The 288,358-nt window shown below is 41.1% G+C and overlaps 8 protein-coding genes, 1 long non-coding RNA gene and 3 other non-coding genes across 25 annotated transcripts; 5 read left to right on the top strand and 7 right to left on the bottom strand.

Annotated features, from left to right (window-relative positions):
- Positions 1-21,868: 21,868 nt before the first annotated feature.
- On the bottom strand, positions 21,869-35,011 carry LOC117535403 (SEC14-like protein 1). Its single transcript, XM_034199858.1, has 16 exons — positions 34,823-35,011; positions 34,352-34,439; positions 31,465-31,614; positions 31,139-31,270; positions 30,532-30,660; positions 30,230-30,443; positions 29,738-29,847; positions 29,287-29,476; positions 28,838-28,926; positions 28,303-28,373; positions 28,031-28,202; positions 26,580-26,714; positions 24,947-25,081; positions 24,524-24,775; positions 23,422-23,600; positions 21,869-22,552 (listed from the first exon to the last, which is right to left on the bottom strand). Exons 2-16 carry the CDS (start codon positions 34,412-34,414, stop codon positions 22,447-22,449), a joined length of 2,127 nt encoding a protein of 708 aa, XP_034055749.1. The 5' UTR covers positions 34,415-34,439; positions 34,823-35,011; the 3' UTR covers positions 21,869-22,446.
- Positions 35,012-63,190: 28,179 nt separating this feature from the next.
- Positions 63,191-177,701, bottom strand: LOC117535395 (alpha-1,6-mannosylglycoprotein 6-beta-N-acetylglucosaminyltransferase B-like). Of its 3 annotated transcripts, none has more exons than XM_034199843.1 (18): positions 177,392-177,701; positions 158,054-158,166; positions 142,800-142,944; positions 136,994-137,103; positions 134,581-134,654; positions 132,929-133,096; positions 129,469-129,633; positions 122,985-123,154; positions 91,838-91,969; positions 88,606-88,739; positions 87,616-87,746; positions 84,635-84,640; positions 82,605-82,763; positions 82,273-82,419; positions 82,026-82,142; positions 73,313-73,387; positions 65,363-65,619; positions 63,191-63,894 (listed from the first exon to the last, which is right to left on the bottom strand). In XM_034199843.1, the coding sequence occupies exons 2-18, from the start codon at positions 158,121-158,123 to the stop codon at positions 63,696-63,698; spliced, it is 2,259 nt and encodes a 752-aa protein (XP_034055734.1). In that variant the 5' UTR covers positions 158,124-158,166; positions 177,392-177,701; the 3' UTR covers positions 63,191-63,695. The 3 variants fall into 3 exon arrangements, with proteins under 3 accessions (XP_034055734.1, XP_034055732.1, XP_034055733.1); XM_034199841.1 differs by lacking the exon at positions 177,392-177,701 and adding an exon at positions 159,425-160,012; XM_034199842.1 differs by lacking the exon at positions 177,392-177,701 and adding an exon at positions 159,425-160,011 and having other exon boundaries at positions 82,605-82,760.
- Positions 172,956-175,761, top strand: LOC117535396. Its single transcript, XM_034199844.1, has 4 exons — positions 172,956-173,095; positions 173,188-173,278; positions 174,134-174,445; positions 174,532-175,761. The coding sequence occupies exons 1-4, from the start codon at positions 173,060-173,062 to the stop codon at positions 174,897-174,899; spliced, it is 807 nt and encodes a 268-aa protein (XP_034055735.1). The 5' UTR covers positions 172,956-173,059; the 3' UTR covers positions 174,900-175,761.
- Positions 176,860-211,766, top strand: LOC117535398 (ras-related protein Rap-1b-like). Of its 4 annotated transcripts, none has more exons than XM_034199846.1 (3): positions 176,860-176,899; positions 189,577-189,694; positions 210,500-211,766. In XM_034199846.1, exon 3 carries the CDS (start codon positions 210,608-210,610, stop codon positions 211,238-211,240), a length of 633 nt encoding a protein of 210 aa, XP_034055737.1. In that variant the 5' UTR covers positions 176,860-176,899; positions 189,577-189,694; positions 210,500-210,607; the 3' UTR covers positions 211,241-211,766. The 4 variants fall into 4 exon arrangements, 3 of the variants coding, with proteins under 3 accessions (XP_034055737.1, XP_034055736.1, XP_034055738.1); XR_004567404.1 differs by lacking the exons at positions 176,860-176,899; positions 210,500-211,766 and adding exons at positions 189,088-189,489; positions 189,900-189,928; XM_034199845.1 differs by lacking the exon at positions 176,860-176,899 and adding an exon at positions 189,300-189,489.
- A 2,388-nt stretch (positions 211,767-214,154) lies between these two features.
- Positions 214,155-225,652, bottom strand: prpsap1 (phosphoribosyl pyrophosphate synthetase-associated protein 1). 2 transcript variants are annotated; one of them, XM_034199832.1, is made up of 11 exons: positions 225,240-225,652; positions 224,848-224,900; positions 224,087-224,153; positions 223,823-223,995; positions 223,546-223,661; positions 223,383-223,438; positions 221,483-221,628; positions 220,585-220,626; positions 218,304-218,374; positions 216,966-217,112; positions 214,155-216,134 (listed from the first exon to the last, which is right to left on the bottom strand). In XM_034199832.1, exons 1-11 carry the CDS (start codon positions 225,320-225,322, stop codon positions 215,976-215,978), a joined length of 1,113 nt encoding a protein of 370 aa, XP_034055723.1. In that variant the 5' UTR covers positions 225,323-225,652; the 3' UTR covers positions 214,155-215,975. The 2 variants fall into 2 exon arrangements, with proteins under 2 accessions (XP_034055723.1, XP_034055724.1); XM_034199833.1 differs by lacking the exon at positions 220,585-220,626.
- A 2,214-nt stretch (positions 225,653-227,866) lies between these two features.
- On the top strand, positions 227,867-236,535 carry LOC117535390 (cytoglobin-1-like). Its single transcript, XM_034199834.1, has 4 exons — positions 227,867-228,023; positions 228,114-228,256; positions 234,699-234,930; positions 235,807-236,535. The coding sequence occupies exons 2-4, from the start codon at positions 228,114-228,116 to the stop codon at positions 235,969-235,971; spliced, it is 540 nt and encodes a 179-aa protein (XP_034055725.1). The 5' UTR covers positions 227,867-228,023; the 3' UTR covers positions 235,972-236,535.
- A 4,954-nt stretch (positions 236,536-241,489) lies between these two features.
- Positions 241,490-253,753, top strand: LOC117535399 (fas-binding factor 1 homolog). Of its 7 annotated transcripts, none has more exons than XM_034199851.1 (32): positions 241,490-241,954; positions 242,128-242,158; positions 242,506-242,553; positions 242,634-242,679; positions 242,759-242,828; positions 242,926-242,976; positions 243,076-243,193; positions 243,344-243,424; positions 243,532-243,573; positions 244,240-244,383; positions 244,476-244,611; positions 244,846-244,994; positions 245,078-245,171; positions 245,558-246,013; positions 246,093-246,158; positions 246,244-246,314; positions 246,687-246,887; positions 247,001-247,053; positions 247,814-247,861; positions 247,942-248,046; positions 248,141-248,241; positions 248,392-248,598; positions 249,928-250,035; positions 250,309-250,448; positions 250,577-250,695; positions 251,582-251,704; positions 251,789-251,965; positions 252,467-252,643; positions 252,727-252,864; positions 252,964-253,048; positions 253,135-253,259; positions 253,565-253,753. In XM_034199851.1, the coding sequence occupies exons 1-32, from the start codon at positions 241,952-241,954 to the stop codon at positions 253,646-253,648; spliced, it is 3,597 nt and encodes a 1,198-aa protein (XP_034055742.1). In that variant the 5' UTR covers positions 241,490-241,951; the 3' UTR covers positions 253,649-253,753. The 7 variants fall into 7 exon arrangements, with proteins under 7 accessions (XP_034055742.1, XP_034055741.1, XP_034055739.1 ...); XM_034199850.1 differs by having other exon boundaries at positions 243,076-243,217; positions 246,247-246,314; XM_034199848.1 differs by having other exon boundaries at positions 243,076-243,217.
- Positions 253,466-256,436, bottom strand: LOC117535400. Of its 2 annotated transcripts, XR_004567406.1 has the most exons (11): positions 256,314-256,436; positions 255,968-256,037; positions 255,740-255,790; positions 255,509-255,558; positions 255,210-255,318; positions 254,976-255,029; positions 254,683-254,782; positions 254,457-254,507; positions 254,227-254,279; positions 253,983-254,040; positions 253,466-253,833 (listed from the first exon to the last, which is right to left on the bottom strand). It is a non-coding gene; the product is annotated as an uncharacterized LOC117535400 (long non-coding RNA). The 2 variants fall into 2 exon arrangements; XR_004567405.1 differs by having other exon boundaries at positions 253,466-254,040.
- Positions 254,116-254,185, bottom strand: LOC117535408. Its single transcript, XR_004567414.1, has one exon. It is a non-coding gene; the product is annotated as a small nucleolar RNA SNORD49 (small nucleolar RNA).
- LOC117535406 lies at positions 254,865-254,934 on the bottom strand. Its single transcript, XR_004567412.1, has one exon. It is a non-coding gene; the product is annotated as a small nucleolar RNA SNORD49 (small nucleolar RNA).
- On the bottom strand, positions 255,398-255,467 carry LOC117535407. Its single transcript, XR_004567413.1, has one exon. It is a non-coding gene; the product is annotated as a small nucleolar RNA SNORD49 (small nucleolar RNA).
- Positions 256,437-257,269: 833 nt separating the features above from the next.
- LOC117535404 (sphingosine kinase 1-like) lies at positions 257,270-287,268 on the top strand. Its single transcript, XM_034199859.1, has 5 exons — positions 257,270-257,771; positions 277,109-277,258; positions 280,305-280,399; positions 281,269-281,384; positions 282,473-287,268. Exons 1-5 carry the CDS (start codon positions 257,351-257,353, stop codon positions 283,380-283,382), a joined length of 1,692 nt encoding a protein of 563 aa, XP_034055750.1. The 5' UTR covers positions 257,270-257,350; the 3' UTR covers positions 283,383-287,268.
- The last annotated feature ends 1,090 nt before the right edge of the window (positions 287,269-288,358 follow it).

The raw sequence follows: 288,358 nt of genomic DNA, 5'->3' as shown, positions 1-288,358 counted from the left end.
GGAGGGTTCAATGACACTGGGGAAAAACCATGTCCATGAAAATCCCTTTTATGGAGACATCTTTTTCAAACATGCTCTTTAACTACACTGAACAAAAATATAAACGCAACACTTTTGTTTTTGCTCCCATTTTTCATGAGATGAACTCAAAGATCTAAAACATTTTCCATATACACAAAATAACCATTTCTCTCAAATATTGTTCACAAATCTGAAAAAATCTGTGATAGTGAGCACTTCTCCTTTGCCGAGATAATCCCTCCCACCTCACAGGTGTGGTATATCAAGATGCTGATTAGACAGCATTATTATTGCACAGGTGTGCCTTAGGCTGGCCACAATAAAAGGCCACTCTGAAACGTGCAGTTTTGCTTTATTTGGGGGGTCTGGGGAGGTCCGAAAACCAGTCAGTATCTGGTGTGAGGGGTAGGATTAGGGTTAGGGGTAGGGTTAGGGTTAGGGTTAGGGTTAGGGTTAGGGTTAGGGTTAGGGTTAGGGTTAGGGTTAGGGTTAGGGTTAGGGTAATGTTGTGAATTGAGTGGCCTGTGTTCGTCATCCATAACATACGCCTGCCCATACCATAACCCCACCACCACCATGGGCCACTCAATTCACAACATTACCCTAACCCTAATCCTACCCCTCACACCAGATACTGACTGGATTTCGGACCCCCCCAGACCACCCATTGAGCATGTTTGGGATGCTCTGGATCGGCGTATACGACAGCGTGTTCCAGTTCCTGCCAATATCCAGCAACTTCGCACAGCCGTTGAAGAGAGGTGGACCAACATTCCACAGGCCACAATCAAAACCTGATCAACTATGCGAAGGAGATGTGTTGCACTGCGTGAGGCAAATGGTGGTCACACCAGATACTGACTGGTTTTCGGACCCCCCCAGACCCCCCCAATAAAGCAAAACTGCACGTTTCAAAGTGGCCTTTTATTGTGGCCAGCCTAAGGCACACCTGTGCAATAATCATGCTGTCTAATCAGCATCTTGATATGCCACACCTGTGAGGTGGGATGGATTATCTCAGCAAAGGAGAAGTGCTCACTATCACAGATTTTTTCAGATTTGTGAACAATATTTGAGAGAAATGGTTATTTTGTGTATATAGAAAATGTTTTAGATCTTTGAGTTCATCTCATGAAAAATGGGAGCAAAAACAAAAGTGTTGCGTTTATATTTTTGTTCACTGTATTTAAGTGATAGACCTGATGACAAAGCTGCTTTAAACTTGCAAAGAGTGCGTCAGTGACTGGAACAGTGAGTGGCAATTCATCCAAATGATGAAGATATTAAAAGCCACGGCATGGGTTAGTGAGTAAGTGAGTGAGTAAGAGCATGCAAGTGCGTAGAAGTATTTGTGCTAACAGGAGAATTCTGAAGAGAAACAATATGCTTGAATCAGTGGGAACGTAGACATTTAAACAAAGGTGAACTGGTCTCTTATTACAAGACAAGCTAACTTAAAACGTGCATGTTGACCGTCACATACTGTATGGGAGAAAATCCAAGCCTAGTGTTAGAGTCTAAACAGGGAGGTTTTAACGAGTTACCCTGTTTTGTTGAATTCACATTATTGTATTATGTATTGTAGAGTGCAGTTATATTGATTGTCTCATTTATTATATTGGGTCCACTGATTTCTTTAAAAAGACAAAAGGAAATTGTTCATCTAATCATTGCCCAATTGGCACAAGAAGGCACTGCAAAACATACAAATAGAGTAACACTATGGCTGCAACTAAGGAAAATGTTGTTATAGGCAAACATATTGAAATTGTAAACCAACAAACATCCCAAATACCAAAACGTTTGAGTTTGAGATCATATATAACCAAGAAAAGCATTAGTTTCTTACATTTGGGAACTTGGAACCAATTACATGTAGTATCTTTGTGTGAAGAATCATTGATATTCAATCAATAAAATGCCTGCTGATTAACTGTGAATCAACTGATCGCTCTAAATGACACAAAAGTATCCTGTGCCTCTGACCTTGAATGCTCTGGGGCCTCATTTATAAACGGTGCGTACGCTCAAAAGATGGCGTACGCCAGTTTCTACGCAATGTTTGCGATTTATAAAAAAAAAAACTTGACGGGAAAATGTGCGGTCCTCCACGGAAACTCTGACCCATGCGAATAACAACAACAACGGGAGAGACGAGAAACTGCGACACCGTTGGCAGAAGGAAGAATGGAGAGAAATGTGTGGAAATAATACCATAAATAAAACGTTACCTCTCATTTATCATATATGAAGAATTCATTTTCAAACATTGATTAAAGCCAATCTTAAAATGATTTAACAAACGCCTGTTTGAGACTCCTCAGTGCACACAAACACATAACTTGGAGAAATGAATAAATACGGAAATGTTATTGATCACCCCTCGAATATGTTCTCTTGTTAAGAAATGTATTCTCATAAATGATGCGGTAAGCCGAAGGACGGAATTATTTTTAAACTGTTTTGCATTTCTATCGGTTGTATAGATACGAGCATGGTTTTATATACTATGGTAGTGATCACTGTTTATCATAATTCACTCATGGAACTACAGGTTGGGGGTATTGTTCCGCACGGACACACAAGTTGACTGTACCTCCTGTGTTCTACTGTGTGCCCTCCTTTCTCTTCTCCTCTTCTCTTCCTGGACTGCAACCGGACAACATGTGTTTTTCTGCTGCTCAATAAAGCCAACTTTGCACCTTCGATGCACCGCCTCCGTCTCCCTTCTCTCGGCACTACACTGGTGACCCTGACATAAGTCTCGCAGAAGTTTCCGAGACTGGACCGAACATGGCTAGAAACGCTGTTTTTCTCAAACTGCCGGGGATTTTTGGAGACGTCCGTGGCTGCCTCGTGCACACGGACTGAGGCTCGGTGCGCCCTCCGCGGAATGGCCGAGGACGTCGCTCGCCATTCCCAGATCGTTTCGGCACTGGGAGACAGCAAGCCTTCCGACCACATGGAGATGATAGGCTTTATAAATGAGGCCCCTGGTCATTACTTACTTACTTATTACAACTACAAAATTCTGGTCCTCACCTACAAAGCACTTCACCATCTGGCCCCCCCTTATCTCACAAACCTTCTCACTCCTTATCAACCCCCACGGTCCCTCAGATCCACCGCAGCCGGACTCTCTCAATCAACTTCCTCTTGACTGCCTTTTTATTTATTTGTTATATTACTATACTTGTTTGCCTGTCCTTATTTGTCTACCCTCCCTCATACTGTAAAGCGTCTTTGAGTTGTGAAAAGCGCTATATAAATAAAATGCATTAGTATTGTTATTATTATTATTACAGAAAGAGTCACAGAAGCAGATTTACCTTGTTGGAAACTTGGTTCAAAAATCACTTGAATGAATAACCATGCTTCACCTACACACCTACTGATCATCCACCATTATGTTAAATGAACACAAGATGAGTCATCATCTTACATAAACTTTTTTCTTGATTATCATCCAGGTAGAGTTGAAATGTACTTCATTTTCGGTCTATTCACACTCTGAAGCTTTTTTTTCCTTTTGTCACAAAAGGTTTCTGATGCAATATTCTTCTCAAGGCTCCCTGAATGGAGAGGATGGCACTGACAGCTTTCATCTGCGAATCACTCTGAGGCTCAGTTCTTACGCATACAAGAGCTAAAGACAACAGTGCTTCACTCTCTGGTTTCAGATGAGAAACATCAAATATGCACAAATGGGAGAAACAAAAATAAAAATTACAGACAACATCCCCATCTCAGTCTCGCTTTGATCAGGAGCGAGCAGCGGCTTCTCTGCAGGCTCTTGCAAATGCTGCACCGTAGCTCAATATGTGGGAAACCACACACAGGCATTAACGTGCGTACAATCAATCAGGGCATTAAGTAAACCAACTCGACTGCCTCTATTCACTGTCTCTTAATCAAATCATGAACATAAAGTGGCTATCTTTTCTTCTCCACTGGCAACTGTGCATGTCAAGTGTTTATTATACTTCATCAATGCCCTCTGGATTTTAATAATCAGTCTTGTTACAGAATATTGGAGACCAATACGCTATTTCACTATTTTTCTTTTTATATTTATATGCACTATTTTTTCTGTTTTTATTGTGTTGCACTGTTGGTGGAGCCTGTGACCTAAGATTTTCATCGTCATAACTACACTGTAGCTATGTACGTATGACTAATAAATGCCTTGAACCATTCATGAGTTCCTTTGGTATTAGGCAATCCAAAAATCAGTTTTTTTTTAAGAACCAAAAGGTCAACACCACTTCAACATTTTGGGTCCTGAGCAATAAACCTGCCATGACTTAGTTACATCCCTTATATGCTTGAGCAAACACGTCATTTTGTCCGAAGTCTCTCATGAACATCGATGGAGAGCAAGCCACACCCAGCAATACACCTACAGGTGTGGAGTAAGTTGGATGAATGGTTGACGGGAAAATCAAAGGGAAGACAGACATTTTCATATTTCTATTCGGGTTAGATCCGATAATGGCTTTTTAAACATAAATAAAACGGTATAACTTGGTCACCCATTGGACCCATAACCCACATGACAGGGGTGTTTTTTTATCTGTAATTTATTCCAGTTTGAAAAAGCATAAATGACTATCTGTGATTATTGAACCATACTGGTGCTGTTGGTCTCTTAATATTTTGGGAGGCCATCATCCTTTCGGCTCAGCCAGAATGAATACATGCTGAAGGGGTCAAGGATTGTGTCTATTTGCAGTCCTAGCAGCAATAACAACATGACCTTTATGCAGGTTCTGGGGAAAAGAACAAATGATCCTATCTAAAGACCTGACTTGGTTTACTGCATGACATTTTTTGTGGAAAGCCCAGCATGGAGAAAACAAAAACACGAGTAGTTTAGGTTCTATGAATTAGACACTTTTATCTTACTTTACTCCCTAAAACACATCCGTCCCTGTCCATAAATCTACACACTCATTGGAACCACTAATTACATTGGCAATCAGCAAATCCACCCACAATATGGGCTTCTTTTCCTGCTTTTGAATAAAGATAGGCATAGAGCTCCACACCTTAACACCATCAAAGATCAAGCAGATAAAGCAGAAGCCAACAGGGAGCAGAATCAGAGACTCAGTCTGAATCTGTGACTCAACAGAAACTCTCTTCTTTTCTTTGTCGGTTTTAAATCTTTATCCATTCCTCAAAACCTGTCATCCTCTACCGCATTCCCACGCGGAGCTTCTTGTAATAACCAGGTCTTTATCTTCTTCTCATGTGTGTCCCTACTGACTCCATGCTGCACACGACTCACCCCTAATGATACCTGCAATGTATAGAAATATATCACGGTATTGTATCGGACCAATTATCTGTAGGTAGGTAGATGAGAATGGGCTAGCTAGAGCTACTCTCTCTAGCAATACTATTGATCAGTGGAGTAGCACACCGAGCAGGGTGAGAGAACATGAAAGGGCCAGCAAATAAACAATAACACATCAGGTTCATAATGTTTAGAGCACTATATAAACGTTTCTTCGGTAGACTGTTTGACATTAATTGAGCTACAGCCCACACGGTGGTTAACACGTTATAGGAAATCTGGCAGAGTAATGAAAATGGGGGGCTAAAGCTAGGCTGAGCAATTAAGCAAACAAATAATAAGAAAAACAAGACAGAGCTTAGGCACATGGGAACCAGATAATGACATGGAAATGAAAAATATCATCAAGAAGAAGCGAATAAGACAGGTCTGACTGACAGTTGTGTAATGGCAAATCAAATTCAGAGTATGCTTAACAGGTGAAGTCGGATTGTCAATCAATGTTAAACTAACGGCGTCAACCTTTTCTCGCTCTATGGCAGCTCTCATGTTGAGCTCCAATGCAGTGCCAGCCATTCAAAGAGCTGTCCATGCCTTGCCCTGCTGACCCTCATTATAACAGCGCCCACACCCACCACTGTGCGTAATTGAACCCTGGTCATTTCTGCTGCAGGTGTGAAAACCCATGAATCACCTCTGCTCTGCTCTTTATGTCGGAAAGTTCAACTCACTGGCTCAGAGGCAAACCTCAAGACTTCAGACCGCAGAGGAAGTTTGAGAGAGATGGAAAGTACAGAGCTGTTTAAAATACAGACTGAGATTGAATGTGTCCTTTTGTTTTATGAATTAGCACCAATCAAATACACACCACTTACTACTGGTACTGAAATGTAGAAAGTGGAAGAAAACAAGACTATAGGGATCATTGGAATTTATTCTTATAAATACTGCGCTTAAAAAAAACTCAAGTGTGTATCAACTTCTCATTTCCTGCCGTGTTCCCTGTAGTCCTGTTTTCTTCCACTGTATCAATATTTAAGTACCGATAAGAACCAGAGTCAACTTTATTGGTACATATTTTCTATAACAAATTGACACTCAATTATAAAAGTTTTACCAAAAAGAGAAGTCGGTAAATCCATGGATTAATACATATAAATATATTAGAGTAACATTTATGGCTATATTGTCAAGACCTAATTACAACACAATACATTTTATTTATTTCCTGTTTTATTATATTTAAAATGGAAGAAAATGTCATATGTCAAAATTACATGTTTTGATATTTAGCCCTCAGTTTAAACAATAAATGGACAAAGCTGTAGACCTAATTCTAATTTAAATGGCGACCTGATCATTTGATTTTGACAATCTGCCGATACCGATTTTTCCCGATCCGATCTTTATGCAATGCATTAAGAGAAAAAAAAGGTAACAGATAAAGGCTGGTCATCCAACGCGATGAATTCAGCTATCTTGGCTGTTCTTTTTTTGGCCTTTTCACTGTTCTGGGGCAGTTTCTCTTTCCTTTTAAACGTCTCTGAAAGTGTCGGTTGTTTCAAGTGCCGTTACCTGAGTGGCCGCTGTGTACTCGTCGTGTTGTTGGTGTTTGTTTCTCAGGTGGCGTATTAGATTGGTCGTGTTGAACGTAGCTCTGTTCTTTCCACCACGCGGAACCTCCGCCTTGCAAACATTGCATCTGGCTGTTACACTGCCTTCGCTTTCAATTTTATAATACTTCCAAACTCCTGACATTTTCTCTGTCCCGACTCTCGAGTCACCAGCTGAACGTAGCCTCTCGTTAGCTTACTGCTACTATAAGACACTGCGCCCACTCTGTTGCCAGATTTGAGAGGAATAAGCAACCAGGTCTGAAAACAAGCCCAAAAGAAGCAACACATACATGATGTTGTGTAATTTTAAACCAAAACTAAGGCCTCAGGACGACTTTAAGACGTGAACATGGTCATTTTTGTTTTGTAACATTAAATAAAAATAATAAAAATATATATTTTTTTTTTATTCCCGATCCCCGATTTTTTTCTCCCTATTCCGATCTTTTGAAATCACGTGATCGGCTCCGATCCCCGATCACGTGATCGGATCGGGACATCTCTAACCTGCTGGTATAATTGCTTAAATAAACAATGCCTTAAAAGGAAATGACTGTATTCCTGTTTCCCTGCAAGGTGCCAAGATATGTGTTGGACTCAGACAGCCTGAGAGTGTCTGATGTCTTCTTCACAACAAAATATAACAGTAGCAGCATGTTCTGTAATTGAGTACGGAGACACAGGTACCGCAGAAAGCCTGTTCCTGTTAACAGCAAACAGTGATCTGAACTGGTTCAGTGTCATTGCAATATGTGGCTCCTGGTTATCAAACACGGCAGGTAAACAAAACCCTGCTGCGGTACAAAACAACCAAGAAACATGGCCTGACCCAGGTGTCAGAGTAGAGTGGTATCTTTCAGCCTCAGGAAGGAGGACCTCACACTGCTTTGGAAAACTATTCAAACAGAAATCTCGTTTTCGGATGCAGACCTTGTGAGCGTGAGAATGAATTTCTGCACATATCCAGCACTCACCTGAGGCAAAAGACCGTAATGACTTTTTATTGCTGCCAAGGCGATGAACACTGAATTGAGAGAAGAAGCGAGCAGTTCAAAAACCTAATGGATAATTTCCAATTGTGCAATAGAAGTATGAAAGGTTGATAGAGGGGGGAGTCCAGCTTAAATGATCCCAGGATGGTATAGGATCATCAAAGCTATAAAATCACAGGTGCAATCGAGCCGCCCTATCAAGTGATGTAACGTTGCTAACAATTACATTATGAGTAGACGTCTAATCTATGGCGTGGCGGACATTTAAAGAGAGTCTTCCTCTGCGACTCTAATTAGTGTGAGATGGAAAATCCCTTCCTTGGCTTAGGTTCAAGGACTCAGATACTTTAGTTATACCTCTCCGTGCTGAATAATCCCGTCTCAGCCTGAACCTTTGATCCACAGGCAGAAAGAGAATCTAAATCCAGAAGTCAGACGGCGCTACATCCGGAGAGTGTGACTTCTTGATTGCACCCGACACAATGATCTATCTGGTCAAATAGAAGCAAGAGGTGGAAAATAAGGACTATCAATTCATGACACTTCCTGGGAACAGTCGCAGTACAATATCTCGTGTGAATGATGTGCTACCGTGGAGTGTTACAAGGACAAGCTTGATCTAAAATATAATTATCATTTTAATGGCATGTCGTCAGAGTTTAGAGGGGTCCTAAACTACTCAATCAGCTCTACAAAGTGAACGGACACGCTAAAGGTCATCCTGTCATCCTCTCTGTCTGTCTTGCATGTACTTTAAACAAGCAGAAAATGATCAGTTCAAAGACCGCTCTAAAGCAAATATATTTGTAATGAAATTCCGGATAACTTCTGGCTTGTTAAATAACTCAAACCAGTCTAACAACCCAACATTGCCGTGCAATTAGTGTAGCATTTGTATATCCCATCTGTATTTTGTAATCGGGTAAACAATGTAAAAATGGCACAGCAGCATGGGGGGGAATGTTGTATATGTACTGCAATTGCACCAGTCTTTGTTGACAATGCTAGTCAGGGTAATTAGATCAATTCAGATTAGAAGCATTTATTGTCATTATACAAGAACAAGTCCTTTTAAGGTGCCATCAAAACATTCAGAATAGACAACATACAACAAAGACAAGCAGCATTCATACTGTACATACAATAATAATAATAATATATAATAAGGATGAACTTGTTTCTGTCTCATATATCTGGATACCAACAATCAGGTGAGAAACCTAACAAGCCTATCACCCCCTCTTTGAAGTTATGCAAATGTAGAAATGTATATAAAGTAATATAGGCAATGCAGATGAACACTAGGAAGGATAGATTAAGAAGGGTTAGGGTTAGTCAAAACTGTGAAGTAAAACAGATAGCAGGCGTAAATGAACTTTTGAGCCGTCTTCACAAACGTCTGTATTATTTACACATTTGCAAGGAAAAATTCAACACTTCTTGTCTTTCTACATAATAAATGAGGAGCATCCGAAGAAATTCGCCAACAGCCATTTCCACTTGATATAATCTTTCCACTGTTCTGACGGCACGCACTGAATAAGACATAAACAACAACAGATGCAAAACTCTGCAGGATGCCTTGTTTAATCCTATGACCCGGGTCCAACAATACAAACAGAAGCGCCTCCTCCACATATGCTCACACACACACACACACACACACACACACACACACACACACACACACACACACACACACACACACACACACACACACACATATACCATGTATACATCACTTCAGGGGACATTACATTGACTTACATGCATTTCCTGGAGAATTATCCTAACCTTAACCATAACCAACACATGCCTAATCCTAACCCTTACCCCAAACCTAACCAAGTCTTCACCCTAAAATTAATGATTCCCCTCATGGGGACCTCCAATTTGTCCCCATAAGGGAGGCGAGTCCCCACACGTGACTGTGTAAACAGATTTAGGTCCCCACTAAGTATAGTAATGCTAGACCACACACACACACACACACAGCTTTTGGTTAAGCAATCTGTCAATTCATTTTCCCACAAGTATAGTAATGCTAGGCCACACACACACACACACACACACACACACACACACACACACACACACACACACACACACATACATACCATGTATACATCACTTCAGGGGACATTACATTGACTTACATGCATTTCCTGGAGACTTATCCTGACCTTAACCATAACCAACACATGCCTAACCCTAACCCTTACCCTTAACCTTACCCTAAACCTAATCAAGTATTCACCCTAAAATTAATGATGCCCCTCATGGGGACCTCCAATGTGTCCCCACACGTTACTGTGTAAACAGATTTAGGTCCCCACACGTATAGTAATGCTAGGCCACACACACACACACACACACACACACACACACACACACACACACACACACACACACACACACACACACACACACACACACACAGCTTTTGGTTAAGCAATCTGTCAATTCATTTTCTTAGCAATTGTTCATGTCTGTGTTGTTATGGCAACAGCAAAGCAGATTTGACCAAAGGGTATTCTTTTAAGACCTGAAATGAATGGTAAAATGTAAAGATGTAATAGAATTACAGACGTCTTTAGTTATGCATAAAGCAAAAAACGGAATACTGCCAGAAAATATACAAAACAAATGTGTTTTAATTTCAGAGGATGAGCATCATAGGAGGAAATTACATTTTAAGCATCAGTTTGCACGTACTACTTGAAAGCAGATGTGTGTCTCTGTAGTTGGCGTAAAGAAGTGGAATGCTTTACCGAATGATTTAAAGCGCTGAAAGAACATTTTTATGTTTAAGAAAATGTATAAAGAAAGCATATTTAGACAGTATGAAGTTGACTTTTGATAGTGTTCTGGTTTTATGTTTCAGTATTTGTAAGCTTCTGTGACTGAAAGAATATCGCTTTTATTTTACTTTTAAATGGTTATTTCATTTTTATTTCATTTTTTGTAAGAAGGGGCTCCTTTCCATCATGCACTATGAAAAAAACAACCAGTATAACGTGTACATGTTTTGTAAAGTGTACATGTTTTGTAAAGTGTACATGTTTTGTAAAGTGTACATGTTTTTTAAAGTGTACATGTTTTGTAAAGTCTACATGTTTTGTAAAGTGTACATGTTTTGTAAAGTGTACATGTTTTGTAAAGTCTACATGTTTTGTAAAGTCTACATGTTTTGTAAAGTCTACATGTTTTGTAAAGTGTACATGTTTTGTAAAGTCTACATGTTTTGTAAAGTGTACATGTTTTGTAAAGTCTACATGTTTTGTAAAGTCTACATGTTTTGTAAAGTGTACATGTTTTGTAAAGTCTACATGTTTTGTAAAGTGTACATGTTTTGTAAAGTGTACATGTTTTGTAAAGTCTACATGTTTTGTAAAGTCTACATGTTTTGTAAAGTCTACAAGTTTTGTTTTAAAATAACTGCCATGTGTGGAATAAACAAATAAATAAAATAAAAAGACCAATGTTTGACAAAGAGCATATCCTCCTGTTCTCCAATACAAGGATGGGACATTTGGGTCACATATATGTATTATAGATCAGAAACAAAGGACCAGATATAGGAAAACACATGTTGAGAACAACAAACTAATGTCTTAACCGTACTTGTGTTTTATTTACGAGGTCACCGCTCACGGCTCTTTGTAACACAAGCCAGGCTTATTGCACTTTAATGCACTTGTATCCCTGCCGGCTGTACCTAACAGTACCTCATTGGAAGAAGAAGTTACATCGACATTCCTGCAGCCTCTTCACCGGTCTCTGGATGTGGCCTCTCCATTTAACTGTAAATTGCTTTACAAGAGGGCATAAAAGGTGTAGGTGTACAAGGTACTAAAGGTATAAGATATCTCACTATTCTAATAACAGGATATTTTGAGTAGTGTCAGGGTCTTTTCAATCTTAGGTAGGAAATTGTTGAATCCTTATATCAGCCAACGAGCACACCAGTCATCAGAAAAGCTGTCTAGGAAAGGAACAAAAGGTGTTAGCCAGCAGGCTACTGTTCAAAGCTGCCCGAACCACTTTATTTTCTTCACCACATTTGATCACAATAGATCAGTCATCAGACCTGTGCTCTTTGTTCCCATAATATCCACTCACTGATTAATCTACATCTGTTGGCTTCAGAGTTGACACTGAACATACCTCCAACACATTTAATTAAAATGTCTCATTAACAATACTGCAGTTAACTCGTTTCCTATTTCATATGAAGGGTTTAATGTTCACATGAGATCAAAATGAATACTGGCACAAAAAGGTTGAGATTCTGACGGCCACATTTCCATTCAACTGGTTTTAGTTGTTTGCCTTTTCCAGTAAGACTATTGCCACAAGCTGTTGGTTCTGAAAATCAAAGTCCTTCGGAATTCATTGAATTGTCTATTGTGTATTGAAAACTAATGATCCACAGAACAAAAGAGAATACACTACAGCACAGACTGGATGTGGTGATGCCAAAGCAAGTGCCACAAATTGGTTCTCACACTCAGGCTTTCATCCACATAGGATTGTGTGTCTTCACGCAACAAGTATGTAATAGGCTTAACAGATCACAGCGCAAATATCCTGCGTCCTGAGCCTAAGCCAGTCTTGAAGGCAATTACATCCACAATGCCTTCGCACCGCACAGGAGGAGGACGGACAGAGAGAAGATGAGGCGGAGGGGGGGGCTGATGGTTAAAGCCTTCATCGCTGTCACACATTCCCTCTCTGCGGCTGTCAGTCTCATGTGACTCCAGAGAGGAAAGATTGTTCATTTCAATATCCAAACAAGGAACTGAGAGGCGCCAAACATGGCCAACACATCAGCCTAAAGTCATTTAGGCCCAGACAGGTGACGAGTTTCCCTGAGGCACATACAATAGGCCGACCTGTCAAGGTCCATATTTCAACTCTGCAGCCTGTCAGAGCCATTTTCCTACGGGCAGAGCACTCTTAAACCTTTTCTACATCTGCAAACCTGTCCCTATAGTCTATTAATGTAAAACTGACACTTAAACCTGCAGCAGCCAGTAGCCTATGGAGACAGGAAGTAAACGTTGGAACTTTAACTGGTTTTATACGCCATCTAAAGAAATAGTTTGAGAAAAACGCTTCTTTGATTTCCTGCAGATATATTTCAGACCCCGCTGTCATGTATGTAACGTATCTATCTGGAGTCAGCAGTTGTTTAGCTTAGCTTAGCATGCAGACTATACCTTCACTTTGAGCAGTAACCAGGAGATTTCAGGAAGTTACTGTGCACAGCTGGATTGTTCCTCTACATAAGTCCCAGTACCCTTTTTGTTTTATGCAATGGATTAAACAAACTCAATTCACCATGTTTGTACTTTAAAATGTGCTAGTAGGTGGATTTTGTTATCTTTGAATAGAGTTAGGCTAGCTGTTTGGCTTTGTGTTAAGCTAAGAGCTCATATTTAAAAGGGACTGATCTGACGATGGTATCTTCCTCTCTAACGCTCAGCAAGAAAGCCAATAAGCTTATTCCCCAAATGTCCAACTGCTGCCTTAAATTAGGATGCTAATTTTAACAACCGCACCTTAGTCGGCACAGAACTCGATAAAAGGGGGAAACTAAAAACATATTGAGGCAGCTGATATTGTTTATCTACATAAACAACCGCAGAGCATCCTCGCTACAGAAGCTCTCTGATTTCTTTATAGCGTGAGCCACAGGGAGTTACAGCCACAGTGTGTGCCAGTTTGGACCAATCAGCCGCTCTGTCTCCTCCACCAACATTTAATGTTCTGCAATCGGACTCAAAATGATAATGAACTTACGGTCACCAGAGAATAGGGCTTGCTGAGAATAGTTTATTTTAATTAACATAGCGCAATGAAGCAGGTAGTTCAAACAAGGCAGGAAGACAGCAGCTACAAGCAGACTGAGAGGTGTAGTGCCAGCGAGCATCAAGGGATCGCTTATAGGCCTGGCTTATAATAACTACCTCATAATGTTAGAGAGACAGACAGGGAGAGCAGCAGATACCGGCGCCAGAAAAAAAATTCCACACACAGTTTGGCTGTGTTTCATCTGCTCTTGTTCTCTGCTTCAGTGCATCTGTAAAACAACAAGAGGCACAGAGCAGAGTCTTGTGTATCATTCTCTCTTGGTCTATTTTAAATGATAGCTTACACCTGACTGACTTTAATGCAGTAAACCTTTGCCTTTGAATTTCAGATATTAAAAGGTTTAAGCTTAAAAACACCCTGATGCCCTCAGTAGAAAATACAGTTAAATAAAGGTCTAGATCTAGAACATTTCAGAAATAATGTAATGCAATATTTCAGTACAAAAGATGTTGTCTAGCACTGAAATAATGAGTGGATTAATCTACTAAAAGATCAACAGAAACATAATCATAAACTATTCTGATAATCCCACTGGCTGAGAAAAAATACAAAAAGTGATTTGAATTACACACATCTCTTGCTTTTCTAAATAGTAAGCTGAACATCTTAAAGTTTGAAGTGCTGCCTGGGGAAAACAAGCATGTTTCATCTTGATTCTTTTTGTTTTCATTATTTACCCAACAAGGATCGGGCAGAAAAAACATTAGTCTCAAAGAGAGAAAATATGATTTATGGCAGATTTAGCTCTTAGCTAATTACCATCTGCAGTCTCTGGACAGGAACACACAAAACCATCGACAGATGCTAAAATCATTACAACGTCTATCACACTAGCAAATATAATTCATTTCATTTAAAAAAAAACTTGAATCGTGGTGAAATCAATGTTGACAATACTGGTTGCTCAATATCCTTTTTTGCAAAATGGGAAAACGAGTGAAAGTCTGTTAATAACATGCTTGATAAATGAAACGATAGATTGTGCAAATGCAGTTCACATCAGGCATCTTTAGATACTGCTCATATTCTGAAAAAAAATCCCCTAACAAACAATAGCCCTCTTGATTTGGGGTTGGCATTTTTTCCTATTTCAAGACATTTTATGAATAAAACGATTTATTGACTTTGTAAATCGTAACTGAAATATTCGTTACAGCCGTAGAGTGGCCTTCACATGTTTTGTTTAACATATGTTATTTGTAATATTGAGATCACAGGCCACTGTAATCCATTTCCTTGTGTTTTTCCAAACAACACTTTTAACCTAAATATATCAAATTAGTTGTCATATATGACAAAGAAAACAGCAAATACTAAGTAGGGACCAGAGATTGCTTTGCATGAATCTTTAATGACTTGTGGTCTCTGCTCTCCTTGAGTGTGTGTATACATGAGGGGTGGTAGTATGGAGACACCCAAACAGATGAAGATGTTTCCAGAGGCATGGAGGAAGACCTTTATCAAACTGAAACATGAAAATAATCCGTTTCCCTCTTTGTTTTCTTATTACGATTTTCTTAAAGTTGGCACTTTATGGCCCGTCTCCCAGGAAACATGTTAACTGAGACTTTTTCCGCCACTTGAACCAAATTGTGAAAACCGGAAGTGAGGTTTCTTCTTGTTTATATTACGCAACACTTACCGCCAACAAATCTTTATTAACCTTATCCCAAAGGTAATGGTTAATGTTGGCTATGCCTATTTACAAACAGTCATCATTAGGTAATCATTAAATACCTAACACTGCACTGTAATTTTTTACATTTTTTAAACTTATATTTTATACCTATATTATTCTATTTTAGCTTGTTTTATTTCTATTTTATTCTCTTCGTTTCTGAATGACTGTTTTTAAATGTCCTTTTATAATGTGATTCCATTGCACCATATCTCAAATATATTTCATTTTAGTTTTTCGTGTTGAAAGGTTCTCTATAAATATATTTGCTTTACCTTAGAATCACATTAATTAATTCATCTTTCAAAAATATTACTTTTTGTTTCTGCTGGTTTTCATAACAGTATTGACTTTCATGCACTAGATATTTTAAAACCAATTTACAAGCAATCCATATTGCAAGATTTCCAAAGATACACATCAAGTTTGGTATTCTGTCCAAACAAGCCATGGATAAATGTGTGTCCTCACTGAAACATTTAAGGAGGGCAGGCCCATAATGACCTTCACACTGCAGCGCCCATTTAGAGTGAGAGGAATGGAAATGTCAACTATAGAAGTCAGTGAGCCAAGAAAACATCACAGAACTAAAACTGGTCTGATGTCTGGAAACCGATAAAAACAACATGTGACGTTAGCAGAGTCTTGACAGTTCTTTGCAAATGAGGGCAGTGCTCAGAAATTGGCCTAAATTGAAGCTAGATTGATGGTCTCTCTTGTTACGGAGAAAATCGATGTGATACAATATGAGAGTTATGAAGCATCAGAGATAAATAGACGTGACTGTATCTATTTGTTTGTGGACATATTAATCAGGCCCAGTAGTACATCAAGTCAGAAAATGAATTTTAGCCCAGCCGATATGAGATTAGTTAAATAGACAGGCCCACAACTCAGAAGGAGGAGGCATTACACATTTAATGTTTTCCAGGTTACACAAATCACATTAAAACAGGGCCTCGATTCAAGCTGCATATTTGTGCATGCAAAACATCCCGGACAAAGTTTCTTTTCAAGTGTGTCAAGCCTCCTAAAAATAATTTAGTGCACACTAATCCAGATCTCTCTCCTTTTTAATTAGTGGGAAGGTCAGGATTGTCAGATGAAGCTAATGAAATACAGGCTTAAGTTTTAATGAAGATACCCACTGCAGTAAGGGTGAAGTTGGAATATATTGTTTGGTTTTGAACACTTTATGTTTTATTATTTAACCTTGGAATCAGAAAAAGGGTATAGACATGGGGAAGAATAAGTCCTTATTTTGCAAAGTACAACCTGTTTGTGAGATGTAAAAAGAAAAGCCCCATGCTGATTTTCCCTACGCCTGTCTCTGGAGTTTCTGAGTGCAACATATTCATTATCATGTTCATATTCCCAGTGAGGCTGGATGTTTATATCTGTAACAAGAAGACTGAGACTATTTCAGCAGCACATTATCAATGCAGATCTCCTCCTCTGTCTGCGGTGCTCACCAAAGAATTAAGAGATCTGCTGTTCCTGTTTGCAGTATCATACAAAATCTTAAATTAACTGATTTTCCAGTCTCGCATATCAGCGGTCAGACAGCTTATGAGGCAGATTAGACGAAGAGACAAGTTTCTCAGGGATTTAGCTGGGAGTGAATCTTAAGGCTAGTTTCTTCTGAGACAAATTCCAGATAATCATCTATGTATCATATCTGTGGTGATGAGCGCAACCAAAAGGATAACAGTGAGGAGATGGGAAAATGTAGCTCTCCTCAGGAACGATATCTTTATGAATAACTGTTTTGACAGAAGCGGAAAGGTTATATTGCATTTGGGGGGGCTGATAACAAAACGTTTTAGCTTATTAGAAGTATTATCCACAGGATTAGTAACAATATGGAATCTCTTTTAAATCCATTAAGATGATCTGCACACCAAATACCAGGTTTAAAGCAGTTTTGTATATGATATGGTAAAATACATTCAATACAAAGACATCCAGGGACTCAACAGCATATGCATTTGTCACAAAATCTACAAAAATGACCTCTTTATCCATGATTGTTGAAGCTATTGGTATTGGTTACTTCGAATCTAATGAGATTAACAACACCAGTACATATCCACTTATTTGTGCAAACATTTATCCATCTGGTTTGAACAAAATAGTGAAAAAGGAGTTAATCTGAATTGATATCTGATGGATTGCCATGACATTTTCTAAAGGCATTCATGTTCCTCACAGTATCCTAATGACTTTGGTGATTCCATGACTTTCCCTCTTGCGCCACCGTGAGTTTATCATTTCTTTCTTTTCAAAGTTAAATGTCAAAGATGGATTGCCGTTCAATTTGGTCGAGGGAGATTTTTGTTAATGTAGCCATTGAAGTCCATTGACATTATTGGATTCCTTACAACAACCTTCCCTTTAAACTGTGGGTTTTCTCCGGAAGTTTTTCCTTGTACGATGTGAGGGTCTAAGGACAGAGGGTGTCGTATTGTCATACTGATATTTTGTACAAACTGTGAAGTCCACTGAGACAAATGCAACATTTGTGATATTGGGCTATATAAATAAACATTGATTGATTGATTGAACATAAAATCACACATTCATTAATGTTACACTTTCAATTTGAAGCCCCGGCTTTACAGTTGTAGTTTTTAACATTTTCCACCAGAGTGAGCCTTTGTCCCTGATGCCTTATGGGGCAAGGTTTTCTGCACCATATTATAAAATGCATCATAATCAATATTGTGCTCATCATTGAGAGATATATCAGACTGTGTAAAATCACCTAAAGCTATCAAACTAATCCAATTTGAGTGTCTCTCAAAACCAGTGTTGGGAGTAACGCCGTTATTTTTGGTAGTAACTAGTACTCTAACGCATTACTTTCTAAATTCAGTAACTCAGTTACCGTTACTACATGGTGCGTTACTCCGTTAGTTTTTTTTATATAGTCAACAGCCAGGCGAACAGAGATGAGAACTGTACTTAAGTACAGTACTTGAGTAAATGTACTTAGATACTTCCTGTGTCACATGCGGAGACGGGCTGTGGGCGTGTTTGTGTTGTTTACTAACAAGACTATCATGGCGGCGGCGGAGCTCAAGTCTAGTTTCTCCACCTGGAGATATTCTCACTATTTCACTTTTGTCGAGCACAAAGAAAAGAACGTTTTAGTTAAATGTAAGTTGTGTCTTGGCGGGTCAAAGATCCTATCTACTGCCCAAACCAGGAATTCAAATATCTTAAAACATCTGCAAAAACAACATGCTGGGACGAAGCTAGTGGCTAAGACCACAGAGACTCAGCCGACGCCACTCCACCTCCACCTAAGCAACAGCGGCTGGATTTTAACCGAGGGACTGCTAGCCAGGGAAAAGTCGATAAAGCCATTGCACGGTATGTTGTAGAACACATGCAGGCTATTGCTACAGTGGAGTCACCCGCTTTCAGGGAGCTAGTTAGCATGATAGCATGTCCGGGCGGCACACGGCATATGGGACGGAAAACTTTTTCCAACTACCTGGAGAAAGAATATACAAAAATGGAAAGCCAGCTAATATCGATGCAATCCAGATTGCATATAATGCATGTCAAGTTGATCAACAGATTGTATTATTCTCCAATGCAATAACAGTACTGAAATGAAGGCTGAAATGAAGGCTATCCTTATAACCTTCATTTCAGTACTGTTATTGCATTGGAGAATAATAAATGGGAGCCCTTTTCGTAAAAAAAAAACCGTTACTTTTCAAAGTAACGCATTACTTTTTGTATAAGTGATTAGCAAAGTAACTGCGTTACTTTTGCAATGAAGTAACTAGTAATGGTAACTAGTTACTGGTTTTCAGTAACTAGCACAACACTGCTCAAAACTCAGCATTAGGTAAACAAACTTGCATTTCAAGGTTTAACATAACAAATAAAAACATTTTGCAGGCATGATCAGGGCTAAGGTTTGTTAAAAGATATAACTCAATGAAAGAGAAAATACATATTGACAAATCACTTCATGTCAGTTTTTTGACGGACATGTTTGTCCTCTAAGAATATCAGAGCAAAAGGGTTAAGAACAACAGTTTTTGTTGATCAATAATAAATAATGCGGCCATAAATCATCTCCACGTGGCTGTAGGTCAGCGACCATCCTGAGATGGATCTGGCTGCAAACCGCAGCAAGGAGGCGGATCGTATAGGGGCGGATCGTATAGGGGCGTTTCCTAACTTTTTTTATCCAATAGAATGACACTCAGCAGAAATACATACTGTAGGTGACAGTAATGCAATTTAAGGGATTCCAGCTGCTTTTATAAATCCTCGCAGAATAAGTCATTCGTTCTTTCACGATGGCCGAACAACAAGTTGAAACAGCGGTAATAGTATTTTCCAGAGATGCATGTTTATATTTATTGTAATGTCATTTTTCTTAACACACAATTGTCTCGTTATCAAAGTACAACATCGACTGTCCAACCTCGTTAAGCGTTAATAAAGTAAATAATAGTTGTATGTGGTAAAAATGTTTGTGGTATTAAATGTTTGTGGTATTAAATGCTAACTAAAAACGTTGGCCTATAGTCCCGTTTGCAACCAGGCCTACTCTACTGTTGTAATAACGTTAAGCTTAGATAGGTCAATAGCTTATCAGGCTCGGTAACAATACTGATTTGTGTTACCAAAGCTGATCATCTAATTGACCTAAGGTTAGCGTATATGCTGTGATGCTAACCAGCACTTAGCATGATGCTATTGTACTCTTGTATTATCTTGGAAATATAAGTAGGCCTGCCCTACATACTGTAACTTAATCAAATAATATGGTATGGATTCGGATAGACAACATGGCTAGCTTGGTTGGTTGAATTGAGTAATAAGATGTGCGGTACTGATTAAGGTTTTAACTGTAACAGTTTGTAACTACTAGTTGTAATGAACCAGACGAGAGACGGACGCATCCTTTCAGTAAATGTCGGCTGCTAATCAATATGTAAAAATAACACTTCGGATGTGTCTTCTATAATTATGTAACATTAGTTATGGCATCATCAGAAAAGATGAGCTGGCAGGATTCTGCAGCATTGACTGTTTCTATGATGCTGGAGGCACCTTCCAAGAATAAAATGTTTGTTTAATAAAGACTTTCCTCTTTGTATGTACTGTATATATTTTTTATTTTTTTATTAATCTTACCACCAGACACAACATGAACAAATGAATGATACACATCAGGACAGTAACTTAAACTTCAGTATTTTAGGTGTACAGAAACCTCTACTCATGTTGTTAAATGATATACAGCAATATCTTCCATAAAACGTAGTTGATTTGAATAATAATTACTACCACTGCACAAACAGTGAAAAATGATATGCCTACAATTTATGAATTTGTCTTCTCTGTGGGTTGTATACTCTTCATTCTTTATGCAAATTAATTATAATTATTATTTTTCAAAGTTCGTTTATGATTAATTCAAAGCATTAAAATAAATGAGAAACAGAGAGTCATATACCTTTAAGAAATACGTGGGGGCGGGGTTCATAACCCTTTAGGAAACGCCCCTATACGATCCGCCTCCTTGCTGCGGTCTGCAGCCAGACTCTATTGACCATCCTTCCTCCACAAGGTTGTGTCAGGTAAACCATGCAGGTGGATACATTATAAGGTGATGCATTATTTAAGAGCACTCGATTGACTTACCAAACTTTGTTGTTACCTCAAAAGACCTTGTTTTTCAACCCTGTGAATGCCAGGGAATTAATTCAGCCTTAAATGACCAAACTGCTTTGGAAGAGCGGGTTTTATTAGCAATTTAGATGTATAAGAGAAAAAAGCGCTACTATTTACATGGACAATGTGTGTCTTGGGAGGTCATCAGACTGATTCATTCTGTAAATAAGCTTCTGGCAATGTCACTGCACTTCTTCTCTCAGACAACCGGGACATGCCAGGAAGAACTTTTCAGAAAACTCAATCTACCTAACTTTGTGTTATTGTGTTGTGATATGCAGCAGCATGACACACATTTGCAAACCAAGGGAAACAACCAACACAAGGAAATTCAATTAAGCTTTTGCTGGAAGCATCTGATACATTTATGGAAATTAAAGTTTTATGCAAATCTGTTGTCTGCCTGGACCTGTGCCGGATTACAAGACACTGCACAATATTGCATTGGAATTAGCATCCCCAGAAAATTCAACAGCTCTGCCTAACAAGCCCAAACATCAACATGACATGCACAGAATATTTTAAGAGATTTCATATTATCTGCATGCTCTTAACATCTCACCTATTGCTGTACAAATGATTAATAACCCATCGTTCCAGCAAAATTACTTCCCCCACTGCATCTCCCGCACAGCAGTTATTGTTTTCTCAAAATGTAATATAAAGACACACATCAATATTAATGCTTGTGATAAATTATTTATTTAAACAACACTTACAATTTCTTAGAAGGACAGACAAAGTGTGAGGGGAAATGCATGTGAAGAGTACACTGCAGATTTCAGAGCAGAGGAGGACTCTGACATCTTGTGGGCAATAAATGCAACTTCAGGGACAGGCGCTGTGTGCATTGAACAGAAACCTAATTTAATTGTATGTAAAAATCTAATTTTGCTTAAATTAATCCAGCAGATGTTTTGGACACATGAAACTACAACTCAAGATATTGGCACTGTGCATTGTTTCTGTTATAATGTACACTATTATTCAAACAACTTAGTCATCATATGGGCTGGAAACTTATAAATACATGATCCCCTACCAATAATACTGTATTGACCCATCTTAAAAAACCAGAAAAACCGTTTATTTATTCATAAACATTTGACATAATACTCTCCTCACCCTCAGTTGTTAGATCAAGTTGTCATTACGAGTGTGAGTGTAAGGCTGCCTCTCTGGAGGCATAAGGCACAGTTTGAGTAAGATGTCACTATGATAAGTGCCCTGCTGTCGGTGGCAGCTGGCGGGCAGATGCTACCTGGAGACGGTGGAGCTGGCGTGTGATTGGCTAGAGGAGGTGGTGGCAGCGCTGAGCTGAGAGAAACCACTATGACTGGACTGCAGACTGGTCATGGATCCCCTGAAATAACAGAAGAAGACAGAAGAGAAATGTTAATTCTACCTAATGAAAAAACGTATAAAAAGTGTTCTAGTACAGTACATTTACTCAAGTACTGAAAATAAATACAATTTTGAAATGTCTTTCCTGGATCATTTCTTCTGACACTATTTTATATTTTTACTGACGTGAATATTGTTATTTTTATTACATTTATTTGACAGCTTTTGTTTTGGGTTATTTTACTGATAAGGATTTAAAGCTAAAACTAAATATACATTAATATATGATTATAGGTTAAAATATCCAGCAGTAGTGTACAAAGAAATACAAAAAGTCCCACCCAGAATACATTAATGCATTTACAGTCAACCCCATTAACCCATTAATATATGATTCTAAAACGGGCCATACAAATTCAAAACAAGTACTTTTAATTTTGGAACGAGTATTTTTTTTATTACAGTACTGTTTTTAATTTAAATCAAGTTAGATTTTGAAAGCATGAATTTTAATTGCAGACAGATTATTTTAACAATTCAGCATTGCTTATTTACTTTAGTAATAAGTCTGAGGACGTCTTCCACCACATGAAACAGGTGTAAACACTTCACCTGAACTTGCTCCTGTGGGTATTGTCCACAGTATCTGACCATTGCATGTATCATATATGTGTAATGTGTGTATATGTAAAGCGCTTTGAGTCATTGATAAAGCGCTATAATAAATGTAAGGAATTATTATTATTATTATTAATTATTATTAATTATTATTAAACATATCTGCAAGGACAATTTACTTCCAGAAATATCACATTGATTTTTGATCAGCCCACACAGCCTCAGTGTAACACAAAGAAAGACAGGACACGAGCAGGGGCACAAACTGACCTGAAGTCATGGGATGCCAGCACCTCGGTGTAGTACATGATCTTACACTTGTGGGAGGAGACCTGCAGCGAGGCCAGCACGTCGTCCACTCGCGGCAGGCTGGAAGCGGAGCAGGCCGGGGAGCTGTGGAAGCGCCACTGCAGGATGTAGCAGCCGGGCCAGCGCGTCACGTGGGAGCCCTGTTGATCAGAGGAGAGCCGAGTATTAATATGAGACTGAGGTGGTGGAGAATTTAAATTGCTTTCAAAAAACAGATAGGGTATGAGCCACTTTAGCACATATTGATATATATTATACTTGAGAAAATACGTTTATGTTGTAAGTTAAAGATGCCCTTTTATGCTCATTTTCAGGTTCATATTTGTATGTTGTGCCTCTACTGCAACATGTTTACATGCTTTAATGTTCAAAAAGGTCTTTATTTTTCTCATACTGCCGGTGATGGAGAATTGAATTTGCTATAAAACAACAGACATTGTAAAAGCCACTTTAGCACATACAGTATTTATACTTGAGAAAGGATGTTTATGATGGCATGATAGATAATATATTCTTTAAATAATGTAAGTTAATACAACTGTTTTTGTATAGTTTCGTATATATATAAATATTATTGGACAATGCTAAAGTTAAAGGTGACCTTTTGTGTTCATTTTCAGGTTCATATGTATATGTTGTGCCTCTACTGGGACATGTCTCCATGCTTTAATGTTCAAAAAGCTCTTTATTTTTCTCATACTGCCTGTGCTGCAGCACCTCTTTTCACCCTCTGTCTGAAACCAGAGCCCAGTCTGCTCTGATTGGTTAGAGATGCCCCACCCCTTAGCCAATTACCTACAATGTGTTGGAGCGCTATTCAATAGAAGCGTCAGTGTTACAGTGATGTCTCTATGATAGGGAAGAAAACAAAGGAGTCCAATCGAAGTGTCTTCAGGCCGGGGGGGTTGTGAGGGAGGTTTGGGATTTTAGACTTTACAGACCATTTACATGCACATAAACCTATACAACACACTACAGGGAAGGGATGCCAAAAATGTATAAAAGGGCCCCTTTAAGTTCAGGTATAAAGACAGGTGATAGTGCCGTTAGAAAGCTCTCTGACCTGTACGCTCTCTCCCTCCTTGCAGATGAGGGCTTTCTCCACCATGCTGTAGTCCTGGCCCAGCACCCAGTTCCTGTCAATCATCTGGGCGTTAACGGCCCCTGGGGAGGTGATGCCATGGGCCCCGAGAGTGTCTTTCTTAGGGGGCTGTGGGACCCTTTTAGAATGGTATATGTTGAAATGTACATCTCCTTTACACACGTCAAAGTCCCAGGTGATGACGGAGGAGGCCTCGGTGATCTCGATCAGCATCTGCAGGAGGATGTCAGGAGATTAGAAACACAGATCGGCTCACAGCAGGCCATTTAACAGTTGTATATTAATCTAAAACTGCAGCGTGGATTCCTTCCAGCAGGTGGCCCCCTCATCCACATAATATCATCTGTGGATTTCAAAAAACTATTTCAAAAGCAGGAGTCATACCTCATATGGGGCTCCCTTGAAAATACAGGCACACTTATAGATGGAGTCAGTCAGCAGGCGGTTCTCCTCACTCTCCAGCTCTTCTGCCGTCCTGTACAGAGATTTGGGGACCATACCTCCCTCGGGGATGTCACACTGAGGACAGAAAATAAAAAAACAAGCTGAACAAAGTGACAATTCGCATAAATGTAGGTTTTCATGTGGACATTTCTCTGTTTGTTTGTTAACCCTTAGATGCACGAGTGACTGGACCCCACACTCTTCCATAAGTGGGTCAAAAACGACCCGTTTTTATGCCATTTTTCATTTTGGTTAAGAAAAATCACTTGTATAATATTTAGTATTATATTTTGATTCACACTAGAAATATTTTATAATTTAATTTTTCACTATTTATAATTTTAGAAAACAAATGTACATTTTGAAAAAAAATGTTTTGAACATATTGATGCAAAGATCTCCGCTATTCTGAGACCCTCACAGCATTCCAGTCCCTTTTCAAAACTCATCTCTTCTCCTCTTGTCTACTCATAGCCCACCCCCCATCAATCCATGCCGGTTGATCAAGTTTGATAGTCCTATACCCCCCCACCCTAACCTTCCCTTATATTGTAAAGCGATTTTGAGTCCTTGAAAAGCCCTATACAAATATAATGTATTATTATTATACTGACAGGTATCAGATCTTGCTGTGTAAAATAACCTTCCTGAGAGGTGTCACTTGTGATGTAGTCTGTGTGGTCCACAGTGAATGTATTCCTGACAACAACAGGTGATAAGAATCAAAGGTTCCCAGAGGATTCCATAGGAAATGCATGCGGGTCATTTTTGACCCACTTATGGAAGCTTGGGGTAGAAATACAAAAACTACAATTTCTTAAAATGTAAATTTAGAATGTGAATGGCATGATATCCAAAACCTGTTTTTTGAGGAATAGCTGGAATATAAAATGATACAAAAATGTAATTACAAAGATACTTCAAGAAAACCAGCTCACCGGGTCCAAAAAGACCCACTTAAGGGTTAAACGAGAAGCTAAATGGCCATTGTCCATTAAAGAAGGTGCAGCCATAACGACTGATAAAAAGTCTGGTACATATTTTGTATCAGTATAAATCAACATGTTCAGGGCTGTGTATAACTCATGTTTTGTAGAGATTTCTGCTGGAATAAAATCTGAGCATCTCTTTCGAAACACTTCAAAACTAAAATTCTAATAAAGTCGGTCGCAGAATTCCATGCACATACTTTTAGTCTTGTCCATGTGCTAAGCCTTTTTTTAAATGCAGTGTGTTAGTCCTTGGGGGCTGAAAGCACATTTGTCTTTTACATTTTTATACTTTGAATATATTGTTAAAGCTTTCAGTAAAATCGACAAATACCGTTGAACATTTTTATGGCCGCAATTTAAAAAACTATTACAATATGCTGCCTCCAGAAGAAACCTCCAGCCGTTGCCATTTGTATCCACATAATCATCTCTATTCATGCGATGTAGGAAATCACTAGCTTTCAGACTTCAAAGCAGGACACATACTAGGAAAAATGCAATCATTACAATCATATAGTCTTTTTAAACGTTTTTGTCTGAACACTATTATATGCATTATGAACGGTACACTGTGGACTCACCATGCAGTCTCCTCGCAGGAAGTCAGGGATGATTTCATTGTCAATATAATCCACCAATCCTCCTGGATCCTTGTAGTCGTTTCCAGCGTAAACAAGAAACTTCTTCCGGGTATTCTCATCAATCAGAGGGCTCACCTGGGAACAACACGCCAAATATCAGAAAACGCAACAGCATGTTATAAAATAAACTAAAGTCAATCCATGAAACTCTGGAATATTCATCTTTAAGACGTACAGAGATCGGCTGGTTGATGGTGGTGCTAAACATCTGAATTTGTACTTTATACTTATTTTATCATCATATAAGCTCATACTATATAAGAAGTTTTCCATTTGTTGCATATACTTAAAATCTGCTTGTATAATGCCTCCACTGTATATTGCTTTTATTACTTTTTTGATTTATTTCTTTGCTGAATGCCATTACTACAAACCATACCATCATGCTGTACTGTAGCAATGATCTGATTTCCCCCACGAGGATCAGCATATTGCATGGTTGCAATTACATTCCCCTTCATTTCTTTATTTTAATATTCTCATATTCACAACGTTGCACCCAGTAAGATTCATCCTCTGTGTCTGTACCAGAGGTCGCGTTAACCGAATATTTTCCGTCTATGACCGATTTTTTTTAAACAATGACGGAATAATCTGAAAGCAGTCCGTCATTTTGACAGATTAGGACAAACTCAGAACAGCGCCAAAGCTTCCCCGCAGCGAGGCTCCGGTGTTATGCATGCCCGCCAAAAAGGAGATGATATCGTTTCCAAACCTAACTTTCCCGTACAAATCATTGAAATGTCTGCGAGTGCTTTACGCTGTGGTGCACTCCTGCGAGGTGCAGTGGGCATGCATAACACCGGCGCTAACAGTTCACGAGTGTCAGCCCCCACGTTGACAGTTCACGAGCGTGCTCTCCCGCCCCCCCCCCCCGCGTCAGAGTGTGTACAGACCCACGGGTTATAATGGATTGTGACGGAAATGTTACGATCCTGTCCGTCAAAATGAAAAACTAGCGCAACCTCTGGTCCGTACTGTAAATCTACATACAATCTTCCACACTCAGATGATGAATTAAAAAGTACATATCATGCTCATTTGCAGATTCATATTGTATTTTGTGCTTCTACAGTGACATTTTGTGGCATGTAAAACATACTTTAATGTTCAAAAAGGTCTTTATTTTTGGCTTAGTTGGTCAGCTCTGTTGTGATTGGTCAACTGCTTAGAGACGTTCCACCCCTTAGCCTATCACGTACACTGTGTTCAAGCACTAGCCAATTCAACCGCAAGTTTTAGATAGTGATGTTACGGAAGTAAACAACGTGAACTGTGGGATTTTAGCCTTTGCACAACAACCTATAGAACACACTACAGGAAAGGGCAAACCCCAAAAAGCATAACAGGGCCTCTTTAAAACCACGTTAATGGCAGACATGTATTCTCACCAGGGTCCAGAGCACTGGGAAGACTCTGGGGGCCCGCAGTATGAGCAGGCGGCCCAGGGTCTCGGGGTAGTTGGCCTCCACCACCTCGATGATCCTCAGCAGAGCCTTCACTCCCGGTCTCCACAGGTGACGCATGTTGAGACCCTCCAGATCCACCAGGCAGGTCCAGCAGCTGACCGACACATTGACAGAGACATTAGATGGACGTGGATTTTAAGTGTGTGTGATTTGCGGGTAATCACAGAAGGTAGACTTAATATTTAAACCTTTACCTGATTGGTCGACCAAAGACTCTTGTGTTTTCCTCACAACGCCTCAGACCCTCCTCGTTGATGGACAGGACCTGGGTTATAATTAAGTCGCAGCATTAATGTAACTGATCAAATTCAAAGGTATACAGTACTTCGCCCAAAAAATGATCATAGATACCATTAATTTGTGACAATAATCTTTTCTAGCACAATTCTACTGTGAACGACTAATGAAATACGTACTGTAAAAGGCATGACTAATTGGAAAAATGTGTAAGCAAACGCTTCCAAAACTAGAGCATTATAAACTTATTTATCCAGTTGTAGGCTCACTACTCCCAAAACGCATATTTTTACTATTTATTTAAAACAGACAAAAAAGTATTCAAAGACTTTTTCAAAATGTTTGTATTATTCCTCAGTCACAAGGCCTGAATACAAAACAAAGCAGGTTAGCAATTGATGTACCTATGACACATTTTGGGGTTGAAGGATTCTTATTCAATTAAAATTGTCGTTACAATCTTTTGCAAAAACGTGCATTAATTGATGTTACCTGTCTCAGCAGTCCCTCCTCTCCCAAGGCCCGCACCAAGCCCTTTGTGTCCATTTGCCCCAGTCGCAAGATATACAGAGGACGTCCCTCTAAACCACACACACACGCACACACAAACACGCACACCACAAGTCAATAGGCAGATCAAGTTAGATCACTTCATGTGTTCACGTCCTCACTCAGCCTGGCGGACCAGCTGTTCCATTAAAAGCAATGACTCATATTTAAACATGGGAGCTACAACAGATGGTGCTCAGACTTTACGGTCAATAATTAACCGGCCATTTAAATCCATGAGCACTTTTTAAATACAGACAACACCCTCTCCCGCCTCTTTATCTTCACTGCGGAGTGTCCACTTCCCCCCCCAGTACAACAACAGTAGGCAGGGAAATGACATGAAACTGAGTAGAGATAATATTGGCAGGCAGCCAGTATGAGACAAGGACCTCTGTCATGGTGGTGCCATCCTCCGGTGTAATAGTCCTGAAGCAGCTGTGGGCGCTCCCATGTGTCCAACAGGAAGTCCACCTGGTGCTGCTTCCTCCAGGTGAGCGATTGGCACAAGAACTCCCTGGCTTTGTCCATGTTGAAATCTCTGGCCCTCAGGAAGCGGAGCACATGCTGATCCTTAGGAATCTGAAAGTTAAAATGAATAATACATTCAAAGACCTTTCCCAACCTTTAATCCAATGAACGCTTTCTATTAATCACCAAGTGGGCAGATGTCCAGGCATAATGTACGTTTTACATAATTCATAATTGCACAAACTTCTGTGCAGTCAAACAATCTCTCTCTGTGTGTGTGTGTGTGTGTGTGTGTGTGTGTGTGTGTGTGTGTGTGTGTGTGTGTGTGTGTGTGTGTGTGTGTGTGTGTGTGTGTGTGTGTGTGTATTTGACCTTGCCCTTGTGGGTTTCCTGGAGCCACTGGCGCAGTCGGATAAGACAGCTCTCCTGCAGAGGCGTTAAATCACCAAGGTAACGCCTGATGTAGTCGGCATCCAACTTGTCTGCAGGCCAAAGAACATGCTCAATGTAAAGTTAGCACATATCGCATGCATACATCTGAGAAAACAGGAGCAGTACAATTGATTTTTTACTAGTGTGAGATTCAATGCTTTTAAAATCCTATATACAGTATATACATATTATTATAATTGATAGACTTAAAGTTAAGTCCTATGTAAATATCTACATCCTGGGTAAATCTACCGTAAAAAAGTCAATATAAAAAGGAACAGGGCTTACAAGAAATGATTATATTAATAGTAAAACTGGTAAACTATTGATTATATCACTTCAACAACACAATTCTTCTAACCTAATCACTTTACTGTTTTGGGTGTTAGCTGCTACTCTATAACTGATTGTGACTAGAGATGAAACACTGACCGTCAGGAGAGCCAGGCACGATCTCAGCGTCAGCGTCTGCGTCTGTACTGTCGGGTTCCGTCAGAGCACTGCTCTCTGGGATGGGTCTGGCTATGGAGCGGGGGGGCAGCTGGAGCCTGATAGTGCCGGAGACAACAGGCGGGGTCCAATGAGGTATGTAGGTTACTCCTTCGTCCTCCAGCTCTCTGAGGTAGTACTCTATCATTTCTTTTCCCTACAACACAACAAGAAGACAGTACTTTTTAAGTTACTGGGAAACGGTGGAAGGGGGTGTCGATTAAAGTTAATTTAAAGATGCACACCTTTTTAATACTGCTTGCATACTGTTTCATAGCTATCTTCTCTGCCGAGTTCTCAAATCCAAAAAAGGACTTAATATCCAGACTAGCTGTCTGTTCGAAGCACGTCCAGTCTTCATTCTCCGGATGAACCTGTGGAAGAGGATCAAAATGTATGATGTACATTACATCTTTAATACAGTATGTTACAACACTTGTCATGAGAAAGGACAAAATCAGCAGTGCGTTGCAAGATAATGATTGAAAAAAATGCATGACTCGATGTACTAAAGTAATCACAAGCAGCAGAAACGATATTGCTAGTGGGGGTTATGTTGGGGAACGTCATGAAATGTTACAGCACGGTAGGTATTATTGGAGCAAGTAACACTACATTGACTTTAAAGACCCAACCTGTAGATACAAGTGCATTTGGCACACCATGAGAGGATCATTTAGAACAATTATGCACTTGGTAGTAAAGCAAGGTTCGTATGCAGATGCAGCGGTGGGGATCTCGTCTATAAATGGGACCCTTTTTTGCAGAAAGCATTGTATAAGTGACGAATAAAAACAATAAAGTGAGTACAACATAAAATAAATCAAAATGTTGTTCCATCCTGAGGCTCACCGTGTAGTTGCAGGACTCGTAGACAATGACCCTGTTGGAAAACGTCTCGTTGCGCACCTCGATGTGGAGCGTCCTGTCTCTGTGATTCAGAGTGTTCTTCTGGAGAAAGTACAGGTAGTCTACACCAGCAATCTGCATGGAGATAAAAAAAACATGGTTGACACTCAAATACTGTGGATCAAACCAACCTTTCAAACGGACAGATAATGCCACATCTGACACAGTCTTGGCAAACATTCCTATTTGTGTTCTAATGTCTAATTACAGCAAATGTTATGAACGTCACGTGGCCTTTCATGCTCTGGTAAAGGTCGGAGAGGATGTACCCGTTTCAGAAGCCGTGGCGCCTCGATGTCAATCATACAGCGCCTCTCCGTGACCACCGTGGATCCATCCTTGCTTTGGGTCTCATTGACAATCTCACTGTCCACGAACACTGGGATCAGGGGCGACTTTGGGAACCTCCTCACATAGGCCTGAGAGTGGGAAAGAAAATGATTTATAAAATACATGTGTAGATTCTTTAGGGTTGATGTACGTTTTTGTTTTTTTATAGACTTGGTGTGCCTGGCTCTGTACATTCTGTTCCCTCTGAAGGATTTTGCTTGTATCCTGCCCACTATGAGGAGCTCTCTGATTGGGCAGGAAAGCGGCTTTGAATGTTCCGATTACAAGAAGGTCAGCTGATATTTCCAGAAGTCTAGACTAGACTGTTCCTGGCTCATGACTACAGCATGTGATTTACATGATGTCTTTGTCTGTTTAGGATGCATTCAATCGTTAGAGGCTTTAACAGTTCATATAAAAGCAAACAGCCTCAGTGATAGCTTTTATGGAGTTGTACTGTCAACAGCACACTGTGTGACACTCTGTCTAAACACATTTCACAAAAGCTCACCTGGCAATATTGATTGAGTGGTTGTTTCAGGATATGCAAAATAGTCCAGAGTCTATATAACTAGTAGCAGCGTGGTTTCGCTGGGGAAATATTGACAAGTCACCTTACGCAGGGAACAAAGTTAACCATCATGCTATAGCCTTAGCAGATAGGACTGGGGAGTTCCCTATCCTCTTTTAATTCCCTCTAAAAAACTAATTTGTATTGGTGTGTTTTGACAAGGTTTGTTGCCTGAATTCACCTTTAAGTCATTTCTTAAAACCAATTTATATACGGCATTATCCTGATTCTGATATGTAGCTCCTTTGTTAATTGTTGTCTAGCTTTTTTTAAATCGCTTTTTTTATTGGTCTACCATTTTGATCTCGTGGAGCAATTTAGTTGAAATTTCAAAAGTGCTATATAAATATAGTGTATTATTAATTCATTGTTAAAAAATAGCTGCCAGTTAAATATATAGAGTAACCATAAAGCAGTTCTGCATGGTTTAGAAACATATTTGTATCACTCCTGATATACAAGATTAGTGGGAACCTAATAGCAACAAAATATGTTATCTTATGTAAGAAAAGAATACTATCCAACATATTAAACAGCATATTCCACATTAGCGTCAAACCGGCTAACAGTTTAATGGCTGCGGAGCAAGAAAAAGGCTTTGTTTTCTCAGCAAATCTTGATTATATGCAATTTTACCAGAGTCAAACACACAGTTAGCTTAGTCTATCTGTTCATTAAAAACCCAGGAAAGTCATAAAGACGTGTCATGACAGGGACAACAATGATGTCAGTAGTTGAACATCGAGTGCTATCCAGGACACAGATTGTTGTTGAGACTAATGAGAAGGCTCAGATAGAAATGGGGGCTGACTATTCACTGGACCTTCTCCCTCAGGCTTTCTAGGCCTGGATCTTTTCACAGGGGAAGTTATTTAGTTGTCACAAAAGACCTATTATAGGATATTTTTCCACTATGCGAAAGGATGCAAGATACATTTCATATCTGACATTTTCTGTAATAGAAGTTTCCTTGGAAATGAAGCTTGTGTAGGTGCAAACTAAGACTGCTTGGTGAAGGAGTTATAGTCTGCAGAGCAAAGTGTTACTGCAGCATCACTGCTCTGAGGATATTGCACAAGGCTTCGGCTTAATGTATAACTGCAGAAAACAAGTAAGAGCAGGCTGTGAAAGTGGGTGAAAACACATACACGGAAATGCAATTGGAATTACCTGTGTCCTACTTTTGCTCTCATTCTTACATGGATGTAAAGCATTGAGTTGAAGAGAACGATACATCAGTATCAAAAACAAGAATTTCACATAAATGAACATGGTGGATAAATGTTTGGAAAGTGAGATTTAGCTTGTAATTTCAGTACATGTATCTAAATGACTGTAGAATGCTGCTGCACTGAAATATAAATCATATATTGCTGGAAAAATGTCACGGTATATTCTACTAAAACTTTTTCTTTAAACAGCAGCAATTATATAAAAATAACTTTAGGACTCCTGCCCTCTAAAATAATAACAACAGGACAACACACTACAGCTGCTTATTTGTCATTTTGGTCTTAAATTATTTAGCAATAAGTATTGTTTCGTGCTTGTTTCAAGCTGGATGACTTATCTCCATGAATCGTACGAGCGCATCTCTGGTAAACACGAAGATAAAAGATAAAACAGCTCTGATGATTAAATTGAATGATAATGTACTGAGAATTTCTTTCATCAAGGCAAAACACAAGAGCTTCATGGAGCAACAGTTACTTCTGTATTCTGTGCATACTCTTTACCATTACTTTTTGCATACATATCCAACACCTAGGCAAGTTAAATAGGCATAACACATTTAAATGGTGAGCCTGGCATTGGATAAAGAAATGTGAAGTTCATTAAGCAGCTCAGCACCACAGCATTCATTAAACAAAAGAGTGTTAAACTTTACAGTATACTCTGCCTATTCACTCAACACAGCATTCATTGCATGTTATGTACTATCCAGAGGGAAGCAGATTACCCTGGTAGGCAGACAAGGCTACAGATCAGCTGTCGAGGTTTATGAGAAAGTCTGGTTTCCTGAAAACTGCAATAAAGTGGAATCCACTAAGAAAGCAGTTTAATTAACATTTTCAGAATTTACATTTAACTTTTATTACGGCAAAAGTGGTGGCTAAAGATTGCAGGGGTCAAAGCTACACTGGCAACAATAATAACAAATGCACCTTGGTCTCCAGCTGAGTTGTTTGAGATAATGCACAGTAATGACCATAGCTTGCCTGTATAATGGCCCTGGATGTAAACACACTACTCACCGCCATTATCAACTCAAATGGATGCTTGTAGACCCGGACAGGGGACTGGTATTCCTGCACCATGTTGACGCCGTTTCACAGGAAGCTTCTGTTAGATAACCACACAGACCCTATCATGACTCAGCGAAAATACACACATTAAAACAGCATGACAGCAATTTCCACGAGTTACATTCTATCTATGGTACAGTGTGACTGTTGTAAACACATTACATTACATCAGCTGAGTAAAGTCTCAATGCATGGACACAAATACTTTCACATGACATTTTTTACGATACTGCAGATTCGTGTTAAAACGTAGAAGAAGAAAACAATAGGAGCCACCAGTTGGCATCTTTAGGCTACATAGTATCAATAATTAATGAGAATAGATTGCTACCGAGTTTACAAACTATACTCGGACATGGAGTACTCTTTTGGTTAGTGAATACGGCCTGAGAAGCGAAACAAAAAAGAAACTTGACTTACAGCACTCTTGAATCCTGGCTTCTTAATGTATGGTGCGTCACTGTTTCTCTCCAACTCTCTGTGTATTATCCATACTGTCAGCTGGCAAGGGAAAGAAGTAAGCTAGTTTTCTAATTTTGTAAACACGAGAAATGAAAACTACAGATGGTCCATCCGTTAGTCTGAAGCACAGACTCCGCCTTCTTTTAGACAAACAGGAAGTCCGTAACACTCATTTTGTTCCAAACCATCCGACGCTTTATTGTGAAAGGACCTATGGAAAGGACACACTGACGCATTTATAACATGCAGCGGTAAGTGTTGTGATGTTACTAAGTAGATTTAATCAAGTAATGAACTTAAACACAAGTTTGAAGTAATTGTACTTTACTTGAGCATGTTATGCTACTTTGTACGTCTTCTACTCCGCTACAATGAAGAGGTAAATTGTGTACTTTTACTCCACTGCATTGTTTTCATTAATTAATTAATTGCATTCATTTTAACATTAAACTTGTTTTGATTTAGACATTACATTTGGCAGTTATTTCTACATATAACTTTGACATATTAACAGTCACTACACTGATTTTGCCCAAATAAAACCAATCAATTAATTAAAATGTTTGACTTTCAAAATATTACTGATCATCCGTTCTTGAGGTCATGATGGAAATTAAGATTCCAATAATGAAACACGCAACCGAGGACATAATGTTTGACTAAAGACAGCCAAATATTTATATTTGTATTAGATGTATAGCTTCAACTGCAATTGTTCTTCACATTGTAGCCTATAGGTGTTAATATAAAGTTTCATTTATACATTAACATTAAATTATTGGCCTCATTGTGCCTTTCTAGTCCTCTGAAGTGTGTCGTATTAATAACATCTCTCTAGTTTTTCAGGATACAAAATGTGCTGTATCACATTGATGTTCAGTCCTCTATGCATAAGCAGTGAAAAAAGACTGACAGCGTTGCAACAACATCTAACGTTTTATCCAGGGACACTTTCTTGTCAAGGTATCTCCGTCTCTTTACTGCCTCACAGCAGCTATTCCTGTGAGATGCAGCTGGTCCCACATTGAATCTCAAGAAGCAGCATCCGTAGGAGGGGGATTCAAAGCTTCTGGATCTGAAAGTCTTCAAAAGATACTGAAGTCCAGCAGGGGGTATCCTGAGAGGGGGAAGTAGAGTTCAGATAATCTCCTGCTCCTCCTCAGCCTCAGGCATAAAGAATAATATTACCACAAAATACACTGCTCTCAGCTACTGTCTCCACACAATGTGGGATAAAGAACTGTCATTCTGGTCCTACACAGGAAATACAACACAATACGTGAGATCTGGGTTTAATCCTCAATCACATACCTCATTCACACCAACGGTGTTTCAGGGCCGGTTCGGAGCTGGAGCTTGAAAAGCACCGGGTTTGCCTGTTCACACCGCAGCGGAGCAGCCTCTTAGCTCCGGAATCCGGTTTGTTTCAAGCACCAAAAGATTGTCCGGCTAGAGCAAAAGCACCGCATACGTCACGCTTACGTCGAGGCGGGGGCAGAAGCGGGATCAACTCCTGAACAACAACAAAAAGCCCGCGTTTTATCCAGTTTGTACACAACGATGGAGAAACTTAACACGCAGCAGTGGTCCACTCACTGCAAGGGCGCCGGAAGTGGGGGGGCCATTGCCCCCCCCCCCCACTTTTCAGCCCTGCCCCACATGTTCGCAGCGGCGGATGCCGTGTACAAATCCTGTTTCAATAATTCCCCTCTACTCTAAAGTCACATCTAAAACGCGATCGGATCTAGCTGTGTATATTTTGTTATTTTGTATTGTTATATTCAATCTCATTAGCTACAGGCATTTTTTAAGCTTGTAAAGGGAAGATGACAGCTCGCCTCTCACGTGCCACTCTGCTCTTCCACAGCGCCGCTCCCCCTCCCTCCCGCTGAAATTATGAATGTAAGGCGTATAGTAATCAGATACAGGTCCGTTACAGTTTTTTTTATCTGATTTCAATTAAACAAAGTCTTGGCTTTCAGAATATTAAACTTGTTTCGGCAAATTCAGATGATAAATACAACTTTGAAGCTTGTAATGGCATAATTACAAGCGGAGAACAGAGTAACTTTACGTCACTGCAGGCATAACAACAGCCGGTGTTTCTCGTGAGTGTTTTCCCCGGGAAACAAACACAATACACACACAAACGCAAAAATATACAAACACACACGTACACGGCGCGGAACACTGTACAAATCCCGTTTCAATAATTCCCCTCTACTCTAAAGTCGCATCTAAAAAGAACGCCATCTGATCTAGCTGTGTAGGCTATATTTTGTTATTTTGTATTGTTATATTCAATCTCATTAGCTACAGGCATTTTTGAAGCTTGTAAAGGGAAGATGACAGCTCTCACTCGCCACTCTGCTGTTCCTCAGCGCCGCTCCCCCTCCCTCCCACTGAAATGATGAATGTAAGGCATAATGGGTCATTCTACAGAAAAGGTGGAAGTGCTGTCACTTACTTTTGCAGACACCAAAATACATGACGTTGACCTAATACTCACATTCATTATATATGTTGAATACATAGAGATTGTCTTTGCAATGGTACTAAATAAAAAATGGTTTTATAAGTAAATTGCAATTTATTTAAAATGTCAAGTTCAAGGAACTGCCTTGTCACTTTGATCATACATGGAAGTGGAGCCTATAGTTTTAATTTAAAAGATTTTTTTTTCAATAAATAAATCTAATTTATATTACATAACATTACAAGCATTAAATATAACACTGAAATGGTAAAAAAAACGCTAATTATTATTAATAATATTAAATAAATGTCAGTCACCCAAAATTACGTCATTGGTGTTACTGCTACACAAAACGCTTTTATTTTGAAATAATGTACTGTCTCTGAAGTGCCTCCTGTAACAAGAGATCATTTGAGGCAGTGCAGTGGACAAAGACATAAGGAAAGTCAGATACTTCTTACTTTGTTTGTTAAAGGTGTCATTTTATCTTCAAATTTTACATGCGTCTTTCAAGTCTGTCATTAGTGTTACTCATTGCATAGCCCTAGGGGTGAACATTTGAATGGGAAAATGTATTGTATTGAAGAGTTAAACGATTTTGATATTGACTGAAGCCATATTTGTTCTGACACATTGCAGCCATTTTGTTAAAATGGTAGTGTTTTCTCCAAATTGTCACTGGTGTTATTCTTCTTCCTGGTAACACGTAACACCAGTGACATTCCTATACAAATAAGCTTTGTATAAAGTATAAAAATAATAAAAATATTTTAAGCTCTACTTGTTGTGGATTCATCAAGTTAAGAGTTAGTTATTGCTATTTAACTGGTTTTAGATGGTTTTAGAAGGAATATATTTCAGCAGATTTGTATCACCCAGATTCCACCTTTTTCTGTAGAATGAAGTAATCATAGATAACACGGCAGGGTCCGTTACAGTTTGTTTTTATCTGATTTCAAATAAACAAAGTCTTGGCTTTGGCTCAGAATATTATACTTGTTTCGGCAAATTGATAAATACAACTTTGAAGCTTGTAACGGCATAATTATAAGCGGAGAACGGAGTAACTTAACGTCACAGCAGGCATAACAACAGCCGGTACACAAAATACACAAACACACACACATAGCCTAACACACTCGCGAGCTTCCCCCAGACCAGTAATCCAAACGAAAATATCTTCCCTCCGTAGTATTTTGATCATTTACTCCGCTAATAATCAATCAGATCGATCCAGAGAAGAGGACACTTTGAAGGCCTTTTTCTCAAAATGATGACTCTAGTCATTATATAGACTAATGTGACATATTTTGCTTAATATTTGGAGTATAAAAACAATCCTGATATCATTAGAAAGCTCGGAATCTCCTCTTTCCAACAGTGTATATAACTCAAAATGTGTCTTCGGGTCAATGTGACTGATTTAGATTATTTCACACACACATACGGGTATTGGGCCGAGGGCGACACCGTACTTCCGGTATCCGCCATATTACACGAGGTGCACGCAGGCCGAGGGTTTAGCCGTACACCGTCTAGGTGTTGCTAAGCTTCCTGTACTGAATATCATAGTCTATTGCCTTAATCAATATCTAGTCAACTCTAAAATACCACATATATGCAATGGCATGATAATATTATTGTGACAAGTGGGGTATTCACCTGGTGTTTCCAGAAATTAGACGTAGATGCAGCCAAAATCGACGAAGGCCACTTTCGAGGGTCGTTTTTCCATACATCTGCAGGCAGTCTGTAAGGGCAATCTGACAACCCACACAGCTCTAGTTTACGCTGGTAACGACCTAGAGCACACCCCTCAAGTCCAGAGATGTAATCCGAAGACATGCAGCGATTTCTTCGGTCGTTAGTTCAGAAAAAAAACCTAGTGCGCTCTGCCTGGGTACGTTAGCTAGCTGTTTATATTTGCACCTCCAGGATATTTGCACCTCCAGGAAAATGGCGTATTTATATATATATATATATATATATGGCGCGCGTTGCATTGTGGGTAGCTCGTGACGTCACTGTGTGTGAAAGAATAGAGCAGGTCACTTTGCATAAGGTAAAATAAAGCAGGAGGAATATGTACATTTTAACCCAATCAAATAGGACATTGTCACACCATTCAAATGTGTAAATTACAACCAATAAAAAAGCTTAGATTTGTTTATTTGTTACGTTGTTTACTTTATTTGTTAAGGGGTGGCACTGGCCACAATCGCGGACATGCTGGCGGCACAGGGACGAGGCACGCAATCCCTCTTCAGTGAAGTGGACAAGCTTCTATGACTGTATTTGACTGTGCCGATATCCAATGCAACAGCTGAGCGGAGCTTCTCCAGCCTCCGTCGGTTGAAGACGTTCCTTCGTTCAACTAGCGCCGCTTAAATCACCTTCTCTTCCTCCACATCCACGAAGATTTGACCGACGGCCTGGACCTCAAAAAAGTGCTCCGGAGTTTCTGCTTTGCCAGTGAGCGAAGGGAGGTTTACTTTGGCAAAATGTAGAAAGATTAAGTAGGCTAGATTTAGCCACGTGGGGATTTTTGTTTTGCTTTACCCTATGTATTGTGGGACATTTGTTTGAAGGTTGCTCCACCCTCATCTGTTATTGGACATTTTAGTCATGTGATTTTAATTACACGACATCACAGCTTGTGTTACTGTTAACAAGCTTGTTATAGGCCTACGTTCTTTTCACAAAAATTGTTGTTTGGTTCGGTTAAATAAATAATGTATGTCCATTTCTTGAATTTCTTGAAATAAGTGTCATGAATTGCATTACCTCTAGCCAGAGGTAGGCTACCTGAACGGTCTCAACGCTGTGTGTGTCCGTCAGGAAACACGCTGTTTACAAGTAGTTCCAGGCTTCCAGCAAACATCCACTGATAAATTGCGATGTTAACAACCTCATGATAACCTCATATTTTTTTAACTTAGGATCACCTGTGTTTAGTCTAGAAAAAGGTAAATGTGTGCATTTTATTATAAAGTTGTGTATATTTACAGACTGTTGCAAAAACTAAGAAGCTTATAAACATCAGGTTTAAAACTAAAAGAGCTTTACAAAAAAGTAGGCTAACACAATTAAAGATGTTTGGAGTTTTATTTGAGTTATTAATTTACATTTTTTTGTCAAAGAGATGCTGATTTGAAACCGTTGTTACATTCAGTTACGGCATTTCCTGTTTCTGCCAGAGAGAGGGGAGGCCGTCCCAAAGCTTGCTGCTGTATTTACTCCCTCCATCTGACAGGAGGGAGCCTCATGTGTCACGCCACGGAGTTCACTCCGTCACGGAGGGGGAGTGTGTAGGGGTAGGGTGTAGGGCGTGGTTTGGGATTGGGCCATACACACGCACTTTTTTGCCCCCCCCCCACTTCTAAAATGAATCCGGGCGCCTGGCTCACTGAAGAGACCAGCTACCTACTGGGAATCTGGGTTGCGTTCGGATAGTTTAAAAATCAGCTCCTAAGTTCTAACCCTATCTCCTATTCCTTGACCTCTGAGTGAAACGTCACAGGGTTAAGGGATAGTGGATAGGAGAATTCAAAAGGATTTAGGAGAAGAGACTGCGGTGCTTTGGTGGTGAACTCAATAGGGACTTGGCTTGGCAACTGGAAGGTCACCAGTTCAAGTCCCGGCAAGACCAAGTGCTACCGAGGTGTCCCTGAGCAAGGCACCGTTCCCCACACTGCTCCCCGGGCGGCGTTCAAAATGGCAGCACACTGCTCCTAACACTAGGATGGGTCAAATGCAGAGAAACAATTTCCCCACGAGGGATTAATAAAAGTCCATCTTATCTTATCTTATCTTTAGAGAATCCGACTGCACTTTCACTATTCGACGTGTTTATGATGCGCCAGCGGACGTCATTTTGTGCATCTGCTGCTGTGGGGAAACTATGGAAACTACAGTTTTCTATACAGCGGACTACAACATGGATGTTTAATAAGAACGAGGGATTACTGTAAACTCATCTAGAGACTCTGCACCGTGCTCTGATGCTGTTGTGTTATGCTTTATGAACGCAACTTACCACATACGTTTTAAAAAGCTTAATAAGCACCGTAACTTTCATGATATCATTTCTCCGTCATAATCGATTGTTTCCGTGAACGGCCGACTGTTGTGTGACGTCAAATGCTGCGGCTGCAAGGCATTGTGGGGCAGCATTTTCTCCTCTCCTTTCGGTTAGGGAGGTCCAGTGGTTCCTAAGCTAAAGGAGGTTATAAAGGAAGTTTGAAACCTCCTTTCCTATCATTCTAGAGAATTCGAACGGCACTTATCATCATTATTATTATTATTACTTATCATGGCTGCCACTGAGGGACTTCCGGGTCATTTCACTCCGTTAGGAAGGTTCCTAAGCTAAATGGACTATTCGACTGCAGCCCTGGTCTTCCGAAGAGGTACAGAGGAAGCTGGAGCACAATCGGCCATTGTTGTTGTTGTCGGTGTCAGCTGTGAGGGGTTTCCGCGAGGTTTGGCTTTATGAAGCAGGCACGCAAACGGTTACGTCATGACGCAAACGATGACGCAATGACGCAGCACCAGTCGGACTCTGGGCGGTGTGAAAAGAGCCGGAGCTAAACCGAAGAACCGGTTCTGAACCTGAAAAGCTCTAGCACGGAGCTTGAACCAGAGTTGCGTAGGTGTGAATGAGGTAACAGTGACTTATTGACCTATTTAAAGTTTTGGTTCCCTAAGTTGACCTGTCATTTTATACTGATAGTCAAAAACCATGTAAGTCACATTCAATGTAGATACTAAAACAAGGACAGATCCTATCCTGCAGGCCTTCCTCATAATTGCTGAGAAAGTTGAGGTGTCATTCCCATTTGATACCCTAATTATGATCAAGAGGCAAAAAAACCTCCTTGACTCCATTATGACAACAGTGGTTACTTTGAAATCCATATCCTGCCACATCCCACCGCCTAATTCGAAGCACATCACAAACACAATGACTCATCTGTTCCTTCTGCTTTAAATAATCACCTACACTTTGAGTTGTTTGTGGTAATTATAGTCCAACAAAGTGAAAAGCGAACACTGAGGTTTAACGGTTTCTCCTCTCAGCTTGGCTCTCTCAAAGATCATCATCCCTTTTTTTAGAATCCTCTTAGTCTTCCTTTCTAATTAACTCCAACAATGACTAAAGCATATTGGATTTATTTCTCTCAAGATTTAAAGATGGCTTTGCATACATCAGCCGGCGATGAACTGAAACCTAGGGGCAATAACTCTCATGAAGATTGTGCAACTATACAGCTTTGTATTCATGCATTTGTAATCCAGAGAATAAGTAAACCACTTTACATCCACTCTTCAGCTACAGTTATAAAATAATAATGTTCAGAAAGTACATCTGTTTAGTAAAAGTGCACATAAGCAATGGCTTGTGAATAATTGGGCTATATTTCCTTAGGTTAGTGTTTATTATAAAGTAGATATCCACAAATATGAACCAAAATCAACATTGTTTTTTCTCATCTTTGAAGTTAGTTTCATTCGGCTTCGAATACTTTGCTGTTTTCTTCCTCGTAGCTCCAAGGAATTGACCTTATAGGGAGAAAGTATCTAAAATATCTACAAGACGTTTTGACGAAATTTGAATGATTTTCAGACGAGCACAGAGTGTATCCAGCACCTGCAGGGTTTAGTACTGAATAAGATCATTTACAATTCAATGAAAGTACCCTCTGAAGTGTGTGTGTTTTTGTGTGAGTGCGTGTGTGTGTGTGTGTGTGTGTGTGTGTGTGTGTGTGTGTGTGTGTGTGTGTGTGTGTGTGTGTGTGTGTGTGTGTTGTGTGTGTGTGTGTGTGTTTGTGTGTGTGTGTTGTGTGTGTGTGTGGTGTGTGTGTAGTGTGTGTGTGGGTGTGTGTGTGGTGTGTGTAGTGTGTGTGTGTGTGTGTGGTCTAGCATTACTATACTTGTGGGGACCTAAATCTGTTTACATAGTCACGTGTCCCCATGAGGGGAATCATTAATTTTAGGGTGAAGACTTGGTTAGGTTTAGGGTTAGGGTTAGGCATGTGTTGGTTATGGTTAAGGTTAGGATAAGTCTCCAGGAAATGCATGTAAGTCAATGTAATGTCCCCTGAAGTGATGTATACATGGTATGTGTGTGTGTGTGTGAGTGTGTGTGTGTGTGTGTGTGTGTGTGTGTTTGTCCATTTATTTTAAGAAGAATACTGTTGTTTATAGGCTACTCCTGGGAAGTTCAATAAAGTAATTCAAGTAATACAACTAAAACTACATTTTAGAAGAAATGGAAATATAAAGAAATGATTAACAATAACTCAACTCACAGTTATCTCCTGCAATAAATACATAAAATGTAATTTGATTATAGAAAATAGATCAGGTGATTGATGCAAGTTTATATATATAATATTATTATATATATATATATATATAATACTTTAATTTACTTGTATTCATTCATAAAATGATGTATTGTTTTATTATTAGATTGCAATATTTGTTCATAAAAAAAGGCTTGCATGCAATTATCTACTAAGTGAGCAACATATATTTCCCCAAACTCTTTAATCTGCTGTAATGAGGAGCTGATCTGAAGATATGCCAGCTGGTTAGATGAGACACCGACACACTTAGTTCAGCATAAAGGTCAAACTGAGGAGCAAGCGTGGGAAGATTATTAGTGATTAAACTCCTGCCAGATCATGAGAGGCACTGTTTTCTTTTTTTTTAGTGGGTGGTTGGAGGTAAGAAAGAATGACAGTATTATCATGCTTGGTGAATACACCTCACATGGTACGCACAGTGAGGACAGTTCTTTCACGTTACTCTCACAAAGGCAGGTGTTGTTCATTAACCATCCACTTGAGGTCCTCAGTTTGTTACCGATCATTGAAAAGTAAAACAAATCTACAAAGCATGAATGTTATATGCTATATTTGAAAAGACATTACCTTAAATGATTGACAGAATTTATAAAAATACTTGAGCAGCAGGATCTTTATACCGTATGTCTTTCAGTGCCTCCCTGCAGGTGGGAATCAGAGAATCACGAGATTAAAACGTCATTTCCCGGGCTTCCTCCATAAGTGCAGCCTGCAGCTCCTACACATTGTCCAATGTCAGATTAATATTAACATTTATAGCACCTGCAGGAACTCTCTCATGTGCCGTGTGGTGTATACTAAGTTTTAATACACCACATTAATATATTCTTATTCTTGATCCTAGCAGGTGAGTGCCTACTGTAGACAGAAGGTCAAAACAAACCACTTGGAAAATAATGGTTTGCATACAGTATGTTTTAATGAGGAGAAGGGGCATTAGCTGTCTAAACCTCAGGGACATCTTTTTGTAATTGAGTATATTGCATTAGGAAGAATTCATGTTACTTTAATGCAATATAAATGCAATGGCTGCAAGATTTTTAACAGCAAAGTGATTTCCTTGCCTGGTCTCTTCCACCAACGCGCACTAAAGGCCCTGACACACCACATGAGCACGTGCATTTTGCTCAGTAGTATATGAACCAATCTCATCCAAGAAGGTGACGAAGTAACAGTTTTGATGTCATGTCCGAAACATATATACATTGTTGTGCAAAGATATCGACTGAAGTAATAATGCTAAGCAGCTAACCCCGGCAAGTCCTTACTTGTAATTCCACTTTTAGCACTAGAGGCAACAGCTGTAAATCTTCAGGTGTGCCTCTCCTCAATCAGACAAGAAGTAGAGCTGCCTAAAGCAAATCAGTACACATATAGAGGAATCAAAGTGAGAAACAGCAAGCAAAACTATTTAAGTCAGGAGGGCACACACAAAAGGCTCTTAATTTGTATCTTCATCTCATATGATTATTGCAATGTAAAGTTATTTTAAAACTGCCATCTGCTTCTGTAGAGTTATTTCCACCCACACAGGGGCATATTTGGTCGTCTTTGCTTTGTGTGAATGTGAAATGTTGTTGTGAGGTAACACCAGTCGTCTGTCGTAGCCGCTAGTTTATTTATGTTCTTGTGTCCATTAAACAAACTATAAAAGCTTACACTGATAATACAGTACAAGGTTAGTGGTAAAGTTAACTCAAAGATAACTAAGGAAATCTATACACCACTCGTGAGATAATATACCAGTGTACATGAGAAAGACTCAAATTCTAGTTTTCTTTGCCCTAATTGGCTTTTTAAAATATATATACTGTAACTAATTAATGACAATAAGCGAGGTGAAATGGCGCTTCTTTTTCAGTGGATCAGGTAGCCAGATATTTCAGATTGCACCCTTAAAGCATGCTGGTGAGGAAACACAAAGCAGAATAAGGTTAATTTTAAGGCATGGCTGATAATAATAGATTTTTTCTTGCCCTAATTGAAACTTTGAATTGCTGTAGATTTATGTCCGACTTAAAAAATGTACTGATATCTTAGTCATGAAGATGTAACCTACCACTGTCCTTTGAGACACTAACAGCATACACCATTTCATATAGTATTCATAAAGAAAACACATTTGTCTATTTGTACGAAGGTGTTGTGATGATGTTTTCTTTCTGGGTTTACATATCTGTCATGCAGAAATTGGTACACCAACGCACATGTAAAGGCAAGTGAAATACATCCCATCCATTCCCTGTAAACCCCCACATTAAACCGTGCCAGATTGTAGTACAACCCCAAGGATAACATCTGAAACAAGACCAGAGAAAGGAGGTGTGATTTATGAAATCCCATGCCTCTCATCTACGAGAAAATAAGACAGATTCTTAAAGTGCATACTCGTTCAAAGAGACATCAAGCAGAGCAGAACAGCTCAAAATTAGCCTTCTAAAATCACTATAAGACAGAAAACCACATTATTGCCTTGGAGTGGGCTAAAATAATTACGTCTGAGAAATATATATTCCAACATGGGGGAAAAAGAGCTGGCAGACAGTAAAACTAGATGAGGAAACCAACCAGCTATCACACATCCAACACTGTCCTGAAATAACAAAAGCCACATTCATGCTTCTTCCAGCTGAACGCGCATTTTAGCCCGGGAGGCATATTTCACCTCAAAAGTTGTGACATTTTTTTGATGAAAGGCTGCAGAATTTAGAGCATGCTAAAACTGTCAAGGTGTGTCCTCCTCACACATGAAGGGCATATGCTACAATTGGCAGATAGAAGACCAGTGCTAATGGGGTGCAGGTGATTGTGCTCAAACAGCTACGGTTGCCAAAAACATTCAGTATCCGTGGAGATGGCAGCTGGAGAAAGTTGTTATCCTGGTGTAATGATGATCTCAGAGTCGGTAATTGGTATACATGTTGGTCCTCTGATATAAAGATGGATTGCAATGCATTGGACTCTGAGGCACAACATAACAAATGACTCTTCCTTCAATCTACTCAGAATCAATCATCTTGATGTATGCTTCCAGTACCCTTTCATAGTCAAATGAGGAGCGTACGGGCAGCTCTGGATAGAAGAACTCATTCAGGAGATTTAAAGGAAACATCCTCATATCATATCAGTCATCTTGTCTCTGCTCTGTTGCTACATCCTAGATTAAGGGCCTCCATTAGTCAGTGTCAGTCAGGTTTTGGTATGGAAATGTTTTTACTTGTTAAACTTGATAATACCTACATGTTGAAGTTATAAGGTGTGGTCACCACTTGCTGGTTAATATCACAGATGCAAGCAAGGTATATAACATTGAAGCCAAGTTGAAAGTTAGTCAGACTTTAGTTAGACTTTTTGAAAATGGATTCATGACTATCTTAAGCGTCTTTGAGTTGTAGAAAAGCGCTATATAAATATAATGTATCATTATTATTATCTTTCAAAAGCTGATATGAGAAAATCAATACCATACTCATGTCTGTAAGCTAGATACAGTATGCATCAAAAATCAAGAGCCATTAAGCTCTGTCCAGAGGTCTCAATCTCAGACTATTGACACTTCTAAAAGCTCACTAATGTCACAATCTGTCTGTGTTGTGTGTTGTCTTGTTTAGATCTGTCTTTGGTTTCCTGTCTGTGTGTGTTCCCTCCTACCTGTTTACTTGATTGTTTTCACCTGTTGCCCCTGTGTTTTCTCCTCCCTCCTCACCTGTCTCTTGTTTCGTTGATTAGTCTTGTGTGTATTTAAGTTCTGTTTTTGCTGTCTGTCATTGTTGGTTTGTCGTTTGTCTGTGACTGTGTTCACCGGGGAGTGTTCTGATTTTTGACGTTAGACTTGAAATAAAGGATTTTTCAGTGTTATCTGCGTTTGGGTCCTGCTTGCTTCACTCACCGTAACGGAGCCTACACACGGTGGCGTGCGTTGCCGCTTCAATGCTTCTGCCCATTCACTTTGAATGGGGTGACGTCACGATTCGCCGAACTGCATTGTGGGAGCAAAGCGTAGCTTCTCTTGCGGTGCTCGCTGCAAAAGTAGAGCAATGTTCTACTTTTGCCGCCTCGACGGAGGCGTCAGCCAATCAAATCCCGCGTATGCAAATCTGACATTACAAGCGCTAGCCAATCAAACCGCGTGTATGTTGGGAGAGCCAGACCGCAGTTATTTCCCATATGTCAAAAAATGGAGGAGAAAATTATCGTGGCGGTACTATATGACCACCAGTCCCTCTTTACATACAGGGATACAAACCGGAGGAGCCAGGCATGGGGGGAGGTGGCAGAGACAGTGGGTGAAACTGGTAGGTTTTCGCCTGTTTGGGGAGTTTATATCCAGTGTACTTCGTTTGAATGGACAGCTAGCAAGCATAGACAGTATATTTAGCCAGCATGGATGTAGCATGAATGCTTTGCTTTGTATGTCCGGGGCGGGACATTTATGTGATTGGTTGTTGGTCGCGTTGTTCGTAAAAAATCCCCAAGCTTCAGACACGCCCACCGCCAAGCGGTAACGCACGCCGCCGTGTGTAGGGGCCGTGACAGAACCAACCAACCAAGAATGGACCCAGCAGACAGTTTGTACGAGGTGAAGTACATTTTAACATGCTTGAGGAATGACTTTAGATATGCCTCCAGTACTGAAGAGAGGCAGTCAGTTATTTCTGCGGCACGCCAGGAGGTAACCTCAAGGCCCTGGTTGAGGGAGTTGCTACCCGAGTGGGTGGAGGACTTTTTGGGCAGCTTTGAGGTCAAACCTCTTTCCCGGCCTGCTAGCTCCAGGCATGCTAGCCCCCTGCCTCCCAATTCCCAACCTGACACCATACGTCTCGGCGTGTTCCGTCTGCTTCTTCCCCAGTTCCTGCTCCTGTCCAGGAGCCCTTCTCTGGAACTCGTCTGGCTTTTGGAGGTCCACGGAGCCTCCAAAAGGCTCCTAAGAGAGGGAGTCGCAAGTCCAGACTAGCAGCCCGAGCCCCAAGAGTCATGGTTCCGGCCCCAGTTCTGGCCCCAGCAGCCACGTTTCCGGCCCCAGTTCTGGCCCCAGCAGCCACGTTTCCGGCCCCAGTTCTGGCCCCAGCAGCCACGGTTTCGGCCCCAGCAGCCATGGTTCCAGCCTCAGTCCCTTCTCTAGTCCCTTCTCTAGTCCCTTCCCGAGTCCCTTCCCGAGTCCCCTCTCGAGCCCTCTCTCGAGTCCCCTCTCGAGTCCCTACTCAAGTCCCTACTGAAGTGCCGTTGGAGGTTCCGCTGGGGGTCCTGCCAACTCCATGTCCCGTGCCGTTGGAGGCCCCGTCGCCGATTCTTCTGCCGGGAGTCCTGCCAACCCTATGTCCCATGCCGTTGGAGGCCCCGCAGACGATTCTTCTGCCGGGGGTCCTGCCAAGCTTGTGTCCTGTGCCGTTGGAGGTTCCGCTGGGGGTCCTGCCAGGTCCATGTCCTGTCCCGTTGGGGGTCCCGCCGACTACTCTTCCACTGGGGGTCCTGCCAACTCCATGTCCTGTCCCGTTGGAGGTCCCGCCGACAACTCTTCCGCTGGGGGTCCTGCCAACTCCATGTCCTGTCCCGTTGGGGGTCCCGCCGACTACTCTTCTGCCGGGGGTCCTGCCAACCCTATGTCCTGTTCCGTTGGAGGTCTCGCTGAGAGTCCTGCCAATCCCATGTCTTGATCCGTTGGAGGTCCCGCCGCCACCTGTCTCGCCGGGGGTCCTGCCAACTCCTGGTCCTCTTCCGTGGGGGATCCTGCCGAAGCCTGTCCCACCGGTTCCTGCCCCTGCCCGGCCTCCGGAGCTGTGCCGTCAGCGCCTTCCTGCCCGTCCTCCGGAGTTGTTCCGTCGCCGCCTGCTTCGCCCTCGAGCCCGGCCCCCTGAGAGCCGCGGCCTTCGCCCTCATGCTCGGCCCCCTGAGTGCCGCGGCCTTCGCCCTCATGCTCGGCCCCCTGAGTTCGCCCGCTGTGGTCTTCGCCCCTCCATGGACTCTGCCTTGCCCCCGGGCCGTCCTCCCGAGACCCCCACCATGGACTCTGCCTTGCCCCCGGGCCGTCCACCCGAGACCCCCTCCATGGTCTCTGCCTTGCCCCCGGGCCGTCCTCCCGAGACCCCCTCCATGGTCTCTGCCTTGCCCCCGGGCCGTCCTCCCGAGACCCCCACCATGGACTCTGCCTTGCCCCCGGGCCGTCCGCCCGAGATCTCTTCCGGGCCCTCCGCTGTGCTCTTAAGTTCTGTTTTTGCTGTCTGTCATTGTTGGTTCGTCGTTTGTCTGTGACTGTGTTCACCGGGGAGTGTTCTGATTTTTGATGTTAGCCTTGAGATAAAGGATTTTTCAGTGTTATCTGCGTTTGGGTCCTGCTTGCTTCACTCACCGTAACAACTAATCCCCTGTTATTGTTTGGCGAAGGATTTCTTGGCTGCTTGTAGTAACTTCCTAGTCCTGTTGTGACTTTGTGACTGCCAGGCACCAGTGGAGACTCTAGAAAGTCACTGCGCCCGGTCATGAAACAGATAAGCTACGTAAGCCCTCTGTAAAACCTCAACCTGTTATCTTTGCTTGCTTCATATCTACAGTGCAGATCTAAGATAGATCTCCCATCTGACTCTCTGCAAGAAAGTAAATAGCAGAGTTCCCAAATGTCAAACTTTTCAGTTTTTGACCAAATAACTCTGCGTTCAGCTTTAGAGGGTTTAGACTAAGCTATTTCAAATATGGGTTTCTTTTAAGTTCTATTTAATTTATAGTTATCCCAACACACCTCTTGATAGAAGTGTTTTATTGGCCTTGAAGGAATTGCCTCCCCTAGCTTAACATCCACATTGACTGTTCAAACAAATGTTCAGGGAAGATATTACCCTGCAGAATATTGCAAAAGACATCCAGATATATTATGTATCAATATGTATTCTTCCATATAAACAGACAGCACAGTGTGTGGGAGAAAATTCAATGTGGCGCTCTGCTTTCAGTTGATAAATATGTCAGCATACCTTCAGCTTCACAGATGATGTTAAGAAGAGCAAACAGAAATCCTCAGGTGTGCAGATATTCATAGATATTTGTTTTGTTGTGAGGCCACAGTCGGTGTCACACGAATGTGGTGACATGTTATTAGTTAGCTCTGACAAGCTGGGTAGCAGCTGTGTCCATCAGTCGAGTGGGAAGCCTTAACCAGCTCAAATTAGATCAATTAAAATGGAGATTATAGCAGGGAGATTTGACAGTGACATGCCACTTTGATTTATCTTATCCCAATGCCATCCAAGCAACAAGCTCTGGTGGCACTGCCTGTTATCACTCACTAACACAAACACCTTTGCTTCATTTTAGTGTTCTTATATAGATGTGGCAGCTCAGGAAACAATTTGTAATTACTTCAGCCTGTATGAAATGACTTCCTTGTGCATGTGGCTATAAATGATTGGAAAAAGCCTCCTGCGGCTCCTTGATTTGATTTCTCAAAATAGCTGATATACCATACAGTTTGAAGCATGCAGACACAAGTATTATACATCTCTTTTATAATTAGTAGTGACAAAAAACTAATTAGAAGTCTGGAGAAGCTACAGGAAAGAACCAAAGTTGACAGCGAGCATTTTCTGCTGAATTCGGGAAAAATAAATACAAAACTAGAGGTTAGCTCAAATCTCCCACAATGGCACACACCAACAAACACAACACTTTCCATTATACAACCCTTTACTGAGTCATGGTTCAATGCAAAGGAACAAACAGGAAGTCAGGGGAAATAGTTAGCCAAGCGTTGAATCATTTATCAAACAACGCCTTTAGCAGGCTAACAGTGAGCCGAGGTACTCATCTGAAGCGTTGCAGGGCGGAGGAACATCTTTAATCATGGGTAAACATCTTAATCATTTACCACACAGGATGTGCATTTTGGCACCAGGCCATTTGCCACTTAAGGGAGTTGTTCTGTGGCAGGGCTGGCCACGCTTAGCTCGTGGAAACACGTATCCGTATCAAACACTCGTGATGAACGCAGATGGCCATGCAGGAAAAGCTTGGGGTAGAAATCATTTTGATGTATAGATTTACATTCATTATTATTGATGAATGAGATAAAACATTTTACTCTAATGAGGACACATATATTACTCTTGCAGTTTTATTAGTGGATTGAAAAAGTTATGAGGTATGCTTTAGTATTCTGCACATGGAAATAACTTTCTTTGAATTTTACATCAGAGACAGAGCTCTTCATTATAGTTGGTGATGACTAACAGATAAAAGACAAAGAGAGATTGCACTCATTATTGAGATTTTCCCATAATATGCACATGTAATTAAGCTAAGCTAAGCACTGAGGCTAAAGCTAACAAGAGGCTATAACTAACAAGTCCTGGGAAAGAAGAGCAAGAAGTCTGTATCCAATAGATGAAATTGGCAAACGTATCACAATTTAACAAAAGTTTCACTGAAGTTGCTGGAGTGTGAAAGTTGTTGGCTAGTTAGCCAGGCATGCTAGTTGTGGCAAACGTTAAAGTATTAAGAAATAATAAATGTTGCTCTTTCGTTGGCTGAATAAAAACCATACAACCCTCCAAACTCTTTCGATAACCTACTGATTATTACTATTATTGGAGCCTTGCACACAGCTTCAATATGCTGAGAAATAAGAATGATGCTTATATGCCTGATAATACTTGCTAAGCTGTGATTGGTAAGTGTCTGTTTGTGGCAGGGTTTGGGCGAAAAGTCAAGTGAGAGAGCCAGGAAGTAAAGTAACAAGGTAACATTTGGAGGAATCCAATTTCCTCTGCTATTCTAGGGCTGTGATCAAATATTAAAATAATGATCTGACATGTTGCTTCAGTTTGTAATGAGATTGTAAGATATCACTGCATCCTCAGAAGCAAGTTCTAACAGCTACACTTAAAAGCTTTCTTTTCTTTCCTGGACATGAAAGAATTCTGCCATGCGTGATTTTATTTCTGTTGGACGTGAGCATTTTCTAACCAATGTGACACTTTAAGTACAATCATTCACACACTATTTCCTCACTTCTCCAGCTTCAGGGACAAACTACAAGTTTGAATGCTGGTTCAGCAGTTTCCCAACTCTTTCTCTGATCCGACTTTGAGCCTCTCACCTCCTGCATTAATCCATAGTTCACTGAATAACTCATAAGAACATGCTGGCAGTAAAAACTCCATGATACCTTTGATCCCTCCAAAAACTTTTACATCAAGGTCCTGACAGCAATTGATTCAAGATCAACATGTTTTTCCTATGATTCCCATTTGAGACCTCTTCCTTTTTACTGTATATTATTGGCATGGCGTTTGTAGTAGATCACTTTGAACTTGCTCTCTCTCAAGTCCTAATAAAAACAGACCCACACTTTTGCTTATTTTTGCTTTTCCGACATCTCACTCCTGCTTCACTTTAAAAACTAGCCCCTAGCCTCTTATCAATCTGCCTTGATTCCTTTCCCTACTTTTCAATCATTTGTCTTCTCTTTTTGTTTTTTCTCTGCTGGAGGACTTTTTCCTCTCTCCCATACGCCCACGCCATCTCAATCACTGCTCCTACAGCTTGACAGTCCACTCAGACAACAGGGTCTCACAGGTCAGATTGACTGTCTATATGTGGGACGGGTGGCGCAGTGGTCTGTGCATCTGATCATCAGATCAAGGGGGGTGCTGGGGAACTCCAGTTCGAAACCCGCCACTGCGTCAGGCTGTTGTGTCCTTGGGCAAGACACTTCACCCGGATTTGCTCCTGTGGGTATTGTCCACAGTACATGTATGATACTAATGTGTATTTGTAAAAGCGCCTTGATGACCTCGAGGCGTGAAGATGGACGGTGTGGCGCTGTGCAATGATCATCAGATCAAGGGGTGAAACCCGCCGCTGCTGCGTCTGTAAAGCCGTTGTGTCCTTGGGCAAGACACTTCACCTGAACTTGCTCCTGTGGGTATTGTCCACAGTATCTGACCATTGCATGTATGATACGTGTAATGTGTATTTGTAAAGCGCTTTGAGCATCTGGAAAAGCGCTATAATAAATGTAAGGAATTATTATAAGGGGAGGATTTCTCTCCTTCATCCCTCCTTCCTACTTCCTACTACTTTTAAATCCAGGCTGAAGACTTTTCTTTTTGTCGCTGCTTTTAATTGAACTATTCATATCTTAAACTGCACTGTAACTTTTATCCATGTATTTTTTCTTTTAATGTTTATTTTATTAGCTTTTCTTTTTAATGACTGATTTTAAATGCCATTTTCTTAATCTCTTGCATTTTTTGTAAAGCACTTTGAATTGCCTTGTGTTGAAAAGTGCTATATAAATAAACTTGCCTTGCCTTGCCTTGCCTTGCCTTGCCTTGCCTTGCCTTGCCTTGCCTTGCCTTGCCTTGCCTTGCCTTGCCTTGCCTTGCCTTGCCTTGCCTTGCCTTGCCTTGCCTTGCCTTGCCTTGCCTTGCCTTGCCTTGCCTTGCCTTGCCTTGCCTTGCCTTGCCTTGCCTTGCCTTGCCTTGCCTTGCCTTGCCTTGCCTTGCCTTGCCTTGCCTTGCCTTGCCTTGCCTTGCCTTGCCTTGCCTTGCCTTGCCTTGCCTTGCCTTGCCTTCCTTCACCCTCCAAACCTTCCTTATTTGTTAGGACTGAAGGTTTCTAGTCACCAAGCTTCTTTTAAAGCTCAGCCAAAGCCATCCAGACCCTAAAAATCTCCCACATGAGACTGTGGAGGATTGGTTCTTATATCTATTATGCCATTCACACTCAGCTCTATGGATTCAGTAATGGAGAGGCCTTTGCAATCGTGCCGAGTCTGACAGTGAGACAGCTGAGACAGATGCAGTCTGGGTGTCTGTTGCTAGAGCAGCCAGCTGGCAGCGGGAGCCATGACTCAGTAACAGAGAATGACTGGAGTAGCCTCTTGACTTCTCATTGAGCTCTACACTGCCACTTGTGCATTACAGAGGAGATAGGTCTAATGTGAAATGGGTCCTTTTACTGTAAGAGGGTATGAAATCCTACAGAATGAGGCCGTGCCTGCCTGGGGGCTGAGACTGTCTGCAGGAGGCTTGAAATGTTGCAAATATGAACCTGAATCCATGAAAAAAGGATTAACCAGGAATCATAACTCCTCTGACCAAAGGACAAAAGTGAATTTGAGGGGAGCCACCATGAAATATATTCACACAAAAAGGAAGCCTGGCATGCTTTCCAGACAAACTTAGCTGCTGCAATTCAAAGGAATAATTCAACATGTTGGGGAATACATAGCTTATTTCAGGTAGCACAAATCTGGGAAAAACAGGGAACAGAATACAACTTCAATACAACCTCTTCAGCTGAGGTATATACAGCTGCTATAAGTGTAACTTTTTTGGACAAAACCTCCATTGTTGTGAAATAAGTCTACGTCTCTTGACAGAGTTTGCATTAATGATGCGATTTCCAGCTAACCCCATGAAATATATTTAACATCATCGACGGGAGTAGCTGCAGATCATATTTCGTATACAGTGCCACTAGTATAGTGTGTGTTGATACAATATGGGTTCTTCTCCGAGTGTGCAAAGCTGAAAAATCAACACCGTTGGGATTTGTTATATATTGGCTCTGTTTGCGCTGCCCCCTCACTCCTACCTGAGATGCGAGTTGAAATAAAGCCTCACTGTGCTACACAAGAGAAGTTATCAAACAGCAGCAATACTTTTACCTCAGGTGCTGAAACACATGCAATACAGATAAAAAGAAAGCACAAGAGCAAGCCTCCATTTCACCTTTTCGTGAAAAATGAAATACAGCCAAATGAGGGGAATAGAGAAAAGAGAAACAAATTACAATTATTCACACCAGCCAATTAATCTGCATAATGAGCAAGAATGCAATTACAATCAAGTGCTTTCAAGGAATTAAGTGGTGTGAAAACAGGGGTTATCAGTTATGACTAACAGATGGCATTTCTCATTATCAGCTATATTATGTGATGAGAAAGCTGAGATAAAGGAGTGACACAATTAAACAAAGGTGATGAATCTTCCTAAAATCTCTCAGCACAAAAACCTTTTTAACTTTTTAACTCCATTATTATGGCTAATATAACTACAACATATATTTGTGATATTTTATTTATCTACACATCACTAATGCGGAGCAACAAAGTTGTTAAGAATTCACACTAAACTCATAACAGGCGCACTCCATTAGGTGTTTCTGTTTCAGACACCTATTATTATGCACAAAGGCATACAGTACAGTGTGACTCAAAGAGAGCTGTGCAGGGTCATCATTTGTGATGCATTTATCTTTATACAAGAGACACAATCCATTAATGTGTGTGAAAAGGGTCGGTGCTGGGAAATTGTACGAATCGTTTTCATCTGAAAAGTGAAGAGAAAATAAAAGTGTTAGGCTAAGGTAAAGGACATAAACTCATTAAACATTAAGGGAATTTAAATGGGTAACCATATTTCATGTTCATTGTTAAAAGCAAACGTTCCTTTGAAGCCTTTTGTCACAGTAGAGGCACAACAAAAGCAAATATCAACATGGTAGCATAATAGGGCCCCTTTAAAACTTTGTTTTAATGTATTTTTATGTATTTATTTATTTATGTGGATTTTGTTTTACATGTATTATTATTATTATTCTTTTTAATTGTTATTATTATTATTATTATTTTATATTGTGCCATATGTTCTAATCAGAACAGTTTTCTTTATGCAGACTTGAATCTTTAAAGCCAAAAACAAAGGTTTATAACATAGTTATTTAGTTGTTTGTCTTCACTTACACCCTCAGCTTGTTTTGTTCCATCATTTCTATCGATCTATTCTATCTGGAAACTTGAGAGAACTCTTTTTTTTTCTCTTTTTAACCAAAAATAAAAAGAATAAAAAAACGATCTTATTGAATTTACATGGAGGTAAATGAGCTGTGCCGAAAATGAGAGCAAACAGCCACAAGTGAAGTATCTGCAGCTTGTAAAGCATTATTATATGGTTTCTGCAGAATTGGTTTCGTATTAAAGCAGCTCTTTCTTGGCAGGAAATTAAAAGAATGTTGAAGTGGTGAAAAGCAGAAATAGAGGTGAGTTTTTGAAGCTGAAAAGAAAAACCCTCTATGGCAGGGGTGTCAAACTCAATTTCATCGCGGGCCACATCAGCATTATGGTTGCACTCAAAGGGCCGGTTGTAACTTTAAGACTATATAAAAAGACATATATAAATATTGAATATATATGAAATAACTTGTTATATTACATTATTGCCTCTGCATTGGATTATTATCGGATAGGGTAATAACTTCATAATTAACTACGTCTGAAAGCAGAAGTCTAGGGCAAATCATTGCAAGTCTCTTCAGTGAGAATGTCACAATATGATTTTAAAAGAAAAGCCACACTCTGAAAAAAAGAAGAAGTGGCATTTTGAAAAAAAAAATCTATGAGAAAAAGGCTAATTCTAAGAAAAAAGGCATATTTTGACAAAAAAAAGTCAAATTCTGAGAAAAAGTTACATTTGAGATGCATTGTGGGACATGTCGTTTATGGGCAACGTGCTTCTGTAAAGTAGCATGTAACCGTATAATAAACATATTATATTCTTTGCAAGCTCTTGTGGGGCCACATAAAATGAAGTCGCGGGCCGGATTTGGCCCCCGGGCCTTGAGTTTGACACCCCTGCTCTATGGCATACTGTTGCCCTCAGGCAACAAACCACTTTTTTCGACCTCACACTGACCCTCTAAATATTTTTATTTTTTTAAATATACACAATGTCACCTGACATGCTGGTGTCCAATACAATGAGGGAATTATATGGGTGTGGCATTTTGTCTGGGGGTGGAGCAGTCCTTTCTGCAAGCAAAGCTGCAGGGGACTCAGGGCCACCACTTGGTAAGATACATTTCACTTTTTAACATATTAGAAATGTACACAACTTAAAATAAAAAATACATGCATGTGCAAGAATACGTAAAGAAGTATATTTGATTGTTTAAAGACTTATTATGTATTTATTAATTAGCTAAAACTATGTTTTTTTGTTCGTTGCCTCAGGGCAACACTGTGCACTTAGACCACTTTTTTCCAGGCAATATCATGCAAGTGTGCTCAGCTGTAAAATGATAAAGTCAATGTTTTTACCTCTGCTGATATTTACAGGAAATGGACCCAAAACATGTTAAAGGAAGGGACACGGTCAGGCTGTTAGGGCTATTCCGTCTGACAGTGAGGACAGTGAAGGTCAAGATAGGGTTAGGCACACAGACACACACACATAGACACACACACACATACACATACACACAGACAAACACATACACACAGACAAAGACATACACACAGACACACAGACACACAGACACACACACACACACACACACACACACACACATACACACACAGAGAGACACACACATACACACACACACATACACACACATACATACACACACACACACAGACACACACAAACACAAACACACACACACACACACACACACACACACACAGAGACACATACACACAGACACACACAGACACGCACATACACACAGATATACACACACACATACAAACACATACACACAGACACACACACACACACACACGCACATACACACACACACACTCTCACACACACACACACACACACACACACACACACACACACACACACACACACAAAGAAAACCTTTTGAATTCATATAGAGTTGTTTTTTTCTATTTCTTCTGAATTGTAGAAATCCTTGGTGTTTCAATACCCTCGTAGCACAGTGTTGCCCTGAGGCAACAAACCAACCCCTGGTTGAGGGGGGGTCACATTTTATAATTGATATAATATCAGGGACCCCTAAGCTCCTAAAACACATGGTGAAACATTTTTTTCCTTCCAAAATAAAAAGTCATGCCATAGAGGGTTAAGAGTATGTGCAGCATTGTCTAACTCTGAAAGGTATCATTTATCATTCTGCTCAAGTGGTTTATTTTTCTTTCAAACTTTGGTTAAAAACATGAATTCATCCAAATGAAAAGCCTTCCTGACCGCTGTCACTCTTAGTCTTTTCTCTTTGGGTTTTTGAGAGAAAGTTAAATGTTAGTTCAGAGATTATGAATTGAAGAGGCGAACATGAGCATAATGTGAAATAGTCCTTTCTATCAGTCAAAGAGAGACTAGCACAATCATTACATGAAAACCCCAACTGTGTCTTTTGAAGAAGTCTCATTAAAATCCTCTTATCTTAAGCAGAGTTTCAGCTTCAGTGGAGCAGCAGCTCACACGATAACGACTTGCATGCATCGTTTCTGTGCGAAAAAATTATAATGTCAGTCTGTAAAGGTGATTTAAAACAGTGCTGTGTATACATCTTTACTTAATGGTTTCATGAGACATTAAGTGAATATGAAATATGGATTTTTCTTTGTGAAGCCCACACAAGTAAACACAAAGAGGGGAGAGAAAATAGATTGAATTGGAAATGAACCTGGAAAGTGTCAGTGATGAAATAAATCTGCATATTTTACAGTCAGAAGAAAGAGAACATTTCTAAAGATATAATGAGATAATTGTTGTTATCCGTTCATATTCAACTTTCGTACATATGATGTTTTTTGTTTGAGACATTATTTGCTGTCCTGCTAATGTTGACCACATTTCCTACTGTGTAGAAAAACAGGAATGCATGTGGAGAGGATAACATTCTGGAAATAATGACTGTGCCTGATGGGGGGTGGGGGGGGGGGGGGGAACTAATTTAACTGCAATCTTTTGGTGAAATTGTTTCAAACATTGTCCTACCAGTGACGTGCGGTGAGGTTCATGGCTGGTGAGGCACTGACTTTTTCAGTCAGATTTAGAAATATTATATTTTGACCTTAATCGAAATCAAATGTTCGGTTATTTTCAAAAGCTTTTTTAGTCTGATGCTTCGATTCATTTTAAACAGACTGTTCAACAAAAGGATACCCAAAATCTAAATATTGGATTGTTCTTTCTTAGTAAGATCCCATTTTCATTACAATTGTGGTCTTACCTTGACTTGAAGATGAAGTCCATGCTATCCTTCTGGACAACAATCTCTATTACTTTTTTGTAAAAGTCCTCCTTATCTTCCTGTAGTTTCAAAAGTCTAGTTTGTTGTTCGTGTCTACCGTCCCTGCGTAGAATAACAGTAGCAACAAGAACCTGTGGGCTCACGTGCGCCCCCTTCAGTGCGACAGAGGTTATGGCTGCCTCTCCTGGTGCTTTTTTCATTGCCGTTGTATGATGAGACCAGCGAGCCTAAATATCATACGTGAAATAAGTTATTTAGAGACTATGGATGGTGAGGATAAATGTAATAAAGGGATCTACAAACATTTGACATACAGTGAGATGGTGCAGGCAGGCGCTTAGGCCCGCTTTCCAGCCAGTTTCTGTGGGGTGACGCATTCTGAGGTGAGGCAGAGCTCATCTGAGGAGCCTACACACGGCGGCGTGCGTTGCCGCTTGGCGGTGGGCGTGTCTTGAGCTTGGGGAGTAGCGAGCAACGCGACCAACAACCAATCACATGAATGTCCCGCCCCGGACATACAAAGCAAAGCATTCATGCTACATCCATGCTGGCTAAATATACTGTCTATGCTTGCTAGCTGTCCATTCAAACGAAGTACACTGGATATAAACTCCCCAAACAGGCAAAAACCTACCAGTTTCACCCACTGTCTCTGCCACCTCCCCCCATGCCTGGCTCTTCCGGTTTGTATCCCTGTATGTAAAGAGGGACTGGTCATATAGTACCGGGTGATTCCCTACCGCCCGTCATTTTCTCCTCCATTTTTTGACATATGGGAAATAACTGCGGTCTGGCTCTCCCAACATACACACGGTTTGATTGGCTAGCGCTTGTACTGTCAGATTTGCATACGCGGGATTTGATTGGCTGACGCCTCCGTCGAGGCGGCAAAAGTAGAACATTGCTCTACTTTTGCAGCGAGCACGGCGACGGAGCCTACACACGGCGGCGTGCGTTACCGCTTGGCGGTGGGCGTGTCTGAAGCTTGGGGATTTTTTACGAACAACGCGACCAACAACCAATCACATGAATGTCCCGCCCCGGACATACAAAGCAAAGCATTAATGCTACATCCATGCTGGCTAAATATACTGTCTATGCTTGCTAGCTGTCCATTCAAACGAAGTACACTGGATATAAACTCCCCAAACAGTCGAAAACCTACCAGTTTCACCCACTGTCTCTGCCACCTCCCCCCATGCCTGGCTCCTCCGGTTTGTATCCCTGTATGTAAAGAGGGACTGGTGGTCATATAGTACCGCCACGATAATTTTCTCTTCCATTTTTTGACATATGGGAAATAACTGCGGTCTGGCTCTCCCAACATACACGCGGTTTGATTGGCTAGCGCTTGTAATGTCAGATTTGCATACGCGGGATTTGATTGGCTGACGCCTCCGTCGAGGCGGCAAAAGTAGAATATTGCTCTACTTTTGCAGCGAGCACCGCGAGAGAAGCTACGCTTTGCTCCCACAATGCAGTTCGGCGAATCGTGACGTCACCCCATTCAAAGTGAATGGGCAGAACTTAACTTAGCACCATGCTGAGGGGTTTGAAATTAGTCCTATTTGTAGTAATAAATCCAACGAGTCTTGAGCCATACAAATCTGCTGCAGTTTCCTGTAGGCCTCTGGTGATATTCATCTTACTTTACACGCCTTGGTTCCCATTTCCCAAGTCTAACTTAAAGGTCCCATGTCATGGCCATTTCTACTGATCATAATTCCATTGTTGGGTTATACTAAAAATACATCGATGATAATTGCCGTTCGAATTCTCTAAAGTACCGCAGTCTCTTCTCCTAAGTCCTTTTGAATTCTCCTATCCACTATCCCTTAACCCCGTGACGTTTCACTCAGAGGTCAAGGAATAGACGATAGGGTTAGACGTTAGGAGCTGATTTTTGGATTATCCGATCGCAACCCCAGCCTGGGCACACACACACACACACACCTGGAGCCTGGCTGGGAGTTTGTGTGCCCAGGCTGAGTTCCGCGGTTTCTCGCTGTCTCGCCAACTCCACACCAGTGAGCCAGTCCCACAGTCGCGACGTCCCACCGAGTGTGTGTGTGTGTGTGTGTGTGTGTGTGTGTGTGTGTGTGTGTGTGTGTGTGTGTGTGTGTGTGTGTGTGTGTGTGTGTGTGTGTGTGTGTGTGTGTGTGTGTGTGTGTGTGTGTGTGTGTGTGTGTGTGTGTGTGAGGATTGAGGAAGTCCGCGGATTGGTCGTAACGGCTCCGCGGACGTAACGTTACTTCACTATACCCGAAATACGTCACTATACCCAAGAAGTAAACGATGGAAAAAGATAAATCTCCAACGAGGCGTTCTGGGGCAGCATAGACAGGTGTGTTAGAGTTTTACTTTGAGGGTTTGTGACTCTGCAGACCGTTTACATGCAGAAAAAGCTATAACGCACAAGGGGACGGGTAATAAACAGAAAAGCATATGATGGGACCTTTAATACAATACTTCCCTTTTGAGCATTAACACTGTTATCATACATCCACCTCCCTACCTCTAGATTTCTTCTAATACAATCCAAGAGAAGGGGAACAAAAAAAGAAGGTTGGCTAAGGCAACGTGAGGCTGAGTATCTTGTGAAGGTATTCAAGGGCAGGGTTTACTTTGTGTTGTCTTTCTGCAGCAACTCTGCAAGAAAACTGTCTGTGGAAACAATTACATGGAGGAATGATTTTACTGAAAAGACTTAGTAAATTAGAAGATGTGTTTCTCATTTGGTTAACCTAGACTTCTGAAGCCTCGTACCAAACAGAATATTGCATTCCTTACAACGGTATGGTATTGCGTTACAAATACAAATAGTTACAGAACGGGCAAAAAGAACAATAACAGCATCCAAAAACAACTGACATATAGGCATGTAAGCTTTCCAATAAGAAATGCTCGACAACCTAAAGTCAAGATTCAAGGCTTGTATTGTCATTTGTACATAGCTACAGTGTAGATATGTCAATGGAAATCTTAGGTCACAGGCTAAACCCTTTGCCAACATACTAAAGCAGCTTCGTCAAGAGCGATAAGCCTAAAATAATATGTATATTTATCTGCTGCTCTCATATATAAACCACTTTCCAGTATTGCTCAAGCTCATCTCTGTAAAGGTCAATTACAAAAATGTGTCTTGCTAATACAGTATATGTTTATATAAGTGAAGAATAATTTATTATCTGCTTCAGTTAAAGCAAAAACAAAAGAAACATCACTTTAAAAACCATTGATTTAGGAAACTGTGGAAACACTATCGTCACCTTGTTTCTAAAGAACGCTTTATAAACAAATCATTTGAAGCCAGCACTGAACATAAATCACAATGTGAGAGAAGTGATTAAGATATTCTCCACACTTTGTGAAATTGACCATACAAGATTGATGATATCTTTCCAATTAGGATGAATCTGAAAGAAGACTAATTAAAATAATTCCCACTTCCCCCTATATTCAATTAGAAACAAACAGTTTTCTTGTTGTGGCAATTTATTAAACAACACTTATATACAAATATATTCATTACAGTACATGTAAAATATTACATCTCAACATAGTGTAAATGGCTTTGGGTGCATTTACAAATATCCAAACTCCACTATGACACTGTAGGTATTCACACGACACCGAGCAAACACACTTGTGAATTTCAAGCATTTGCAATATTTAGTTTAATTCAAAGCTTCCCTCTTGACTAAACTGATCCACCAAAAGATCCAATTCAGTTGTAAAGACTGTGGTTTCTAATGCAGCCGCCATGTAAACCTTTTAAACTGAGACTTCAAACCCACCAGATTCAAAGTACAATCATGCAGGTCCCTGAGAGGTAATGCCATCTTATAATTCCGCATCCAGTCCTCTGTCAGAGGTAAAGGAGCTGAGTTTTTGTGTTTCAGCATTTCACCACGGACTTTCCTTTTCAAAGAGATTTCGCCGTGAGCTATAAAAGAGTCTCAGACCACAGATCCTCCTCTGGTCATAGGCAGTCTCTGCACAGAGCCACCTGGCCGACCCGATAGTCCCTGCAGGGGCAGAGGCGCTGGTATTTGGCACTGGAGCCGGCGCAGCTAAACAGCAGCGGATCCTGCTGCAGGCCACATTCAGCATGCTCCGCTGAGAAGGCAGGGAGGAGGTGGTTCACCTGGGACTCCACTCCATCACACTGGAGCTCCAGCCTGCGAACAAACACGGAGCAGTTAGAGTTATTAGAGTTTATTTTCTCCGTTTTTTTTATTCCACTTTGTCATTACAGTACTAAGACAATGAAATGCAGTTAGCATTACCAGTACGTGCAACAGAAGCAATACAGTTCAGTGTTATAGATAGAGATAGATAGATAGATAGATAGATAGATAGATAGATAGATAGATAGATAGATAGATAGATAGATAGATAGATAGATAGATAGATAGATAGATAGATAGATAGATAGATAGATAGATAGATAGATAGATAGATGATAGATAGATAGATAGATAGATAGATAGATAGATAGATAGGTACTTTATTGATCCAAATTTGGGAAATGTTTGCGTTGCAGCAGCATAAAAAATACAAGGCAATGTATAAGAGAAATTAAGACACAAGAAATAAACGAAGAGAATAAAAGTAGCTGCTGCAACAGGCTGCCACCTAGCATAGCACCAAAGCTAAATATTATTTCATTTAATATAAATTATTTATAGTATTATGCAAGTATATAAATATAAAAGATTAAAAAAGCCAACGTTAATACAGTATGACAGTATTTATGGGTATACACACTATAGGTTAAGGTTTAATTATGAGACACATTCCAGACACAAAGGCAATTCAAAGTGCTTTACATAAGCATTAACACATCATATTAAAATAACTAAATAAAAAAGGTGAACTACTATAAGCAGTGGAATACAAATTGAATACACCCTAGCTGATAGAAATAAGACACTATAGACATAATTAATATGAATACAATATAGACCAAATAAATATTATGATTAGTCTGAGTACGCTATGGAAGATATAGCTGTACGGACAGTTTTATTAATACTGTAGAATGAGTAATGCACCTTTAGGGACTTTTACACAGTAATATATTTATTTTATTGTTACAGTGCTGCCCCAAAAACCTAAAGGAATTAGGGGAGATACGAGAGGAAACAGTAAAACTAGTGTCTTCTTCTGGATTGCATAACTTTAAACAAAAAATGCAAATCAGGCTTAATGTTGTGGAGAGGAAAAGTTAGTTAGTTAGTCCAATTGGTTGCTTTGCAGAATGAGCATTCAAAAAGGTAATCAATAGTGTGGATGGGGCTTTCAGCAAGAAGAGTTGAACTTCCATTTTCTATTTAAAGAAGGTACATGCACTACAGTGTATATCACATTGATGGGTGTAAAGTTGACATGCAAATGTATATCCATAAGATTCCAGATTGGTGACAAATCTTTGTATTAAAAACAGCATGTGTGTGTTGGCATCACTTCCCTTCATTTCAGCATTTTAAAGGGTCAACTATTATGTCTAAAAAGGATTATTTTCCTCTGATACTTAAATCTTGGTGTTATCTTTCCACTGCCATGCATCGATAGCAGCAAATGAAACGATAAAAACAGTTCTGGGCCAAATGGTGAGTCAATTATCCCAATGAAGAAACAACTTACGCGCTGAAGGCCTCCTTAATGTTGATGAAGCGATACAAGGCAGGTTCACAGATGAGCTCTGCACCCTGGCACGCCTCCACACAGGACTCTCCTTCCAGAGAAGCCAGCAGGCGCAGCGCACTGAGGGGCGGCCAGGATGTGTAGGAGCTGGCGTTGGAGGCCCAGGTTAGGATGCTGGAGTTAGGCAGCAGGACGAAAGGACTGCTCAGCCAAGACGAGTTTACAGGAGGAAAGGGAGCTTCGGGGGAACAAAAGTCCTGCAGGAGCAAAGATAGAGTGACCCAGATCAGTCATTTGCTCAGTGTTGTATAAGTGTAGCAGGGATGTGTCCTAAAACACTTGGCACTTCCGGTTAGCTCCAGTCTTAAAGTCAATGTTTGTTCTGAAAGGTTTTGGTTGGATCCCTGAAGGTCCATGGTTAACACAAGCTTATGATATTTCACATTTTGTTCTACAACATAAAATATGTCAGTCAATAATAGTGCAAATGCTAACAATTGAGAATACTAAACGTCATCCAACCGTGTCCGCATTTAGCTTAGCGGTTTATAACCTAATATTAGCTTTTGACTTCTGCAGATTGCATTTACGCTTCAACTATTATAAAGAGGTGTTAATATGTGGCGACTCTGCTGCTGAACAAAGTATCATTCACTTGTGTGTTCCACAGAGAGAAAATCCCATTGGCTTTTTGTCAAGAGAGACAATGCTAACTTCAGGGTCGGCCTACAGAAATACATCATCCCTGCTCCACTCTATTGCTAACACTTTGCCCTGTCAGATAAAATAAACTCAGATCAGTGACAAATCATACATTCAGCTCTGCAATAGCTAAGCGGGGGAAATAATAACAAACATTCTGATACAAAGGTGCTTATCAGAGCTGACACGCCCTCGTCAATCTTCCAGGAAATTATATGAATGCAGCCATGCCAACCAATAACAAGTGGGGGTTGGAGAGAGAATTAGACTGCACTGAGAGTCCTGATTATATTTCCCCTCCAGCTGGGACTATTCATAAAACCCAGGTAATAATATTTCTCTGACATGTCCCACTGGCCTCCGGTCTCTGTATTAAACAGGCTCCCAGTGCCCGCAGGCAATAACTTGGCTTCCTATCTCTCCATCTCTGCTGCTCTCCTTATCCCACAACATCTGTGACACACACTCACACAGCTCATCAGGAATGTAACGAGCATGGAAACAAACAAGGTTTAGAGATGGAAGGCAGTGCAGATGCTACTATTTTGAATTATTTCATTAGTTTTTGTATCAAACCAATTTATTTGATTGAGTTCATGTATTTGATTTTGTGTGAAGGGCTTGTTAGAAAATGTACAACATTTGTTATTTTCTCTGGTAATTATGAACAAGATAGGTGCGTATGTGATTATAGCAAGTTAAGAATGAGTGCTGTGTGTCAGTTTACATACTTCTCTAGTTAAATGTGCTATTTGGAGAGCACAAATGCATCATTGTGGTCCAAATTTTGAGTGCGGAACAAAATAGGCTACAATCGACGCCATTGGCTACATACCAGAAGTTGTGGGACCAGCTGTTATTGCCTAGGTGAAGACAGCACAATACAAAAAAAAGGTAAACATGTTTTTTTTTCACTTTTTAATAAAATAACCACTATACTGTGAAGCCACCATTAATTGTATTAGGTTAATTTAGCAGTCTTTAATGATTTGCTACTGCTAGCTAATGTTGCTAGTTAGCTAGCAACATAAGCAACCCAGTCTCACTGCATTTCGTGTTATACTCACAACATTTAATCTATTGATTCGTGTTCACCAACACGATTTTCCCCTTTTTTTTTTGTGTCACACAGAACGACTTTAAAAGCAATGTATTTCTATTGGTAGTATATTTCGTGCCTGCACCACATCTTTTTGTCCGGTCGGGTCTTGGAAGACCGGAAGCTGTGTGGTTCATAAAAACATTTTCTTACTCAATATCAAGCCACGATGATTGATTTTATTTTAAATCCTATAATGTCAGACTTTTTGTGCCGTCCATGAGCAAAATAAATGGGGCTCAGAAGCTCAGAATACTGAAATATGTATTTTTTAAATCTTTTTTTTCTTCTAATTTGTTATTCTTTTCTAAATAACACACCATTATTTACTCAACAATAACACACAATTATCCTTGTTTTTATTTATTGGTTTAATTCTATATTATCTGGCTTTTTTCCCGTCCGTCAGGAACTGAATTTCAAAAGAAAGTCAACGGAAACAGACGTAGGCGATACACACCCACTGAACTGATTACCCAAGATCCTCAGCTATGGTTAAAGCTCGGTGATTGGATGTTTTAGCCGCAATGCAAGTTGGGATATGGTGTTTATGCGATATGAAATAACTATCAACAGAATTGCGTTGCCAGGCAACAGCTTGGGGTGAAAACAGTATTTCCGGTCTCGAAGTTTGCATAGTAATCTGCAGTACTCATCAACTAAAAACATCAGTTTATCCTTGTTAATTACACAACATTGATTGGTTTAAATTGTGTACAATGGTTTTGTGTTTTCCCCCTTCGATTCGGAGAAACAAATAGTTTTTTCGGAGTTTAGGATGGCCGAAGACACTACACTACCCATAATCCTCAGCTATTGTTTGGGACTACAGTCCCTTTGCTTGACAAACCCTGTGATTAATCTTCAAGCTCTGTGATTGGATGTTGGAGTGGCAGTGTGCCAAGGTTACGCCGAGCGTCAAGCAGCTCTTTGAAATGGAATGAAACCACAGCAGACTATCCAAAACTGGACTCCAACGGGTATAAAGTATATTCATTACTCGTTATTCTCTACTAATAGTTAATTAAAGACTGTATATAATGGCTATTTTGCACATCCCTTTCAAGATTTCAAGATTTTCTAAGGTTTATTGACATATCATATACACAACTACGGTGTAGTTATGCAATGATGAAAAACTTGGGTCGCAGATTCCTCAACAGCGCATTACAAGACATCTATCAATATGTGTGTATACCTCCACCATTAAACTGTCATATTCTGCACATTTCTTATACTATCTACATACATCTCAGTATAATTAATAATATCAGTTAAAACAAGTGCTTCAACATAGTTAACATTGCAGGACAGCAATATATTAGACGTTAAGTAATTTGTCAGGCTTAATATTTATCTGTAGATAGATACCCCCAAAGTTTTTTTCTTATTCAAAAGAAGACCTTAACCTTAACTATTCTTTAATGTTTGAATAAAGGTGAATTCGTTTTTCTGTTTTGCACATCCTCCTATTAATATCTTTGTACATCCGGCACTAAACTGTTTTATTGTAGAGATCACTTACAGTATCTTCTTGATATTTTATATTCTATATTTATATAATTGACCTTCTACTTTCCCCCTACTTTGTATGTACTCTTAATATTTTTTTCATCAAATATAACATATTCAACAAAGAAATGCAATAACGTGCTTTAACCACTAGGTGGTGTGGGTTAAAAAACGGTCAAGTTTAAAGTGTTAACACAACAAAGTATACTTTTTATTATTAGTGTAGGACACTTATGCATGTATAACATCTGAAGATGTATAGTTTTATTCATGTTTTCATATAATTGTACAGGGTATTGCTATATTATTTTTTATTTAGTTGTACTTCTAAACATTAATATCTGATTTGTAAAACATCACAGACAGAAAGGTATATCCGTAATTTAATGGTAAACTATTGAAATTCTGATTCCATAGATGTGTCTCCCATCACTCAAAACCCCTGACTATTCTCTCAACTCAGTATTTACATTCTTTAATTCAAAGAAAATCAGTAATATCTTTAAAAACTACAAGTCCCTGTCTATCAGCTGTGCACCGTTACCTATCTACCAATTGGATCAAATATAAAAGTCAGCCGAATTACTATTGATACTGCAAGGAGACGTATTGTGTGAAGAGAAATTGAAGATGTTGTTTAATTGCTTATATATCTATGATCCACGTCACATATTCAGTTTCGGCGGCATTTCTTCCAGTTTGTCCAGAAGTCTTCTAATCAGGGCTCTATAAATAAAGAACTACGCCAGATGTGTAATATTTAATGCAGCCAAACCGTGTATTACAATGCCGTTATGTGATGACTTTCAAAAAGAAAAGCATGTACACTCGGATTAAAGTATTATTATTATTTTTTTTTTTAATGTTTTCCGATTTCATATCGCATAAACGCCATATCCCAACGTGCATTGCGGCTAAAACATCCAATCACCGAGCTTCAACCATAGCTGAGGATCTTGGGTAACCAGTTCAGTGGGTGTGTATCTGTTTCCGGTTCTTTTATTTTTAAATTGAGTTCCTGACGGACGGCAAAAAAGCCCGATATCATAGAATTAAACAAATAAATAAAAACAAGGATAATTGTGTGTTATTGTTGAGTAAATAACAGTGTGTTATTTAGAAAATAATAACAAATTAGAAGGAAAAAAATATACAGATTTCAGTATTCTGAGGCTCTGAGCCCCATTTATTTTCCTCACTGACGGCAGAAAATGTCCGACATTATACGATTTTAAATCAAATCAATAATCGTGGCTTGATATTGAGTAAGAACATTTTTTTATGAACCACACAGCTTCTGGTCTTCCAAGACCCGACCGGACAAAAAGACGTGGTGCAGGCACTAAATATACTACCAATAGAAATACATTGCTTTTAAAGTCGTTCTGTGTGACACGAAAAAAAGGGGAAAATCGTGTTGGTGAACACGAATCAATAGATTAAATGTTGTGACTATAACACGAAATGCAGTGAGACTGGGTTGAGCTAACAGCAGGGTTGGTCACTTCCTGAAAGGGCACAGCCGCCTTGTAGGATTTAAATCAACGCTACCCAATTGAAAGTCACACACTGCCCAAGTGTTCACAGTGTAGGACATGGCAGTGTACTAAGGGAAGGATCTCAAATGAGACACAGCAGAGGCTTTTTTAATGCTACCACTGAGTCATCATATTCAGCAAATAGGCTATCCAATCCCACACATAAAGAACAAAGACAAGATCTGAAACGTGGGTCTTTTTGTTTTAAGGTGTCTCCAGCCTCACTGATGAGGTCTAGACAAGTCATTAACTGAAGTGTCTGTTTTAATCATCCATGAGACCCTTTTATTTCCTCACTTCCTGCAGTAGTTCTGCACACTTCTACAATGCTATGGATGACTAATGGACATTTTTTAAATGTTTTATCAGCAACAGCAGCAGGCTTTTTATACAGCAGATATAAACTAGGACAAGTGCACTTGTTACAAAATGATAGTTCTGTTATTCAAGAGTCTCAGTTAGACAGTAAGTCAGTGTGTTAGCTTCAAATTGAACTTGTAATCTTGTGGTTAAGACATGGAAAGTCGTGCACAGGGTATGCTTCGGTTCAAGTGTTTCAGTACTTCAGTACACTGCTGTTAAGCAACAGGAAAATGATTGTCTATGTACCGAGGCTAAAACATGTATTAAGCAGGATTGTGCCATCACCAACTTCTTTACATTTGTTTTTTATTAATACAACAACTGCACTGCTCTGTATGGCTACCATTCACAGAGCAAATAAACACTTAGTTCTCCTTACTCTGTCTATTTGTTTGAACACCAGGATGTCTGAAATGAGAAATGTCCATAAATGGTCTTTTCCAATTGTTAAATGAACCAAAACATGCTTATGAAACTAGAACGAGTGGGAAATATATACCATCATATAGAAAGTGTTTCCAGAGAAAGAGACTGAGCTGTCTTTAGAGTACATTGTATAAGGGTCAAAGTAGGACTGAAGCCCTGCTTATGGCCGGTGGTGAGATGGAGTAATTGAGATAACGAGGGCCAGAGGTTCAGTCGGGTAGTAGATAAAACGAAGAAAAAGATTTGTAAGGGAGCTTAGAAAGTAGAAAATAATATTGGAAAAGTCAGAAATGGCGAAGAAGGTTAAGAAAAGTGGAAGAAAAGAGTGGGAGGAGAGTGTATTGTGGAGTTTGACAATGTACGATTCAGAAACAGTCTCAGTCACGGCAGGATGATTGTGTGTGTGTGTGTGTGTGTGTGTGTGTGTGTGTGTGTGTGTGTGTGTGTGTGTGTGTGTGTGTGTGTGTGTGTGTGTGTGTGTGTGTGTGTGTGTGTGTGTGTGTGTGTGTACAGAGTATGAGTGTGTGTATGACAGCCTGGGAAGAGATTGTGTGAGAGCAGAGGCTAACGCATACTTTAACCTGCCAATGCCAGACACTATACCAACCATCATAACATAATGAATGTACCAGAGGACAACAACTCCTGTAAACAGAGAGCAATGTGTGTGTCGATATACATGTGTGTTTTTTTGTGGTTGTAATTCTTCTGAGTACTTTCTCTGGATTCAGTTAAACGCACAATAACATCATATCTTGATTATTTATGAATGTGTAAAATAATTTAGAGTCCATTTTTTATGTATGAGCATTATCATCTCTTTCATCACCCTCCTCGAGGAACATCATTGAGAGAAATTAGTCACCTTTCTAGTCTATTAAGCTTGCAGCTGCTGCCTGCAGAGATGTTTAATAGCTGATCCAGGAAATGGAGCAGAGGCATAAATATTACAGCTTCGCAAATGAGTAATCCCGTAAAGGGAAACTTCATAAATATGTTTATTAGTAGAATGAAATGGACATTTGAGTGCTTTAATGAAGTGAGACATTTTGCAGTTGTACATTTCCAATTGCTGTTTCTGTTCCTAACTATTATCAGTCATTTATTGATTCAGCATTTCTTGGAAAACCTTCACTTTTGATAAAAAATGCAACCATCATAGTAAGCAAAGGGACAGAAGGGGAGGTGTGCATCTGTTGCAAATGCTTCACAAACACTTGAGAAAATACAATTGATTGGCTTAGCAACAAGGATCCAAAATGCAACAGCCAATTAACTTCCCTCTCCTGTCAACAAAGAAGCTGAAACACCTCAAAACAAAGACTAACCTAATGAGCAGAGGAGTCTGTGTTTGCTAACACCAAGGAATGTTTTTGAAATTGGAAGACTGTACAGAGTAATTGGAGAAAGAAAGCCAGGAGAGTCAGGAGTGTGTGTCACACCATTTGCACTTGAATCATGTGGTCAACACTAGAAGCTAGTCTGGCCAAGAAAAGCTCAATTCTGGCAGAAACTTGAACAAATAATCTGTGCTAGAAAAGTAGATCGATCAATACATAATTGTAATACTATTACAGAAAAGCACTCAAAACAAAGAATCAAATGTTCCTCCTATATGAGATCAGTTTCCACATTTGTCAGTATTTGCTAAAACAGACAGACATGACTCATACAAAGTTTGTCTTTCTACTGTGCATTTGTATGTTGGTCTAAGACTGCCTATTGGCATTGCATCTATACTTTTGTGGTAGTGGTGACGATACGGCTCGGAAAATAATCTGACAATATTTCAGGGTATATTTATAATAATGATAATCTTTATAAAAGTTCCCACTCTCACCCATGCTGGATCACTCACTGCTAACCATGAGTCCCCTGCACACAAACCAGCATTTATTTTGCCTGTTATGGAACAACGTTTTTTTGTAGTTACTAAAAAAGGCCAGGGCAAAGCTGTTTTGTAAAATTGTTTTTAATTGTATTTTATGGCACAAAACTAATTTGCAGCAATAATGATCAGCTAGTAACATTATTCTATTTCTAAGCTTTATTCGTTTTTGTAATAATTTACTACACACCACTAGTCTATTCTTAGAGCAGCTGACTTGATGGTGTTCACTTGCAAGAGCAACAGTAGTGGAGCCAGACTAAGTAGCAGAACAATTAACCTCGTTTCTATTTCTCACAACACAAAACTGCTAACAACCTAATCTCATGGGAGGCGACATAGCACCTACAAATAACTTCTATTAAGGTTCATTTGTATGACCTCACCCAGTGTGCCTGCTGGTTTGGAGCTTAGAGACCCACCTGGTTCTGAATGTAGGCGTGAACTCTTTCCAGCATCCCCTCACAGGTGTACTCATACGGCAGGAATGGCTCCACCTGCAAACACAGATGTGCACACTTACAGTATGAAGAGCCGGTAGGGCAGAGTGTGTGTGTGTGTCCACAGAAGCAAGCTGTGCAATTACAGGATCAGAGCATCTGATAGTTAATCAAAGCTGACATATTCATTAGCGTAATTGTGAGACGGCTTATATCATGCCACAAGCCGCACATTAAAATCAATGACTTAATACATCACAGGTGACGGCTTTGAACATTGATTTCATTTTTTTTAGTGACGACGGCATCGATATGTCAAACAATGGATTAAACTGACAGCCGAGCACAGGTCATCCAGCACCGAGGGAGGCAGATGGGTTTATTTTGGGTTGCATTCTCGCTCCTTTGGGAGCCGTTATCACTGTCGCTGTTAAGGTCTGTCACTCACTGTCTGACTCTTGATGGCAGGAAATGGATTAAAACTCAATGAATCAACACTGACAAATAGCTTTTCCTCTCTCTCTCTCTCTCTCTCTCTCTCTCTCTCTCCTCTCTCTCTCTCTCTCTCTTCTCTCTCTCTCTCTCTCTCTCTCTCTCTCTCTCTCTCTCTCTCACACACATGCACTGATGGTGTAGAAAGATGACTGCTGTGCTTGATGTGTTTGGATAAGGAGGATTATATTATTGTAACTACTGTCTATTGTATTTTGATGATATCAATAATTATGAAAGATGTCAGCATTTTCAGTGCAGAATGTGCAATGAATGTCTCCGATAGTAACTAAAATGAGATCTCATTGTTTTCTATCAGGCCACAAAAGCACTCAGGCTTTCAAATTGATAAATGGTTGTTGTGTTCCTTTTAGCACTCTTGTATTACTTTATTTCATCTGAATTTAATGAAATGTATCTGGCACTTGATCAGATATTCTGCTGTGCAGTTTGCCTTTTGGGCATCTTTATATAATAGAATCTGAGCGAGAGGGAAGAAAAATGCTACATCGAGGGTGATTTGAATTCAGCAGCGATAAACACTTTTAAAATGACTTTGCGTTTTATATACCTCAACTGATTGCATTGCTCAGCCACAAATATGTGTGAGCAACAGTTATTATTTCATGCCATCATTGATGACGATAAAATGAACCTTCTGCCCCGAGGTGCAGCCGCGTCCAGAAAAAGGCAAACAAGCCCATCTGGTGGGTAAAGCCGAGCAGGTGTCTCACAGATTTAAGAGAGTCTTTATCAGCTGTCTGTTTCCTCACTTCCATCATGCACTGTTGCCATTATTATCTCAGCAAACAAGCAGGCAGCTCTTGAGCTTTCTGACAGAAGAACAACTAAAACACGAGCCGCAGAACTACTAACAAACCGTATCCAAATAATGTGTTGAGTAAACAACATTATGTGCTGAGCTTTGAATATATATACTGGGAGTAATCTCATAAAGAAATTAATTAAACTTAAAGCTGGGTTGCAACCTTTGAATTCAAGCACTTTCCAATTAACTTCACGCAACTCTCACTTGGCACACAGGGAACGCTCTTTGTTTTTCCCAGTTGTGTTGTCTTGTATCTGTGGCGACTTTATACACTGGCACACTTATGCCTGTAGGTGAGCTTTCCCCCCCAGGAGTGCTCTCTTTTTTAACTTAAATCCTTCCTCTGGGCTCATAGTTTCTTTTTAATCTGGAGTATCTACTCCAGATAGCTGCAGCTTCGTCGTTTTTGTTTCACCCATATGGAAATTACTCTGGATTACTGGTAATCACTGCCACAGGGGGGAGATAAAAGATAGGCACTGCAGCTTTAAAATTCCATAAATCATACTGAAATACTTAAGAAGTGAACCACTCCCAAATATGAAGCAAGCAGTATATTTTCTTGGCTTGGCACAAATAATGTAAACCGAGAGAAACAGCTAGACTGTCTAATGGCGCATTTCCACTGCAGCGGGTAGTCCCGTTTAAGCGTCCTTAATCGTCCTCAAGCGGCCAGGCCAGTTTTTGGTGGCCTTTCCATATAGCGTAGCACCGGCTAGCGGGTACTTTTTCCCTTTTTTCCGGCCTCATAAAATCGTGGTTCTATCAGCCCAGGGCTGAACTAGTGACGTCAACACTCTCGACTGCTGATTGGTCAGAGAGAATCGTCACAAGATCGCGCGCAAAATCATCCCTAGTGTCGCATATATATCTAGAAGCAAGCTTGCAGCATTTTTATACACAGCATTTTTGTAAACGGATGAGCTACAAAAATGGCAACGTCAAAGAAAAGCACACCGTGGTCGACCGAGGAGGTGACGACGTTCCTACATCTCATTGGGGATGATAAAATCCAGCGGGAGCTCGACGGAACAACTTGAAATGTGAAGCCGATCGCCCCGCCTACACTGCGTTGCTACCCTAGGTCCTAAACTGTAATGGAAATGCGCCACGGCCTCGGACGGCCAGCGAGGCAGCCCGAGGCCTGAGCGAGGACGCTTAGGGACGCTTAAACGGGGCTACCCCGCTGCAGTGGAAATGTGCCATAAAGGTCACAAAACTAACCTGCCAGTAACTGTAATGCTCACTCGGCAAAACACTATATCTAAAATAATACAAAAAGTGACCAGGCAAACAGAGGAAGCAAAATGTAACATGTTTATTAGCAAGACTAAGAAGTGCTAGCTGGAATTAGCCAGCAGAAGTACGAGTTGCACTAATCATACCGGTTGCCTTGTCACAGACAATCTGCTCGACAAAATATGTTTGTCTTTTTTGTTTTCCTTCGATGATGGTTCTTCAGGACTGCTTCTTAAGCTCAAAACACACTCTCGCAGACTTTTCCGGTGTTTCTAAATTAGATGACAATGTATGTGTGTCGTTTAAGAGGAAAAGATGCCTGGTTTTTTTGTTGTTATTACTGTCAGGAAATGTACAACCTAACCCTGGTCCGCCCAGTAGTAGTAGTCAGATCGCTACTCCTGCTGATTTTAAAGCTAGGTCTGGGTTGGGTTTCATCCACTTGAATGTGCGCAGTCTGTTAGGTAAACTAGATTTTGTCCGTATCTGGGCGAGCTCGACTGACGCTGACGTCATTGTTTTATCAGAAACATGGCTAAACAAATCTATTTTGGCCTCTGACATTGCCTTAAATGGTTTTAATGTGTATCGTACCGACCGGCCTAATAAAGGTGGTGGCGTTGCCATTTATGTTAAGAACAAGTTCAGTGTAACCACATTAGTTTCCAAATCGATCAGTAAGCAATTTGAATTTTTAGCCATAAATATAGAAGTGGCAAAGGGTCAACAGGTCATGGTAGTGAGTTGTTACAGACCCCCCTCAGCTGTCAAAGACTCCTTGTCTTCACTAGCAAATATTTTATCACAACTAGACTACAAGGAATTAGTGCTACTTGGAGATTTTAACTGGGACTGGTTAACTGCAGTGTCAGAGGATTTAAAAAACCTTTGTATCTCTTTAAATGTTACTCAGATTGTGGACAGTCCTACTCGCCCTAACATTAAAGAGCCTGTGACAGCATCCCAACAACTGTTGTGCAATGAAATATTGGGCTACTAGTAATCTTGAACCGTCAGTTTAAAAAAGAAAAAGCGATACCGTTCCGTTAAATATCAATAATTTCGAACTTCGCGGGGAAATTCCTCCGACTCATTTTGAAGTTTTGGGGGAACCCGGAAGTGACGTCAATGCGGGAACGCTTCACTGTGCGGCGAGAGAGCCAAACACGGACAAAGTGTGTTGTCATGCGTAGAAATGGTGAATTACTGAGTTTAGGCACGTTATTAACGTTTTAATGAAGTTGACTACAGTATATTCATATTTGTCAGTGCTTTCATGTCAATTCGGCGAACATAAACATAAATGATCGTGGTGAAGATGATGATTACATTAGGATTACAAATCGGTAGTGAGAGCTGCTGAATTTCCTCTCGTAGGATGTGATATAAAAACAAATTGATTATTTTTGTAGTTGTAAACTCAAGTGGATGAAACTACATTTATTAGTGCTTTCATGTCAATTCGGCGAACATATGATACATTAAATGATCGTGAGGATGATGATTAAAAATCGTTTGTTTGAGCCGGTCTGCATTTCCTGATGAGAAAACAAACCGATGCTTTTTGTAGTTGTAGTACACCAACATGGATTAAACGTGTGGTTTTTTCACCACAATGTTGGGGAAATTAATGGATAAAATGCACGGATTATTATTATTATTATTCCCACTCCGATCGGGACACTAGGTCCACCGTTTCCTCGCAGCGAGGCTCCCCCCGTTGACAGTTTACGTGGGCTGGGTGCAGTGGCGGACTGGCCATCGGGACGAATCCCGATGGGCCGGTACCGAAGTGGGCCGGTCGGATAAATCACTAGCACATCCCCCATAGGCGGCGCGTGAGGCTCAGGTTTGGGAAGGCTAAATAACTTTTTTTACGCCTCCGGCGTCTATAGAAAAGAGATCAACTCAGTGTGCGGAGTTTAAATCTCTCAAGTCATATTACAGGATAAAGGAAATACAGTTTAAACTGCCGTATGCAGAGAAGACGCCGACGTGTCGCATTTATCATTCATATTACATCATCAATCAGATCATCGATCATATAATATCATAATATATCATATATTTCCTTATCTGAGTCAGCTTCTCCAGCCGTATCTGGCCGTGCAACACTTACAGTGTCACATACTGTATGCAGAAGTATTATTTTAAGCAACACATTATGTTGACGAAACACTCGAGTCAAATGTAATTAAAGTCAGATCCACTCATGTCTTAGACGTGAACGCGCTCTCAGCTGGTGAGAGAAACCCTGGCTTGATTTACCGAGTTGATAACCAGCATCGTAGGACCGCTTAACGAGATCTCGTTTGTTAGTTTGTTGTTGTTAGTTTGTTTGTTACTCAAACATATCCAGGGTCTGTTGAACTGGCTTCGTAGTACAGGGCACAGGTGGCTAGCAGCGCTAATGTCAAAGACACAGACATTGCATTATATTTGTATTTTACCAGGATGCAGTGACACAAATATTTACATATTTACATTTACTATCTACAGCACCCGCCGCCCCTGACATCCCCCACTCCCCCCCGTTGACAATTTACTAGCGGTACCGAAGTGGGCCGGTCGAGAGTCCCGGGATGATTTTTAGTCCCAGTCCACCACTGGCTACATGACCGTATGATCGCCCATATTGACGCACCTAATTCCTAAACTTCTAACAGATACAACATAAAGCGATCCTTCAGCTTCATATGAGCTCTCAGACACGTTCAACATTAAACTGTCATCGCTGTCTGAGCTTGCTGCTGTGTGCGCCATCGTGCGTTTACATGCAGATGCTGGGATCCTGAACGGTGCAGCTGGAGCGCCGTGCCCGCAATGACGTTACACATAATTTGGCGGGACTTGAAGAATCCCCGAGAAGATCCAGAAAATGGTCAACATTGAAGGGCAGATTAATGGTTATCAAAGTACAAATATCCAAAATCAGTTCAGTAACGGTTTTCAAGGGGACAATATTTACTCAAATTGATGGGTTTGGATGATGGGGGAAACTCGTGTCACAGGCTCTTTAAGTCCCCTAATAAATCCTCCCTAATTGATCTCATTTTAACTAATGCTCCCCATAAATATTCATCTGTGGGAGTATTTGCAAATTATCTGAGTGATCACTGTGTTGTAGCCACAATTAGGGACACTAAGGTCCAAAAGGTTAAACCTCGCATTATCATTAAGAGAGACAAAAAACATTTTGTGGAGCAGGGTTTTGTGCATGATCTGTTTGATTTTGATTGGGGTAAAATCGATCTGTGTGCTGATGTAGAAACCGCATGGTCTTATTTGTATCTTGGTTTTATGGAGATCATTGATAGACATGCACCCCTGCGTACATTTAGAGTAAAGGGACGAGACAATCCTTGGTTTTCTGCTGAGCTGTCCAGTCTCCTTCATGAGAGAAAAAAGGCCTGGGCAAAGGCTAGGAAATCAGGCTCAGAGGTAGAATGGCTGCGTTTTAGGCAGCTAAGGAATAGCTTCACATCGCAAATCAAAAGTGCTAAATCAAAGTACTATCTGTCAGTAACCACAAAAAAATCTGAATAATCCTGGAAAATGTTGGAAAGCCATTAAATCGTTATCCACCGGCGATATCCGTAATGAGCTACCTCCGTGCATTACCACAGCATCTGGCACTATATCGGACAGAGCTACTATGCTAAATTGCTTTAATGAGCATTTTGTGTCCTGTGGTTCTCTATTTGATTCTGTCACTAACTCTGCTTCTGTGAACACTACAGGATGTGACTCTGAAAAACCTGTGTTGGAAAACCTTTTTAGTTTTACCCCTTTTACTGTTGATGTTGTTCGTGAAGCTTTAACCAAGTTAGATCCTAAGAAACCGGCCGGCCCGGACAACGTAGAACCTTTCTTTTTAAAGATAGCTGCAGATTTTATTGCTCCACCTCTCACTACTCTTTTTAACCTCTCCCTCAGCACTAACACAATTCCAAAATTGTGGAAGTCAGCGTATGTCCTGCCTTTGCTAAAAGGAGGGGAGGCCACCTTATTAAATAACTATAGGCCAATCTCTAAGTTGTCAGTTCTGGCTAAGGTTCTTGAACGCTTAGTGAGTGAACAGGTAAAGGAGTTTTTATGTACAAATGACATCCTGTCTAAACATCAGTCAGGCTTCAGAAAGCAACATAGCACCATCACTGCCACAATGAAAGTGGTGAATGATGTGGCGAGTATTTTCGATAATAAGCAGAGTTGTGCAGCTCTATTTATTGACCTTTCCAAAGCGTTTGACACCGTTGATCATCACATTTTAAAGCAGAGGCTAGCCAGTATAGGCATATCTAGCCATGCAGTGGGGTGGTTTGTAAACTACCTCTCTGAAAGGTCCCAATGTGTTCATTTTGATGGGCTGTCTTCTGAGTGGTTTAACATTGCTAATGGTGTTCCTCAAGGTTCTGTTTTAGGTCCACTTTTATTCTCCATCTACATCAACAGTTTAGGTGAAAATGTGGATGAAGCTACTTTACATTTGTATGCTGATGATACCGTGATGTACTGTGCAGGTCCCTCCATTAAGGAGTCTGGTGTTAAATTACAGGCTGTTTTTAACATTATTCAGACTCAGCTCTCTGAACTAAAGCTTATTTTAAATGTTGATAAAACCAAGGTAATGCTCTCTTTTCTAAAGCTAAAAAGACACCAGAGCCTGTTTTAGATATTGTAACTACGCAAGGAATAAAACTTGAAGTGGTTACCTGTTACAAATACCTTGGTATCTGGCTTGATGATTGTCTCACTTTTAAACTTCATGTCAATAACCTGCTTAAAAAGCTGAGGGTTAGACTAGGTTTCTTCTACAGGAACAAGTCCTGTTTCTCGCTTGAGGCCAGGAAAAGGCTAGTCACTGTGACCTTTTTACCTGTGCTGGACTATGGTGATCTGATGTATATGAATGCACCTGCCTATTGCCTGGTCAAGTTAGATGCTGCCTATCACAGTGCCCTGAGATTTGTTACTAACTGTAAAGCATTAACCCATCACTGTACCCTGTATGCAAGGGCTGGTTTACTTTCACTAACTGTACGGAGGCTCAGTCACTGGTACATTTTTATATACAAAGCCATGTTAGGGATCTCACGGAAAATTGTAAGTGGCTACTGCCTGAGATCGAATGCTGTGGTTTTATTAAATGTGCCAACTGCTAGGACTGTCTTAGGGAAGACAGCTTTTAGATGCGCAGCTCCTCTGTCTTGGAATAGTCTGCAAATTAAATGGAAACTGAACAATCTGGTGCCACTAAATGTTTTTAAAGCTCGGTTGGATGCTACTCGATCGGAAGCTATTGGTACCTGTTTATGTGGATAATTATGTAAATGATGCTGTATGATGTCCTTTTGTTGTTCTATTTATGTTGTTATGTTTTGTGTGGAACTACTTGAGCAGGTCTCCCTTGAAAAAGAGATCAATGATCTCAATGGGATTTATCTGTATAAATAAAGGTTTGAAATGAAATGAATCTCTTCTAACTCTCTGTAAGCACATTTTCCAAAATGTCATGTTCTTCAATACTATACTTTCGATCAAATACATTAAGATCCTGTAAAATAAAGATGCTTTAAATGCACGGTTAAACTTGCCCAGTCAACCTGAAAGATATTGTTTTTCCCCTTCCCCCAGGATCCACTTTTTGATCCTTGCTCCTTCATTCTTCCTCTATCAGCAGGAAACACAAGGCCTATTCAACACACCTGACGGCAGAGGCACACATGCGTCTTGGCACTGCGAGAGGCTTGGCTGTGGCTTGATGTTGTCCTGGTGACAGATTGAGCGCAGCGTGATTGATTAATATGTGCTGCGGACAATGCTTTCTGCCTGTGTGGCTGGCCTTTGGAAGTCTGCCATGTAAACCCAGGTGTGGGCAGTTTACCTACCGAGCCGCTCAATATCTCAAGCAATTAGCAGCGCGGAGAGCGGAGAGGGAGCCAGCTAAGCATTTTGTTGAAATGCAGGCGCCATGATTAAGAGCTCTATTAAAGGCTGAGGGCTCCAAAAGTGGGTCACACCAGACCATAAAGCATGGAGGAGTATACCATTATCATTATGCAGTGTAGAGTGTTCTCTGGAAGCTGATCATATAAGAAGACTAGGATAGTACAAACCAATACATTAACATACATTGATCCTCATGATCTCACGGATGGTGGCCTCAAACTCCTCAGAGTTATTGAAGTCGACAGTGATGACATGCGGCCTGCCAATATACTGCTCTGCATACGGATGCTGAGAGGACACCTGAGAAGGAATAAATCACAATCACAATAGAACAACGATTGAAGTCCAGATCTGTATGCTCAATGCATATTTAACTAACATTACAAGTGCTGATCATCCTCATAAGCAAGATAAAGAAAAGTGCATCCACCTTCCTGGAGGTGGGCTTCCCTCTGAAGAAGTCGTGATTGAGAGAGCTGTGAGGGGGGTTAAACTTGGGTTGTAGGAAGATGCAGCCATTGGCTATGGCCTCCAAAGGGGCGGGACCTTCGTAGGGGAATCCTAACCCAATGAACAGCTTGATGGGAACATAAAGAGAGGAAGAGATCATCAGTCTATACACTGAGCTGCTCATATCCAAGTCAACTCTTGCATAGGAAGTATTTCAACTCTACAAAGGTATATTAACTCTAACAAAGCATTTCATTTTGATCCAGAATATCTATATGCAAATATTTTCATGAAAGCCTCAGTAATGTTTACCTTGGCCTTCCTGAGCAGCTGCTGCAGCTCCTGCTGGGGCAGCAGGCCGTGGTTCTTGACGAAGGCGGGCACCTCTGGGGGACGCTGCGTCTCATAGTACACCGTCCCATGGATCTCCATGTAGCGGTGCAGAATGGTCAGGAACTTTTCCTTTCCCTTCAACACATACAAGCACAATATAAATAAATATAAACACTTAAAAAGCGGCACTGTGCTTTGCAGTAGCTGCTGTATACATACCCTGCTACAAAGGTGGGAAGTGCACCACCAGATCCCCAGTAATTCAGTAATTTGGTAATTCAGTTTTAACTTAAAGGTATGTTTGGAGGTTTTATAGTAGGGTTGTATTTGCTACTCGCGAAGTGGAGTTAACGCAAACAAGCAAAACAATATATTGCTGTGTGAAGTCAAGATATGTTAGCCCTTGCTAAAGCCACCGCACAAAGCCAAGAGAGTCAATGGTCTACGACTGCCTATATTGGAAAGTTTGTTTATGTTATTGTGTGATTTTGGTATTGGATAAACCAAAGTCAAGCAATAACACAAACTAAACGATGGAGGCAGGGGAATGAATGTAACATCTTCTGTTTCCAGACTGACTGCAAGGCTGAAATACATTTAGCTGGTGCCCCCATCCAAAGCAATATTAATATTATGAGGCTTTTAAACTGAAGGCATGCCGACTGCCAAATTCATTGACGTTGGATATTCACCTCATACAACCCCACTCCAAAATATCAGAACTATCCATGTTCTCGTTTTTCATGTCCTATATTGACTTTACACACTCTGGAGTTTCCCCTGCTGCCCCCAACAACACTTTGTTAAATGAATTGAAAATACACATTAGTATTCAGACAACTACACAGTTGAGAAAAGCCCAAAGGAGTTGGGAAGAAAATTAGGCAAGCAGATTAAATGAGCCCAGTCTACTTTTGTTACCACCACACTCATCATTTTGCCAACTTTCCATTACCTGAGAAGTTACGCAATACTTAAATCAATGTATATCTTCTGTGTTGCCCTCTGGAGACCATTTTAAAATCATTTCACTCACATAAAACTGAATTAGTTTATTTCAAAAGGTGATTCTAGGACAATGCTATGAATTATGCACAAATGCTTTGTCTTCAAGGCATCAATTATTTAGAAATGTCATCTGAGTATTATTCCTCATTCTTCATCTTAGACTCTTTTAATATCTTCCAGCCTTGGATACATTTGAGATACAATTACACTTTCTTCTACTTAATTATCCCAAATCCTCTTGAGTATCAAACATTCTTGGATTAAACTGTTACGATGAATTCCAATTGTGAACAGTTTTTATAGTAAAAAACAAAGTAAGACTACTTGGATTATTTCTTTATCTCAATATGTTTAAAACGTTCTTTATTCTTTATGGTAACTAACGGTCAAAGTTCATATGTTGGTGATAAATGTAGGGAGAAATGTCACATATTTTAAGCTGTAAACAATACTGATATTTGCATTGTCTTTTTTCTGAATTACCTTTAAAAATGTGGCTCTTAAAGGTGGGGTATGTCATTTTGGAGAAACCAGCTTGAGTGCGCTAGAATTTGAAAATACACAACCGGAAAAAATCTGCTACTTCCTTCAGACTTCCTTACAGAGCCCCTCCTCCAACACACACGAACGCGCACATGACCAATGAGGGCACGGGATACGTTTGTGCACAGATGGAAGGCTGACAGGCAGGTAGGCCATCCAGTTATTTTAGCCGGGCCGGCTCAAATGATTGGTCGTGCTTTTACAGCGCTACGGCTTCCACAGACGAGATTTTTTATGTATTTATTGTCAAAGCATTTAATATATTCATTGCTATCGGGATGTTAAGAGCATTCCATGGAATACAACAAAAAGTGTTTCTGAAATAAATGACATACCCCATCTTTAAGTGTAACTGCATGCCAACACAACTGAAGTGAAAAATACATTTTTCAGTAAAAGTGTTTATTTTTGAAATTTGGAGAATCGATATGTCCAGTAAAAAAAACAGGGATACTTACTTGAAGCTGCGTGGGTCCATCAATGATGCATCATGGGAGGATAAATACAGAATAGTACATGGTGAAAACAGAAGTATGCAGAGGAGGGATGTAGAGTACAGGAAAGGCAGGTGTAAAGAAAAACAGTAACTTGTCTTCCCCCAAGAACTAAACAGGCCCAACTCTCAAGTGAACCTGAACACCTGCAGAGGAGGAGAATAACGCTGCTCTCAACATTGTTGGATTCATTGCATCGAGAGACCTCAACACACTTTTACATTGCAATCTGTCAGATGCAAAAATGTTATACTGCCCCACAAGTTGTTTTGAGAAACAGGGAATGTCGAAACAAAGCTGCAGTAAGTGAAGTGAAGCAGACCTTGTGGGAGGCTGCAACACTTCAAAGTTACAGTAAGAACAAGAAAACCTTGCCAGCAGCTCAGAGGGAAAATGTACTCCAAACAAAAACGATTGTTCCTCTTCCATCATACTTCAGGCCCGATTCCTGAAGGAGCGACTGGTTTTGAAACGAAACAAAAAGTGGATTTTTCTCAGTGCAGGTTGTAAAGATTTGCTTAAGGGAAATGATATTTAAAAGTTCTCCAAACTTTACTTGTATCCCTAGAATATGATAAATGCAACACAAATGCATTCAATCATTGGTTTGTCTCCAATGGTTTAGAAGCCTTGAGTTTGATGTTTTGTTTTTTGGACATTGCCATCTTGTTTTATTCATCAAGAAGTGTCACAAGAGTTTAGAGCTAAAAACAACACTAAAGAAGACATTTTTAACAACCAAAATGTTAATAATAACTTGAATGAACTGAACAACTAAGATCAAATCAAAGACATTAAAAACACATGAAGGCTTAAAACTAGTGAATGAGACCATACTATAATCTTTGCCTTTGGAATTACACATGATCCTACATATACATGGCAACTTGCAAGAGGAATGGGAAGCGCTTTATCTCTTGAAAAGCTTTTAGCACTCATTACAGAGGCTTAGTCTATTCTACTAAAAGGTGGTAAGAGGAGTCATAAGGGATATCAAAGTATTAGGAAAAAGAGTTGTGAAGTGTCCCAGTGCTCTTCTTTAACAGGTCGATAGTCATAGTTGCATAAGATGGCATTACACTTAAAGGGGCCCTATCATGCTAATTTCCAGCTTCATATTTATATATGGTGCCACTACCGTGACATGTTTACATGCTTTAATGTTCAAAAAGGTCTTTATTTTGCAGCACCTCTTTTCACCCTCTGTCTGAAACCAGAGCCCAGTCTGCTCTGATTGGTCAGCTGGTTGGCTCTGTTGTAATAGAGAACCGCAGTGGTAAAAATGCTAACTTACTTCTGGGTTTTAGGACGCGTGTCCTAAAACCCAGAAGTAAGTTAGCATTTTTACCACGTCCGGTTCCTTCGATAAAAAGCAATGCAATTTCTCCATAGGGTTTTGGAAAATAGCTAGAAATAAGGTCTGTGGTTGAGACACATTGAAGAGACGGATCACGTTTTGTTCTACGACATTAAATACACCAGCAGTGACCCCACTGGTGATTTTTGAAGAGTTTACGTGTCTGAAAAACGATGGTTGTTACCAAGTGGCTGAATAGGACTACAGAAGTTGTCCAGGCCGTTTTACGTCATTACACCGAACACGTAAACACTCCCGCTAAATTAGTTTGCCCTGTTCTGCTTGAAAGCAAGTCCCTGCCTCCTGCAAACTGTTCAAACAAACGCTTCAACTTGTACCATTTACAATCTGTATGTTTGAATATGGATCTTAAGTTGGCGTGACGTTGAAGCAGCGACCCTGCTGTAGTTCCTTTACAGCATAACGTTAGCATTTTGCTTCTTGCGACTAGATTTATGCTTCGAAAATTATAAAAGTAGGATAGACATGTGGATATTATCCGGCTGAACAAAACGTGATCCGTCTCTTAAATGTGTTTCAACCGCAGACCTTATTTCGAGCTATTTTCCAAAATTCTATGGAGAAATTGCATTGCGTTTTTGACGAAGGAACCGGAAGGAGTTTACATCCGGGTTTTAGGATGCGTCACTGAGGTTCTCTATTAGTCAACCACTAAGAGATGTCCCGCCCCTTAGCCTTTCACATTCATTGTGTTTGAGCGCTAGCAAATAGTAGCAGGAGTGTTACACACTGATGTCACTATTTGGAAGTAAACAAAGGAGTCCAATCAAGGTGTTTTAGGGAGGGGGGGGGGGGGGGGGGGGGGATGTGGGAGGGAAACTCCATCTGGAGGGAGATTTGAGATGTTAGCATTTGCAGACCGTTTACATGCACAGAAATCTATAAAACACACTACAGGAAAGGGAAAGCCCAAAAAAGCACAATAGGGTCTCTTTAAAATAATCATGTTGGGTGCTTTGTTTTCTGTGTGCCCTTTAAATCTATTTGTAATTATTCATTCCAACGCCACAAAAAGTACGATTTATTTTTAATTTACCAAATTACAAATAATAAATAAGATTACATGTCATTTGTTAGACGTTTTTATCCAAAGCAACGTACACACTCAATACTGTAGTGTAGGCAATAAAAAGTGTATTTCTTAAAGAAAACAAATATATATACCCCTTTTCGGATGTGTAATCAAGTAGACCATTTGTTTATACATAACTTAGAATCAGTAATATTGTTGTATATCAATTTGACACTGCTTCATTTTGTATTGTATAATAATTCTCATGTAAAAGGTTTGTATTATTGTTTTACACATTCCAAATCAAATCAAATCACTCTCCACATGAGCAATTTGGGATGAAGTTGACATGCTGCAGTACATGCTGACTGCAGTGGGGGATCGAAGCAGTGATCCCTTGATCCAAGGTTCAGCACACTAATCCACTGAGCCACAGCCTCCCCCAATCAGAGGTTCTTCAGTCTGTGTCTTGGAAACTCTCAGAATTAACAAACATCTACAAACACGTACTGGGTGTTTTGTCGGTTCTTGCAGGCGTTACTGTGTGATACTAACCTTCCACATGCTGGCTTCCTTGCCGTACACAACAGCCATATTGTTAACCTTGTTCCGCTGAATGTTCTGCTTCTCCGTCTCATTCAGCTCCTCCGCCACAAAACCCATGAAAGAGTTATCAGGAGTGTGGGCTGCCAAGGACAAACAAAGCAATTGGCAACACAAAGTGACAAGCCAAATGTACGCCCTAAAACAAGTGTGATTAAACCGAAAGATTCTGCTGTAAATGTTGCCACACAAACACAACTCTAGTTTTTAAAAATAGAAAATACAGTTTTTTTCGATTTCTCATCATTTATGACTGAGCTTCATTGCATACCAACATGAAGCATGGAAATACATTGTACATTTGGGGGACGAAACAAGGAATTCGGATTTCTGAAAAGCAATTTTTCTTTGTAATCTTTGAAAAAGTTGTAACCTTCAAGAGATTGGGATTGCAGCTTTACTTTGACACATTTTACAACTTCTCTAAAAAAAGCTGTGAACTGGAGAAAACACCAAGAGAATTTACTACGGCAGAGAGATGTCAAAACAAAACAGTGTTTCCAGTCAATTTGCAAACCCGAGATGAAAGCTGACGTCTTTCACAGAGCCGAGCTTTGTGATAACCGCAAGTCATTTGGAAACAGTGCAGCTGTCGATTAACGCTGAATTAATCAGAAACGAACACCTGAAGGTTTCTTCTGTCACACATTTAACCACACGTGCCATGAAGGCATGTGTGTCTGTACATGTCTGTGTGTGTACATTCTGGTGTGGTGGTGGTTAGTCAGAGCCTGGCTCTAGGCATCTGTTCAGGCTCGGCAGCTCTGAACGACTTCTTTGAACCGTTTTGGCCCAAAGCCTCGCCTGTTCCGGTCTGACGACGTTATAAACTCACAATCTGCTCGCCCTCTCGGTCACATAAACACAGACGAACACCTGCACAGATCAAAACACTTCATGTCTTTCATATCATCAGAGTCAGAGAAATGAAAGCCCACATACGGAACATGGTCATGTACTGCTGGCCGTGGAGGTTCCAGTAGCCCCAGTTTGTCCGGTAGCCGTGCAGGATGGCGTACTCCTCGTGGTTATAAGCAGGCTCCGTGCCGAAGGTGTCAATCACACGGATGTGGCACCTGGGACAAAATAAGAAATGGGCTTAGCTCAAATTAGATCACAGATCTCTCTTGCTTTCAAATAATACAGTCTCTAAAGATTGAGTGAGAAAAACAGCAACAAAGTGAAAAATGATTCCACCCAGCTTGGGATATTTCACCTAATGTAGTTTGCCTGCTTGGGAACCAGAGGAATCTGCAAGCTCATGTTTTATTTGCAGATGCATCCTGTCCCCTCGGTTTGGACAGAGATCTAGCAGCCTGAGTTTTTCCTGGCAAATCATCTATGGGGCTTGTCTGTGAGGATGACTGTAAAGAAGAACGCTGTAGAGGCATTATTTAAACAACCAGGGAGGTTGCAGATGCAGTCCAACTTTTTGAAGTTGCTATCGTGTCACTGTGGAACAATCTGGACAGTATTCTTTTTCTAAAAGATGCACAAAAAACAGCAAACTTTGCAGTTATATACGATACAAAGAACTAATATATATTGTTAAACATTGAAAGTAACTTAATCTTAACTATAAATACGAATGACTCAAATGCTCGTCCCCGCGATGTATTATGTTTTATTGGTTCTCTAGAGATCAATGAAATGCAAGACACAGTTATTGCAACTGGGACATTTCTGGTTTAACATTTTCATCCATAAAGCATTTTATTTCTAAAAGAAGAAAAATGAAATTGCACCTAAAGCTTCACTTGTGTACAAAGATGTTTGCCGTCCTTTTGATGGGATTTTGAGTTGAACAAACAAACTCATAAGACACCAACATGTTTGTTTACATTCCTCATACATTATATTTTTGTAATGTATTGCGTGCCGCACCCTAATGGGTTGTTATGTGCTGGTACTACTGTACTGTGATTGGCCCTTAACACCAAGTAGACCTAGTAATTGGTCACTAAGCGCTACATCACTGAGACTTAGATCAATTGACCCTTATGATTTGGTCTGAAGATCAATAACAGGACCGCCATGTCAAATATCGGTCTTGTGTTGATCTTTGTGAGTTAATCTCAGCCCTCGGTCTTGTTGTCAGAGATTTATTTTGTGAAGCTGTCAGTGGTGATGGATATCCATGTCCCCTGCCGGTCGCCCCTCATTCAGTACAGGTTACACAAGCCTGAGACTTTAAACACAGCTTTGTTTCACAGCCATCACAGCGCCCTCGAAAAAGATCCTGACACAAGCTGGAAAAGTCTGAGACAAAGTTGAGGGAAAACGATTTTTGAGAATTTAAAGAAGATGCGTGACTTTTTTGCCCTGCGTGAATCTCTTCACAATAAATGCTTAACATTTAGTTTACAACGACAGAAGAAAAAAAATTACATCAGCACTTTGTCAGCAGTGAATATATTCACACTGGGAAGCAAGAAAATCAATGAATGTAATCCAAACGGAGATTTCTCAATGCATTGCCTCTCTAATCAGTGTCAGGGCAGGAGGGGAAATGAGAGTATTGGTCTTTCACTCGGTGACAGCTGAGGAGCGCTGGTCGATCAGCTGACCTTGGACTGGCGCTGATTGGAATCAGAAGAGGTTTTCAATGCTGTCCAACCTCGTCTTTGAGGATCCAAACGAAGGATGAATTATTTGTGTTATTAATTTAAGACGGCAACCGACTCCTTTGATTCATGAGTGAAATGTTGAAGAAACACAAACAGCAACACAATAAACTGTATTACACCTCCATGATTACCTTTTGCCAAATAGGTTATGTTTTTAGTTTGTTTAGTTTTGTCTCTATTTCAGCAGGATTACAGAAAAACCACCAGCCCAATTTTCATGAAACTTGGCGTAAGTGTGAAGCATTGGCCAAGGACAGCACCATTTCAATTTGGAGCGGATCCAAATCACAGGGTGTGTACACCATATATACAGTCTATGGTGTACACACATTACTTCTCACTTATAAAACAGCCAGGCGGAGGTCTACGCTCTCCCATTATATTTCACTTGTTAGAGGCTTTTATCCAAAGCGACTTACATACTCAATACTGTGGGCAATCCCCACAGGAGCAATGTGGGGTGAAGTGTCTTGCCCAGGGACACAACGACATGCTGACTGCAGTGGGGTTTGAACCTGTGACCCCCTGGTCGAACAACAACACACAACCCACTGCGCCACAAGCCTCCCATTGCCCTTCTAGTTATCATTAATATCACATTTCTTTCACTGTGTTCTCCCACTCAATTTTTATTTTTAGAAATATATTTTCTTCCGAGTTGCATTAAAAAAGTGTTTGCATATTGTAGTGGAAATGTTATTATATCCTGATATGTTTAAACCAAATGCTTCTCATTTGGTTAGATGTGCTGTTTGCCTCTATCTACTCTACTTCAAGGCCACAGCTGCTATTATGAATGGACTCGCACATACATGTAGTCACACGAGAACTTGCCTTTCCTGAGATCTACAGCTCAAGGACATGTGTCTAATAACAATGTGACCGTGTGAAGAGAGATTTCTTACCTTCTCACCCTTTCTGCTATATAAGCCTTGCTACCATATTGAACTGCGCACACTCGCGCAGATTATTCTATACTCTGTGGGACCTGTGTCTATATTTATTGTATTGTATTTATATATATTTGAAGCTTCAAATAAATACCAGAAAGACAACTCTGTCTGATTCACCATTTATTTGATTTGATCACTCTGACTTGTACTCTACAGTATTGGGGTTTTTAGATTTCCATAACAATATGTTCTCTTTGTTTGAATAAAGAAAAACAAAGGATTTGCTTTCACACTGTGACTGCTCCAGTGCTGCCAAGCTGGAACAAAACAATTGAATTTACAGAAAGAAAGGAGCTTGTTATCACTCAGAACCATGCAATGTAGCACGTAAATCATTCATTCACACTTCCCTGTGTGATGAAGAGCAGAGGTTGTGGTTAAGCCTGCACCTTGTTGATTGATTACTGTGTAAATGCCCAACATGGAGATTTTTTGCTGATGCACAGTGAGGTTACAATCCAAGTGTGTACCAGCATGTCACATCAGCCAGTCAATAAGGATACATTGAAGAACAAAGCAATACATGTTAATTAAAATAGAGGTACAAAGTGTAAAGACACCCATATAAAGACAGAAAGAGAGCATTGGACTGACTTGTGCTTCCTCAGCGACAGACCCATGTGCTGCTTCATCTGCTGCAAGCCATGGTAGTCGGTGTAGATGAGGTCAAAGGGCAGAGGTCCTGTGAGAGGGCAGCTTCCTCTTCCAGGAGGGACGCCCAAAAACCTGCAGACAGGTCAGATGCCGTATTAGCCTCAAACTGAGCAAAACGGTGTGCACAGTGGAATACAACAAACAATCACCGTTATCCCACAGAAGAGATGAAGCACACAACACTTTAGGGGGTAAAAAGGATAGAGAAAAAAGGCTCCCTGAGAGATTTTCAAAAGCCATTGTACAGCAATGACAGATCAATCACAATCATAAATGGATGGTAATGTACAAAAAAGCACAAAACAATCCAGTGAGACACAAACAACCTGACTTTCTGTAGCTGCAATTTCACTAAGGCTAGGCGGGTGTGGGTGCTTTTATATGTTTTATCAGGAGAAGGACAGATAGAGTTGAAGACAGATAAAATAAATGAGCCCAGTTGCGTTGTGAAGCATGTCAGTGCTATCAGTGCACCTGGTGAGCCATTTAACCAAACAATACTGAATCCATCAGTGATGTCTCGCCGCGGGGAGTCGCCCCAGTTTCACAGGGAAGACTTGTTTTGGCTAAGCAAAAAACACACATATGATCTGAGGCACGCAGCTTATTGTATGTAACCACACGTCATGATGGATGCAGAGGGATTGTGGTGTTTAAGTATTATTTGTGCCAAATCTGTGTTTTTCATAAGACCATGCCAAGCACGTACTGCATGAATGCTTAATCAGGAGTGCCACATATATATGGTTAACAATGTCTGTGATGTTACTTTAATTGGGACTTAAATATCTCAGCATGTGATGGCCATGACATTACGTGGAGATATTCATGGTCGCCAGAGGATGAATCTTGCTGACTCTAGTGAACCTGACATTTCCTTCCACTGTGAGGTTGACCATATTGAATAGATTGCTGTTGAATGAAGTTCACACAATCATGTTTCCCAGAAAATGAATATACTACATTTTATCCCCATGAAATTATTTGTATGTTCGATACTTTGTGTTATGAACAAACCCCGGAAAAACGAATGACATTCCCATAAACCTCAATTCTACTTTGTGATTAGGGTTTATTCAGCTAAGTTTAGTGTGCCAACTAAAATAACAGTGAGCATAAATTACACCTCCATATTATTTCTTCCTTGATTACACAGTGCACACTACATTAAAGCATTTAAATCAATTTAATATAAATACATATATATATATACATTTGTATTCATTGGGATAAACCCCTTGAGATGCACCATCTCGTTTTAAAGGGGGTCCCGACAATAGCAACAACTTACAGACATACATAAATAAAAAGACAACATGCAAAACATGACACACAAGACAAAGTAAAATTCAAGCAATGCATACAATCATTATAATTTGAGAGACAGTCGAGCAAATCAGTTTCATCAATATCAGTTTAATTTATAACAAGTACAGACCAGTTGAAAGTGAGATAACAATGCATGTTTAAATATACCCAATGATGCAAGAGATCTAATAGCAGCAGGTAAGTATTCCAGTCTGTTGGGGCTTTAAACATGAACGCTCTTCTGCCAATCCATTTTTTTGCAGAGGGGACAGAGAAATAAATCTGAACAGAATGTCTAACTTGATAATTTGACGAGTAGGGTACGAAATACTGCTTTAAATAAGGGGGATAGTTAAGATAAATGCATTTCAATATCAGCTGAAGCCAACGCGTGTGGCTTCTTACATTTAAAGAAGGCCATTTAAGTTGGTTATACATTGTGCAGTGATGTGTACGAAAAGGACAACCAAGAACAAATCTGCATAGTCTATTGTAGGCTATGTTGAGTGGAGCAAGATCTGATTTAAGATCACAATAGTCCATAATCGGAAGAATGAGTTGAGAAGCAATTCTCTTTCGGACACTGAGCGTAAAACAATTGCGAGAGCGGTGTAAAACACTGATTCCGTAATTGACTTTTTGTATTACTTGCTTTATATGTAGTTTAAATGAAAGTTCAGAGTCTAGCCATACACAAAGATATTTAAAGCTATCAACTTTATGCAGAGAAGTGCCATCCTTACATGTTATTACTACATTAGGTTTGGATTTGAGCTTCTGCCTGGTACCAAAGACCATGGTATAATATTTTGTTTTGTTAAGCAGTAGTTTATTGTGTGATAGCCAGTCCTGTAAGATATTAAAATCCGATTGAAGAGAGATCTGAATTTTTTGAAAAATCAGATTTGGATGTATATATGACAGTGTCATCAGCATAAAGGTGAGTACAACAATTAATGAGACAAGAAGATAAATCATTTATGTAAATAGAGAACAGAAGTGGGCCCAGAGTTGATCCTTGGGGTACACCCTTTTGTTGGATCAACAGGTCAGACTATTTTCCATTAACAACCACACATTGCTTTCTACTGTGAAGGTACGAGTTAAACCATAACACTGTATTATTAGAAAGGCCAATGCCGTGAAGTTTATCCAAGAACGAAATCAAAGGCTTTTGTCAATAAAAAAATAAAAATGGCACTTGTGAGTTCACCATCATCTGCAGCAGAGTACAAGTCATTCGTAAATTTAAGTAGGGCCGTTGTTGTGGAGTGATTTGGCCTGAAACCAGATTGAACCGGAGATAAAATATTATAAGTATTGAGATAATGTGACAGTTGATTATAAATTATTTTCTCCAAAACTTTGGAAATAGAACAGATTATAGAGATTGGTCTATAAATATTTGTATCAAGTAAATCACCACCTTTATGCAGTGGAATGATGCGTGCACATTTCCAAATAGTCGGCAACTCACAGGTAGACAAACACAGGTTGAACAAATCAGCAAGTGGGTACATGAGAATATGGGACGCCAGTTTTATGAACCTGTTTTCTATACCATCGAGTCCTGCACTGCCATTCACTTTTAATTCTGTGATAGCATTATGAACTTCGTGTGGTAGAATCTTCTTAAAAGAAAGAACTGTTGCAGTATGAGTTACTATTAGAAATACCAGTCGTCAAATAGGAGTCAGATAGTAGTGTGGAACATACATTAGCGAAATGCTGATTAAATATTTGGGCAATGGATAATGGGTCATGAATTATTGTATCAGCAGTTCTTATTTTATTAATAGAATGTTTACCTGATTTATTTAAAATAGATTTAATTTGAGTCCAAAATTGCTTGGGATTCTTAAAGTCCAATGTGAGAGATTCTTTATAGTAGTTCGATTTAGCGTGAAAAGATCTGAAATGCATTAAATACAAACAATCATTTATAAATATCACATGCTCTCTGTAATCATGGTGTCCTTGTGTCGTTTGAATTTCTTTCTTCACTTAACGTTACCATCCAGTGTTTGTTTCTTTAATGCAGCCTCTACCTGAGTAACCTGAATGAAATGTAGTCAGTTGAGTGTCTATTTTCATGGTTATGCAAAGGATTGTATTAATACAGGGTGAATGCCGTTAACATTGGCTGTCCCTCACTGTCTGTATTAGAGGAGAGAAAGACAGCGAAGTGTCGGAGAGGTGGTGGAGGCTACACTCGTTTAAATAGAGCTTCCTAGAAAAATTAAGAAAAACTATAGACACTACTTTTTTTTAATACTATATTTATGTATTTTTATACTGTATAGTGAATCATTTCCACACTTGAATAATCAAATACAAATCTCAGAGTTAATGTAAAGTACCATGTAGTTAGTAGCAGTCATTTTTGCCATTGATAACATCAGGGCCATGTGTGTGTTAATCTAGCTTAGTATTCTTCATGTGTGAATGTAATACTCGTGAAATAGATGTTGAAATAAAGTTCCCATGTTACTTTTCTGTCCGCAGCAAGTGAACCAAACGGGCTTGATCAGCCATCAAGCATCTGCTGCCTGAAGAAATAAGGCATAAATAAGAAACCAGACGACAGACGTTACAAAAGAGCCTTCTGGTACCAAAACCAGGGAAGACAGGAGATATAAATTTGTTGTCTGCTATGACAAAGTACAGCGAAGCTTCAGAGCGCTCGGCTTTCAATTGAGATCAAGGTAGCGCTTTGTTACAGAAAAACCCAATCAAGTGTGTCTGTTTTCATTACAAGAGAAAATGTTGCTTTGTCAAACCTCGGCAGTTCTTAAGAGCCCCAGCACAGAACAAAAACAGCAGAGCAGAAGGAGAGGAAGTGAATGTGCAGATCTGTACTAAATGCAGTTTAGTGGATGCCAGGATAATTTGACATAAGGGAGTTTGTAAAACGTGTTAACAGTACAATAATACAGTCCTGTGGGACTATTACATGAACAAAAGCACACACTTGTACTGCTATACCTTTAAGGACATTACTGTATATGCAGCATAGATGAGTTGTTGATACAATGTCTTAATGGAAGGGATTTATCCAAAGGAAGGGGTATTTACACACTAATGCCATCTAACTCCTATTTAACCAAGGTGACTCCAATGGTTGCAAAAATAAGTTGAATTGTATAGAAGTCAATGATACAATTACCCTACTTCTCCCTTGGTTTTATAGAGCAGTTAACATTTTCCTAATTATAATGTACTCTCAATCGTTAGTTTTAGGTCTCTTTCAATAGAGAATAATGAAATGATGACTCCATTTAGAGTGAAATAGGTGATAACACAGCGTGAGCTTTACAAGTCGCTAATACTTTATTGTCTGGTTTGGGGGTTGTCAGTCATCATTGAACCCAATACTGTAGTAATAAGATGTTGTGTTTCCCATGCCGTTGACAAGAGAAACAATAAATATGGAAGACATGTAGTTGAGTTTATAGCTACATTAACATTAGCAAGGCTATCAAACCTATAGGTTACTTACGTAACCCCAGTTCTCAGAGTAACATGAAGTGAGATGTCTCACTATGGGATGCGCCTCAACGCGTATGCAAACAGAAGCATCAATCTCATTACGCCAATCCTGATTGGGTCAGGGAATCCACCCACCCTTTAAGTAGCTTGCGCTACGTCGCAGCGTCATTCAAAATAAGCACCTCTTCTCGCTTCGCCTTAGCAAGAAGGGCCGTCTGGTGAGACATCTCACTTCATGTTACTCTGAGAACTGGGGTTACGTAAGTAACCTATAGTTCTCATTCATAACACTCCGTTCGATGTCTCACTATGGGATATTGAAACTCCCGTATTGCTAGACATGCTTATCTCGAAAATCACCAAAACAACCAGAACTTAACAGGTAGAACCCTGTGTCAACACGGGGCCCAGCACTGCGGGGGCCACACTTGGAGCAGAGACATCTAGCCTGCCTGTAAAAGCGGACAAAAGTGAGCGGTGAGGACCAGCTCGCTGCTGCACAAATGTCTTGGATGGAAACACCCTTGAACAAAGCCCAGGATGTAGCCAGTCCACGAGTAGAATGAGCATGCAGGCCCGTTGGTGCCTGCAAACCCTGACTCGTATAAGCCAGAGCAATCGCTTCCACAATCCAGTGGGAGAGCCGTTGCCTGGTAACGGGCTTGCCCTTATGAGGGTTAGCCCAGGATACAAAGAGTTGGTCATTGCATCGAAACTCTTTTGACCTGTCCATATAGGTGCGTAAAGCACGGACTGGGCACGGACTGGGCACGGACTGGGCACAGCAAATTCAGCCGCTGTTCCTCAGTGGCGGAGGAAATGCCTCAATGTCAATGGGGGTACATGTGCAAGCCCCTTTCATAAAACGGAAGACCAAGGGATGTTGGCTAGCCGTCTTTCCTCAAGCCCACATGGCATGCAGCAATAGCAGCCAGGTACACTTTGATCGTAGAGAAAGCTCTGTGTTTATCAATCAGGTCCTGTAGAAATGATAGAATCACCCCGACAGGACATTGAAAAGAGATGTGTCCTTTTTGAAGGCACCACTCCTCAAACACCCTCCACTTACAGTCATAGAGGGACCTGGTGGAGGAAGCTCTTGCACTCTGAATAGTGTTTATCACCTTCTGAGGGAGTCCCACTGTATTCAGGTTATACCACTCACGGGCCAGGCCCATAGTGCCAAGCGCTCTGGGTGTGGGTGAAAAATCGTCCCCCCCGCCTGAGACAGTATGTCCCTGCGTAGCGGGAGCTGCCACGGCTGCCCGCCCAGCAGCTGATATATCTCCGCCAGCCAGTACATTGCAGGCCAGTGTGGAGCTATTAGGATCAGTGTGTGGCGTTGTTCTCTCACTCTGGCCAGAGTTGGGGGTATCAGAGCCAGGGGTGGGAACGCGTACAGAAGGACCGGAGGCCAAACGTGCGCGAGCGCGTCCACGCCTAACGGTACGTTTAAATCGCGCATTGAAAAGAACAGCTGACATTGAGCGTTTTCTTTTGATGTGAACAGATCCACCGCACCCACAGCTGACTCACAATTATTGGATGTAGAGTCCAGTCTGCATATAGTGGTGCACCTCTGGACAGCAGATCTGCCCGAGGTTCATCACTCCTGGTACGTGCATCGCTCTCAGAGAGAGGAGACGTCCGCAGCTCCATAAGATCAGTTTGTGTGCCAGCATGTGTAACTGGAGAGAACGCAAACCCCCTTGGCGGTTTACAGTATATACGATATTGTGGTCATGTTGTCTGTCCTCACGAGGACGTGATGTCCTCTGAGAAAAGGCAGAAAGCGTTTCAGGGTGAGGAACACCGCTAAAAGCTCCAGATAATGTATGTGTGACCGTTGGAGGTCTCTGCTCCAGAGACCCCTCACAGGTCGACCTTCGTATATACCCCCCCAGCCCGTCAGACATGCGTCTGTGGTGACCACCTTCCGCGATAGGACAGCACCCATAGGCACGCCCCGTACTAGAAAAGTTGGGTGCAGCCAGTGGCGCAGTGCCATTACGCATTTCATAGTGACCATCACTCTCCGTGCGCCATGACGCACAGGGTCCAATCTGAGGGCAGCTACCCAGCGCTGAAACTCCCTCATGTGTAAGCATCCCAGTCGTACCACCAGGACGGCTGTCGCCATGAGCCCCAGTAACCGCAGACATGATCTGAAGAGAACATATTTGCGTGGCTGAAAATGAGCGAGGCAAGCCCTGAAGGCTTTCACTCTCTCTGCTGACAGGCGGGCTGTAAAGGGCACCGAATTCAGGCGTAGGCCCAGGAAGAGTACAGTCTGGGCTGGGGACAACATGCTCTTTTCTGTGTTTATTACGAAACCAAGGTCGAGCAGGTATTTTACGAGGACATTCGTCTGCGTAATAGCCTCTTGCTCCGACTGTGCGAGAAGGAGCCAATCGTCCAGATAAGTTGCCAGGCAAATACCCTGTTGTCTTAACGGGGCTATCGCGGCTTCCGTACACCGTACAAACACTCGTGGGCTGAGAGACAGACCGAAGGGAAGTACTCTGTACTCGTAACAGACACCCTGAAAGGCGAACCTTAGATATTTCCTGTGTGGATAATATACTGGGATGTGGAAATACGCGTCTTTCAGGTCGACTGATGTGAACCAATCGTTTTGGCGCACGAGACGCAACAGAGATGTGTGAGTGAGCATTCTGAATTTGTATCTTTTGAGAAATTTGTTCAGAGCCCTCAAATCTAGTATAGGCCGAATCCCGTTCCCTCCGCGTTTGGGAACGAGGAAATACTTGGAATAAATCCGCTCTGACTCTGTTCGGAGGGTATTATAGATATAGCCTTCTTGTCTAGTAGCGAGAGGATCTCTTGCTCTAGAATATGGGCCGACTCTCCCCGGGCTTGCGAATGCAGAATGCCCGAAAAGTGAGGGGGGGTGACAGCGAATTGGAGTCTGTAACCCCGTGTTATTGTCTTGAAAACCCAAGCAGAATCTGTGAGCATCCTCCATTTTTCGCTTCTCAAAGCGAGCGGAGATGTCACATCCCTGCAGTCTGCCCTCTGTGTCTTTATTTGTTGTGTTATGGGGCCCTCTAGTGTCTGAACACGGTGGTACCCCAGGTTGACAACCCCGGTCGACACTGCGCATGCGCGTGGCGGTGATGCCTTCACAGCCCCGTCCATCGTCCGCCTTCTGAGAGAGGTAGCAGCCACTCTTAGAAGGGGGGTAGACGTCAGACTGTTTATTGTTTTTATTGTCTTTCTTTTCATTTGTATTGACTTGGCTTTAAGCCTGGAAACGACAGTGGAAAATGATTTATTAAAAGACAATATTGATGACATGTGTTTGTGTGACTTAAACGAGCAGCGGAGCTTGCTGTCGTTGATGTTAAGTCCATTTCCCTCATGGCGCGAACTTGAGGATGACGTTCTGACATCACTCGAGGCGGCGGGAAGATGGGGGCATGGTTGCACCCCGGAAACACATGAGCATCTAACACTGGAACGTGTTCTGGAGCTGGAGAACAGGGAACTTCCAGTTCTTTTATCGAGGAGAGGAGAGGAGGCTGTCAGGCCGCCCTCTTCTTCTTCTTCGTCTGGTGGCTGAAAGTCTGGGCCGGCTGTGTCTGAGCGGCTGCTGCCGGAACCGGAGACTTTCTTGGCCAGCCCGTCCTCGCCTCGTGTCTGGGCTGGGGACCCGGGGCGGGCTGTGGCCTCTGCTGTTTCGGGATCTTGAAACGGGCAGGACGTGAGGCAGCCTGAGCGAAAGACTGCCGCGGGGCCGTTGAAGGCGGCGGCTGGACCCTTCGGGGAAGACAAAGCTGGAGAGCCTCATCCTCCTTCTTTTTGTATTCACACCGCTGCTGCATCGAAGCTAGAGCGGAGCCAAATATGCCCTCGGGAACAATAGGCATGTCCAAGACGTCCTCTTTTTCCCGGTCTGGAAGGTTCGTCAGGGTAAGCCACCTGGCTCTCTCCTGTACCACCATTATCCCCAGTGCTTTGCCCGTGGCTTGGACTGCACAGCGCTGCACACGGAGGAAAATGTCCGTGATCGCTGCGATTTCGTCCCACACGGCAGGCTCAGGTTTGACCGTCATGTCCTCGCAGAGCTCCGCCTGGTAAGCGGTCAGCAGCGAGGAGACGTTGAGCGCCCTGGTGGACAAAGCTGCGGCTTTATAGGCTTGTTCGGTCATTGCTGACTGGAAGCGGTCTGCCTTTGCCGGTAGCGTGGGGTTCCTGCTTGGTGCCGAAGCCAGCCGCGGTTGGAGGTGGGCTGCCACCAGCGGCTCCATGGGCGGCATGCGGAGCAGGCCGAGCTTCTCCATGCCGTCACAGTCCAAAGAGGAGGCACCCTGGATTGGGGCCTTGTTGCGGAAAGGGCGGTCTCTCCACGAGACCGACACCTCGTCCAGCATCTCTGGAAAGACTGGGAGAAGCTGCTTCCTCATCCTCGCTGCTTGGGGCAAGTTCTTCCCCTCATAGCGAGATCTGGAGGTCTCCTTGGCCACTTCAGGCCAGGGGATGTCCAGCCTGGACGCAGCGCGTTGGCACACGGCCTGCAAGTCCATACTGAGGCAGGGCGAAGCTGGTGTGCTTTCGCCCGGGGGAGCGGACATCGCCTCCGGCTTGGCAGCCTGGGCAGATGAAACGAAGATGTCATCTTCATGCTCATCCGAGTCGGATAAGAGGAACTCAGAGGCATCCTCTTCATCCTCCTCCATATAATCCAGCTGTAGGACATCCTCCGCGGGTGGAACCACGGTGAGGTCCAGTTGGGAGCCCCAGCTTGACAAAGCGCGGGGCTCCGCTCTCGCGGCTCTTGCCGCCACCGGGCCCCAGCCTGACACGGCGCGGGGCTCCGATTCCGCGGCTACCGCCGTTGTTGAGCCCCAGCCTGACACAGCGCGGGGCTCAATCTCCGCGGCGGTCGCCACCATGTCCCGATTGCCGGCCGGCGAATCAACGGACATGAAGGGGTCCTCTCCCGACAGGCTAGCTTGGCGCGCTAGCCGTCGGCGGAGGCTCTTGATGGTGAAGCGGGCACAATGCCCGCACGAACCGGGGGTATCGATAGCTTCCTGGGCGTGTTCCAGCCCAAGGCAGGACGAGCAGACCTGGTGTGAGTCCGTGCTCGAGATCTTAAACCCGCAGCCTCCGAGCCGAGCCTCCGAGCCGAGCCTCCGACTCCTCTGGTGTGAGGGAGAGAAGGGTCCATCCTCGTTTGCCGGGGTCTCGGCGCGGAGGGACAAGCTAGTAACAGATATGAAAGAAATCCAACCTTATCGTTATTCCTAAAGGAAAAAACAACGGGGTAGATTTTTCTCCAAAAAAAAAAAAGATATATATATATATATTTATTTATTTTTTCATACATAACATCAATAGAACATACATGGAGATGCTTACATAACTGCAGCTATTGTACACTTGGACACCAAAAGGACATACAGTTTCTTAGTGTTTCTCCAAAAAATATTAACTGGTGTGTTAATATCTTTCTTATCTCCGTCTCCTCTGGTGTGAGGGAGAGAAGAGTCCGTCCTCGCTCGCCGTGGTGTCGGCGCGGAGGGATAAACTAGCAACAGGTATGTTACTGTTTGAAGAAAAAATCAAACCTTACCGTTATTTCGAAAGAAAAAACGGCCGGGCAGATTACAATATTAACTGGTGTGTTAATATTTGTTCAATTCTTCTGCAAAGCAAAAAAGTAACCGGCAAGCGCCCGTCGACCGAATGTTAGCTTGGGTTCAGTCTGTGGACCGTTAAGCTAGCCCGGCTACTGATATTCGAGATGTGCTCTGAAGCGAGAAGAGGTGTTTGAATGACGCTGCGACATAGCGCAAGCTACTTAAAGGGTGGGTGGATTCCCTGACGTAGACGTCAAGATCACCAGCCAATCAGGATTGGCGTAATGAGATTGATGCTTCTGTTTGCATACGCGTTGAGGCGCATCCCATAGTGAGACATCGAACGGAGTGTTATGAATGAGAACACCAATTTCTCTCAATATAATATGGATGGGATATTAAAAAAAGAGCTTGTATAAAAAAAGAGCACTGTCAAGGCTTCTGTTTGAATATGAATCACAGCTTCATATAAAGAAAGCAAACCAGTAGCAATGAAAGCCTATTTATACAGAGATGCTTAAATTTCTACAGAAGTAGAGAAAAGACTGTCCTCTATTTGGAAAATATGAAACCTTTATTGTTGTCAAACTGCACCCAGCACTTCATGAAAGTGTTTTTGCAGCAGTAATCCTAGACCTATGACCTTCAACATGCTGTAACTCTCGCTACCTGGCTCAGAAACCAAATATCACACACACACACACACACACACACACACACACACACACAAAATAAGAGCGTATCGATCTGTTTTTGGACTGTGAACATGTTCAGTCAGCACAGCAGCCTCGTGGAAACAGGTGTAGCGGCCAGCTCCCGTACAGCAGAGGGGATAATGAGCAGGAGCGTGTCAGCAGACGGTGCTTAGCGCTGCGGCTTCGTCAGTCAGAGGTGTACTGTACACCCATGCAATTCAGCGCTTACACAAACACAAGTGTTCTTCACTTGAACTGTATTTCTGTTCTCTATAGATTTTGTGCAGCCAGGTGGATAAAGTACAGTCCAGCTGCCAGGGACTTTCCAAAGTAAGGTCATTATACAGGCAAATGCAGAAACTTGTTATACTGTACGTACTAAGTGCTTTACATAAGGGAGACTCATACATTTTTAAATGTCAGACGAAAAGTCAGAAGAAGCTCTATTAAAAAACATTGAATTGGTGATATAGCAGATATACGATCAGGATTTTTTATTTTACATTATGGATATTCCATATTTTAAACTTACTTTTTACATTATCACACAATGACAAGGCTAACATGCTGATGTTAAGTAGGTATAATTTGTACACTATTCACCATCCCTGTTAAGCTCATTAGCATGATAATAATTGTTAGCATTAAGCACAAAAGTACAGCATGAGGCTGATAGAAATGTCACTAATTTAGCAGATATTTGGTCATAAAGTAGAGACATTTAGAGCAAGTTTTTATGTTATGACCAAAAGTTGAGGTATCAATAAGGTTTTTACAATTCCCTTCACAAGGGGAACCTTCAATATCTGCAACAAATGATCTGCCAATCCATCAATTTTTTTAAATGTCTATATGGGCCAATGTGGTGCATCCGACTGACATCACTATCAAAAGAATCACAATGTGCTGGTATGACAAAAAAACACTGAAATAAACATACAAATGTGAAGTTATGTGATATTCCAATCACATGTGGGGTGTACAATGAATTACGTGCATCTCACTAGTATGTGTGAGCTTTTAAGTTTGAATAATAGCCGTTATGGCCTCTCATGCTGACGTGCATTACTGTGAGAGCAGATGTATTACAGTGGCTGAGTGCAGAAGGAGTGACTCCGCTCTTCACAGATCCACAGAAGCTGCTGCTGTTCACATGTTTAATTGGATATATGCAAATCCGAGCAAACTTTAAGGGAAGACTAAAGGGATTAAAGTGCATTAAGGCGCCAGCAGTGTGGAAATGGGAGTACACACATACTGTAGTGCACAAGCACACACACACACACACACACACACACACACACACACACACACACACACACACACACACACACACACAGTATGCATTAACAAGCAGGCACAAACAGCTCTACCTCTCCTTCTCTTTTTATCTCCTCCACAGATGCACACACACAGAAAAGATTAAAGGATTAGGCTGGCATTATTTTATTGTTTTATCATTATCAAAAAATCCTGTGAAAAGACCACGACTAACAATGAATTAAGCCCACTAACAAGTCTGTGTATACAACGTCTAATACTGCCTCTGCCTCTATGGTTTACTGCTCAATTATCCTGCAAAAACTATTAAAAACACATAAAAGAGCGATACCGTTGCATAATGGGGATATTTTGCTTAACAGTGATGAACATAACAAATATAGTTGATGCCTCTCAGCAGCTTAATCTAACCCGTGAGCATGCTTAGTGGTGTCAACGACCCAGAGCTGATCGTCAAATATTAAAAAACACAATTACGGCGTTGTTTTAGAATATATCACGCTGGCAATGTCCACCATAATGAGGGATAATGTCACTCAATAGAGCTCTTAATGTTTCTAAATGTGTTTTTAACAAACGACCCTCGAGTTGGCACAATAAGCTATATCAGGATTCTTTTTTTCTTTTTTTTTACCAGCTCAGACTTAAAAGAGGATAAATTAAAGGTCCCCTATTATACTGTTTTTCATTACTTTATTATAGGTCTCAGATGTATACAAAACATGTCTCTGAAGTGTTTGGCTCCAAACACCAAACAGATCATTGCAACATCCCATAATCCCCTCTGTTTCAGCCCTGTTTCAAAAGTGCTGATTCTCTGTCTGTTATTTTAGATGAAAATAAGGAGCCCCTCCCCACGCCCCTCTGAGAGAGATTTGGTTAAAAATAACACATTGGTGCTCTAGGAGGAGATTCAGGTTATAAGGTGGGCGGGGGTTACCTTGGTTGTGATTGGCTAATGGTTACACAAGCCAAAAAATCGTTATGACATCATAAAGTGGCCAAAATCTGATCAGCTCATTTTCAGACAGGTTTTTATATAAATGGATTAGGACAAAAAGAGAGAGAATCTTTTTTCCTGAAACTTTCAGAATCTCTTTCCACAGAGGGGACACATGTTGATGTAGAAAAGACATGAAAAAGTGGATTTTGCACAATAGGTGACCTTTAGGAAGGATTGCCAAGGAGAAAGACTGCAATAAGATGAACAAAGGAGACTAATGGTGCGTTTCCACTGCAGCGGGTAGCTCGCTTTAAGCGTGCCGAGCCGTGCGGAGCCCGTTTTTGGTTGCGTTTACACTTGGCCTAGTTTTGGCCCGGGGCTACTTTTTCACCTTTTTTCTGGCCCGACTAAATCGTGGTTCTAGGGCCAGGAACAACCAGGCTGAGTCGGGCTGAGTATGCTAAACTAGAGAGAATCGCTGGCAAGGGGGCTACAACTACAACAAGATGAACATATTTGACCGTGATTTAATTGTAATACACGTTTCAAAATGATGCCGAAGTAACAACATACTGATACCGGTTAGTAAAAACCATGAATTAATGCGTTGACAAGTCTGCAGACAGACGGCAGGCGAAAAACCCTTTTAAAATGCGTGTTTTCTAAATGTAGCTTGGCTAAGTTAACGTTATATATGCTTCGACCGTCCACACTCACAACAACGGCCTATACAGACATAAATAAACCAGCGACTGTATTCTCCATGACACAGGCAGTCTGTGGTTTGTAGTTGTTTAACTTTTGTCAAGTTTCTGAACAGATATGAGGAGCTGTGAGCTCTGAGTGCTAAGAGCTAACGGCTGTGTTGTTTTTCTGGGGCTCTCATTGAAGATGACGTCACGGCTCCGCCTACACTGCGTTACTATAGTAACTGCCCCAGTTCCTAAACTGTAATGGAAACGCAGCATTAAAGTGAGCCGGGCCTAATAAGGCCTAACCAAACCGAGCGAGGCCGAGCGAGGCCTGCAGTGGAAACGCACCATTAGTGAGGGACACTGCATTGCTTCTTAAAGGAAGTGGGTAAATATGTCCAACAGTGAAAGGAATTGGATGTCACAGATTTTCCGGACACATATGAGGGGTTGATGCTGGGGGCAAGGGGTTTACTGCAGGCTGCTGGAGGGAGGGCTTCACAGTGTGCGGGGAATAAAATGGGCACAGAAGAGAGATGATATGTCACTGTGTGGAGCTGGCCTGCCAGAGGGAACTGAGCCTAGTATGCTAATCGACCACTTGAAACTGCAGGAGGAGAGAAAACTCATGTTGACTCTGTTGGGATCAGATACAGCTTATGGGCCACTTTAATGTGCAGTGATGGTGAAAATAGGTGCTATAACAGTGCACAAGCAACACTCTTACTTATTTTGAGTTGAAAGAGGGTGAATATGCATAAAGAGTAACTAGGGCTCATTATTTTAGTGTTCATTAAATAAGGCTAACTGGAAATATAACTGTATTTATGAGGAAAAGAACGTCCGGGGTACATTTTGGGCAGTTGTTGTGTTGTTGTTTTGAACTTAATTGCTAAACCAGCAGCTCGTTTGTGTTTCCTCCTCATTTTTCTCTTCAGTTTCTATTCTGGAAGCTGTCAACATCACAAGAGGACCTAATTTTTTCTTTAACAGCAGTAAACAAAGTCCTTATGCTGCAGAAAAATAACAATTTTAGGGCGCGCAGGGAATATGAGGGGAAATTGGTTTAGACTTTTGTGGTTGAAATAGCAATCTTTTTGTGAAAATCTGTAAAAAACAGTGATGCTTGTATGTACAGTTGCAAGAAAAAGTATGTGAACCCTTTGGATTCTCCACACATAGCGTTGTGTGTTCCTTCCAAACAACTCAACTTTGGTTTCATCTGTCCAAAGAATATTTTGCCAGTAGTGCTGTGGAACATCCAGGTGCTCTTTTGTAAACTTCAAACGTGCAGCAATGTTTTTTCTGGACAGCAGTGGCTTCCTCCGTGGTGTCCTCCCATGAACTCCATTCTTGTTCAGTGTTTTACGTATCGTAGATTCGTCAACAGAGATGTTAGCATGTGCCAGAGATTTCTTTAAGTCTCTAGCTGACACTCTAGGATTCTTCTTCACCTCATTGAGCATTCTGCGCTGTGCTCTTGCAGTCATCTTTACAGGACGGCCACTCCTAGGGAGAGTAGCAACAGTGCTGAACTTTCTCCATTTATAGACAATTTGTCTTAAACTGATGAACATCAAGGCTTTTAGAGATACTTTTGTAACCCTTTACAGCTTTATGCAAGTCAACAATTCTTAATCGTAGGTCTTCTGAGAGCTCTTTTGTGCGAGGCATGGTTCACATCTGGCAATGCTTCTTAAGAATAGCAAATTCAAAACTGGTGTGTATTTGTTATAGGGCAGGGCAGCTTTAACCAACACCTCCAATCTCGTCTCATTGATTGGACTCCAGGTTGGCTGACTCCTGACTCCAATTAGCTCTTGAAGAAGTCTTTAGCCTAGGGCAGAGGTGCCCAGTATACGTTGATATATCTACCAGCATTGCTGGTAGATCGCGAGTCATTGATACAAAAAAAAATCCAGCTCCATTAAAATAGACAAAACAGGTTTTGATCCCTCCTCCCTTGGCCTCCCTGCCACTTAATTCAGGAGTTTACTTGATTGACAGAAAAAGCGACCTATCGCTTTCCAGTCTGTTAACCCAGAATGCAAAGCGATACAAGATCAGTCAAGTGCCGGGAAAACTCAAATTAAGTTAAAGAGACAAACAAGAGACAAACAACAAAATGAGTGCGGGACCGAGAAAAAAGCTAAAGACATACCACTTCCACCCAGAATGGGAGGAAGAATATTTTGTTATGATGTCACATTCAAAGCCTTATTTGTAAAGCAAGCGTCGCTCTGCTAAAGAAAGGTAACGTGGAGAGGCATTATCGGAGTGTTCACAAGGCATATGACAGCGACTTCCCTCCGAGTAGCGAGTTGAGAAAGAGAAAGGTCATGTATTATTGCTACAAAAACATTATCTTGCAGTCTTAGTGTCGCCAACTCGTTTCTAACATGCACAAAGACAAACAAATGCGTCTATGGTCGGTGTATTTTCGACCTTTCCAATCCATACGAGATCTCTCTCTCCCGTCTGTGTGCGAGGGGGCGGGGCAGTTTACACACACTCAGCTGCTACATGCAGCAACACACGGAGGAGATGGCGGAGAGAAGCGCTCCAAGGTGTGGTTAAATGTTACCCGTCTTGAGGTGGACAATGCTCCTTGCCAAGAGAGTTCAGCATGTGAGGGCGGTAACACGAGCAATTTGTCTAAACATTTAGCAAAAGTGCACCACATTCAGACGGAGGAATGCACCCGGTTCGATTGTCTCTCTAGCGGCTCTGTAGCTCCATCCACGAGTAATGTCTCCACGTCAGGTGTTATGTATGCTAGCAGCAACACACGGAGTTAACTCCATTATACAAACATGGGTTTATGATTAGAGGTAACTGAGTTACTCTTTATTTTGTTAAAGTTTCAGCTATTCTGTTACAGTTCTGTCATCAGATTATTTAATACGATTTGTTAAAACATTGTTGTTTCTTTTGATGTGAAATATTATTTATTTTATTTAAATAAAAAGCAATGTTAATTTTGTTCACAATTTGTTAAGTTAATTTAATAATATATGTATTTTTGAATCAAGTATTCATCTTTATTGTCTTCATTGTTAGTTTCCACATGCCTAAAACAACCTCAAGCTAAATCTAAAAGTTGATGGCTAAATAAGAGCGTTTGAGAAATTGTGCAAGGCATACAGTAATAGTCCGAATAGTCGATTAATCGTTTCATTAATCGATTATCAAATTAGTCGTTTGTTGCAGCCCTATTATCCCATGTATAAATAAAACGTGTTATTCAGCAACCCTTGCAATTTGGGATTTTATTTTTGGTTGGTAGACCTCGGTGAGCTGGTCATTTCAAAAGTAGCTCACCAGCCAAAAAAGTGTGGGCACCCCTGGCCTAGGGGTTCACATACTTTTTCCACCCTGCACTGTGAATGTTTACATGGTGTGTTCAATAAAAACATGAAAACATATAATTGTTTGTGTGGTATTAGTTTAAGCAGACTGTGTTTGTCTATTGTTGTGACTTAGATGAAGATCAGAACACATTTTATGACCAATTTATGCAGAAATCCAGGTAATTCCAAAGGGTTCACTTTTTCTTGCAACTGTATGTGGCTATTTCTGGCACCTACACTCTCCATAAGCTTTCAAAATGAAGGGCTGTCATAATCCCTAGTTTTGTGACAGTCTCGATACAACTGCAAAAACACAGAACAAAACGTCCTTTATAACTGTTTGAATATTGTTTTTGGTTCAGAAATGTGACAGATCATAATTCCCTCTCCATCATCTATTCTATATTTCTGTAAAAACATCTCCTTCCAACAACTCTAAACTAAAAAAACTCTCTTCAGAAGATAGATTTTCGACAAACACATGGCAACAATTTGATTTATCTCAGCCCATTAAACATTATAGCAGAACAGAGTTTGAGTGCATGTTATTGAAAAGTCAAAAACACATCACAACAGCTGCTAACCGCTAGCCGCTAACCGTTAGCCGCTAAATGCTAACCGCTAACAGCTAGCCTGAGCTCTCCTGCTGATTTATTTTTTAAATGTAGTATTTCATTAAAAAAACACATTTGTCAACATTCAATAAGTCGGTGATTAAAAATGTACAGAAAGTCAAGTGTGTGCTCATACAACCTGATCTCACCAGAATGCGTGACTCCACCACGACTCCTTAACACCGCATTGCGTGGTGGAGTCACGCATTCTGCTACATTTACGTGTCGGCACCACGCAAAAAAACCCAATGTAAAGTGAATGAGGCTCTTTTGTCGTGGTGCACACACGCATTTCTACAAAGTCCCGCAGTGAGCTTTTATTCTATAAAACGTTATACAAATCTACTTTATATCTTGTAGTAACTCACAGGAGGCTTCTTTTATTTTATTTGTATTCATAATCATCTTTATTTTTCGTCAGAATGTAAAAAATTACATTAGTTACGAATTGTTGTTCTCAAAAAACAGTGCATTGTGTGTAATACGACTGTGATTTTTATTAAATTAGTTAGTTTTTAAGGAAGGCCAGAGCTTCAGCTGTGTCAAATAGATTGTTCCCTTTAGTTAACGTTATTTAAAAGATAATGATCATGTCCCCTTTATTGTATTACGAGCGTCCATTCCCATTGGATAACGGAGAATTTTACACCCGGAAGTAAGTATTCTCCTTACTGTCGAGTGATTTTACAGTGATATCTGCACTACTCATCGACTAAAAAACACCAAGTTCTGTTTTAATTTCACAATAAAGTTAGTAGTAATAATCTGTTTTGATATTATTGTTTTTTATTAACTACTAGACCGCTGGGTCATGTTAAGACCATATTTTCTGTGTTGCTGTGGGGTTTTTCCATCGCTTTTGTGTTACAAATATCAAAACAATAACAAAATATATCCGTCGTAAACTAAACCAGAAACAGCAGTATATTTTATTTTGTTAACACTTTAAACTTGACAGTTTTTTAACCCGCACCTCCTACTGGTTAAAGCACGTTATTACACGTTTGGAGTAATTGCAATGCAGGTAGATTATGTTGCTTTTTAATGACTGTTTAAAATGCCTTTTTCTTAATGTCTTTCATTTTTGTAAAGCACTTTTGAATGTGTTATATTTGATGAAAACATTTAAATATTAAGAGTACATACAAAATAGTGGGAAAGTAGAAGGTCAATGATATAAATATAGAATAGAAAATATCAAGAAGATACTGTAAATAATATCTACAATAAAAACAGTTTAGTGCCTGATAGGAGGATGTGCAAAACAGACAAACTAATAAGGCTTTATTTAAACATTAAAGAATACTTTAGGCTAAGGTCTTCTTTTAAATAAGAAAAAAGCTTTGGGGGTATCTATCTACAGATACTTATTAAGCCTGACAAAGTACTTAACGTCTAATATATATTGCATGGTTTGTTTTGGAAATTGACAATCAACTTTCCTGCAATGTTAACTATGTTGAAGCACTTATTTTAACCGATATTATACATATTTATTATACTCTTATAAGATGTTAGATAGAATAATAAATGGGCAGAATATGACAGTTTAATGGTGGAGGTATACACATATTGATAGATGTCTTGTAATGCACTGTTGAGGAACCTGTGACCCAAGTTTTGCATTCATTGCATAACTACACCGTAGTTGTGTATATGATATGTCAATAAACCTTTGAAAATCTTGAAAGGGATGTGCAAAATATCAATTATATACAGTCTTTAATGAACGATTAGAGAATAACGAGTAATGAATATGCTTTATACGGATCTGCAGATAAATGTTTAGTCTTCTCAAGCACCAACTATCAAATATCTCTCCTGATTGTTGGCACTTGACAATCACCTTCACTGAATTTTACTCAGGTGTAACTAAAGTCTGATTTAAGGGTTGTTTATATTTCACATCATTAATCCAAATCTGTAAAGTAACTAAAATAAATGTAGTGGAGTAAAAACACCACGTTAACCTTAAAGAAAGCCCTCAGGATGATAAAAGACCCCCATCACCCCAGCCACAAACTGTTCTGTCTGCTGCCGTCTGGCAGGCGGTACCGCAGCATCCGGACTAAAACCACCAGACTCAGGGACAGCTTCATCCCACAGGCCAGAAGACTATTAAACACCTGAACTTAGAAACAACATCCATAACATTCATCTGGCTGCTACTTAGAAATTATTTATCTAATATATCATATTCACAATGTAGTGACTGCTTTTTTGTCTTTTGTTTTCTTAGTTATGTTCTCTTTTATATGTGTGTTATGTGTTATGTGTAACGTTGCTGCCTTCTTGGCCAGGTCAGCATTGAAAATGAGATTGTATCTCAATGCTTTTATCTGGTTAAATAAAAAAATAAAAAGATACCAATCACTTGTATATAGACTCTTATTGCACTATTTCACTATTTTTTCTGTGTATCTGTTTTATTGTGTTGCACTGTTGGAGGAGCCTGCGACCTAAGGGGGGGGGGATAGGACACGTTCGATTCCTGTTTTGAATAGTGTGCCGTCGATGGGTTTCATTCCATTTCAAGGTGCTTTTTGACGCTCCGTGTAAACTTCGCGCACTGCCACTCCAACATCCAATCACAGAGCTTGGGGACTGATCACGGGGTTTGTCAAGCTAAGCACATGGTGTAGTCCCAAACGATAGCTGAGGATTCTGGGTAGTGTAGTGTCTTCTGCCATCCAAAAACTCCGAACAAATATTCGTTTCTCCGAATCGAAGGGGAAAAATACAAAAGCATTGTACACAATTTAAACCAATCAATGTTGTGTAATTAACAAGGATAATTTGGTGTTTTTTAGTCGATGAGTAGTGCAGATATCACTGTAAAATCAATCGACAGTAAGGAGAATACTTACTTCCGGGTGTAAAATTCTCCATTATCCAATGGGAATGGACGCTCGTAATACAATAAAGGGGACATGATCATTATCTTTTAAATAACGTTAACTAAAGGGAACAATCTATTGACACAGCTGAAGCTCTGGCCTTCCTTAAAAAAGTAACTAATTTAATCAAAAAAAATCACAGTTGTATTACACACAATGCACTGTTTTTTGAGAACAAAAATTCGTAACTAATGTAATTTTTACATTCTGACGAAAAATAAAAATTATTATGAATACAAATAAAATAAAAGAAGCCTCCCGTGAGTTACTACAAGCTATATAGTAGATTTTAAAAACGTTTTATAGAATAAAAGCTCACTGCGGGACGTAGAAATGCGTGTGTGCACCACGACAAAAGAGCCTCATTCACTTTACATTTTTTTTTTTTTGCGTGGTGCCGACACGTAAATGTAACATAATGCGTGACTCCACCACGCAATGTGGTGTTAAGGAGTCGTGGTGGAGTCACGCATTCTGGTGAGATCAGGTTGGCTCATAGCCTAAAGCCAGTGTTAGCAAAAGAGAGTGAGAAGTGGATGCACTGACACACAACAGCTGTTTTGAAAACAGGAAGCAGGGGAAAACCCCTTCAGTCCAGACATGTTTGCTTTGAAAACCAATAAGCATAATATAATTTATATAATTGATTTTGATTCTGATTTTAATGCATCTAAAGGAAACAACTTTACAATGTTTAGCCCCATGGTCACGTATTTTAAGTTTGGTTCATGAGTTATCCCTAGCTAGCACTTTACTGTTAACCTCAATTACATCACCACTGTGCTGAAGACAAATCCCTATGATGTTATCTCGCTAGTGGTCTACACTGGCTATTTTTTTTAACTTCAATTCTGCTGTCTTTTTATTTTCATCTCAAAGCATAGAAACAAAGGCACATCAATCAGAAGGCTGCAGGGTGAGAGAGCATCAGCACTTATGGAAAGGCACGACCTGAGATTGGCAGCATAATAAGGCTCTTTGTTGAAGCCTTCGAGGATAAAGACAGCTTTGATTTCAAGAGTTTTACACTTGAGAAGTGCCCTGCATATACCTGTTATTACTTCCACTGTTGAGGCTGATGGGTTAAAGAGACAATTGACCCCAGATTTGACATCTATTAAATCATTTCTTAGGGTTACTGATCACACAATTCAGGCACGTCTGTTTGTTCCGGGGGAAACAAGGTGAAATTACCTGCCGAGTGTGTTAATGGGCTTTGTCAAGTAAAGCCCACTAGACATAATAGATATAGAGCTGCCATTGGCAAAATGTCTACGCACAGCAGGGCTCAATCCTGCGTCTTAAATCAGAACTATGTTAAAAAACAGCAGAATGACGTGAGTAAGAAGGAGAAGGCTGAGAGTGTGAGACTGTTAGGAAAATATCACTCGTCACCGGCTTGAGCTTCATTATCAGGATACATGTATTTATTATCCTTGCAAGAATGGAAGTAGTCATCACATACAGAGCATATGGGACAAATAGTTCACCGAATAGTGTCCTTCACATGCTTTATATACAAGAGAGGGTATTATTCAGTCACACGATGGAGGAATGGGCTAGTTGCACAAGATGGCGTCTATCAACTTCCGGTTAATTGAGTGTGCGGTTGTAAACTTCCGGTCTACAGTAGAGCGGTAGAGGGAAGAGCGATAGATAGCGTATAGATAGCAATAGATAGCGAGAGAGATAGCGTATATATATTATATAGACACTATTTTGCACTCGATGTCTCCAAGACCTACCGAAGGTTACGAGCAAAAGAGGAAAGGGGTTCAAGATGTAGCTACATACCCAGCTACGTCGACAATTATGAAGGTAAGTGACCAGTGGCGACTGGTCATTAGGGGCAGGCACAGCCCCACCTAGTGTCAGCAGAAAGTATTAAAAATAATGATTACAACAAAATGCAAAAAATAAATTAAAAAATATATAAAATATATTTTAAGATCATGTTTAATCATCTGATGTGTCTGTACATTGCTGTTTTAGTCTGTGTTCTTCTAATTAGTGTCTACAGTGTGTGCCTATTGAGCTGTTTAGAGCCATGTGGGACAAAACCCAATCCTGCCCCTCCCTCTCTCTGTCTAAGTGAACGGTGACTGTAAAAACTACACTGCGCATGCTCAGAATCTTTTCCTATTTAATGTGTGTGGCAAAAAAATAATGACCATAGGGGCATAGAGCTGCCATCCCCACCATACGTCATCTCACATCATTCAGAGCTGATTGGCTGTAAGTACGTGTGCCGCGAAAAGTGTGGTGTGTGAAGAGGAGACGAGAGAGCTGCAGTGAGGAGTCCTAAAACCCGGAAGTAAGCTGCGCATGGCTTCCCTCGACAAAAAAGCAATGAGATTTCTCCATAGGATTTTAGAAAATAGCTCCAAATAAGGTCTGTGGGAAACATAGCTATTAGATAAATGCACGTTTTGTTCAGCCGGATAATATCCACATGTCTACCCTACTTTTATAATTTTTGAATAATAAATCTATTGATTAGATTAGATTTATGATAGACTTTTGAAACTACAAGAACATAAGGAGGACTTTTACAAAAAAGTAATAGAGATTTTTGTCCAGAAGGATAGGCAAATGGACTTCATCTTCAAGTCAAGGTAAGACTGCAATTTTATTGAAAATGGGATCTTACTAAGAGAGAACAATTCAATATTTAAATGATAAAATTACATTTTTTGGGTATCCTTTTGTTGAACTGTCTGTTTAAAATTAATTGAAGCATCAGACAAAAAAAGCTTTTGAAAATAATATTATATTTTGATTTAGGTCAAAATATAATATTTGTAAACCTGAAGAGTCAGAGCCTCACCAGCCATGAACCTCACTGCAGAAGCTATAGACATCTACGTTTTTTGTGCCCCACCACTTTTGTACATATAAAAACGCCACTGTAAGTGACAAACAAAGCTGTAGTTACTGGCTAACTTTGACAAATGTACAGTCTTGATACAGTGTAAAGCGTTTTAATGATGTACTATTATGTTTTTTTGGATAACATGAATGATATCCAATTCCCCACAGTTTCAAATAAAGATCTATCTTCAGGGAGAGTGAGCATCAGGGCTAGCTGTTACAGGTCCATGAGAAAGCATGAAAAGCCTCACGATCTCAGAGTAGGGAGGAAAATAAAAAGTGTTAATCGGTTCAAAGCCTCAATCAGGTTCATGTTCTGGGGTTTTGATGTGGCAAGAGTAGGTAACCTGTGATTTAGGATTCAAATAAGCCCAGCTAGCTGACGTGTTGCAACAGATTACATAGTGACAATACATTTGCTCACATCAACTGGTAGCTAGCTATGTGTGTGTAGCATGAAGGGGCTACAGATTTATTTTCGTTTTGTAACCCTCTCGTGTAAAATGATAAATACATTAGCTAAACCCAAACTTAGCTTTCATCAAAGATTCTTAATGAGAGGTTGAAAACCGTCTCTGCTTTCATGGAAACCCCAGAAACTGGTTGTGACGGCTGGTTTTAATCTGTAAAATGTTATCATATTGTGGATTTATTAAATTATGTATTTTCCTTTGTTATTTAAGTGTGCGTTTGTTTTGAGGATATAATTCATTAGTACCTAAACATAGTATGGTATAACTGCTTTTTGTAATGAAATACACAATTGGTTTGGGAGCAAGAAATCTTTTAATCGTTGTTGCCCAGGCTTGCCGAAATGAATGGAAACTTATCTCCCGATTATAACATTGTGTAACTTGCTGCTGTTAAATACCGTCAAACTATGTGCAATATGTGCTTTATGTGCAATATATACTTTATATACATATGCCATCTTTAATAACTGTAATATATACCGGGCTGCTAAATCCTAAGAACTGCTACAGGATTTGATTTGTAGATTTGATTTGTTTTTTATCTGTATTTTTGAAAATTATGTAACTTTTTATCTTTTTTTTAGCATATTGTTTATTATATTATAACTTAGTACTTTTTTAGCATATTGTTTATTATATTATAACTTAGTACTTTTTAACGCATGTAAGATATTCAACACTAAGCTGTCTGTGGCTCTTTCCTGCTGTAATGCTGCACATGTCCCCTCTGTGGGACTAAAGGTATTCTGATTCTGATAACGGGACGAATGTGTCCAAAGGGGCACACAGCAATGTAGTGCCGACTTTCTTACACGCTGGAAGGCCAATCGCTTTTCTTTACCCCGAAATCCGCTCATTCTTGCTCTCGGTGTGACTGTTACGTACTCCCCCCCTTTTGTTGTCCTCTTTATTCTCTCTGCTGTGCAGGTACACCTGGCTCCGCCTTCCCCAGGTGTTCCCAGTTGTCACTCAGCCGAGCTTGGCGCAGGTGTTCCCAGTTGTCACTCAGCCGAGCTTGGCGCAGGTGTTCCCAGTTGTCACTCAGCCGAGCTTGGCGCAGGTGTTCCCAGTTGCCAATCAGTCGAGCATAAAAGAGGAGACTGAAGGAGGGGGTCGATCACTACTCCGGATGTCTCTGCTGTGTCAGAGCTCTTTTGCCTTTTTGTTGTGTTTCCTGGAGGACGTGTTAGTATTAGGTTTTCGCGGCTTTATTTCTCTCGTTAGGTTCTGTTGGATTTTGGGTAGCGGAGGAAGGCTCTGGATCCTACGGCCCGTGGTGTGGTTGGCCCAAGTCCCCTCCGTCTGTTTGTTTGTTTTACCTGTCCTCCAGTGGAATGATTTAGTATTGTGGCAATAAATGTATGATCACAGTTTAGTGCCTACGTGTTGTGTACTTTTGTTTTATGTTGCGGACTGCCTCACGAGCCACTACTATTGAGTAGGGAGGCGGGTCGTAACAGTGACATAACAAACTGTCAAGCTGTCAAAACTCTGTACTCAAACCGGAAGTACTCAGCCGCACACCCAGCCGCCGGAAGCTGATAGACGCCATCTTGTGCAAAGAGCCTATACCGGTTCAAAGCAGTATACAATGTTTAGTTTAGATTAGCTAAGACCCACGTCAGAAATGATCATGCTTGTCATATGTCTATCTCCCTAGAGGCTGAATCATCATATTAATCGTTGTCTCATAGCTATCATATGCCTAAAACACTGTGTCCTGACGCTCTTCTATGTAATCATACATCCTGTTACATACACAGCTACGTAGGGCCTTTGTTATCATGTGCTACTCTGATATTGGAAGAGTACATTCAGTATTTTGCCAACAGAGACCCATCTCTGGATCACAAAGACACTTCACTTTGCAGACAGAGCTTTCTAAACCTGACAGACTGCAGCTATACCTCCACCCTCCTGATTCTCCTTTCTCCCTCCGTCCTCCCCCCATCCACCGATCCTCAGGTGTCAAGATGCCCTGCTCTGTCGCTGGCTAATTACCCGTGTCGCTCTGGGTGGGGATGAGATCCCCAAGCAGAAGTGACAGCTGTCTCTGCCGCTCTGCAGAATTCCCCAGGGTCCTCCCATCACTCTGCGACAGGTGCCGGTGTTACTGACAGAAGTGATTTCACAAACACTTCTGTCTCCACCTCAATTACATTAAATCCAGGACAGCAGGACCCACTTCCTGTCAAAGAGAAATCTTTAGCCATAAAAGATTATAAAATGATTCGTGTTTTGAATTTCACAGTTTAATCACTACTGTGTTTTTGGCACACTGCATTTGACATACTACACTGAACAAACATATAAACGCAACACTTTTGTTTTTGCTCCCATTTTTCATGAGATGAACTCAAAGATCTAAAACATTTTCTATATACACAAAATAATCATTTCTCTCAAATATTGTTCACAAATCTGAAAAAATCTGTGATAGTGAGCACTTCTCCTTTGCCGAGATAATCCATCCCACCTCACAGGTGTGGCATATCAAGATGCTGATTAGACAGCATGATTATTGCACAGGTGTGCCTTAGGCTGGCCACAATAAAAGGCCACTCTGAAACGTGCAGTTTTGCTTTATTGGGGGGGTCTGGGGGGGTCCGAAAACCAGTCAGTATCTGGTGTGAGGGGTAGGGTTAGGGTTAGGGTAATGTTGTGAATCGAGTGGCCCATGGTGGTGGTGGGGTTATGGTATGGGCAGGCGTATGTTATGGACGACGAACACAGGCCACTCGATTCACAACATTACCCTACCCCTACCCCTCACACCAGATACTGACTGGTTTTCGGACCCCCCCAGACCCCCCCAATAAAGCAAAAATGCACGTTTCAGAGTGGCCTTTTATTGTGGCCAGCCTAAGGCACACCTGTGCAATAATCATGCTGTCTAATCAGCATCTTGATATGCCACACCTGTGAGGTGGGATGGATTATCTCGGCAAAGGAGAAGTGCTCACTATCACAGATTTTTTCAGATTTGTGAACAATATTTGAGAGAAATTGTTATTTTGTGTATATAGAAAATGTTTTAGATCTTTGAGTTCATCTCATGAAAAATGGGAGCAAAAACAAAAGTGTTGCGTTTATATTTTTGTTCAGTGTATGTATTGGAACAAGATATTATTCTATGGTATTATAATGCAGGGAAAGCGTCTACAGCCATGCTAGAAGCTCTGTGAGACTGTAATTAGGCTAAATGCAGCTATCAGCATGCTAACATGCTCACACTGCGTGCTGAAATGGGGGGAGTTAAGCAGGGGTGATGTTTAACACGTTCACCAGCTTATTTAAGCATGTAGGCATGTTAATTAGCCCTTGAGTGTCTTTTGTTTTGCAGGTCACCAACCGAATGTGTGAAACAAATTAAATGTTTTGACCTGTTAGGTACAAAAGTCAGGGGGCTCATCCAAGTTATTAAACGTTTTCTTTATGTGGTAAGACGTTTCATGGGTATACATCCAATAATTGTTGGGAATACACACCATAATCCTCATTGGTTGGTACATATCAGGGGATGTACGTCCTTTGATCAGCTTTCTTTCCAAGACCTTTCTCTAAATGTTGTTAACATAATTTGCCATTGCCACCAGCAGCATATCATGTTCGATGTAGGACTAATGCCACAGCGAAAAGTGGTAAATCAACATAATATTGTGGTATCAGACCAAATATTGTCTTCTCTGAATATGATAATATGGAATAATGGTTTTAAAGGCTGCATTACAGCAAATGTATGTAATTTAAACTTACAAGCTGCTCTATTATTTGTCTTCACCCACTTGGTCATTATACTCCACATTTCTGAGTATTATTAATCAAAATCACATTTGCGGGTATTGAGCTATTTCGTCAAACATGATATTTGATTTTCTCTCAGCCCTACAACCGGCTGATGCACAATAATTACATTAACTGAACAATCACAACCACACTACTTCAAAAAGAGTTGGATCAGTGAATCCCTCGAAGACATTCTGCAGTGTGTGGAAAGCGAGAAGACTTGTTCAGAGGCAGCACCTCAGTGGAGCATCTGCAGGATCTGGTAGTAAAGATGTCGGAGCATAACTGATTTCTCAAAGCAGGACAGCAAAGGAAAGACGACAGCCAAAGTGACTACTCAGTGAAGCCACCAGAGAGCATGATTGTTGCTAATCAGAGGCAATTACATTCTGCAAACCAACAGCTTGACACCCACCGTAAGTAAGCTCATTTTGAGGCTAATCTGTCTGTCTGAGAAGACGCTAAACATATCAACAATCCTGTCCAAGTAAGAACCGCAGCAGGCCATTCGGAAATATTAAGCTCCTTTGTTCAATGCCTGTGTGTGAAAGTGAAGAGTAGGACATGTAAATAGATACGAGCCTGAGGGAATCTGTGGGAGCACAACCCACATAACGATATGTCCATTTGTTGTTGCGTGTGGGAGAGTCGGGATGGCGAGAAATGTTCCCTTTTTCGATTCATTAACAGCCAGAGAAAGGGGATTTATGGATATTCGGCATCTGCCATTAACTGGTCAATTTGAGATGGCCATAAAAAAAGAGTGGGATATGTACACTGGGTTGTGTTTAGTGGGGAGGGGGAATATGGTCTGCGCCTGATAAATCCACTTGGATTCAATTTCAGCCTTTCATTACATTTTCTCTAAGGCTGAGCATTTCATTTCCTGATGAAAAGGGTCTAATATCAGCCTGAGTGGAACGCCACTGCACTCTTATATAAATGTACTGATGAAATATCTCAATAAAGACACACACACACACACACCATGTATACATCACTTCAGGGGACATTACATTGACTTACATGCATTTCCTGGAGACTTAACCTGACCAAGTCTTCACCCTAAAATGAATGATTCCCCTTATGGGAACCTCCATTTTGTCCCCATAAGGGAGGTGAGTCCCTACACGTGACTGTGTAAACTGATTTAGTATAGTAATGTAATGCTGGGCCACACACACACACACACACACACACGCACACGCACACGCACACGCACACGCACACACACACACACACATACCATGTATACATCACTTCAGGGGACATTACATTGACGGCCCGTCTACACTACAGGCATCGAAAAAGCTTGAAGCTGGGCGTGTCTGAAGCTTGGCGATTTTTTGCGAGCAACGCGACCAACAACCAATCACATGAATCTCCCGCCCCCGACATACAAAGCAATAGCAATGTTAAAACGAAGTAAACTGGATATAAAATCCCCAAACAGGCGAAAACCTACCAGTTTCACCCACTGTCTCTGCCACCTCCCTCCATGCCTGGTTCCTCCGGTTTGTATCCCGGTAAATAGTTCTTGTCGGAAAGAACCGGGTGATTTGCTACCGTAATTTCTCGTTTGGAATATGAGGAAATGAACTGCGGTCTGGCTCTCCCAGCTTGCACGCGGTTTGATTGGCTAGCGCTTGTACTGGCGGGAATTGCAAAAAACGGGATTTGATTGGCTGACGCCAGCTTCGAGCAAGCATCGAGGCCGATAGACGCTCGCGATGCTTGCAACGCCTTGCCATGCTACCCACAATGCAGTTCGTCGAAGTTTGAAAATATCCTACGTCACCCCATTCAAATGAATGGGGGAAGCGTTGAAAGCATTTTTTGACGCCTGTAGTGTAGACGGGCCGTGACTTACATGCATTTCCTGGAGACTTATCCTAACCTTAACCATAACCAACACATGCCTAACCCTAACCCTTACCCTTACCCTTACCCTAACCAAGTCTTCACCCTAAAATTAATGATTCCCCTCATGGGGACCTCCAATTTGTCCCCATAAGGGCGGCGAGTCCCCACACGTGACTGTGTAAACAGATTTAGGTCCCCACAAGTATAGTAATGCTAGGCCACACACACACACACACAGTATTTATATGTTGGATATTGTAAGGCCAGTCCAACATTTCTGATGGTATTCCTAAGGGAGACAGACCTCAGTGATTCAATAAACCATGACACCAATTAGTGGGGTAAATAATAGCGCACGCAGCAGATGCATTCCCGCTGCGGCATCTTCCTCACCGCACCAGAGTCCTTTATCAAAGCAGCTTTTCATCACAGGTGGAAATGTAAGATCAAAGGGCAGCTCAAACTCATCAACACCCTCAACTCTGCCCTGTAGCTATGATACAGGGCTCGATAACAAGCCCCCATTATCATCAGCCATGTCTGCTCCGGCTTCACACCACCCACTGGCAGAAAATAATCGACAGCTCTCTTGTACACACAGTCATTTTCCTGACCAGCCAGCGTGAAGCCCGAGCGTTTCTGAAAGATCACGGCGTCGAGAAAACTGTCAGGCAGAAAGGATTGGACCCATATGGGGCCATCTTTTTGCACCTTGCAGTGTCACAATCAATACTCTTTTATTTTTAGATGAAACCGTCTTTTCGGTGTGACTGTAAGGCACGTTGGGTAAATATGTGTGTCTCTCCACTGGCATATGCACTTATGTTTTTGATGACTAGCGACAAGCCCGTTATCGCTCTGGTGAGCTGTGGCAGGAAGGAGGTGCACAAACTGTAGAGATGCTGTCAAGCCCTCGGGCTGAAACAACACTCTGCAAGAAGGAGAGATAGCTTATCTGTGTGGCCGAAGGTGATCTGCAATAGAGTACGCCGCGGCAGCCGATCACTTGCAGAGCTTACAGGACGAACAGCAAAGCAATTTCACTCAACAAATAAGCCAAAAATAATGAAACAACGGATGGTCCCTGCACTGATGCCATGAATATCTCACATTACATTTGGATAGGAGAGACAGTGTTGCACATTGACTGCAGTAGTTCTGCCTAAAGCAAGTGAGAACATATGATGATCAGAGAGGAATCATTTAAGTGCAAACTCACCCGTGAAGCTCCTTGAGGGAAAATGAGATCTTGAGGTTGTGCCCAAGCACATGGAGGGCTGTGAGGATGTCGGCCCATTGCACCATCTCACCCAGAGGACCCCCCTTCAGCACTTTGGGGCTGAAGACATCCCCAGACTCCTCTGTCAGGAAACCCACATGAACGAGAATCTAAATGCAAAATGAAAAGGAGATAAGTCAAGAAAAATGGAAAGTGTTCAGAGCACCACAGCGCTTGGTTTTGTTAATGCACTGTGAGCATTTTTGTTTTAAAGAGGACTTATTATTCAAATGTTATGGTTCATAATTGTATTTTGTGCCTCTACTGTGACATGTTTGCATGCTTTAATATATTCGACAAGTGCTTTTTTTTCTCATGCTTGTGCTGCAGCACCTCTTTTCACCCTCTGTCTGAAACCAGAGCCCAGTCTGCTCTGATTGGTTAGCTGGCTGGCTTTGTTGTGATTGGACAACCGTTTAGAGATGTCCCGCCCCATAGCCTATAATGTACAATGTGTTGGAGCGCTAGCCAATAAAAGCACGAGTGTTACATAGTGATGTCGCGGTGTTACAGAAGTAAACAAAGGAGTCCAATGGAGGCGTTTCAGGCAGGGGGGGAACTTTGGGATTTAGGGGAAAACCCCCCAAAAAGCATAAAATTCCCTTCTAACCTTTCTTGAACTTGTTTGGTTCTTTCTCAATTTTTTTCAACAGTTATCTTTTGCCAAGTGTTCAAACATCAAAAAGCAATATACCATCTGCCAGCACATAGTTTGTCCATCGCTCTGTATGGTTGATCGATGCTAAAAGGGTGGGGGGGGAGGGGCCCTTGAAAAGGTTGAGAACCACTTTTGTAGAGCCTTATTTCCTTCATGTTTTAATCTTTATATTCACAGTTCCGTGTGTTGAATAATTGAGATTTAGTGAGAGCAATTTTCACTGACGCTCCAGAAGGTTTCACATATGAATACATTCAGATATTTGGTATGGATCGGTGATCAGATTTTAAATAGAATTGTGTGTCTAATGAAAGCGAGGAGGAAGAGTGACAGCAAAGTCACACCAACTCAACTCCTGAGAAATACAATCAGCTGTGCATCGACTTGAAATTAAACTGACCTGCTGAGGGCTAATTGATATGCAGAACGATTCACAAGCCTTTTAATTGCTGATGGGAAAGGGTGGAACTTCTAGGCAGTCAAATATGTAATGAAATTATATTCCTTAACAGATGGCAGCAATTAAAAAAACCAAACTATTAATTTGAGTTTGAATAAACGTACAAATACTTTTTTAATCAGCTCAACCACACACTTATCTACATATTTGTCACAAGGTGAGTTTTCTCCAGGTGTTATTGTAGATGTCATCACCTTTTTAAAGATAAGTAACATCTGTCTTCACTCTTTCTTAAGTCTTCCAATTGGCAACTAGACAGAAATGTTTTCAAATTTCAACTAAACTATCCCCCAAAATCCATTCCAGCCTTTTTATTTTTTATTTCATTTTATTTAGCAAAAATGAATTAAAAAAGATCCTCATGAGATTTTACAGATGTGTATTTATGTTAGTATCTAATTTAGGCTAAATTGGGTGAGTGTTTTCAGGGCTAAAAATATAACTAGATGTGGCCTTAATACCATTTTTTTATCCAGTTACATTGCTGATACCAATCCAATAAAAAATACACTGCTGACGCAATGGATTTCCCCCGTGTGTGAGCAACGGAGGTGTTCAGCCTGCAGGTCTGTGTACATCAATGAGCCCCAACGTCAGAGCCAGCCAATATGGGGTGGCAGAAATCTCCATTTTCTGGAGTTGGGGTGATGTGAAATATAATTTTTGTATAAATGGTCCTTCTATAAATAAAAAATAAATAAATAAATACACAGGGCTAAAATGTTGTTGTTGGACAATTTGATACTTTTACTTTAAGGAACATGTTTACATGCTTTACATTACATTACATTACATTGCATTTAGCTGACGCTTTTATCCAAAGCGACTTACAATAAGTACATTCGACCAGGAAGATACAACCTTGAAGAAAACAGAATCATATAAGTACATCAGGTTTCATAGAGCCAAACATTTCAAGTGCTACTCAACTGGCTTTAGATAAGCCAGTCCTTTATATAAGTGCTCTGTTAGCAGTTCTTTGTTAGTAATTCTATCGTTCTAAGTGGAGTCGAAAGAGATGAGTTTTCAGTCTGGCTTTAATGTTCAGAGAAAGTTGTATTTGCTGTAAAGTGTCTCTACTGTAGGCTATTTTTATTATATGTACAGCACTTTGGCTCGACCAAAAATCGTTTATAAATGTGCTATATAAATAAAACTTGATTGATTGATTGATTCAAACAACACATTATATTCTCAAACTGTCTGTGTAAACGTATCTGTATTCACCCTCCTATTGTAAAATGATGGCTCCCTTTGGAAATGTAGATCTCAAGGCATGGGCGGAGGAACTCACATATCGTGGTCTGTATATTTGAATAAGCCTTCATGTGATATAGGAAGGGTAGCCGCATCCTAATGGCCTGCAGAGTCCTTTGTTTTCTGATGAGGTAGTCAAAGCCTAAACTGGGTTGTCTTATTTAACAGTTTTAAGGTTTTTAGGCACTCCAGATACACAAACACATATGGACAAGCAATTATTACATATTATGTTATTCATCAATGGTGCCCTTAAAAGTGCTATTCAAGTCATATTTAATCGCCCTTGTTTGCAGGTGTTGAAATAACAGAGGCTGAAAACAAGGCATGAGTGTCTCCCTTGTGTATAGTGTCTTACTCCTGTTCAAGATGTTCCTATACCGACCCAGAGAACAATGTTCACAATAATCCACTTCAGCTGACACGCCATGGGCAATAAGCATGTTGCTGAAGAGAAAGGCAGCACCAGCAGCTAAAGTGACATTTGCAGGTATGATTTTAACCTTTGTGAAGCTTTGTGTGGTCATTCATCATCATGTCGCATTGTTATTCAGGTTTCATAAACAACCTTATAAAACACAACACTAACGATTTCTTACTCACATGGTTACCAAGTAGACCTTGAATATGGATTATTATCATTAATAGGGAGACAGAACAGGAAGCGGAAAACAGAGAGGTTGACCAGAGACTCTCCAACGCTCGTCTGTGAAAACAATTTGTGTTTTCTCAACAGCACTCAGTGTTTCTGCGACGGAAGCCAAGCCTGCAGGGTCTGGTTAATGGACAGTAACTATTACTGTCTAACAAATCATTACAGCAAACAAAAGCCCGCTCCCCAGTTGCGAGGAAGCATGAATTGTTATTAACAGAACGTGCTTTGATTCGTCCAACTGAAAAACAAACACACAGGATACTGTCAGCTAATTTACAAAAAGCTAAACGGTACAAATGCATGTCTTTCATTTCAGCTTTTGGAGTATCAAGCTGCTTTTCGGCTACAGAGGGATTTGAGCAGAGCTGTCCACATCTTATTAGTTTGTTTAAACGGAGATCTACACAACTGTCCTCAGCCGCTATGAAGCCATGACTAAATATAATGACTGTGCTTTATTGAGTTGATAATCCCTGCAGAGACATCCATGCAAACATGTCCCAGATGTAAGGAATGAATGGGGATCAGGTGAAAGATACACAAAATACCCTTGGCAGAGGTTGCGCTACACTTTTTCCGGACAGGATCGTAACATTTCCGTCAAAATCCATTATTACCCGTCGATCTGTACACAACTGACGGGGGGAGAGCACGCTCGTGAACTTTCAACGGGGGGGGGGGGGGGGACTGTTAGCGCCGGTGTTATGCATGCCCACTGCACCTCGAGGGAGCGCGCCGCAACGTAAAGCATAAACTCCCAGACATTTCAATGATTTGTACGGTAAAGTTAGGTCTGGAAACGATATCATTTCCTTTTTGGCGGCCATCCATAACAAGACATAACACCGGAGCCCTGCTGCGGGGAAACTTTTGCGCTGTTCTGAGTTTGTTCTAATCCGTCAAAATGACAGACTGCTTTCAGATTTTTCCGTCATTGTTAAAAAAAATCCGTCATAGAAGGAATATATTCGGTTAACGCGACCTCTGACCCTTGGAGAAGTTGTGTTTTTTTTATAATGAGTAATTTCATACGTATAGAAATGTTTAGGTTATTGTACATTTCCTCCCTGCAGTGCTGTTGGCATGTGTTGAGTTCAACGTGTGTTCCTTCCTTTTCACCCTCTGTGTGAAACCAGAGCCCGGTCTGCTCTGATTGGTTAGGTCGGCTCTGTTGGTCGGCTCTGTTGTGATTGGTCAATCGCTTAGAGATGTCTCGCCCCATAGCCTATAATGTACAATGTGTTGGAGCACTAGCCAATACAAGCATGAGTGTTACATAGTGATGTCACGGTGTTACGGAAGTAAACTAAGGAGTCCAATGGAGGCGTTTCAGGCAGGGGGGAACTTCGGGATTTAGGGGAAAACCCCCAAAAAGCATAACAGTGCCTTCTAACCTTTCTTGCACTTTTTTGGTTCTTTCTCAGTTGTTTTCAACAGTCATCTTTTGCCAAGTGTTCAAACATCAAAAAGCAATATACCATCTGCCAGCTCATAGTGTGTCCATCGCTCTGCGCGCAGAAAATGTATGGTTGATCAATGCATTTTTTTTAAAGGGCGGGAGGGGGGGTGCTGGCTTTGACATGTGATTAAACACCACGAAGAGCTAGGTAACCACAATAATACATGATGTAAAGAGGGGGGAAATTACCTCCATGGATGAATACAGCTTGGTGACAGTTTTACAAATGACGATATCCAGAAATTAAATGTCATACCTCCATCATGTTATCACCCAGAAATAAAAGTTTAAAAAAAGAATAACGACAAACATCCTGACCTGTTAGATCCCAAAACACTAGATCCTACGCTTCCCATAATGCAACAGGATCTTCTTCCATTACATTTCCCCTGCCTGTTTCCCAATTCTTTCCAACCCCACAACTCCGGTTAGTAAAGCAGCTGTTTTTTCATTTAAAAATCAATTATTAAGCCCCGCTTTAAAGCCAATTTGGAATGATCCTTTGTTTCAAACCATCCCTTCTCTTTTTGAGAATATTATTTTGTGATGCATGGTCCTTGTTTAACAAAGAGTAATAATAGTAACAACGTTTTCCTGCCAATTCGGCTATTAATCTCTGATATTGGCAGTCAAATCAGGCTTCTTGGATTGAATCGTCGAAAAGTTGTCTTTTTCTGCATCACTCCTTGTTTAAATCCTCAATATAACTATTGTAGATTCTTTGATCTGTACTCTTGTACATACAGTACTGTTCACACGTGTTTCCCGGGTGTGAAGTTCTCAATCTTTCAAATGACTATACAGTATTCTCACCTATGTCGAGCTATAAATAAGGTGTCATCACAAGGTTGTTGTGTGCCAAGATGTTAAGGTGTTAGTCATGAAATTATCCCACATAGAAGAGAGTGCTAAGGAACCTTATGCAGTGTATAAATGTACGTTGTTGAGTGTTTAAGACAGAGAACCACGGTAAAAGCTTCTCACATTATGATTGTTTTTCAATTTCATACTCTTATAATCTCTGTGGGTCTGACACCAACCGACCTCATTGATTGGTTGAGAGTCTAGCAACAGGTTATATATAACACTTAATTCTGGAGCACACAAACTGAGCAGCTCCAGGCAATAGCTAATACCCCTGTGGCAGAATATTTCAGCAATAAACTAAGAATGATGTGTAATCCATACATCAAACATCAACAAAAGAACTCCTGCACAATATAGTATCATGTTTAGTGAACACATACATTTAAGTGTTTCCACTATTAACACTTTTCTGGGTTAATTCCTTGCGATGTCTTACTACAGTAGTTATGTATTTAAGGCTCTAACATTTATGCCACGAGGGATCTAATGTCACTTATGTCTGATAGCAGCGCTGTTTCAGGCTTTGTGGAAATGTCCCTGAAAATGTCAGTGTAGAGAGGGCACTAAAGCCAATCAATGCCAGCTAGTTTCATCCTTACAGGCTTTTGTCTGTATCTCATCATCCAAGTAGCTGCAGATAAAAGAAAATGTTGGTCCAACAAACTCACAGCTGTTCTGGATGCTTAGCAGCCTTGCTGGTGGGCATTAAAGGACTCTGACTGTCTGATGTTTGATCCAAAACATCCTGTACTGAAAGTGTTTTTCCCCTCTTTTATGCCTACATTTAGAATAGAGTAATATGTGTCCAGTTACAGAAATACAAGAAAGTTGAAACTGAGAAAAAGTACTTTTTACTGGTTTGTCATCTGAAGTCTGTTTGAAACCACAACACAGGACTTGTTTTCTTTTCCCAAGCTTTCATCCTCTGATGTGTGCAGAAGATACTCGTGTGTGTGTGTGTGTGTGTGTGTGTGTGTGTGTGTGTGTGTGTGTGTGTGTGTGTGTGTGTGTGTGTGTGTGTGTGTGTGTGTGTGTGTGTGTGTGTGTGTGTGTGTGGTACATATTCACCCTGTTCTGCTCCCTCCAGTGGCTGCGCAGCCTGTCATCCAGCCGTCGAGCAGCGGAGGCCCACTGCGCCGCCATCCTGCGCATGCGCCTCTTCATGAAGCTCAGGGACTCCTTCCCCGTGCCCACCTGCTCCAGCAGAGCCCCGACGTCAGACTGGAAAACAGCCTGGAAGACAGGAGTCAAAGTCAACTTTATTGTCAATCATTCAGTTTGTGTGTACAGTACAGACAGAGAAATCGAAATGCCGTGTCCCACAATCCCGAATACAAAAATACAAATATGTATATCCTATATATACACAATCAACAGACACATTTATACATATGCACACATTAAGACATAAATAAAAGCACAACAATCAATCAAAATATACGAAATAACAGTCACTTCAATAGCTTTGAGAAATGTGCATTAGTGCAAGATTGCCCATAGCAGCGTACAAAGTGTCTGGTGCTGGATTTGAGTGTGTGTGTGTGTGTGTGTGTGTGTGTGTGTGTGTGGGGTGTGGATATGACTGGAAAGGAAATGTACAGAATACAGTGGCTTATTTTTTTACACCAGTGTCTCATTTCTTCTTCTTTCTTATAAAGATAATTTTGGGCCAGAGAGCACCTTTGTTGGAATAGGGAGATACAGCAGATTTCATCACCGGAAATGTTCTGATGGCTCAGGAGTCAAACCTGCGTACTTGGCAGCAAACACCGCCTATGGGCCGTCAGGGTTAGCCAATAAGCTGTCCGATGGCCCCAAAGTCTTATTTCTTTATGATGAGATACTTTATTGCCATTATGCTGCTGTTCAAGCCAACAATACAACCAAATTGGGATGCCGCCCCCTGATGTTAAAAACAATATAAAAGAAAGTCAAATTAAAAAGATGCCACTATAAAAAGTCAACAATGGAAAGTTAGGACCTAGGGATAAGGTAAGATAAGATGGACCTTTATTAATCCCTGTGGGGAAATGCAGGAGTTTAAGTAGCAACCGAGTGAGATCTTAAATAGTTGCTGTGGCTGCCAATATGAGAGAAACATGCGATACTGTTAAATATGGTGAATTAATCTGAATATTTCTTGCAATGAAAAGAAAAATATCAAAGAGTATTCTGCCTTTCTGCTGGTTTCAGGATAATTCAATAAGAGACAATTATTTAAGAGCCAAAAAGCTCATTAAGCCGTTGTTTGTTGTTTTATTATTAACATAATTATAAACAACAACCAGATTTGTAATTGGCCACTTCTGTTACTTGTCACATGGGTGTAGTCTATGGTATTAATGGCACCTGTTGTGGGGTTCGTTGATGACAAAGAGGGTGGGCTCAGCTCTGATATTCTCTGTTGACCGTTTGGTCCTACCTGGGTTAACGTTTTTTTGTCTTTATTAAACATCGTAAACGTTACCTTTACTACGGACTTTTCTATGGAAGGTGTCACAGCATGAGCCAAGTTTAGCCTCTAGGCAACTTAATTTATTGGGAATGTTGTCGCTTCAAACGTTGTTTTTTCAAAAAGGAAACAAAAACAGTTTATTATTTTCAAGTGCAGTTTTTTACTGATACTCTCTTTTAACCTACTCAAAAAACCCTTGTATTATGTGTCTATTTCTCAAGTTCAAATCATAATTCTTATAGAACATTAATATGTGGTACAGCCCAAATAATAGCAGTACTCCAAAGGCTTTCCGGTAGGCAAAAAACAATAAATGATAGCAGCATACAAGATGCACACCAGTAGCATTAGTCCAGATGTTTTACACCAAAAAACACAAAACAACAGGCTGTCATTCAGATGTATAACATAGCCTGAAGCAGGGATGGTGGGACACTAAAAAACGTCATTATTAGGCTGTTTTTTGAAGTTGTTCCTATTTATTAGAGGAGACTGTCATATCCTGTTATCTACTGATGCCCTGCGGCTAGGCCTCTCAGACACGTTGCCTGAGGGATTCCTGGATCAGCCTCATAAATAGTCTGTTCTCATTTTACATCTGCTCCTCTGCCCACCATAATCACTGCATCACCAGCGCACCGGTATTAATCAATGGAGTTACTGCATGGAGCACAGCGTACTTACAAATATACAGAAGAAGAGAACCTGGTGCACCCAAACGACTGCCGATACCTCTGTGAAATACACAAGATCCTCTCAGAGACAAAATCAATGTGCAGAGCTGAACTGTACTCTCACACTGCGGGGGAATGATGGCTCTCAGGAGCACCCGGTGTGCGCCACAGCAAAATGCAGAGTACCTAGGGGAGGCCTTGGGATTAGTCTCAGTGAATACAGGCTGGTAATTAGAGCAGAGGGTAGACCTGCAGAATGAATTCACAACAAGGCTCGTTGTGCCGGCTGTACGTTACTCTGGGGAGAAAGACTGAAGGGGTGGGGGGGCTAATGGTGAGATAAACCTTGAGGAGTGAATGTAAGGACAATGCATCATGTGTTGATGCAGAAAACAAGAAGGGAATGATGCGGAAAAGCAAAGAAAACTAGGAGTGACAGGCAGCACCTCTAGAGGACGATCCGCAGTGGGTATTTAGAATCTTCCAGGAGCTATTTATCAGGATATGAAGTGATACATGCTCTGCTGGTACTTGGAGAATACGTTTAAAGCACTCTGCAGCATCGGTGTCAAGCTACAAAATCGACATAGGCAGTAAACATTGGTGTTTTAGCATTCTGTTCTTTCTGTTTTTCTTCGTCATTTGAATGCTCAAATGATTAAGAACATTTTTGGCAGTTTAGTTTCAGATGTATACCTCATTCCTTGCCTAAACCTTTGTTGGCATGTGAACAATGTAAAATACGATGTGTCTCCTAAGTTGTTTCAGGGCCTTGGCCTTTTCGAACTCTCAGGTGAACATTTAAAAAGACCTTTATCTTTTCCCCAGGATTTTCTCTTCACACCGGACAGGACATGACACAACAGTCTCTAGTGCAGAGACAGGTATTTGCTCATTGTTGGACAACAGGGCCATGTCCCTGGGTGCTTGTGCTTTTGGGGAACTTAGACTGCAGTTATTATTTGACCTATACGTCAAAATGTTGCTCTGTTACTATATTTTCCTTTCAGCGTACTGTGCGTACGAAATGCTGTGTTACGTGCATAGACTGTATAAAAAAATATCACATAGTCACTTCAATGGTACCTATTGGTAATGTGACTAGGGTTTTTAAAATATTGTTTTGTCATTTAACATGAGTGTAGTAACATGAGACATTTTCAGGTGGCTAAAACATTAGCATATGTTGCTTTATTGTTTCATTCTAAGTTGGACCATAATTTACATCAAACTATTCATATAAAAGGTTAACAGGTAATAAAGTGAGAAGTAGTAGTTTTTCATAGACTTCCACACAAATAGATTTGTTTTGCAAGTAGCGGAGTTGCCCCCTGCTGGCCATTACAAATAATTCAGGTTTAGGGCAATCCGACCCCACGGTTTGCCTTATCATGGTTACCTGTTTTTTGGGCAGAGGCTTCAAGGTGGGTGCAGCAGTCTGGTTCCTCCAGATTAGTGGAGGGCAGAACCACTCCACCTCGCTCAGGTAGACGAGGAAGGAGCAATCGGAGCCGTCTACACCATAAAAGGCATAGCAAGGGTCCGACGTCCAACGAGCGCGCATCCACTGGAAGACAAACAAACACAATTCTGTCTCTAAGGAGTATACTTTACGGACATATTTATATTTGACTAGAGATTGCCTTAAAAGCATCCTGTGTGTCCTCTCATAATTTTGAAACTGAATGGGCAATTTCATGTTATTATTTTTCACTCTCACATTTATCTTTAATGTGATGCCTCTGGTCCTTTACTGTAAGGTACATGCAGCCATCAGCTACATTTATATCTGGGTTAAGCTGGCTGAATAAACCTCTGTGCTCACTCTGTGCTCAAGTACTCCAGATAATTGAGTGTTTTCATGTCTTGCAACGTAAGTCAGCAAAACAATCTGACAAGGTCATCCAGCAGGGTAACGTGATTAAGGAGAGAGGGCAGATTTTATTTAAGATGACTCGTTTTCTGACATGCACTGTAGGCTGCAAAGAGTGGATATGCAAGAGGAGGAAGCAGAGAGAACATGTTATTAGTGGAAACGTCTGGTTTTGTTAACATTAGGCTGGATGGCTGTCATAAGAAGGTAGGGAGCCAAAGGATCCTCCATATTCCCCCCCAGGAGAAAGGGACTGTTTTCTGTTAAAGAGAAAAACTAAACGGCAGAAACTGTTAGTTATACTAAAGCAGGAAGTACAGAGCACAGAAAAAGCAAGAAAGTTAAAAGACACAATATAAGACAGAAATCTTCTTCTGCTTGCGAACTATTGTGATATTAAAAGGTAAACGATGCACCATATGCACCTTTTCTATACATTAGCTACTCTTAACTATGTTTTGAACAGAAGGAAGATTCTTTTCACACATTTTGTCCTCAAATATTGAGTTTTTTTCACCAATTTCCAAATGTTGATAGAAGGAACACTTTGGATATACTGTTTTGTTTATGCCTGTATTCTCCCTGAATCCTGCAGGTCCGCTGCAACTCTTAATACTTTGAAATCCAGACTAAAAACGTATATTTTTGCCGCTGCATTTGAGTGAGTTGTTTATATCCACACTGCAGTATGGCTTTTATTCATGAATTCTATATCTGTTGTGTTTATTTTATTATCTTTGCTTTTTAATGCCTGTTTTTAAATGCCATTTTATAATGTGTTTTGCTGTATTTATTCTATTTGTAAAGCACTTTGAATTGCTGTGTGCTGAAAGGTGCTATATAAATAAACTTGCCTTGTCTTGCCTTGTATTGTACAAAGTGCTCATTTCTGCTGTTGCTAATGCTAAAAGGCTTTTATTCACACAATGTAAGGTATAAATACAATATGTAGTGTGTTTATAAAACTATATATGTCGTTTATATCTTTTCCATTTTGTGTTTTTCTTTGCCGTGACTCGGAACAATTTGTCACTGAGATAACCCTGTTCTCCCCAAAAAAGCCTCTTAACTTTTTGTACACAATGTATGTCGCACCAAGGTGAGGCGCCAGGCAAGGACACGGGCTATTCGCTGCTTTTGTGAAACGATTTGGACTTAAGTGAGATATGAAAACTTACATCCATCTTGCTGAGACAGTCTGGATAACGGGGGTCTTTAGGAGTCCCACATTGTGCTAATGTTCCATCCCTGACTGGAGAGAAGAAAAAGTGCAAGTTGTTTATCAAAGAAAAAGACAGCACACTATCAGACGGCAGGACAAATCAGAGAAAAATATCATCGTTGTGTTTTTTTTTAAGTGCACACACAAATGTAAATAAAAAAGAAATACTTGCAAGGTACATCGAATATATATATATATGGTGTTTTTAAATCTATCAGGAATTTTAAAAAAGTATCTGCTTTGTATTCCCTTATCTTCTTTATTAATTTTTGTTTAGTAAAAGTTTAATAAATCTATAAAAATATAAATATTATATAAAAAGATTTCCTTTGAAGTAAAAAAAAAAATAAAAAACAAAAGTTAATAATAATAATAAATCACAATTATATTGTATAACTCATTTCTTTTAATTTCTTAATTGAATTCTAATTTGTATTTGTTATATTATTTTTCCATTAACTATGGTATTTTATCTTATTTTATTTATCCTTCCTTCTCTTTGTCAAGCACTATGAAAGGTGCAATACAAATAATATATAATAAGTTATTATGTAGAAATTCTGTCAATATATCAGATTTAACGTATGGTTGAATGTTGCATTACAACAACCAGCTCCATACTGTATATTGTTAAATACATAGAATTAATGACAGCCTTGGACCTCCATGGCTTGTATTGATCAAACAGGCCTTTACGGTGCCTCCCTTTGGCATTTGGTCTGTTTTCGTTTCACATTACAGCTCGATGCAGGCTTTGGGATGAACAGAGTCAAATTAGAGAGTAGAGCTAGCTAACAAGCTCCTGTAAAAGCTTGTCATCCCCGGCTGAACGGCCAAGTCTTTGTTCCCACCCACTCACTGGATTTACTATAGATAGATTGCATTAGTATGATTCATAAAAAGGACAATCTCCCCCTCTTATTTGCTCCCTAATCCTCTATCCTTCTTCCGTCTCATTGCGATGTTCTCTCTCTATCTTTCCTTTTAGTCTCTGCGTCTCCTCTCCTTCCGTTTCCCTCGTTTCTACTCCTTGAAGCCCGGCACTAGTGAGGCTAATTAAAGGGGAAGTTGAAGCTGCTCTGCCAGCCTCCTGCCAAGCATCGAAGAGCACAAACAGGGACAAATAATTGCCAGCCATTCTGTCTGATTACCACGATAACAACAGATGTCTCACGATGAAAAACGCTATTGCATGCCGCTGTCAAAACATAGCCAGGTTCAGATCCGCCTAACTTAAATGATAGCAGACATCATGACAACAGACACATTATCTGATACATTTTAATGAGACAGTGAGGGCAATAGTCATAAAGTTCAATGTAGCGGGAAACAGGAGGGGAATTGAATTGTGAATTAAACTCGCTGTCGGATTCCTATTCTGTGCCCAATAAAGAAATTGGGAGTGAAGGCTAATAAAGAAAGCTGACAGGCCCAGATCCCATTAACTAGGCCGTAATTCGTCATCATGATTTAAGCGTCCTGTAGTCGTGTGGTTATGATAGGGCAGCAGCGATGGAGCACTGGAGCTCCTACAGCCTGACACACACAGTAGCTTGCTATTCGAAGGGCTAATGTGCTGTGAATAATATCTGTCATGTTCTATAATCAACCAGCAAGAACACATAGATGGTGCATTCAAGTGCAGACTGGATCCAGGCTTGACAGTCAGGCTTATGTGGGCAGCAGGGAAAAGTGCAGATTGAATGGATTTGAAATAGACAGTGGGGGATTCATCTTTTTTTCCTTTATTTAAAATTAGTATTCTACTATTTCAACAATTAGACAGTTTAAACATCCTAAAAACAAACAGAATTAGTAGAAGCGGGAGGGCAGAAAGCATCGTTCATACAGAGGTAGCCCTCCTGTTAGTCATCCAGCTGCAGGGTAAAGAAGAAAAAGATAATTCCGTAATTAAATACTCACACAGACAACCACAATTATATATATATATATATGTATGTATATATAGAATTGTCATACATATATATATATATATATATATATATATATATATATATATATATATATATATCACATATATACCCATTTCCAGGGTGAAAATAAAAATAATAAAGTAAAACAAATAAAAAATAAAAATTCCTACAGGTCCATGTTCAGATAACAAGACAGCTTCATTTATCATCGTATTTTTAGATAAACTATGATAATTAAGATAGTTATGATAATAGTCATTATAATTATTATCATTATATCCTTTTTTAATCTATTTTGAAGTTAATCCAAAGACACAATGACCAAAACAGACCAAACAGCAGTAGGTATACGCATGTTTTGGTTAGTTAGAGTAGTCTGCTAAACATTTTTTTTTACAAGATTCCTCTTGTTGAGGTGTGTTTTTTTAATCGTACCTTTGTTTCCGGCCATGCTGCGCTGTAGGATCTGCTCCACTCTCCCTGCCATGTCGGACATGTTCTGGGCTATAGCCTGGATCCGCTCCACGAGCCCGACAGGCTGAATCCTGAACAAACAAACACAGAGAATATCCAGCGTCAACCATCTTGTAATAGGGCTGCTCAATTAATCGTATTTTAATCGCAATTACGATTATGGCTTGCAACGATTACGAAAACAACGTAATCGAAATAAAACGATTTTTTTTTTTGGATAATCGTTTTTAATAATCGTGATATCAATTATTGATCCAAATAATCGAGATTATGATTTTTGCCATAATCGAGCAGCCCTATCTTGTAATGTCCTAAATTCTCTTCAAACTGCAATCAGGCGGCTTCGAAAGAAAGAGGACACTATAATTATTTGTCTTTCAATCCAGCTGTATTTGTTGTTTTTGCACACTTCAGAGTGAGCATGAAGAAGTGGAAGAAATGCTAATTCCCCTGAAGTTGAGGCGTGAAATCGAAAAGACGCTTTTAAAAACACTGACAGATCATTTATTTGTTAAGATAAGGAAAGTTACTCTGCATATTAAAGCAGGTCTCCTGAGGGAAATGAAAACAAAAGACAATTAGGTGGTTTGCAAAATGCGTTTCACTGCACTTGACCTTTGCGGCCTGAAAGCTGCTGGATAAACAATCAGGAATATTTACAACGGAGAAGGAGATACGGGGGGAAAATAGATTATAAAGAGACGACGTCTAATGAAAACAGAGCACCAGCATATTATCTCAAAATGTGTTCAGCCCAGGAACTCAGTGTTGGTTAAAGTGTTATTTTACCCCAGCTAAAGGTTATCAAAATATATTTCAACACCTTATACTTCAAGATCTGCTCTACAAGGTCCAAACATCAGAGAAGAAGAGAGGAGGAGATGGGACGTGTCAGCAAATGTTATCTCTCTGTGAAACAAAGCTTATCTTTGATGCTAGGAATGCACAGCAACTACCTACATTAATGGTTCATGGATTCAGTCAATTAATGATGTAACCTTCTTAAGAAACATCTCAGAGAAATAAAATACAACTCCTATACAGTACGTGTCCAACAAAAGGTGTTTAAAAGTCAGATCCCCTTGTCAGATATCTACTGCACGTACAGAGAACTCTTAATGAAGCTAGTGCCAAAAGCCAAACGCCCCATTTTCATTACCAATTCATCTACAGATTATTTTGTCACTTATGAGTTGTTTGGTCTATAAAGTGTCAGCAAATAGTGAAATATATTCCATTATTAACTTTACTGTATCAGTAGAGTTTAAGAAAAAGGTTCACATTTGAATAAACAGTAGTTTTTTGCTTTTAATATCAGTTTATATTTAACTTTTCTGCTCATCTTAAAATACATGTATGTACTAATCTTTGGAGCTCTAGCCACTAACAATACACACTAACAATCGTTTTAATTATCATTCAAAAAAAATCATCCTGCCCCATGTTGCTTAGGAGTGCTAGAAGTTTTCAATTAACATTGCTTGATAAATTATTTAGTAAATGGTTCAATACTGCAGAGAGTATTCTGGACAAGAAAAATACTTTATGTCTGGGTTACTGGTGGATCTCATTAAACTTGTTCTTACACGACTTAACACACATTCAGACCTTCTGCTTAACATCTGACTTTCTGCAGCTGAAGAAAAAAGAGAATTTTAACGTCAACCTTTTGCACATGGCTTTAACGATGACGATAATACACCAAAAGGCATTCTGTAGATGGAAGTACTGCATCATTGCCCTGTTCTACATGAAGAAGAAAAAACCACATAAATGAATTATTTGAATGAGCTTTCTTGTTATCTCGTAGTATTTCTGGGATTTACATTGCTCATTAAAGGTCTCTGAACATGGAAACTCGTGAAACTAACACAAACTAATGGAACCAACGCCGCTCTACAAATTGCACCCTTGGGAACAAATAAAGTCTTCTACTGTCTAAGGTGGAAAGCTTTCTACTGTGAAAGTCCAAAGGAACAGTGGTTTGGAGCCAGATCGAGCACTAAAACACTGCTTACTTCGGGGCTGCGTGTGTGTGTGTGTGTGTGTGTGTGTGTGTGTGTGTGTGTGTGTGTGTGTGTGTATGTGTATGTGTGTGTGTCACACACACACAAAAAGCAATCTCACTGTGCTTATATGCATAGCTTATTTAAAATCCCCAAATTTCATTTTTCCATATGGTTCCCAGGAGGCAAGTGGTAGCCAAACCTTCTCTTTTATACTTTACACAAGCAGGTCAGCTCAAATTAATTGCCAATTATACAGACACACTGACATACATTACACTAAAGTGTACACACACACACACACACACACACACACACACACACACACACACACACACACACACACACACACACACACACACACACACACACACACACACACACACACACACACACACACACACACACACACACACACACACACACACACACACACACACACACACACACACACACACACACACACACACACACACACACACACACACACACACACACACACACACACACACACACACACACACACACACACACACACACACACACACACACACACACACACACACACACACACACACACACACCACACACACACACACACACACACACACACACACACACACACACACACACACACACACACACACACACACACACACACACACACACACACACACACAGAAGCTTTCACTTGTGTAGACAGACATTTATGGTCTCACTCTGAACCCCCCATATTTTCACTGCAGGGACTCTGACCCTATCAGCTGTTGAGGAGCAGGAGGACAACCCAATTACTTTTTTAACGATACACCAGTTGTGCAGAGTTTTTCCTGGCTTAAGATCTCACACTAACCTCCAGGGTCAACCTCTGACCTTGAGTCATGCAGAGTTTGTTAATCATCTGAGTGAGATAAAATATAAAGCCAAGATGTATCAGAATGGTTTTAAATGATAAGCAAGTTTTAAAACCATTTGGCCTTTGTGACTGTAACATTTTCTAGTTTAGTCCCTGAGAGGCCAATTAAATGATTGTTAAAACTATATGACAGAGGGTTTATCCACAGAGCTCATTGTTGAGAAAAATACAAATGTTCTGTGCTATATAAAAGTGCATTTAAAAAGAAAATGTATGCAGTATTTTGGCTAGTGGACCATACATAACTCCCACAAGGCTTTTAAAACTGCAGGTCAGGTGAGGCGTCACACATTTTCTGTCATTGTCCATCATTTGCTGTCAGACGCAGTGGCACAGTAGCAAGACATATTGTACATTTATAATATTACTACAATACCCTTTTTTTTATTAGGGCTTTCAAATTACCGATATAGAAAATTCCTCTAATGCCACAGATTTTTCTGACAGGCGAACCTGGCACCCTATGATTACGACCCACGCCATCGTTTTGGAAATCAGAAAGCAATGAAGAAGTAACATTGTAAATTTTATATGCATTTACTGTCGATGTGAATGGAGTTAGCTCCGGATCCAAAGGCACACCAGGCTGGATAGTTTGCAACAGAGATGCAAAGACAACTCCACACTCAACAAACTCTCAACAGCAATAGCTACATTGGTGGCTACAGCTTGCAGGCCAATTCACTTGAATTTGTCTTTTATGGATTTTTAGTAAGCATATTCGTCCACTCCCATGTTGATGAGAGTATCAAAAATCCTTTCAAGTACTTTAAGAAAATATACAAAAATTGGTCCAATTAATTTGGGATTATTCACAAGTTAACTTTGGACAGGCATGCAATAATCGCAATTCAATATTTTTCATCTATTGACAGCCTTAGTTTTGACATATATTACCAGAGGTACTAATTGCACATTACTCAGTGAAAGCTCTATTGACTGGCTTTCAAAAACAGATATTTCCCTCACTGTGGGGGGGAGGTGATGTCCAGAGGGAATGAACAGCTGTTACATCCCAACTAGGGGAAGAGGAAAGCAACATACACCAGTTGGAATTGGTAATAATTATAAATGGTTTTAATGTATAACAGGTAGAACAAAATGGAAGGCACGCAGCCTGGAACAAACAAAAGGCCACAAAGGCACCGGTTTAAATAACAAACAAAAGTGGCCACAAGGGTGCAAGTTTAAAGTGGCCACAACCAAACAAAGGGAGGACTCTAATAAGTGAGCCTACTTAAATACAAAGGAATATACATAACTAAACAAAATAACCCTCACTATCGCAGTGGTACAAACTAATGAAAAGGAGGCTGTAAGAAAACACAGCTAAGCTAACTAACTACGATCAACGTAAAGGCTAAGATACTCTGGTCACATCTAATCATATCAACACTACCAAACACAGACCACACAAGTTAGCCACTGCTAATAGATTTATACATGAACGAAGAGCAACTAGCGAGAGGCGTCTGTTCACACAACAGAGCCTCCAGAGTGATCACAGTCCACTGGCTTTGTAGTCGTCTCCAGAAGGTGCACGCTGAATGTGCGCATGGATTGGAGTGCGTCGGGCCGGGGTGCTCCAATCACAATCTTCGGGGCGGACCAGGAGATGGCAGCCAATGACGTGAGGGCAACCGCACAGCTCATTTACATATAACACACACAGCTGAAAACACTCACAGACAGATTAACGAGCAGATAGAAGGCAGAGACCGTAACAACGGCAAAGGCAGAAAACAGGAGCTTCCTCTCCTCAAACCCTGAGCAGGTGCAGGCATATGGAAAGGTCTGTTTCTATGGCGACGGCAGAGCACACACACACATACACACAACTCAAAGTAGGCAGCTTCAACTTGTCCAGCAAGAACCCTGCTCTACCTTATTTATTTCTTATATATATACGCTTCACACGTCTCTTTCATTTTCTCCAGCTACCCTGGGAGCAGGGATGGGGCTCTAACACATATCATCCTCTTCAACACACAGTTTCCGCAGTGTGAGGTGTTTTCTTAACATGGACCTGATCCACTGAGATGCCCCAGGGCTCAATACTTTCCTCACACTGTCTCTCCCGAGTCCTCCTCAGCCGTCATGTTTTTATCTTACCTTTACCCTGCTTATGAAATTCTGCTCTGGCAAACAGCTGGAAAACTGAACAGGATGTTCTGCAGACCACCTCAAGTTTAACCTTGACCGACTTAAAAGCATATTTCCACCACTACTGACAACACTACCTTGACCACATCCTGAACGGGAAGTGCATTTGAATCAGAACATTGAAAATGAAATGTTATAGGAGACAGGGTGGCTGGCAATCTCTTTGATGTGACATACAACCATTCTTAAAACATACATTTATTCATTGCATTTTTTTTTTTTAAAGAGGCTCTATTATGCTCTTTGTAGTGATGATAAAGATCATATCATTTCAAAACTCCTGAATAGCTACAAAAGGCACATTGTGTTCACATTGTTTTATGATCAGTTGTTTAAGGATGAATTTTAAAGCATCACCTTTAACAATTTTGTAGGAATTGTACACAGTGACCCCCTTGAGTAGGGCCTGGGGCGCAATCTGATATTACAGATATTTCATCAACAAAGCACTCCATCCTCACTCCATTACTCTATTTCCCATTTTTGAAAAGTTCTCTTTTGGCAACGGTGAGATGAATTATTGATTGTGATATAAATAAAAGCTGGAGAGCAGTCTACTGCAATTTCCTAATGTTTGTGCAGCACTCCTCAGAAACGTTCAGGTAACCGTCAACTCTACTGGCAGCAGGAAACAAAAACACAACAGGAAACAAAAGAGGCTTTAGAAAGGGAGACGCTGTACCTGTCCAGGGCCGAGCTGAGCTCATCCAGCCGGTGGGCGTCTGTGGAGTTGCCCACTTTAGACAGAGCATCCATCCTCTTCATAATGACCTCCAGCATGTCACTGATCTTCCTCAGCACACCGCGAGACTCTTGCCCACCGAGCACTGAAAAACACAAAGACAGACAGTGTGAAACAAATATGGATCAAATAACGATCGGACAAGGTAAGGATAAGGAGAAAGTAAGATACATTGGAAAATATACAGATGACATTTTATAAAACAATATTTTGTGTTACATAATGTAGAAAACAAGGTCACAGGAACCAAACAAACTGCTTTATCTAAAATAGATTGTGTTTTTTTAAGCGTGTCAGGATTTTAAATCACCAATGTAGCACAGACCCCTCATGGTAATATTTTAAAATTCATTTATTTTACTTTCCATTTCAAGGTTTACTCTAAAGCTTCGGTCTAGTTTCTATTTTGTCCTTCGTTAGTAAAACAGCAGCTCGCCAGGAGCCAGCTTTCCAGCAAAACATAGGAACGGGCAAATTAGTCTGACAGTATTGGTTTTGTCTTCCTTCTCGACTCAAATTATTAACGACCTGACAGGCGGTAAACCAGGACGATGGCGTTTAGCGAACACCTAGTCAATTAATGAGCCTGCAGCTACAGACAATGAGGTCAAAGCAGGTCTCCAGACTGCATCGCTCGCGAGGCGAGGTCCCGACCCCGTGATGTTTCTTAGATCCCATTAAGCTCCGCGCTCAATCCAAACGTAATTATTGCAACAGCTCAAAATAACATGTGATTCCATGTGCGCCTAAGAAAACACTATTCTCAGCAGCAAAGAGTTGTTTTTGATTCAAATAAATCCAACAATCATGACGAATAATGCCACATTTGGGACTTGGGAGTGAATTATTTGTGGTTTGAGAGAAACTTACTAAACCCGTAACAGCCTGAGGTTGTTCTTGGAGACTGTGAGTAGAAAATACAGCCTCACCCCTCTGTGTTCCTTCATCAATTGCATTAGGCTTTAGAAACTGCAATGTGTGCAGACTCACTTCTCCTGTCAGGGTTCATTTATCACTTCCCAAGCAAGAGTCACCTTTCTCTGAAAATAAATTGTATTACATCACCAGTAAATAAAATAAGAACCACCCACTAACATTGGTCTGTGCGCATGTGTGTAGATACTGTGTATGTATGTGTGTTGTGGAGGTCTGAAAAAAGGAAGAGAAATGCTCGGCATCAGAAACATGCAGCATTCAAAGTCCTGAATCTCTTCCCTTTATTGCTTGTAAGCCTACATATTCTCTTCTATTGTTTAGCAATGGTAAAGTCATTTCTAGAATATCTTCATTTAAAACGGCCTTAAGACGTCTGGCTTTGAATAATTCAGCACTTAGGCAACTTTTTTTCCATCCACAGACAGACATAATAAATTATTCCCATTCAGATTCAAGGCTTTAGAGCAGCCGTAAAACAATGCATTTAAAAAAAGAATGACACAGGATAGGAAAATAGATGAGATTTAGGAAGGAGTAAAGCACTGCAGGGTATTACTAGAAACCGTGTTACGGATACTGTGTTAAATTGGGCCTGGGGTTTAAAGTGGGGGAATGGTTGCTTCCCCACTACGACACAATCATCTTTAAATTAAGCATTTATGTTTAAACTTCATACCTGCAATGCCAAATCAGGCCAGTGGCATCAAGCAGGGGTTCAAAGATGCCCTATGTTCAGACCACGCCCCTCTTCCAACTCAACTTTTATTTTTATTTCAGTCAAACACGTCTGAAACGCCTCCAATGGACTCCTTTGTTTAGTTCCCTAACATCGTCAGGGATAGACGTTACTATGTTACACTCGGGCATCTATTGGCTAGCGCTTCAACACAATGTACCTAATAGGCTAAGGGGTGAGACATCTCTAAGCGGTTGACCAACCACAACAGAGCCGGCTAACCAATCAGAGCAGACATGTCTCTGGTTTCAGACAGAGGGTGAAAAGAGGTGCAGTATGAGAAAAATAAAGACATTTTTGAACATTAAAGCAGGTAAACCTGTCACAGTAGGGCCACCAAATACAAATATGAAACCAGAACATTTGCATAATGGGCCCCTTAAAGCAATGTTGGGCTATTTCAGATAATGTCCGAACAATATCAACAATTATTTTCACTGGATATGATGACCGGAGAGATGTAAATTAGTCGGACTTGAAAGACTCACACACACAGACTCACAAGGTGAAACATTTTCGATTACCAGCGTCGCTGTTTAAAGCTGGAATATGTCCATGCACAGACAAACTGATCATTGCTGCCTATAACTTTTCTGACACCTGTTGCATGTAACAGTATGACCAAAGTTTTACTGTTATTTTCCCATTATTCTCTACATCTATTTCTGTGGACACTGGCTTTTGCTAAACTCAGAGGATCTTATATCTGCTCTGGTGTTCATGCTGTACTAAATCTAAAGCCTCTGGGTTAAAGTGTGGGAAGACCTTCTTCTCAGTAATGCTTCTTGCAAACATTGCACTCATAAATCCCCATTACGGAGACCCAGCTCCCTTCCTACACAGTTTGTTTATAAAACCGAGCCTTATATATGTTTGCAATCAACTGTTCATCAGACGGCTTTTCGCTCTGGCTTTGTGCTGCCTCTTGGGAAACATTGGCTAATGTGGTTTCCCCGATGCACAGTGCGGATGGTAGACAGTGTAGCAGCGGGACCTGATGGTCTATGTGCTAATGTACAGCCTCCTCTGTGTCATTCCTCATCCCTCAGCCCCTAATAAAGGGTCGATTTAGCAGCAGCTAATCTCCGTTAACGACTCAATTTCGGAAGTGCCACATCACAATCAATACTATGAACAAATTCCAATTAGATAGCCATTTGTACTGTAGCCTGCTGTGTGTACTGTGAAACACTGGACAACCAATACACAACTGCCTTTTAAGAGACTCACTGGATACATGCATTGTAACACAGAAACACACTTTAAGTCCATGCATTTGTTACTTCAAGGCTGGATTATTGTAACTCCTTATTATCAGGGTGTACCAAGAAGTCAGTCAAGTCGCTTCAGCTGATTCAAAATGCTGCAGCTCGTGTACAGCAGAGTTAGGAAAAGGGACCACATTACTCCTGTTCTGGCTGCCTTACACTGGCTCCCTATAGAACACAGGATAGAATTTAAAATTCTTCTTCTCGCCTACAAAGCCCTTAATGGGCAGGCGCCATCTTACCTTAAAGAACTCATTATACCCTACTGTCCTACTAGGGCATTGCGTTCCAAGAATGCAGGGTTGTTGGTTGTTCCTAGAGTCTCTAAAAGTACAATGGGAGCCAGAGCCTTTTCTTATCAAGCTCCACATTTGTGGAATCAGCTTCCAGTTTGTGTTCGGGCGGCAGACACCCTATCCGTTTTTAAGAGTGCGCTTAAGACCTTCCTTTTTGATAAAGCTTATAGTTAGGGCTGATTAGATTCAGCCCCTAGTTTTGCTGATATAGGCTTAGTTTGTCGGGGGACATCTTACTTCTTCCTTCTCTCTGTCTATACCTGTGTACTCTCATGTTCCGAATAACCCAGCTTCCCCAAATTTCTTTCTTTTTGGTGTCTATATACGCCAGGATCCGGAGTCATGGATGATCCTGCGGTCCTGTGTCCTGGATCGCGAGCCCTGGATCTTGAGTCGTGGCTGTGGTCCTGGATCATAGGTCCTGGATGGATATCCTCGTGGATTCATCTTCCTATTATACACACATGCATTTCCAAACATTTGGACTACCTATGTTGCAAATGTATTATCTTTTCAATTTACACACAGCATCTATTGCACGTCTGTCCGTCCTGGGAGAGGGATCCCTCCTCTGTTGCTCTCCCTGAGGTTTCTCCCATTTTTCCCTTTAAACTGTGGGTTTTCTCTGGAAGTTTTTCCTTGTACGATGTGAGGGTCTAAGGACAGAGGGTGCTGTATTGTCAAACTGATATTCTGTACAAACTGTGAAGACCACTGAGACAAATGTAACATTTGTGATATTGGGCTATATAAATAAACATTGATTGATTGATTGATTGATTGATTGATTGATTGATTGATTGATTGATTGATTGATTGATTGATTGATTGATTGATTGATTGATTGATTGATTGATTGATTGACTTTAACAGGCTGCTAAAATCATAACAGAAGATCGCTGACCAGAATCAAGAGTGTAAATTAATTATGAAAACGGCTGAAAGCGAGATATAATGACCCTCATTCACAATTGTACCTCTTATTTAACACTTATCCCAATGCAGTGCTTCAACCTCACATCAGCCATTTTCCTTTACTACTTTTAGGTTGTTTTTGCTATGTCATGGCCACAGCCTTTTACCACTTTTATTTGTTTTTTCAGACCCTGATATTCCCAATAAGCTGATCCCCACACCATCACACCTGCTCCTACATTTTGGTAGAGTCAATGTCAGGATCCAAAAGCGGAAAGTCCAAACTGAAAAGATGTATCGACACAGTGAAGGCTTACAAGCAGACAGGTAGACAAATCATGAAGCAGGCAAGAGTCTAAACCTAGAAGCCAGTTCTAGCAGGTGAGAACATTCTGAGAGCACTCTGGTAAGCAGGTCAAGAACTGGCCAAAGTCCAGAAACAGGTAACAAGGGAAAACAGGAACAGATCAGGCTCAGGTTCAGGTCCAAATAGCTGGAAAGCAAAAGCATGAGTAACTTTAGCCAACTGGAAGGAATGAGTGGGAAATGGCTGACTGAGTACTTAGCATGTAAAGGTAGTTCTAACTGAAATCGGAACGCTACACACTCTCCCTACCAGGGACAACAACAAAAAGATCTTCACAGAAAAAACCTTTTGTTTTAACCATGGTTTCAAAAAGTTACACCAGTTTTAGTTTTTCCAAAAGGAGGGAATTTGGTCAGGTAGTGAAGGTTCAATCTTTGTGATAATGTGAGCCTTTTTGTCTTGTTATCCTGATGAATTCTAACCTGTTCTGTCTGCTGATCACGCTTTTAAGGCATCACTCTGTTTTACTGAGCCACTGCAGCTAAAGCGTTTTACATGACTGACAGATGAGTGGTTTGTTAAGCTTCAAAGGTTCCCTAGAGAACATCTGCTTGCATACAAGAGTCAAACAGTGACAGGTCAGGGTGCTCGTTATCCGTCTGTCCATCTAGCTTCTGGCGGATTTGACACAACACACAACAGACTTAATTTCTTTCATCACATTCGGTAAGTCCTTCACATGGAGGCTGTGATTTTGATGTTTCAATAGCAACACTTGATTGATTTAAAGAGAGCAGGCACACACAAAATCACAATAATTAAAGAATGGCAGTGCATCTCTCCACCGTGGCACTCGTGCAGTTTGACGATTGTTAATCAGTATCTCAGAAGGAGACTTTCACAACACTGGGATTACTCTACCGGCAACTCACATATTCAGATGTTGTGTGTTATCTGCACAAAGTATGTCTTATAACTTAAGTGGAAGGTGGATAACATTATTTAATTTGTTCAGAAAAAAACCTGAATACCTACTCACTATGAATAACTTCGCATTTGCCTGGCAGCGACACACAACATATACACCTAAGCATCATGGATGCAAAACTGCCAAATGTACAAATTAATAGTGGCAAGAAAAAGCTATTTAGTTCCCGCGCCAAGTATCACCTTCTTTGCAAAAAAGTGAAAGGACCAACTTTGATAGTATCAAAAAAATATCTAGTAAAATTGTAAATCTTGTCGAGGCGCCTTTTTGTTTTCTATAATTGAATTATTTTGTATCCGAGGCAATATTATACACTATCCAGTGAAACTATACAACATCTCAAATAACATTTTATTTGACGATGAGCTCAGAAAGATGGACAGTGTCTATATATTTATTCATATGTTTCTCCTCCCTGTGGATTTATTTATTGAGAGCCACATAAATAAATCCTGTCATCTCTAAAAGCTAAAAGCTGGCTAGCTTTACAGCGAGGGTCATCGGGGGTCAGACTCCTCCATCCCACCAGGATAAATGTATTCTCTCTGCTTTGCACTCACAGTCACACATGTCCTCTCCCTCCTATTTCCCATATTATTCATTACAGAAAAGGCTGATTGAGATAGAGTTTCCCGCTCCTTTTTTGCATGTCAGGAGCTGTCAGATCCAGAGCTATTAGAGTAGAAAACCTCTGTCACTGTGGGAAAAGATCAAATGTCAGCTGTAGAAGGTCTGCTGTATCCTCCAGCCTTATTGCACCTGACAGCTGGGAAAAGTGGAGACTGCAGTAGTTGCACTTTATAAAAAAAAAAAATGTGGAGCATTCTCTGCAGCTTTAATGAAACCTTAATCCGTCTCTTTCTTAGCATCTCACCTTTTCCACAGTATGCACACTAGACTTACAGGTTTAGTTAAAAGCATGGTGCTGCTTTTAATTTAAGGTGGGGTAGGTAAGAATGGAGAAACCAGCTCGAGTGCGCTAGATTTTGAAAATAAACAGCCGGAAAAAATCTGCCACTTCCTCACAGAGCCCCTCCTCCAACACACACGAACGCGCACATGACCAATGAGGGCATGAGATAAGTTTGTGCACAGATGGAAGGCTGACAGGCAGGTAGGCCATCCAGTTACTTTAGCCGGGCCGGCTCAGATGATTGGTCGTGCTTTTTACAGCGCTACGGCTTCCACAGATGACTTTTTTTAATGGATTTTTTGTCAAAGCACTTAAGATATTCATTGCTATCGGGATGTTAACAAAATGGAATATAACAAAAAGTGTATCTCGTGCCGCTTTCCCACCTTTAAACTGCAGCCTTATGTTTATTGATTTTCCACAGCTTTAGAATTTAACTTTGAAACAAGCCCACCTGGAAAAAGTGATGAAAGGCTGACTCAGACACAGAGCTCAGGGTTTGCTAATATTAAAATAAGACAGCCTCTCCTCATTTCACCCACAAACACACAGAAGTGTCACGGGAGTTCAATTGTATTCTCTTTAATTCTCACTGCTTATATTTGGCAGAACCATAAAAATATGATGATGATTTGCATAAACATATTTCCTGTTTTCAGAAATTCATGCATGAATGCAAAATAAGCAACAAGAATATGAAATGCTACCTCAACCGAGGCTGAAAGTGAACTTCCTGACCCAGTTGGCAGCTCATAGTTGGCAACAACACATATGCTCTAAAACAGGCTGAAATCAACCAGCATAACATGTGCGCAGAATCAGAATCAAAAACGGGTTTATTGCCGGGTAGGTTCACCCGTACGAGGAATTGACTTGACAAAGATAAAACTGAGGTAATGGTTTTTGGAGCCAAGGCAGAACGTATAAAAGTTAGCGCTGAGCTTCAGTGTGCAATGTTCAAAACAACAGATAAAGCCAGAAATCTAGGTGTAGTCATGGACTCTGACCTGAGTTTCAACAGTCACATTAAAACAGTTACTAAATCAGCCTACTATCACCTAAAGAACATATCTAGGATTAAAAGACTGATGTCACAGCAGGATTTGGAAAAACTTGTCCATGCTTTTATCTTCAGTAGACTCGACTACTGCAATGGTGTCTTCACAGGTCTCACTAAAAAATCTATTAGGAAGCTGCAGCTGATTCAGAACGCTGCTGCTCGAGTCCTCACTAACACTAAGAAAGTGGATCACATCACTCCTGTTCTGAAGTCTTTACACTGGCTTCCTGTGTGTCAAAGAATAGATTTCAAAATACTGCTGCTGGTTTATAAAGCACTGAATGGTTTAGGCCCAAAATACATTTCTGACCTCCTGCTAAATTATGAACCATCCAGATCTCTGAGGTCTTCAGGGACTGGTCAGCTTTCTGTCCCCAGAGTCAGAACTAAACATGGAGAAGCAGCGTTCAGTTATTATGCTCCAAATATCTGGAACAAACTCCCAGAAACCTGCAGGTCCGCTGCAACTCTGACTACTTTTAAATCCAGGCTGAAGACTTTTCTTTTTGTCGCTGCTTTTAATTGAACTATTCATATCTTAAACTGCACTGAAACTTTTATCCATGTATTTTTTCTTTTACTGTTTATTTTATTAGCTTTTCTTTTTAATGACTGATTTTAAATGCCATTTTCTTAATATCTTTCATTTTTTGTAAAGCACTTTGAATTGCCTTGTGTTGAAAAGTGCTATATAAATAAACTTGCCTTGCCTTGCCTTGCCTTGCCTTGCCTTGATGTCATGGTGCATACAAAAAAATATAAAACAAAACATTTAAAAAAGTACACAGATAGCGAACTATATTAAGAACACTGTAATACAAATATAGTAAGATAGCAATAAAATAAAGCAGTAATGCCAAGTTTAAAACAATTGCTAATAGTTTGACTGATATTGCAATTGTATGATTCACTTCATTTTTTAAATGTTATTCGCATTATCATTACAAAATATACATAGAAATAATCAAAGTTAAAGTCATGATCATGGTCCTTATCCCGGCAGTACAAGCTTAAAAAATAAAAAATAAATCTTTGAAAAAATGACCCTTTTCTTCTGGCTTGGGAACTGAAGGGTTGCTGGTTCAAGCCCTGATCGGACCAAACAATACAGACTGGTAGCTGGAGAGGAGCCAGCTCACCTCCGCGTACTACCGAGGTGTCCTTGAGCAAGGCACCGGCCAACCTGGCAACCTCTTAGCTCTGGCAACTCTCTATAAAAATGCATGTCTTCGTGAATATGTAGGTTAGGTCTGAAATGTAGTGTGTGTGTGTGTGTGTGTGTGTGTGTGTGTGTGTGTGTGTGTGTGTGTGTGTGTGTGTGTGTGTGTGTGTGTGTGTGTGTGTGTGTGTGTGTGTGTGTGTGTGTGTGTGTGTGTTTCACATTTTGCACTTTTCTCACTTATATTACGATTTCAATAAACAATGTAATTAACTGTGCAGGCCTAGTGCACATAAAAGCTAATGTTATACAACAACAGAGCACTAGGTGTTAGAACATTGTGAATGATTTGCCGTTGCCTGTATATTAAGTACTGTGAAAATGAGTCTGCCTGTACTGCATCCCCACATGCATGAACACACATCATGGCCACAGAAAGATAAAAGGTAATAACGTTGCAGCAGCTAATTTACAGAAAGTATCAAAACTGTATTACATCCGACTGCTTCCCCAGGAGATAATTGAACCAACCGGGGTCCACACCAACACTTCTACACACACAATTAAATCAACTCCAACTGTTATTTGACAAAAGACTAATTAGCAAGCAGCAGATGTGACACCAAACATCATAATAGAATCATTTCTAAAATGCCTCTATAAATGTCAAACACGAGCAACAAGCAAAGTACAATGTTGTAGATCAGGTTCAGCCTAAATACCTGTCAAATGTGGCTCGAAATAAAAGAAGCTGAGTGTTACAAAGCCGTAACAATCTGGTAATTGCCTTTCTTGGCAAAAACAACAATCACTGTTGTTGTAACTGCCTCACACTCCAAGAGAAAATCACTGCTCTTTCCACCGAATGACAGCGGCTTGTGAAAGAGTTCACATTCATCCTTAATTCAAACCCCTTTTTGTCAAACACAGAGCCAGGCAGTCTCATGCTTGGCGGTTCGTCTTAACTAGCGGTAAAGTTGCATCAGAAGCAAAGGTCAGTTTGTTTCATTCCTATTATCTACACACGCTGCGGGAAGGCACTTCCATTTCAAGCAGATTATTTATCCCATTTCTCATTCTAACAAAAGTACAGAGGTTCGATAGACCTGCAAACGCCACACCCTACAAGAGTGATGTCAGGAAAGATTCATTTTCATGCATCACATATCGAGGACTGCTGAGCCGTGAAATACAAAAAAAACTTCTGTCAGGGTCTTGAAAGGATCTCAGTGAAGAGGATCCTGAACACGGCGCTCCTTCCACACCTGATGCTCTGCTACGTGATTCGCTGATGAATCAAAAGTTTGTGGAAAAGACGTGTTTTTCTTTACATTTAATCCTGCAGAGTTGGCACTACTGCACTTAAGAAAAAGTTACTTTACTTCTGATTTACTTTGTTTGTGCTAGTTTGTTGTGTGGGAACACAAAGAAGAACTGTTTTCTTTTTGTTGCTTTGGTTCGAGCAAGATTTGTATCCTAATTGAAGGAGTGCTACAAAAACTATGATAATTAAGCAGCGATAAACGGGATCCCTGCAGCGCAGCACTGAATCATCGTCACTAACCAATCCGTAACATTAACCTGATGTGTTCTGTGCATATGCACAAATAAGCTACTTCTGTTCATGCCACCTGTTCTCAGCAGGAAACCGATTGACTGTCCACTCCAAGTAGGGAATGAGTCCTTACCCCAAGTGAAGGAGTTCAAGTATCTCGAGTGAGGGAACAATGGAGCGTGAGATGGGCCGGAGAATCAGAGCAGCGGGAGCGGTACTGCAGTCGCTTTACCGCACCGTTGTGACGAAAAGAGAGCTGAGCCAGAAGGCAAAGCTCTCTGTCTACCGGGCCATTTTCGTTCCTACCCTCACCTATGGTCATGAAGGGTCATGACCGAAAGAACGAGATCGCGGATACAAGCGGTCGAGATGGGTTTTCTCCGCAGGGTGGCTGGTGTCTCCCTTAGGGATAAGGTGAGAAGTTCAGTCATCCGGGATGGACTCGGAGTTGAGCCGCTCCTCCTTCGCGTCGAAAGGAGCCAGTTGAGGTGGTTCGGGCACCTAGTTAGGATGCCACCTGGGCGCCTCCCTAGGGAGGTGTTCCAGGCACGTCCAGCTGGGAAGAGACCAAGGGGTAGACCTAGGACCAGGTGGAGGGATTATATCTCTTCGCTGGCCTGGGAGCGCCTTGGGATCCCCCAGTCAGAGCTGGTTGATGTCGCCAGGGAAAAGAAAGTTTGGGTCTCTCTGCTGGAACTGCTACCCCCGCGACCCGACCACGGATAAGCGGGAGAAGATGGATGGATGGATGTTCTTGCCACTGATTTTGTTTTGTGCAATGGTTGAACTGATTTCCTCACTACATTTCCCTATATGGGAATCAGATGTTCCAGACCACACACACACCCCTACACATAGACACATGCAACTACACACAGACACATACACACACTCACACACAAACTCCCACACGCACTACCACACACACACTCTCACACACAAACAATAACATATACACACAAACACACACAAAATTGAAAAAGAGAATGTCGAAGATTTGCAAAAAAACAACATAGTGTAGTTTTTGGAAAATCGGTAATCTGAAATGAATTAATGAAAATAAATACAAAATGGTTAGTACAAATCAATCAACAAACAAAATAGTAAAGTATGGTGAAAATATCAGAAAAAAATAATGGCGAAAATATGCAAAAAATTACATATAATAGTTTATCAAAAGAATGTTGAATTCAGAACCAAAAACCAAAAGTGTTTCTGTAATCCTGCTGACCAACAGACAAACCACTTCCTCAGTGGAAAGGGGATGAAGATAGAAGAAAACATCTGCTTTGCTGAGAGACGCAACACTCTGTCTGCCTGCAGCAAAACATGTTCTTCCAGCTAAAAAAAGCTCACGTAATGGAGCTTGCAGGTATAAGAATAAAGAACGAACTTACATCGGAGCTCTTAGTGTTGTTGTGACCTGGGAATGCCTGAAAGGGATATTTCTCTCTTTGTGGCAAAGCTGCAATAAGCCCCTCTTCTGAAAGGCGACACTGTGAAGGTGGTCTTCAAAGAGCTTATTAGAAAGCTACAGTAGACCTCTGGAGCCTTTAAGATATAGGATCAAACGCTTCAGACTTCCATGCTACCCACTCTTGAAGAAATCCATTCCCTCTGTCCCCTCTTACTTTCTCTCCACATCATTAGCTTCCCGTACCTTCAAAAGAAAGTAATACATGCATTTTAAAACGGGATATATATTACAGGGTATCCAAATGCAACTATTTGGGGTCTCTAGCTCTGGAGTGTGAAACTATCTTGTCTTTGTGCATCTTAGGTAAGAGATTTTGCAAAAATAATAAACCAAGACAGGTAAAAGAGAGCCTGAGAGAAGTTTAAAAATAAAGGTGTATAATAAGACAGAGAGAAGAGAGAGAGACCTTAAGGTGGCAAGAATATAATTAGACATTTTCCTTCACACCTTTTTTGTCTTGCTGCTACATTTGCTATTTACAAGACGAGCAACAAACAGAGGTTCTCAAAGCGTATAGCCATTTTGTTCACCCTTTGATCTTCAAAACAATGTGTGTGTTCCTGCTTTTAAGATGTCCTGCACATGTTGCTGCAGGTGGGCTGCACAATTAATCCTAATTGAATAAATCCCAATTTTGCCTCGTGCAATATCAACTTGGCAGTAGGTAGGAAATTTGATAAAAGGAAATATATTTTTAAATATCAGTATGAATAAATAATTGTGAAGCTGCAGATATGCCGGAATACAAATCGTACTCTGAAGACTTTACGAATCACACAATGATTAATGTATTACATGTTCAATGATAATGAGGATACAAATGCATAAAAGGTCATTCCCTCCAATATCATGAATCCTACATATGGCATTTGCAATTAAAGTAAAAATATGATCAATTAGTTATTTTTCCGAAATGATGCAGCCTTAGAGCACGAATACAGTATGTTTGCATGTCTATACAGCAGAGGCTTCATGGGTGTGTACATTGGGAATTATGAAGTCCCAGCTCCACTGAACAATTCATCTCAGCTCTTTCGTTACGCCAACTCCCCGTGCTCCTAATCTTCATTCCTAAAACGTGTACACAAACACACACACAAACACACCCACACACACACATACCCACACACAGACACAGAGGGTGAGAATGTACATAGCTTGACTCTCCCTGGTTAGCGGCGGCAGTGTTTAATGAGCTGGAGGCCGAATGCCTTTCCTTGACTGCACCCTGTGAGTGGTTAATTAATCAGACAGCTCTACTGTCTCGGCTCACCCCCCCCTCTCAACCCCCTCTCTTTATCTCTCTGGAAGCAGCTCTGCATATACTATTTCATACATGGGTGAGAGCCTTGAAATTGTCTCCCATGATGACACCTGATGCACCTCGTCACAGCAGCCCACTGCATTACACTTCCAGAAATACACAGCGTGGCGCTCCCACTTAGAGATGATATTTTACCAACCGAGCAAAATCATTCAAGTCAGTCAAAAGATATCTCGCACAACAAAACAACCACAGGGCCTCATGCTGTTCACTGATTGGCTCAAAGATGGACTGCATTATTCAAGAGGGATGAAATGATTGCTGTCGCCTCATGTGCATGGCTTCTTCCGATGCCAGCTGGTATCCGTCACAGAGGATGACATGCAGAGTCAACATTGTGCCATGCGGCGATAAAAAGGTGAGAGACAAAAGTCCACAAGCCAACAGTGACTCTCCCAAAGGACGAGTGCTGTCATGGTTGATATGCAGAGGCACAGAGCGCAAACACAGAGGACGTGCTTAGAAAGATAACGCGGTTCTGTCAGGGAGGCTGTCTCTGAAATTGTTTGAGTTTTTTTCTTTTCTGGTGTGGCTTTGATTTGTTTGATCTCTGCACAGGCATGGTCAGTATTGCTGCTGGCCACATGTGAGGGTCCGTTTCAGGTGAGATTGGTCAAACTTTTTTGAACCAAAAACTTGACCACATGACACACAAATGTTGAAAAATGGTGAGTAACAAATGCATCCCTTTCCCGTCACATGAACTGATTGACTGTCTTATAAACATTTCTTATACTTTTAATAAGTATTAGCAATGTACTTTTAACTGGCAGATTCACTAATGTGGTTGTTTTGCTTCAGTGACGATTTGTGGCGAACTACTTCTTCTACACGATCATTTCTGTACTAAATAAATAGATACAAGGTCAAAATATTCCCAACACGGTAAAGTAACTCCCACTTCAGCCTCCACTGATTGGTCAGTTTCTAGCCAAAATGAGTTAAAATGGGTCAGAACAAGATCAAAAACGTTAGAAAAGTAGGTGTTAAAGAAGCAAGATTGAATTTGTCAAAAGGAAGAAGCTTATTTATAACCAAAAACATGATGATTTGACAAATAAAATGCTAGGAAATGCTAAGAAACTAATGCACCACCGTCCCATCATTACACATTCAACATCTCAGTACTAATTCACTGATGTATTTTTGCCTCAGTGACAATTTCCACTGGTGAACTACTTCCTAAATGATAAGGTCAATCGTTTCCATAGACAGTTACGTGGAGTCCACTTCAGCCTCCACTGATTGATCAGCTATTAGTTCCACCACCCACAATGATTTCAAATGGGTCAGAGCACACAAGATTAAGATTAAAGATTCACAAGGCGGTGAAGTAAATCCCACTTCAACTTTCATTAATTGGTCAGCTACTGGTGTTCTTTTACACAAAATAAGATCAAATGGGTCAGAGCAAGATCATATGAGCAAATATAAAAAGACAGAAGGTATAACAAGGGATGAAGCCTCTCAGATGAGATTTGGACTACCTATGTTGCAAATGTATTATCTTTTCAATTTACACACGGCATCTATTGCACGTCTGTCCGTCCTGGGAGAGGGATCCCTCCTCTGTTGCTCTCCCTGAGGTTTCTCCCATCTTTCCCTTTAAACTGTGGGTTTTCTCCGGAAGTTTTTCCTTGTACGATGTGAGGGTCTAAGGACAGAGGGTGTCGTATTGTCATACTGATATTTTGTACAAACTGTAAAGTCCACTGAGACAAATGTAACATTTGTGATATTGGGCTATATAAATAAACATTGATTGATTGATTGATTGATTGATTGATTTGTCAAAACTTTTTATCACCAAAAATACGAACAGAATATGATTTGTGTGTTTGCAATAACTTAGTTTGCGCCAATAATGAATTCCTTTAGTGAACTGCTTCCACCACATGTTACATGTCTGCACTATATGAATACATACAAGGTCATAATAGCCAACATGTAAAGATTTGCCAGACAGTAAGTCCCTCCACTAATTGGTCAGAGTCATGAGTCAGAGCAAGGCCATGTGAGCGTGGTAGAAACAGCAGGTGTGAAAGAAGTTGGAGCCTCTAGGCGACATGTAACCCCCCCCCCCCCCCCCCCCCCCCCCCCCCTGACGCATTCACAATGAGCAAAGTGAGCAGCTCTGTCAGCCCCCTGGCAGCAATCAAGGAAGCCCCCCGAGGCTCTCAGCGTGTTCCCAGCCTGTTCATTACGCACTACGCTGTAGAGTCAGAGGGGGGGCAGCACTGACGTGTGACTGCTGGCTTACCTTCGCTCCGCACCGTGAAGGGAGAGTCTCCGGGTCTCTTGGCCGAGAGCTGGCCCCCGAGAGAGGTCATTAGAAAGCACAGGCTGAAGAAGCCAATCCCCACCACAAAGATCCTGCAGCAGATAGACAGAGACCAGAGGCCGATTAAACGACACAAGAGCATGAATATTTAAACCATGTATAACCAAAACAGACCATGTAGCGTGACAAGGTTAGAGCTAAGGAGACAAAAAGTAGAGACAAGAAAGTAGAAAATTACCAAAAAAGCATGTGAGAGTCAACATCACAGCAGGCTTCATGGAGCTTGAACACACTTTTTGTAAAGTTCATATTGCACCAATCAACCCACAGAAAAGCACAGTGCACACGCTTGGCTGTGCCATCCCAAATGAACCATTACATGGATGGGTTTTCTGCATCACACTGTGCTCAGTGAGCTGACATCCAAAAATAAAAGCATTATTACAGGCGAATGGGTTGCATTTTGGGATGAAGAGGCAAACACACAGCAAACATGTTGTGAGTCCTCCAGCTCTGAAAACAAATGTTTTGGATCGTTTAGCTCAAAACAGGCTCTTCTGCCACGCTCCAGGAGTCATGCTGGGAAAATGTTTGGAAAACAATCTTTTGTATTGAGGGGCACTGCAGGACAAATGGTTGCAATTCCATTCTTCAAGCCACAGCTGGAATTTGTATAAGGTGGGAAAACTGACAACAGAGAGGCTGCAGTCACTCCGTTAGAGACGGAGAGAGTGATAGTGCCATTTTACTGTGCAATATGTGAGGTAATGATGGAAAAACTCAATGTTCAGGGAAGCATTTACGCCGTGTGGAAAGTATTTGATGCTACAGTGACAACACACTGAACTAACTGTACAGCATGTTCAATCAGGTCTGGAGGCAGAATGTGAAACACCACTGACTGCACTCAGAAAGCTGTCAATAGGGAACTTCACACCTGGAAAACTACAACCATCTGTCACTAACACTATTGATACTGATTCTTAATTTTCTTATTTCTAATGAGCCATTCAGCTTGTGTTCCTGATCAAAAGTTGTAATGACTGCTTCAGTTGTAATGATCTGCTTCAGTTGCTTTCCCTATACATCTGCTGCTGGTAGTTTCAGCTGAGTAAGCAAACGTTCATTATGGCACAGCAGGTATTCTGTTGTTCCAATTAATGCACATTTTCTGAACTTGCAAGAGTATAAAACAACAGGAGGCAAACAATATTTACATTTATGGTGACTTTTTGTAGTCTGATGATACAGATACAGAATAAGAAAATGTAAAAGGGTGTGTAGTTTATTGTTATAATTGGCCATGTCAGTGAATAGAGATGTAACAGATCGAAGAGGACTTGTTCTTACCTGAATGGTTTGAAAGTGAGAAGACATCTCCTCATCATAATGGACAGGTCGCTGCTGGATGCAATCATTTTTCACACACGGGCAAAGCGACGGCTCTCCTTAGCATTGTGACAACCAGCTTCAAAAACATAACTTTAAAAAACGACAGTCCTGAGGATCAACGGTGTGCGCGGGCAACTTCCCAGCCCGACATCTGCGTGTGTGTGTGTGGGTGTGTGTGTGTGTGTGTGTGTGTTTTGCTGTGAAACAACTTCAGCAGGAATCCCGCAGGTGCGTCCTGCTGCAGCAGCGCCTCGCGTATAGTCCTCCTTTTCAGATTGTGCAGCGGAATAAATGTGGAGAAATAATCTGGGACACTCAGTTAGGATTGTACCCCGGACACTGTTGGATAGCAGCGCCGAGTGGAGCCACACGACTGTTGCCTTTGAGTTCCTTCAATTGATCTGAGGGGCTGCTGGAGCTCTGACTTATTCTCCACTCATTATGGGAGTAGCTGGTTTACTGGTAGCGCCATCTAACGACCGGAAAACAACACATGTATTTACTGTGTTTACCTTATGAAAACAGACCACAGATAGAATAACCAGAAAACAAGTATAAGTCACTAAATTGATATGATCCTGCAAACAAGGCTGTGTACCATGCCCGGCGCCGTGGGAGGGCCAGGGAGGGCCAGGCCCTCCCATTTGACATTCCTGCCCTCCCCCAATAAACACGTTTTTGTATTATTTATAAAAATTAAAAAATATATTTATTTTATTTTTTTAATTATAAATAAACTGTGAACTTTTATGCTACGATGTATCTGATGTCAGAACTAAAAAAAAATCGCAGGCGCCAGGCTACGTCAAATACATGCATGTGTCTGTTGTGATTTGTGATTCGTCCCCATTTAGACCAATCACAGCGTCACACTCTGCCGCCTATTCTGGATTTGTTTATTGTGCATTCTGTAGACTCCCATTTCTGTTTGAATTACAAAATGGACATAAAAAATTGGCTTAAAAGGTCTAAGAATTTATTAAAACGAAATAGCGATGAAAGAACTGCAGCCGATGGTGCTGCTGGCGACCCTGCACCTGCCGTTGCAGCAGCACGCCTTAATCTCACAAGCTTGACCTCGGCAAACCCCGGGACTGAGTTAGCGATGATCTGGGGTTAATAAACCCAAGCAGGTGAAGCTGGATCGTTATCCAGGGAGATTGTTTTTTGTTGTGTACCAACAGGCTGCGTCTGCTTTTAACGAATCTACAACAGGATTCGTTAAAAGCAGACGCAGCCTTGTGTCTTCATCTGATGCGGCTTTTACTGTCAAAGGTTTTTGCGACTGGAAACACGCATTACAGACTGATAAAGACTGCTAAGGCATGCCGCATCAAAAGAACACATTTCATGTGAGAGTTTGTGGAGAGAGAGACAGATACGCGAGGAAACAAATAAGGAAATTAGAACTTTGGTTCCGATCAGCTGGCACGGAGCCGTTATTACATGTCAGCTCAGCTGTCGTTGATATTATAGCTTTTTTAGCTGTCAACCAACTCCCTCTCAGAGGTGACTCGATTCACTCCACAGCATGTCCGAGTGCAGTGCATCGGAACATAAACCATGCCCAAGGCGGGCTAAACAGCTAATCGACTCCGTCTCTACTATTTCTCTCCGAGTGCAACGATGAGGAAGCTGCCATCCGTAACCAGTGTGCCTTGCTCGTGATTTACCAGTGTCTGTGCTGCCACGCACACAATGTTTCAAAGTGGTTGCTATGTTGCCCTTTATTTGTGTATGTTTGCGATAAGTGTGCGTCTTTACGCAATGCCGTTGGCCTTGCTGTTTGATATATATTGTGCCGCAGGCCCGCAGCACGTGACGGTGTTGTGTGCCCTCCCATGGAAATCATATGCCCTCCCTTTAGATTTGTTCTGGCGCCGGGTCTGCTGTGTACGACGATAAGAACATTTAGCTGAGTCTTTTATCCTAAACGACTTTCAATAAGTGCATGAGGATCACAATTACAAATTTAAAAATAGCAAGAATTCTGCAAACTTGAAAAAAAGCAATCCGTTATAAGTGATACAGAAATGAGAATTTATTGTTTTTAGTTTTTATTGACAAAGGAGGAGTAAAAAAAGATTTTGGATGGAAGATTTGTGGACTTTGATCAATATGCAAAAAGTTCTTATCAGTAGATTAATGGAAGTGATACAGTGGTAGGTTAATCCAGAAAAAACAAGCACTGTATAGTCTCATTAATGATATGCAATAGTCTCCAAAACAAAATTGTAAAATGTAATACTGTACAGAATCTCATACATTTCAGTACCGAGGATAGCTCCGGCTGTGGCCCAGCAGACAGCAGCTCAGCAGCTACACCCAGAGGACTGAGCACAGAATACACTGACAGCTCAAAGATAATAGTGTCCCATTTCCTAGAAAAAAGGCTTCTTCTTCATATTTATTTATGGCTTTTAAAAAGACAGTGAAAGTTAGAGCCGAAAAACTGGAAGATTTGCTCATGTCTTTCAAGTGTTGTCTATTTGAGGATGCTGTTAGAGAATATACACATCAATGCCTTCCTGATAACATTCTGATTTTAACTTCATTTAAAAGGACATCTTCAGGCACAATCACAAAGGGACTTTCTGGTAAAGTCACTCAGATGTTCCTGTTTTAGTTACCGTTCTCTTTTAGTTTATCCTTGGCCTTGTGAGAAATATGGAGGAAAAGATCTCAAGTGTACCATCTTACAGTCATCATAGAAAGAGGGACTCGAGGCCACATCCAAAGTCGGCCTAATGGACAGCAAGCGGCAGCGGCATCCTCTGTTGTCATGGAAACAGTTTTCACCCCTTCTATGTTGAGCCTCACATGTTGCCTTTTGCAGAGACTGCTGGTATACCATGAGCCTGGGCTGAGGTCTGGATATGCACCACTCGTCAGATCACATTCACTTAAAATCAGAATCACAATACTTGAATTATCCGTGAGAGAATTTACATTTCATGACAGTCTATTCTATTTGATTGAATTTACTTGCACTATTGTATCTGTTTTATTGTGTTGCACTGTTGGAGGAGCCTGGGACCTAAGATTTTCATCAACATAACTACACTTTAGCTATGTACGAAGATAAGAAGTTAAAGTAAATATGACTTTGTCTTGACAATGCTGCAGGGCTTCATTACAGGACATGGTTACATAAAACTTCAGCTATAGTGTCTAAGTTAAAAAAGGGTGTGTGTGTGTGTGTGTGTGTGTGTGTGTGTGTGTGTGTGTGTGTGTGTGTGTGTGTGTGTGTGTGTGTGTGTGTGTGTGTGTGTGTGTGTGTGTGTGTGTGTGTGTGTGTGTGTGTGTTTTTTAATATATTTATTTGGCAGGGACAGTGCACATTGATTGACATTTCTGTAAATGCGCCAGAGTTAGCCAACAGGCTATTTTTCGTCTGTAGTCCCTGGACAGATGTTAAAAGTCATCCTAAAAACAAAAATTCATTTCAAATAACAGGTAAATACAATCAGTAAAACAACATTCAACAGAGATACTTATATTATGATAATAGCATATAGCCTATAAAAACATAAAAACTAAACTAAAATACATATTCACAAAGCAGACAGATACAGTTCAAGGCATATGTACAAACAGAGCGTTGTAATGTACAGATTGTGTCAGTGTTGACAGAGCTGACTTTCCACTAACCATGTTTTTAAGGTAGATTTAAATAAACTGCAGGTGTTTTGTTCTCTAATCTTTACTGGGATTGAGTTCCACTGTTGTGCAGCTTTAAAAGAAAAAGAAGATTGGCTGAATGAACTCTTCCTTAATGGAACAACGCAGTCTCCTCTTGTTGCAGCTCTTGTTAAATGAACCAAAACATGCTTATGAAACTAGAACGAGTGGGAAATATATACCATCATATAGAAAGTGTTTCCAGAGAAAGAGACTGAGCTGTCTTTAGAGTACATTGTATAAGGGTCAAAGTAGGACTGAAGCCCTGCTTATGGCCGGTGGTGAGATGGAGTAATTGAGATAACGAGGGCCAGAGGTTCAGTCGGGCAGTAGATAAAACGAAGAAAAATATTTGTAAGGGAGCTTAGAAAGTAGAAAATAATATTGGAAAAGTCAGAAATGGCGAAGAAGGTTAAGAAAAGTGGAAGAAAAGAGTGGGAGGAGAGTGTATTGTGGAGTTTGACAATGTACGATTCAGAAACAGTCTCAGTCACGGCAGGATGATTGTGTGTGTGTGTGTGTGTGTGTGTGTGTGTGTGTGTGTGTGTGTGTGTGTGTGTGTGTGTGTGTGTGTGTGTGTGTGTGTGTGTGTGTGTGTGTGTGTGTGTGTGTGTGTATTGAATCTGGGATGAGCTCTAACTCCCTTTTGATAAGAGGAAGATCCATAATGTCACCTGAAAAAGTTAAAGCAAGGACACCACTTTCCCTTTTCAACTTTTCATGGCTTTCTACAGTCCTACGTAATTCTTCCTGTCTATAAGTCTTTATATTTCTTCTTGTTCTTACTCTTCTCCTTCTCCTGCTGCACATTGACCTCTTCACCACTGCATTATCCACAATATGTGTTATCTTGCTGTCTTATATTGCCTCTCTGCCTGAGTCTCTCTTTATTTGTCTCTGTCTGTCTATATGTGTCCCTTGAGTATCTCCTTCCACTGCACTCTCTCTCTCCCTCCCACTGTTTGCTTTAAATCCCTCTGCTATACTGAGGATTCACAGAGCCAGACGCCCAAGGACAAATAACTTAAAAGCATCTCCTTTATATTAAACACGTTTAATGGAGAAATATACATCGGGGAGAAGCAGAAGTGGAAAATGCAGGCTTATGTTTTACACCATGGGAGGAGAATGAATTGTACTTAGCTTCGCAGCAGAGATAAAAACCCAGTCATATTGAATCGTATGTGCAGCGAGTGTTTTTACTAGTTCTTCTGCCAATGTGGGAGGGAATCAGGGACTGAATCCTAAGCAGCACTTCACACGACTGTCTTCTTTGCTGAGATATAGAAACTGTCCTATGCCCCAGTATTACATTTTACCTGATATTCTACCGTTTCTCACCCATTTCATCAACACTTCTCTAACTTCTGGTCACTTTCCAAACAGTCTCAAGGAGGCAAGAGTAAACCCTCTCCTAAAGAAACCCACTCTCAACCCGTCTGATGTTATAAACTACAGGCCTGTCTCTCTCCTCCCGTTCCTGTCTAAATCACTTGAACGCGCTGTCTTTAAACAACTCTCCTGTTATCTCCATCAGAATAACCTTCTGGATCCGCACCAGTCTGGTTTCAAGGCAGGTCACTCCACAGAAACTGCTCTCATTGCTGTCACGGAGGAACTGCACACTGCCAAAACTGCATCCCTCTCCTCTGTCATCATCCTGTTGGACCTGTCTGCTGCATTCGACACGGTGAATCACCTCCTTCGCACTCTCCAAAAACTTGGAGTTTCTGGCTCTGCACTTTCCCTCCTCACCTCATACCTGAAAGACCGTACCTACAGGGTGACTTGGAGAGGGTCTGAGTCCCACCCTTGTCAATTAACTACGGGGGTCCCTCAGGGCTCTGTTCTTGGTCCCCTCCTCTTCTCCTTGTACACAAACTCGCTCGGATCAGTCATTAGCCCGCATGGTTTTTCTTACCACTGCTACGCTGACGACACCCAATTAATTCTGTCCTTTCCCCGCTCAGAGACCCAGGTCGTCGCACGCATCTCTGCTTGTCTAGCTGACATCTCTCAGTGGATGTCTGCTCACCACCTCAAGCTCAACCTTGACAAGACTGAGCTGCTCTTCCTCCCGGGAAAAGATTGTCCAACTCTTGACCTGACAATCAACATCGGCACCTCAGTTGTTTCCCCGACTCAGACTGCAAGGAATCTGGGTGTGACCCTAGATAACAACCTGTCCTTCACTGCAAACATCGCTGCTACAACCCGCTGCTGCAGATACACGCTTTACAACATCAGGAAGATACGTCCCCAGCTGACTCAGAAAGCGACTCAGGTTCTGGTCCAGGCTCTCGTCATCTCACGCCTAGACTACTGCAACTCCCTCCTGGCTGGTCTACCTGCATGTGCCATCCGACCTCTGCAGCTCATCCAGAATGCAGCGGCTCGTCTGGTTTTCAACCTTCCTAAATTCTCCCACACCACTCCGCTCCTCCGCTCCCTTCACTGGCTTCCGGTAACTGCTAGAATCCACTTCAAGACACTGGTACTTGCTTACCGTGCTGCGAATGGATCTGGCCCTTCCTACATCCAGGACATGGTTAAACCGTACACCCCAGCGCGTGCACTACGCTCTGCATCAGCCAAACGACTCGTTGCGCCCTCGCTGCGAGGAGGACCCAAGTTCCCATCGGCGAAAACACGTGGGTTTGCTATCCTGGCTCCAAGATGGTGGAATGAGCTCCCCATTGACATCAGGACGGCAGATAGCTTGCACATCTTCCGGCGCAAACTGAAAACTCATCTCTTTCGACTCCACTTCGAGCGCTAGAACGATTAACGAAGCACTTTTATACCAATAAAGGACTGGATTACCTAAAACCAGTTGAGTAGCACTTGAAATGTTTGGCTCTATGAAACCTGATATACTTATATGATTCTGTTTTCTTCAAGGTTGTGTCTTCCTGGTCGAATGTACTTATTGTAAGTCGCTTTGGACAAAAGCGTCAGCTAAATGCAATGTAATGTAATGTAATGTATAATGTGTATCTAGTGTTTTTAGAATAGTTAATTGATTGTTATAAAATAAAATAAATTGTGTTAACTGTAACTGAAACTGTCTCTGGCCCGTTATGTAAAACGAACCTGTGTTCCTTGTGGGTTACATCTTTTATTATCAATAGTTAGTTCCTAGGGGTGAAACTCCCTCAGGTGGCGTTGTTGGCAACACAAACTCTTACCTACACCACACCGTCACATAAAGAAACTGAATAGCTTACAAAGTGTTTTCATAACATGTAATCACATACCTGCCTTCAGTGCCTTTCAAATGCAAGCGTTGATGAAACAAAATCGTGAAAACCTTGAAACGGCACTCATCAGGTGGAGAAATCACTGGGCTTATTGTTTTTCTGGATACTAGACCACCAGAAGATAAACCATAAAACCATGTCTTAGCTCATTGTTCATATAAAAAGTTAAAGCCACCTGCTTGATTACTAATCTCAAGAACATGAGATCAATTATGTATGTAAATGCACATAAATAGGATGTTTTTTTGTCTGGCTACCTTTCAAAAACCTTAACGTTGAGCATAGATTATTTGTGGATTGATGACTATTTCCACACATTAACTACTTTACAATAAAAGCTAAGATGACAATAAATGAACAAACTGACCATGGCAAAATGACATGGCCTTTCATATTTTAAGCAGCTCTCGGACCACATCATTCAACATGTTTCAGGTGGAGAATCAGCTTTCGACATTTTGCTATTAACTGCCAGTCCCACAATGATCTGCAATTTTGTTTGACATTAACTGACTCTAACCATGGACACTTGAAAAGACTATTTCCTTTAAATTCTTCACATCACCCCCTCCAGCCTGCTGCACTATCAGCTACCTACAGTATATGCTCTGAGTTATTTATCACAGAGGAGCTCTCAGCAGATGACTGCTCACAGATAGATCATCTGTTTTACACTGCCATAAATGTCTAATGCTACCATAAATGTAACTGGGAGTGATAGCTCAGCACCTGCGATGCTTTAATGTTGGTGCTGAAAATATAGCAAGAGTCCTAATGTTCATTACAGCTCCATCAAGATTCAATACATTCAAATCTAAATGTATATCTTCTCCCTCTAGGCTCTCGCAGCTACATCATAATGAGATACAATATGCCATCTTCCATTACATTTCATAATTTTTTTAATTATTTAATCAACAGTTACACAGCAAGGGTAGGCTTCATACATGGATGTGAGAGACTGTATACCTGCAGAGACGCAACTCACATGTAGCTTCAGAGTTTCAGATATTTACGTTGTTATCTTAACGCCACACTGTATGAAAAGAGGTCGATCTGTCAAAATGGGGGGACTTATACAAGGAAAGGCAAGTTTATTTATATACTGTAGCACATTTCAACACAGGGCAATTTTTTGCTTTACAAAAATGAAAGAGTCCGACCCTTGTCAATTAACTACAGGGGTCCCTCAGGGCTCTGTCCTTGGTCCCCTCCTCTTCTCTTTGTAAACAAACTCGCTCGGATCGGTCATTAGCCCGCATGGTTTTTCATACCACTGCTATGCTGACGACACATTAATTCTGTCTTTTCCCCGCTCAGAGACCCAGGTCGTCGCACGCATCTCTGCTTGTCTAGCTGACATCTCTCAGTGGATGTCTGCTCATCACCTCAAGCTCAACCTTGACAAGACTGAACTGCTTTTCCTTCCGGGAAAAGATTGTCCCACTCTTGACCTAACAATCAACATCAGCACCTCTGTTGTTTCCCCGACTCAGACTGCAAGGAATCTGGGTGTGACCCTAGATAACAACCTGTCCTTCACTGCAAACATCGCTGCTACAACCCGCTGCTGCAGATACACGCTTTACAACATCAGGAGGATACGTCCCCAGCTGACTCAGAAAACGACTCAGGTTCTGGTCCAGGCTCTCGTCATCTCACGCCTAGACTACTGCAACTCCCTCCTGGCTGGTCTACCTGCATGTGCCATCCGACCTCTGCAGCTCATCCAGAATGCAGCGGCTCGTCTGGTCTTCAACCTTCCTAAATTCTCCCACACCACGCCGCTCCTCCGCTCCCTTCACTGGCTTCCGGTAACTGCTAGAATCCACTTCAAGACACTGGTACTAGCGTATGGATCTGGCCCTTCCTACATCCAGGACATGGTGAAACCATACACCCCAGCACGTGCACTCCGCTCTGCATCAGCCAAACGGCTCGCTGCACCCTCGCTGCGAAGGGGACCCAAGTTCCCATCAGCAAAAACACGTGGGTTTGCTGTCCTGGCTCCAAGATGGTGGAATGAGCTCCCCATTGACATCAGGACAGCAGATAGCTTACACATCTTCCGGGGCAGACTGAAAACTCCTCTCTTTCGACTCCACTTCGAGCGATAGAACTATTAACAAAGTACTTATATACTAATACAGGACTGGCTTATCTAAAGCCAGTTGAGTAGCACTTAAAATGTTTTGGCTCTATAAAACCTGATGTACTTATATGATTCTGTTTTCTTCAAGTTTGTATCTTCTCGGTCGAACGCACTTATTGTAAGTCGCTTTGGATAAAAGCGTCAGCTAAATGCAATGTAATGCAATGAAAGACATTAAGAGCATTAAGAAACATATTATGAAAAACATTTAAAAACACTAATTGAAAAGCAAGCAACATGAATAAAGGTTACAGTGCAGTGTAAGATACACACATCATAAACAAGACCAAGATCACCTTTTATGTAGGTTTATTCAAACAGATCATTGTGTGACAGTTGTGTGAAATGAAAACTTTTAATAAACACTTAAAGGTAGGTAAGAATGGAGAAACCAGCTCGAGTGCGCTACAATTTGAAAGTACGCAGCCGCTTCCTCTCAGAGGGGAGAGGGGTTTTGTAATCGTAATATAATAATATTCCATTTCTCAAAGTCACATACTACTTGAACAATAATAACTAAATGGCTGCCACTTGAGCAAACATTCACAGGGTCTTTTCCATTAGTTTGTGTATGTTCTTTGTTAAATGTACTGTAACAAGGTAGGAATTGAATTACAATGCAATACAATACTGTCCCAAGGAGAGTTGGCACACTTTGCCTTAATTCAGGTTACTTTCACCACAAACAAAGAGGAAAATTCAAAGAGAAGCTGGAGCATTATAACCAATCAAAATGGGCTAGTCCTTGGGGTGTGCGGCAGCTGCTGTATTGATAATAGATGTCCTGAGAAAAATCGAAGTCACTACAAACACCTGAACCCTTTAAACTGTGTATCTGCCATCAGGTGCGGTGTAGTTTCAAAGATAAGGAAACATTTAAACAAGATTTGAAGGGATCAGTCATAATTTAAGTCATAGTTTAAAGTTATCTTGTGAAATAAAGTCAATTTCTTTAAATACCTCAAATGAAGGAAAAGAAGTAAGGCTTCACTGCAGCTGTGTTTGTTCAGCCCTCATGCTGTGCTGTACAGGAAATGCAGTTTTATATTGTTTCTCGATCATTTTGCAGTCTGAAAATAGTGCACTCATCAGATCTGTATTACAGCCTGACACATCAAACAAAGCTTTTCCTGGAGGTTCAGAGCCTATCAATCTTATTTGTCTACCTCCACTACAAAGATTATGTTGTCTTTTACCTGAAAGGAACAGATTGTACACTGAAACTAAATAACAGAACAAATGTTTCAACTCTGAAAAACATATACAGTTGCAAGAAAAAGTATGTGAACCCTTTGGAATTACCTGGATTTCTGCATAAGTTGGTCATAAAATGTGTTCTGATCTTCATCTAATAGACAAACACAGTCTGCTTAAACTAATACCACACAAACAATTATATGTTTTCATGTTTTTATTGAACACACCATGTAAACATTCACAGTGCAGGGTGAAAAAAGTATGTGAACCCCTAGGCTAAAGACTTCTTCAAGAGCTAATTGGAGTCAGGAGTCAGCCAACCTGGAGTCCAATCAATGAGACGAGATTGGAGGTGTTGGTTAAAGCTGCCCTGCCCTATAAAAAATACACACCAGTTTTGAATGAGCTATTCTTAAGAAGCATTGCCAGATGTGAACCATGCCTCGCACAAAAGAGCTCTCAGAAGACCTACGATTAAGAATTGTTGACTTGCATAAAGCTGGAAAGGGTTACAAAAGTATCTCTAAAAGCCTTGATGTTCATCAGTCCACGGTAAGACACATTGTCTATAAATGGAGAAAGTTCAGCACTGTTGCTACTCTCCCTAGGAGTGGCCGTCCTGTAAAGATGACTGCAAGAGCACAGCGCAGAATGTTCAATGAGGTGAAGAAGAATCCTAGAGTGTCAGCTAGAGACTTAAAGAAATCTCTGGCACATGCTAACATCTCTGTTGACGAATCTACGATACGTAAAACACTGAACAAGAATGGAGTTCATGGGAGGACACCACGGAGGAAGCCACTGCTGTCCAGAAAAAACATTGCTGCACGTTTGAAGTTTGCAAAAGAGCACCTGGATGTTCCACAGCACTACTGGCAAAATATTCTGTGGACAGATGAAACCAAAGTTGAGTTGTTTGGAAGGAACACACAACGCTATGTGTGGAGAATCCAAAGGGTTCACATACTTTTTCTTGCAACTGTATCATGGTTTATTCTCGTTTGTTTTGGTTTCTTCAGAAAATGATTTGACATGATACCTGACTCCAGCTGTTCTCTTTTCCTCACTTGTCCACCAGGCGTCCTCAGCACCTGGCGCTCACCTGCTGACTGATTTGCCAACTGCTCCTCATCTTAAATTACATCTTGCATGTAAAGACCAGACAGTTATATGGGGGTGTTGTTTGCTCTTGGCTTCTCTAGGTTATCTGTTCCCACCCTTTAGGGTATGTGCAGAACAAAGGCAACACATACACAATGAAATCAATTCTGACGGCCTAATCCTAAAATCCTAATTCTTGCATTCAAGGTGTTCAAAATACTTTTGAATACTGGTCCATTACATTTAAAAATGAAAAGCGTGCATGTCTGTTGTGAAACTTTGGTTATTATATAGACATGCTGGAAATAATGGTTATAGTTATAGTACAACTACATTGTTATATTTTCTCTATTAAAGTGATTTATGCAAGGCTATTTGATATGTATCCTTAAACATATAGACTCCATTCAAACCTGCATTCAAATATGAAATTGTTTGGACATTTAACAAGGACCATATATGTTTTTTGATTGGTCTCTCCACTCTGGCTATCATTTATGTTCATATTAGGCATGATCACAATGTGGACACAATAATGAGAACACATTTGAACACCAGATGTGAATGCAAAGACCAATGAATGTGTTGTTACTATCTGGAATACATATCCAAATAAAAATCACATTTTATTAACCGGCTTTAGTTCAACTATTAACTATATTTTAAAAGGTCCCTCACTAATAGAAGTTAATACATGTTTGTATTATGATGAAGAGTAACTTGTTATTTCATGCTTATCTTACTTGTTCATACTTTGCTGATGTCTAGACAGAGAGCTTTGTTTTTGTGTTCTCCACCACATCTACTGTAGCTGGTTCAAGCAAATTGCTTGCTTTTATCTTTACCAGCAGACCCATTTTCTCCACACACAACACAGCCCTTTTTTTACTGTTTGTTGTAAAACTGGAGAAGGTCAGTGGGACTGTAATTTAAAAATTCAGAGGGGAGAAAGTGCCACTATTGTCAAATCCAATACATCTAAAATGCAGCTGTGATGAATAGAGACACATCAAATGTTGCAAAAATACTGATTTGTGGTCAGCAGGACATACAAAAACGTGATGCTTATGTAGCTGCAGGATTTTAGAAATCTGCTTGTTATTGTCCTTTTTTGTATTAGCTTGCACAGTTTGTTCTTCTGGCATTACAGCCACATGCCAGGCCAAGCTGTGACTGCATAACGAAATCCACCTACGGAATATAAATTGCCCAAACTTGTGTTTGCTCAAATAAAAGCCAATTCCAAGATAATGGAGACACCTTGGTGTTAAGCAATAATCTTATAAACATAAATGCCACCAAAGCTGCTTGTAAGTCTGAGGTTTACCAAGCACTGCAGTGAGTCACCGTTTTTTAGCGTTTTTTAGATATGTGGTTTGAGTGAGATTTAGTAGCTATTATTGAATTATATTCTCCACACCATAAGCAAATAAACTGGTACAAAGGGCTGTTGATCTTCTTCTAAAGTATTGCATTCAAAAAGAACGCATACAAATGTAAAATAGAACTTATTAGAAAGCTATTTTGTGTGGTGTTATTTGTTTGGACCCCATTCTACTGTAATGCTCCTATTTTCTCCAGTGGAAACTGCCAAATGGAACTCCTACTATCGAATGGTTCAGACACTCAACATTGTCAGGGTCAAGGGTCAAATTCTGATGGAAACGGCAGCAATGACCTAGAAAGAACTTTGAAGAATATTCCAGTAGCCTCTCTGTTTTAAATAAAGGAACACAAAATAGTTTACATTAAAGAGGAATAATAATGCTTGGTTTAATTTATTAATGAAGTATTAAACATGTCAAATGTTTGCTAAAATGAACATTTGACAACCTTTTAGCGCTAAAAAATAAGCAAAAAAAAAGTATAAACTTGGTATAATGATAGACTATGAAAGTTGAGCCTATTTGAAATATATAAACTGTACAAGGGAAACAGAAAGTATCAACATGATACTCCTTTGTGGTTAAATAAAGCAGACAGTAAACTAAAGTTTCACTCTTACTTTTGTCCTTCAGCAGTCTTTCATTCCAGGGCATGTCCACTCCTGCTCAAATGAAAACATGACACCACAGGACTTCTAGTTCCTGTTCAGAGGCTGAGGTCTACTCAGTAACCGTTTTTCCACCAAGACGTCCAATTCAGCTGAAATGCATTAAATGAAGTGGACCTAAACCTTTTCACCAACAACATCTCCACTTGATGAAAGACATTAATAAGTCTGTGTGTGTTCACAGGGTGAGTATTCACACACTTGTTTTGTACTGCAGCTGTATTTGTTTGGCTTTTATCTAGTTCATCTAATGTGTTAAATATTGATTTCAATACAGATGAAAGGGATGAGTCTCTTCTCTGATGTGAGTACACAGCGACGTGTTTTTGGCTGGGTTTCCATCATCTGGTTCACTGCAGGCATCGCAGGTGAGGGATGGTTTTGAACTTGAAAATAAGTGTTTATCTTTTTTGTATTCACTGATTTAAAGGTTTTCAGCGTATGCAGGGCTGTAGTGGTCAATGTGCTCGATTTTGTGGAAGTTTTACACATCATTATGATTAAACAAATACACATTAGCTCTTAAATAAATAATTCTAACAGTAAACCTCCAGGTGTAATAATCTAAGATTGATTTTTCACTCGGTTTCTCTTGTGATTCTGGGAATATGCCTATCTTTACCCCAATATTGAAATCATTTCCAATTCTGGACACACTCAAATTGGATTTGTTGCTTGAAGTTAGAAGTATGGCAAAGTGTAGCTCCAGCAACATATCTTTAACTTAACTAGGCATGATTTAGTTTAGCAAAAAGACTGCAAACAGCTAGCATGGTTCTTCCAGATAATAGTCCAACACAAAACCAACTCTAATGTTTCTGCTTAGGTCTAAATTAAAGATACAAAATGTGGTGTGAGTTGCTGGTAGTTGTGTTACATTTGGAAAGCAGCATGGGCTAGCTGTTTCCCCCTGTTTCCAGTGTTTGTGCTAAGCTAAGCTAACTGGCTGGTGCTTGTAGTTAAATATGTATCGTACAGACACGAACAAGGTATCATTCTTATTATCTAGCTTTCTTTCCGTTGAGTACAAATGTGTGTACTATTCTTTTAAGATAATCTTAAAACTAATTTACCAGACTTTAGTCCAAAAGCTGACTACTCTCAAAAGTTATAATAACTTGAACTCTGGTTTTCTTTAGTTGAAAAAAGTGATACTTACATAACAATAAAATGTTACAGTGTTATATTTTTTAACTAAAAGTCATCCCTGTCTCATAATTCAGTCAGTCACGGGCTGGAGCTACAGACCGTTTCCCAGGTGGCAGCACGGTGTGGAGAAAATGTGACACTGACATGTAATGTCAGCTCACCAGGCCTCGATATTAAATACTTTTCCTGGCATAAGAATAAAAGTCTGTGTCAAAATGACAACCAGCATGATGACCCCAAGGTTAAATGTGAATATATAGTCGAGCCGCCACAAAGCCTCACTCTGATTCTCCTCAACGTGATGCCCAGCGACCAGGGAAAATACCTCTGCATGCTGGGCTCCAGCCATGGTGTGAAGTCTAAAACTACTGATGTTAAAGTACAAGGTGAGTTATCACTATCAGTAACAAAAAGAAAAGTTACAAATCTCAATGTCTTCTTTTACTTGTCTAAAAGTCCTTTGTTTTCACAGATTGCCTTGAAACTTCTGGCTACAACAGAAATGAGTCTTATGCTGAGTGCTGGTTCAATGGAGTTTACCCTGGTGGCGGCAGCGTCCGCTGGTCCCAAGGAGAGCTTAACTTCACGGCCCCTGCCTTCTACCAGAAAGAAGAAATGGACCATCATGGACGGTACAATATCTTGAGTCAATTAGATGTCCAGAAAGGACATTTGAACCAGCCGTATACCTGCTCACTGTGGATGCCTTCGACCAGTAAGGCACTTTTTAGTCACAAACTACATGTGGTTAAGAAATTGAAAGGGTCATCAGAAAGCATGGTCACGCTGCAGTGGATCTGTTTGATAATGGAAATCATAATGGTTAAATGTATGACATAAAGGGAACAAACCAACAGAATTCAGATGTTGAAATAAAAAGGAAGCCACAGATTAATTCAGTAAATTATGAAGTGTTGGGTGCAGTTTTGTTTTGTATTCGTTGCAATGGGTACATTTAGTTTTTAACCCATTGTTACCTGCATTTAAGAGCTTAGGCGGAACTTCTGGGTAAAAACAAGAGTTTGTAGGGTTTTAATTAGCAAGGGTCCAACAAAAAATATATATATTTCACTGATTATTAAATATGTAACAGGAGGGGAGGCAGTCTGTTAGAGAAAGATGAATCTGAAGGCGTATTTTGACCCCCACAATTTGTGAAAACAAACTGCCACACTTAGTTAAAGGGCGTTTAGTTATTAAATGTTGTTTCAGAGGACTGGAAACACTATTTTTCAGAAAATAGGCTTTAGAAATCTGCTGCTATATATTTTTGTTAGAAATTAAAGATGCAGCCTTGTTTTATACTCATTGTAAACAGACCTTTTGCTTTTGTTAAACCTTCACCTCCTCCTTATTGCCAAAAGGAGGCAGTCTTCTCGTGCAAGAGAAATAACACACCTCTGGCCTTTGGTAAATGCTGCAAAGGAGAGCATCGGTATTCTGAATCTATGAACACTGAAGGGGAGTGATAGTTGTCAAATAAAACTGAAAACAAATCGTTGAAGCTTACATTATTCATGTAAAGGACTAAGCAACAACATGCAAGCCAATACAAATACAAATTAAATGACAATGATTAAACCAGATTTGGAACAATATGCCAGAAAATCCAATCATTTAAAAACTGTTAACCTTTTTTTGTTGTTGCAATGTTTAAGATGTGTTGTTCATTCACATATTAGTAGATTGAAATCTGACGTAATGTAGGTTATGTTGTTTGTTAAAGATTTACTTTTGTTTTCTAATTATTTTTGCTATGCTTCATAAATGTTCAAATCCTACATCCGAGTTATATTTTGTGGTTCTGACCAAATGTGTTTACTCATCTGTGGTGTGACTATGGGTCTGTGGATGGATGGTTTGGTTTTGCAAGTTTACACTCCTCGCTGCAAACCTATTTGTTTTGGAGATGTTCAGGCATGCATTCCTTTAAACTAGTTACAGCAAGTTGTGCCTGTGTGTCCCGTGAGACTTGCAAACCACAGAAATGTTTTTCAAAACGTTATTTAAATTCCATTTAAGTTTGCTGTTAATTTTTAAAAGCTAGTTAAAGTAGAAAACAGGTTGCACAGCCTGTTTAATATGCTTTTGTCCTTCAGTCTCAGTGTGGTAAGTTTCACATTAGTAACATGTCTTTCTCAGATGAATGGTGAAAAAGGAACAAGAAAAGCTGTGTTCTCTGTGCATGTATTCATTTCTTCTGATTTGAAACTGATATTACAATGAATGCAAAGGACCTGATGCAGTCCTTTAAATGAGGAGCAAAAACATTCTCAATTCTTCAACGTATCAGTGGATAGTTTAAAGGGATAGTGGAAATGGAACCTCAAATAGTTTCGTTTTAACTTATATACAAGCATAATTACGTACCAAAACAATCACACCTGATCAAAAAAATATAATAATTGCCTTACGCATGTTAGAAGCACTTTATTGCAGCTTCCCCGAAGTGTTTTAGAAACGAAATGTTCGACTCAGCCAAACCGGAAGTGACGAAAACTCAGGAAGACGATACGATAACAAACCATGGCGTCTATGCAGAATGAACGTGGAAGGGCAAATATACCAGACAAAGAAGAAGGATTGTACGAGGTATCCAGTGATGATAGCGAGTCAGAAACATCCTCTCGGCTTTCCTACGAAAATGTCGTTTTAGGAACTGAATCTGAATCCGGTTCAGTAAGCGACGATGGTGAGAATATTGAGCCAGACGATGGACCATTACGTCCTTATTTGTTCGAGCCCGAGCCCGAGGTGATGGTTCACGGCATGGGCAATGGCGAGGATGACCAGGACCAGGCGCCAGATGATGCACCCCTACGCACAAATAATCTTGACTGGTAGGTCCCTAAGCATAGCTCACGCATCTTAAGATCACCTGTAGCCTTTACAAATATTAATCATTGTTAACCAGTTAAGCCCGAAGGTCCCCCCAGTGGACCCCTCCCACAGTTTTTTTTCTCTCACATGTCTCAGGGCTTCTTAACATTTATGAAACTATTAATGTTTCATACCCTTTTAAAGGTAAGAAACTCCGCTAACTGACAATAAGAACAATTGTTAGCTAGAAAAAACACAAGAGTAATACCAAGCCTTTGAATTAGCATTGAGCGAAACAATGCTAACTAATGCTAACGCTTTTTTACACACAACACACGGTGGAAATGCCCTTATTACTATCTTAACTGCACAAACAAGATATACGATTTAAAGCTGAGACTCCACAGATGTAATGTCATCACTATAAGACCTCGAATTCCTGGAGCTATCAGCCAGAAAAGAGAAAGTAAACAACATCCGGTTCCAAAAATATTACAATAATTACGTCTTACCTTTTTTGATTTGTGATCAAAAGTTGTGTTCAACGGAATAAAAACGCATCTCAAGGTTAATCCAATGTCGTTGTGTCACGTAGAATTGTTTACTGATAATCAATCATCATATTTATGGCAATATACTCGGTATAAAGTATTGCCGTCTTACAGTCTTATAGTATTACCTATAGTGAACATTTCTGAACAAATTTCACCCACTGACGACGAATGGCTGGGTTTCTTGGAAACGCATGAGTCGATACGCCATTCTCTGCATTTGCTGTCGCACTACAGCCATACAAAACACATCTATTCACCATAATAAAGGTCGGCTATTCACATGCAAATGCTATTGAATGTCCGCCATTGTTTGTGCCCGTCTTCCTCTGCTCTCGTCATCACCCGAAGATTCCCGCCGATTCCCGAAGTATTTCGTTTCATTGAGAGGGCGCAGTAAAATTGAAAATAAAATGAAACTAGGCGCATGAAATTAAAAAAAATTGTTTATTATGCTTATTTTTAATACAAATACATAAGTTAAACCCAAAATTCGCGGATTTCCACTATCCCTTTAAATTCAGCTGGTACTGTAGAAAGATAACATAACTATGAGTCATAAGATTGACTTTAATAATAGGAGTCAGTGACCGAAAGAGCGAGTGAGGACAAGTGCAGGTACTTCGTTGCACAATAACTTTATTCTCCTGTGTGGGTTTGATCGAAGTAGACATGCTTACACAAGCAATAACAATACATATGTCCCTAGACAGGGCTTTGAATTAATAAAACAATCCCGAGTGGTTCAGAGGCAAGATAGCATGACCTCAGGAGACCCGGCAGAGAGCATATTAGTAAACGATCGAACTGGAGGAACTGAATTGTTTGTACAGGGAAAAAACGAGTTGATTGCTTGCATTGGAGATCAATATTGTTTGACCGTTAGAGAACAAATCTTTAACATGTAATCCTCTAGTCTAGATGAATGCCAATGGTGGAATCATCTAATATTACATTCTGTTTGAGTCTACATATGAACATATTCTAAATATACTGTCTAACGGAGATTAGAAATTAGCAAAAGTATAATTATTAAACCCTTAAAGGAATACTTTAACCCAAATATATATATATATATACATATATATATAAACATACGCATTATATCAATCTTATTATTCATAAGTAATATTCTCTAAATGTCAAATTTAGCTTTTTTAAAAGCATCAGTATCCAAATGTTTTTGTGAGCAGAAAGTTTTGTAAAATAGTGAGTAGTGTGGAACAGTCATTCACCCGCTGTTATTTACTAAAATAAAATCCAATCATTTGTATCTAAATGCAAATTAGTGTTTGTTGTTTGTTCAAGTGGAGAATGTTGTTTATCTCCCGGTACGTCCAAAATAATAAACTATGCCGTTAATTACAAGAGCAGTGAGTAGGTGTGTGTTTGCAAAACACAGTCATCCAGAAACTGAAACATAACAATGAATAAATGATCTCATATTGCCAGCGACTGTGGAACATCCTCAAGCTGTTTCAGGCTTTCGGGTTCTCAACATTTGAGTCTGCAAAGACAACCTGATTGCTCTAATGTTCTCCTATTTAGATACAAAAAAACACTGTTGCCATGGTGAACTGAAGCCGATGAAGCCTCACTTCAAGAAAATAAATTGGCTTTTCTTTCGGATGCGGACAAAAAAAGTCCATCAAAAATAAAAGCAATTAAATATGCTTTGCTTTGAAATACATTATGTTTTGAGGAGCAACTTCTCATTAAACAGGGAGGTCAAACTCATAGATGTGTGGGTATTATCTAAGAATCATTTGCATTTTCTTTTTATTTGTTGTTGAACGGTCAGGATGCACTGAAGTCCTGGAAGAAACGGGTGGGTTTTATACATGTAATACATTTGTAGAGGAGTTAAAGCTTTAAAGTTGGCCCTGTTATGCTTTTGGGGGGTTTTCCCTTTCCTGTACTGTTATTTAGGTTTTTGTGCATGTAACAGGGATTTTCTCCCTTGCTAGAAAACATCTGTAATGTCGCCCAATCAAAAGCAATGTAAACAGGAAGCCACTGCATAGCAGCTTTCAGACATTACAGTCTTAGAGGTAAGATATGTCGACTGGATGATAAAACTCAAAACTCTAAATAATACCAGTGTTGGATATGACAATATCTTTTTTGATTTTTCTGTTTGTAGGTAATGCACCACCAGTGTGCTTATTCATCTAAATGCATCACAGTCATAGATTGTATCCAGAGTGGGTCACAGTGATATGGATGTGTATGTGGAAAGACCACTATGTTTTAAATTGGCAGCAGAAGTGGAAGTCTGTCAAAAAGATCTCACATTGAAACGTTATGTAACATTCCAATTATTTTATGTAACTGGTTGTTCAGGCTCCTCCTCTTCACTCAGATCCCCTGGCTTTCTTACATGTGTTGATTCTGTGCATCGCCACTCAATACAGTAGCTTACTGTATGTCCACACACACTTACTGTATACACGTAGATTTGCAGCCCATAAGCATCTTCAGTGAGCGAGAACTCATTGACCGGTGACGAGGAGGAGCTTATCAGAGCTGATTCAACACTGATATGCATCATATGATCAGCTCTGTGTACAAACAGTGGAGATATCTCTACTCTCTCTCTGTCTTGAAATGTTCAGTAATAAACAAATAAGGAAAGAAATTAAGGTAAATAGTCATTTTTTTGTTGTGTAAAATATATAACTCATGTAAGCCAACCATCTGTGAGAATAATTGAAGAACTTCTTAAAATACAACTCAATCTTATGAAAGTTTAATTAGAATTGGGAGGGATGAAACCCTCTGTAATGGTCACACATGCAGAGCACACAGCACACAGCACACACCGTGAAATGTGTTCTCTGCTTTTAACCAGGACTAGTAGGAGTCTAGAACTAGGAGCAGGGGGCAGCTACAGCACCCGGGGAGCAATGGGAGTGAGGGGGGAAGGGGGATGTCCGGTGCCTTGCTCAAGGGCACCACGGCAGGGCAGGAGGTGAACTGGGACCTCTCCAAGTAGAAGTCCACACTCCATATTTAGGTCTGGTCGGGGACTTGAACCGGCGACCCTACGGCTCACAGTCCAAGCCCCTAATTTCATGATGTCACTTTTTAGGGTGGGTTGTCTCCGACCCTAAAAATCGCCATCCCTATCATGTCAAGATATCATTTCAAGAGCCACTGAAACTACAGCTGGAAGTACCCGGATTTAGTGCCATCTGCTGGCTCTTTTACTGAAAGTTTCAAAAAGAACAAAACTAACACAAATCTTTGGCACAAAATAAGATTGTAATCTACTGTGTTTACTTACAGCAACAGCTTTACATTAAAGTTATTACGGTGACATAGTTGAACACTAATGAAAAGTGAGATTAAATAAACATTTGGTTCGGAAATAAAAGTAAAAAGATTAGATATCAATACAAATAAATGTTAAATAAAACTCTTTTTATGAAAACAACTTGTAACAATGTGTTTAATATTTACGTTAAGTATTTTACACTTTGTACATCTGTGTAACCCTCACACAATTTACTCACATTTATAAATACATAATAATTACTTGTGTATTATATTTACAGTGGTGACTCGTCATTAGGGGCACAGCCCAACCTAGTGTCAGCAGAAAGCAATTCAAATAATAATTCTAAAAATATGCAAAAAGCCCCGATCTAGCCCCTCTCTCTGCTGTCAAAATGAATGGGTGCTGTGAAAACTACACTGTGCATGCTCAGAGTCTTTTTATATTCAATGTGTACGGCAAAAAAATAATCACAAGTGGGGCAAAGTGCTGGCAACCCCACCAAAACGGCATCTCATAATTCAGAGAGCTGATTGGCTGTAAGTACGTGTGCCGTGAAAGGTGTAGTTGTGAAGAGGAGACGAGAGAGAGCAGCTTATAGCAATTAAAATCAGTAAAACGGAAAGAAAATGAATGAAGTTGACCATCTACTTCAGCTTTGGTGTGTTTTTGCCTATAGGCTATTGCTCTGCTGGATCGATTGATATTGTGACCTCAGTGATGAGTATCTGTGTTTTCCTTATATTTACAGTCTATGGTGTTTTAATGCTGACGCATTACGGTTGTTGTTATTGTTAAGTATTGCTTTGTGATGGAGCCCTTTACTCCCTGTATTAAGGTGCATTACAATATGACATCCCCACGCTGTGTACGTAAATATATGTGCTGACAGTGTTGCTCCGTGCTCTTCATTCAAGGCTTCAGACAGTATGTCATTTGACACTTCCCCCCCCTCTCTATCGGAACCATGGCTACAGCTATTTGTTTACGTGTTTAAAAAAGCACCAGATGCTTATATATAAACATCTAAGTTGTTCGTGCCCCACCACTTTTGTACATATAAAAACCAGCAGCATTCGAAGATGAATAACCAATATGTTGATGGTGAAACTAAATAATTCTTATTTATTTAAAAATGTCATACAGTAAAATACAGTAAAACATGTCAGTATAGGCAGTGCTTTACTCCATTTTACTCAGGCTGATGCAAATATAACCAAGGTTATTGCATGCCTGAAGTTATCTTAGCTTGAAGAATGAGTTAACCTTGAATAAGAAGAGAGGCAGAAACAGAGGGCCTTCAAAACAAAAGATGAGTGGATATGTTAATGTTGCACAGGGCAGAATGCACTCACTCAGAGAGACCTTCCTGGTAGGTCCTCGTGTGATTTATTGCTCAACATTCACAAAGGTTGGACATTGCCACCTATGGCCGGAGATGAAGTCAAGGATATCACGCCTTTTACGTTTGAATGTTCAGCACCAAACAAAACCAAACATGCAGTTTAAAGCATGCCATCACACAAACAGACATAGCAAGCTTACATAATTCAAATCATCAATAGATTCTCCATAATGTTTTGGCACTATATAGAATCAGCTGTTGGCGTCTTCATAAGTGTGTTGTTTTCAAAACAGTTTTTCACATAATGCCAACAATGAGCCATCCTCCCGGTGGCTGTTCACACATTTACATAAAGGCCACAACACCCACGCTCTGCATGAAGGTCATTTTCATTGTGAAATAATTCAGATTTGTATCCAACTAAATTGTTAAAATTATCTTGCATTATCTGACATTGTCTTACAGTGTGGAACAAGTCATTTCACAGGTTAACTTTGTAGATAAAAGTGAAAAAATTATATAAGAGGGAACTTTGGGTGCCATGAATCACTATTAGCACATTAATGAAGCTTAAACGAGACATGTTTAACATGCTAATTCGTACTGCTAGCTGTTGGTTGGGCTACTCTACAAACCTTTAGCAGTTCATTCAAACTAGAACAAAAAAACAACAATATATATAATAATATATGAAATGCAATTGCAGAGGCTATATTATGTCAACACGCATGTCACGTCATCTTAAAAGTATTTTTCTGTTCTGTTTTATATATACAGTCTATGGCAGCGACGTGCAGTCAGGGGAGGCAGAGCCTCACTTGTCATGTACGGAAAAACAACTAAAGAAAAACTAAATAGTAATAATAATAAAATGTCTCCACTGATCTGTGTTGTAAGTGTGATTTATGTATGATTCCAATCGCTTTTTATAGTCAAAATCTACGGTGGCCCTGAAGTGCAAGACACCACAGCATTTCAGAAAACACAACAGCATTTCACAAAACGCCGCAGCATTTCACAAAACGCCACAGCATTTCACAAAACAGAACAGCATTTCACAAAACAGAACAGCATTTCACAAAACACAACAGCATTTCACAAAACAGAACAGCATTTCACAAAACAGAACAGCATTTCACAAAACACAACAGCATTTCACAAAACGCCACAGCATTTCACAAAACGCCGCAGCATTTCACAAAACAGAACAGCATTTCAGAAAACACAACAGCATTTCACAAAACGCCGCAGCATTTCACAAAACGCCACAGCATTTCACAAAACACAACAGCATTTCACAAAACGCCGCAGCATTTCACAAAACAGAACAGCATTTCACAAAACGCCACAGCATTTCACAAAACGCCGCAGCATTTCACAAAACGCCGCAGCATTTCACAAAACGCCGCAGCATTTCACAAAACACAACAGCATTTCACAAAACACAACAGCATTTCACAAAACACAACAGCATTTCACAAAACACAACAGCATTTCAGAAAACATCACAGCATTTCACATTGGACGGAAAGGGTATTCCTTAGGGCAGTGCATGACATTAAGGATTTTGGGAGATGGCCCTGTGGGCCATCTAAGCTAATTTACAGATGGCCCTGAGCCCAATAGAGATTGCCCTGAAAAATGCACGCGGACAAAATGACGCACGAAGGGTTTGGGGGGCCTCCCCCTAGAACATTTAGATTGTTGCAGGTCTTAGATGCTGTCTGGTGCATTCTCTAGACTGAATTATAAGATGAACCACCACAATATTATATTGTACAATTTCAATTTTATTTTTAATTTCACTTGTTTGTTTGTTCTTGTTTGTGTTTGCTCGCTTGCATGCCCTGCATAGCTTTAAGAAATACTTAAGTTGTTGGTCAAGACACTTTCCATCTGATGAAGGCAAATGCCTTCCCAGATGTAAAAAAAGTAGAAAACATTACATTCAGTTATAACTGCCAAAACAAACATTATTTACACTATTATGGCCCCTGTTAAAAATGTTTGTAATGTTATCTAAATTGGTCGAACGAATGCCTCCTCATCCGGAAGCTGACCGAGCAGACCCGAGCAGCAGTCGAGAGGAGCCGAGCGCATCCGCGAAGCACACAAAATGGCGACGTCAGAGTTCCCGTTAGCCGGCAAATCTAAATATCTTCGGTCAAAATAATTTCCCTTTAGCGCAATACCGCTTCAGTTGCGCCACTTAAATGTGACAGACAAGAAGAGTATGTGACAGACAAGAATAGTCAATTCTAATGTCTAACACTTAATGTGGAGAAAGAGATGTCCTGTATGGGTTGATTGTGCGTTGATCTGTTGGTAATGCCTCGGGGTTCCGGTGGGCATGTAAACAAATGCATAATGCTGCGCTATACTTTGTGGCCTCATCCGGTTGCATAGCGACACTTATTGTTTAGGTGTCTTTTAATAAGCAGGTAGTCATATCATTAGCTAGAACTAGCTGGATCTGATCGATATGGACATAAACGCGAGTGAAGTCTAATCTGACGGGAGAGAGAGATCAGCTGCTGCTGACGAGTCGACACGCAGCTCTGCATGATCACATGCAGCGGTGAGCGGACAAAACACACACTTTAGTTTAGAATATCACACGTAGCTATTTTAATTACCTCTCAAACTACCTAAACTAGTTATAGATAAGTTTAGTTTTACTGTCGGGTCTCTCATTACTGGATCCGCGAGCTGCATGATACTGGCATAATAGATTGCCCGATCGGGCAACCAGCAGGTGAGGCTTCATTGCCCGAGCTAAATACTAGATGGCCCCGGGCCATCGGGCAGTCCTTAATGTCGAGCCCTGCCTTAGGGAGAACACTTCTTGTTTGTGATTGGACAGAGCCAGCCATAGAAGCACTGCTGTGATTGGTTGTTTTTGCTGCCAGTCAAGAAATGACGCTGCGTGATTGGCCCAACACATCAGCCGTTAGCTGTTAGCACACACTCAGAGCTCACAGCTCCTCATATCTGTTCAGAAACTGGACAAAAGTTAAACATATACAAAACACAGACTGTCTGTCATTTTGAATACAGTCGCTGCTTTATTTATGTCTGTATGTATGACGTTGTTGTGAGATTGGACGGAGCAGCTACAGGTTAGTTTAGCCTGATCGATCCGATTCCGATAGGATTTACATGGAGATACGGCCCGCCCCCTCTCCAGCGTCTTGTTTGAATAACAGGAGTAAACACAGAATTAATGCTTTATTAATTCATGGTTTTTAAGGGGCTTATCTCCATGTAAATACTATGGTAGACCACCCAATATTCGCATCGCTCTAATCGCTCGAGTTTCACCGCGGCTGTCAGCTGTGTTTGCTCCTGTCATTCAAACAAGAGGCGCTGGAGAGGGGGCGAGGCGTATCTCCATGTAAATCAACTACAACAAAATGAACATATTTGACCGTGATTTAATTGTAATACACGTTTCAAAGTGATGCCGAAGTAACTACATACTGATAATGGTTAGTAAAAATCATGAATTAACGCTTTTACAAGTCTGCAGATAAGACGGCATGCGAAAAGCTTTTAAAATGCGTGTTTTCTGAATGGAATCGGACCCATCAGGCTAAACTAACCTGTTGCCGCTCCGTCCACACTCACAACAACGTCATACAGACATAAATAAAGCAGCGACTGTATTCACCATGACATAGACAGTCTGTGGTTTGTACATGTTTAACTTGTGTCCAGTTTCTGAACAGATATGAGGAGCTGTGAGCTCTGAGTGTGTGCTAACTGCTGATGTGTTGGGACCATAGACTGTATAGGTTGGGACATATTTCGCTGTCGGGTGTTGACCAATCACGAAGCGTCATTTCTTGACTGGCAGCAAAAACAACCAATCACAGCAGTGCTTCTCTGGCTGGCTCTGTCCAATCACAAACAAAGTGTTTCTCCCTAAAGGAATACCCTTTCCGTCCAATGTGAAATGCTGTGGTGTTTTCTGAAATGCTGTTGTGTTTTCTGAAATGCTGTTGTGTTTTCTGAAATGCTGTGGTGTTTTCTGAAATGCTGTTGTGTTTTCTGAAATGCTGTGGTGTTTTTTGAAATACTGCGGCGTTTTCTGAAATGATGTAATGTTTTGTGAAATGCTGTGGTGTTTTGTGAAATACTGCGTCGTTTTCTGAAATGCTGTAGTGTTTTGTGAAATGCTGTGGTGTTTTCTGAAATGCTGTAGTGTTTCTGAAATGCTGTGGTGTCTTGCACTTCAGGGCCACCGTAAAAATCAGCCAATTTGACGAGCTCCGCTACAACTACGGGTAGCGATGAAAAGTGAGGCAGGGACGAGCTCTGCCTCTCGTAAGCCCACAGTAACTGGCTGGAGCGCGGGCACTAATTTAACGCGGGCACTTATTTTGTGAGCGTGCTCAAGCCAGTACTGTGGGGTGAGGTGAGGCACAGATGAGCTCTGCCTCACCTCAGAATGCGTCACCCCACAGAAACTGGCTGGAAAGCAGGCCCTAAGCGCATGCCTGCACCATCTCACTGTATGTCACCAATGTAATGTTAGTAGATCCCTTTATTACATGTATCCTCGCCATCCATAGTCTCTAAATAACTTATTTCACGTATATGATATTTAGGCTCGCTGGTCTCATCATTCTTTCACACACACATACGGGTTTTGGGCCGAGGGCGACACCGTACTTCCGGTATCAACCATTTCACACGAGGTGCATACAGAATATCATAGTCGATTGCCTTAATCAATATAGTCAACTCTAAAATACCACATATATGCATTGGCATGATAATATTATTGTGACAAGTGGGGTATTCACCTGGTGTTTCCAGAAGATAGAGGTAGATGCAGCCAAAATCGACCGAAGGCCACTTTTGAGGGTCGTAATTCCATACATTGTACATCCAACAACCCACACAGCTCTAGTTTACGCTGGTAACGACCTAGAGCACACCCCTCAAGTCCAGAGATGTAATCCGAAGACATGCAGTGATTTCTTCGGTCGTTAATTCGGAAAAAAAACCTAGTGCGCTCTGCCTGGCTATATAAGCTAGCTGTTTATATTAGCATTGCCAGGATTTTTGCACCTCCAGAAAAATGGCGTCTTTATAAAAAAATATATGGCGCGCGTTGCATTGTGGGTAGCTGTGACGTCACTGTGTGTGAAAGAATACAACGGCAATGAAAAAAGCACCAGGGGAGGCAGCCATAACCTCTGCCGCACTGAAGGGGGCGCACGTGAGCCCACAGGTTCTTGTTGCTACTGTTATTCTACGCAGAGACGGTAAACGCAAACAACAAACTAGACTTTTGAAACTAGGGGAAGATAAGGAGGACTTTTACAAAAAAGTAAGAGAGATTGTTGTCCAGAAGGATAGCATGGACTTCATCTTCAAGTCAAGGTAAGACCCCAATTGTAATGAAAATGGAATCTTACTAAGAAAGAACAATCCAATATTTAGATGTTGGGTATCCTTTTGTTGAACAGTCTGTTTAAAATGAATCGAAGCATCAGACTAAAAAAGCTTTTGAAAATAACCGAACATTTCGATTAAGGTCAAAATATAATATTTGTAAATCTGACTGAAAGAGTCAGTGCCTCACCAGCCATGAACCTCACCGCACGTCACTGGTCTATGGTTTTAGCTTATTGACTGAATAATCACAGCTCATATCATTTTAAAAACAGCCTTACCTGAAAATGTCACCATAGCAACACACCTGTTTTTCTTCTTCTTCTACTACTTTGTGTTCTTCTGCTTCTTCTTTAGTAGTTATTTGCAGTTGGCAAACCAGTTTAGAGTTGCATGAGCGCCACCTATTGGACAGGAGTATAGAGTAGTGATGTTGCGTACTGTGCCGAGGCTAATTCATATTTTATTTTATTTTGAACACTATTTTATTTCCATGTATTTTGTACGGAAGAGGATTTTGGCCACATACATTATTTTTTTGAGGATTTGAAAAAACAATGTTTTTGTTTTGTTCTGAGAAAAAAGTCAGAATTCTGACTTTAATCTCAGAATTCTGACTTTTTTCTCTAAACAGAAAAAAAATTCTGACTTTAAAATCAGAATTCTGAGAAAAAAGTCAGAATTCTGAGATTAAAGTCAGAATTCTGACTTTTTTCTCAGAACAAAAAAAAAACGTTTTTTTTTCAAATCCTCACCAAAAAAAATGTATGTGGCCCTAATCCTCTTCCGTAATTTTGAACAATTATTATATTTTATTATTATTTTATTAAATAATTATTATAATATATATTTTCTTTTTACAAAGATACATCTATTTTTTATTTTGTTTTATGTATTTTTTTGGTTTAATTATTGAATTCTTTATTTTTGTATAAATATGTATATTTCTCCAACCCACATTCTCACCGAAAGTACAGTGTTAATTCTCGGGATTTTAGCCCACACTCCCAGATAATTTTTGGTTGTGGTCTGCCTGCTCTAACCAAACAGTTGTCTGCTAGTTAGATCTGTATTTACTAAATCTTTCCGAGGTGGTGGGGTAACTTCCAAAGTTTATTTTTACTTCCATTATTTTACCCAGGCAGACCCGCACCTACGTCTGTTATTGATTTTAGAAATGTTTTATTTGTATTTTTTTCTTATTTTTCTTAATATTATAATTTAAATATAGTATTATTATATTATTTTGTTATTTTGTTCATTATTATTATATTACTTTGTATGTATTTATTCCAATATTATTATTTTTTATTCATTTATTGTATTTTTATCAAACTTTATTATATCTTTATTATTATGTTGTACTATGATTTTTTTATTTGATGTTTTTCTAAAATGTTATTACATTTATATTAATATGTTATTTCTAAAAAAATGTACAGTATATTTGTATTGTTAACCATTTTTATTTACAAAGAATGTATTATTTATTTATTAAAATTATTTTTTTTAATTATTTTTTTACTGTCACCAATATTTGTTTTGCATCCACCAGAGGTGTAGGGGGGCGTCTACCTAAGGCTGGCCTCCAGTAAAACAAAAGGTACTCTGTTCTCGTGTTGACCGCCCTCGACCGCTCTCCCAACTCACGCCATCTTCACCACACATGCGATTTTGTTCCAGAAGTAACCATCAATTTTTCACATCTGTTCCAGAAAAACCTAATTTTAGTAACAAATAAATGTAGAAATACATTAAAGATATGTGTGTTGCCATATGTATAGCCATATATTGCTAATGCCACACATCGGAGTTGTGCCCTTACAGTGCCGCAGACTGTATGTATTGCTTTGCGATACTTTGCAACAGGCAGTTTTCTCTGCTGTGGGGGATGCAGAGAACCTAAGCAAGAATACAGTCTGCAGTGCTATTCAGAAGGTCGCACATGCTCTGACAGGGCACGCAGAATCCTTTGTTGTGTTTCCTGGCACATGTCCCACGCAGACGATCAAAGAGGGATTTTACAGCATGCAGGTATTGATATGTGATTATATCTTTACAGTGAATGTTGTTCCTATGACGTACACTGTTGTATAATAAATGCAGCCTACTATATCATAGGGTTTCCCAGGGTGCTTGGCTGTATCGACTGTGTGCACATATACCGATCTCTGCGTCCCTGGGAGATAATGAAGACGACTATGTGAATCGCAAATCATTCCACAGCCTCAACATTCAGGTAAATCTTGCACATTCACTAGAACACACATTGAAGTCTGGGTGATTAAAGGAAATCACACATTTAAATATTCACACAGTACATGTTTCACACTTGGACTATCTTTATCTATAACATGGACTCATTGCAAATGAACATTGATGCTACACTGACTATGATGCTGTTATTGTGGAAGTAGGCTTGTTAACCCCAAATGCTTTAGCAGGCCACATGTGACCACAGTGTCATCACCAGCCTTGAGGCAAAGTGGCCTGGGTCAGTCCATGACTCGAGGATCTTCTCAGAGTCTTCACTGTGTCACAAACTCGAGCAGGGTATGGCAACTGTACATTCTTATTGTATTTTGCTTCTTAAGCTGCCTTTTGTGGTACTTATTATGGAAATACTCCTTTATCTTCAGGGCTCTGAAGGAGGAGTGCTGCTCGGGGACAGGGGTTATGCCTGCCAGCCATTCCTGATTTTCATTTTTTCTTTTCAAACCTTTATTTACCCAGGTGTATCCCATTGAGATCATTGATCTCTTTTTCAAGGGAGACCTGCTGATAAGTTCCGAAATGTCGCGTTCACACCAGAAGAGCCGGAACTAAAATTAGTTCATCAGAACCTTTTTTACCTGCTATAGAGCATGCACTTTCGTGGGAGAAAAAGGTTCCTATGTCTGATTGGCTGGGCGGAATGCAAACCACGCCCCGTAAAACTCCAAAAAGGTTTTGTGAAGCCGCCATTTTATTATCCTCATATTAGCATTATTAGCATTAGCCCAGCGCACAAACGCAGAGAGACTAATTTATGGCAACACAAAAGAAAACATGAGAGCGGTGGAGTAATGATGAGGTGTCGGCGTTCTGGCGATTTACTCGGAAGGCTTGACTGAAGCCAGTCCCCAACTCCGGGGACTTCCGGCCGGGGACTTCGGGTGGCAGTATACGCCGTGAAATTGTTTGCGGCCTGCCAGTAAACCCAAAGTAGAAGAAGAAGAAGTGACGTCAGAGGCTTCATTTGCCTAATCCTCCCGCAGGAATTTATTCCGGTGTGAACGCAATCTGTACTTAGTTCACGAGAACTAAAGAGTTCCCATGAACTAAGTTCTCATGAACCTTTGTGGGAAAAGTACTGCGGTGTGAATGCGCCTATTGAAGGCCAGATTCACCTGCCTGCGGGGGCTCAGAGTGGCCACTGAAAGAGCATGCCGCATTATAACGGCCTGTGTTGTGCTGCACAACATTGCCACCATGAGGAAGGAGAGGGCCCCTCCTGCAAACCCCCAACCTCCTGATGTGGTAGACCCCATCACCCATGGACTACCCTACTGGCAGGGCTGTCAGAGATGCTATCGCATTGTTATTTGCATAATACAAAAATTAACACACAGAGAGAGAGGCCTTTGGTGATTTATGTTGGAGTTTTTATTTTCTCAGCCATTCCTGAAGGAAAAAGAGAAAAAAACATAATTTTGGTTTACTTTTTCTGTAAAGAAAGAAGGGATTTCTCTTTTAGGTATCCTAAAAGATAAAGGTCACCTTATGCACCTTTCATTTGACTTGAAAATAAATGACCGAATGTTACAAAATTACCTGTCTTCCTCTGCTCATTTATTTTCCTGATGGCTGCAAGAATTGGGAACAAATGTGACTATCCTATACAGCAGGGGTGGGGAACCTCCGGCCCCCGGGCCGTACACGGCCCGCGAGACCATTTGGTATGGCCCTCGAGGTAATTTATAAACACACACAAAAAAGAAAAAAAATTAAAGAAATCTAGACCGCAAAATAATTAAACAAGCGAGTGCCTGTTTTTCCTGGCAACGGTCATGGTCCTTGAACACAACACGAGCCTAACGTCTGACAGGGGTGCAGTTCTACCGGAGAGCACCAGAACGCCACTCCGGGACTTCAAAAATCGCAGTATCCATGGAGCCGTACACATGCCGCAGTTTTTGCAGGGCTGTGTCTTTAGTTGAAAGCCCAGAGGCGATCTACTCATCTGTCATTCTGATCATACAGTCAATAACTTTGTTGCTATTAGCATCTGGTTAGCTAGCTATGCTAACGAATATAAGAAGCTTTTTCTACAACCAGTGAGGTAAAGGGCACATCTTTATATGATCATTATAGTTATCAAAAAACAAGAGAATAAAGTAAACAGGTATAAAATACTATATGACAGTAAAAAAAAGTTGTTATTAATAAACAAGAATACAGTTTGAAAGGAGAGTGATTTGTAAAATATCCATAAAGAAAAAGTAAACCTGCTTACAGTTCTGTTTCATATGGGTGTTGAGAGATGTTTCCATAGATCTCTTCATGTTGCTCTCAAAGTGCACCAGATTGATGCTTTCAACTTCAATATTTTAAAAAATCTTCCCGGGGGAGCATGTCCCCCGGACACCCCTAGAGGAGGTTAGGTCCCCCCCCTTTATATATACAGTCTATGGTCCCCCCCCACTTAAATCATGTCCACATGAATAGGAAACTAAATACATTTGCACACATCTTGTGTCCATATCTTTCTGTTTGGTGGTCATGCCACACCGTGCACGTGAATGCATGTGCGAGTCATGGCAAGATATCTGGATTAAGAGGTTGCTTTTTCTTTGCACAGAATGAAAGAAAGGCCAAATGGATGGGCTGTGATTTTTAAGCAGAGGTCAATAATTTGTACGGCCCTCGGAGGATGTTGAAAAAATTGAAATGGCCCTTGAGAGGAAAAGGGTTCCCCACCCCTGCTATACAGTTATGAAACACAGACTAATTGAAGCAATACAAAACATGTAGTTGTATTTTTAAGATCTCAAAAGAGGGAAATTTACCAGATTGAATGATGTTTTTGTGTTTGACTCTCAATTACTCCCAGGTCCTTTTAGACCCGCCGGGGTTACATCTGAAAAACGAAAAAAATAATTTAAAAAATGCTATAAATGAAAAGGATTACAAACATATTAGGCTTAAAGTCCACTTGTGACCCTCGGGCGATGAGATTATAATAAAAAAGGCTGCCACTCAATGATCAATTTGGTATTTTAATGACTATTTATCCGATAAACTAGAAAATTAATCTGGAAGCGCCGGATTTATTTTTGTACATGACTGCCGTGCATCAATACACTTTTTAAAGATGTGCAGCTGTGCACGCTGTTATATACGTATTTTACTTCCGCATTCACGGAGTCTGCAATCTCCTGCCAACATTGTTGGCGACGTTTGGCAGCCACAAGGGTACTGCTTTTGGCTTTAATGGTGTGCTTCACATCTTCGTAGCGGCTCATGATCATTGTCTGCTCCTCCGCCGTCAAATAGTTCGCTCTGGGTTTCTCCATTATTCCGATTGGTCGATCGCTCCAAATACCACCCCTTTTATGTGAACGCGCACCTAACTAGATATAGGACACGGCTGGCTTGAGCGATCCACTTGATAACCCGCATTGTAGGACCGTTTAGCGAGAGCACGTATGTTTTGGATTAGGCCAACCGGCTAACTCAAACATGTCCAGGTTAGGTTGAACCGGCTTCGTAGTACAGGCCTCTGGCTGCTCGTTGTGTGCATAAAGGTTCAAATTCCCTCACAATTACATCACAGCAAGACCTAGGCTATAGTTGGGCCAGAACAGAATTAGTCTCATTATAAACTACATGCATTGTTAATGAACTAGCTTGGAACTCTGACATGATTTAATGGTGGTCTGGTGTAGAAAATTATGTTTCTAATTAAATTACACATTATCAGAACAATTACATTTGACATTTTGGTTTGTAAGGTGGAGTTAATGAATGCAGTGAAAGAGCTACTTGGTATGCCATGCAGCATAAAGCTTCCTTATCACACAATTATGCTTCAGAATAAATGAATATTGAGCTACTTCCACGTCGCTGCTGCTTGCCTGCGCCACCACCACCCCAGCTTCCACCCCAGCTTCCACCTGTAGGCTCGGGGGGTTAGTTATTTAATCATCACTCATTGTGCTATGTATATCTGTGGAGTGATGAGGCCCGAGCCTAGTCGCCAAACTCAACTATAAGCTGCTTCTAATAAACATGTTAAAGAAACACGTGAGTTGTCTGACTGAAATTAATTTAAATGACACATACATCGTTAAAATCCACATAAGTTACTCAAATAACACTCATCTGGTTATATCATTTTATCCGGTGTCCTCCCCTCCCTGCCACAGCTTGCATAACAAAGTCCTCGAACAGCCAGTCCAAAATGTTTTTAGCTTCATCACGGGATGTTCTGATTTAATATGTGTTTGTACGTTGTCTCCCACCTAGCTGGGCTTCTCTAATGGACGTTTCTGATGCACACAAAGCATCCTCTTCAATCATCATTAGACTTGACCCGGAAAAGAAGCTGCCACATGTTTATGTATGGGTATGATGAGTCAGGCCCAAAACACTTACAAATTTGTTGAATCACTGGTGCATGTTCCCAAATGGTGATTATTTCCAATTAGAATTAACTTTACACCCACGGGGAGTGCACTTTTTACTCAAAACAGCCAATGCTTTCTCAAATGGAGAAAACACCTTCTACTGCCTACCTGGTGTTGTTACGCCCCCACCACTGCCACTACATCTTACCCAGGACAGGATGTTCCAGAGCCAAATGACAATGTCAGAGGACTTGCAGCCAACTTTAGGTGGGAGGAGGTTTGAATACACAGAAACCGGCTTCAGCTCTCTGAAAGTCGTAAAGCCACCGAATGAAAAGAATGGATTAAGAGAAGTTAGAGGGTTGGTGTTAGTCAGCTTCTGTGATGTGTACGTGGTGTTTACTTACAGAAGGACGTATCTGTCTTTGATAGGATTAGACGAGCTAAATAAAGAAAAATATGAGAACAAGTTGAATGTATGATATGTCATTTAGGGGTCTCTCAATCTAAATAACAACAAAAGGCCGAGTTATGTGACGTTTCCCTTCTGATTATAGCAGAGGTTTCCCTTTCCCCAATAGTGGACATGTTGAATACATCTAGTAAAACGCATTTGAAAGTTTCAATTTAAAAATCTGTGTTTTTTTAAAGCAATTAAATGCTTCTGTTAGCTTGGCTTGTCTTTCTGATCCAAATGTTAAGGCGGATTTTACGTGAAGACGAATTATCCACATACAGTAGTTCTTCTGCTCCTCTCTGTGACTAAGGAAACTAAGGAAACTAAGGAAAACACTGAGTTGAGAATCCCCCCCCCCAAAAAAACACTGTTCATCTGTCACCACATTTAATCTGCTTGTTTTCCTGATAACTCAAAATCCAGACGTCAGATGACATAAAAATGTTCATCTTGTTCAAATATATTTTTGGAAAATGGCCAAGATCTAAAAAGTTGATCATAAAAATGTGTGAAATGGAAAAAAAGTCAATGTTTGACTTGCAGAAACCACAATGCTCAAAGAGGCCAATAAAAGGAACCAAATTAGACAAACCTTTACCTTGATTCAAAATGACAATAGCACACTCACAGATTCCTCTGTTTTCAAAACGGTTGGAATCATTTGGTATAATGTAAGTACACAACTCAATAAAATATATAACATATTTCTAGTTTTGGGATTTTTTTATGTAGAAATGTATACAGAATGTATGTGTATAAAATGACACATAAAAAATGTTATATGTTGAAACAAACAGAAAACGGAGGCTGTGGCGCAGTGGATAGTGCGTTGGTGTTCAGATCAGGGGAGCGTGGTTCAAACCCCACTGCAGTCAGCATGTCGTTGTGTCCCTGGGCGAGTCACCCCAAATTGCTCCTGTAGGGATTGCCCACAGTATTGAGTATGTAAGTCGCTTTGGATAAAAGCGTCTAACAAGTAACATGTAATGTAAAAAAGCTCTGGCCTTACTATCTCCAATTTTCAGCCATTGCAGATACGTTCTTAGTGGACCAAAACTGACAAAAGCGGACGAAGCAATTCTGGATATAACTTTTCCATCCCCAGACTTAAGGCCAACGTCCTGGTACAACACAAAAATAATTCGTTATCCATCTTTGTTTCCTAGGCAAGCAGCGGCCAAGTTCTAGCCCTTTAATTAAAAAAGAAGTTCAAATGGCTGCAGTCTCAATGGGGCGGAATCCATCCTATAATATGCTGTAAAACCATTGCAAAGGCTATTATGTACGTGTCAAGCTGTTTTATGTGGGAGACAGATGAGCTGTCTGCAGAATCAAACCTTGGTGATGTAACTGTCACCGATACTGCTGAAATAATGAGACTCAAACTTAAAACCCTTATGGGAAGCAAAGTTTTGGTTTCTGAAATGTACCTGTTAGACACGCAATGTACTGATCAAAACATCTCGTTGTTTGATTAATAACTAAGAGCAAACTGTTACAACTTTGGACACCAATTTCATTGTAATAATAGAAAGCAATCAGCGTCGCCTCTACACCATTGGCAAACAAAGTGTGCCGATCCTGTCTGTGTCTGTTCAGACTTCATCATACCCTCCACTGGAGTGCAGAGTCTTTAAATTGCCCACTAAGCTCAGCTGTAAAGATCAAATGGCTTTACAGCATGGTGGCAGGTTTCTAGATCAGCCTCTAAAACAGCTAATTGTACATCTGAGTTTAATTTTGGCATTTAAGACTTGCGTGTCCATAATATCAATTATCAGGAGGTGTTTATTTTGTTCTCTCAAGCTTGTAGAGCGAACTTGAAATTCTAAGTAAAGACCGGTGGCCTTTTACACCCAAGTGCATGTCAGCTGCACTGGATCAACATAGTGTGACAGGGCTGAATGTTCTCCCGGCACACACTCCCTGTTTGACTGACAGGCCGGACTCTTACTCATATCAACACACCCTGCTGAATCCACATAGACAAACTTAACTTAGATACAGTCTCTGTAGTCGAACTACTGCATTTGATATCAGCTCTCTGCCAAATCTAATATTATCTTTTCCAAAACTGTTTACTACTACTTTTATGAGGGAACTGCGTGCTTAACAAGCCACAAGTATACAGAATAAGCATGCCTCCTTTCTTAATAAACCTTATTATTACACACAAAGATTATACATGACAGACAAGTACCCTCAATTTATAGAGACCGACAATCCGCTAACATGACACCTAACACATCTGAGCCAGTGTGATCGCCCAATGGTAAAATCACAGCTTTAAAAACTCAACAACAACAATTATTGTCCCATTTCTACAAATAAAATGAGTAAAAAGTTAGCTTAATGTTTACGAAAATCGCTCAACGTGACTTCAATACATCAAGACAGAAGCAGGAAAGCTACCTATTCAAGAACAAGTTTGGCCATGTTTGTTTTTAGCTAAAAGCTAACAAGTGTAGGGAAATGTCCCCCGATAATTTGCAAATTGAAGTTTTTCTGAGCATTATTTAATTGTTACATTTATTCTCCGCGGTGGACAGCGTGTGCTCCTGCTGTAAATCTCTCCGGTAGTCCACCAGCAGATGAAAAACACCCACCTCTCCGCCTCTTCCAAGGGACGAGGGAACCATGCGGCAGAGTTTCCGTTAAAAAAAAATGTCGCCGGTCAACATGTCCGTTAAAGTTGAAATCTTCCCGACAAAATTAGAAAAGTGCCGGTCAGAGGTCTTCTTTGTTATTTATTGAGCTTTAAAACAAATCGATAACGACTCTATATAATAATTAGGGCCGGGACCCGATTAAAAAAATTAATCTAATTAATTAGAGGCTTTGTAATTAATTAATCGAAATTAATCGCATTTTTAATCACATATAAATATTTGACCTGAGAACAGTGAGAAGCAATTTTTTTCACATGGATTTTAGTATACCATTAGGCGCATTCACACCGCAGTACTTTTCCCACAAAGGTTCATGAGAATTTAGTTCATGAGAACTCTTTGAACCTGGGGGTGGATTAGGCAAATGAAGCCGCTGACGTCACTTCTTCTTCTTCTGCTTTGGGTTTACTGGCAGGCCGCAAACCACTTCACGGCGTATACTGCCGCCCAAAGTCCCCGGCCGGAAGTCCCCGGAGTTGGGGACTGGCTTCAGTAGAAGCTGCTGGGACTCCCAGCAGCTTCTACTGAAGCCTTCCGAGTAAATCGCTAGAACGCCGACACCTCCTCATCTCCACCGCTCCCATGTTTTATTTTGTGTTGCCATAAGTTAGTCTCTCTGCGTTTCTGCGCTGGGCTAATGCTAATAATGCTAATGCTAATGCGAGGATAATAAAATGGCGGCTTCACAAAACTTTTTGGGAGTTTTACGGGGTGTGGTTTGCAATCCGCCCAGCCAATCAGAAATATAGCTCTTTTCTCACAAGAGAGCCGTACGAAAGTCCCTGCTCTCTAGCAGCTCTCTGCTCTCTAGCAGGGACTTTCGTGGGGGTAAAAAGGTTCTCATGAACTCAATTTTAGTACCGGCTCTTTTTGGTGTGAACGCGATAAAAGAGGCTAACGTCCACGCTAGCTGCTATATGTTTTGCATTGAGGTGATACTTGAGGCTTGATGGGCTGCGGTGATATGCGAATTCCTTTTTGCATAATTTGCACACAACGGTGCTCTTATCGACGCTTCCATCCGTCCGTTTTTTAAAACAACATTTCCCACTGTTGTTCACTGTGGTTTGTTGTTGTCTGAAGTCATGAACGTTAGTTGGTGCTCCAGTATAATCGGTACGCCTGAAACTCATCCAGTGAGAAACGTTCCGCGGTGCAAAAATAAGTGCGATTAAAATGCGTTTAATACAATTCAGTTCCTGAATAAGTGCGATTAAAATGCGTTAATTTTTTTAACGCGTTAATTTTTGTGTAATTAATTCATCTTAATTAACGCGTTAAAGTCCCGGCCCTAATAATAATATAAGAATAATAAACGGAGCCTCTCTTTTCCTTCCCCTCTTCTGACAGCCCAGCAGCTGATCTCTGAGCAGGAGACATGGGGAGGGGAGACATGGGGAGAGGGAGGCGGGGCTATTTCATTGTTATCAGAAAATGATCGTATAGGCAGGGGCGTACACACTGAGCCGTTTGCCCCCCCCAGAGCGTTCCGTTTGCAGATCTATAATCCACCTTTGGACCCGTTATCGTTTGTGGGGTCCGTTTCTATCGTTTTGTTACGGCCCCGTGTAAACGAAAGGGCTATACGCAAGAGAAACTATGCGGATACAACCCATATCGTCCTCGTGTAAACGAGACCTAAGTCCGACCTTTAACGTTCTAATTTGAGGGTGCTCTAATATATATAGGAAACAAAGACTGAAGCTTATTGGCTCCCATACAGCCCCTCTTCCCTGCTGTGTTTAATTGTTTGTAGCCTTTATTTAACCAGATGAAAGCCCCTTGAGATCAAAAGATCTCTTTTTCAAGGGTGACCTGCAGGACATTAGTTACACATGTAACATAAAAACAACAGAACAACAATAAGGATGACATACAACATAATGTACAGGGTACATGTTTGCAGACTGTTCCAATTTAGTGGAGCTGCACAACTAAAAGCTTTCTTCCCTAAGACAGTCCTAGCACTTGGCACATTTAAAAAAACAACATCATGAGATCTCAGGCAATAAGTACTTTCAATTCGTCGAGAGATCAGAGAGCAGATATAAAAAGGTAGTTTACCCAACATGGCTTTATAGATGAACATGTAGGCTACCAATGACTGAGCCTCCGTACAGTTAGTGAAGGCAGACCTGCCTTGGCATACAGGGTACAGTGATGAGTAAGTGCTTTACAGTTAGTAACAAATCTCAGGGCACTGTGATAGGCGGCATCTAACTTTTCCAGGCAATGGGCAGGTGCATTCATATAGATCAAATCACCATAGTCCAGCACAGGTAAAAAGGTCACAGTGACTAGCCTTTTCCTGGCTTCAAATGAGAAACAGGACTTGTTTCTGAAAAAGAAACCTAGTCTAACCCTCTGCTTTTTAAGCAGATTATTGACCTGAAGTTTAAAAGTAAGACAATCATCAAGCCAGATACCTAGGTATTTATAACAGGTAACCACTTTGAGTACTTGTCCTTGCATAGTAACAATATCCAAAGCAGTGTCTGTAGTCTTTTTAGCTTTAGAAAAGAGCATTACCTTGGTTTTATCAACATTTAAAAGAAGCTGAAGCTCAGCGAGCTGAGTCTGAATAATGTTAAAAACAGCCTGTAATTTAACACCAGCCTCCTTAATGGAGGGACCTGCACAGTACATCACGTATCATCCGCATAAAAATGTAAAGTAGCTTCATCCACATTTTCACCTAAACTATTGATATATATAGAGAATAAAAGTGGACCTAAAACAGAACCTTGAGGAACACCATTAGCAATGTTAAACCACTCAGAAGACAGCCCATCAAAATGAACACATTGGGACCTTTCAGAGAGGTAGTTCACAAACCACCCCACTGCATGGCTAGATATGCCAATACTGAGTAGCTTCTGCTTCAAAATTCGATGATCAACGTAGGGCTGTCCCGAATACCATTTTTCGGGCTCCGGATATTCGGTAGTAATCAACAGCGAATATTCGGTGCGGAGAGATCTTCTTTTTTTTTTTAATAAAAAGTTTTTTTTTCAAAAACATTTCATAACACGCTCCGAGACACCTGACAACACGCTGTTAAGCAGAAGCGCAGAAAGAGCATACTATTACGATGTATATGTATTTATTGTCTCAGTAGGCTACTCGCATACATTAAAACTAAATGTGTCCTCTGCATGTAACCCAGCCGCAGTGCAGCGCCTGGGGACCAAATCTGGTTCCAAATTCCGTCTATAACGTTTTACAACCTGAAGATACAAAACACATATTTCTGTTATAACAACAATACTTTTAATAACATAGCCGTAACAGTAGGCCTAACAGTGTAGTACTTGTTACCGATACAGTAAACAGTATTTAAATAAATGAAGAACAAAAAATAAATAAACGAACTGTATGCCAATAATTGCCTTAGCCCCAGATGTTCCCACATTGCTCCTATTATTTTCACTATTCGGATAAAATTGAAAAACTAATATAAAAAACAATTCGGTTGCTTGCTTGCAACTATTTTCCAAGCAAAGTAAGTGCACGATTTTATCATGTGTAACGTTACTGTTTAAACGGCGGATAAAGCAGCTTCATCATGGCAACTTGACAACAGCTAAGCTAAGCTAGGCTAGTATTTACAGCATCCGGTGACTTTTCAGAGTTGTTGTGCCACCGTGGTAGGCCAGTTTCTTGTCGCATATTTGGCACACTGCCTTCTTCTTACCGTCGTCCAATTTAAAATGGTCCCACACAGCTGAAGTCTTCGGCATTTTGTGTTCAGGTGTGTGAAGCGAGGTGAAGCGTGCCGTTTGCGTTCGTGACTGTGAGTGAACGCGATGTCAGGAGCACAGCTGAGATTGTAAATATTTCCGCATTTTAACAGTGCAATTCAAAAGTATAAATATAGTATAAGAATATGGCAATTCGCCTTTATTGATAGCATACATTTAGGGGGGGGGAAATATTTTTTTGAAAAAAAATTAAAAAAAAGAATATCCGAATAATGGAAATTGAAACCCGAATAGTTGGCCAACGAACGAATATTCGAATAGTCGAATATTCGGGTACAGCCCTAGATCAACGGTGTCAAACGCTTTGGAAAGGTCAATAAATAGAGCTGCACAACTCTGCTTATTATCTAAAATACTCAACCTGATCTCACCAGATTGCGTGACTCCACCACGACTCCACATTGCGTGGTGGAGTCACTAACTTTGTTACATTTACGTGTCGGCACCACGCAAACAACCCCAATGTAAAGTGAATTACCTTGGTCGTGGTGCACACACGCATTTCTACAACGTCCTGCAGTGAGCTTTGTATTCTATAAAACGTTTTTTTTAAAACTACTTTATAGCTTGCCTCCACTCACGGGAGGCTTCTTTTATTTTATTTGTATTCATAATCATTTGTATTTTTCGTCAGAATGTAGGCCTATTATGGTGCATTAGTTACCAATTTTTGTTCTCAAAAAACAGTGCATTGTGTGTCATGCATTCTGGTGAGATCAGGTTGGACAAAGGAGCCTCATTCACTTTACATTGGGGTTGTTTGCGTGGTGCCGACACGTAAATGTAACAAAGTTAGTGACTCCACCACGCAATGTGGTGTTAAGGAGTCGTGGTGGAGTCAAGCATTCTGGTGAGATCATGTTGAAAATACTCGTAATGTCATTCACCACTTTCATTGTCGCAGTGATACATAAAAACTCCTTTACCTGTTCACTCACTAGGCGTTCGAGCACCTTCGCCAGAACTGACCATTTTGAGATTGGCCTATAGTTATTTAAAATAGTTGCCTCCCCTCCTTTTAGCAAAGGCAAGACATAAGCTGACTTCCATACTTTTGGAATTGCATTTGTGCTGAGGGAGAGGTTAAAAAGAGTAGTAAGAGGAAGAGCAATAAAATCTGCAGCTATCTTTAAAAAGAAAGGTTCTACGTTGTCCGGGCCAGCCGGTTTCTTAGGATCTAGCTTAGATAAGGCTTCATGAACAACATTGACAGTAAAAGGAGTAAAACTGAAAGGGTTTTCCAGACCACATTGTTCAGAGTCACGGATTGGGGTGTTCACAGGAGCAGAGTTAGTCACAGAATCAAACATAGAACCGCAGGACACAAAATGCTCATTAAAGCAATTTAGCATAGTGGCCCTGTCCGATATAGAGCCAGATGCTGTGGTAAGGCACGGAGGTAGCTCATTACGGATCTCACCGGTGGATATCGATTTTATGACTTTCCAACATTTCCTAGGATTATTTAGGTTTTCTGTGGTAACTGACAAATAGTACTTCGACTTTGCACTTTTGACATTTGAAGTGAAGCTATTCCTTAGCTGCCTAAAACGCAGCCACTCTGAGCCTGATTGCCTAGCCTTTGCCCAGGCATTGTTTCTCTCATGCAGGAGACTAGACAGTTCAGCAGAAAACCAAGGATTGTCTCGTCCCATTATGTCTATCAATGATCTCCATAAAACCAAGATAAAAATAAGACCATGCAGTTTCTACATCAGCACACAGATCGATTTTTCCCCAATCAAACCCAAACAGATCATGCACAAAACCCTGCTCCACAAAATGTTTTATGTCTCTCTTAATGATAATACAAGGTTTAACCTTTTAAACCTTAGTGTCCCTAATTGTGGCTACAACACAGTGATCACTCAGATCATTCGCAAATACACCCACAGATAAGTATTTATAGGGAGCATTAGTTAAAATTAGATCAATTAGGAAGGATTTATTAGGGGACTTAATGTTAGGGCGAGTAGGACTGTCAACAATCTAAGTAACATTCAAAGAGATACAAAGGTTTTTAAAATCCTCTGACACTGCAGTTAACCAGTCCCAGTTAAAATCTCCAAGTAGCACTATTTCCTTGTAGTCTAGTTGCGATAAAAGATTTGCTAGTAAAGACAAGGAGTCCTTGCCAGCTGAGGGGGGTCTGTAACGGCCCACCACCATGACCTGTTGCCCCTTTGCCACTTCATTTAAGGCTAAAAATTCGAATTGCTTACTGATCGATTTGGAAACTAATGTGGTTACACTGAACTTATTCTTAACATAAATGGCAACGCCACCACCTTTATTAGGCCGGTCGGAACGATACACATTATAACCATTTAAGGCAATGTCAGAGGCCAAAATAGATTTATACAACAAAAAAAACAGGCATATTTTCCTCTTAAGCGACACACATACATTGTCATCTACTTTAGAAACACCGGAAGAGTCTGCGAGAGTGTGATTAGAGCTTAAGAAGCAGTCCTGAAGAACCATCATCGCAGGAAAACAAAAAAGACTAACATATTTTGTCGAGCAGATTGTCTGTGACAAGGCAACCGGTAATTGTTTGTGTAACACATCCGAACCTTTGCAGGAGATGCCCACTGCGGGTGGCAGAACAGACCTGAATCCAGTAGACTTCTCAGAATGACTAGAGATCTTCTCATAGTCCAAAACAGTTAACAGGTACAGCAGAATCCCGATATGGGCCATTTTCCCAGACCAGCACACAGTATCCGCGATGTTCCTGGAGCAAATCAGCACAGCAGCAAAGGACAGGCGAAAGCAGCAGCGTGGAAGCGCTCAGGTCCCTTCGTGGTATCCCCGGGGTGAAAGCAGGCCTCTGCAACAGCAGAACCAGGACAGGTGGAAAGCAGGCCCCAGCCGTGTTAAAATCCTCCTCCGCACAGCAGCACACGCCCGTTGGAAACAGGCCAAGCCCGAAGCGTGGATCCACTCCGTCTCTCCGCGACTACTCCGGGGTAAAAACCTCTCCAGTACAGCCGTATTCTACAGGTGGGAGCAGGCCTCCGTAGATCGCAGATCGCAGATCGCAGGCAGCAACAGGTGGAGGCGCTCCGTCTCTTCGCGACGTCTCCGGTGGAAAAACACCTCAGTACAGCCGTACTCGACAGGTGGGAGTAGGCCTCCGCAGATCGCAGACAACTAAAACTTGATAAGACTTATAACTTCATAACTTAAAGGGTACTTGTACGATTTGTATGTACGTGTAGTAGCTACGATTACGAGTACGGTTAAAAACTGTTCCTCGACGGCGTCTCTCAACAGGTTGCCCATCACTGTGGCTTTAGCAATTAATTAATTTTGATTAATGAATCGAAGAACCTGATCTCAGGAGGCAATGAAGCAGGATCAGGAAGGTCTGTGTTAAAGGTCCCCTATTATACTGTTTTTCATCAATATATTATAGGTCTCAGATATATACAAAACATGTCTCTGAAGTTTTTGGCTCGAAATACCAAACAGATCATTGCATAAACCCCTCTGTTACTTTAGATTAAAATTAGGAGCCACTCCCCACGCCCCTCTGAGAGATATTTGGTTAAAAAGAACACATTAATACTTTTCCCACTGTAGTTCCGATATAGTTCCGAAATGTTGCGTTCACACCAAAAAGAGCGGGAACTCAAATTAGTTCATCAGAACCTTTTTTACCCCATTTTCCGTCCCTGCTAGAGAGCAGGTTACCTTGGTTGGTGATTGGCTAATGGTTACACACAGGGCCGTATCCAGGATTTCCTAAATACCGAGGTCCAAACATGCTAGGGGGGTTCGGGGGATACCCCCTGACCGGGTGCACCGGTTGAAAGAGTACACATCGGCTACAGTTTGGGTTGAACTCGCGATGCATCGATTGTAGCGTCTTTGCATTGGTAAAAAAAACGATTCATTCATATATCATCCTCATCCTGTCAGCACTCCGCAGAGGCGATCTTTGATCTTTGCTTCGCACTACGGAGGCCGAGAGTCTCAGTTGTCAACACACATGGAAGTCGAAGAGAAAGAGAAACACAGCGCACCGAAAAATACCTACAAATCAAACGTTTGGCAACACTTCGGATTTTTCAAGAAAGACGGTCAACTTGAAAAATTGCTCGCAAATTGTAAACGATGCCGTGCCGCTTTAAAGTACACAAGTAGTACGAGGAACTTAGCGGCGCACATAAAGAGGCGACATGGGGTCTGCGGCTGAAAAGAGAAACCTGAAAGTTAGACATGAGTGAAATCACTCAGTGAGGTGTTCTGTCAGAGAGAGTGGTGTTTAGTTTACAGCAGCCTGTGACTGCCAATAATAGTTTAAATGTCTTCCTTACAATTGTAAGCAGTTATGAAATACCTGTTTGTGAAAGGTTATTTGTATTTTGTATTGTTCATATAGAAACCACTGCTTAGCCTATGAATGAGTGTTAAACACATCAGGCTGGCAGCTGTTTGGGCATTGCACTATGGTAGTTGTTATTTGCACATTGTTAATCATGGGCAATGCATCCTTAAATTGTTTAACTGTAAGGTGTCATACAATTGTACTGTGCTCTGGAGAGTTTTTTAAGGTAAAAAAGAAACAGCATGATGGGATGTGCAGTACCAAATATGTAAAGCACTTTTTTGTTAATTTATGATTTGCTGCATATGAGGAATAAAACAAAAATCCTCTGTCGTACCATATTGAAGTATCATTGTTTTGCATCGTGTTGAATCGCATCGTATTGCCCCGTATCGCCCCGTATCGCATAATGTTGAATCAAATCGTATCGAACTGTATCGCAACAGGGGGGAATCGTATAGCATCGCCTGGTGTTTCAAATGTATCGTTAATGTATCGTATCGTGGCAACGTATCGAGATGCGCATCGCATCGGCCTCAGTGATGGAGATGCACATCCCTAGTGCTTATGCTAACATCATAAGACAAAAGTTGGTTCCGTGTTGTGTGTAGTGAGAACGCGCTAGAGTGAGGGGGGCCCCCAAGCCAAAGCTCGCTTAGGGCCCCCAAAAGTCTAGGGCCGGCCCTGCCTACATATACATATGGAGTTGGCCAGATGTGTTTTAAATTACTGTTCATGGTAATTTGAAAACAAATGCCGTTGTCGGACAGACACAGACACACACAGAGCAGAGCTGAGCAGAACACACATCATGCGCCTTAGTGACCGGACATCTCATTCATAAAACGAGTAATAGGGTGATTCATCGGCAGGGGCGGATCTAGACAAATATTCATGGGGTGGCAAGAGGGTGGCAGGAGATTTTGAGGGGTGGCATCCCCTGACAGAAGTATATGCTGATTTAAATCGCAATCATATCAATCAATTAGGGGTGTAACGGTACACGTACCCGTACTGAAATTATTCGGTACGGGCCCTTCGGTACCGAATGAATATAGCGTTAAACGTAAAAAATTGAGAACATGAACAACTTTCTGGAAGTAATCTATATCATAGAGCGACCAAGTCATTTCATTGGACGAGAGGCATACTATGAGAGCTGGTCACAGGGATGCGTTCAAATGTAGTCAGTAATTTGAGGAACTGTCGAAATGGCGAACGCAGATAAAGTTGAGCTGAAAATCCTCCAGCATCATTGAAGTCTCCGGTTTGGGAACATTTTGATTTCGCAGTTACGTACAAGGATGAAGGACAAAGACAGGTGGACCGAACCAAAGCTGTTTGTCGGCATTGTTCAACTAACATTGGTTACGCGGCTGGCAATACATCACATTCATTTGAAAAGGCATCACCCGAATGTGAATATCACCGGTACCAAAAGAAAAAAGACTGAAGTGCAAACCCAACTCCCGCTAACATGTAAGCCTCCACCACTCGCAGAAAGTTCAGACCGAGCCAAAGCTATTACAAACGCCAAATATCCTTATGTTGCCATGTTAGCAAAGCGCTACCTGGCTGTATCTGCTGCCACTGTCCCTAGAGAGGGTGTTCTCCACAGCAGGAGACATTGTTAGTGCCAGCAGATCTGCCCTTTCAGCAAGCAATGTGGACAAGTTCATCTTTCTTTAAACAACATGAAAATACAATGACAAGCAAGTCCTAATGTCATGCTGGCTGCTTAGGTACAGTACAGTTCAAATACAGATTATTTCAATTCATCGAAATGCTGCACCTTAATGTTTATTTTACTATATTTTGTATTTATTTGAATACATTAGTCACAGTTTAATAATAATTTTAAAAATGTTTTTAATGTTTTGTGATAATTTTTTCTGCTGTACCGAAAACGTACCGAACCGAACCGTGACCTAAAAACCGAGGTACGTACCTAACCGAAATGTTTGTGAACCGTTACATCCCTACAATCAATGTTAACTTGGAAAGCCACAATATTAATATTTTAACTCAATCACATAGGTGATATTATTGTGGCACATCAGTAAAGCCTTACATATAAGGTGGCAGACGTAATTTTATGAATTTTAACTGAACAATAACTGAATGAGTTTGTTTCACTCTTAGACCAGCAGGAGTACCAAATCTATGCAGACTGCTGCAATAAGTACTTTAATTAACTGTCTCATCGATGTTTGTCTGAATGAATATGATACTATTAACAATCATATTATTCCTATCAGCTGTCAATCACTGTTAATAAATAATAATAATAATAATAATAGATTTAATTTGTTAGCGTTTTTACAGGTGCTCAAAGACGCTTTACAGATATAGTGAAGAACTGTTATGATTCACATATTCATTTATTATTGAATAAACTATTTTTTTTGGAGGAGTTAATGATGAATGTTCATCAAGATGCTTGCTCACCCTCCTTCAAATTTGAAAAACAAGTAATTATATCATTATTGATATACAGTTACAACCTTGACTTTACATCAGAAAGAACAAACATTAAAGAAGTGACTAACTGCATCAGTTAGGGTTAAAAAACGTGTATTCAGCTAAAACATCGCTGCAGTTATTATCCAGTGGAAGGTCCTTACCTACTGGCCTAGTTAAATCAAAGTGGTTACTTTCTGTTGGCTGGGCAGTGCAGTTTTACACACCGTCTTATTTGACTTTCTCAGGACTTAAAACTGTTTTTTGGGGGCAGACCCACTCAAAGAAAAAAATATATACACGCATACAAGGTCATCATCTTAACAGTTTGTTATTCTCGTCGAGTCATCCGTGAGCAGAGCATCAAGTTGGCATGTCGATTACAGCTGAATGCGGCGATTACTATTTTGTTCAGCAAAACGCCTCACAAACTTATTAAGATCAACAGCTGTAGTGCGTTTTGATTCAATGCTGAGTACAGCCAAACTTGACATTCTCTTCTCTGTCATTGTAGACCACAACTACCTCATTCCTTCAGTGCTTGGGTCCGAAAGGCTTCTCGTTTTGCGCCGTCCCCCCGTTCACGTGAATTCGCCACCAATCATATTTCCACTCTCGCGCCGGACCGGGGGAGGGGTTACATGACGTGCATCTTGTGCTGCATTCACTTGCACTCGGACATTAGAGACTTTCTCTCATAAATGTCCGATGAGCCAAAACTTTTCTTTCAAAACAAAGATGCCAACTGGGGTGGCAGCTGGGGTGGCAAGGCTATTGTTTAGGGTGGCAGTTGCCACCCCGGTAGATCCGCCCCTGTTCATCGGGCAGTTCGATGTGTGTAGAGCAGTGTTTCTCAAACTTTTTCATACCAAGGACCACTTAACCAATAAAAAAACACTCGCGGACCACCTAACTCCACAAATATCCAAAAACACATCATTTTTTACAAATCGCCTGAAAATGGTACAAACAAGTGGCAACATGTGTGATGAAGGTGTTTATCTGGGCTATATCATGCAATCAAAAGTGAAACTTAAGCTCGCTCCATTGCGGAGATATTCCAGCGAGAGTGCGGAAAACTTAAATAAATGTATTTATTTCAAATGTGAAATGTTACCAATATACTCACGGACCACTAGGGGGCACTCACGGACCACCAGTGGTCCGCGGACCACACTTTGAGAAGCACTGGGAGGTATGTGTGGTTAAAACGAAGCAACCTGCGGTCACTCTTCAGCTGTTCTAATGAAAGTCAACACGGTGAAGGCGTTGTGTAAAAGGCACAGCTCTTTGCGCGCTGGTGCTGCACTTCTCAGAGGCGGAGTTACACGTCCCGCTGCCTCCTGGTGCTGTAGCGATTTCATGAAGTAAATGAGAGTCCGAGTTCAAAATATATCTAAAATAATGTATGCACTGCCATTTCCCAACATAAACACAACAGTCTGCAATTAAACGGTTTTCTCCTGTGCGCTCCACTTCCTACTTGGCGCTCCGGTAACTTTGTCGTGCGAACGAGATACAGTATTTATTTATTTTTCATTGCCCTTTAGGGGCTCCGTACAATACAAAAACAAATGCAAATATTTAATTTTTAAAAGTAAAGTCCTTTCGAGTCATCTGTCTCAAGTCAAGTCTCAAGTCATCAATAGCAAGTACAAGTTAAATTAAGTATTTTATCAATGTTAGTCAAGCAAGTATCAAGTCCAAAAATATGCGACTCGAGTCTGAATCGAGTCAAGTCATGTGACTCGAGTCCCCCACCTCTGCAATTTTTGGCACGGACCAATCCAACCTTAAAAAGCCAAAAGTGCATACTCAGATTGTGAGGCCAATTACATAAATGGTGACATGAAGTGTGCTTTTAAATTACCTAATTGGCCAATATACCCCATCACTGGCCATTACCATTATCCGGAGTTAACGATTGAAGTGAATGACAGCTTTAATAAGGTGCACATTTCTACTCATAAACCCCTTCTAGCTTGGGTAATGGCTTTGTTGGTATCATAGCAACAAGTGGCAAAGTAAGTGAGTGGAGAGCATGTGAGACATGTCCGTATGATAATGATGCCTGTCTTGTACATCTGAATTAAATGGCGACGTGAAGCTTCCCACACAGCTGACATTTAGAACATATGTTGAAATGCTTTGTTATTAGGCCAAGTGATGGAAGTAATTGTGTAAAAAGAAAACCTAGGGCACAACGTCTCTCCCTATCTCCTCAGTCCTTGACATGGATGTGATATCTTGATCATGAGTGCAGATAAAACCAGAGACAGCTTGGTAAATGTCTATCGTCACTCCTTATTGCTTTTTGTATGATTGAAGCTCTCACCGCAGTTATCTTAATGTTCTGAAAAACATTATTGAAGCATGAGTAAATTATCTGCATATTTGATTTTCTACTTTAACTGTGATTTACATGCAACATCTTTGACAAAAAGTGAGATGATTGATTGCAGGATGTTGGATTTATGACCATCTCTGATCCTCCTTGCAGCAGTAGTCCAGAACGTACCAACATGTTTTCTGCATTGCATACAAAGAACTTGAAGTCAAACCCTTTCTTTCACCCTTTTGTTTTTTCCTTACCTCCTCCATCGTGACTGTGATTGGCTGCCATAAACTCAGGAATACTGCCCTCTCCTGATTTGCTGGCAGCAGGAGGAGGCAGGAGCTGTGTGTCAACATAAATACAGAGAGCAGCTTTGACAGTCACTCTTATGCATCTGCTTTCATCATCTCTTAAACAGAACTGTATCCAGCTCCATCACTGACATCAATCCAGTTCTCAGGCAAGGATCCCGAGGAGAAGAGATTATTTCAAGCTGTGTTTTGGAGAAAAGAGACAGAAACTTATCATGTCTTTTGAAGTGAAGGAGAAGGAGAAGACAGAGGTGCGCCTGGTGTTTCTTGGAGCAGCAGGAGTGGGGAAGACAGCCCTGATCCAACGATTCCTCAAAGACACCTTCGAGCCAAAGCACCGGCGCACAGTGGAGGAGCTCCACAGGAAGGAGTACGAGGTGGCGGGTGTCAAAGTCACCATCAACATCATGGACACCAGTGGCAGCTACTCCTTCCCCGCCATGAGGAAGCTCTCCATCCAGAACAGCGACGCCTTCGCCCTGGTGTACGCCGTGGACGACCTAGAATCCCTGGAGGCGGTCAAGACTCTGCGAGAGGAGATCCTGGAGGTCAAAGAGGACAAGTTCACGCCAATTGTGGTGATAGGCAACAAGATAGACCGCCTGGACGAGCGCCAGGTGTCCAGCAAGGACGTGCTGTCCATGCTGGAGCAGGACTGGAACCACAGCTTCATGGAGTCCTCCGCCAAAGACAACGTCAACGTGATGGAGGCTTTCAGAGAGCTGCTCCAGCAGGCCAACCTGCCCAGTAGGTTCAGCCCGGCCCTGTGCCGGAGACGAGAAACCTTCCCCAAGGAGAGCAGCAAACGACCCAAACTGAACAAGACCAACAGCTGCCTCATCACATAAGGATGGGGAGCTGCTCGGTGGGCGACAACGCCAAAAGAGAATGAAAAAACTGCTCACGAGAGACAGAAAGGACTCTGTTGGTGGGGAGCTTGAAAGCATGACATCCAACAGCACTGGAGGCACAGAGATTCTACAATGAGAACGGACATGTCAACAGATATCAGATTAACGACGAATGTGGTTGGCTTTTTCTTTAAAACAAAAAAAATGTGCACTTACTGTGAATGTCAAAAATGATGATGTAATACATTGTGTAGAAGCAGAGTTATGTTCAAATGTGTGAGGTTTTATTTTGAAGTTTTTGTTATTAAAGAAGTGCAATAACTGTGAAGTGATGGGTATTAATGCAAAAATGTGTGTGACATAAGATTGTTTTAAGAAGTGAACAACAAGGAGAACAGTTTATATTTTTGATAGCTGCACATCAGACATGTTGTGAATTATTGTACAGCCTTTTGAAAAACACGCTTAATGATGTTTATCCCTCTTTTTGTTTGACTTAATAAATCCCTTTTTTATTGTTTGACTTGTTTTTGATCATTTGAACAGGAATTGGTTGGAATTTGAACAGTTTGAATACCTCATGTCACAGTGAGGCATCCACTGGATTTATTTGCAGATAAAAAATATCATTTTTCTCTTTCGGGGAACAAAAATATAAAGGTATGACATTAAGTTATCACATCCTAAACTGAATTCAATAAAAGCAAGATAAATCTTGCATGGGCTTACAGAAAGTATTTCCTGCATTTAGAGATATTTTGTTTTTTAACCCAAACCATTTTTTTTATAGCACATTAAAAAACAAAGTGCTAAACAGGCAAATAAATCAGATCAATACATAACAAACAGAAGAAATAAAAAAATATTAAGGATTTTAACGTGATGGAGGCTTTCAGAGAACTGCTCCAGCAGGCAACACCCTCCTTTTAAATGGAGTTCTAGTCTTTATTATTGACTTCATTTGATATTTATTTTTTTAGGTTTTAACTTAATGTTGTCTTTTTTTCGATAGGAATCATTATCTTTCTTCATTGTTTTTGTTAAATCTTTTACCTTGTGTCTTAACCCATTAAAATACTATTTTATCATAACAACATCTTAACATCTGATCTGAGGCATATTGCTTTTTGTTTGCTTTAATTTGTGATGTGTGCCATTTTGAGCTGCACCTGCTATGAAGAGTGCTATATAAATAAAGATTCATTATAACTCAGAAGACAAGATGCGATATCTGAGCTGAAGCTTTACAGCTCTCTGGTATTTAGATAAGCAGACTTTAAAATTCCTCAGAAGACTTGGAGCTCATCCTTCTTCCTCTTAGCTCGTCTACATACACGCGTGAGGAGGTGTGTAGTACCATTGAGCCACAATCAAATGGCATATTAAATGACTGTTACTCCACTACTTGCCTTGTTTTGATACAACTTATTTCCTTTTACTGATAGTGCTTGTTGAACAGGAAATGTAAAAAGAATACAAAATAGCTGCAGCATCACTCCACCAACCTGCCTGTATTCAAAGTGCTTGTTGTTTGTGGTATACGTACCAAAAATCCCTGGAAAAGGGTCTTCATACCGAGTGTATTGATTACATAAAGCACATTTGCATTGGGGTAACACAAACAAAACCAATTCCACGATCTCTGTTCTGTGTTTTATTGCCCTCTGGTGGTCATTGTATACAAAAGAAAGATGAATTATCTTTGTATGGGGAAGCAGGTAATTTTAAATAATGTAAAACAAGAAAATAGCGGAACCAAAAAACCTGAGAGAATGTATCAGCTTCTGATTCTTATGCCTGCTTCAATGCATGATAGAAAGTAAAATAAATAACCCTATAATCCAACAGTTAAATAAGCTACTCAAAATGCACTTGTTTATGTTTCATTTTGTCATATTAGTTGATGTGCAGTTTCTTGAAAATATCCACAATTAAAACAGTATTTGAAACTCTGACTTACAAATATATACGTTATGCCTGCCATGAAATACGAAGGCTGGTTCAATTCATTCTTGATGAACTTTTCGATGTTCTCTCAGAGCCCTTCATAGGTGGTGTTGACAACATCTGATTGTTAAAGGCCAAGAGGGCGCGTAAAAAGGTATGCTTCCTCTTTCCAAAAAACATTCATAGACACGGTGCATTGTTTGCCCAGAATCAGACGAGGAAGTGACATATGATGATAAGATCTCAGGTTCCTCTTTGTATCCCGTTTAAACTCACTGCCAGCTCACAGCAGGAGACAGAAACTCGTCTTGTTCGGCACACAGACGGACGCAGAGGCAGATCGTCCCTTTTAAAGCTCAGGTGGGAACTACACTTTCCATTCAGGTTGTCGTGAACTCAGATATATGGCTCTGTTGTAGATAGGATTTACATGGAAGCATATTTGTATATGATGACAGCTTCAATGTCTACCATAAAGTGCTTTTAGTTTGTCTCTGCTCCTAGACTTGGTCATAGCTCCTCAGTGTTTTAAATATACCTGAAAAGTTTTGAACAAGTATAGGATCTCTGACGTCACGTCATCACATGTAAAGGCCGGTAATTAGAAAATGACTGGTACGAGTTCAACAAGATTTACTGTAGTACTGTACATAACAGTTAAAGGCCTGTTCACCCATACTGTATGTATGTTTTGATGACCTCTATTCTGTTGATTACCATTGTTTATGTAAATCAAATATGTACGGTTAAATGTAAAGTATTTAATTTCACATTTTGTTTTGATCTTATTCTATTCATGTCTGTAGTTTATGTATTTCTGCATTTTACTTTTAATTCCTGTTTAGTATGTTGTATGATAGTTCCTTATTTGGTAGAGACGCAGCAAGAGGAAACGGTTGTATTTTCATACAACTTGGTAAACAAGCTAGACAGAGTTGTGTAGTCTGAATCAGAAGACTGCAAATTCAAGTCAGGGGAAGATTTTATTCGTAAACGACATGAAGTACACCAGTAACGGATAACATTTGAGTCTGCATAGCAACAGCATTTAATATCGACAACCTTCACATCTGTGCCTATACAACACCATTGTGTGCATTAAGGATAAAAAATACCCAGAGAATTCCAGTATTCATAATTACAACAAAACGTAGCAAAAGGCGTTCAGTATGGAAGACATATCAACATGTGAAATGGGAACAAACATTGAACGAATAATTGTGGTTTTTGTCAGTATATTTCCCTGAGCAGAAGGCTTGAACCTCACAGAAATACACACTTTGAAGTTTATTCAGAGGGCAAAAAAGGGGGTGCTTGTTCACAGTTTTTAAATGGGAAAATATCAAAGTATGTTGTACATGTACATCAAGACCACAGTGCTTTTTTCGCCAGTTGAGTAAATACACACATATTTCACATTAATGCTGGCTATTTTTTTGTACATCCTTCCTTTAAAGCAGCCATCAGTTTCCAATTACTTTGGTTCAGTACATAAACAACCTAAGAGCCCACATAGTTCATGTTTTCTTGGTTGTCTTTCTAAAAAGTGATGCACCTTAAGCATGGAGCCACTCAAAGACCACCTTTTGGTACATTCAGGTGCTGGTTCAACACTCAAGCTTAAGACTTCAACATGTTTTGCTGCAATGAGCCATAGTCACGATTTAAGAATCATGGTTTGTAATTCATTGGTGCGTCATGTGGTGATTACACTATCTGTCATTTGAAATAAAAACCGTACCAGAATATGTTTGTTCAGTCTGGTGCTTCTGGTCTAGTGCTATGGTATATATTAAAGGGTCATTACATTTAAATAAAACACAATAATAACTGTAGGAAAGAAAAATCCAAACTAAATGCTACAATATATAACCGTGTTTAATTTATGTTACAGGCGCAATAAAGTGGAAGTCAATAGAATTTCATTTGTGGATAAAATATTTTACATTGGACATTTTGCAGGGACATATTTAAATGTGTTGAGCCGCTCATTTTACTTTTTCAAACAAAGCATATAAAAACTTTAAGGACCATAAATGAGATTCCATTAACCTCCACTGCACAGAGGTACCAGCAGAAACAAACAGAAGCACCAAAACTGTGTTCTCTAACAGAAGGTAGGGAAACATATGTTGTCATAATTTACTTGAACTAACCCCCCTAATATATACACAACATAAACATATTATCCATTCATTTCTACCAGTGTTGAAAACCTTTTTGTGTCACATAGGACATTTGACCAAGCATCCAAATATTTAAAAAAAAAAAAAAAGGTACATAAAATCAGTTTGGGCAACGATAAGCAAAACAAGTGTTGACTCACAGATGGAGAATTGTTAGTAAAGCACAAACGCTCTATACTGGAGAACTGTTTCTCTTATGTATTGCTGTTGAAGCTCATTCCTTAGATGAGGTAACGGCGCAGTGTAAGACAAAATAATTGTTTAAATATAAAGCATTTTTTGCAAAAGTTGGAAAAGCGCAGCGTGACGAGGAGTGGCTTCAAAACATGACTGAATACATCAAAGTTTGCATTTTACCAGGTTTTCTCAAACAAAAAATGCACATGTTTACACCTTTTGAAAAGAAGTTTAATTTAATAACTAGATAGTATTCACTTTTTTAACTGATACATGTAGTCCTGACATACAACACATGGATCATGGCGTTAGCATGTTTTTCAGCACTGGATAGGAGTGCTCCTCCTTCAGTCCCTGACCGACCCACCCACCTCTCCCTCCTCTCCCTCCTCTCCCTCCTCTCCCTCCTCTCCCTCCGAGCTTTAGTCGTCCGTGGTGATGTTGCGGAACAGGTAAGCCATGGACTCTCCGTTGTGGATGCGCCGGATGGCCTCGGCTAATATCATGCTGACGTCCACCGTCTTGATTTTGGGACACTGTAGCTTCTGTACTTCATGGGGGACTGTGTTGGTTACCACCACCTGAGGGGGGGGGGGGGATAATCACAAGAGATTGTGGACTTAAAAGAAAGGTGCCATTTATTTTCATGCTGATAAACATGATCAGGATCACAGATTGAAGGGGCCAGTCAGCTCTGTTATGATTGGTCAACAGTTTAGAGTGTTGGAGCGCTAGCCAATAAGCGCAAGTGTTAAGCAGTGATGTCACTGTGTTATAAAACTAAACAAAAGAGTGCAATGGAGGCGTTTCAGGCAGGGGGGGGGGGATCCTTTGCAGACCATTTACATGCACACAAATCCTTTACAACACACTACAGGAAAGGGTAACCTGCAAAAGCATAATAGCGCCACTTGTACTCATTTGCTTTGGTACACCTGTGAGTTATCAGTGGCTACTGCCGTTCATGGTCTTTAAACACTTCATCTGATCATGCTTAGAAACTGACTGCAGGTGAAATTAAACACCTTTTTATTCCAGTATATTCCTATTAATCAGATTTGACCGTAACACAACAAGTTGACGGTAACTATTGTTTTTTGAAGCCTGTATAGTTAGGAGGAACTGAAAATGTACAGAAATACAAATACAACACAATGCTACTTTCCTTAGAGCTAAAAAAAAAAAATTAGAAGGAAGTATCATCTTTCTTTGTTTTACATTGCGTTCATAAAGAATAAATGAAAACAAAAGATGTTGGTGTTTGCTGGTTTAAAGGAAATTGGCCTTTGGTTACTTCCTTATTTATATTTTACAGGTTTGCCACAACACATTCATAAACAATCAACAATAACTGCTTTTACTGATTTAACTTAACTACGCAATATTGTAAAAAAGCGTTGCCGTGGACTCACCTCATCGATGGCGGATTCCTCGATGAGGCGTGGAGCGTCGGCCGACAGTAAGCCGTGTGTGGCCATGATATAAATCTTATACGCTCCTCTCTCTTTCAGGATCTCTGCAGCTGCAACAAAGTCTCCCACATCGTCTATAATGTCATCCTGGAAGAAGAAGAAATAAACAGCAACGTAAAAATTACACCCCTGCCTCTTTGTCTTTGGTAATGCGCTGTAACAGTGCATAAGTAGCCTAGGGCAGGGGTTCCCAAACTTTGCCATGCCAAGGACCCCATATAGCATTATCGTCTGGCGGGGACCCCCCTGTTGCAATTTGTTTTTTTAAATGATGAGTACATTATGATGGAAAATATGACATTAATCATACAGCTAAATACATTTTCTTATTATTTATTTGTATTAATAATCAGTTATTCTTCTAAAAAAAAAAATTGTATTTATCTTTTGTTTGTCATTCATTACACTCATTGTGTCTTTGTTATAAACATTCTTAACACAATATTAAACAGTAATATCAACAGTAAACATATTTTTAAATTGATTTCTGTCTTTATAATATTATATAATTTTGAACAGTAATATGAACAATTAACATATATTTTTTGCATTTTTGAAAGTGACTTATGCCTTAATAATATTATATATAATATTCAACAGTAATATTAACAATAAACATATTTATATTCATATAACATCTAAACAAAAATAAATAAATTCCCCTTTCGCTCAAACTTTGCGTGACCCCCCAGGCGCCCCCTGGCGGCCCCCCGGGGGGTTGGGGCCCCCACTTTGAAAAACACTGGGGGGTAATAGCAGAACATATAAGAACAAGTACTGCCTTAACATCAAGACGGTGAATTGACTCAATAATGTCCGTTATATATGAATATCAATCATTAGCTACTGATAATGCCACATTAGCAGCAAAACCCTTTTGTTCACTACATTTAGCAAGCGCAGATTTTATTTAGAATATTGCTCCATTGACAAAAGAGAAAAATGTCTTTCAATATATTTTTGATATATCTAATATATCTTTTTACTAGACGGCTTGGTTGAATACTCAGTTCTGATTAGTACATTTCAGAGGTTGTTAATACTCAATAACAGACCGCTACTAAGGAAAGCATGACCGTTGCTAAGGAGGATACGTCATATCAATCCGCAGAAAGAAGTCCGGTCGATTTAACGTCTGCTGTGGTTAACAAACATGGGTTTTTATCTATCAGAAAACACTATGGAATACTTTTTGAAGGAGAACTAAGTGTTATAATAATAATAATAATTATCAAACATGGCAAAGCAGCTGACCGTCAGCTCATCACGGCATCTTACCACAATGATGGCAATCCTCCCTCCCACGTCTCCGACTACAGTGATGGGGGGTTTCTCCTTGGCCATCATTACTGTAGAGGGAAGCAGAGCGTGTTACCTGTGAGAGAACTTCCAAGAGGTTATGAGTGTGCTGTATTTCACCCAATGGAAAATAAATCTCTGTAGATTGGGTAAAATGGGTTGAGAAAATGTTTTGCAATCAAGGCAAATTGTGCACCCCTGGATTATGGGCTTGTTATTGGATGATGTAAATGATTAGTAGAGATTCTGTTGTAATAATGCTGTCACAAATTAAAAGAAGTTTAGAAATGTTCCCCCATTGTACCCCACCTACCCCTACGAGATTAAAGTGAAATGCAAAACTGAATACAGCACATGCCATGCAAAAATCAAAAGGACAGTTTCTTTATTTTCTGCCCAGGATACCCAATCACACCCAGCCTGAGGCCGGGCTGTGGCAGGCTGCATATGAAGCAGCCGACCGTCGTATTTCACACAGGACCACAGTGGCTGACAAGCACTGATGAGGGGTTCTTCAGACACACTTGCCAATGTTCTGGGGTCAGTCCTCAGTCGAACATCACAGCTGCCAGCGACTACTTTTACATGCACACAATAACCTGTTTGTATCTCACATGCCGATCACAGGAGATGCAGCAGCTGTATTTTTTTTACCAATGTCATAAGATAAACTATTTATTGGCAGCTACATTTGATGTTGTAAGAGTAAATGATTTCATGATTCGGCTCAAATATTGATATCTATGCAGCTTTGTTTATCATTGTGAATACTTCCGTGAAAGGTTGCAAATCTATTCATGCAATCCTATCCAGCCCATGCTACAAGCAACAACATGTTTGTTCCTCTGAGGGGCACTTCTCTTATCAAACTCATCTTTGATCCAAGTCAATTACAGTTCCTCAAAGTTTAAGAGGACTTTCTGTCAATCCAAAACCAAAAGATGCAGCTCTACTTTGCCCATGACAAACATCCAAGAGTCAATCAGCTGGAAGTATACAAATTGTCCAAATAAAGGTTAAGTGGAAGCATTATATAACACAACCTGGTAAAGACAACATCAACAGGCTCTACCTTGTGACAGACGTAATAATGTGTGTAACCTACAACTACAATGAGTTGATCTGAATCACTTTATTTGATAACAACGTTTTAAAAGCTGCATTTGAAGTATTGTTGTGCATGTAAATGTAGTAATTCAAAGGGAATAAGGAGAGAATCCACTGGTAAACAATCAGCTAGCCAAGCCGATTGTGGAGGAAAAGGGATATCGAAGCAGAGACAGGAGGAGCATGCCTTGCAGAACGCTGAATACCGTGAGCCGCACAGCTTCAGAAACCTGCCAGTGTCACATTCAGACTTTTATCACTCTTAACAAAAAACAGCAAAAGCCATGTTGTTAGCAGAATACCCACTTCTCTAAAATATGGTTTACAGCTTGCTGAGATACTGAAACAAGTTAACTGAGAAATATCTGGTTAGATATCTTGAAATTATTTTAAATAAAAATCAACATTATCCTGATAGATTTCAATAGCTTTTGAACAGCTAATTTCGACAGCAGGTTAGCATCGCATTCCAGAAATCATACGGATTAAAGTGACTTTATATTATTGTTGAACGAATAAGTTCTGGTATTAGAACTAAAGTAAGGAAATAAAACTTTGATTTGACTTGCTTAAAACGTGTCAACAATTCCATTCATAATGCTTCTTCTTCGCATCATTACATGTTAGGATTCAAAAGCATGCTTTGTTCTTCTCCTCACATGCAATATGACCAAAAGTTAATCAGGTTCTGAAGAGCGGGGCGGGGGGGGGGGGTTTAATCAGGGTGCACCATGTGTTGATTGGCAAGATGAGTCCAGATATTCAAGGGAAAAAAAGGAAAATGATAATGTTTGGCATGGTTCTGGTTTGATTGATGGATTTCGAAATGAAATCAGAACACAACAAACCCAAGAGGAGTTTGGCCATCTTGTAGAACAACTGTCTGGAATTTTAGACAGGTGGAGAAAACGCTCATTTCAAGTCAAACACGCCATGCAAATAGCATACTGTAGCCGATTCAAGAGGTTTTCTCAATGCAAACCTGCCTGTGTGCACGACAAATCACTTTTTGCTACAAACTCCCCCTCCAGAATCCAGACTGTTTTTTCACAAGATGCAACACAAACCCTTTGTCTACACATGCACCAATTGAGGAACCATTTGAAGAGGAATCATTTCATAGTCAGATGGAAGTTATGTTTTACGGTCGTACTTGGGAGCTCTATGCCGGGGAACGGAGCTTGTTGTTTGCCTGCTATTACCAACAAATAAACACCACGTTAACACAAATGCACAAATATTTGACATGACAAACACATGATGCCGAGACTTGGAAAATCCTCCCGCTAGGTAGGCAGAGATTACAAAAATATTTCATAGCAACTAATCAGATTAGATTTTAAAATGCAAGACTTTTTATAGTTTAAGATATTTAGGAAGTTTCAAAGGAGGATTTTTTAAGTCAAGGGTGAACACAAGTAAGAAATATTGTTACTAAATAATAAAGTGAATACTGGACGCAGTTACGTCGGAGTCATTTGCCAATGACACAATCATTTCTCATACGGAATTATTCCAAAAGGCCTTACGGGAATAAACCCCGCAAATATGTCAAAGGCGGTATGCCAGAGTCACGTTATAGTATAAATATTTAAAAAATAGAGCTACTTTCCAAAGAAATAGGCAGGAACTATGATCTATGATTATTAAGCATGTCACTTTTTTTGCAAGTTAGGAGTTGCAGCTGGCGGAGGATGCAGCATGAGTAGAAGTAGTGTTGTATCTGTGGAATTAAAACATGCAGGGACACAGAGAAATCAATTCCTTGGAATGTGGCGGATGGTATGAGTGAGAAACGGCAGACTCGCCCAAACAGGTTAGCACAAATAGCTGGATCGGGCTGTGGGTGTCGTAAACTTGAAGCACTTAAGGATTTAACTGGCAGGAATAAGAAGACGTTCCTTGCTTAATTGCATTTGTGTGACAAATAAAAAGGTAATCTAACTGTGAGAAACAATAAATATGTTATCTGTAGAGAGGGTCAAATCGAGCCGGTGTTTGACCTATTGATCTGCAAAGAAACAGCATTCTATAGAAATGGGTGTTCTTACGAGGAAGCTCCAGTCCTGTGTGTCCGGTGGTGTTGCGTACACAAGGTGGGGAGTGTCTGCCGTCAGCCATGTCGGACTCTGAACACTGAGCCTCGCCGTGAATCACAGCCAGACCCAGACGCAGGCGCTCTGCATAGGACTGCGCCCTAATGAGGATAGAGATAAAACACATATTTAGTCACATGGATTTCAAAAGACATTGGCATTTACACAAAAGAACATTAATTCTGGCAACAACAAACGAGTGGTGCAGGAATGAGACTGAAAACCCAGAAAATGTGTGGTTTTTCTTTTATATGTTTTGGTTATATGCCTGAAATATGATCTGTGGTTACCAACTGGAGAAGGTCTGAAGCTCTCATGTATCATTAAAACAGCAGTTACTAGCAACTGACTACATAAGACAACTAAATCTCAATTAGCCACATTTAGCTTAGCCCGTGATGTAGCTTGTTTTAAGTTAGCTTTTTACATTACATTGCATTTAGCTGACGCTTTTATCCAAAGCGACTTACAATAAGTGCGTTCGACCAACAAAATACAAACTTGAAGAAAACAGAATCATATAAGTACATCAGGCTTCATAGAGCAAAAACATTTCAAGTGCTACTCAACTGGCTTTAGATAAGCCAGCCCTTTATTAGCCCTTTCATGCATGAATTATGAAAGCCTCAGTCAGGATTTTTTTACAAAGTGTTATTATTGCTCTTGGGGCATGAAAAAAAAAATCTAGTTTTTTCAAATAGATGTTTATATGTCCACTCAGGTGGACAGTATGCGTTCAGGGTTTGAACTGAAGAGATGTACATTTTGAAAAAATGATAAATAAAGATGTGCAAACTTAAAATTACATTATAATAACACAAGTATATTGATTTACGGCCCAAAAAGATATTGCAGATGAAGTATTTTCAAGAACAACCAGGGCCAGGGACCAGCTTGAGGCACCACGCACAGTTATTTGATGAGTGCTAGCGGAGCCTCGCAGCGGCGAAACCATGCCGCGCCACCCTAATTGCACCACTTAAGCACATAGGTGCACCTCAGATGAGGCCCCCCTCCGCGAGGTGTGGCCCCCTCCACAAGGTGCGGCCCCACACAGGGTTAGGGAACAACAGCAGCAGTACCAGTATGAATTGTAGTTGAAATATAGCCAGTGATGCATGACGTCCACTGTAGTGGAGAGGTGGTTAATCATGATTCCCTGCAAACATAAAATCAATACTTTGATCATTTATGAATTATATGATTCCTTAGTTGTTACTTGATGTCACCACATGTTTTATACCTGCAGGGGACGCTTTCCATTAAAGGATTGGCAGGATATAGATGGGTGACTTGGTCCATGTGGCTTTCTGTCGTCCATCTTGGTTTAGAGACATGTATCATGCACTTACACTGACTTGGCACTGAGTGGCAGTGTATGGGATGATGCAATAGGGTCCTATGTAGTGGCTGCTGGTGCAACTATGCAAAAACAAACAATGCATATACAAGAAAACACCTTTTGAATAGCTGTCCACTGTAGTGACCTCTATGCATGAAAGGGCTTTAGTATATAAGTGCTTTGTTAGCAGTTCTATTGCTTGCATTTACACTTTCACTATTATAAAGAGAGTGTTAATATTTGAAGAATAACCTGCTGAACAAATGGTGCATGTATAATAAATGTGTGTTTGCCACTGATCTTATTTTCAGCAATATTCTAAAATCCAATAGAAAAATGTAATCGCCCTTTGTTGAGGGAGCCCTTGCAATGCTAACTTCTGGGTGGGTCGTCAACAATAAATCTCTTTAGTGTTTTAAATGAAGACAGTTGAAACGTGATTCATCAAAACAATGCTAACAGAAGGCGAGAAGTAGCGGAGGTTAAATGTGTTTATTGTTATCCTTCAGTTACCTCTTTGCTGCTGATGGGGACTTGGCCACAATGATGGCATTCCTGTAATCAGGAATCTGACAGAATGAAGGAAAATGGAAGTCAATATTTACATCATGTGATTGATTGGTTTGGTCAACAGGTGGGGTTAACAACACACACAGATAAGACAATGATTGATCACCTCTTCTTGGATGTACTGAATCAAGAAAGGAGAGGCACGCAGGTTGTCTACTGGGAAGCTGAAGAAGCCCTGGATCTCCTTCTGATGCAAGTCCATGGTGATAATATGTGTTATCCCTTTGGGGTCAAATACACATTAATAGCCGGGTCTCCCCCCCCCCCCATTTAACACACAGTCAACTGTTAATTAGTGAACATCAAATGAAACACTACTGATGGAGAGGGATAAAAAGACAGGCACACAAATCACAGGTTTTGATGAATTGTGTTCTCTTTACCTGCTTTTGCTAGCATTGAAGCTAACAACTTGCTAACTATTGAGCCCCTCTTCCTCATCTTGCACTGTTTGCTGTAGGGGAAGTAAGGAATGACTCCAATGATGTTCTTTGCACAAGAGGTCTTGAGGGCGTAGGCCATTACCAGCAGCTCCATAATAGCCGTGTTTACATCTCTGTTTGCATGAAAACATCATAAAAAAGACACGTTTAGTGATAACCAAATAAACTGTTCAAAGCTGTAGTTTGTGCAGATGTTAAACTCACCGCGGTATGGTCTGGATGATGAAGATAGTTTGTCCACGAACTGATTCTTTCACATCCACTCTAGTTTCTGTTGTGGTAGGGAAATTAGGGACACAATCATTTGATTAGGCAAAGCTGCATCTTAATTTCAGTGCTGTCTAATACTGATGACTTTTTGCACTTTGTCAGTAACTGTTCACCTTCAAAAACATGCAGTGCAACCCACAGGACAGCTATGCAAGAGCCATAGAAGCAGAGTCGTAGAAGTGTAAATAATGGGGGAAATGTAGCAAATGTATCAGTCACTGATGAGAGGTATTTGCACTGGACATGTACTTTTTGTAGAATTATGCATGTAGTCATACCTGGTTATGGTAACCAGTAAAGTGAGGTAGTCTAAGAATTGAGTGCAGTTGTTTGTGTAGAAGGAGGGTGGGGGTCAAGCATGGTGGCAGCTAGGTGTTAAGTTTTCAGCAATCTACAAAATATGGTATAGCAACCGTACTGATTGTTTTTAAATCTCACTCAACATGTTTATTTTCCCAGCCACTTTAAAAGGGACCACACTTGACCTCGTGCTGACCAAGTTGTGGAACTCCTGTCTAAGACCCCAGGCAGATTAAATCAATAACCTGTTTAAAATGTCTTCTAAACTCACTTGTAATTATGTTTTCTATCCTTTACTAATAGGGTACTATTAAAAAAAGTTCTATAGAATAGAAATCTATAATTACCAAACATTTTTGTTGTTAGCAGGAATGTGTTTTTAATATTCTCCTCACCTCTGTTAGATTCCTGAAAGACCACAGACTTCCCCAGTTCAACTCCCAGCCTCCTGTGACATAGATAGATAGATAGATAGATAGATAGATAGATAGATAGATAGATAGATAGTTACAGCAGCAATTGAAATCTTTAAAAAGGTGTAAAAACGTAAAACATAATAAAATACAAATAAATAAACAGCAGCAAGTAAATATACATATCTACAGTAGAAAGGACATGAACCACAGAGACAACTCAATATAACATTTTCTAGATACAAATACACAATCGTGAGGTGCTCATTGTTTCCTTCATTGTTTTATGACTAGACAGGCTCTCGTTTGGAACAGATTTGTATACAACATTTTGAGTAGTCAGCAACGCTGGAATAAAATGAAAATATGCTTACTCCGTTATCTTCTTTGCCAATTCTGTGCATGCTACGGAGGAGTTTGCGGAAAATACACGATAACCACTTTTAGCGACGTTCATCGTAGCGGGTGGTTTATTTCTCACTGACAGCAGAGGCTCCTTTTTGTCTCGGCGTCTGTTTTCTGGTTCTCTTCTAATGACGTTGTCGTTAGCTAAACAGCTAGCTAGCTACCTACCATACACTGTACCGCTAGGTTAGCAAATCACACGAAATGACCTCCAGTGTGCGACATAAACTCAGCTACAGCTAAACTTAAAATTAACCATTAAATACTGAGTTTATTTTACTTATTTGTCCAATTGCTTGTGGAAAAACGACACATAACTGTCATAATGTAGCACTATAGCCTTACAACTGTGTTAGCACTGAACTACGGAATCCCCTTTGGGTCAGTCTTGCCAAATACGCTTTGCGGAATATATATTTGTTTGAGGATGGTACTGCGTCACATTAGCAGTGGGAGATAGTAGCAAAGCACTTTTACTCAAGTACTGTACTGATGTACTTGTACTTAACCTGCGTATTCATTTAAATCCATTATTAAATACACTTTGACATATATTCATAAGTTAAGATATCCAAAAGCAGTATATCAAATTAGTCAAATTATCTCTGCATTTACCATTTGTGATAACAACCATTTATCCAACTCTATTTTAGAGTAGACCTCAAATAAATTGCTTAATATATGTTGTTCTTACTCCGAACTACATACTTCACACAGGTGTGCCAGTGTGACTGAAATACATCGGAGTGAGATAATCCCTAAATAATGTAATACTCAAACCGTGCATTTACTCAAGAAATATTGTTTATACGTTATTATTTTATAATGTGTGCACACATTAATGATTAGACTGATCTGATGAACTGATAAAGTGATCATCTAAGATTCATGGATTGATGACGTTTTAATAGTTTGGTTAAAACTACAGGCAGACAGTCATAACAAGCCCCTGTTATTTATTTGATTCTTGCCTTCAGTTGTTGATAGATAGATAACTATTTGCCTTTCTATAAATCATTTACTCATTGTAAATATGGCATTTCTGGCAGCCCATCAGTAATACTCTAACTGTCCACCAGATGTCATTACTCATTAGCCCTGGATACCAAGTACAGTTATGTCTTATAGTCTAATCCTTTTTGAGGAGGGTGTGTTGACAGTTTAGAATTATCCTTATGTTACTTGCCTGAACTAGCCCTGTGCGTGCAAACAGGGGTAATTGTTGTTGTTGTTGTGACACAATACGAAATCTTCTGCAGAAAGATAAAGTGATACGTGCAGAATGTGTCGATCCAGAATCATTGACCAACTCACTTTGTTTGTTTATCCAAAATGACCTGTGCAGTTAGACATTTCTTACAGGAATTATGACATTTTAATGGGAGTGCCTGAGATTAACTTGTGTTCAACTTTAACTTCCCATGGTTTCATTAATTACAATGTGGTTAGCTGGCATATCTTTAATTCTGCTGGTGGGCAAGATGGTATATGCTCACAAAGGTAATTAAGATATTCGACACTCTGCAATACCGGAAATATTAGATGACTCCACCTAAAGCACAATCAAGTTATTTCAGTAACTTGATTGTGATTGGTGTGCTCTTGAGGACTCTGTAAATGTTTGATATTGGTCAGTACGTTGTTGGCACCTACCGTACATTGTACCTCCCCAGTCAGGCAATAAATATCACCTCAATCTTGGCTTTTGTAAAAACATCTGATGTCTTTTAACTGCTCTCGTGTTAGTTTTCCTCAGTGTACTCACAGATTCCTGGTAAATGACCCTGTGAGCTGGGCCCACCCTGAAAATTGAATAAAAACATTCTCAAGTTTTGAACACAACCAATATCTCCCTGACTGATATCCACAGCTGCAACAAAGAGAAAAGACATGGAAAAGTTCAATGAGAGCTGTGTGGCTCTCCTGAGGGTGTGTGAATATAATTGAAAGTGTAAAAATTGAGTGATAACACGCTCATATAATCTGTATCTTGTCAGAAGCACAGGAGTCGACCAAATGAAATATAAATCTGCCCTATTTCTGATAGACGTCATGCTTTTTAATTTTGGGTTTCTACATTCAGGGCTTTGCGAGAAATCACAGGTTAATCTCCTGGATGGTGATGATGGAGGTAAAAGGTCAGAGTGTGATCCGTTATCTTTGTTTTACAACGTCATAATCTTTCATTGAATCTACGCATGTAATACATATCTGACTCTTTTATTTGATTAAGGGGCGTTGGTGAACTCCAGTTCGAATCCCGCCTCGGCCGCCACTGCGTCAGGCCGTTGTGTCCTTGGGCAAGACACTTTACCCACATTTGCTCCTGTGGGTAATGTCCGCAGTAATGACTCTTACATGTCTAATATGTGTAATGTGTACTTGTAAAGCGCTTTGAGCACCTGTAAAAGCGCTCTAATAAAAAATGTAATGCATTATTATTATTATTAAGGATTTGTTCTTTATCTCATTATGTTCTCATCAAACACCACCTACAAAGGTGAGGTGGGCAGAGTGAGACATAAAGAGGGAGAGAGGAAAGGGAGAGTATAAAAGAGAGAGTACAGAGGCTCCTCCTCGTTCGCTGCGTGTGTTTCTTGTGTGTTTTTCAGGCTGTTCTTCACTCACACTCTCGCTCAGCAGAGATTCAGAGGTGGAGAGCAAAGCATCTCACTGAGAAGAAAAAAACAGGGGGGAAGGGAAACAGATTTCCATCCTCTCTCACCAGGAAAGAGACATATACAAGAGAAAAGGTAGAAATAGTGTTTATTTTGAAGGAGGTTGGGTTCTCTCATTAGCCCTGCCTTCTGCACGTGCTCAGCTCTGCACTTCTGTGTTCCCAGATGGAGAGGATGCAGGGAGAGGCAGAGGGGGACCACCTGGAGAGACCAAGCCCACTGACTGACAAGGAGAAGGTGATGATCCAGGACTCCTGGGCAAAAGTCTACGAGAACTGCGATGACACCGGGGTGGCCATACTCGTCAGGTATTTCTTTAGTCTTACTCTCATGTTTTGAAATGTTGAGTTAGGAAGATATTTAAGATAAGATTGACTTTATTGATTCCATTTTGGGTTTTTTCTGTTTAAACACGGCATTGCACATAATGTGAATATAAAAAAGTAGAACATAAACATAACATATAAACATCTCAAAATTGAAAAACAACATAATTAAGAAGTATACATGTTAACTGTCAAATCTGCCAAATAAACAGTGTGAAGGGCCAAATTACAGCAAAAATATAAAAGTAGGATATTATTTACATTAAGTGTGCAAGGAATAACATATTACATTAAATATATATTTGTTTCTCTAATTCTGACAATAATAGAAGTCTTAAATGCTGACTTTTCATTAATCTTCTCCCAATTTCCTCAACTTTAATTAGTCCACCAGCAATAAGGTAAAAATTGCATTCGGTCTCTTCCCCCCTCGGTAATATAACTGCACCTGCGAGGCTCACTGATAATTTTCTGCCACAGAAAACTGCAAAAATATCCACCTAAATCAATTTAAATCCAGGGATTATCCTCCCTCCGAATTCAGCTGCCAAATTCTGATCTCGTTGACTTTACAAGTTTCCAGGCTGTAAAAAAAAAGGAACAATTTTTGCATCTGATATTCTTTCCTCTACTCCTTTTTCTTAATCCTATTCCTCAAATAGTAGAGGCAGTGGATACACATTGCAATCCATCAGTCAGACATCTTTGGCTCCCTCCCAATGAGCGGGTCATGTTTTGAATGCCTGTTCAGAGGGCCGGGGAACCTGCAGCAGCTTGACTCCGGGAAACATATTGTGGGCACATTGACTTTATTTGACAAGTGTGACGATCTGGCAAGTCACACCGTTCCCTTTATAAATCCTATGATTGCAGCAGGTGAAAGTTGAGAGAGAGGTTAGCAGCCAGGCAGGGTGCAACACGATTATTTTTACAGCTTACTGACTTTTAGGATTTAGCTGCAGCACTTAAACACATCAAATCACTATCCCACTCTTTGATACGCATATCGAAACTATAAATTCATTGAATGTACTTTTCTTCTGCCACATTCCTCCACAAACACCCTATGACCTTTCAGGAATTTGAGGAATGACAATCGTTTGATAAGCGTGACTGTGGTAAATTCTCCTTTTAGTGGTAAAAAAGTAAATCACTGTCGCTCTCCGTAACCTAGACATGAACTTTAACCTTTTCAAACTCAAAAGCAGTTTATGACTGAAATTAAACATTTTCTCTAGATTTAGCTCTTCAGTTAGTCTCGACGAAAAGATAAGAAAGGATAAAGAGTCCATAAAAATACTAATGAGGCTATTTATATGCAACCACAGGTCATGCAATTACAAGAGAGAGAGATTAAACACCACGGCTCCTCATTAGTTTGCTACGAAACTAAGAACACTTTGCTTAGCTTCTATCTCTTCCCATTTCAGGCGTTTTAACTCTAATATCGAGCCGTATGCTTCACAGAAAAATATTTCCCTCCTTTTTGCGATAGTTGTTGCAGAGACAGTGGGAGATGGGACACCAGGTCTAGAAAGCAGCAACCAGATGCATTGGCGCTCTTCCCAGACAGTGGATGGAGGGAGTTTTTAGTTATACCTTTGAGGTTCAATCATGCACATAAACCAACGAAAACGTCTTTGAACTCACTATTTGTACTCAGAAAAAGCAGGCTGTAAGAATGTTAAAATCCAGACTTGGAACTTGAACAGAAAGCATTTGACATATAAGCCAAATGAAACATGAAGCGTTGGCTGTCAGGGGAGCTCATCGTAACCTGAGCACTTATTTTCTTCACCCCCCCCTCTCTAACAAGACATCACAAATCATGTTCACCTTCCCTTTAATTTGCCATGATTGGAGCCACTTTACAGAACAATTCAGACACATTTGCCAACAGTTTCACAAGGGGGCACAGCAGGAAATGATGATTGTCTAAATCCAGAGGCCAGATTTCTGGAGCAAGACCTGTTTTTAGCCATGCGTTTTCAACTGCGCACGAGATAACATAACACCAAATAGATATTAGCATTGATAACGGGATACCGATTTGGTTTAGAATCTTGTAAATCCTAATTCACACAGCCGTTTACACTGTGTTCACATTGAAGAATAAATGATATAAATCCATGAGATAACATTGAAAAAGGTAAATCTGAAACTGTTATGAAACAACCTGTTACGCACATGTTATCTGACACATAAAAGTGACCATATTTAATGCACATTTTAATATAATCACCTGTATTTTTTTTAAGTAAAATATTTTATTAATGTAAGTACTGTAGTAACATTATGGTAGAATACAATGTCCTGACAAACAAATTAAACTGTTTTACTGTAATTTTGAAAGCTATACAAAACGTCTGTCATAAGCATTAGCATGTATGTGCAGCTGGAAGCTTTTCTTGTTCATTTTTTAAATGTATGGTGTCACACAGTTACGAACTTGGATTCACAAGATAAAAAGGACTTAAATGCACGACCCGGGAGCCAGAGGTAAAGTATAAGCAATATACTTTTATTTGCTAAAAAGGATATGCAAAACTCTTTGCGAGGTGACAAAAATAAAGAGCTTCAATAAGGCTCAACAAAAAACGCTCACAACGTGAGGAACAAAACTTACAAAAAGTTCTCAGGAGCATAAATCAGGCATGTGTCAAGATAAGCAAATAATGATGAGCAGAGTTCTGGTGTAGCGTAGGTCTTATCCCTGAACGAATAAATTAAACTTTTTAGACACAGAAAAAGAGGGATAGCCCGGTGACCTAGCTACTGAATTTTACAAAGGAAAAATAATAAATCAATTCACTTTCAACATCAAATGTCTGTATTTTTGTTAACTCCAAATAATAAATCCGTACATCAAACAAACATACTCATGTCACAGACCATTTACCAAATAAACTTAACTTCAATACATACACAAACAAATAAGCCAAGTTAACTCACAAAACATCAATACATCCTGGGGATTTACTGTGAGTGAGTGTGGGGGAGGGGAGAAGTCTTTTTTGTCCTTTGTCACTCAGTTTAGGAGTGTATTTCAGGGGATAAGGATGTGTGAAAGTAAAGTTGTAAAGTTCAGCTTTTCCAGTCTAGAGTGTGTGTGTGTGTGTGTGTGTGTGTGTTGTGTGTGTGTGTGTGTGTGTGTGTGTGTGTGTGTGTGTGTGTGTGTGTGTGTGTGTGTGGAGTTCTAGAGGAGGATAAATGATATTGGTGTAGTGAGAACCACTTATCTGAGGGTGACAGGCCAGAATAGCTCACTGGATTGCAGGGTTAACTTGGAAGGGGAAAATTGAATGTTTCCCCAACAGCTCCTGGGTTCAGTGGCAAAAACTCCCAAAAAATAGCCTGATTCAGCAGATGAAGTCCTCAAGAATCCACTTTTCTCCTTGTTCGATTCCGACTTCCTCTTGCTTCTTTCTCCTTCTTTCGAATGACATGCTGTCCTCCTTTTAACAGCACACAGGTGCCAATCATTCTCTTGATTGTTTCCTCCAGTTTCTCTCAGGGGTGCTTGATTAGCCACTCCCCTTTTTCTCAGGGAATCTGTAGGAGTGGGTTTACTTTCTCCCTGTCCTGCTACACTCTTCCCCCCTTGACAGGACCACGCTCAGTGGTCGCTGCAAGATTCGGATCTTCCCACTGACTCTTAATCTAGGAAGCCTAAGAAGTCCTCCTCCTCAGAGCTTTCCTAGAATATCCATTACTTTTTTCCAGTCTATGAGTTCCAAGTCCTCAGCACTTGGGTAGAAGGGTTTAAGGTTGCAGACATGCATTGTTCTCACATCTTGGCCTGTATCCTCCAAAACTACCTGGTAATTCAGGGGTCCAAGTTGTTTGACTACTCGGTAGGGACCTTTCCACTTTTGGCGAGCTTTGCTGTGAATTTGTCTTTTGAACTTGACTGAGGAACATTTCTTATCCAGACCCTTTGCTTGGGTTTAAAGCCAACAGTATGACGATGTTTGTTGTAGTTCCTTAGTTGCCTGTGTTTAGCTTTTTTTATATTTTCCTCCACATCTGCTTTGAGTTGTTGCAACTGCTGGACAACCTCATAAGCACGGGTTTCAGGGGAAAAGATCTTCCCTTTCAGAATTGTGTCCAGTGGACTATTCAGCTTTCTGCCAATTTGCAGTTCTGCAGGGGTAACACCTGTGGTCTCTTGAACAGCTGAGTTTATGGCAAACCTGAATTCTGGAAGGTATTGATCCCATTTCCCGTGATTGTCATCCACATAAGAGGCTATCATACTTTTTAAAGTGCGATTTACCCTCTCAGTCATATTTGTCTGTGGATGATAGGCAGTGGTGAGCTTGTGTTTCACAGTCCATTGGTCACAGAGTTCATTGAAAACAGAAGACACAAACTGGGGTCCTCGATCAGACAAGAGGGTACCCCATCTTGTGAAAATATCCTTCCTCAGGAATCGAGCCACCGTTTTCGCTGTAGCAGATCTCAAGGGGGAAAACTCAACCCAGCGAGTAAAGTAATCCACCACCACCAGTAGGTATTCGTGTCTCTCAGGACTTCTTGGTAGGGGGCCCATAATATCAATACCGAGCATCTCATTAGGTCCTTTGACAGTGGTCTGTTGAATCTTTCCAGCAGGTTTCCGGTTATCCGCTTTCAGACTTTGACAAACACGGCAGTTTTTTATATAGGTTTTGACATCTACCCACATTCCAGGCCAATAGGCTACTTCATAAAGCCTTTTATAGGTTTTGAAGATCCCTGCATGTCCACTTAAAGGGTTTTCATGATATTCTTTGAGTATCTCTTGAACCAGACTCTGAGGAATGTACAGCCTGTAATGGAAATTGTTTTCTGACATCTGTTTATTGTGATAAACTTTATCCTCAAGTACGCTAAAATCCTGTTCCATGGGTCTGTTTCCTTCCGCTAGCTGAGTCAAGATTTGCTCCACCTTATGATCTTTCTGTTGTTCTTCCCAAATTATTTCGAGGGATATAGGAATACTCTCATCTGTTTTGTTGGAGAAGAGACAACACCCAGAGTTAGGGGAAATCCTTGAAAGGGCATCAGGGGCACAATTTAGTTTTCCTTTTCGGTATTCCACGACAAAGTCAAACCTTTGCAATCTTAGTGCCCATCTGATGAGGCAGCTGGAGGTTTTGGTTGATGACAGAACCCATTTCAAAGCAGAATGATCTGTAATGACTGTAAATAGCTTTAGCTCCAGGTAATGTTGCCATCTCTCCAAAGCCCAAATGATTGCAAGGCACTCCCTCTCTGTGACAGAGTAGTTCCTTTCAGCTCTGTTTAGGGTTCTGCTGGCATAGGCTAGAACTATTTCTGTCCCAGTTTCCATTTTCTGAGTCAACACCGCTCCAAGACCTATACCACTTGCGTCTGTATAGACAAAGAAAGGACAATCTGGATTTGGGTGACCCAAGATAGGCGGAGAGATCAAACTGGACTTCAGTTGATCAAAGGAATGCTGGCATGCTTGATTCCAGATGAAAGGTCTCTCTTTTTTTTTCAAGTCGTTCAGAGGCTGAGCAATTTTTGAGAAGTCGGGTACAAATGTATGATACCAGCCTGCTAGTCCCAAGAACCTCTGTACCCCTCACAGCTGACACCGACAACAACAACAATGGCCGTTCGGAAGGCCAGATTCCCAGTAGGTAGCTGGTCTCTTCAGTGGACCACTGCTGCTTGTTAAGTTTCTCCATCGTTATGTACAAACTGGATAAAACGCGGGCTTTTTATTGTTGTTCAGGAGTTGATCCCGCCCCTGCCCCCGCCTCGACGTAAGCGTGACGTATGTGGTGCTTTTGCTCTAGCCGGACAATTTTTTGGTGCTGGAAACAAACCGGATTCCGGAGCTAAGAGGCTGCTCCGCTGCGGTGTGAACAGGAAAACCCGGTGCTTTTCAAGCTCCAGCTCCGAACCGGCCCTGAAACACCGTTGGTGTGAATGAGTGAGAGCAGGTACTTTCGTGGGAGAAAAAGGTTCCTATGTCTGATTGGCTGGGCGGATTGCATGAGAACTAAAGAGTTCTCATGAACTAAGTTCTCATGAACCTTTGTGGGAAAAGTACTGCGGTGTGAATGCGCCTAAGGAACCTGAAATGAGACGTGACAATTGAGTGACAAAACAAAACAGGAAGTGAAAGACAATACAAGAATAATAACATGAAACATGACTGACTTAGCACTTTTGACGGTGCACAACACACACAGTATCAACACAGTGAAGCAAAGCAAGCACTTAAAGGGAAAATATGCAGCACTATCTTGTCAGTGCCGATATATTTACTCATGGTATCTTGCCAGCTCAGAGGAAAATGAACGTGGGTTTGCAGGATCGAGCTGAGGGCGATGAGATTAGTGGAGCTTTGCAGCAGCTGCTCATTTTCATATATCTCATTTACTCATGACTCTCCTTCCTTTTGCAGGCTGTTTGTGAACTTCCCCTCATCCAGGCAGTACTTCAGCCAGTTCAAGCACATCGAGGAACCGGAGGAGCTGGAGAGGAGCGCACAGCTCAGGAAGCATGCAAACAGAGTCATGAATGGCCTCAACACGCTGGTGGAGAGCCTCGACAACTCAGAGAAAGTGGCTTCGGTGCTGAAGCTGCTGGGCAAGGCTCACGCACTCCGACACAAGGTGGAGCCTGTGTACTTTAAGGTAAAAACACACTCAGAGATGAACTTAAATCCTTAAATAAAAAATAAACAGTTAAAGCTGCATGAATGTATTTTTGACCACCAGAGGGCAGAGAGCAGACTAAATTATAATCTTTAGGTGCTGAACCCTTTATGTAACCCTTTATCAAGGATTTTTTTATACCAGATTTGTTATCCCACTTATTGCTATCTTTGTCCGTGACTGGTCCCAGACTTTCCTGTAAAACCCATTAGGAAGCCTGGGTGAAGCAGAGGTGGGAGAGCATAAAGGAAACACATGTCATTCAAGAAATTATGTCTCATTACATAATAGTGGAATGATGATTTTCAAAAGAGCCAACTAATGTGTGTGTGTGTGTGTGTGTGTGTGTGTGTGTGTGTGTGTGTGTGTGTGTGTGTGTGTGTGTGTGTGGTGTGTGTGTGTGTGTGTGTAGTGTGTGTGTGTGTGTGTGTGTGTATGTGTGTTGTGTGGTTGTGTGTGTGTGTGTGTGGTGTGTGTGTGTGTGTGGTGTGTGTGTGTGTGTATGTGTGTGTGTGTGTGTGTGTGTGTGTGTGGTTGTGTGTGTGTGTGTGTGTGTGTGTGTGTGTGTGTGTTTTATTAGTAACATGCCCTAGGGCTATGACCCATCGTAACTGTGCGCACAGGGCCCATTGTTACTTCATTATGCCAATATAATAAGAGTTGTATTCTCATTTATTAATTTAAGACCTTAAAGATGGCTTAAGAACCCCATTGATATTGGGCTATATAAATAAACATTGATTGATTGATTGATTGATTGATTGATTGATTGATTGATTGATTGATTGATTGATTGATTGATTGATTGATTGATTGATTGATTGATTGATTGATTGATTGTATTGTGCTTCCCAGATCCTGAGCGGTGTGATACTGGAGGTCCTTGGAGAGGCCTTCTCAGAGGTTGTGACACCAGAGGTGGCCGCGGCCTGGACCAAACTCTTGGCTACGATGTACTGTGGCATCAATGCCGTCTATGAGGAAGTGGGCTGGTCTAAGCACTCAAGCTCAAGTGGGTGAAGCTTTTGGTCTGGGTTTATTGGACAAGAGATTTCACATTGTTGGGCCACGGCTCATGATAGAGGGAGGAATTGACTGTACTGACCATTAATGGGAAGCTTTGTATCTGGGAAATACAGTTTAATCTATTATAATCGTGGGTTATGGGACATACACTTTAAATGAGTACTGGTACTGTGCCCTTTTGATGGCTAAGAGAGACGTAGAAATTAAATCTCTCCTCATTGTTTTTATACTCTTGTAAAGGACCAAATTATTAAGGAGAGAGGGAAAGTAAATGCAAACAGTGGACAAGAGGAAGAGGTCACATTTGACTTGGATGTGCCTTCTACTGAATGTGTATATCTAAAAAACTGCCATGTAAATACTGTTATTTCTAAATCTCATGTGACGTTTCCTTCGATTAGTCCGTGCTCACTTGTATTCACTTAATGAGGTATTAGGAAGACATTTATACATTTTCTAACAGTTAATTGTGATGATTGTACATTTTTTTTCATTACGGCTCACCTTTGTATCTGTATTTAACAATATTTTGAAATAAAATAAAACCATGAGACCTTACTGCCACAGTGTCGAATCCTTTTAAAAGCATATATGGTAATCCAAATCCTCTGCATTTCTACGTACTACTGTGTTGACATAATTAGACGTTACCTTTTTCTCGCTTGGCCTACCGCTCTGTCTGAGTCAGCAACGCTAAGTATAAACTGCTGGAAGACCCTATTTATAAAACCATTTATCCAAATGCTCTCTCTTTTTTTATTATGGAGAGACCCTACTAAATATATGGGAAATGGATTGGTATCCATTAATCCCTGTATAGTCCTGCATGGAACCAATTTCGACAACACCTTTCACAACATGCTGTCCTTTCTTATTAAAAAAAAAGACAAAATAAAGGTTGATTGTTTTACAGCTTCGAGGACAAAGTTGCGAAGTGGGTTGTTTCAGAATAGAAACAAACAGCATGCTCTGTTTACCCCTTAGTCCTGCCTTAATCCTGTCTAATCCACTGAGCTAATCTCCCCAATCATGATTGAGAGCCAAGAGAAAATACAGGAATAGTGAGACACAAAATCTGCCTTTTATAGTTTGAGCCTCTCGATGGGAGGAGAAGCCTCAGTGCTCTGAACCACCATCGCCCCCCAAGGCAGAAGATCGCTGGAGGTAGGACCATGTGTACCACCATGATGGTCCTCACCACCATCGCTCTCCTCCTGCGGCACCATTTCTTCAACAAGATCTCACCGTGAGTACTGAATGTGCTTTTCAGCAGGCACCAACAAAATGGTGGTCATTGCAACCGGTCTGTTAGAAATTATAAAACAGAAATAAGGGACTGCTTTTTGTCAAAATTCAAATATACAAATTCAACATCATGCAAGAAAAGCATTGAGGATTAAAATAAATACACATTAAGTACTGCCAACCATACAACAAATATGAACACTTTAACACATGTCTGTTCCATGTGTAGGGGGTTAGGGTGATACTTATCTGCATCATTGATTTGAAATAACTTCAGTGACTATTTTAGGGCTCGCCTTGAGCAACAGTGTGCGGATTAAGTGGCTCGACACATAACAACAGTGTATTCCAGTTTTCTTCTAATGGAGAGCTGAATAGAGGGGCAAGCATCAGGGCGCTTGAGTTCATGGCTGCTAATTGACTCAAAGTGCAATCTTCTCAGCCGTCACCTCCCCCTGACCTGCTCAGCCACTCACTCAGCAATGGCAAACACACCGCGAGGCTCCAGCACCATGGAGCGTGGCAACACCTAGCTCACACACTAGTAAGATAATAATCAGCAAAACCTTGAGTTCTTTAACCAAACTCTTTCCAGATTGTGCTCATGAAAGCATTGGTTGAAATTGAGAAAAAACTGTACTAGTGAGTTGTATGTTCTTTATCACAGGCAGAAAGAGAGTGTTGAGAAAGACGTGCCATACATGAAGAGCAATGGAGCAACAGAAACCCCAAAATGAGAAAAACAGTGAACATCAAAGGGTAAGGACAAACAATCTATCCAAATAGAAAACAAAGTGAGGATATGCAGCCACGGGGGTCTTCCTGTGATTTTAGTAACTGCAGAGGCCAAGATGTTCTCCCTTCAAAAGCTAGATTTTGGCATCAAACCAGCAGCACTTAAAATGCCATAGATGAAACCTGATCGCGTATTTAGAGTTTCCTGATTGGTAAACACCAATGTTATCCAAACCCCACTTTGGAAGAAAAGATCTTTGATGACTTTCCCATCATTTCCTTGAAAATGGAACTCATTTGGAACAAATTAACTCTAAACTCGAGGTTTCTTTGTAAGATGTGGAGATACCACATCTTACAAAGAAAGTGCATTTAGCTGAGTCATGATGAGTCATTCTTTTATGAATGATTATATCCCTTCATAATCGTGACTTTGCATGTTTACTTTTAATTCCCTTGGGTTACATCTCCCCTGAACATGACAAGAGCATGGCCATCTTCTCAAATGTTGTAAGCACCAGGTGAGCGTTGTCATTTGCCACACTTGAAACCTAGCCAAAGGGGTGTTTCAGTGATTTTAGTAATGCACTTCCAAACAGCCGAGGATATCCTCCCTTAAAAAGCCTGATTATGGTTTCAAAACTGTGGCACTTAAAATTCCAAAGATGAAACTAGATAGCATGTTCTATTTGTGTTCCCTGCATTGTAAACATCCGTTCTCCAGATTCCAGTTTTTTAAACAGGCTTCTTGGGGACTTTTCCCTTAGTTCCCCTTTTTTTGTATATAGGGATTCATTTGTTACTAATTAAATTCAAACTCAAGGTTTCTCTTTAAACTTTTGATCCTGACATAACCTCATCATCAGACAGTAAAACCAGTATTGGGTAATTTTTCAAATAAAAGTGAATGACGTTGCAAATTCCAAATATAAAAAACGGCATATAAACAACAAAACTGTGAATGTCAGTGGGTGACGGAGACACAGAAACACATCCAGAACAGACAAAGAGATATTGACAGCTATGTGTGTGTGTGTGTGTGTGTGTGTGTGTGTGTGTGTGTGTGTGTGTGTGTGTGTGTGTGTGTGTGTGTGTGCGTGTGTGTGTGTGTGTGTGTGTGTGTGTGTGTGTGTGTGTGTGTGTGTGTGTGTGTGTGTGTGTGTGTGTGTGTGTGTGTGTGTGTGTGTGTGTGTGTGTGTGTGTGTGTGTGTGTGTGTGTGTGTGAAGCTTCTTCCCGGCAGTATTGTGAAATCTCTGTGTAGCACGGGGCTTGTGTGCCGGTGGAGGTTAACAGGAGGGGCTCCAGACAAGGGGAGAAAGTGGAGCAGTGGAGCATGTTACAGAAGCACGGATGCATAAAGAGCTGAGATGCCTGCCCCACATTTAGCTTTTAAGTATTCACTGCTACACTGCTATATAAACTAAATGATTCAGAAGCAACAATCCATCATCTCTTTAGGATTATTATGAGTACATTACCTACAACCCTTCCACTTGATGCAGCTAAAAGATCCCAATATAAACCAATAAACAAAGGGTGCATTGTATCCAACCATTGTATGTGAACTGAATCTTTTTTATAGCGACAGTTTTATGGATTTAATTGTCATGGTGATTCAGTGTTTTTTGATTGACCGTTTTCCCTTTTCGCACCATGACTTTACATATTTGCTTTTCTCCTATGCTCCCTCTTCCCTGAAGACATGACAGGCCGTCATCTCAAGTGTAGTGAGCATCAGGTGAGCTCTGTCATTTGCTATATTTTACCTCGAATGAACCAGAAAACAAATGGACAAACTTTCAAAAATGTGCACAAGTGTTTGTTTACATCAAAACTCTGAAAGCTGAACCCTGATTTGTTTTGTTTTCTGTCCTCAGTGGCCTCTGCTATCAAGACTTATTTCCGCAGATACTATTTCCTGTTGTCACACCAAGGTTCCCAACAGGAATAAAAAAAGTGGGGTAGAAAAACAACAAGGCCTGTTTTGATAATGGATGGAACAGGAAACGGCAACTGAGCAAAATCTTGGAAGATCAAGCCTGAGAAATCTTGTCATGAAAACTGAATTGTGTCATTTCAAAGTTGATCAGGGTATAAAGTATTAAAACATGATGTGCCTCTGCATATATAAGCAGTATATTCATTTCTTAAATGTTCTGTATTGCTTGCTTTTAAAACAACTAATGATTTTTATTAAATGTATGCATGAGGACAGGATTTGACTGGATGTATCTTTAAGAGTCGCATCTCTTGAGATCTCATAAGTGACCTAATTAATTCTAAAATAGGGGCTGACGTCCAGTTTTGTATTGAAATGGCAGGAGCCCATATCACTTAAAGGTTATGATGATCTCACAAGAGAAGCCCACTGATGAAATAAATCAATGAAATGCATTTGTGTGCCGCTGTTTACTTCTCAATGCCAATGAAGAGTGCCTCTTCCATGCACTAAGAACAACTGTTATTGATTCAATGATGATATATTAAAAAGGAGTACATTTTTCCTATTTTAGCATCGGTGAAGAATTTATTTTCCCAGATTAGATTAAATTCTACGTTATTGTCGTAGCACATGGTACAGGAAAAAGCAGTTTGCGTCCAACCAGAACATTCAACTCAAATAGTATAAAAAGGTATAACGATAAAGTTAATTACATGTCCCGTAGTTTGGTCAGTTTTGTTTCTTGGCAATATATATTTGTCGTTATGCTGTGATGTTAGCAATGTATTTTTTTCAAAAGAGCATTCTCAGTGCATACTAATGACATTACAGTGAATAGTGTTCTCCCATGGTACATCAATTCTGCATGCACTTTTGCTCAACAATCAAATGGGAATACTATACAATTTAAAAGTTATATGTGTCAGATATGTCTCTCTAGAAGTTGCAGGATGACTTTCCTACTTAAAGGTATTTCAGTGCAATAAAAGACATTTAAAATGTAATTGAATACAAAACAATAAACACTCCATCATCACAGAATATCTACAAACATAAAAATATCCTTGCATGCAAAGACCAAATGTTTTAAATAGAGGATGTTAGCTTGTTGGCCTTGCTCATTGAACGAATCGCATGATGTTGCCATGCATAATCCTTTATATATTCAGTCTATGGTATAATCTCAGCCAAGGAGCGCATGAAAACATTTCATGCGAAATAGCAAAGATGCTTACTGGTTATCATTGTGCTGATTAAGAGTGCAACATCAGGCCTAGACCTCACTGAATTAAACATGGGCATCAGAAGATAAATTATTCAGCCCTTCAGTTTTGTTGCAACTGATTTGAGTTGACCTATTTTCTAGCTTTGACGCCACCTGGTGGTAAACCTGGTGGTTTGGTAGGATTCACAAAGTAAGCAAGCATCTAAAAAAATGGAGCAGAAAATGTAAAACTAGCAACTTCATACATAATCACAGGTAAAAAAAACAACGCATTTTTCTGAAACATTATTCTTCAAAGGGCACGCTAAAAGGGTACTCTTAAAAACTACCCTACCCACAATGCAAAGCGAACTGTAAACAGGAAGTGTGTGTCTCGCGCTGGTTGTGGTACCGATAATGTTACAGTAAATCTCAAAAACAGATGCTTGTGATTTTCCTAGCTCATAGTTGAAAATAATTTAAAAGTGTGAATTAGCATAACTAGGTGTGCTATATGGCTAACGGACAGCCATGTCGATGTAGTCTAATGTATGTCTAATGCAGTGTGTAGCGGCGGTGTGATTCGCTTGAATGTTAATTTACTTCAAATTAACTGAGTATTGTTTGGACTGCTAACTGACCAAACATGGCTGTATAAAAGCATGAAACAATACGACGTGTAACCAAGCTTAATAAAAACTACAATCGTGTAATATGTCCTTGAAATGAAAGCTCACCGGTGTAACGGAGTGGTTACCAATGGAGACAGGAGACGCCTAATCAGATTTAGCTAAGTAAGCTAGTTAGCTAGCTACAATAACATTAAAGCTACAAGGAGATATTCAACATGGTGAGTCAAACTTGTGCCTCAGTGTTTGCTCGATTCTTCAAGTTAAATCCTTGTTTTCAATCACTTTGTAAACATGCAATGATTTGCTATCTGCAGTAGGTCCATGGTTTAGTGACACTAGGTACATCTCCCCCAGCTGTAATATAACTCATGATATATCACTGCTTTTACAGGCTTCAAAGCGGAAGGGCAAACCATCCAAAAGTAAGTTATTCAAGTATTATTGTAATGCTGTATTCCATAGTTTATTTCTCATATTGTATTACTATGTATTGTAGCATTTAGAGTAGGCTATGCCACAGAATATTAGAATCCAAAAAAATAAAGTAGTATTCAGCTGGTGACATCATAATGAAAATGTTATATACATACATTTTCTTCCTGCTATATTGTAGGTTTACTGTTCTCACTAGATGTTTTTATATAGGCTGTTTTGTTATGTTTTTTGTACCTGGGTCTAGTTACGTCTGCAAGACAACATTTCCCCAGGAGACACTAAAGTTGAAGAGTCTCAAGCTTGTTTATTTCTGCCCCTCCACGGTTTCCCCTAGGTTCTTTCGGAGATGAAGATTTGCTTGACAGTTTATTTGATGACGAAAGTAAGTAGTCAGATCTCCAGTATTTTCATTTGTATTATTGTAAGAGTTTTGTGTGTTTTACTATTTGATTGACTTACCAGAACTCCCAGTAAGGGGCAAATCAACCCGCAGTGGGCAACTGAATCGGTAAGTTGGAGGAATCCAAAGTTACATGCCAACAATTATAAATCACAACTGCTTGCAATAAAAATGTTTCCTTCTCCAGCACTTCTGCCACTGATAACATCTTCAGTATGCTAGCAGAGGAGGTGAAGAGGGATGGTGGGGACACTGAGGTATGTAGACCGACATATGAAAATACACACATAGACACAATCTTATATTTCTAGCATTATTTATTGTCTATTTGTTACTATTTACTTTCCTGTCCAGGACTCTGATGTCTCAGCAGCAGATCCCAATGACATTTTGAAGAACATGAAGGTAGGTCATCATGAAAAATGTAGAAATACCAATACAAGAATTCAGATGTCTAGTTCTTTGCACATAGCCTCAGCTCTACTGTCCTTTGTTTTTGCACAGGACATGGATGATATGGATGCTGACCTTTTTGCACCAAAGAAAAAGCCCAGCTCAGCTCCTGCACAATTAAAGCCGTTCGGTAACGAAGGGCCAAAGAAAGACTCATCCACCATAGAAAGTAAAGCAAAGCCAGGGGGAGCAGGTCATTCAATGCAGTGTTCTTGAATTCATTATTTACTCATTATCAGCTTCACATTATTACCCACTTTGAAGTTTGCATTTAAAGCAGCAGTAACAGAGAGCTGTTTGTCTTCCCCTCTCCACTCAGATGAACCCACCACAGGAGGGAGGAAGACATACTCTGCACCCGCGTCCACAGCGCATAACTACAAGAAGTTCACTTTCTCAGGTGGGTTAGCCCCCCCCCCGTCCCATCCATCACACACTATATAACTCAGTAGCTGTTAACTGATAGCGTTGCTGTGTTTCTTTCCTCAAACTGCTGCATTTATGTAGACAGTGGGGGTGAAGATGAAGGTCAGACTCCTGACACTAAAGGTACATTAGTACAGATATGTGTGTAGTTGAATTATATCAGTTGGTAGTTAAAGGTGTTTTTTGTGTGTAGTTTAGACAAGAGATGTGTATCCAACAGATATCCACACTGTAAACAAGTTCAAATGTATTTGGTACACCGGTACAATTCAAGCAATCTAAATCTTCCATTACATCCATCCTTATGTTGAAAGGTGTTTCCAATATTTTGTCCACCCTTTTTCACATACAAGAGGTTGACAATATATCATATTTGTATATTATTTACATTAGAAATACTCCATACAAATATCTTTCCATTGTTAAAGTATTTTTTAACTGATTATTTTGAATTTATGTGAAATGTGTTTTTACTTGTCGCTATAACAAAACAATTTCCAAATTTGGGATCAGTAAAGTACATCAAATCTATTCTTACAATAAAAGTCTAGAAATGCTTGTATTCCAATACATAACAATCTCTAATTATTGTGTCATATTGGTGCTAACAGATGTCCCTAATGTGACTCAGTGTATAAACACATGCTGAAATGTGTAAACCTCATCATTTAAACATATTTGCACATAGACATTCGTACATATGTGATGCCTGTTTAGCATGTACTGCTTAACAGCCTGGTGTATAAAGAAGAAGTATAAATAATGTAAAGAGTTTCATTTCCTCTGCAGATGTTGACGACCCCCTGGCGGATCTACTTGATGATTTGCTTCCAGATGAAACTAAGCCCGAGCCTAAATCTATCATACAGAAAGCCAAACGTGAAAAAGCACCGCCATCTCCTACAGCGTCGCCTATCCTAAAGACTACAACATGTGAGTCTTTAAATGATACATCCGTCTTTATTTGATTCTCAAAAACAAACAAGGTACTGAATGTGTTTGTGTTTATATTTTTTGTTCACCAGCCAAAGCAGCAACTAAACGAAGTGATCTCACATTTGATGACGATAAGGAGGATCTAATGGACGCACTCGGATTTGACGGTGATAATAAAAACGCTCCGAAGAAAAAAGAAGCTGCGCTTTGGTCCAACAAGGACAGGTAACAGCTCTGTTCTCACGCTTACTGTTGTCCTTATTTATAGCGCTCAAACAATAAATAATTAGTGCTATGGGCTTCAGGGTGCCGCTAAAAACAAAGCTGCACAAAGAAAGCAGCATCTCTCGCCCAGGGCATATATATATATTTGTTTCTATGTTGTTTTGCCTTCACTATTTAATGCTTTCCCTGCCCTTTTTGTCTCTCATTTCCCTCTGTTCTGCCTCCTTTCCTCAGGAGTGAGACCCCTCAGAGGCCTCGTACCAAACTAGATGAGATTCTGGAGAGTTTGACCTCCCCTCGTCTTCTGGAGAGACCTCCGACGGGCGAGAAGAAGGAACAAACTCAAGAGAAGCCACAACAAGATAAGACGTTTACCGTGAAAGGTAACGGGGCACCGTGTCCTTCTGCTGTCATTATTATGAGCAACTACTCTTTCAAAGGGTTAATATGTTTGCCTTCTTATCAGAAACACTTCCAGAAGAAGACCTCACATTTGGCTCCTATCAGCCCACTCTGGGGTCCACGCCTGAGGCGCGCCAGTCCCGTAGACACTCTGTCAGGTGTGTGTAAAGCCTAATCTCGGTGTCTTAATCGGTTGCCCTTTTAGCTTTTTAGGCAGTTGCCATCTTGGTTTTGGGCCGTCGCCATCTTGGTTTAAGGGGGTCAATGGCCATTTCTCAATGTCGAGTAAAGCTGCTGCGGAGCCACTATTTCAAGTATACTACGTCATCGAGTGGCGCCGAAGGACTGTTTAAATGCCCAGCATTCGGCGCCACTCGATGACGTAGTATACTGGAAATAGTGGCTCCGCAGCAGCTTTACTCGACATTGAGAAACGGCCAATGTCTTGGTTTTGGGGTGTTGCTATCTCGTTTTTGTGGTGCTGTCGTCAACTTGGCTGTTGGCCATCACCACCTTTCTACCCTTACCTTTTTTTTCATATCAGATTCTCCACAGAGGATGTCAGTCCCTCTACCCCGGAGAAGAAACCAAAGCCCTCCACCCCCTTCTCGACACGGCAGCGCCCATCCGCTGACTGGCTCGGCCTGAAGACAAATGACGACCAGATCTTTGCGGAAGATGACGCCAAAGAGACTTCAACAGACTCTCCAATACCTCCCTCCTCCCCTTCATTAGAGAAAAGACCCTCTCTGACTGGTAGTAATGCCACATTGGCTGTTAAAGAGGCAGCAGACACCCCTACCGTACCTGCTACTATCGCCAAACAAACCCAGCCAGAGGTCTCTAAAAGCCAGCCGAAAGAGGAGGAGGAAGATGATTGGTTAGCAGGAGCTCTGAGCAGGAAGAAGGGTCTGTCTGTGACACACTCTGAGGCAAAAACATCCAAACAGGAAGAGTCTTTAGGCCTGGGAGAAGAAGTGGATCTGGAGTCGACTGTGAGGTACACAACAATGAAAATACAAATACATTAAAAACACACAGACGAAGTTTGTTTCTCAGTACTGAACGTTTTTTTTCAGTCAACAAGTGGCTTCACAAGCTCCCAGGGCCAGAGAGGACACTCTTACATCTGTCACGGAAGCTAAGTAAGATATTTGTTGTGTAAAACCAGTGAACTGTAAGTGGATTTTTTGTTTGATATTTCTGTTACTTTCCTTTTGTTTTGTACAGCAGCACTTTTCTCGGACAGCAAAGCCCAAAGGCTCACTCCACTCCCGTCAGAGAGACGAGGACCAGGCAAGGTATTTACCGACATTACTGGTCTTACATTTTTATAGATATAATTTGAATGGTGACTTTCATCTGTGGAAACTTTTCATCATACCCTGTCAATTGATCAGTCATCCAGTCATTTTCACAAAACCCACATCCAAAACCTTTTTCTATTTTTTATAACGTCCTGCCCATCTCATTGGATCATCAACTCACATTCTGCCACTCCTTTCATACAGATACCATTCCCTCTTACACCTTAACTCCACCACAATCACCGTCAGTCGTTACAGAATATACACCAACCACCAACCCTCCGCTCCCCTCCATCTTAACATCCTCCTCAGCTGTCCATGCCAATGTAGAGCTCCAGCAAACTCTTAATTCCTCTCCTCCCTCAGATTACCCTCCTCAATTACCTCGCCCTCTGCCAGTCTCTACTGCTAGCGTTAGCCACACCCAGCCTCAATCCCAACCCCACCACCTGCCACCCCATAAGGGATCCGGGATCCTAAGAGGACCCAGTCAGGCTGCGGATGAAACGCCCCAACAGCTGCCACTGCTCCACCCTACCTCTACTACACTGCCTGGCTCAATGTGGTGTAGGTAATCTAGGGCCGAGCTGAAGTAGTTGTACATGCAGTATTCACCATTGCTGTAATATTAAATGTGATCATTTGAATAATGTTGTTACTCATGGTTGTTTTCTTTGCAGCTGTTCAGCAGCCAAACCAAATGCAGAATACATCAAGTGCTGTCCAACAACAGGTATTCATACTTGTCTGTTTTAAAGAGCCCCTGTTATGCTTTTTGGGGTTTCCCCCTCCTGCCTAAATTCCATTGGAATCAGAATCAGAAATCCTTTATTTGTCCCGCACAGGAAAATGTACAACAGCCGATAAACATACAAGATAAAAAAATGGCTAAGTATGCACACGTTATTAATAACACAATAAGTAAAAAACAACAAAAATAGCAGATATGTGTACCATGGTAGTAAATGTGAAATTGCAGGAGGGTACATTCCACAAAGTGTTATTGTTTCAGACAGTGTTATTGCAAATCAGGGGTATTCCAGTCTGTGTGTGGGGGGTCTACCAGGGGCCATAGTGGTTGCACGGCCTGATCACTACAGGAAAGAAGGACCTTCTGTTTACTTATGTAACATAGTGACATCACTATGTAACACTTGCGCTTCTATTGGATAGTGCTCCTACACATTATATTAATAGGCTAAGGGGGGGGGACATCTCTAAGCAGTTGACCAATCACAACAGAGCCAGACAGCTAACCAATCAGAGCAGACTGGGCTCTGGTTTCAGACAGAGGGTGAAAATAGGTGCTGTATGAGAATGAGAAAGAGCTTTTTGAACATTAAATCATGGAAACGTGTCAGAGTAGAGACACAACATTATGAATTATTATGAAACCTGAAAAGGAGCATAATAGGGCCCCTTTAAGGTTTGTCACCATTTTGGCAATCACATGTGTTTTTAGTGAATAACCCTTCTCTATTTTCTCTGTGAAGGTGCCACTCTCAGCAGACTTTCTGCAGCAGCTGCTTCTACAACAGCAGGTTAGGAATGTTACTTGCACATATACTCCAGCTGTGTATGCACATGAATTGTTCTTGACTTGTTTATTTTTCTCCTAAAGATGATGCAGTCTCAGTTGCTGGGTCTCGGGGGGGTCAATGTAAGAGAGCAGCAAGCTGGAGATTATCAAGCTTTACAGGCTTGCATCATCCAACTGGAGGGACAGGTATATTAATGTTGGTGTAATGTGTAAAAGACACAAATAACCTTCAATGCTGCAAAAAAGATTCCTATATTTCATCCTATGTGTTACTGTCTAGGTGAAGACTCTGCAGCTGGAGCGAGAGCAAAGCCAAATGTTGCTAGCGAGTGTCCAGCAGCGGCATAAACAGGATATGGAACTCATGGAGAACACAAACAAGTAGTTAATTCCTCGGCACACACACACGCACATATGTAGGGCGAATGTGCTCCTATGTACATGTTTAACATACATTATGCATAATTCCCTGCACTTCAAGCTGCTTATGTTTGCTAAGCACATGCTTTCCGTATCTCTGTGCACGTGCAGGGCTCGCGTGAAGCTGCTCGAGGAATCGGCAGCCCAGAGGGAGACACAAGCGCGACAGGAGTGTGAAGACCTAATGGAACGTCTGGCAGCAGCAACACGATCGGCCGAGCAGGAACGCTCCGAGCTGCAGGCTCAGTACCAGCGCAAACTGACCCAGGCCCAGCAGGACAGAGACCGCGAGGTGGAGAGGCTCCGAGACCTCCAGAGGTACAGCGAGAAATGTTGAAAGATGCGAAGTCTGGGACACATTTTAGTCAGGATCTCTTGCCAACACTTACAGTTGACAATATCACAGGTGTTTAATACTCCAGAGATCAACCATCACAAGAGTTTCTGAGTCAACCTTACATTCTATAGAAGTGCATGCCCCCTCCATGTACTATGTATATCATTTTCACAGCATTGACCCAATTTTTTGTGTGTTGTGTAAAGTCTATACGAAATCAGAATAAGGTCAACATCAGGTCTGCAAACACAGCTGTTCCTTCTCTACACACAATGCCTATTATTGCAAATGTTTAAGCTGCGAGGGCAGGCCCAGTACATACGTAAACATTGCATTGGATTTTAAACCATTATTGTATTGTATAAAGTGTGGGGGAAACTTCTGAAGCAATTAGAAACAGGACTCAGAGAGACACGAGGAGAGCTGGAGCTTTGATGGCAAACACTGACGGTTTATTTGGAGCTTCGGCCGGAGAATTCACAAGACATGTCACGGGCCACGGTCTGACCACACGGTTCAATCAATTCTGAAGAAACCTTCTTCTCGTAGAGGTTTGAACTAGTTTGGATGAGGGTAATCAACATTCTTCACTAGATAGACTAAACAGCTGGGGACACTGAATTACTTTGCAGTTGACGCTTATGGCCTCGAAGATTTCACACCTTGGGTTCATCAAACGGAAGAAAGTGTTCCATACGTCCCCATAACAATAAACTATCTCTGACCGAAAGTTGCCCAGTCATAAACTGGTAACAACAACATATGGCTAAGAACCCCCTCCTTAAGGGAGATAACAGATACCAAGGTTGGTCATCTGCGTCAGAGGGCAAAAGGTCAACATCTATGGAAGTGATTCCCTGACATAAAGCACTTCTATTGGGAGTAAAGAAGCCCTAATTACAGTAAGTGATTATTTCACACTAGCCAGTAATATAAAAATGTATTCAACACATGCTGACTGAAAGAAAAATACAAACAAAGGGATTAGATCATTGTTCCATTTGAAGCAAAAGACAGAAACCTAGTAATCAGATCACTCGGCTTAGTCTTCATATTGCATAATGCGATTTAATCTTCCTGCACATTCGGGGCCTCATTCAAGAGGCACGTTCACCGAGTTATCTGGGTAGACTAGCAGAGTAATACCCATAATCCCCTCTTATCTGGAATGTGGACAGATGTCTAAAGAACTAACTTATTGAAAAAGAACCACATTTTTCCGATAACTAAGCAAAAAACCCATCTTACAATAAACGTATTAGTTGTATTATAAACAAATGACCGAAGCTGACTGTATTTTCTCCGTTAAGGAAATCTGTCTTGGAGATGAAGAAGGACCACGAAGACCAGGTCAAGAGACTAAAGAAACTAAAGGAGGAGGAGATTGATGCTGTAACAAGCGCAACATCACAGACCAGGTTAGATGGAAACGAATGACACTGCGATACATACTCTTATTAACACTAGTAGTATGTTCCATGTGTGTTTGTGTGAAATCAGTGCAGATATTTTGAATACACTATGTTGGAAGAGTTACGTTGTTATTTCACCTTGAAAAGTGAGTCTAGAATTATTATTTTTCTTATTTTCTGTATTTAAGCAGATTTGCAACACTAATCAACCAATCTTATTCAGGGTCTTTTGTGATTTGTGCAACATTACTGTAGTACAACTGTGTTTCCTTGGTCCAGGTCCCTCACGGGGGTGATTGAGCAGATGGAGCAGTTCTCCTCTCGGCTGGGGGATCTCTCTTCCCGGGTGGAGAGCACACATGAACACACGGCGCAGGGCCTGGAGCAGGGGGCACGGCACCGAGACGAGCAGCTTCGAAGTACATCACACACACATAAACGTGCACACTTTGTTCAAATGGGTCAAAACACAAGTTGGCTAACAGCATACTGTGGTTGGTGTCGCATTGCAAGTGGGTTAAGGTCATTCTCTAAATGCTCGTTTCAGTGATGCAGGAACGTCTGGCCCAGCAGCAGAAGGCCATGGCGGAGGAGAGAACGTACCTGAAGGAAATAATCTCCAGGATGGACTCTCAGCTCAATGAGCAGCAGAGACAACTTGAGAAGGTCAGGGTCAATCTGTAGGATTAAGCATTACACAAGTGCATACATAAAGTACACACGCTTGCAATGAAGATTGATACTTTCCCCTCACCAACCAGGTCTGGGAGGGTTTCTTTAAAAATGTCTTTGTTTACAATTACTAGTAACCTGTAGAACAGTGTTTCTCAAACTTTTTCATACCAAGGACCACTTAACCAATAAAAATTGTGATATTTGATTTTATCAAAAATTAATTAATTTATTCATTTATTTTATTTTATTTTATCAACTCCACAAATATCCAAAAACACATCGTTTTTCTAGAACAGATTACAAATCGCCTGAAAATGGTACAAACAAGTGGCAACATGTTTGATGAAGGTGTTGCGCTGGGCTATATCATGCAATCGAAAGTTAAACTTAAGCTCGCTCCATTGCGGAGATATTCCCGCGAGAGTGCGGAAAACTTAAATTAATTTATTTCCAATATGAAATGTTACCAATATACTCACGGACCACTAGGGGGCGCTCACGGACCACCAGTGGGCCGCGGACCACACTTTGAGAAGCACTGCACATAAATGTAATGTCACCTTACTTACCGTTACTTTTGGATTACCTTAAAATCAAATGCAATGCAAAAATAACCCTAATCATAACCCTAAAGAAAACAAATTGCCTTTTAGGTTTAGTATAATGCATGAATTTAAAAGTATTTTAAAGAGTATTTTTGTTTAACAAATCAGGTCTCCAGCTACTTGATTTAAAAAAAGTCAAAGGTATTTGAAAAAAGTCTAAATGAAGACCAAAAAGCAGATGTATGTACTTTTTTATGTAACTGTAAGTTAGTACAGTTACTCCCCTTGTCTGTCAACAACTGACAATAGGACTTTATTGTTGTATTTCTCAGGACCGCTGGAAGATGACAGCCGAGCAGGCCAAGGCAGAGTCTACCCAGAGAGGGCTGGAGGGAGAGCGGCACGCCCTCAGTTTGCAGATCAACATGGAACGAGAGGAGCTGGAGAGAGCTAAGGTGAGCCAGGTGAACATCCACATCAAACTCGAATCAATGCGTGGTTCCTTCTTACGTCTCCTGCGTGTCTCCGTGTTCCATCAGAGTGCACTCCTGGAGGAGCAGAAGTCGGTGATGCAGCACTGTGCGGAGGAGAGGAGGAAGCTGGCTGCTGACTGGACCCACTTCCACGCCCTGGAGAAGCAGAGGCACGAGAGGGCCGAGCGGGAGGTCAGCAGTCTGTTGGAGAGGAGGGAGGGCTCCATCATAGGTCTGGCACAGGTGATGGTCCTTTCAGTTAAAAACTAATGTTGTCATTGTGTTTATTATGTGGTTCATTTATTAACCTTCCAGAACTCTTAGGTGTTCTGGGCCAGGTGCTTTCTGTCCTCAGTCAAGAGAGAGAATGAGCTTTTAGTTATTATTCTCCATATATCTGGAAAAAACTACCAGAAAACGGCAGGTCCGCTGCAACTCAAACTACTTTTGAATCAAGATTTAAGAACATTCATTTTTTAATAAATCAAACTACTTTGTAACTTCGTATTCTATCTGAGTTTGTTTCTATTCATTCCTCTTTTCAATGCCTGTTTTTTTTAATGTATTTTAAAGTAATTTCAATAATTGAATCATCTTAATACTTAAATGTTTGTAAAGCACTTTAAAATGCTATGCCTTACAGTAAAATAATGTAATGGGGGTATATTCAAGAGTACATTTTGTTGAGCTCCCTGGGATAGACGGGACACTAAAGGACATAATAAATGTACTTTTCTCTTGTAGGAACAAGCGGACTTAAAGCTTCACACCGGGGAGCTGAAACAGAAGCAGATGGTTGTGGCACAGGAGAGGGAGACTCTGGAAAGACTGAGAGAGGAACTGGACAGCGAGAAAGACAGAATCAGCAGCACCGCGCTGAGACTCAAGACACGAGCCCAGGAGGTGGAGGCCTTCAGCAAGGTACATTAGCACCGTGATTCTTAAATGAAGTGCAGGAAACAATGTGCAATATCTTGAGTTTGGACAATGCATGCTTTCTACAGCTTGCTGCAGAGAGGTTTGAGGAAGGAGAACGAGCGTTGCAGGAGGCAAAACGAGTGGAGACTGACCACGAGGCGAGACTCAGACATATCCATTCGCAGACAGAGCGGCTGAGGCAGCAAGAGCAAAGAATCCTCCAGGCGAGTGTCTCCGACAGCTCTTTATGCCATATTCTTTAGATTTGGCTTCTATTTTTGATCACACGGATTGTAACAGTACATCAACTATTTTTCATCCAGGAGCGAACGCGGTTAAGTCATCTGCAGAAGGACACCAAGATGCCGAGACAAGCATCGTTTGCACAAATTACACCAGGCCTACCAGGTGAGGTCTTTATCCAGTTGACTATAATAAAGAGTAACCCAAAATGACCATTTGATCTGATACAACGGTTTTATTTGTATGTGTAGATTCAGTGTTGCCAAACCCCGAGCTGACATCTACCCTGATCTTTCCACCTCTGACTTCGTTGGCCAACTCTCAGTCCATGGCTCTCCAGGCTAGTCTGACTCTCTGGAAGTACACAGCAGAAAAGGTATCCACTGGAGTCTGATAGAAATGCCTTCATCAGGATTTCTTACTAGTATGAAAAAGTTATGTGATCATTTATATGGGTGCATAAGATTGAAAGTATTATTCTTCCATTTAACAAGTGACAGCCACAGTATCCAAGTTATGGTAAATGCAACTGAAGCTGGTCTAGACCTTAGAATGCATAAATACAATTAAAGCACCAAAAGATTGATATTGAGGTTTTTTAATGTCAATAGGAACAAAATGCCACAGTGGCTCACAGTCACATGTACATTTTAACATTGAGTTTCTCCACCTCCTCACCAGGACCGTGAATACCTCCAAGAAGAGCAAGTGTTCTTGGAGAATTTAAAGAAGAAATCTTACAGATCGACCTTCAACACAGATTGACCAATGCATGGTGGTTGCTCCCAGTAAGAGTCATGTTACTTTCGATGTGCCATTGTACTTAAATGTTTTGTACAAACAATTTTATTAAACACATTTTAGAGCAAACATTGTTTTTAATTTGTACACCAACAATTCTACTGCAGAGTCTGACTTCTGGATCAATCCAATCGGTTTCTCCATTTGTTCTGCAAGGAAACAAAAACATTTAAAACCAACTACGACAGTTAGCAAACTGTTTCTGCAGTCAAGCAATAGGTCCACACTTATGTTCAGACAGGGACAACTTTTTTCATCACCGGCTTGACTTTAAGTCAACATTAGCACTTGAAATTACCTGAGCAACTTTTCTCAGCACCAGAGGGACGTCACAGGCTTTCATTACTGATCAGGACCTGAAGGGAGAGATTTAACATCTAGATTATTAAGTGTTCAGATTATGCACCTCATAAACATGAAGGTTCAACAATTCTCAGAACAGCTTCAATCGTCAGTTTCGCATAAGACGGCACTTCCTATGCAGCAGTTATCGTCACTGAATAATTGGAAACATGGATGAAAGGCAGTAGGGTGGTACACACCTTTCACCAGGCCCGCATCATTTTCCACCGACCCAACGAGGACCCTCAAGAACCTAAAAAAATAATAAATTCTTTAGTGATAGTTCATCAGCAGTATGGGACTCTACAAGCAAGTACGCAGCTAGTCAGATACCATTGGTTTCAACACTTGTATTTCTGACAGGGATAACAGAATCATCATATAGACTGCATTGAGTCAATTATATAATGCACAGTAGGGTGGTACACACCTTTCACCAGGCCTCCTCATTGTCAGAGTGTCAACGAGGACCCACATGAACCTGAAAAGAGAAACTTCTTTAGTGATAGTTCATCAGCAGCATGAGACGCTACAAGTAAGTACGCAGCTAGTCAGATACCATTGGTTTCAACACTTGTATTTCTGACAGGGATAACAGAATCATCATATAGACTGCATGGAGTTAATTATTGAATGCACAGTAGGGTGGTACACACCTTTCACCAGGCCTCCTCATTTTCAGAGTGTCAACGAGGACCCACGTGAACTTTTCTCAGCACCAAAGGGACGTCATAGTCTTTAATTACTGATCAGGACCTGAAGGGAGACATTTTACATCTAGATTATTAAGTGTTTAGATTATGCACACCGTCAACATAAACCCTGAAGTTTCAAAAATTCTCAGAACAGCTTCAATCGTCAGTTTCGCATAAGACGGCACTTCCTATGCAGCAGTTATCATCACTGAATAATTGGAAACATGGATCAAACGCAGCAGGGTGGTACACACCTTTCACCAGGCCCGCATCATTTTCAGCCAGTCTCAACGAGGACCCTAACGAACCTGAAGAAAAAAAAGACACTTCTTTAGTGATAGTTCATCAGCAGCATGGAACTCTACAAGCAAGTACGCAGCTAGTCAGATACCATTGGTTTCAACACTTGTTATTCTGACAGGGATAACAGAATCATCATTTAGCCTGCATAAAGTCCATTATTGAATGCACAGTAGGGTGGTACACACCTTTCACCAGGCCTCCTCATTGTCAGAGTGTCAACGAGGACCCAAATGAACCTGAGCATCTTTTCTCAGCACCAGAGGGACGTCATAGTCTGTCATTACTGACCAGGACCTGAAGGGAGAGATTTAACATCTAGATTAAGTATTTAGATTATGCACACTGTCAACATAAACCCTGACGGTTTAACAATTCTCAGAACAGCTTCAATCGTCAGTTTCGCATAAGACGGCACTTCCTATGCAGCAGTTATCGTCACTGAATAATTGGAAACATGGATGAAACGCAGCAGGGTGGTACACACCTTTCAACAGGCCCGCATCATTTTCAGCCAGTCTCAATGAGGACCCTCATCTGAAAAAAATAAGAGAAACTTCTTTAGTGAAAGTTCATCAGCAGTATGGGACTCTACAAGCAAGTACGCAGCTAGTCAGATACCATTGGTTTCAACACTTGTATTTCTGACAGGGATAACAGAATCATCATATAGACTGCATAAAGGTAATTATATAATGCACAGTAGGGTGGTACACACCTTTCACCAGGCCTCCTCATTTTCAGAGTGTCAACGAGGACCCACGTGAACCTGAAAAGAGAAGCTTCTTTAGTGGCAATTCATCAGCAGCATGTGACTCCATAAGTAAGTATGCAGCTAGTCAGATACCATTGGTTTCAACACTTGTATTTCTGACAGGGATAACAGAATCATCATATAGACTGCATTGAGTCAATAATTTAAGGCACACCAGCTCGTCATTCTTACCTTTCATTACGAAGATGGACTTCGCATCTGTTGTAGGAAGATTAGCTTCATTCCGCATGAGGAAAAGTGCCTGTAAGGTAAAGGAAAACAAAATTATTAAGACATGAAATGGCGTAATTTAACAACTTAACTTAAATGCATGTTAAAAAGGAATGTGCCAGTGAATTTAATGCAAACAAACTTGTTCAAAATAGCGTACTTTTCAACTTAAGCCCAAATGGATTCAAGCACGTGTTGGCCTTAGTCAAGAAGAGCTAACGGCTAACGGTGAAAGCTAGCACAATTCCCATAAACCCACATACAGATTCTCACATTTAAGTATCATTATATCATCATAAAGTATTACCTTTTCAGGGTGGTTCGTCTGCAGCAAACTTCATATTTAGATATAGAAGCATCACGCCCTGTGAGAGCCACATGCTGCAGAGTGTAGCTTCAACGCAGACAGTGAAGGAGAACAGGAACGGAAGTCTCGCGTGGAGAGGCTTTTATAGGTTGGAAACGTCACATCCCACGTGACTACTAACTGGGTGTGGCAAAAAGTTTGTAAGTAACGTTACATCTCCATACACTAAGTAGGCTACTATTTAATCATAATAATGATATCAACTATATGAATCATATACGGAAAAACACTAATGTGTATGCACAAGCCTAATATGTGAGTAGCATACGTTATTTGTATCACATTAAACAAAAATAACTGTAGGCCTACATTTGATTTATTTCATTGACTTATTTTGTAAGGGAAAACAACATTTGCATAGCCTGAGCAAGGAATACATCTGTATTGGTCAATATAACCAATAGTTTAATTTGTAATTCATCAATTCATTATGTGTGCCTTTTTGGTGGAGTGTTCATAGTAGGCTTGAAAATTGACAATGTTTGTTTGGCCAAAATATTCTCTTCGATCTGGTTTCCTGTATATTTCCACGGGATCCACATGCTCTTGGACTATTATCTCTGTATCGCATGTGTCTTGTTCTATTCTTATTGCTGTTAATCTTGGCACAACTTCTGAAATATACTCAACCATACACACTGCTTCCTATTGCTCTGTCATGTCAAACAAATATTGATTTCACAGAAATTAGCATTTTTTAAGCCTAGTTTTTAATATTTGTTTATCTGCATTTTTATCATGTCTGTGCACCAATACGCGAAAGCAAATACAAACCTGTTTGACAATAACCCTGATGCAGGACAGTCAGCTGTGCTCCTCCTGCTCCATCACTGCCATTCCTCCTCCAGTCACTAGGGAGAGACTGTGGACTGGGGAAGCTGCTGCTGTCAGTCAGAGGGTCCCACAGCAGGCTGAGAGGAGTCTGCACCGCCATCCGCACACCGGCCTGCGGGACGCTCTCTCCGAGTCCACCCGGGATGGAGAAAGACGAAGCGGACCCATCCCGCCAGAGGAACGGGGCGGTGGGCGTGCTGTACGGGGAGTTCACGGACCCGCTCGACGACAGGGTCCGGTACTCGGTGAGCCTCACGGAGAGCGTCCTCAACGTGCAGAGGATCTGCTCCTCACCCGGCCGGAGCAAGGTGCTGTTTAACTTGACAGACTGTGTGGGCTGCCGGGCGTACAGAGGGCCGGACAGCGCGGACGTCGGCGCCTACTTTGCAGCCTATTTCTACCCGTTCAAGAGGCGCTGGATGAGCGCCGGAGTGGCCCGGCAGAGAGTGGAGCAGGGCTTTCGGGTGGCGCTGGTCCAGGACCCGCTCGCTAACCTCCAGGAGGCGGAGAGGTGGGCTCGGGCCATCAGAGATGCCTCCGTGCTGCAGGCTCCCCGGAGAGAAGGTGAGCACTGTGGGGACGATGGGTCAGTGAGCAGCGTGGAAATTAACATCAACTGTATATTACAAATAACTATAGGCCTATGTGTTACAACAGGGAAATGGGTATTATTATGATGTGAAGATGATTCTAGGTTCAAATCAAAGGTTTTATGACATATGCACAACATGTAGTTTTTGTTCATCTTAAGCATTAGGCTCCTCCAACAGTGCAACACAATACTTAGAAATAAGGAAGTCAAAGTGTGCAAATATAAAAACAATGCAAGTAGAGTAAAATGCAGGGATAACAAAAAGTATTCTGTACATGTAAGATAGATATAGTCAAATAATGTAAAGTGAAATACTGTAAAGTAGAATAATGTTATACTCTTAATACATAATGTGGAAATGCGAATTAAACACATGTACAGATAAACAGTGTATCAGAAGCTTATGCGAGTACGAGCTCAGGAGTTTAACAGTCTTGCTGCCTGAGGGATAAATCCCTGAATTGTATGAAACACCATCAACTTGGTCACAGTGGTATCCTATAAGACTATTCTGTAGGTTATCGTATTACTTTTTTTACAAAAGTCTTACAAAGTGAGCCAAAATGCAACCACAGCTCAGCTTTCTATTGCAAGCAGATTTGTCAGAAAGGATGTGCACATTCCATATGCTCTCAATAACCTGCTCTCAATAACCTGCTCTCAATAACCTGCTCTCAATAACCTGCTCTACCTGCCGTGAAAGGCAAGGCAAGGCAAGGCAAGGCAAGGCAAGGCAAGTTTATTTATATAGCACTTTTCAACACAAGGCAATTCAAAATGCTTTACAAAAAATGAAAGAGATTAAGAAAATGGCATTTCAAATCAGTCATTAAAAAGAAAAGCTAATAAAATAAACATTAAAAGAAAAAATACATGGATAAAAGTTACAGTGCAGTCTAAGATGTGAATAGTTCAATTAAAAGCAGCGACAAAAAGAAAAGTCTTCAGCCTGGATTTAAAAGTAGTCAGAGTTGCAGCGGACCTGCAGGTTTCTGGGAGTTTGTTCCAGATATTTGGAGCATAATAACTGAACGCTGCTTTACCATGTTTAGTTCTGACTCTGGGAACAGAAAGCTGACCAGTCCCTGAAGACCTGAGAGATCTGGATGGTTCATAATTTAGCAGGAGGTCAGAAATGTATTTTGGGCCTAAACTATTCAGTGCTTTATAAACCAGCAGCAGTATTTTGAAATCTATTCTTTGACACACAGGAAGCCAGTGTAAAGACTTCAGAACAGGACTGATGTGATCCACTTTCTTAGTGTTAGTGAGGACTCGAGCAGCGGCGTTCTGAATCAGCTGCAGCTTCCTAATATATTTTTTAGTGAGACCTGTGAAGACACCATTGCAGTAGTCGAGTCTACTGAAGATAAAAGCATGGAAAAGTTTTTCCAAATCCTGCTGTGACATTAGTCTTTTAATCCCAGATATATTCTTTAGGTGATAGTAGGCTGATTTAGTAACAGTTTTAATGTGACTGTTGAAACTCAGGTCAGAGTCCATGACTACACCTAGATTTCTGGCTTTATCTGTTGTTTTGAACATTGCAGACTGAAGCTCAGCACTAACTTTTATACGTTGTGCCTTGGCTCCAAAAACCATTACCTCAGTTTTATCTTTGTTTCATTGGAGAAAGTTCTGACACATCCAGTCATTGATGTGTTCAATGCACTTACTCAGTGTTTGAATTGGAGCATAGTCTCCTGGTGAAATTGTTACGTACATTTGTGTGTCATCTATGTGTTTGTGTGTCATCTATGGTAACTTATTTTGTTGTTTTTCATTATCTGAGCCAGTGGTAGCATGTAGACGTTAAAGAGAAGAGGCCCCAAGATGGAGCCTTGAGGTACCCCACATGTCATATTTGTCAACTCAGATGTGTATTTACCTATAGAAACAAAGTTGTTTCTGTCCTTTAAGTAGGATTCAAACCAATTCAGAACTGTTTCCGAAAGTCCCACCCAGTTTTCCAGTCGGTCTAGTAATATGCTGTGGTCAACAGTGTCAAACGCAGCACTGAGATCTAATAATACTAACACTGAAGTTCTGCCACTGTCTGTGTTTCAGTGGATGTCATTAAAGACCTTTACAAGAGCAGTCTCAGTGCTGTGGTTTGGACGAAAGCCTGACTGGAACACATCGAAACAGTTATTTAAATGCAAGAAATTACTCAACTGTTGAAAAACAACTTTTTCAATGATTTTACCTAGAAATGGGAGGTTTGATATGGGCCTGTAATTGTTCATTACTGAAGCATCTAGATTATTCTTTTTTAAGAGCGGTTTAATGCAGTTTTCAGGGCCTGTGGAAAAATACCTGAGTGAAGAGATGTGTTTACTATATGAAGTAGATCTGAGGCCATGCAAGGCAAAACATTTTTGAAAAACCCTGTAGGAATAATATCAAGGCAGCAGGAGGAGGATTTCAGAAGTTGAATAATGTCCTCTAGGTTTTTATCATTAATCTGATGGAACTGTGTCATGATGTCTGAATTGATGTTAAGTGGAGATAGGGACAACACATCTGCTGTTCCTGATGCAGAGGCACTGACTGCTTGTCTGATTTTCTGAATTTTGTCAGTGAAGAAGGAGGCAAAATCATTGCACGCCCTGGTGGATAGAAATTCAGAGGCTACTGACACTGGGGGGTTAGTTAGTCTGTCGACGGTAGCAAACAAGGCACGTGCGTTGTTTTTGTTTTTGATAATGATGTCAGAGAAGAACGATTGTCGTGCGTTTTTCAATTCCAAATTATAAAGGCCAAGTCTCTCTTTATAGATTTCAAAGTGAACCTGGAGATTTGTTTTTCGCCACCTGCGTTCAGCTTTTCGACATTCTCTTTTTTCTGTTTTCACGGTCATGACCTTTCTCCATGGAGATATTTTCTTGCCAGACACTTCCTTTACCTTAGTTGGAGCAATGGCATCTATAACATTTTTAGGGGCAAGTGTGGAAGAAAAATTCTGAGTAAACATTTCCCTAGTATTTTCAGTTAAATATCGCTTTGTGGTTACCTCTTTTTGAACATTTTTGTGAACATAAATAGAGCTCTCAAAGAAAACACAGGAATGGTCAGAGAGGGCAACATCAGTCACCACAACCTTAGAGATATTCAGACCCTTTGAGATAATTAAGTCCAGAGTGTGCCCCTTATTGTGCGTGGGCTCCGTCACATGCTGAGTTAGTCCATAGTTTTCTTTTTTTTTTAATTCTTTATTTATTTGGGGTCACATTATAATACAAGTACAGTTTTTCAAATCATATATTTTTAGAGACCCGAAAGTGACAAATGAAATAGCAAACAAAATTAGTCAAAATAAAATAAAAACGAAAAAGTACACAGGGGTTGTTTGAAATAGCAAATGTCTACACATGTACATATGCATTCATATCAACATGCATATATGCATACAATACACACACACATACATGTGTCCATACATACACATCTATATACATTCAATCGGTGTATAGGAACAGTCAAACAAGGGATGGTCGTCTTTGGGATATGTAAATTCTCCACTTTTTCCATATTTCCTCAAATGTGTTTTCCTGTAGCCTCATTGAGAATGTGATTCTTTCCATGATATAGATTTCATGGATTTTGTCATACCAGTTGTCAAGAGAGGGGATGTCTGCTTTGAGCCATTTTCTAGTTATTGCTTTTTTTGCTGCAACAGTAAGAATTCCAAATAATTGTTTTGTTTTTAAGTTTGAGGGGATTGAATGTACGAGCCCAAATAGAAATTCGTCCCAGTTTAATGGGATTTTTTCCTGTAGTATTATTTCAATTTCTACATGGATCTTTTGCCAAAAAGTTACTATTAAAGGGCAAGTCCAAAACAAATGGTAGTGATGTGCTAACTGAGAACCACATTTCCTCCAGCAGCTGGGGGGCCCTAGCTGATGTGATGACTGGGCAGGGCTGAAAAAATACCTGCTCAGCATCTTCCAGTCCATAGTTTTCAAGAACACAAAACAGTTCTTTAGCCCCTCTGTCCTGGGGGTTGTCAACATGGATGTTAAAATCACCAACAATGACTAGACGGTCAAAGTCAATACACACTATAGACAGCAGTTCAGTAAAGTCATCAAAAAAGCTTGCACAGTATTTGGGTGGTCTATAGATATTTAGGAACAGAGCTCGAGAGGAGCATTTCAGCTGAAGGGCCACATATTCAAAAGAATCAAAGTTTCCATATGATGTCTTCCTGCATTGAAGGGAATCATTGAACAGAATAGCAACTCCACCCCCTTTCTTATGCATTATTTCCTGACTCATAAAACTAAAGTTGGGAGGGGTTGATTCGATAAGAACAGCTGCACTGTTATTTTGTTCAATCCAAGTTTCTGTTAAAAACATAAAATCGAGATTGTGCTCAGTGATAAAATCATTGATTAAAAATGTTTTTCCTGCCAAAGACCTGACATTTAATAAAGCTAGTTTAAGTTTGTTAAACACACTATCAGTCATGTTTTTTGTAACAAGCTGTGGCTGACATGGAATCACTGCTAAATTAGATAAACTCACACAAACGTTTGAGCGCTTCCTGTTTCTATGATTCACCGCTCTTAATCTATTACCTATCAACACAGACATCGGCAAAGCTACTGGCAGGCAGGGCCCCGACATGTCCTGGAAAGAGTTGAGAGTGCCATACGTCCTTGAGCCTGGACCCATCACATATCAGTAAGAGTTTGTTGTGTTTTGTACACACACATCCTTATCAGGCTTCGGAGACTGCAGATGCTTTCTTGAAGGGAGGGGAGGTGGTTGACGTAGGCACGGTGATGGAGACGGGCGAGATGGTGCTGGGGTAGAGGACATGCTGCCAGGGGGGGGGAGGTGGTTGACGTAGGCGCGGTGATGAGGACGGGGGAGATGGTGCGCGTCTCTGCAGTGATTTTGGTGGGCGTCGTTGAGGAGCGGGGATAAAGGACATGCTGCCAATCCTGCGTATCGCCTTCGTTTGGTCTTTGAACTCCAAGAAGGAATCGGTGCCAACGCTCTGTATCTCCTTTGTGTGTTCAGCGATCTCCAGGAGAGTGGGCGAGGGTGAAAGGGTGAACGGAGTATCCTCCTGAAAGGTGATCCACCTGCCAGCAGCCCCTACAGCTGCCTTTATTAAACAGCCCATGAGAGGGGTGATGGTGGATGTGGAGCATGCTTTGAACACACACACTCACAAAACTGATCACTTAAACAGTTAGACTTTCCACTGATCCTGTCAGCAGAGAGTGTAGTTGTGCTCAGGCTTAATTATTCCCGCTCAGTTATTTCCCATAGAGGGATTCTTTGTTGACGGGTGGAGAAATCGCATCAAAACAAAGCCTGTTTTTCATCCTGCTTTTTCGAGCAGCTACGTCTAATTAGGTCTCAACATGTCTCGCTCTGTTATAAAATGCAGACTGTCCTCAGGTTCTTTTGTCTTCCAGTCTCATTAGCGACTCCGTGCTCCATCCTGGTTATACAATGTGACCGTAATGAACATGAATACCATACGAGAAGTGTTTATGCAGCTAATTACCCCTATCAGTCATTTGGGAGGAGGTGGTGGTGATGATACTCGCTGATGATGGAACAAAGCTGTTTCTGTCCAAAAAATTGTTTATCATTTGGGAGCAAACTCAGAATGTCGAGTTATATCATATCATTTTGACTCATATAGAAATATTTAACAGTGGGCATTTTCAAAGAGGGAAGCGGATATTTGACTTGACAGTGACTAATTTGGAATGTTGATTTCAGAAGACGGAGTAGGAAGGAATAAGCCTCGAGCTGTACAAACAGGTGAATACAGAGAGCTCCTGTGTGGAGAGGAACACCACCTTCCTCTGGTCTGCAGCCAGCACCAGTTTGGGTTTCATCCCTTTATGTCATGCAGGCAGATGGTAACCTAAGAAGTATCTGGCAACCCCCCCTCCCCTCTGTCCCTGTCCTCTCACTGGACTCATCAAAGAGCTCCAGCTTGGGAGGTTTTCAAATCGCACATACTAATGAACCAGCTCATAGATCTAACAGAGCTCTAACATGTCCTCTCATCTTTTTTTGTGTGCCTCTTTTGAACAGCGTCTCGGCGATGATGAGATCATATTATTATTTGATAAGCCTGTTTCAGTACACCACATCCAGGCCAGCCAATAATACAGTATTTAACGGAGAATGATATGTGATTTAAATGAGTAATGTTTTGGTAATAGATGCGTTCTGCCTTGTTGGGGAGGATAAATGAAGGTCAGTAGGATTCACTAATCCCCTATTTGCCCACTAAGTTAATTGCGTGTCATCTCATCTGGTACTGCAGATGGAAAGGTTGGATTAAAAGTGTAATTGCAGCGCAAGATTGGAATTTTGTCTGGGAGGTATCACTGTGGTGCCCTGAGTATAAAGTGAGTGAACATGGAGTCTAACATGTAATTGTAACTCTACTTATTTATTCTGGTTGGGTTTGGTTGATTCCAACAATACTCTCACTGGATTTTTGACTCTCACGGCAGGTTCATTGGAATGAATGAGCTGTTAATAATTAAGTGCATATGATATAGTACCGCACTCGCTAATGGTCTGCTACAGTAGCCCCTGCTTAGAGGATCCACAGAGAGTTTGCATGCAAAGGAAGGAGATGATGGATACTCGCTTTGACTTTTGTCTACTAGTGTCTGCCTTCATTGCTACTGGCTGTTTCCTTTTCTGCTTTTCAAACAGCTGCTAGCAAGCCAGATAGAGATTTAAAGGTCCCATGCTTCCAAATATTTATAAAAGTTCTCAAATGAAGAGGAATCAGTCATTCAAATCAACGTAAAGGACTGTTTCCTTTGGTCGTCTTTAAAGGTCTCCTCATGGTTGTGGTTGTGTGACAGAATAACCGTTTATCCAGTTTTAAGACACATTTTAACAATATTGTTTTTTTAGATCTTCGTTTTTAACCTATATTTAAACCAGATTTAGTATTAAGTCATTGAATGTCTGGATCTTAGGTTACCATAGAATAAGTAAAGAGAAAAAAAGTTTGCAAATATTTATGATAACTTAGCTTGAAGCCCTCCGGGGCAACTGTCATCCACCAAGCTGTGTTGGAGAAGCAACACATTTTATCAGTGCTTGGTATCACTAATATCTGATACCGGTTAAAAACTTCCTGAACGATGAACCCTAAAGGAATCCTAACTGACGGGAATTTGACTGCAGTGGCAGAAATCTTGACAATAACCCCATGATGCCATTAAAGATTGAAGATTGTAGATTGTAAATTTAATTGTAGATTATCTTGATTTCTCACAAACTTGTTGGTCTGGCCCCAGTGCACCCTTGATGTGAAAATTGCACATTCTTACAAAGTATTCCACTAGCTAGCGACAAAAGCAGCCGCAGGGTCAGGTGTGTGTCGGTCAGTGTGTGATCTATCCTCCCTGAGACTGAGCTGAAGCAGCCGCAGCCTCCTCAATGAAGGAGACAAGAGCAAGAGCTAAAAATGCATCACCGTACGTCCGACCTCTAACCCCGCCCAACATCTCTTCCCCTCCGGAGCCTTCGTCTCCTGCTCTGTGACACACGGCTGAGATGGCCTGTCAACACCCCCCCCCCCCCCCCCTCGCCTGCCCGCAGTCTGGTGATGCCTCAGTGGGCAGCTGTGTTTAAATCTCTTCCCCTGCTCTCCGGCAAACTTTCACCCAACCTTGGAATGCAGCTTGTTTGCGGACACGTCAGTCTGGTTTGGATACGGTGCTACTTCTGCAGCTTCCACTGAATAGCTCACATATTTGTTGAATGGTGTCACGCTTCAACAGCTCCCACCTGCTCTTCTTTATGAGATGCGGAAGGTGCACTGCATATTTATTTAGAACTTTTAAAACAGCATGGTGAAACACTTTATGGCACAGAGATGAGAGGTGTTCCTATCAGCTCTGCACTTGTCAACCCTGTCACATTCAGGCTGCCTGTGTGAGTGACTGTATCTGTAAAATACTCACACTTCAGTGGAAGTTTGCTTGCCGGTGTGACTGTCAGGAACTGCTGCACGTATCTCACTTCACATCACTGACACATTTCCCATTCACCCACATACCCTGCTTCTATCTTCCTGTCACACACAAACAGGCACTGCACAGGAGGAATGTCTGGGGAAAACACATTTTTGGAGACGTGAATTGGGAGCACCACATAACAATAATGTTTCATACGTTTAGTGTTGAGCTGCCTTGATTTTGGGAGTTTTATTTAGTTGTAAAGACAGATTGTTTACACCAGTGGGTTCCAGACCCAGGGTTTTTATGACAAGTTCAGCTAAAGAGGGACTTTTATGATTCATACTTTTCCGGTTTGGTTTCCTTCTTATATTCATCTATGCATCAGGCAAGTCTGAAGGTAATACTAATTTATCAATGGGAAGACTCGACTTTATAGTACTTTTGCTTAATGGTATCTAGACTGCCATTTGATTACACAAAAACATAATCGTAAGTATGTATTGCTTGTATGAATGCATTTAAAACTTTTTTTACACATTTATGGACCAGTAGTTGATGTAGTTGGCCATTATATTTCTGTCGATTAATGACTCAATCAATACTCTTAATGGAGTAGTTATTTTAGCTTTACTTTACATTATTTAAATACCGAAGGAAAGTAAAACCATGTCTTGAATTGTGATTATGGTTCTTCATTATAAGAAAAAGACTAAGGATCTATTAGAAATCCCACCTTTTTTAGGCTATTTAATAAATCCCCTTGAAGCACAGGGGACTTTAGAGCAACCCATGGGTCTGAAGATGTACCATGATAATCCAAATGAATTGCCATTTTTCTTTACTCCCTCATTCATAATTCTGTTTGAATCATCAGAGTTTAGTGCTTTGAGTCAGAGACCTGGAGCCATGCAGGGTATTGAAGGACAAATACAAAATATTAAACCGGCCTTATTGAGGATATGCTATGTAGCTCAGCACACTTGAGTGCAAAACCTGTTTTCTAAAGGTCTTTTACCATCAAAAGCCAGTTTCCACTATATTCTGGAAGTGCAGAGAGGACTCTTTGTGTCTGAAAGCTGCATTGTGCTCTGATACAAAACCCTGTGTTAGTGAATGGAGGCAGAGTTTGGCATGTGCCTGTGTGTTTTCACACTCCCTCCTCACCCTTCCTGGCTGGTTTACACTTTTTCTTTGGAAGATATTTTTGTACCTCTGCCGAGTCCCATCATCACGGGCCAAATGAGGTGGAGGGTGGTGAAAGCAGCATCAGTGCAGTGAAGGTCACAGGACTGGAAATTGATGCTAAGAAAGATATACAGATGCTAAAGAGTCACAAGGCTTCGGGCATCTTACTGTATCCATCTTAATTTATTTACATGATATATTACATTATATATTTTGTGCTTCTAATTGTGTCATCATTATACCAAAGTCAGCATCACCCACAGCTAAAGAAGTCTGGTGGAAATTAATACTTATACGTTTCTGTCCTCCACACATTGCATTTTTTGTCCTCTGACTCATCTTATATGGTGTCCAGTGAGTCTGTGTCTGCTTTAAAGGGCATCAGCGAAAAAATCCAGCTCTGGGCAAAGCTTCTCTCCAAATGTATTTTAAAAAGCTGCAAACCATTTAAGTGGCAGCCAGTTAAGTGGCTTAACCTGATACTCCCACTTAAAAACAGATTAAAAAAGAATGGGAACTTTATCTAAGTTAAACAAATAACTCAATACTCTTTAAAGAAGTCATGTAATTGCTATTAATGCATACGATACTTTGATAGGCCTTTATTTTAATTATATTTAGCAGGTGATATTCAACCACTACACAATGGCTTATACAATAAATAATATAATAATATGCCCCCTCACTTCAACACGATATAACATTTGGAGAAATACTTTTATGAGCTATCTTCTGAGAGTTTAATACGAACACTTATTTGTATGGTACAGTAGCTACAGCTAGCATCTGATCGTCTTAGCTTATCATAAAGAACAGAAACAGCTAGCCTAACTCTGTCTATCATTTGTTTTGTCCTTACAAAAACCAATGTGCAAAAACAACAATTTGTTAGTTCATTGGGGTTGTGGGTTAGGCTTATTCTTGACCAAGACCAGTAACTTCCTGGAGTCTCAGCTGTTTGACAGACAGCAGCTTTTAGTTTAGGCGAACCTGTTATTAGTGAGCTCTAGATGGATTTTATTGCCTTGATGAAGCTAGTGTTTTTCGTAGGCTATTACGTTTCTTACTGCTAAGCTAAGCTATATAGCAACATGTCAAACTATTGATTTAACAGTAGGGCAAGTAGGGTTGCCAACTTCCAGAAATGGAGAAACGGGACACATGCATGTCTCCCCTGCGCGCGTGCGCGCAAATATTTTCGGGTTTCTGGCGGATTTAGTTACTTTTTTAGTTACTCCACCTCCTCACCTGCTGCGACCTCGGTGAGAGGAGGACACAGCTCTTTTAGAATATCCCGAACAGTTTTGGGGCCAAGCACATTGGCTGTTATCATCTCAGCCTTTGTTCTTCCACATTGCATTTTCTTTGCAGTGTTCGAATCACTAAACATGGCACTTGCCCGCTTATTACTGCAGTCCATGCTGTTGTAACTCAAACCATGCTTAACTGTGTGATACACTGATGTTACCTCACATGCAGCAACTTTGTCTTGTTCTGCAGTTGAACTGCCGAATAATTTAGTTATATTTGATGCACCTTTATTTTGTGTTGCTCGCTTGTGCATTTCTGTGCCAGCATGCTGGTCGTTTTCTCCACCGTGACCTATTGAAAACTCCCCGCTCCGACACAAGGTGCAGAAGACCCGAGACAGATATCCACTCACGGGCTTTACCCAACTGTGTTTTTCTTCCCACTGTTTGTTGTAAGACACAAGTATTTTCTTTTTAGAAGGGCCAGGGCCCAGAACCACATCCTCTCTCTCTTCTCCTCTTTCATTATCACCTCCTCCACCGGCAGGGCTCATTTTCCCACACGACTGAACAGGCTGACATGCCACACAAACAATGATGCCGCACCCGCCGCCCGCGGCCCACCGGAGAAAATCTCTCACACACACACACACACACACACACACACACACACACACACACACACACACACACACACACACACACACACACACACACACACACACTCACGTGCGAGCATTGTGCCTGCCCTGTCAGCTGAGCGGTAGCGCCCTTCGCATACAGCACACAAACACACACTGAATTGCGCAAACAGAACAATATTTTTTATTTTTCCCTTTACACGGGAGTCCGGGACAAACAAAGTCCCGTACGGGACACGCCCATTTTGGCTCAAATACGGGGCGTCCCGGCTAATACGGGACGGTTGGCAACCCTAAGTGCAAGTGACTTCCCATCTCCATGTTTCTTTCTTAACATCTTTGATTTACTTTTCTTATTTGTAATATGTCAATTGACCAAGTTGCGCTTCTCGAGCTAGATGCTACATTACCCCAGTGCTTCAAAGTAGTCACTCCGTTAGCTACTCAGCTAGCAACAGTATGATTTTCTCATGGGGGATTGACAATATGTCACAGATTTGCTATTAATAATGGTTTGAAAGGCACCTGTAGGCTATGTAAGGTGACCAGATTTTCAAAATTAAAACCGGGGACATTTTGAGTTTTGCGGTCAAAATCTCATCAACATATCCAATTTTCTTCACTGTTAAAGAAAAAAGGGGGACAATTCTGGTTAAATGTAATTCGAACATTTTAACTGTTGGATACAAACAGAAGGACAATAGCTCATATGAGACTTCAAAGGTCTTTAATTTTGAAACTGCACATCAGATTGTCCAGATTCTCTCTGAGTGATTAGATGGGGTCACCTGTGAAGAGTTTATCGCCGGCCACTAGAGGGCAGCGTCACTGCTGTCGCTGTCCGGGTATGCCGTGCTTTGACCCGGAAGTGCCGAGCGGCCATTTTAGTTCACATGTTGTTCATTCACTCCGCCTCGAGTTGAGACGTTCATCCATAGATATATATATCTATGCGTTCATCCACTCACTCATGTAAGACTGTTTCCACTATTGTTTGGTGTGCCTTTACTCTATGTAATTGAATATATGTGTATTGGTCATGACATGCATGTATGTAGTACTTTGTCAGCTTATCCTGCGGCATTGCTCTGTTTCAGGGTGTCGTCATCCTTGTCATTAAAGTATACCGAAACTGACATTGAGGAGTGTGTTACTTCATGACGACACCATGGTCGTTGTTGGATGCCCCGTCCCCGGCTGCGATTTCGAATCCGAAGACTTGTCTGAAGCACTCGTCATTATTATATTGACGATTCATGGATTTAGCCACCAGCACGCAGCGCCTGTCATGGCCGCGCCAGCCCCCGCCAGCCCAGGCCCCAGCCCAGGCCCCAGCCCAGGCCCCAGCCCAGGCCCCAGCCCAGGTCCCAGCCCAGGCCCCAGCCCAGGCCCCAGCCCCTCACGGCCCGAGACTCGATCGGCCCAAAGTTGATGTGGGCGTGTCGATAGAGGAATGGAACGTGTTCATCCGCCGTTGGGACGTATTCCGCGCCGGCTCAGGCATAGGGGATGCCCAGGCCCCCTTCCAGCTGTTTCAATGCGCTGGGCCTGTACTTGGAGACAGCCTGTTGAAAGCCGGGCCCCCGACGCCGCTTCCGGACCCTTGCCACACCTAATCACCGTCATGCGTTCCCTAGCTGTCATCCCAGTCGCTACATGCGTCCTGCGCACCGAGCTACTTCAGTTCCGCCAGGAACGCGATGAGACATTCCGTGCATTCGCTGCCAGAGTGAGGGGTAAAGCAGAGACATGCGCATATAATGCGGTATGCGAGTGTGGTAAGGACGTGGACTATACCGACCACATCATCCGTGATGTTCTGCTCAATGGCATTTATGACTTGGATATACGCCGCGAGACGCTGGGGACACCTGACGTCCTGGTTAAGCCAGTTAATGACGTAATTGCACTCGTCGAGAACAGAGAGATGGCCCGTAACGCTCTCCCGTCGTCCTCCCTATCAGCCATGTCGTCATTCCGGCGCCTGAAGACGACTCCACAGACGAGCCCCGCCCCGAGCCTTGCGGACGGGGCGAAACGTGCCTCGTGCCCGGAATGTAAGAGCGTCTTTAACGTCTTCACGGAGGGGCCTCGCGGGTGGAATCCTAAGCCTCACCAGGTGTGCATCGGCTGCTACAGGGCCCGCCGACGACAGAGGCGTCAACAGCTGTCGTCCGACAGTCAACAGGCCGCCATGGGGTCGGAGCCGGTCTCCCAGGTCTCATCGGTGCAAGCTGGGGCCCGCCCTGGCCGACGTCACAGGAGCCATCGCCGACACCGCGCCCCTACGTCGCACGGATGTGTCAACAGGCAAGCACCTATCAGACTCGAGCACCACATCTTCTCCAAGGGCGAATGGAGACGGGCCAGGCTGAGAGACTACCCACGAGCATTAATCACCATCTTGATGGACATGCCAGTCGGGCTGAGGGATGGCACCGGCAACCGGGGCTCGGGCCGATGGAGCTCGGATATCCGCCGTCGCGGACACTGGCGCGCAGTCGGACCTTTGGTCGCTGGAGGAGTTCCTGGCCTGCGGTTTCTCGCTGGACGACCTGCGACCTGTCAGCCTCAGCCTGTCGGCCGCCAACCGCTCCCCCATAACTATCGAGGGAGCGTTCTTCGCTAGGCTCTCGACAACCTGCAGCGGGGGGCGTGTCACATCCTGCCGTTCCATGGTATATGTGAGCAGCTCGGTCCGGGCCATGTACCTCTCCTACGAGTCGTTGCTCAACCTCGGCCTCTTGCCCGTGAACTTCCCATCGGACGACGTTGCAGGGGGGCACAAGGACAGGCGTAGCCCTGACACGGCTGACACGCCAGACCAGCCCTTTTCCGTCAATGCGACGAGGTCAGCCAACGGCGGCTGCGTGGGGCCAGGTGACCCCCGGGACGCCCAGTGCACATGTCCTCAGCGCACGGTCCCCCCGGCGCGCCCCGTAGTACTGCCGTTCCCTTGTAAGCCAGAGAACAATAACAGGATGAAAGATTGGCTACTCGGGAGATATGCCTCGTCGACGTTCAATACTTGCCCCCATCGAGCACTACCATGCATGGAGGGGTCACCTATCGAGATGCACGTGGACCCCGCAGCTACGCCTAGGGCATGTCACACCGCGGCTACAGTGCCTCTACACTGGCAGCGGAGGGTCCACGATGACCTCCTGCGGGACGAAGCCCTTGGGGTCATTGAACGTGTGCCATACGGCGAGCCAGTGACGTGGTGCCATCGTATGGTAGTCACTCGGAAGCACGACGGTTCCCCACGCAGGACCGTGGACCTCTCCCCCCTTAACAAGTTCTGCCAACATGAGACCTTCGCCACTGAGTCCCCGTTCCACCTTGCACGCCGTGTCCCGAAGGGCACCTGGAAGACCGTCACGGACGCCTGGAACGGCTACCACAGTGTCCCCCTGCGTGAGTCGGATCGCCACCTCACTACCTTCATCACACCCTTCGGCCGTTGGCGCTACACCAGGGCACCACAGGGCTTCCTGTCATCAGGGGATGGCTACAACCGTCGGTTTGATGCCGTCCTCTCGGACTATGAAAGCAAGGAATGTTGCGTGGATGACACCATCCACTATGACACCGACCTGGAGCAACACTGGTGGAGGACCATCGACTTCCTGACGCGTGTCGGCCGGTCGGGAATTGTGTTGAACTCAGACAAGTTTCAGTTCGCGGAGAGGTGCGTCGATTTCGCTGGCTTCAGGGTGTCGGAATCTACCATCGAACCGCTCCCGAAATACTTGGACGCCATCCGGGACTTCCCCACCCCTGGCTCCACGACGGACATCAGGAGTTGGTTCGGCCTTGTCAACCAGGTGGCCAACTACGCCCAGTTGCGTGACACGATGGCTCCATTTAAGCCGTTCCTCAGCCCACGCTGTGTGTTCCTATGGTCCCCCGTTCTGGAGGAGGCCTTCCAGGCGTCCAAGCAAGCCATAATGGAGGCCATCCGCGAGGGCGTGGAGATCTACGACATGCAGAAGCGTACCTGCCTCCACCCTGACTGGTCCATGCGTGGCATTGGCTACCTCCTGCTCCAGCAACATTGTCACTGTGCCTCGGGCATACCGGACTGCTGTCCAGGTGGATGGAGGATCACCCTCGCGGGTTCGCGTTTCCTGTCCCCTGCGGAGCAGCGCTATGCGGCCGTCGAGGGAGAGGCCCTAGCTGTGGCCTGGGGTCTGGAACAGACGCGGTACTTCACGCAGGGGTCCAACAACCTCGTCGTGGTCACCGACCATAAGCCGTTGGTGAAGATCTTTGGCGACCGTACGCTGGATGAGATAACAAACTTGCATCTGTTTAGACTCAAGCAGCGCACCCTCCCATGGCGCTTTGACATTGTGCATCTGCCTGGCAAGAGCAACTATGCCGCTGATGCCACGTCGAGGCATCCTTCCCCCTCGGGCTCAGCGAACGGCCTCTCATTGGGGCTGCCGAGCGGGCCTGACGCCGTGGAGTCAGCACTCATGGCCTCCATCCGCGACGACGCACGGGAGCTCGGAGCCGTCTCTTGGCCCCTCCTCGCACGGGAGACAGCGGCTGACGGATGCCTCGGCCACCTCCTCCAACTCATCGAGCAGGCACCCTCCTGATTGACGTAAATGACCCTGCCCTGGCGAGTCTGTCATCGGTCTGTGAGTCCGTCTACGCACAGGACGGCGTCCTGCTCTATCGGGACCGCGTCGTGGTCCCCCCATCCCTCCGTGGGAGAGTCCTTCGGCATCTCCATGCCGCTCACCAGGGGACCTCAGCGATGGGGCAGCATGCCCGAGCCATAGTTTACTGGCCCGGGATGTCCGGGACATTCAGGCCACCAGGGACGGGTGTGCACACTGCAACCGTAATGCTCCGTCACAGGCGGCTACACCCCCCCTGCCGTCCTCACCCCCGTCCACGCCATTCGAGGCGGTGTTTGCTGACTTCTTCGACTATGGGGGCCGCCACTACCTAGTTGTCGGGGACCGTCTCTCGGGCTTGGCTTGGTAGAGAGCTCTACGGCGGGTACTGCCCTGGCGGGCTCAGCTGGCCTGGTCCAACACCTCTGTTCGTTCTTCGCCACCTTCGGCGTGCCGGAGGAGCTCTCGAGTGACGGTGGTCCGGAATTCAAGGCGAGCCACACTGAGGACTTCCTCCGCTTATGGCACGTCAAACACCGTGTGTCGTCCGTTAGCTTTCCGCAGTCGAATGGGAGGGCGGAAGTTGCGGTTAAGACCGCTAAGCGCCTCCTGATGTCCAATACCGGCCCGTCGGGCGGCCTTGATCAGGACCGCTTCCTGCGTGCTATGCTGCAGTTGCGAAACACGCCTGACCCCGACTGCAACCTCTCGCCAGCGCAGATCATCTTCGGCCGCCCCCTTCGTGGCTCGCTCTCCTTCGTGGCTCGCTCTCCTTCGTGAACCACCTCGAGAAGTTCTCGAACCCGCACATCCGCCTGCTATGGCGCGAGGCATGGGCGGCGAAGGAGGACACCCTTCGGACCCGTATGTCCCGTACCACCGAATCTCTGGGGACTCACTCAAGACCGCTCCGCCCATTGGCACTCGGCGAAAGGGTATTCCTCCAGAACCAGCAAGGCCCGAGCCCCCACAAATGGGACAGGTCAGGGGTCGTGGTGGAGTCGCCGGGCCACGACCAGTATCGGGTCAGGGTTGACGGTTCGGGACGTTTGACACTGCGCAACCGGCGTTTCCTCCGTGCCTATACGCCGGCCACACCCTGCGCCCGTGAGCAGCCGGCTGCGCCGTTGCCGCCGCCCCCGCTGCTCTGGGCCATCAGCCCCCACCTATCCACCCGGGCTGGCCGACGCCCCAGGGGATTGCTCAGCGGCCGGCTGTTGGACTCCGCGACTCGGCTATGGGCGCTTCCCCACCGGCACCTGCCGGTGAGGCGTCCTCTGACCTCACCGTTCCTACGGGTGCCTTCCTGGGCGCACCGGTGCCGCAGTCGCCGCCGACGCTGCCCCAGCCTACTCGGCCAGGCCGCGTGAGGAGGCCGCCTGCACGTTACGAGCCCGAGTCCGGCAGCTGGATTTAGACCGTTAATCTATTCCGGCCCATAGTTTTCCGGTCTGGGGGGGATGAAGAGTTTATCGCCGGCCACTAGAGGGCAGCGTCACTGCTGTCGCTGTCCGGGTATGCCGTGCTTTGACCCAGAAGTGCCGAGCGGCCATTTTAGTTCACATGTTGTTCATTCACTCCGCCTCGAGTTGAGACGTTCATCCACTCACTCATGTAAGACTGTTTCCACTATTGTTTGGTGTGTCTTTACTCTATGTAATTGAATATATGTGTATTGGTCATGACATGCATGTATGTAGTACTTTGTCAGCTTATCCTGCGGCATTGCTCTGTTTCAGGGTGTCGTCATCCTTGTCATTAAAGTACCGAAACTGACATTGAGGAGTGTGTTTCTTCAACCTGCTATCACCCTGAAGTGAAATAAGTATTTGATACTGGATAGTTTTTGTTTTATTCTTATCTAAAAATAGAGGGATGATAGCTCATATATGAGACTACAAAGGTCTTTTATTTTGAAACTCTACATCAGATTGTCCAGATTCTCTCTGAGTGACTAGATGGGGTCACCTGCTATCACCCTGAAGTGAAATAAGTATTTGATTGACTTCGAATGACTCTTTGATTATGGACGGTTTCCATTAAATAATAATCAAAATATAGATGGACAATAGATCTAATTTGAGATTTTAAACAGCATACATTTTAAATGGTGCTTCAGAAAGTAATGTTATTTTAGGAGTGTTGTGAGATGGTGTCAACACCAATTGAAATGAGTCACCCAGTGGAAATGTCAGATATGTCTTCATAACTGTATCCTTACATTTTACATTCACTCAGTTATAATGTGGTAGTTATACGTAGTAGGCCTATGTTTTAAATTAGTATTGATCACATTATATAGTACATATTTCTTAATTTAAGCTCCAGTATATATGAATATGTTTGGTGTGTTTTTTAGGTATATTTGTTTTTGACCGAGTAAACGCTTTTATTTTGAAGGCAGTTTTTACAGGCCTCTACTGTAATGCATAGGATATTCGCGCACCGCAATCAGACGTGCGGGGTGGCTTAACTGTGTTTTCCGAAGTGGGGGCTGGCTTGACCGCAGTCTGTTTACCCAGTGTTTCATGACATGAAACGTTTAATTTCATGTTGCTATGTGTTTTTAACGCATATTAAAAAACGGGGACATTTCCGGGGACAGTTTCAACCGGGGACAGGGCAATACAAACGGGGACTGTCCCCGGAAAACGGGGACGTCTGGTCACCCTACCTGTATGTCCTCTCCTTGAAGAAAGCAGCAAGTCACATTAACATTAGGCATCTGAATGCTTTCACAGCCTCTGACTTTAGTGTTTAAAGCACCCAGATATTGTTCTAAACTGTATTAAAGTAAACAGGTATTATCTTGAACTGTATTGAAGTGAACATGTATTATTTGGGACTGTTTAAAGTAATCCTATATATCTAAACCTTCTTACACTCCATGACCCAGAGACCCTGACACACACACATACACCTACTGTCTCCATGCAGCACACACACATAAACTCCTTAACCCAGATATCAGCAACACACACACATATGCCTCTGCTTATCAGCATGCACACACACACACATACACTTTCCCTCACTAACACACACACGTGTTCTTTTTTCAAGGTTCCTTGCTGGGAATAATCCCAAGCACCAATATATCTGTGTACAATGTTTGATTATTTAGAAAATAATAGTTTGTGTGAAACCTTCCCTGGGAAATTAAAGGAGTTGGGTCCGGTGGAAGATAAGAAGTGGATCTCCGCCCCAAATATGTCCATATATACTGTTGTTTCTTCATGCAAAATGCCCCCTGTTTCTGACTGGCTGGTCCCGATATCTGTATCGCACGGCAATAGAGCGGGGAGCCCGGAGTGTTCTGTTTCAGGGCACTCTGTATTTCGTATTGTGTTTTTTACTGTATTAAAATCAGATTATTGTTATAACTTTTATGCCGGTGTTTTGAACTCTTTTATCAATCTGACCAGGCTCATCTAAAGGACGGTGCGGAGCAGAGGTGGGCTTTAAGCCACCACTATTGTGTTTGCTCCTACATGTTTCATGCTCTTTTATTTCCCTCAGGGACAAGGCTGTCCTTATACATTCTTTTGAATATTTGATCATGCATAAAAAGACCTCCCCTTGTCTTCTTGCTTCAGTTCTTCCAAGGCCTTTGCTCACTTCTCTCTCTTGCTCAGGTGCGGTGTATGCGGAGGTGCGTCGGCCCTGCAGAGTCATGATTCTGGTGAATCCTCACAGCGGCCGGGGCCAGGCTCTGCAGCTCTTCACCGGCCACGTGCAGGGCATGCTGACCGAGGCCGCTGTTCCCTACACGCTCGTCATCACAGGTCAGTAGTGTTCACACACATGCAGATCTTTATTGTTCATGTATTTAACCCGCGCTTTCTCAAAGTCACCCTGCCATGACAAAGGGATTAAACCTTTAACCCCAGCGTGGGACAATTACGCAAAGAGCTCACACACACACCCCCCAGGTGAAAAGCGTAAACATTTCAGTGAATACTTTATTGCAATTTTTTGTTTTCTGAAACTCTATACTGAAAGTGAAAAAAATTGTGAACAATTGCATTGTTTTGTAAAATATGCTTCATTTGAATAGATCTCCAGAAAATAAATCTGCAAGTTCCTGTTTCATTTTGTTGAGATATTAGAGTCAAATGTTATATTAATAAGACTATTAATGATATGAACAAACCACTGTCTACAAATCCTCAACATTTAGATAAGAGTCAAACTGGAAAGTTTTGTTCAATTGAACATAAGTGCTACTAAAGTGGAGATTTTTTCGCTCAACAGCCATTAAAAATATGTATCATAAAAGTCGATACACATTATCTAATGCTATCTGTTGGTGCATTTAGAAGAGACATACAGACCCAAATAGACAAATGGACAAAGTGTAGTGAATCAAACAGCAAAAGTGTATCTCACATGATTTTTCCCCTTATCTAAAAAAAATACTTTATGAATGCAAATAGCCCATAATCTCAAAATTGATCATTGGATGAAAACAACTGTATTTGCCTGTAGTGTCCTCCTTAAACTAACCTTCATTTTAGGAAGCAATTTCACTCTCTGCAGTTATGATGCATTATTTGTGTCATACATTTACAGGCCACATCTGCAGGCACCCGAGCTCTGATGTACATCCAATCTCCATCTCAGTCGCCCCAGCTGCTCCACATTCTGTGTGAAAAGCTGGTGGTTCTTTGTGACGTTAAACAGTGTGTTGGTTAAGGTCGTCAGAGATGCTGAACTTAAACTGACCCCCCCTGAATACTAAGGATCAGAAACAAAGAAAAACAATGTTCAGCTTCATTTTCATGCACTTTTTACTCCAACCCCAGGATTTGACAGGTTAGAATTCGCTCACCCAGTGTTAGTTTGGCAGAGCATGAGCTGAATATCTGATATTTACCAAAGAGAGATTAAATATGACAGCCAAAAATAGGGAGAATCTGCGTTTGTTTATTTTACAAATTGAGTGCTGATGCGTATGCAGGCTCTTGTGCCGACTCCTGGGACTTAAAGAAAGGTCAGCAGCTGGATGGTGATGAAAAAAGGCGGAGTAATTAGTTACTGACGTTGACTTAGGGCGAGCAGAGCCCTAAGGAGGGGGGAAAATATGGGTCGCTGAGGGCCTTCAGTGGTCAGATACCGTAGCCTGTGAGGAGCGACCATGAGTGGATTAACTGGCACAACCCATTTATCCTGCACGCAGCTCCTTGATGAATGTATCACACAGCGTTTGCCCGAGGAAGGACACGTTCCAGTGGAGGCGCCTCTTGTGTCAGCATGTACCTTTTACATAGTGTATGAAGCATCCAGAGCACCAAGCAGCATCTTTACCCTGAATAACCTGAGAGGGAGCCGGTAGAGATGGAGGGAAATGGTAGATTGGACTGAAACTTACCTGAGATTTCTAGTCTTCACCAACAGTATGTATCGTCTTAACAGAGTGCAATTATCAGCCATAGTCTTTGCAGCTTAAAGAAGAATCAACAGTGGATATGACAATTGGATTACATGAAAACCAGGGCTGTGGAGTAACTAGTGACACACAACGGTATTGCGTAATTAAATAAATAAATGTAGTTTGTTACAGTTACTGAGAAAAAAGTAAATCACAGACAAAAAACAATCATTCTGTTGCTTTATGTTTGCCTTCTTTTTGACACGCAGGTCAGCAAGGACCAATCTGAGTGCAAAAGCATTAAGGAGCTTTATCTATGTTCTCTTTTTACATCCATTGTCTCTACGCCCAGACACACGTAATTAATTTGACAGTATGCCATAACAATTTGAGTGTTGTTGTTCATTGGTTAGTTTGTTTGATTTACGCCGCCTTTTGTCTGTCATGCCTGCAACCACCTGGCCAAGCCTTATGTGGAGGAATGAATTTCCTCCACATTCATTGACATTACTTTGACACAGGGTAACTAGCAATCTAAATCCTATTCCATTTCAAAAGTTATCTTCCCAACCACAAGCGGCCCCTGTCTTTAGGGTTTAGGTGTGTGTTTGTCTGTGACCCCTTGAATAAGGAAGTAGCTGGGAAGCACAGCATCAACCCAAGCAGGTTAAAAGGGCTGAGTCAGCTGAGTCGTGCAGTTACTCCCTAACTGCCTCTGTCTGTCAACACAGCACTGCCTCGCTGCCTCCAGCCTCCACACAGCAAACAAACAGCAGCAACAGAGGCCCGGGAGAGTGTAAAGGGGGGAGACAGGTAGAGGTTGAGCAAAGTGAGAGGAAAGGAGAGGGAAGTTGTTTTTATTTCTGTCCTGTACTCGATCGATACCTGAGCTAGAGCGGAAACATATATCCTTAGTGATGGCAGTGCGTCGATACTTGCTAACTTCTTTGCTGTCTGCCTTCCTGTCTCTGTCTTTCACTCTCTTTAAAGCTGACTTCCTCTACACACACTCACACATACACTCTGGGGAGTCTCGGTTGGTAGGACTGTAGACTTTAATGCTGGCAGGATGAGCCCCTGCAGAGACCCACTCAAGGACGCCGCCAATAAATCTAGGCTGAACAAATAGCTCAGTTCTCCGCCGGCGCATTAACAAACACTCACATGCACGGACACACACACAAACACACCGAACACATGCATCCAGTCAATGCACATACACACGATATTTGTCAGTCCCAGATGTTTGCAGGGCGGCTCAGCTGCCTCTGAGTTGTTGAGTAGCCGCTGGTTGGGCTAATGTGATGTGTTTGGCCTTATACGGGGAAATGGAATCTCTTTTCCGCCTAATCTCCCTGATACCCCCCAGAGACCGGCGATGAAGGCAGCTCGCCTCTTTCTCTGCCATTGCCCTTGTTTTTATTGTTTGTCCTCTCTCTTGCACTTGTTTCTTTCCTCAGAGCACCAGAACCATGCACGGGAGCTGGTGAGGAAGGCCGACCTGTCGCAATGTGACGCTCTGGTTATCATGTCTGGAGACGGGCTGCTTTTTGAGGTGCTTTGACTCTACCTAGACTAATGTGATATGATAATCAATATAGAAGATGTAAAATGCCAGGAATAAAACACATGAAAAAAATAAGTTATTTGAAATACAAGACAAATTGGTATCTTTATTCATTTATTTTCATTTACATATGATATTCGATGTATTTATTGTTGGATTGATAAAATCTATACACGCTAGACAGTAAAATATAGCTAACAATTTAGCATTATACCTGCACAGCTTTTTCATCTGTATTTGTACATTTTTTGGTAATTATTATTATTTAGTTTAGCATTTTTAGAACCCTTGTTGTATTTGTTTTTAATAATTATATACCATGGTCTGAGAGAAATTGTTATTCAATATTTCATGTAGAGATTGCAGAAGTAGATTTGTTCTTCTTTTTTTGGCTTCTATTTGTGCATTTCAAACCTGACAGTAAATCAATCAAATACAGAGGAAAATCATATGAGCTCGTTTAGCCGTATATTTTTTTCAGAATAGGCTTGGATTTTTTATTTATTTATACTATGACAAAATAGCTCAGTGTCTGGGATTCCAGCACCTGCAATCTCTGCCATCTCTTAATAATATTACGTTTTAAGTCTTACATTTTCTTCTAATGATGGCTTATGTTTCTTTTACTGTTGACGTACAATATATTTAGTGATGATAATGTCATTGAGTTTTCTCATAACTCAATGACATTAGGAATTTATCATTCTTGAGTCCAGATGGTTCCCATTCATTATTTTACATGACACAAAACAACTGTAGCTCTCAAAGAAACACATTTAATCTTAACCTCTTATCACACACAGACACTACTTTCCATTAGGCTCATGATATGTTTCTGTTTGTTCTTGTTCATCCAGGTGATAAATGGCCTGATGGAGCGGGAGGACTGGCAGGAGGCCATCCAGACCCCTCTGGGTATTCTGCCAGGTGGCTCCGGCAACGCCCTGGCTGCCTCTGTCCACCACTACTCACAGTGAGTCAGTCCGTTAATGAGTCATTTAAATGCATGGACTAAGAGTTCAGGAGAACAACCACACTCTGCCTTAAAAAAAAGAACGATTTATCTCCTTTCGCTGTAATTATGCCAAAGGCTGACTGGGCACATCACCTCTCAGGAGGGAGGAGAGACAGCGGAGCAAAAACTGGAACTGCTTCGCTGTGCAACAGAGGTCATTCCAGGCCGCTGATAACTCTCAAAGGAATGATGTAATGGGTTTAAAAACTTCCACATTATGAGCGATTATATTCCAGAATACAGCGGTGAAACCAGTTGTGGTCCAGGTTTTCATCTCCATCTGCTGGTTGGCAGTGGGCACAACGTCAATTAAAAAAACTATACAGTATCTATGCTGCTCTACAGCAGCATAAGGTGTGGGCAGAATTTAAACATTACTGTGGTCATGGTTCCCAATTATTGTCACAGAAATAGTTACTGAAAACTAGTTGGGTATTATTCACTTTTGAACCAATATCATTAGCCAACAGTTTCTCCAAGGTACCGAAAATGTGTAACAGACATAACTTGAAAAAGTACTCGGCAAATCCAACTAATAATTTGGTCGGTACCCACAAAAGTTTGGTTCCCAACCCCAGTGATTACACATTTACATGATGTTTGGTTCTGCCAATCTAATAGCGTCTAATATCTTTATGGTATTGGTGTGCTGTTTGTTGATAACAGTCCACTTAGCATATTAAGATATGAGAATGGAGTTGGAGTTGAGAGACAAAGTCTAGGATGGGATCCGAAATATCCAGGTTGAAGCTTATTTTAAGCTTATTGTATGCTAAATTCTCGATCGAAGATAGGCGATGGACTTTTAGATTGCATTTAGGCCAATGCGTTCCACACAGACTGTTAAACAGCAATCCACCAGAGTCTACTCAAACTTGATTGGACAATACTTCTTAGACTACAAATGGAAACTACTGTATAGTGCTTCTGACCGAATCTTCTAAAATCCCTTTGACTGAAAATTCTGCAATTCTGCAAAAACAATTTATAGTGATTACCGTCTTACGGATGGTTTCTAACTCTTGATGTTTGTAACCATCTCTCAGGTCGCCTCCAGCTTGGAACGAGGAGCTTCTGCTGAGCTGTGGCTTCATGCTGTGCAAAGGTCTTGTTGGCTCCATGGACCTGGTGTCGATCCACCTGGCCTCTAGACAGCGCCTCTTCTCCTTCCTGTCCTTGGCCTGGGGTTTCGTGGCCGACGTCGACATCGAGAGCGAGAAGTACCGCCACGTCGGAGCCATTCGCTTCCTGATGGGCACCCTGGTGCGTCTGGCCTCCCTCAGAGTCTACCAGGGCAGGTTGGCGTATCTTCCAGTTAAAGAGGCGCCAACACTTCCAATAGGGAGCATCAAGTCTAACCAGCCTCCCTCCACCCCTCAGCATCAGTCGCTCTGCTCCTCCCTTCCCTGCCGACTCATCCCCAACACCTCTCCGAACCAAAACTCTCGACACAATCACAACAGCACAAATTCCAACCACAACACCCTCACCAACTCCTCCAACAACGCTATCACCACCAAGAGACCGGAGACTCAGAGCGACGGAAAGACCAGAGCACCGGAGGACTCTCTTCTCCCCGGGCTCGATCAGCCAATACCAGACAGCTGGACGGTCGTCAAGGAGGAGGACTTTGTCTTAGTGCTGGCTATTTACCAGTCCCACCTGGCCGAGGATCTGTGGACAGCGCCGGGGGCGATGGCGGACGACGGGGTGATTCATCTGTTCTATGTGACAGCAGGAATTTCCCGTCCAGCCCTCTTGCGGCTGTTCCTCGCCATGGAGAAGGGCGGCCACTTGGCGTGCGGCTGCCCCCACCTGGTGTATGAGAAGGTGAAGGCCCTGCGGCTGGAGCCCGTCTCGCCACAAGGCATGATCACTGTGGACGGGGAGATGGTGGAGTACGGGCCAGTTCAGGCTCAAATCCACCCAGGACTGGCCAAATTCATTTGTGGATGAGCTGAGATTATCTTGATCTTTTTCTGCCTGTAGAGCTTTTTAGTCTGGCCTTTTATACTCAGTGCCAATTCCTCTCTGTATGCTGTGTTTTCAGAAGTGCCAAAGACATTTTATCAGCCTCTGGAAATTCCTCTATTTTTCTACAGAAGTAACTCGTCCTATTTTTATGAACCCCCTCCCGTCCCCTCTTTCTGGCAATGTTTGATTCAGGGTCAAAGCCATGTATGGTTGTTCTGGCTGCTGGCTGGTCCCAGCTTAGACAAACGGTTAGAGATTGTGTGAGTGTTCATCACCAATGGAGATCTTTATGTATGTGTGTGTGCACTCGTGTGTGTATGTGTGAGATTGTGCATGAGGAGCTTTGGCTTTTGCATTGTGCACTCTGCTGTCGGTCCTCATAAGCATTGAACATGTGAAGAGAAGCACATTTCCCCGTCCTGGGAGGCTCGCGGAGTAGCCACGCCCCCTGTTCCACTGTGCTACCCCAGGCCGACAATCTCTCTCCTGGGCAAACCGCTCTGACAGCCCCCCCCTCCTCTTCCACCACCACCCTTAGCCTGGTAAAGTGGAGCTTTCTTACTAAGGAGATATTATAAATCCCCCAGGGATATGATGTTGAAACATCTTTAATCTTTGCATAGCTTATATTACTCAAACAATAGCAAAACCAGTCACACACACACGATATAAGAAGGTGGAGCAGAAAAAAACATGGCCAGCTGTGGTTACACCTCCACTCCCTGTCCTGTGCGCTCCTGCTTCATCTGCAACCATCATCAAACTGCCTCCACTCGCACATAAACACACGCTTTCTTTCCCCCATCCCCCCTCCTCCTACTGTATGTAATGTACAGCTCCACACATACACACACTCATACACACACATTCCCTTGCATCTCTGCAGCACTTAGCGAGGGGGAGGGGCATGGTCTGCTACTGTGCATATCCCCTCTCCTCTTGCCGTCTTAAGATTGTACGCTCCCTCCCTCCTTTGGTTAATGAGCCATCAGCACCTAATGTGCCCTTAATAGCGAGCTTTACATCTGCAGAAGCGTGCACAATAAGAGTTGCTAATCACACGAAAGCTTTAAAGTGAGTTTTAGCGTTTCACACTTACTGGACCGGTTGAGTAAAGTAGAGAGAGCAGGGTTTCACACCGGGTCTCTCAGCGTTGCATATTGAGAGACATCAGATCAATGTGTGCTGGACGGAGTCAAGTGCTCTGTTTCACTGTGTGGCCTTTTTCTCTGGTTTGCTGGTGATGCGGTGGTGAGCTTTATCATCAGTTTCTCCCTATACCCTCACACACTAGTTTATTTCAGGTCACTACATCCCCACCCACAGGTATGGTGCAGCTATCATCACTTTCAGAGAGGGAGCTGTCGTTCCTGACCTTAAAAACAAATCCTGTTCTTCTGTTAAGAAAGGAATATCAGCAAGGTTAAGGAGACATTATGAATGCTGATGCATAACAACAAAATCACCTCTCATGTTGAAGGTGAAAAACAAAATGTTGACGGGGCAAATGGGGTTCAAATAAATGCTTATTACCAGCTTTTAAAGGTTTTAGATGGTGGAAGGTTTTAGATGGTGGAAGGTTTTAGATGGTGGAAGGTTTTAGATGGTATAAGGTTTTACACTGTCATCCTGAGTGCAATACAGTCAATTCTGGAGCTTGTGAAGTAGTGTCTGCAAGAAGAAGCGTAAATGCTAACATTTCTTCACATCATAAATTCAGAGAGAACCTTCCTTCTTTAGGGACTGTATGAAAATGATTGTGTTGCCTGTCAGGGCTGGACAATATGGCCAAACATTTTTATTAAATGCCACATGACTAAAGTATGATTGAAATAGCATTTTATTAGAACTTCATGTAAAAAGATAATTGAGTGATATTGACAAACTGAATTATGCACATTCAGTTCTTGCAGCAATAGATCCTAATATGTGTCCCACGACAAGGCTTCAGCTGCAAACAGGTGCAAGCCGGTGTTAGACACCAAGCAGGTAAAGACGAAGTGAAAAAAGAAGATTACGCAAACTGATCTCTTGACTCCTTCAAAAACGAAACTTTTTGTCAATATTTTAAAATAAATCTAAAGCAAATCCTACATTTTTCGTGTCGTGGAAAGCAACATTTGGATGAGTCCAATTTATTTTATAAATGAATTGCCCAGCCCTGCAATACATTCTTACTGGTATTCTCCTGCTGGTAAAGTTAGAAACTATTCAAATCTGCTGAGATTATGTAAAATCAATCACTAATAACCAGAAGTCAAACTAAGTAATTGTTTAACAAGTAAATCGTAAATCCCAAATCCTAATTATTTGAGCTTAAAATGAAACTGGTCAAAAAAAGACATTATATTTGTGATTACTTTCTACTCGATTCCACACCTCGGCTAACAACTACATATAAAGAACCATGTTATTATGCTTCCTTATACCTGACACACCGACGCTGTTAGCTACTGCAAAGATACACATTTTTCTTCCTCATATGGCAACATCCATCATGACTCACAACGTGCACAAAAGCCTTAATTTTGTGCACTTAATTCTCTTCCCTTGATAACCCATAACATACTTGAAGTTGACCTCTACCATCTTCACTGCAGTGCCGATTTTTTGCCTGTTACTTGATTTTACATTCTGAGACATTATCATATACTACTGTGTGAGTCAGCTTCAACTCATGTCCAACATACTGTACCTCCTACCATTACTGTATCCTCAGCAAAGTGATCCAGGTGCTTTGAATGCATTTTCATGTTCTCACTCATGAACTAGCAGCTGCCCACGTGCACAGTTCATTACTAAATGTATGAAGTACATCTCATATGGGTAGGGATTAGCTATGCAAATGCCTTGTCATGGCTGCAGATATCTGGAGTTAGGGCGTCCTCTGCTGGACCGCTCATAAATTCACAATTGTATCTTATGTTGTACAATGCAATCGACTGTTTCTTGCTTCTTATATTTACAGTCATTAATGGATTAGATTTATTTAGCTCAGCCGCAGGAGACATTGAATTCCTCTTACAAATGTTCAATAATGGAATCCAATATCCAGCTTATTGTAATTAAGAGAAATGGACTTGATAGAAACACTGCTGCAAATATAAACAACAATGCTACATCTCAGAAAAAACACTACTGTTAACTTATGCTACTATACTGTTAAATTGTTATTTACTGCTTTAATGTAACCGCATTTTTTTTTTAACACAACTGTTAATACTTGTCTTTGTCATTACTGTCATTGCATTTTATGAACGAGTTAAGAAGGTTGCGTCACAGGCCTGAACCCATGACGTTTTTATGGTACTGAATATGAAATGCTTTCTGTACTCTATGTTTAACTCAAAAACTGCTGAGTTCACTTAATCTAAGACTGAACATGACCGAAAGGTGATGAATGTTTTATTTTCTGTTAATGAGGTGATATAAACTGGGTTTTATTGCAGTAGATAAGGTGATCCAAGTGGAAGGATTGAATGTTTTATTCTGTCCTCGTTAGTTGAAGAAAATGTCCGCCAGGTATTTGCAGCTTTCTACTTTGAAGTAAATAGGGAAACAAAGTTCTCTAAAGAGTGCCTTAGCCATTACCCAAGACAGCAGATAGGTGGTGCACAGAAAACAAAAACCAAGGGAAACATATTTTAAAAAATAAATCATTTAGCACATGATCTTCCTTATTATAGGCAGGATTCTGTATGATATGTAAAGCTTTCTGTAAAAGAGTTGACTGGTTTTAACAAGGTTGTTATTGCATATTTTTAACTGGCTGTTGACGTCCAGGTAGTATTCATCTTTTATTTTGTTGTAATTCTTTGTTCATTGACTTATTTTTTTAAAAGACCAATACAAATATTCATATGAAAAATATGCTTCTTTGTGTGCTGATTATAATCAAGGTGTTTCAAATAGGAGTTACATCTGAGTGTTGGCAGTGGATTTTCACATTTGGGAAATAAAAACTTTGTCCCGGGTTGTCGTACTCCCACCAAAATCACACTGGTGTTTGCTGTCCCCCTGTAGTTTGTGCACACAAAATCATTTTACTCTGGGCTCAGCAGGTGAAAAACTAAAGAGGGGCTTCCACATGTGGCAGACCAGGTGTTGGTGCTGCCAGATTTGGTTATACTATAACTTTGTCCAAGATAGTCACACTGTCACCAAAATCCCACCAGTGTTGGTTGTTTCCATCTTATATGAGAAGGATTTCCATCTCCGGCAGAGCAGATTTTCTATCCTGAGGATAATTTAGTTGGAATGCTGTTTCAACTATCTGTTCTTCTACGCACAAAATTCTTTATTCTTATTATTCCGCCCGTTATTTTGCCGGTCTTCTTCTCCCGCATTGAACATCGCAGAAACTCCGTTCGAACATCAAAACGTTCAGCTCGATCGGAAATCGATTGCTATTACTTTTATCATTCATAACTTTCATAATTCCAGAGATACATCCCATAATTAATCACATTTTTAACCATTGAAGTCAATGGAGGAAATCTTCAGACTTCAACAAATCTTCATGCTACTTCAACTGCTAACTGTTCATTCATACTTTCACTCAGAAACCTCATTCCAACTTTAAAATGTTACACATCTTTCTGACATTATTCGTGTAACACAACTGTTAAATCTGATTCTTACTTTTAGAGATATTAAACATTGTTCAGACCTTGGTAAATAGGCTTTCTTCAGATTTAAACAGTGCGTGATGTCACAGCTAGAGTGTAGGAAATATTGAAATTTGCCTTCATATTTATTTTTAAAACTGCCATAATTCCCAAACCCTACATTCCTGGGACATAATTTTTCATGACAAACATAGGAAAACATCTCGTAGCTTGAAAAATGACAAATAATTAAACAAAATGCCTCTTGAGGGTATGAAGTGACAAAAACTTTCAACATGTCTCCATTAAAGCCCATTGTAATTTCAGGCTGATATTTCCTCACAGCAGCAG

Source organism: Gymnodraco acuticeps, unplaced genomic scaffold (genome assembly GCF_902827175.1).
Source record: "Gymnodraco acuticeps unplaced genomic scaffold, fGymAcu1.1, whole genome shotgun sequence".
Lineage (NCBI taxonomy): Eukaryota > Metazoa > Chordata > Actinopteri > Perciformes > Bathydraconidae > Gymnodraco > Gymnodraco acuticeps.
The sequence above is the reverse complement of the archived record's forward strand: the minus strand, read 5'-3'. Positions and strand labels throughout refer to the sequence as shown.

What these genes read in the sequence shown, in the direction of transcription:
- LOC117535403 (XM_034199858.1), bottom strand. Translation starts at nt 34,414, where the DNA reads ATGGTGCAGGAATACCAGTCCCCTGTCCGGGTCTACAAGCATCCATTT. An exon ending in CGCCACGGCTTCTGAAACGG is followed by an intron (nt 31,271 to 31,464) that starts GTACATCCTCTC and finishes ATCTCCATGCAG; the next exon opens with ATTGCTGGTGTAGACTACCT. An exon ending in ATGGCACCACCATGACAGAG is followed by an intron (nt 28,927 to 29,286) that starts GTCCTTGTCTCA and finishes TGTGTGGTTTAG; the next exon opens with AGGGACGTCCTCTGTATATC.
- LOC117535395 (XM_034199841.1), bottom strand. Translation starts at nt 159,492, where the DNA reads ATGATTGCATCCAGCAGCGACCTGTCCATTATGATGAGGAGATGTCTT. An exon ending in CTCAGCTCGGCCCTGGACAG is followed by an intron (nt 137,104 to 142,799) that starts GTACAGCGTCTC and finishes TTGTTTGTTCAG; the next exon opens with GATTCAGCCTGTCGGGCTCG. An exon ending in TCCCTCAAGGAGCTTCACGG is followed by an intron (nt 91,970 to 122,984) that starts GTGAGTTTGCAC and finishes ACCTGTCTGCAG; the next exon opens with GTTTTTGGGCGTCCCTCCTG.
- LOC117535396 (XM_034199844.1), top strand. Translation starts at nt 173,060, where the DNA reads ATGAAAGACATTAATAAGTCTGTGTGTGTTCACAGG. An exon ending in AGTCTGTGTGTGTTCACAGG is followed by an intron (nt 173,096 to 173,187) that starts GTGAGTATTCAC and finishes ATTTCAATACAG; the next exon opens with ATGAAAGGGATGAGTCTCTT. An exon ending in TACTGATGTTAAAGTACAAG is followed by an intron (nt 174,446 to 174,531) that starts GTGAGTTATCAC and finishes TTGTTTTCACAG; the next exon opens with ATTGCCTTGAAACTTCTGGC.
- LOC117535398 (XM_034199846.1), top strand. Translation starts at nt 210,608, where the DNA reads ATGTCTTTTGAAGTGAAGGAGAAGGAGAAGACAGAGGTGCGCCTGGTG.
- prpsap1 (XM_034199832.1), bottom strand. Translation starts at nt 225,322, where the DNA reads ATGAACGTCGCTAAAAGTGGTTATCGTGTATTTTCCGCAAACTCCTCC. An exon ending in ATCATCCAGACCATACCGCG is followed by an intron (nt 223,996 to 224,086) that starts GTGAGTTTAACA and finishes TCATGCAAACAG; the next exon opens with AGATGTAAACACGGCTATTA. An exon ending in TTCAATGCTAGCAAAAGCAG is followed by an intron (nt 223,662 to 223,822) that starts GTAAAGAGAACA and finishes TTGACCCCAAAG; the next exon opens with GGATAACACATATTATCACC.
- LOC117535390 (XM_034199834.1), top strand. Translation starts at nt 228,114, where the DNA reads ATGGAGAGGATGCAGGGAGAGGCAGAGGGGGACCACCTGGAGAGACCA. An exon ending in GGGGTGGCCATACTCGTCAG is followed by an intron (nt 228,257 to 234,698) that starts GTATTTCTTTAG and finishes TTCCTTTTGCAG; the next exon opens with GCTGTTTGTGAACTTCCCCT. An exon ending in TGGAGCCTGTGTACTTTAAG is followed by an intron (nt 234,931 to 235,806) that starts GTAAAAACACAC and finishes TGTGCTTCCCAG; the next exon opens with ATCCTGAGCGGTGTGATACT.
- LOC117535399 (XM_034199848.1), top strand. An exon ending in TATCCTAAAGACTACAACAT is followed by an intron (nt 244,384 to 244,475) that starts GTGAGTCTTTAA and finishes TTTGTTCACCAG; the next exon opens with CCAAAGCAGCAACTAAACGA. An exon ending in TCCCGTAGACACTCTGTCAG is followed by an intron (nt 245,172 to 245,557) that starts GTGTGTGTAAAG and finishes TTTTCATATCAG; the next exon opens with ATTCTCCACAGAGGATGTCA.
- LOC117535404 (XM_034199859.1), top strand. Translation starts at nt 257,351, where the DNA reads ATGGAGAAAGACGAAGCGGACCCATCCCGCCAGAGGAACGGGGCGGTG. An exon ending in CTACACGCTCGTCATCACAG is followed by an intron (nt 277,259 to 280,304) that starts GTCAGTAGTGTT and finishes TTCTTTCCTCAG; the next exon opens with AGCACCAGAACCATGCACGG. An exon ending in TCTGTCCACCACTACTCACA is followed by an intron (nt 281,385 to 282,472) that starts GTGAGTCAGTCC and finishes ACCATCTCTCAG; the next exon opens with GTCGCCTCCAGCTTGGAACG.